Below are 288358 nucleotides of genomic sequence, written 5' to 3'. Positions count from 1 at the left end.
TAGGCGTGAGGGCTTCAGTAGCTGTGGCACGCAGGCTCGGTAGGTGTGGCTCGTGGACTCTAGAGCTCAGGCTCAGTAGTTGTGGCGCACAGGCTTAGTTGCACCGCGGCATGTGGGATCTTCCCGGACCAGGGCTCGAACCCGGGTCCCCTGCATTGGCAGGCGGATTCTTAACCACTGCGCCACCAGGGAAGTCCCACAACCCTGTTTTTGTGATGCGTTGGAATTCCATCTGTTGAGACTCATAGCCATTCACTCTGCTCTTTCTCAACTAAAGTAACATGAAAACTAGCCTATGTTCATACAGTGTGGCTATTATAAAATTCAGAGGTGCCTTCAGATCATTAAATGGTGCAAGAAGGAATTTTAAATTAAAAAAATTTTAAAACATTTTTGCAATGATAAATATGTTCCGTAGAATTGACCAAAAATTCCCATGAAATATATTTGATTGAAAGACCCAGGTATGGAGCTTAAAACAAATGTTGGCAAAATTTTTAAAGTTCATTTTTTTTCAAAATGAAAATAGCCCATTTCCCTTTGATTAAGTAATGTTTAAACACAAGTGTAAAGGAGAAGGTAAAAGCTAGAAATAATAATTCCTGCTAAAATTTAGGTGAGTTTTCTTTTAGACCTTTTCATATGTTCACAGTATATGTGCATATTTATTATTAATTTGCTTTACAAAAATGGAAACATAATACATGTTATAACTAATTTATATGGCTTAAAAAATGAACAATATCTTGTGAGTTTATATCAGGTTGATAAGTCTGGTCCTTTATCATTTTAGTAACCATCTAGTATTTCATTGCATGGATCTGTTGTAACTCATGTAACTAATCTCTTATTTATGAACATAGTGGTGGTTTAATATTTTAGTAGTTTAGTATAGCAGTTAAAAGCATAGACTCTGAAATTGGCCTGCCTGGGTTTGAATCCTGACCCCAGCTCTTTATTTGTAGTGTAATTTATATAAGCTACTTAACTCATTTATGCCTTATTTTTCTCATTCACAAAATGTTAATAGGCTTTCCAACTCTTTGTTATGAGAATCTAAAAAATTGTTAGGATTTGTTTATGAATGTGTGAGAAGAGGGAAGTTTCAATGATAGGCTTAATTTAAAAATTTGTAAGTTTATATGTATTTCAGAAAATAGGTGTCAATATAATATTACTCTAGGGCAGTAAGTTATTAAGTATGACAACTAACCAAAACCCAGACCTTGTAATTTTTATGGGACATAGCTATGCTTTCCAGAATTCAGGTGATCACAGGACACCTTTGTTAGAAATAACATTTATTTATAAGCAGTTTTATGACCAGAATTGTGTCTTTTTCTGCAGCTGTATTGGAAGAGGAAGTTTTATTCTTGCCTTACAGAGATTTTTTTCACAAGCAGTTTAATAGTGCCTGTGGTTTCAAAGTTAAGCACTAATATTCCATTAGTTACAACCTTGAGGGGAAAAAAGAGAGTTGAAAGAGGTTTAGAACTTAAAATGTGGAAAGGAAAAGGATAGAACTATTATTTTTAATGAATGAGCAATGAGATGTAATATTTTGAACCAACACTGATCACCATAATATTGCTTAAAGCTTAGCATTTTATGACGATTTGATAGTTCATTGATTCTAAGGCCCCCCCCTTTTTTTCCCATATTAACATTTCTGACATCAGGGTGCATCTTAGTGTTGATAATGTACTACTATTTGGTTGACAGCACTTTTTCTTTCTGGATATTAGATAAAATTATGGGGTCTTACACTTGAAGCCTTCTTAGATTACATGAAATATGTTTGATAAAGCACATAGAACAGTACTGGCACATATTAAACAGTCAGTATTAGCTATCTTTGTATTTGTTTATTTTGTTCTTGTAAAGGATGATTACATGTACATATCTTCACTTACAGTTCTAACATAAAATAATGTCTAGATGTGGAATAAATGAATCAAAGGATTGGCATAAGATATTGAGAGGAAATTTGTTTATTAGACTGGAGAGCAACAGGTATGTCAGGTGAAAAATAAACCAGGCCTAGATTTTAATTGTACCAGCTACCCTCTCTGACCTATGTCGAATAATATAACCTCTGATTCTTTGAGGGATAATAATACCTACTTTGCAGAGTTGTGAGAATTGGAGAATACGTATAGTAAAATCTTTAAAATATCTGTTCACTGACTATAGGACAGAATATTTTACATTTAGGCCTATTTGGGATATCCAGGACATCTTTGACTTCTTCTTTTTCTCTCACTCCATGTCTAATTATTAGCAAATCTTTCTAAGTGTATTCATAATTCAACCACTCTCCCCAGTAACACTCCCTTTGCCCCTCATCTGGATTATCACCATAGCTTCCTACTGGAGTCTCTGCATCTTCCTCTGCTTCATTACAAACTATTCTCAACACTGCAGCCAGAGTGATTGTTTAAAAAGTAAATCAGGGCTTCCCTGGTGGCGCAGTGGTTAAGAATCTGCCTGCCAATGCAGGGGGCCCGGGTTCGAGCCCTAGTCCGGGAAGATCCCATATGCCGCGGAGCAACTAAGCCCGTGCGCCACAACTACTGAGCCTGTGCTCTAGAGCCCTTGAGCCACAACTACTGAGCCTGTGTGCTGCAACTACTGAAGCCTGTACGCCTAAGGCCTGTGCTCTGCAACAAGAGAAGCCACAGCAATGAGAAGCCTGCGCACTGCAATGAAGAGTAGCCCCTGCTCTCCACAACGCAGCAGTGAAGACCCAACCCAGCCAAAAATAAATAAATAAAATAAATTTTAAAAAAGTAAATCAGATCATGTCACTTCCCTGTTCACAACTCTTTGTCCGTTTCACTCAGTAACATATTTTAGAATGGCTTTCAAGGCACCACATGCTATGACATACCCTCCTTGTCTCTTTAGTTTTCTTCTCTCCTTGCTCACACTCTTTCAGTCACAGTTGGCCTCCTCACGGTTTTCTAGAACATGCAAGGCATTCTATCTCAGTTTCCTCGACCTACAACATTCTTCCCTCAGATGCCTATATAGCTTACTCCTTACCTCCTTAAGACTACACTTAAATGTTACTTGCTCTTAAATCTTTCCTTGACCACTCTATTTAAAAATCACAGTTCTCCTCTTTACCCCTCGTTGCTCCTTATCCTGCTTTTTAAAAAGCATTATGACTTTAAAACATACTACACAATTTTCTTAATTTGATTGTTACGTGTTTCCTTCTGCAAGATTGTAAACTCCACATGGTAAGGGCAGGAATTTTTGTCTGTTCACTGGGATTTTCCCCAGTGCTTAAAGACCCTGGCATATAGTTTCGTGCTCAGCAAATATTTGTTGGATCTGTTGAGTGAATGAATATTATTGCTAAAACACTTTTACATATTGAAGTCAATATGTATGATCTATGCCTATATAGTAGGAACTAAATAAATATTCAAATGAGTGGCATTTGATTGGACGTCATGAATTAGAAGGCTTTTGGAGGAATAATTTTGCTAGTCATTAAAAAAAGTGTTACTATTTATTGCTAAGATGTCCATATAAAATGAAGACAATAAAAACCATTTTATTGAAACTGTCATAAATGGGATTGTAAACATTGTCACAGCTGTATATTTGAAGAATTTACCCCATCTTTACCACCTTGTTTATTCTCATTGTCTTAAAATCTCAACAGTGGCAGCTTTGGAAAGGAAAATGTCACAAACAAACAATTTGGTAACTATTCTTTTTTTAGGGTAACTGTTCTTTAAGAAATATGTGTAGAGATAGTCACATTATTTAGTAGATGAGAGTGTTGATGGGGCCACAGAGTTTGTGGGGATATGACCTCCAAGTCACATGTGAGGCTTTGGAGTTTGGGTGTGTTTAGAGCAATAGGAGCTGTGAATAGGTGAATGTTAACAAAAACCTAAATGTTAAAAAAAAAAAAACTTGGAGTTATCACTTACTGCCTCACAATTACTCTGAAACCTTTACTGAATATTCAGTTTATTCCCTTGTCTTTATAATTATTACTCTTTTTTAAGCAAAAATATTTTGAACACAGATTCCATTTCATTATTAGGTCCTGTAGAGGGGGATATAAAGGTGAGTTATCAGCAAGTGTATATAGTATGGTGAGACTCTACATAATAATATGTTTTTCTGTTTATGGAAAAACATAGTAACAGAGCAGGATCAACATGAGTTTTCTGTTCTGTGAAGTGTTTACAAAGGGTCACTAGACCTTTTGCTAGAAATTTTACAGAGGCGGCTACCTTAGCTTTAAGGTAGGACTTGAATATTAATTTCAGTATTTAAGTTTCTTTTATTTAAAAGAGATCTGGAAAATTGTGAAGTTTTTTTGATAGCTCCTTTTTTATGGTCATAGTATCTTGGTAGACTAAAACAAATGATGTCTTATTCTTGAATTTCATGTGCATTTTAGGTATGGTCTGAAGTTTAACCATGAGTTAATGGTTTATTTTCAGAATCTTCCTTACATGTTATTTTACTGGCTGTTTCTCAGTTGTGTGGATTGCCTTTTATTATATTAATAATCTCACTTTAATGCTAAATAAAACCACTTCCCATCAAATTTGATAATAAAACACTTTATTTGTGCTGCTTAATGACAGTATTCTTTTGCTTTGTTGGCCCAGTGTATTTAATTATTCTTTAGCAGGAGAGAGCTTCAGTAATTGATACTTGAGGCAGTGAAGCTGACTGGTGTATTGACTTAGCCAGAGAGCTAACAAGTCCACAGAACAACTGTTGCACTTATGTAAATTTACTGTGTGTTTCTAAGGAGACTGTTGATCCAGTATTGTTCATGCCCCACCCCCACCCCATGATGTCTTCATGATTTGGTTTGTTAAAGCCTTTTTGTTTAATGTTAATTTATTTACCTGTGGTACAGAGTCTTTTCTTTCACTTTTTAACAATTTCCTTATGTTGATCATCTGTAGTCACTCATCCAAATAAGCTTTCCATCATTTTTTTTTTAGAGTCTTCATTCTGCTTATCTTCCATCTATCTCTTAAACTATAATCTCTTATCATAGCCATCAGACCTTTTGAGAGTGAGGTGGAATAAAATGTGCCCCTTTGGCATGTTGATTATTTTGAATTAAAGATACTTAATAAACAGCCAGGGACTTCCTTCGTGGTCCAGTGGCTAAGACTCAGCGCTCCCAATGCAGGGGGCCCGACTTCAATCCCTGGTCAGGGAACTAGATCCCCCATGCCGCAACTAAACATCCCCCATGCCGCAGCTAAAGATCCCAACATGCCGCAATTAAGACCCGGCGCAGCCAAATAAATATATAAGTAAATAAATATTTGTTTAAAAAACAGCTGTTGCAAGAAGGACACTGACCCTCCTTGGTCCCCCTGAAAACAGGAAATAAATCTCTCAAGTGAAAGTATCCTCCTTATACTAGGAGAGTAGAAGGCATCCTTATCACCAGAGATAGGAAATTCAAGGCAGAGAAGGGTGACTAAACAAACTTTGTTACTTCTTTATTAATTTGCTACCCCAAGCCCCGCAGACCCTTTGTTTTGTCAAATCTTCACAAATAATTGTTTCTTTGTCTAAAAGGTATAAAAACTGCATGCTTTTGTCACTTCTTAGAGTCTCATATCTTTATGAGCTCCTGTATGTATGAAATTAAGTTTTGTTTTTCTCCTGTTATTCTGTCTCATGTCAGCTTAATTATTAGACCAGCCAAAGAACCTAAAAGGGAAGAAGGCAAAAGTTTTCCTCCCCTACTAGACAGATACTCAGTTTTACCTAGGTCTGCATTGCTTTTCCTTGACTATAATAGAAAATTACTTTTCAGACACTTAGGATATAACTGTTAAGCAAGTAGTCTGTAATTATAGGCAGTGATGTGTTTTCAGGAGAAAGAATTTATGTCTAGGAAAGAAAAGTTTTGTTTTTTTTAAAGAAGGGAATCTTTAAAGTAACAGAACTGATTGTGTTTTTCTCACTTTTTACAAAGCTTACAAAGTAATATGACTCTTGGGATTTGAGCTTTATGATATTTAAAAACCTTTATTTTCTGTAATCTGAAAATGAATCCTTGGGGGAAAAAAGCTTAGCCAGTAAATTTTGATTATCAGAATATTTTTTTTATGACTGCATTTTCAAATGTAAGCTCTTTTTTCTTTCTTTTGTTTATCATATCCTGAAATTATTAGGGTCCAAAAGTTACCAGTTTTTTTAAAGTATCATAATTATTTGAGATATGTGTTGTTTATTCTGTATGTTAAATGGTAAACCCCATCTCTGATATGAAACAATTTCCAGATATGAAACTTTTGGATCAAATATTTTAATTTTTCTTATTGTGTAATAAGAAAATAAAAATAAAAATAGGCATTCCATCACTTCACTGGATACTATAGAGTTTGCTTTATTCATGCATTATTCTACACATATTCTTTTTGAAAGTTCTTCCTATTACTGTTGAAAGATCTAGTAGAATTATCAAACTTAAATGATTTTATTTTGAAGGCTCTGTAATGTTAACCATTTCCTTATTATAATAGTTTATATTTTGTGTAGAAACATTGAATGTGACAGTTAAGATGTTGCATTAATTTACTTAGTATGCCATATAAATTTAAGTTAGTTTTTCCAGTTTTTCTGTGTTTGACTATTTGATCACATTTTTAGACTAAATTTTTCTTTTACAGTTAGAAATCCAAATGGTGATTTAGAGGTGAAGAATAAAGGTTTAGAAAAATCTGTTAAATGAATAGTTTTATTATATGTGCTCTACTGATTCATCATTTTTCCATGAGAGGAATTAGGCCAACTGTGAAGTTAGGGAACACAGTCCACAAAAGACTCCCCTCACTTCTGACAGAAATTGTAAGTCCTGAGGGTTTCCAAAACCACCCTCTGGTCCCATAATTTGCTAGAAGAACTTACAGAACTCACTGAAAGCTTTTGTACTCTTCATTACTGGTTATTACAGGGAAAGGATATAGATTTGAATCAGCCAAGGGAAGGAACACATAGGGCAGAAGTCTGGGGAAGTATCAAACACAGAGCTTCCTTTGTCTTCTCCCTATGGTGTCAGGACACATTACTTTCCCAGCATCAGTGTGTGACAGTACTCATGGAGTCAAACCGGGATGCTTACCGTGCTTTGGTGATTACATTTTTATTGAGGGGCTCCTTTATGTAAGCATACTTGATTGCTCTTGAGGCTGATCTTAGTTAAGTCTCCTCTAGCCCCTCCAGGCGTGTCCTGAGTCTAAGACTGTCTGGTGACCCAAAGCCCCTCGAGTTAAAAAAAAAAAAAAGACACTTTCTCAGGCATGACCTTACAGGGGGTTTAGAGATTACCTCCCAGAAGGAGGGGGCAAAAGCCAGACCTCTCTTTGAACAGGGTTAAATTCTTTACAGCATAACTTATGGTATCAATAAATTACAAGTGATGCTAATATTTAGTAATAGGGTAATAGTTAGTATGCAATTATAGAATTTTAAGAATCCATTAAAAATAATTATGGAGACTGTAACAAGGTGACAAAAGCTTATCAGTTAAAAGGATTACAGAGAGGAACATAGATTCATATTATAACTTTGTACAGTGCATGTTACGATAAAACAGGGGGCTTCCCTGGTGGCGCAGTGGTTGAGAGTCCGCCTGCCGATGCAGGGGACACGGGTTCGTGCCTTGGTCCAGGAGGATCCCACATGCCGCAGAGCGGCTAGGCCCGTGAGCCATGGCCGCTGAGCCTGCGCATCTGGAGCCTGTGCTCTGCAACGGGAGAGGCCACAACAGTGAGAGGCCCGCGTACCGCAAAAAAAAAAAAAAAAAGATAGAACTATCAAAATGAAAAATGATCTAGCTAATTAATATCTACAGATCTTTTCCTGAGATAATTGGATAAGTATGCAAAGATGCTTAAATGAGGATTGTTATAGAGAAAAATTTGACCTCCTTTTTCTCTATAAACAAATATCATCAGTGTTCTGCAGGAAAAGTTCTAATGCCCACATGCTTTATTCTTTCTCATTCTCAAAGGTTAATCATAAATGGGACTTTATTAAATCTCCTTTGCAATCCTTACATTTTGATTTTATTAAAATCCAGTCTTTTATCAATTCATCTGACAGAAGGAAATTTCCTTTTTGTTAGTATCAAAAAGTTTGTTTCTTTCTAAAACTTTAGAAAGTTTCCTTTATTGAAAGAATATCTTTCACATTTAGGAGATTGCTGTTCAATACTAATTACATTGCATACATATAACTATTGGCATATATAGCTTTTGAAGAGGATTGAGTAATGAATCATTAGTATTTATTTGCCACTGTTTAATGAGAGGTGTGTATATTAGAAATATTAATCCTCGGAGCAACCTATGAGTATGGGTACCATTATGACCCTCATTTTGCAGGTGAACAAACTGAGCCTTAGGTTAAATAATATGTAGTATCATATAAAGGTAACTTTGTGTAGCATTTTCAAACCTAGATCTGGTCTGCTCCAGAAGACTACATTTTAAACTGCTGTACTATTATGCTTCTGTGTTCATTACAGCATCTGTTTATAGTAGTTCTCAGTTGGCTACACGTTAAGAGCTTTGGAAATACAGGTGCTCAAACCTCAGCCTAGAGCTACTGATTAAGAATCTCTGGGGTAGGACCTGGTATATAGTATTTATTTTAAACTTGGATATGTGATTTTAGTCTATAGCCAAGGCAGAGAGCCATTATATTGTACCTGACACTATGTTATAGGGCATGGGGGAATATAATGAAGTTATAAGGCGCAATAATAGACCTCAGAGTAGCTGGGAAAAAACTGTGTACATATTTGACAAAGTGTGTGATATTGATGGTTATATACATAGGAAGAATATATTACGTGAAGTGTACTAAAACCTAGAATCTTGCACATTTTAATGTTGAAAGACAATCAAAATTCAGGTCAGTCTCTTCACTTTGGGGTTGAAAAATTTTCCAGATGTGGTATTAATTATCTCTGACCAGTAGGTAGGACTGGATATGTTGTGAAGAGACAGTGTTTGAGGCAGGAGAATAGCATAAAAAGTAGCAGAAATAAAGATGATGTATTTGGGGAAAATTACAAGACAGGAGTGTTATTGTGAGTAGGAGGAGCTTTTAATCACCATCACAATACATTTAGACTTGATTCAATAAGCAACAAGGAATAATTTCACTTTAATAGTTGATTGGAGATTTGTTAGGAAGTTAGGTAACAGTTTATTGAATGAGATAGAAACAGAAAGAACGATGAGTAACTCATTTCTCTCCTCATATTGAAACTGAAATGGCATGTGTGCATTAAGTAGACCCCAACTTTTTTGGATTCTTAGCTGGCAAGCCTTGTCTGGGGCAGACCTGTGTTAACAGTTTAACACCTTCTCTAGATGCCTTTTGTTTTGTTTTGTTTTGTTTTGTTTTTTGCGGTAAGTGGGCCTCTCACTCTTGTGGCCTCTCCCGTTGCAGAGCACAGGCTCCGGCCGCGCAGGCTCAGCGGCCATGGCTCACGGGCCCAGCCGCTCCGCAGCGTGTGGGATCTTCCCGGACCGGGGCACGAACCCGTGTCCCCTGCATCGGCAGGCAGACTGTCAACCACTGCGCCACCAGGGAAGCCCCTCTAGATGCCTTTTAAGTAATCTCGTGTAACTCCAAGAAAGTGCTTTCCTGAAAATTTGTTCTTTCTAGCTTTTTGATAATGAAATTACAGAGTAAGAATTGGTTCCTCTCAGCAGGTAACTTCTTTGGAGGTTGGAAAGATGTTTTGCACTTTTGGTTCTCTTATCCTCTCTTTGAAACATCTGACTTTTGTGACACTGCTTTATTCTTGTTTTTCACAGATCTGTCTTTTAACTCCTTCGGTAGAATTCTGATTTGTCTCTCCCTTGAGCTGTTGTATCCCTTTGTATTTTGTTTAGGAGAGGCTATAATATTTTCCTAAAAACTTTTCATTTTACAAAGAACCATTTGCTCGTAACATAAAGTTGTGTCATTTTTCTGTTGTATGTTATCTTTTGATTCCTTCCTTTTCCTTATGTATAGATTCCCATAAGGAACTCCTGTGGTTGTTCTTTGAATGTTGCTTGTTTTTGAAGGGACACCTTCTGGACCACCATTGTATACAAGGAGAGTGTGAGGGATGAGCTCTGAGAATGAGCTGTGGTAATTGACAGCTTGACCAGTCTTTTCTTATCCACTCTTGAGGGTTGAACACAGTGATGATGGTGATGACTATTCTAGGCTGGCAACAAGTCTTTCAAGTCAGTAGGAAGCCTCTGGCTCAGAATGATGTTATCTCTCCATAGTTGTGTTTTGTTTTGTTCTTAACTTTTTATTTTGAAAAAATTAGAGATTCACAGCAAGCTGTAAAGGTACTACAGAGAGGTCTTGTGTACCTTTCACAGTTTCCCCCAATCATTACCTCTTACTTACTTACACTATCAAAATAAGGGCATTGGGTTCCCGTGCATTTCTTGTTTGTTTTGTTACTAAAACACTGTGCCAAGCCCTGAGAGGGTTGTACCCCCCAGTGTGTAACACATCTTGTGTCTCTGTAGCCTCTAGCAACTCGTATCTTTTGAACAAATCCACTTTGGCATGGGGACAACTCAGAATGCAGTTGACAAAACTGACTCCGAAGCAGGCACTATTTGAGCACGCCCCTGTAGAATACTTGTTTGCAACTTGCTGACTTCCGTTGAAGCACGTGTGTGTGTGTGTGTGTGTGTGTGTGGTGGGGGGGGCTGTGCACGTGTGTATGTGGGCTGAGTCCTGGTGGGTCTAGAAACTCTACTCGCCTCCCAAGAGCCATTCGATCCTAGGAGAAGCCCCCGCTGGCCAAACTACACAGATCTGGAGGGCCTTGGGTGGACCCCAGAGGCAGGCTCGCAGTTGGAAACCAGGCGCGCTGTCGTGCTGTTGCTGGGGTCCTGAGCGCTGCCGTTCACCCCAGAGCCGACGCGGCCTTCCAGGCAGGCATGGCCTGGCATTTGCCTCCCTGCTGCAGCCGGCTCCTGGGTTCTGCAGGATGGGCTCCGCGGCCACACGGCCACCTACCTTCCCTGGCTAACTTTCCTATGCACAGAGGGGAGGCGTGTGCGGGCGTGAGGTGCGCCTCGGTTTATAACGTGGCTGCAGCACCCTCACTTCCCGGCCTCAGGTGAGATGTTGATTGATTATTGCTGAGTAACTTCTCGTGGTAGAAACCAGATTTCTTTCAATATATTACACATGGATGTACACACTCATGCGAAATATATGTACTTCGAGGGGATCTATTTATGTTCCATTGGGAGTCATTCTTTCCTATGAGGAGTCTCACCCGCTGCTTTGTGTGTTTGGTCAGATTCCTGGCACGTTTTGTTTCCTGTTGTTTAGTGAAGATGCTCTTTCTGGGGAAAAAAACCCAAAACAACAACAATAGGGTGGGATAGGGAGGGTGGGAGGGAGACGCAAGAGGGAAGAGATATGGGGATATATGTATATGTATAGCTGGTTCACTTTGTTGTACAGCAGAAACTAACACACCATTGTAAAGCAATTATACTCCAATAAAGATGTTAAAAAATAATAATAAAATAAATTATTTAAAGAAAAGAGCAACAAAAACAAGGGCATTGACATTGATACAATGCCTGTGTATAGTTTTGTTTCATTTTATTGCATGTGTAGGTTCATGTAATTCTCACCACAGAACTAATCCATCACCACAAAGATCTCCCTCATGGTACCCTTTTATAATCATACTGACTATCTCTCCCAAGCTTCTCTGCCCCCTGGCAACTACTAGTCAGTTTTCCATCTTTATAATTTTGTCATTTTGAGAGAGTTATATAAATGAAATCATAGAACATGTGAGTTTTTGTGTTGAGCATGTGATCTTTTGAGATTGCTCTTTATGTTTAGTTTTTTAAGAAACCACCAAACTTTTCAGAGTGGCTGTACCATTTTACATTCCTTTCAGCAGTGTATGAGACATCCAGTTTCTTCCACATCCCTCACCTGCATTTGGCATTGTCACTATTTTTTATTTTAACTGTTCTGATAAGTATGTAGTGATGTCATGGTCTTAATTTTTATTTGAAGTGATCTCTGTGGTTTTGATTTGCATTTCCTTAGTGACTCATGATGTTGTGCATCTTTTCATGTGCTTATTGTCTGTATATTTTCTTGGAGAAATGTCTGTTCAGATCCTTTGCCTATTTTTAAATTGCATTATTTTCTCTTTTTATTATTGAGTTATAAGAGATTACGTTCTGGGTACCAGTCCCTCGTCAGATAATAGATTTGCAAATATTTTCTCCCATTTTCTGGCTTGTCTTTCCATTTTCTTGATGGTGTCCTTTGAAGTACAAAAGTTTTTACTTTTTATGAAGTCTAATTTATTTTTATGAATGTATTTTTTTTTCTTTTGTCACTTGTGCTTTTGTTACCAAGGAACCATTTCCTAACCCAAAGCCACAAAGATTTACTTTTATGTTTCCTTTTAAGAGTTTTACAGTTATAGTTTTACATTTACGTATACACCCTTCTTGAGTTAATTTTTGCATATGGTGTGAGAAAGGGGTCCAATTTTCATCTTTTGCAAGTAGATACATAGTTTAGATATATAATTTAGTTGTGACTACTTTTTGAACTCTATGTAAATGCAACAATGTAGTATGTATTATTTTGTGATGGGTTTCTTAACATGAGATTTTTGTATGTTATTGTGTACAGCAGTAGTTCATTCTCCTTACTGTAAATCATTGAATGAATTTACAAAGATTTGTTCATTCTGTAGTTGATGACATTTGATTGTTTCCAGTTTGGTTACTAGAAATAATGCTGCTGAGAACATTCTAATATGTATAGGTGCACATAGCAGGCAATCCTTGAGTGTATGCATAGGAATAGAATAAAAGAGATCCTAGGATACTTATATATTCAACTTTAGTATATTGAATCAGTTGTACCAATTTACACTCCCACTAGCAACATATAACAGTTCTCTCACTTCACATTCTTATCAAAACTTGATATTGTCAGCCCTTTTAATATGTTTGTATTTCATTGAGGTTTTAACTTGCATTCCCCGATGACCATTGAGGTTAAGCATCTTTTCATACGTTTATTGGGTGTGGTATTAGTCATTTAGATATGGTTTAGAAAAACATTTCTTGTGTACTTACAAAGTTGGTGGCTATTATGGAACTATACAGTTATGTTTTTATTCTGGGAATCAGGCTGAAAGAGTAGCTTCTATTTGGGATATGCTCCTCTTGTTTCAGAGGGGAAAAGGAAGAAAAACGGCAGAAACTAACTCTTTCAAAAGTTCTGCTTGGATTTAGGTCATGTCCATACATACTCCATAGGCCAAAGCATAGCACAAAACTGTGCTCAAGGTCAATGGGTCAGGGAGGTATCCTCCACTCAGAGGCATTGAAAGTCACGTGGCCATAGGTGGGGATGAATGATTCTTTCACAGGAAAAGAAGGACACAAATACTCTGGAACAGTAATAAAGTATACCACTTTACTTGTGAGGTGCCTGTTCAACTCTCTTGTCATTTTCTGTTACCTTGATTTTTTTCATATCAGTTCCTAGTGGGGTACCCCCCTGCCAGCCTTTCTTCTTTTTCTTAGTAAGTTCTGGGTATACGATCTTTGTTGGTTATATGTACTGCAGTATTTTCTCCCACTCTATGACTTGCCTTTTTAATCTCCTAATGATGTCTTTTGTTAATAAAATTCTTTTTTTAAAAATTGAGATATAATTAATAAATAACATTATGTTTCAGATCTACAACATAATGATTCAATATTTGTATATATTGTAAATAAAAATTATAACTTCATTTTTGTATAGTTTATCAGTTATTTTAAATAATTGTGTTTCTTGTTTAAGAAATCTTTCCCTACCACAAGATTATGAAGATACTTTTTTCTGTTATCTCCTAGAGTCTTTATTGTTTTGTCTTTTACGTTTCAATCTGTAGTCCACCTAGAATTAATATTTAGTTGACATTTTAACATACTCCTGCAAGTCTAGAAAAGAGCTCAAGTGATCTCTTAAGTTCGTCCGTCCGTCCGTCCTTCCTTCCTTCCTTCCTTCCTTCCTTCCTTGCCACGTTGGGTCTTTGTTGCTGCGTGCAGGCTTTCTCTAGTTGTGGTGGGTGGGGGCTACTCTTCGTTGTGGTGCAGTGGCTTTTCTTGTTTCGGAGCACGGGCTCTAGGCACACGGGCTTCAGTAGTTGTGGCGCACAGGCTTAGTTGCACCGCAGCATGTGGGATCTTCCCAGACCAGGGATCGAACGCACGTCCCCTGCAGGGGCAGGTGGATTCTTAACCACTGTGCTACCAGGGAAGTCCCTCTAAGTGGTTTCTAAGACCAAATTTATTCAATTTACATGTAGAAAATTGATATTTGATATTGACACTACGCTCATATGTGTCGAAAATATATCTATTAGTAACACATAGTTTATCAAATTCCTCATATATAAAAACATGTTGGGCATGTTTAACTTTTTACTACATTTAAAACTGCAAAAATTCACCTTTCCATATCCACTGGCTATACGAAGTCTGTCTTTGTCTGCCAATATCTGTATTTCACATATTCTCAGGAAGACCTTTGCTTTTAGTGAGGTCATAATCCAAGTCTTTCTGGAATTTGAGATTTTCAATTTTATTTCATCTCACGTGCTCACTTAGTTCCTTTCTCTTATTCCAAACTGTCTCTATAAACTTATGGGTGAAAGACCAAAGGGAATAATTTCTAGATGTTTAATACAGGAATTGTTTAAATAATTGTATTTATATTATGCAAACGCATTGGTGGTTTGCTTTTCTTCAGCAAAGGCTGAGGTTGTTCCCTGCAGAAGTGGTCCTTACCCCTAAACATTATATCTGTCGGAGCACTGTTGATGTTATAACTTTTGTAGAATAGTTTGGGGATTAGGTTTTATCATCTAGTAGACTGAAATATTTGTTCTTAAAAGTTGACCGAGCTTGGGAATTCTCTGGTGGTCCAGTGGTTAGGACTCCATGCTTCCACTGCGGGGGCCCGGGGTTTGATCCCTGTTTGGGGAACTAAGATGTTACAAGCCGTGTGGCACCGCCAAAAAAAAATTGACCGAGAGCTGAACAAACTACCAGTTGAAGTAGGTTGTTTTTAAATTTATACATGGTGTTTATTGTACTTCCTAGATATAAACATTTTAATCTTGGTAAAAGACCTTATGGTTTTACAATGAAAAGGCTAGACTGACTTGTCTTTCAGCTTTGACAGTTCAACTCTGGAATTGGTCAAAACTCTTACCTGAAAAAAAGTCTAAATTACTTAAACAGTAGTTGTTTAAGAAATAGTACACAGGGCTTCCCTGGTGGCGCAGTGGTTGAGAGTCCGCCTGCCGATGCAGGGGACACGGGTTCGTGCCCTGGTCCGGGAAGATCCCACATGCCGCGGAGCGGCTGGGCCCGTGAGCCATGGCCACTGAGCCTGCGCGTCCGGAGCCTGTGCTCCACAACAGGAGAGGCCACAGCAGTGAGAGGCCTGCGTACCCCAAAAAAAAAAAAAAAAAAAGAAAGAAAGAAATAGTACACATTAAAGATCATTTTAAGGATTAATGAATTAAAAAAATCACTTATTTAAAGGATTTGACCAATATAGAAATAAATTGCATCTTTGTGTTCAACTTTTAAAAATACACATCTATGAAAAAGTCAAGGGAGTGCTACACAATTATTTGCACGCAAATACTTAAAAATGTACTACAGGACTTCCCTAGTGATTCAGTGGTTAAGAATCCACCTGCCAATGCAGGGGACATGGGTTCGAGCCCTAGTCTGGGAAGATCCCACATGCCGCGGAGCAGCTAAGCCTGTGCATCACAACCACTGAGCCTGTGCTCTAGAGCCCATGAGCCACAACTACTGAAGCCCGCGCCTAGAGCCCGTGCACCGCAACAAGAGAAGCCACCACAGTGAGAAGCCTGCTCACTGCAGTGAAGAGTAGTCCCCACACCGCAACTAGAGGAAGCCTACACGCAGCAGCGAAGGCCCAACACAGCCAAAACAAAAAAGTCATTAGTCCTTTATAAAAATATATATATACTACAAAACTTAACATACTTAATATACCAAAATGTATTTAAAATATACTAAATATACTTAAAAATATACTACAAAAACAATGTCAGGATTCAACCCCTAAGTATGGTTTTTGACACTTCAGATGTAGTATCTCAGAGAATTGAGTTTCATTCAAAAGGGTTGTGGGATTATGCCCCCAATTATGTGATGGCAATTCTCTTTTTTATAACTAACAATCATGTGGATGTTCAATAATTTTTGTTTACTATTAAGTTCACTTCCAACCTTTAGATTTTATGATTCTTGAAGACTTCCCCTTAAGTGCCTTGATATTCAGATTAAGTAATATTAGCTTTTAATATTTTTAGTAGTAAATATGGACCATTATCCAAGACTTGTTTTATTAACAGAATATTGCTCTTGCTTTTCAGCGGGGATCTGATGAGCTTCTTTCTTCCGACATCGTTAACGGACCTTTTACCATGAACAGTTCCACTCGTTCTGCAGGTGTGTATGGTGAGTTTTCATTTTTTCAAAATCTGAGATGTTTTCTTTCTCTGGGTTTCAAAAATTTTCTTTTCACCATGTTCTTATTTTGCTCATCTTACAAACATGCAGTGCTATTATTTACAACAAAATCTAAAATTTGTGGCAGTGAAGTTCATATAGATGAAATTATTACTTACAGCACTTAAATTTTAAGCATTAATTTGGATTTAATTAGATAATTACTTTTTTGACTGACATTCTTTGTAACATAGTTGTGATAAAATTATCACAGTAAGTAAAATTATCACATAGTTGTGATAAAATTATCAGTAAGTTGGTGATCTAGAACTATTGAGTAAAAGAGCTAGATTTAAAAACTTGTGTTGAATGATGATGGATTTAGAGTAGAAGTATTAAAACTGTAAGTTCACATGATTTTAAAAATAAATGTTCTTGAAATTTAGGGACTATAAAATGAATTGGAGGAGTGCAATACTTGAGAGAGAGTGAGCAGTTAGGGGGCTATTGCTGTATAAGAAATCCTAGTAAGGGTGGAGAATTTGTACTATAGCAGTAGTAGTTGTGATGGTGAGAATTAGAGAACTTAACAGAAGGTGAAATAATTGATGGTAATTGGTGATTAATCGAATGTTTGAATAAGGAATTCCATTGATGATTTATAGGTTTAGACTTAGATAATTGGATAGCTGAATTGTGGTGCCTTCATTTATATTAGAAAGTACAGGAAGAGCAGGGTTGGACAATATGGCAGGTTCAGTTTTTTTTGTCTTTTGTTTTTTTTTTGGCCGCATGGCATGTGGGATCTTAGTTCCCCGACCAGGGATCGAACCCGCACCCCCTGCATTGGAAGCACAGAGTCTTAACCACTGGACCGCCAGGGAAGTCCCCAGATTTTTTTTTTTTTTTTTTTTTTTTTGCGGTACGCGGGCCGTTGCGGAGCACAGGCTCCGGACGCACGAGCTCAGCGGCCATGGCTCACGGGCCCAGCCGCTCCGCGGCACGCGGGATCCTCCTGGACCGGGGCACGAACCCGTGTCCCCTGCATCAGCAGGCGGACTCTCAACCACTGCGCCACCAGGGAAGCCCAGTCCCCAGATTTTTATATATTGATTTGAGGTTCCTCTGGGGACATCCAGATGGAAGTGTGAGATAGGTAGTGGGTTCTGGTCTCAACATGATAAGAGAAATTTGGAAGTCAATATCATAATACACTTAACAACTGAAGCCATGAGAGTGGAGAGTCTCAGAAAAGGTGAGATCTTTATCCAGATGTTTTGGTGTTATAGGGAGTTAGGGAATGAGTAGACCTCACTTTCCAGACCCTGAGTTACATGATGTTTGGGAGAGTGAACAACCTTTATGTGAAGACCCTGTAAGAGAAGTGAACCAGGTTCAGTTAAGACAAAAGATGTAAAAATCCAGTGAAGAGATTAAGAATGTTTGGGAATTGGTCAGCCATGGTACATTGCTCTAGAAGACTAAATGGAAGGATTTTGTAGGCAGGACAGCAGCAGGGGGTTTGTTCATGTGGAAGTGTGAACAGGGTACTTAGAGCAGGAGATTAAAGCAGCTTTCTCAAAAATGACCTGGCATCAGAATCACCCGGAGGGCTTGCTAAAGCACAGTTGCAGAGTCCATCCTCAGAATTTCTAATTCAGTAGATCTGGAGTGGGTCCTGAGAATTTGCATTTCCACAAGTTCACAGGTAATGATGATGCTGCCATATGAGGAACCACACTTTAAGAGGTAGTGCCAGGGAACCACACTTTAAGAGAACTGCTGAATGAAGGAAATGCTAGAAATCTGAAGTTCCTAAACCTGATTATCCTCTTGATCTGGTAGGCTTTTAAGAAAATTTCGGCCCTTACTCCTAGAGTTAACAGTACATCTAGGGTGGGACCCATGTATTCTTTTTTTTATAAATTTATTTATTTTTTAATTTATTTTTGGGTGCGTTGGGTCTTCATTGCTGCGCGTGGGTGTCTCTTGTTGCAGCGAGCGGGGGCTGCTCTTAGTTGCAGTGCATGGGCTTCTCATTGTGGTGGCCTCTCCTGCTGCAGAGTACGGGCTCTAGGCACGTGGGCTTCAGCAGTTGTGGCACTCAGGCTCAGTAGTTGTGGTTCACGGGCTCCAGAGCACAGGCTCAGTAGTTGTGGCGCACGGGCTTAGTTGCTTCGCAGCGTGTGGGATCTTCCTAGATCAGGGCTCAAACCCGTGTCCCCTGCATTGGCAGGAGGATTCTTAACCACTGTGCCACCTGGGAAGCCCTTGTTCTTATTTTTAAAACTGAGGTCAGTTTGTTCGGTCATGTTTACAAACTACTGGGATGGATGACCAGAAGGACTGACATCCTGATTGATTGATTACTTAGGAAAAGAAGTATGAGCCGTGAGTTTAGCTGGCATCAGTAGTCTGCTGTGTTTTGCTTTTATGTTTTCAATTTCTTCTTGTATCCCATTCCATTCTAGGTTCAGTGTTTTTCTTCTTAAAGCACATCGTCTTTAGTAGCTATTTCAGCAAAACTCTATAAATGGTAACCTCTTAGACTGACTAAAAATGTCTATTTTGATATTACTATTGAATGGTAGTTAGCTATTTAGAATTCCAGGTTGACAGTTATTTTCTCTCAGTACTTTGAAGGTATTTTATTATTCTTTTGGCATCTGTTGTTGAGAAGTCTTTTGTCAATCTATTATTATTTTGTAGATAGTATTAGTTCTCTGTAGTTGTTTTAACATTTTTCTCTTTAATTTTGTTCTGTGGTTTCTCTAGCTGTGTCTAGGTGTAGATCACTAGTTCTCAACCCTGGATGTTCACTAAAATAGCTTGGGAAGCTTTGAAGAAAATACAGACACCTTGACCTACTCCACACCAATTCCAAAATTACAGGAGGGGGAAGGGGGACCTAGGCACTGTTTTTAATTTGTTTCTAAAGTTTCTTAGGTGATACATGTAAGGTGCAGCCAGTGTTGAAGACCATTGCTGCAGACTTACTTTCATTTATTCTGTCTAGGAGTGACCCTACTTTCCAAAGAATTGTTTCCTTTTGGAACTCCAGTTAGACATGTATAGGACCACCTCATTTAGTCCTGCAAGTTGTTTTAACCTCTTACATTTATTGTCACCTTTTTCTCATTAAGGTCTTGTATTTTGGATAATTTCCTTGAAATGATTTTCTGATTCATTCATTATTTGTTCAGCTTTGTCTAATATGCTGTTTAATCCTTCTATTGAGTAATTGATTTCAAGGCATATATTTTTCATTTTTCTCTGTTTTATTTGATTCATTTTTAAAGATGATCTAGTTTTGTTGTTATTTAGAAAAACAGTATCGTGTTCTTTTTTTATGGTTTCCATTGCTTTTTCCCCCTAATTTTTTAATTATTTAAAACAAAATTTTTATAGTCTCAGATTTTACAATTATGGAGTTCTTTAGGGTGCTAATATTACTTGGTTTTGTATCTGCTAGTATTTGCTTATGGTATATTATTTTTCCTTGATTCATAATTTTTGGTTGTGAGGTAATCTTTGGCTGAATTATTTTCTTCTTCTGTGAGAATCTTCAGGGAAGTTTTGTGTTTGCTCTGCTAGACTTGCTAGGGTATCACCAGCCCCTAACACGTCCTAATGTATGTGTTAATTTATTGCTTTGGGGATTCCTACCAGAAGGGAAGAGAAAATTAAAAATCCAGACATTTACATTCAAATCCATGAACAGAGATAGACTTCCTTGTTAAATATCTGTGATACATGGAAAATTTCTAATTTTAGTTTGCCTTTTATGAGAGGTTGTTGGCCTGCTGAAGGGTTTGCCTGTTGATACGTAAAAACTTCTTTTTTTAGGTCACCTATACATTAAAAATACTTCTGTAATGTTTGATTCAGTATTTGCAATTCTCTAAAAGCTTCAAAAACTAAAGATTTTGGTACTCCATTCCTTGACTTCTTTGAATAAATATTTCTAATTGATTTTGAACAAATTGTGTCAAAGTTTTTAGGGCTCATTTATAAACAAGTTAAATCCCTTTGTAAGTTACTTAAGTAGTTCTTCAAAGACACAAATAATTTAAAAAATCACATTGATAATGCATAGCTAAAAGAAAGCCATGTATTGTGTTGAAAGATCTTTTTTGTATTCAGTACAGTCTTCATCACAAAATTTTTGTAGTTCAGTTAATCTAAATGTGGATTTTAAAATATTTGTAAAATTTGATGACTATAATTTTTCTTTCTATCTGTAGAATATTGCTTGTTTGGTAACAAGCTATGTGTGCACCAAATAGATTGCAGATACATGTCTACTTTATGGGACTGTCAGAACACTGTTTTTGCCATGACATCTTGCTGCACCAAAATTTATATTTGTATTATTACCCCAAAGAAGTTTTATTTTTAGCTGAGTTTTTTAAACTGAATTTTCATTAGTGTCACACATTTCACTTTTGATAGAATGACTTCCCAGAAACTTTCCTTTGATTCCATTGAAAGTATTTAATATTATACCATTATTGGGTAATAACTGATTTTCTAATGTTTGCAGATGATGATAAAACTGATACAATTTAACTGTTTGCAAAGTTCTGTTAGTGGTGTCAGTATATTAACATCTGACACTTTATTGTTTACACATGGAGAAGAAACTTTGCAAGTTAAATTAATTCAGAATTACAGATTTATGGATTTACTATAAGATATAAAATGGAATGATTATAAACGTAATTGTATTTCATGTGTAACTGGCCTGTAATTCCCACATTTTCCACAGACTGGCAGCCTGGCAGCCAAATGAATAGCATAGGTAGAAGGTTGAATACTGATGGAAGGAGTTAGGAGCTATCCTTAGCTACTTGTGTCCCACTGCATTTCTTCTCTTTTTTTTTAATTTTTTTAAAATTTAAAAAAATGTTTTAAATTTTCTTTTCAAATTGTTTTCTTTTTTTTTTCCTTTGGTTGTGTTGGGTCTTCGTTGCTGCATGCGGGTTTTCTCTAGCTGCGGCAAGCAGAGGCTACTCTTCATTGTGGTGCGCGGGCTTCTCATTGTAGTGGCTTCTCTTGTTGCAGAGCACGGGCTCTAGGCACACAGGCTTCAGTAATTGCAGCATGTGGGCTCAGTAGTTGCTGCGCACAGGGTTTAGGGCATGTGGGCTTCAGTAGTTGTGGCACGCGGTCTCAGTAGTTGTGGCCCACAGGCTCTAGAGTGCAGGCTCAGTAGTTGTGGCTCATGGGCTTAGCTGCTCTGCGGCATGTGGGATCTTCCCAGACCAGGGCTCAAACCCATGTCCCCTGCATTGGCAGCTGGATTCTTAACCACTGCGCCACCAGGGAAGTCCCCACTGCCACTGCATTTCTTTTCTTTTTTCTTCCTTCCTCCCTTCCTCCCTTCCTCCTTTCCTCCCTCCCTCCCTTCTTTCCTCTTTAAATCAAAGACTCTGTGTGTTGTCTGTGAAAAAGTCATGAAGAGATTCCGTCTCACTGGTTAACATTGGTTAACATTCAAATTTAATCACTGTACATGTGGTTTATAAACTACTAGATGAGAGCATGGCAAAAACTGGAAGTTAAAAAAATCAATTGGATCTACTAAGCCTATTCTAGCTTATTTCAATGCAACTGTTAATTTTTTTTCAAAAGAGAAGATGTTAAACTGTACAGGTTGCTACAACAATGATGCCAAATTGTGACTGTCCCAGGCAAACTGGTCGTTCTGCTTAGATATTAATATTCCTTAAGAATATCTCTTAGCCTATAATGGACATATGAACTTTAAATTATTTTGTGTAGTTCTAGAACAGCCCCTCATTTCCTATTCCTTCCCCACAAAATCTTAGGGATTCTGAAATGTTGATCTTTTTGTGTAATTATTTTTCCATCTGGGAATATGGCATGTGAGTCCATGGTTTTAGGTCTTATTTTATGTCCTTTGGTAATTATGAAAATGTTTTATACTTTTCTACATAAATCATATGCTTTTCCTCCTAAATTTAATCTTAGGAATTATGGCAGAGACTGTTTGTTGGGTACCCCAATACTTTCTATTTTCTTTAGCAACAGAGCTCTAATTTTTATCTGGGCACATTGCCACTCAGATTAAATGACTGCTTTTCCAGTCTTCCTTATAGCTAGGTGTGGTCATGTGATTGAGTGCTGTCTAATGAGATATAAGTGGAAGTGTTACTTCTGGGGCATCTCTGCATGGTTTTTTCCTCTTTCGTCTTGCTGCCTGTAGGAGTTCTAGCTTCCATCTGTGAGAAAAGTGCTCCAGAAACCTGCCCTTGAATCTGTTGGTGAATATTAAGCCACACGTGCCTTACCAGTAGGGGTGGTATATCAGCTCTAGCATAAAAGCTATTCTAAACCCACCCTAACAAGACTTAAAAACAAGCTCCAAAACAATTACCTGATCTTAAAGTAACTTAACGTTTTTCCAGAAAGGAGTCTGGCACTTTAAAGGAATAAAACAATTCCAGTGCTCACAATGTTGAGCATTCAATCAAAAATTGCAACCCATAGCTAGGAGAAAAATCAGTCCATAGAAACACACCTAGAAAATAACAGATGATGAAGTTAGCAGATTTGTACTTTGGAACAGTTATTAAAGTATGTGAAAGGATTTAAAGGAAAATATCAACATAACAGGGAGAAAATGAAAGCTAAAAATCAAATAGAACTTCTAGAGATAAAGTTATAATATCTAAAAAAAAAACATGGCATGGCTGTAACAGCACTAATATTCTGTAAAAGAAATGATCAGTGAATTTAAAGACAGCAATAGAAACTAAAGCACACAGACCAAAAGACTGAAAAAGAAATGAACAGAGCCTTAATAATCTGTAGAACAAAATTAAGTGGTCTAAACATATGTATAATTGAAGTTCCAGAAAAAAAGTTGGGGGTGGGGAAACAAATATATCTGAAGAAATAATGACTGAAAATACTCCAGATATGGTGGAAACTGTAAAGCCACATATCCAAGAAGTTCGGTGAGCCACAGGCAGGATAAACACAGTGAAAACCACACCAAATCTCCTCATAATCAAATTGCTGAAAACCAGGAATGCAGAACAAATCTTAAAAGTAGCCAGAGGAAAAAAGTCACATTTATTCAGAGAAACAAAGATAAGAGTAATGAGAGTGCTTGCCTGAAACTGCAAACCAGAAGACAGTTGAGCAACATCTTTAAAGTACTGTAGATAAATACAATGAAACAAATTCTATATCCAGTTAAAATATTTTTCAAAAATAAAGTTAAAATAAAGCCTTATTTGAGGCACACAAGAGCTGAGAGCATTTGTTAGTAACAGACTTACATTTTATGAAATGGAAAAGGAAATTCCTCAGACTTGAGGAAAATGATACCAGGTGGAAACTTGGATCTACACAAAGTGGTAAATATGTGGATATGTGACTTTTCTTTCTCATTTTTTTGGATAATTTAAAAGATGATTGAGGGATTCTGGGAAGATGGTAGAGTAAGAAGCACCAGGAGTCTGTCTTTCTACCTAGACAACAATTGCACTGGCAGAATCTGTCTATAACTAATTTGGAACTCTGGAGTCTTTTGAAGGCTTGCAAGTTCCAGGGGAAGACTTGGAAGGTAAATTGTGGTTAATTTTGGTCAATTTTAGCTCTTAGTGCAGCAGCAGCTACCCATCCCTCACGCTCAGTCACATGGCAGGCAACTGTGTGGTTCCAGAGCAGCTTACAAATAGGAGCCAGAGTAGGCAAAAAGGACCTTGTCCTTCAACTTCAAGGGTTCTGTGCTCTGATTGCTGGTGCTTCTTCTGATCATGCAGGTAGGACAAAGAGGTAGGCAGCCATTGTTCTTGCATCTCCCGCTATTGTTGCAAGCCAGCACGCCCCACTCCCAATATATGTGACTTCCAGAGCATATAAAAGGCCGGTGCTTTCCACACCCTCCTCCCCTTCATTTTCTTTTTTTCCCCTTTTGGGAGCCAAAGATTGAAGACTAGGACATTAAAAAACAGCTGCATCTACAGGGGAAATTAGAAAGTGATAGTGCATGCCCAGGAAAAGGCTCAGAAGACACCTGAGTAGAACTTAAATTTACACCTCAAGCTGATCCTTGGCGTAAACACAGTCTAAAACAATCAAAAACAATAACACAAATGAGAAAACCCCTAGAAAGGGGAAGAGTCTGATTTCCAGAGTTACCATATTCCCAAATTTGATGAAAAACATGAATATAAACATCCAAGAAGCTTAATGAACTCCAAGTAAGGTGAATTCAATGAGACCCACACTGAGACACCTTTATAATGAAACTTTCAAAAGTCAGAGACAAAGAGAGAATCCTGAAAGTATCGAGAGAGAATCAACTTATCATATACAAGGGATCCTCAATAAGAATATGACCAGATTTCTCTTCAGGAACTTTGGACAGATGTCAGTGGGCCAATATATTCAAAGTGCTAAAAGAATAAAACTGTCAACCAAGTATCCTATGTTTGGTAAATTTTTCTTTCAAAAGTGAAAGAGAAATTTCCACATGAGCAAAAACTGAAGGATTTTATTACCACTAGATCTGCCCTGCAAGAAATATTCAAAGGAGTCCTTTAGGGTGAAATGAAAGGACACCGGCCAGTAGCTCAAAGCCATATGAAGAAATAAAGATCTCAGTGAAGGCCCTTATAAAAGCCAATATTATTCTAACAGTGGTTTGTTATCTACTTTTTGTTTTCTGTAGATTTAAGGGGCTAATACATTTTTTTAAAATTATTAATCTAAAAGCTACCAAGTGACTTGGTTTATAACTCCACATTTTGTTTTCTAAATAATTTAGGAGACTAATGCATTAAAAGAATTGTTAGTTTGTGTTTCTGGGCACACACTGTATAAAGATGTAATTTTGTGATAATAATGGAAAGGGGTGGGGACAGAGCTGTAAAGGAGCAGAGTTTTTGTATGTTATTGAAGTTAAGCTGGTCTAAATTCAAATTAAAGTGTTATAACTTTAGGATGTTAAATGTAATCCCCATGGTAACCACAAAGAAAATAGCTATATGATATGCACAAAAGGAAATAAGAAAGAATACTTAGAGTAGTCAGAATCTTAGAGAATAGAATGGTGGTTGCTAGGGCCTGGAAGAAGGGAGGACTAGGGAACTACTTTTTAATGGGTATAGAGTTTCTGTTTTACAAGGTGAAAAGTGCTGTGGAGATAGGTGGTGGTGATAGTTACACATTATGAATATGTTTAACACCACTGAATTCTACGTTTAAAAATAGTTAAGATAGCGAATTTTATGTGTATTATACCACAGTAAAAAATTATTTGAAAAAAAAGTATAGAATGCTCTCTATGGAAAGCTCCATAAGACACAATAAGTGAATAAAATAAGATGCAAAAAGAAAAATAAGTAATTGACTATTTAAAGCAAGATAATATTAATATATTTGGGGAGTTATAGCATATGTGAAAAGTATAATATATGATAGTAACACAAAGGATATGATAAGGAAAATAGACATATACTTTGAAAAGTTCTTACATAATACCTAGGTGTTATAATATTATTTTAAGGTAGACTGGGGTAAGTTAAAGATATGAATTGTCAATTTAACCCCAGAGCAGTCGCTTAAAAAAAAGTAAACAAAAAAAGTAAAGATTATAATTAAAAAACAGAGATTATCTGCAGTTGATGTGCATGTTTTATGTGTGACATATTATGTTTCCTTGATAAATTGATCCCTTTATCATTATGAAATGTCTCACTTTATCTCTGGTGATACTCCTTTTCCTGAAGTCTACTTTGTCTGGTATTAGTACAGCCACTCCAGCTTTCTTGTGATTAGTGTTTACATATTTATGTGTTTTCATCCTTTTACTTGTAACCTGGATTTTATATTTTAAATGGGTTTCTTATTCACACCTTATAATTGTTTTGCTTTTATCCAGACCATAATCTCTGCCTTTCAATTAGAATCTTTTTTTTTTTTTTTTTTTTTTGGTGGTACGCGGGCCTCTCACTGTTGTGGCCTCTCCCGTTGCAGAGCACAGGCTCAGTGGCCATGGCTCACGGGCCCAGCCGCTCCGCAGCATGTGGGATCTTCCCGGACCGGGGCACTAACCCGTGTACCCTGCGTTGGCAGGCGGACTCTCAACCACTGCGCCACCAGGGAAGCCCCTCAATTGGAATCTTTATGCCAGTTTCACTGGCATAAAGATGTAGTTGGGTTTGATGTAGTTGGGTTATTGATGTAGTTGGGTTTAAGTCTTTTTTTTTTTTTTTTGGCCATGCGATATGCAGGGTCTTAGTTCCCCAGCCAGGGATTGAATCTGCACCCCGCTAAGTCTTTCATCTTCCTATTTATTTCCTATTTGTCCCATATATTTTTTTCTGTTTTTCCTTTAGATTATTTTTTATATTCCATTTTATTTGTCATTTATTACTTTGTATTCCATTTATTTATATTTCTTGATAAATATATGTATCCTAAATATATATATTCACCTAATTACAGAGCTTCAGAATACATAAAGTAAAACTAATAGAACTAAACAGAGAAATAGACAAATCCACAATTACAGCTGCAGATTTCAACACTCCTCTCTCAGTAATTGATAGTGTAGTAGATAAAAATCAATAAGAATCCAGAGCAGGCATTAGCAAACTCTGCCCTGTGGGCCACATCCACTCCATTGCCCATTTTTATATTGCCCATGAGCTAAGATTGATTTTTACATTTAAAAAAAATTTTATGTATTTATGTATGTATTTCGCTCTACCTGGTCTTTGTCGCGGCATGCAGGATCTTCGTTGCAGCACGCGGGATCTTCAGTTGCAGTATGCGAACTCTTAGTTGCAGCATGTGGGATCCAGTTCCCTGACCAGGGATCAAACCCAGGCCCCTTACATTGGGAGCGCGGAGTCTTAGCCTCTGGACCACCAGGGAATTCCTGATTTTTACATTTTAAATGGTGAAAAACACAAAGAATATTTTCTGATACATGAAAAATTTCTGATACATGAAACTTATATGAAATTAAATTTTGCTATCTATATATAAAACTTTATTTGAACACAGTCATACTTATTTATTGGCTTGGCCGAAAAGTTCGTTTGGGTTTTTCTGCAAGATGTCAGCTATGGCTGTTTTCATGTTACAACTGCAGAGATGAATAGTTGGTTCAGAGCCTGTATGGCCCACAAAAGTCTAAAATATTTATGTGACCCTTTAGAGGAAGTTTGTAGATCACCTAATATAGAAGTTTTCAACACTATCAACCAGCTTGACCTCATTGACATATGGAACAGTCTGTCGCACACCATCAGCATACATATTCTCTTCAAGTTCACATGAAATGGTCAGCAAGGTAAACTATATGCTGGGTCCTTAAGTCTCAGTAAATATGAATGCATTAAAATCATGCATTAGAATTGTATTAGCAGTTTTAAGAAATGATCCTCAAATATGTGAGAAAAAAATCTCCAGTTGCTTGGAAAAAGAAAGTAACACTTAATCCATGGATCACATAAGAAGTCACAAGGGAAATTAGAAGATATTTTGAAGTGAATTAATATGAAAACACAACTTACTAAAGTTTGTAGGGTTCAGCTAGAGCTGTTCTTAGAAGGAAATTTACAGCTTTAAATATTTTATTAGAAAAAAGTCTAAAATGAATGATCTAAGCTTCTAAGTGTAGCATAAGAAGAGCAAATTAAACCCCAAGTAAATAGAAAATATTAAATATAAAAACAAAAGTTAATGACATAGAAAATGAGGATTAATGAAACCAATAGCTGTTTTTTTAATAGATCAATAAAATTAATAAACCTCTAGGTAGGTTTATTAAAAAAAGACAGAAATTACTAATATCAAGAACTATCCTGTAGACATTAAAAAGATATTGTTATGGACTGAATGTTTGTGTACCCCCAAAATTCATATGTTTAAGCCCTAACCCCCAATGTGATGCTATTTGGAGATGGGGTCTTTGGAGTGGGGCCCTCACTGGGATTAATGTCTTTATAAGAAGAGATGCCAAAGAGCTTGCTTTTTCCCTCCACCCCTGCCATGTGAGGACCATGTGAAAAGGTGGCTGTCTATAAGCCAGGAAGAATCCTCACTAGAAAGTGACCATGCTGACCCTTGATTTTGGACTTCTAGTCTCCAGAACTGTGAAAAAGTAAATTTGTATTGTTTAAGCCACTCTGTCGTATTTTGTTATGGTGTCCTGAGCAGGCTAAGATAGATATCAAGTGAATATTGTGAACAATTTTAAGCCAATAAGTTTGACAGTTTAGATGAAGTGGACCAATTCCTTGAAAAACACAGGTGCAAAAGAAATAGAAAACCTAAATAGCCCTGTACTTGTTTTAAATATCAAATTGATAATTTAAAAAAATTGATAATTCAAAAAAAAAGAAAAAAAGTCCAGGTTCAATGGTTTTTTGTGGCCATATGGGTTATTTGTCAAAGGTTGTCATACTCTGCATTTAAAATGCAGGTGGATTTTACTATACCTAAAGAATACCCTAATAAAGTTGAATTTTTAAAAAGATCGATATTTCTAGGATAGTTTTCTTGGTAGATCCCTTCAGTTTTGAGATGGGAATATATGAATTTTTAAAAAGTCTCTTCCACTTATCTCTTTGGAACATAATTAATATATAGTAGGCATTCAGGACTTTTCATTATATTCAAAAAATACAAGATTTATGCAAGCTAAGTATTTTGAATGCTTATTTTCATAATACAATTTTGGAAAAGTCTGTGGTGTATCCTTTTGTACAGGGAATAATTTGTCAAAGTTATGTATTCAGTGCATTGCAATTTTCTTGTTTCCTCTTTTATTAAATTATAATGCCATATAATTGCTTATATGCATTTTTCATTTTTAGATTGTTATATTTATCAAGTCTTTAGATATAGCCTTTTTGGGTCATCTAGATGAGTAGTTCTTAGGCTTTTAGATTACACAGAATAATAAAATTTCCAATTAATGTTAAGCAATGTCAATTTTGCAAGTAAGAACATCAAGAGAAAAAAATCCACTGTTGTCCACAATCATTATTTTAGCACCAAAAAAGTAGAAAGAACATACTTTCCAGGTAAAATAAGCCCTCCTAAGAAAATCAAGACATAGATTATTGATCACTTTGTACTAGGCATTACACCTAACATTTAAATGTTATCATATTTAATTTTCCAAATACTCATACTACATTTTCCAAATACTGTTATTATACTCATTTTATCGGAGAAGAATCTCAGGCTCAGTTATGTCAGAACAAGATGTGTGATTTCATAGCCCATGCTCTGAACATAGTCTAGGCACTTTTATAATGCAGAACAATTAACAACCTAAAATGGTGATATATTTGCATAATTCTTGATAAAAATTTGTCACCATAGGTCTTTATTTGATAGTTCAATGCAAGCTCAAATAGCTTATGTAGGTATTCATTTTTTCTCACACATAGTTTTACGGAGATTCTGAACACCTCAGTTAAAGAAACAACCTTCTTAATGTTCATTCATTCATTTTGGAATATTCTGGGTAAACTTACAAAAGCCTTTGGCCTTTAGTATGTTTTTCTAGTCTTTAACACTTTGTGCTGGTTAGAACGCACAAGGTGGTGGTATTGTTGTCTAGCCATCTAGGCTTACAGGGAGGGAGGGTGCAGAAAGGCACTTCATGCTTGGCTTTCACTCCTGTCCACGAGGTGATATTTGGCATTTAATCTAGTGACAGTATTATCATTATAATCCTCATAAACCTGCACATACTCTGAAAATTTTTTGTCACTGTCAGGTTGCTTACTTTTTTCTACAAATGGTAAGACACTTTGAGATTTTTGTGGTTAAGAAAATTACCTTTAAACTTAAGTTTGAATAATGCTTTTATCACTTGCTAGCTGTGTACAAAAATTATTTAATCTCTGAACCTCTGTCTCTTCATCTGTTAAAATTGATAATATTTAACTTAGTATATTTTTGTCAACTCCAGTGAAACAGTGTAAATGAAAACAGCGTGAAAACTAGAAACTAATGGACATTTTAGGTAGCTGGAATCCTGTCAGGGTTTTTAGAGCAGGATAATGACATGATACATCTGTTTAGGTTGATATGATGTTGGATCTGAGTGGAAGTGGGGGAGGGGTGAAACTAGAGGAAGGGAGAGTAGAAGGGGCCAAGATCATAGGTGAGGTGACATTGAGCGTGGAGATGAAAATGGAATCAGTCATTTTGGAGGGAAAAATAAATATGATGAGAAAGGAGAAGGAACCTCTTGCCTCCCAGATTAATTTCCAACAAATATTTGCCGATTATTTTCCACACTCTGTCCTAGGCATTTGTTATATACAGGCACAGACCTGTAAGGACCTCTAGGAATTGATGGTATTTGGGTCCAGGTAGGATGTTGCCTGCATTTATGAACATAGAGAATTTGGGAGCAAGTGCTGGTTTTGGTATTAAGTCAACCTATTTACCTGTAAGCAAGTTGAGTTCTGTGCCACAGCTATGGGTACAAAATACTGCCATATAATTTTTACGTGGTCCTCATGAAATTTGTTTATTTAGGATCACAGACACCTGATTGTAAAGTTTCATTAGTGTTTAGAAAAATGATAATCTTAGGTGTTTGGAAAGATTATATTTTCCTCCTAATACTGCTAAGTATTTTAGTATTAAAAAAAACACTGTAATGAAACTTTGGGCTTTCAGATAATTTGCATTCAGTCTTACTTGGTGCTATTTCTGGGAGAAAAACATTTCTGAATCTTATGTACATAAATTTGAGTACTTGTTACAGGCTTGTCAGTTCTAGTTATTGTCACTGTTAAAAGATAGGCTTTAAATAAAATTTGGCTGTAAACTGGCATAATGGATTTCTTAATTTTACAGCAGTGGTTCTCAAACTTTAGGTTGCTTCAGAATCATCTGGAGAGCTTGTTAAAACACAGTTACTGGGATGTTTCTGATTCAGTAGGTCTGAGGTGGGGCTAAAAATTTGTATTTCCAGAAAGGTGATGATGCTTATGTTAAGAACTGCCTGTTATATCATAAGGGATAAGATTATCCTAAGAAACACAATTTATGTTCTAAAAGTACTTTAAAAAATAGATTGGTAAAAATTATATGATGCCCAAGAAATAAACTTATTTTCATAAACATGCATCTCAAATCCAAATCCTCGTAGGGTGTGATAAATATAAAATTTTTATTACTGTCTTTCCTAAAAGTTATTTTTCTTATTTGTTTAATTAGTAATAGGACAAATTAGAAAAATACCTTTAAAATACATTAAAGATATTATAAATACTGTTCTCTATTCACAACAAATAGTTAACTATTTAGAGGTTTTGATACCTCTAAATATGTAATTCATTTACCCAGCACTTTTCCTTGACGTTAAAAATCAGAGTTCAATTTTTAAAAAATATAATACCTGTAGTGAAAAATCAACGCATTCATTGAAAGGTGGATGGTTTTGTTTTCCACTGTCTTCTACTCTTCTCCCATCAGCCCCGTACGTAGTTCATGAATTTCAAAACCTGAAACTCTTGGAATATCAGATGTCAAATGTGATGATATGGTTAATGTAATACGTCAGCCCAAATCAGTTTCAGTAATTTTTTTAAAAATCTTATATTTTTTAGCTAATGGGAATGACAACAAGAAATTTAAAGGAGATAGACCTCCCTGTTCGCCTTCCCGTGTTCTCCATCTTCGCAAAATTCCAAGTGATGTCACCGAAGCAGAGGTCATATCATTAGGTCTACCATTTGGCAAAGTAACTAATCTTTTGATGTTGAAAGGAAAAAGCCAGGTATGTAAGTTTTAAAGATTGACCCACAGTTATTATCTCTGAGTGTTACTGATAAAATGATTTTTAGGGGAATTACCTGGCAGTCCAGTGGTTAGGACTCCGTAGTTTCACTGCCAGGGGTGCAGGTTCAATCCCTGGTGGGGGAACTAAGATCCCACAAGCTGCAAGGTGTGGCCAAAAAAAAAAACAACATTTTATTTTCTTGAATTTTTTTTTTCCCCCTAAATTTCATTCTATTTAAATAGTTTTTAAAATAGAACTTTTTAATGACAGGAAGCAGCAAACAAAAATGTTAATGTAGGAAACAGGATTATCTCTTATTCATTGACTTGTTAACAAACATATTTTATATTCTTAATTACAAAATGGTTTATGAAAATATCCTGTGATTATCAGAAGAGATTGGATTGATTACCATCAGAGATTGGATAATGATGTCTGATTCAGACTCCTCTATCTTTAGTAAACTATTTAACATCCCTGTTTAATGCAGATGAGGTTATTAAGAACTGGAGAAGTTAAATAATATGTCTTAGTATTCAGCCCTTGTTGTGTTTACACATTTTTCTTGCATCTTTTGGAGATAGTACATGCACTTGGATCTTTTTATCACAGATGCCACTATTGAGAATAGCATGGTTTGCACGGTTTGAAAGAGCCAACATGACCGTGTCTAATGGCTGTGAAATGTCTAACTGCCATGTGTTATGTACATTATCGTGTTTCATATAGTGTATCCTATGTTTTATGTCAAATAGCTCTGAGAGGCAGCAGGCAATGTCACACTTTCCTTTGCTTCTGCAGTTGGTTCTAGGTTTATATTTATCTGTAGTGCTAATTGACTGTTATGTTAATTGCTTGTCTTTTGATCATAAATCCTGTTTAGAAAATATCTTGTTAGTAATTACTTCAGGAGATTCTGTTGTGAGTCACTAGTAGTACTTGTAAGCATAATCTTTCCTATGGTTCTTGTAGGTGGAGTGTTGAGGACAGAGTAGGGGTTATTTTCACCAGCCTTTCTGTGGGTAGTGACTTTCGGTTTTCTCTCCACCCTACATTATGAAAATTGATCCCTTTGGATGCTTTAGGAAAACATAAATAATTCTTTTACTGGACTCCATGTAGAAAAATTTATTTTTACATATGAATTTTTAGGTTGTATATACATTTAGGAAAAAATTCCTGTGATAAGAATCGTATTCCAAAGACATTGTTCAGCTTTTCCTTTGTGTGACTGATGTTAGACATTGCAGGAGTTTAGAAACATTTAGAAAGGAGTTTGCAGGAAGAGACTCTCCCCATATAATGAATATTATTAGAATACAGTTTACAAATTCTTTGTTGAAAAGATGATTAAAAACCAGATAGTTAGGAAATATTGCCATAGCTATTTTTGTTACCTTGATCATTTTTATCCACTTCTCTTAGAAATATTAGAAAAAGTGTATTATTGATACAATTGGATAGCAACTTTAAAGTGTGTTGTGGACATCTATACCTTTTAGATAGTATAAATGACTCGAAGTCTGTTTTATTCCTCAAAGACAGTGATTTGGATCAGGGGTTCTTCCTGCATTTTAAATTTGAGATGTTCTTATAGGTAGTTCTGAGGGCTCAGAACGCTTAGTAGATGTCTATATTTTATCTTCTTAACCATTAAGATAGGGTGATAAAACCTGCCACCTTAAAGGTCTGTAAGTATCCTATTCCTGTCATAAGTTAATGGGAGTCCTGACAGCTAGGAGAAGCTTTATACAGAATAAGACATAAATACCAAGGAGCTTCTTCCATCTCAGTTCTTCTTGTGTTAGTCTTCAAATAGCTAATATTAGTACAGTGATTGCCAATATCCAAAAAAGGTCACTTGAATGACCCAAAGCAATATTGACTTAATGTAAGAAGTTCTCCCATTTCCCTGATTTGTACAGTTGAGTCTTTGCACCTGAATGCTCTAATTGTATTCATAAATGGCTGTTTTATAAAAAGGTAGAGAAGAGCAAATCATTATGCCTCATCTCTGTTTGAGAATTTTTTAGGAAGAAACTGAAAGCTACTACTATTTATAGTAGTGATGCACACGTTTATTTTTGCCTTTTTAATTATTTCTAGATTTTAGAAGAAACAGAAATAAGAAGAAAACCAAAAACCACATAAAATCATTTAATCAACTGGCCATTTCCCAATCCCAAATCGTTTATTGAACCCAACTTTTTTCAATTATGTTTTCAGTTACTGTCAATGATACACTTTGAAACAAGTCTTTTCATCCCCTTGGGGACAATGTGATTTCTCTTGAGAATACTGAGTTTAGAGCAAGCTGGAATGACAAAGTAGTTCTTAGCTGCCTTTCAAAAACATGAGCTTTCACTTTACTTTCTTGTGTTTATTGCAGGCTTTCTTAGAAATGGCTTCTGAGGAAGCTGCTGTTACTATGGTGAATTATTACACTCCTGTTACTCCTCACCTTCGAAGCCAGCCTGTTTTTATTCAGTATTCCAATCACAGAGAACTTAAGACTGACAATCTACCTAATCAAGCTGTAAGTATTAAAGGTATTTCTAAGAATAGTTATAAGAACACATGATATAATAACTTAAATTTAATTTTCTGTTTTTCAGAGGAAAAAAAATCATGTGTTTTTCTTCATCTTAGCATGCTCTACTGGTAAAGATTGTTTATGTAAATTCTTACCCAAAGACTTAAGAATAAGAAAGCACTGCCATTTGGAAGTAAGTTTGAAGATATGGCGTTAGAAATGGCAGATATTTAGTTTTCCCTTGAAACTGTTTTCATGAGTGGAAAAAAACATACATTGTTATGTCTCTCTTAAAAATCTCAGATGTGAAAGGAACTGTAGAAGTCAATCCTTTTCTTTTTACAGAACATGTAACATTTGTGTGTTTAGAAGTCAATCCCTTCTTTTTACAGAATATGTAACAAAGGCATTGAGAAGTTGAGTGATGCTTTTATTGTGATGTTAAGTAACTGAACTTAAGATGTTAATAAGAATTTGTATAGATATGTTCATTAAATGAATTTTGACTCTCCAAGGTGAATGTGCAATATAGAATATGAACATTTCTTACCTAATTTTCCAGTTTTTATTTTGATATAATTCATGTTCAAACTTCTGTGTCTCTCCAGGTTGATTTCTAAGTAGCTAAAATAGTAATTTGAAGTAACTTCAGGGTAGGAAAAATTTATCCACAAAGCAAGTACATTTTAAGAAAGGTTTTTTAAATTATGTTGAGAGCAACTTGGCCATGATACTCTTGCTCTAGGCAAAAGAACTCCTTCAGCTCTTTGACTCTGTGTTGAAAGTCATTATAATGCAAGCTGCTGAATTCATAGTTTTACACATTTTTAGAAACAGTGACATTTCCTGCACACAATCCTTAACTTATTAAGAGATATTAATGGCCTATAATAAACTATCTAAACTTAAGAGTAAATGAAATGTTAGATATTTTTAAATAGTATAATTTTTTTTAATGAAAAATTGCCTTGTAAATAGGATACATGCTCATGGTAAAACATTCAAACAATCCAGAAAAATAAAAAATAAAACAGGGCTTCCCTGGTGGCGCAGTGGTTGAGAATCTGCCTGCCAATGCAGGGGACACGGGTTCGAGCCCTGGTCTGGGAAGATCCCACATACCGTGGAGCAACTAGCCCCGTGAGCCATAATTACTGAGCCTGCGCGTCTGGAGCCTGTGCTCCGCAACGAGAGGCCGCGATAGTGAGAGGCCCGCGCACCGCGATGAAGAGTGGCCCCCACTTGCCGCAACTGGAGAAAGCCTCGCACAGAAACGAAGAGCCAACACAGCCATAAATAAATAAATAAAATTTAAAAAAAAAATTTAAAAAAATAAATAAATAAATAAAACAATCCAGTTACCCAGATATAACTAATTAACTAACATTTTGCTAACATTTTACTGTGTACCCCTTCTCTATTCAGGTTATTGTCTATGTATATAATTTTATACCAATGGAATCCTAATAGTTTGAAAACTACTGAAAACTAATTATTTTTTCTCTACAATATGTCAGGGATGTTGTTTCATGACAACAAATATAGAATTACTTCATACTTTTTATTTTATTTTTTTACTTCATAATTTTTAAATGACTGCATAATACTCTCTTCAAAAGGGCAGCCATCATTTATCCCGTTTCTTTTTTTTTTAATTTAACATCTTTATTGAAGTATAATTGCTTTACAATGTTGTGTTAGTTTCTGCTGTATAACAAAGTGAATCAGATATATGTGTACACATATCCCCATATCCCCTCCCTCTTGCATCTCCCTCCCACCCTACCTATCCCACCCCTCTAGGTGGTCACAAAGCACCGAGCTGATCTCCCTGTCCTGTGCTATCCAGTTTCTTGTTGTTAGATTGAGATTGTTTGCCATGTTATGCTCTTACAAATAGTACTACAGCAGCATTCTTACATATCTTGGCACACATGCAGCATTATCTTATTTATGTTTCTGACAACAAAATTGCTGGGACTAAGCCTATGCATGTTTTATGTTTCAGTATATGTTGCATGATTGCTTTCTCTAAAGCTCATTTGCTGATTTAGGGTGCCACTGATAATATATGAGCAAGCAGTTTTCCTGTCCATCTGTGTTAATATGCTAGTTAACAAATTGTATCTTATTGTTTACTCTCTTTTATTTAATAACTTGTAAAGTGTTTATAGTGATTTCTGTTAATGCAGTTTTTCCCCGATTTTTTCAATTGTGGTAAAATATATATAACGTAAAATTTATCACTTTAACCATTTTTAAGTGTATGGTTCAGTGGCATTAAGTAAATTTTCATTGTGCAACCCATCACCACCATCCATCCCCAGAACTTTTTCATCTTCCCAAACTGAAACTCCATACCTGTTATACACTTATTCCTCATTTCCCCTACCTCCACCCTGGCAGCCACCATTCTGTATACTTTCTGTCTAGAATTTTGTCTGCTAATGCAATTTTTAAAATATTTTTGTATAATAGTCAAATCTCTGAAGTTGTATTATGGTCTCTGACATGGGTACCATACTCATAAAAACCCAGTATAGCAAGATTAAAAACATTTTTTTAACCTATATTTTCTTATACTTTCATGTTTTGGTTGTTTTTATTTGTAGTGTTTAAATCTTTGTTTTGTTAAGAATATTTTGTGGGTGGAGAGTGAGGCTTTGGTCTTTCTCTTACTCCCAGTGACCAGTTTCTCTTTTGTTGTAGTTGAATAACCCATTTATCAATATTATCCATTCATGGGACTTCCCTGGCAGGCCAGTGGTTAAGACTTTGCCTTCTAATGCAAGGGGTGTGGGTTCGATCCCTGGTTGGGGAGGTAAGATCCCACATGCCTCGTGCCAAAAAACATAAAACAGAAGCACTATTGTAACAAATTCAATGAAGACTTTTTAAAAAATGATTCACATCAAAAAAAATCTTAAAAAATATATATATATCCACTCTTGTGAAACTTGTCTTTTGTCATGGTCTAGTTTTCCATACACAGACTATGCGTATTTACAACCCGCATATATACACTTGTTAGACACGACTACACATTCTGCTTGCGTGACCCCCATCTACCCTCATGTGTGTGTGGCTCACATGGTATGCAGTCCATGTCTAATATGGACTACCTTTTGGATTCTGTTCTGTTCCATTCCTAATTCAGTGTCCCTAAGGCTTAATATGTTGTAGGGCAAGGCCCTATTCTTTACCCTCTCTTTTTAGAAATTAAATGGATAATATGTTTTGTTTATTTCTCAGGATGTATTAGAATTATTTTGATAACTCCTAACCCCAAAAAACACAGAATTGGGTTGATTTTATAGATTTATTTGTAGATAATTAACATGTCTATATTGCTAACTGATCCTTTTGAGGAGGAAGTTATATTTTATTTCCTATCTTTCAGAAGAATTTTTAATTCTCCTTCATGTAAGTCATGCAGTTTTCACATTAGTGTTATTCCTAAATATGTTAAATTCTTAAAGATGATATAAACAATAAAACTCTTAAAGACTGGATTATTCCAAAGGGAAACAGTGAGAAATCCCAGTTGCTTGGCAACCAAAGCCAGCCCAAATGACCTAGTTTATTCTTAGATAGCCTTGATTTCTTCCCAGTACCCTTTCCATTTTGTTACTTTTGTCCATTTTTTGCATTGGTGTTTGATAAAATAATATTTTTCTTTTATTCAGAGTCCTACACCAAAGCTGAAGTCAAAATTGAAGGTCCTGTTTGCATATATAAAATGTACCAGATGTTTTTTTATTCAGGCAGCCCTCAGAAACTGATAAATTACTGTTTCATTCTCTTCTCTTTGAATAGCAAGATATCCCAAAACATGCACATAACTTCTTTTCCAGCTTATGGACATACTTGGCAGAGGGTCAGGTGAATATCAAGTATCTTTGTCCCTTGGTTTAAGCTAAAATTATAGCTAAAAAATTTAGATCCTATTTTGAGGTACAGCATTTGAGGAGTGGTTGTATTAATATGATTCATTTTTGTATAGACAGTTTTTCTTGACCTTGTGGGTGGAAGTTTATAAATTTGCAAAGAGATGACCATGGAAGGATTTTCCCTTAAAAAATTTCCCAAAAAATTATCCAACGGAACACTTAAGATCTGTGAATTTTGTTGTATATTCATTTCCATCTCAATTTTAAAAATGGCTTCTTCACATTATCCAGGCATGTTTAAATTTTACATGAAGTATATATACCTCCCCCACCTCAATAAAATATTTGTTGATTTTTCCATCATACTACTGCTGTTTCCTTTACCACTAGTTAATGTAACCATTCCGGAGGGTTTGTTGCTGAAACATTTAAAACTATCCCATAATAAGAATTCTGCTGCCTCATAATGTTTAGTATCAGATACACAGAAAATATGTCTTCTGTGTATCTGAAATATCTCTTCATGTTAAGAAGACATTTCTTTTTCTCCCCCCCTCACTTTTCTGTTGTCCTCAGTGGAAAGTATGCCTCCACTTTGATTTTTTTTTACTTAAATATATTTGCCTAATTAAAAATTGAAACTGTAGAGTTAATTATTAAATAAATCTTTTTCTCAGACTTTTATTGTCAAAATAATTTTTTTGCATGCCTGCTATGCAGAGACTTTTGTACTCAATGCTCTGTGAAGTACTAATGCAGAGTATATTGACAACTCTAGAATGATATGGACAATATATACCATGGCTTCTCATGTTTCTCCACTGTGGTATCTTCTATGCCAAAGAGGAAAGAGTGAAGGAAGAGAAACAACAACAGTAGCAACAATAACAGTAATATAGCAGCAATAAGCATGTATATAGAATTGTTTAATAAAAAGGATTGATAGAATGATTGATGGGTAATGAAGTAAAGTCAGTGAGGTTGGGAATTCCCTGACGGTCCAGTGGTTAGGACTCTGCACTTTCACTGCCGAGGGCCTAGGTTTAATCCCTGGTCGGCGAACTAAGATCCCACAAGCCGCGCAGCGCAGGCAAAAAAAAGTTAGTGAGGTTAAGTTTACTTTCAGTTATGCAGGCTTCGTTTTGATAAGATTTAATCATCCTGATAGAAGAAGAAAAGGCACCATTATTCCACTGAGAGCCTCACTATGATGATTTTTCCTAGATATTATGAAGTTGTGATGTCCAGTGTGGTAGCTGCTAGCTAAATGTGGCTAAATTTAAATAAATACAAAAATAAAAATTTCAGTTCCTCAGTTGCACTAGGTACATTTGGAGTGCTCACTGGCCACTTGTGGTTAGTACTGTCATATTGCATACTGTAGATGTTGAACATTTCCATTATCACAGGAAATTCTGTTGGACAGCACTGTTGGTCTTCCATGTCTCTACTTAACCTTTCTTTTTTCTGTGTGTGTGTGCACGCAATACAGTTATAATAACTACTTTAATGTTCTTTTCTGCTAACTCTAATCCGTGTGTTAATTCTGAGTCTTTTTTGAATGACCTCCCAACATCATCATTGCCTATTTAAAGGCTCAAAGTGGAAATGTGAGCCGGTTTTCAAATTTGAAAGCAGTACAACCCTTTTTTCCAAATAAAATCTTACTGGGGAGCCCACTATAAAATAGATAAACTGCCATGTTTGAAGCAGAATTAGGATGCTCAGTATTCCACACACCTGGCTTTACGAGAACATAGTTTTGAAAGCTAATGATATAAAATATTCATATAATTTATATATTGTTCTCAAAGATGATTTGGAAACAGCATTTGGTAGTTTGTGTTTTACTTGATATATAAAAGTCTGTATATGACATTAAAATGCTGTTAAAAGGTAAAAAAAAAATGTATATAAAAGTGGAAGTTGTTCAACTCTTAAGCATGCAGAAAGTAAAAGACTGCCACTTTTCCAGAAAGATACTTATTTTAATGTTATTTTTCATAGCAAAATGTTGGAAAGCTACTCATCTCACATTAGAAAGGTGGTATAATAAATAGTAAATTAAAAATTAAAGTCATGAAAACAAATGTTCATATAGAAAACAAAGTACTGAGACAAAGTACTATGTTCTTTAAAATTGCAAGTGAGTACAATATGTAGAAATGAAAGAATCTGCATTAAAGTGGTAGGATTTTTTCATTTTGTGACACAGTTTACTAATTATCACCATTCTTAGGAAATTATAAGTACGGAACAAAAGACTGATGAAAACTTGCATTTAATTTCAATAATCATTAACCGTGCTTTTTTTCTCTTCAATTTTCTCTTTCACCTACTTTATTTTTTAAATAATTGTTTTTTTGTTTTTTTGTTTTTTTTTTTAAATAATTGTTTTAAATTTTGAGACAGTCACAAAATTTAAAAAGAGTTACAGATATAATACAAAGAACTGTTGATTCCTTGAGGCATTTGGGAATAAATTGTTAATCTGGTCTGTGTTCACTGGCCAAACTTTTAGTGTGCATTTCCTTCAAAGAAGAATATTCTTCTACACAACCAGAATACAGTGGTCAAAATCAGGAAATTAACATTTGATGCATTACTTCCCTCCAATCCTCAGTCCCCGTTCAAGTTTTTCCAGTTGTCCCAATAATGTTTGTTCCAGCAAAATAAGCATTATTCATAACCACATGTTCCATTTAGAAATCACATCTTCTAGTATCCTTTTATCTGAAACAGTTATAGGGTTTTTTTGACTTCGTAACCTTGACGCTTTTGAAAATTATGGGCTACTTATCTTTTAGGCCATCCCTCAATTTGAGTTTGTCTGATGTTTCCTTGTGATTAGATTCAGTGTATGTAGCTTTGACAGGAATGTCACAGAAGTAATGCTCTTTTTTTCTCGTTGCATCATATCAGGGAGCACATAACTTCAATTTGTTGCATTATTGATAGTGTGCTCTTTAATCACTTGATTTGGCTGGTGTTTGCCTGGCTTCTCCACTGTAAAGTTGTGACTTACAAAGGGGGAAAGAAGAGTGTTTGGGGGAAGGTACTTTAAGGCAGTGTAAATATACGGTTCCTTATCAACTGTCAATTTATATCAGCCTATGGACTGAATGTTTCCCATTTCATTTGATGGGTTTTTATTTGTTACAGTCATTATTTTGGTTCTCAAATTGTCCTATATTTGGCCAGTGGGAGCCCCTTCCAGCTGTCTTCTGTGTCCTTTTGGCTCGTTCCCATCATTCTTTGAAAACTTCTTCGCATTCTGGTACAAAACAGCAACAGCAAAACCCCCACAAAACCAGAAAAGTTACACACTCATCTTGTGCTTTCCTTGCTCCAGCTTTAGAGCTGGACATTTTTTAGAGCACCTGCTTCCTTTTAGTGGAGCATGATATTAAAAAACTTTTCTGCCTGCCCCTGCTTGGATTCTAACATTTCATGCCAGGCTGCCCCTCCATTGAATTACTTCCTTAGTCCATTCAGGTCCCCATGGACCGACCTCCTCTTCACCCTGCTTAGATTATTTTTACTACATGTGGACCCCTTCTTAACTCTCCCTGGGTTCTGACAGTCCTGGCTAGGCTACTCTCCTCTGGATGCCTTTCTTACCCATCTCGTGCTCCCCAGGTTCTGACAGCCAACAGTGAGCCACCCACTCACAGATACCTACCTTCCTTACCTTGTTTGGGCTCCGATTTCCCTTACCAGGCAGACCTACCACATGGATCGCTCCTTGCGTTGCTCAGGCTCTGATGCTCCATGCCAGGATGCCTTTGTATAGGGATGCCGTCCTGCCCCACTCTGAACCACCACAGCTCCTCTCTTCCTCCGTATTTACACCTATCATATGCCACCCAAAGGCTTTAGAACTCAGTTGTTCAGGGAGGAAAAGAGAAGAGGGGGACTTCAGTGAATTTTTTAAAGTGGCCTTTGATGTTACCCTTCACGCTGTCTTTTTTCCTATTGTCATTTAAAAATTAGGAAATAAAAGTTATATCCAAATTTTCTTCTTTTTTGGCCACGGTTTTGTTTTCATTTCTTCAAGTAAATTTAAGAACTTTCTTAAATATTGTGTCATTGTGATAAGAAGGCAAGACTTTTGATTCTTGACTGATTACAATTTTAGGATGTATGCATCCAGAGAAAGTAGATATGTATATTTTTATTTAACTATATTAACTTCATATTACTTTACATCAACTAATTTTAAGGATTATATAATGCTTCTGTGTAACCACAAGTTCTCATTTTGCATTGTTAAATAGAGAGCCCAAGCTGCACTGCAGGCTGTCAGTGCTGTCCAGTCAGGAAGTCTGGCCCTTCCTGGAGCTCCTGCTAATGAAGGCACGATCCTACCTGGGCAGAGCCCTGTGCTCCGAATAATTATTGAAAACCTCTTTTATCCTGTTACCCTGGAAGTTCTTCATCAGGTAAGGAGGAACACTCTTATGAAAGCAGAGTCAAATATGACCTCTGTAACTTCGGATGTTTTATGTCTTTAGTTTTTCAGGTTGTTGATTTTGGTTAATGTATTTGTTTAAATAATAGTAAAAAAAAATCTTCAGCATCCTGTTTCATGCAAGAAATAGTATCAATTAGAGATAGTTTGAGTTTTTCTTTTCTTTTTTTTTTTTTTTTTTTTTTTGGCGGTACGCGGGCCTCTCACTGTTGTGGCCTCTCCCGTTGCGGAGCACAGGCTCCGGACGCGCAGGTTCAGCGGCCATGGCTCACGGGCCCAGCCGCTCCGTGGCACATGGGATCTTCCCGAACTGGGGCACGAACCCGTGTCCCCTGCATCGGCAGGTGAACTCTCAACCACTGCGCCACCAGGAAAGCCCAGAGATACTTTTTTGAAAGCCTCCATTTTCTAACTTAAATACTTGATTTAAAAAAGTATGTAAGAATTCTATTTTTTTATACCTAAGTATGAAAATGAACAAAGCACAGACTCCTATAAAAAGCACCAGTAGTAGTTGTTCCTCAGAAAGTACCATCAGTATAGAAAACAACTAATCTATTTGTACTGACTCCTCCCTACACTTGAGTATTTTTATTTTAAAAACTCTGAAAGGAAAATATGAGTAACTTAAATAAGGAAGTATCATGTTAAATACTAACTGATTCTCAACATAGCTTTCATAGACTACCCATTACTATGTCTAAACTGTCTTGATAAGAGGCAGTGTACCACATCATGGCCTACTATGAAGATAATAGAGTTTAAGAACTGGAAGATCGATCACCTACCTAGTTACATAATTTTGTATTGAATAAAACTGCGGCTCAGATACTTGATGAGTTGAATATTGTAAAGAGTAATTTAAGAACCAGTTAGAATTCAAGTCCCCTAATGTCAACTCCAGTATTCCATTTCATTATACTTGACAACCTAAGTATAAAAATTATTTTAAAACACTAAAATATGTTATATGCTTATTTTCATATTTATTTATTTATGGCTGCGTTGGGTCTTCGTTGCTGCGTGCGAGCTTTCTCTAGTTGCGGCGAGTTGGGGGCTACTCTTCGTTGTGGTGCGTGGGCTTCTCATTGCGGTGGCTTCTCTTGTTGCAGAGCACGGGCTCCAGTAGTTGTGGCACACGGGCTTCAGTAGTTGTGGCATGCGGGCTTCAGTAGTTGTGGCTTGTGGGCTTTAGAGCGCAGACTCAGTAGTTGTGGCACACGGGCTTAGTTGCTCGTTGCGGCTTGTAGGATATTCCCGGACCAGGGATCGAACCTGTGTCCCCTGCATTGGCAGGGGGATTCTTAACCACGGTGCCAGCAGGGAAGTCCCTATTTTCATATTTATATCTCATTATTATTATTATTATGTATTTTTGCGGTACGCGGGCCTCTCACTGTTGTGGCCTCTCCCGTTGCGGAGCACAGGCTCCGGACGCACAGGCTCAGCGGCCATGGCTCACGGGCCCAGCTGCTTCGTGGCATGTGGGATCTTCCCAGACCGGGGCACGAACCCGTGTCCCCTGCATCGGCAGGCGAACTCTCAACCACTTCGCCACCAGGGAAGCCCCCTCATATATTAAACAGCATGATCTCAGGCCAGTCTAGACTCATTTAACTGTTTTCCAAACCTGTGGATTTGTACTACTGAATGAAGAGTCATAGGGGGGTGTGTGTGCATTTAAGAATTGAAATGTATCCTATCCTATTCTCACATTTTACAAATAAGGGTACTGGGGACCTTAGAAGTTGTTACTTTCCCCACAGTCATTGTACCAATTGGTGATAGAACTCAGATATATTTCCTAATATGGTTCATGTGCTTGCATGTAAATATCAAAATATACCATTTATTATGCCTACTTTATTCCCTGTGATAGTTTCCTGAGTACCATTTTCTAAATATGTGCATTTGTGAAGCATGTCCTATGGAGGGTTTTAGCAGTGGTATCCATAGCCACCGTTGTTTCCTAAAAGTGTTCAGCAGTTACTTAAGTGATTGGTTTCTTTGTTCTGGTGGATTTTCTTTTCTACTGTTTATCCCGCAAAGTGGCATTGAACCCTCTGTGATCCATCAGCATTTTTTGTTTGCTTTTGCTACTGTGGCACTGTAGCTACTGCTAACTTCTACTGCTTTACAGAAGATGTTATTGCACCTGTGGCTCAACATTGCCATCAGTCAGCAGTGAATTTAGTCAAGGTTGTGTGGTCCTGTCTTGTCATTCCATTTGTCATTTCCCTCAGACCAGTAACAAACCTTGTTTCTTTCCCAAAAGATCATGGGTCCTTCAGGTGAAGAGAGGTAATTGAGAGTCTTCAATAGTAACCATTGGGATAGGACTCTCAGCCCTTTAGTTATGGCACTCTCCTGTTTAATCCTTCTTCACATTGCTGTTGGAAAACACCAAAACTTCTTAGCAAGGCACTTAAGTCCCCATGTGCAGACTTCTCCCCATCTCTTTAAGCTCACTTCCTAACTCTTCTGCTTATTTAACACCCTAGCTTTTCTGGCCCTTTGACCCTCTCCCCCTCCCCCCCTCTTATTTCTGTCCTTGTCCATTTCTGTCTTCTATTTCTTAGGCCTGGAACACTCTTTAGGGAGATAGCCGCTTAGCTGAATCTACATCATTCCATTTGCAGCTCAAATTCACCTCCTCAGAGAGTCTTTCTCTAATTACGTTAATTTAGCCCTCTCCCCCTGACACTCTATTCCATTGGCCAACTAAAATGTAGTATAGCATAATGATTAAGGATACAGTATCTGGAGCTGGTTTGAATCCCAGCTCTACCACTTACTACCTCTATAACCTTGGACAAGTAACTTACTCCCTCTATGTCTTTTTCTTATTTATATAATGGGGATGAAGATGGTATCTATTTTATACCTTCATTGTGTGGATCACATGGGTTAATGCATTTAAAGCACTTAGAACAGTGCCTGTTACATAGTAAGTGCTCAAGAAATGTTAGCTGTACTTATCAGATGCTAGTAAATTGCACTGTAAGAAACTGATCCTTGCTCTTGTGGTCTTGTGGGTAAGATGTAATTTCATAAGTAATAGCATAAAATGTGATAAATATTGTGATTGGAAAATACATGGAAGTGTGGAGTTGGTTGCACATGTTATAATTAATTAGTAAGTAGAGTTGATATTAGCTAAACTGCTCTCTAACATCTATGGAAGCTAGTGTTTTTCCTTTAGCTCATGGTGAGGGGATTAATGATGACTGAGATAGGAGTGGTGCTATTTCAAATGAGGTAGGTTAGGGGAAGTGTTTACACTATGACATTTGAACAGAAGCTTGAAGGATGTGAGGGTGTAAGTTATGTGTATATATGGTAGAACAATGATGCAGTCAGAAAGAACAGCAAGTGCAAAGTCCCTAAAATGGAAGTGTGCTTAATGTGTTCAAATATCAGAAAAAAGACTATATCATTGGCGTGTAAAAAATAGGGAAGCCATAAATGATAGGCTCAGAGAAGGTGTTAAGACTAGATGATGCAAAGCCTTTGTAATCTTTACACTGAGTAAAATAGGAAGCCATGGAGGATTTTGAGTAGAGGAGGGAGATGATAGGTTTAATGTTCTTGTTGCTATGTTAAGAATAAACTGTAGGCATAAGTGGAGGCTCTTATCATAGTCCAGATGAGAGATGGTGGTGACCCAGGTGGGGACGTGAGCACTGCACATGGTGATTACGTATATATTTGGAGTGATTTGCTGATGGGTTTAGTAGATGTGGGTTATGGAGAGAAAGAGAGTAATCAAGAATGCCTTCCAGATTGAGGATATGAGCCTCTGGTAAAATAGAGCTATCTTATACTAAGATAGTAAAGACTGAGGGCGAAAAAGATTTAGGGCAGGGGTGGGAGGAAGGGGAGGAATCAAGAGAGTGTTTTGGACATGTTAAATTTGAGATACCTGTTAGACAGCCAAGTGGGAGATGTTGAAGAGACAGTTGGGAAATAAGTCTGGATTGGGCCTAAGAATTCACGCTGGAGAATTGGTAATCATTTGCATATGAGTGGTAATTAAGGCCATTGGATTGGATGGCATCACTTAGCGAGTATTTGTAGATAAAGAAGGCATTCATCAACTGTTCCATTACATAAACTCAACCCTGCATTCTAAAAAATTTCTTTGTGTACTGAAGGAGTAGGTGAAAACAGTATTTTTGTGGAATCCATTACTTCCAAGTACTGTTATATATGGGGTTACTTTATGAATGTCCAAAAGGTGAATCTCTTCAGGATGAAGGACTTATCTTTTTGAATTACAAAATAAAGATAAATAGCTTGCAAAAACCAGTTATTATGGTATCAAATAAAAGAATCAACACTAGTAATACAACACTAGTAATACAAATTCTAATTCTTAAATCTTGCTGTTTTGTTGGCTACAAAAACTATTATAAACAAATTGTGGCCAATGTGCTTGCTATTTTTAAAAGTTCTAATATAAATAATGCTTTTTACAAGTGAATACTGGTGAACAGTTTCTGGCAAGCCCTCTTTATAAACATCACCCTGAAGATTAATTTTATCAGAATTTGATCTTTAGTATTTTATTAGTCCCATTTTAAAGTCTGAAAAGATTAAAATGCACAAGAAATGTCAAGAGTTGAGTCTATGTGTTTCTTATGTTTATGACAGCAAAGCAAATATATTAGGAAATAATCAAAGACCTTGTAATCTATAAAAATATATATTAAACTTTCCTAAACATTGATCTTTTGAGACCAAATCTATTTAAAACTGAGTATTTTGATAATTATAAAAAGTTGTTAAAAACTACACTTCAGGCATTCCTGAATTCCCCAATGTTGGTGCTCACTTACTTTATTCAAAAGTATCAGATTGGGGACTTCCCTGATGGCGCAGTCGTTAAGAATCCGCCTGCCAGTGCAAGGGACGTGGGTTTGGACCCTGGGCCAGGAAGATCCCACAGGCTGCGGAGCAACTAAGCCCGTGCGCCACAACTACTGAGCCTGTGCTCTAGAGCCCGCGTGCCACAACTACTGAAGCCCACGTGCCTAGAGCCCATGCTCTGCAATAAGAGAAGCCACCACAATGAAAAGCCTGCGCACTGCAACAAAGAGTGGCCCCGGCTCACCGCAACTAGAGAAAGCCCGTGCACAGCAACGAAGACCCAATGCAGCCAAAAATAAATTAAAAAAAAAAAAAGTATCAGATTGATCTTTGCAGCTACTCTTTCAGTAAATACGATCCAGGGGACTCTAGAGAGCTATCCATGGTTAGCCAGTTGAGTTCATTCATATTCTCTTGGCACATTCAGATGAAAATTACACAGCCAAACACATCTGTCAGGGAGGATATGCTTCAGGTTTTTGTTCAAGTTAAATGAGGGAAAGGAATCGAACCGTTAACAAAATCTGAAGGTTAAGTGGAAATTAACTAGGTTCTGTAGCATAATACAGTATAAAATCCCAAATTTTAGAGCAAATTATATGCTCTTGTTACTTCATTAACAAGATATTTTACATCAAAAATATTTATCATTTTAAAAATTGCATATTGCCATAATTCTTCAGTCAGATCTCAGAGTATAATTTGTTATCAGTTAATAATAAGCATTTACTCTGTGCCTCTTATATGCTAGGAATTGTACTCAATGATAGAGAAATGATTCAGGCAAGGTATATACCTTCAAGGACCTTTCAGTCTAAAGGAGACATATATAAACAAATGTATAGACCAATGTAAATAAAACAGCTAGATAAATATTTGTATGAGGCCTAGAGGGGATATTAATATTTGGTACTAGAGAATGAACTCTATTGAGATTTGGGTGAGGCTAAGGATTTTCTGGTGGCATTATTCCCTGAGCTGAGTTTTGAAAAAGATAAATGAAAATTTACTAGGTATTAGGTAAAGAGTTACAGGAAAAGGGAAAAGCCACATGTATAGGCATGGAAGTCCAAAACCACTTAGTGTATCTGGAGAACTACTATAGACAGTTCCCTACTGTTGATGTAAATAGTGTGGTATAAAAAGTGTGAGGAAATGAGGTTGGAGAGGTACACCAGGGAGAAGTTGTGTATGTTATACCAAAGAGCTTGGATTTTACCATGTAGATAATGGGGAGATAGTGAGGAATTTTAAGCAGGGAAAAGTATAATCTGACTTGTACTTTAGAGCACTACCTGTGTCTGCAGTATGAAGGAGGGAGGTTAGGCAGTTATTATATCTCCTTTTATATATATACATACACATTTTTAACATTGTTACTACTTTATCAGGCGGAAAAAAAAGCAAACAAACCTCAGTTGATGCACTTACAATATATAGATTGATGTGTGTGCATGCATGTAACACCATAATATCACCAAGGATGGAAATTAAGAAAACATAATACCTTTTCCCAAGAATGCTTATACCTATATCTTAAAGAAAGATACAACATAAAATCTTTGACAGCTGAGAAGAAAGTAAATTTGGTATTCTTCTATAAACTTTAAGAATATTATCTAGGACATGAGGGTGTACTGAGGAAATAACCTGTTACAAGGCCAAAGTTTTCATTAAAAGAACAAAACAAAAAATTTCCTAGTGTTTTTCAAAATACAGTTATAATGAGGGGTTAAGGTCTCAAAGTTCTAAACCCTGAAATATGACCATAATGAAATTAGCTACATTTTATTAAAAGTTTTAAATTTCAATAAAGAACCTTCAGACTATCTAACTTTTAAGGAATGGCATTTTCTGGTGATCCCTTCCAAGACAAATTGGTTCCACAAATCTTGTTGATCTTCTTATCTCTTATAAGAAATGTTTAACTCTAAGCTAATAATATATTAAAGCATATCTTGCCAAAAATGAGTATTTGGACTTTAGGATAGTTATTTTATCTTGGAGGGTGGTAAAATACACATAAATTTTATCATTTTAACTTTTTTAAATTGTACAGTTCAGTGGCATTAGGTACATTTATATTTTTTTGCAACCATCACCAAATAGCATGTATCTCTAGAAATGTTTTCATCTTCCCGTTGAAACTCCTGTACCTATTAAACAGTAACTCCCCACCCCATTCCTCCCTTCTCTCAGCCCGTGGCAACCACCATTCTTCCTCCTGTCTGTGAATTTGCCTACTCTAGGTTCCTCATATAAGCGGAATCACGCATCATTTGTTGTTTTGAGACTGGCTTATTTCCCTTAACTCATTGTCTTCAGGGTTCATCCATGTTGTAGCATGTGTCAGAATTTCGTTTTTAAGGCTGAATAATATTCCATTGTACGGATATACCACATTTTGTTTATTCATTCATCTGTGGATGGATACTTGAGTTGCTTCCATCTTTTGGCTATTGCAAATAATGCTGCTATGAACATAGGTGTTCAGATTATCTCTTTGAGTCTCTGCTTTCAATTCTTTTGGGTATATGCCAAGAAATGGAGTTGTTGGATCATATGGTAATTTTCTTCTTAATTTTTTTTGAAGAATCCCCATACAGTTTTCCATAGCCACTGCACCATTTTACATTTCCATCAACAGTGCACAAGGGTTCCACTTCCTCCACATCTTCCCCAACACTTAATCTTTTCTGTTTGTTTTGGATTTTTTAATAGTACCTGTCCTAATGGGGGCGTGAAGTGGTATTTTGTTGTAGTTTTTATTTGCATTTTGATGATTAGTGATGTTGAGCATCTTTTCTTTTTTTTTTTTTTTTGGCCACACCACGCGGCTTGCAGGATCTTAGTTCCCTGACCTGACCAGAGGTCGAACCTGGGCCCTTGGCAGTCCTAACCACTGGACCACCAGGGAGTTCCCATTGAGCATCTTTTCAAGTGCTTGTTGCTATTGATTATCTTTGGAGAAATGTCTATTCAAATCCTTTGCCTGTTTTTAAAATTGGGTTTTTGTTGTTGTTGAGTTGTAGGAGTTTTTTTTATATTTCTGTATATTAACCCCTTATCAGATTCATGATTTGCAAATATTGGCTCCCATTTTGTGGGTTGTCTTTTCAAGTCAGTTGATAGTCTTGATGAACATAAGTGTCCATTTTGATGTAGTTGAATTTATCTATTTTTTCTTTTGTTGCCTGTGCTCTAGGATAGTTATTCTTTTTTTTAAGATTTATTTTTATTTACTTATTTATTTTTGGCTGCATTGGGTCTTAGCTGTGGCATGTGGGATCTTTATTGAGGCATGCGGGATCTTTCATTGTGGCGTGTGGGATCTTTATTGAGGCATGTGGGATCTTTCGTTGTGGCGTGCAGGATCTTCGTTGCGGCACGAAGCCTTCTCTCTAGTTGTGGCATGTGGGTTTTCTCTACTCTAGTTGTGGCACACAGGCTCCAGTGCGTGTGGGCTCTGTGGTTGTGGTGCAGGGGTTCCAGAGCACATGGGCTCTGTAGTTCGTGGCATGTGGGCTCTCTAGTTGAGACACGCAAGCTCAGCAGTTGCGGCACGTGAGCTCAGTGGTTGTGGCGCACAGGCTTAGTTGCCCCACAGCATGTGGGATCTTAGTTCCCCGACCAGGGATCAAACCCACATCCCCTGCATTGGAAGGCAGATTCTTTTTTTTTTTAATACATTTATTTATTTTTTGGCTGTGTTGGGTCTTTGTTGCTGCGCATGGGCGTTCTCTATTTGCGGCGAGCAGGGGCTACTCTTTGTTGCGGTGCACCGGCTTCTCTTGTTGCAAAGCATGGGCTCTAGGTGCACAGGCTTCAGTAGTTGTGGCTCACGGGCTCAGTAGTTGTGGCTCGTGGGCTCTAGAGTGTAAGCTCAGTAGTTGTGGCGCACGGGCTTAGTTGCTCCTCAGCATGTGGGATCTTCCCAGACCAGGGCTCGAACCCATGTCCCCTGCATTGGCAGGCGGATTCTTTACCACTAGACCACCAGGGAAATCCCTAGGATAGTTATTCTTGATCATTCTTTCTGATAATCAAAAAGCAGGACCATTTGCCTATTAAGGAGACACATACATAGTATTTGATAACAGCAAATTCTTAGCAGCATAGGGAATACTTATGTTTTTATCCTTAGAAGCAGAAGGGCAAGTTTCTGGCTTATTAAAATCCAGATTTAAAATGGGATGTCAGAGGAAAGCAAAATGCATTGTAGTATCCCTGGCCCTGAACTTGTGGTGGGGAAGTATAACAAGTGTTGTAGATTTAAAATGGGATGTCAGAGGAAAGCAAAATGCATTGTAGTAACCCTGGCCCTGAACTTGTGGTGGGGAAGTATAACAAGTGTTGTAAGAGCATTGGTAACCAGGGGTCTGTCAGGAAACTTTCCCCCAACTCTGTTTATTCCGCTTCTCTAAAGACTCCTTAGAGACGCCTTCCTTGAGCACCCTTGCACCTTCCCAACTTGCATTCCAGTTCACTCTCATCCCTTTCCCTTTTATTTTTAAAGCAAAACACTTTTTTATGACCAGACATTGTTATTTATTGGCTTATTTGTTTATCGTCTGTCTTTCCTTATGAGAGCAGAGACTCATTTCTTTCTTTTTTTTCTTTCTTTGAGGATTTTCCAGGTTATTTTTTTCTGTTATTGATTTTTAGTTTAAATCTATAATTGTTTGAGAACATACACTGTATGATTTCTGTTATTTTAAATTTGTTAAAGTGTGTTTTATGGCTCAGAATGTGTCTATCTTGGTCAGTGTTTCATGCAAAATTCAGAATGTGTATTCTATTATTGGGTGCACTGTTCTATAAATGTCAATTAGATCCAGTTGATTGATGATGCTATTCAGTTCAGCTATATCCTTCCTGATTTTCTGACTTCTGGATCTGTCAATTAGTGACAGAGCGGTGTTAAAAGTCTCCAGCTACAATAGTGTTTTTATAGTCCAGCAGCTTTTTTTCTCAAGTATTTTGATTCTTTTTCATGAAGCACATACATATTAAGGGTTGTTATGTCTTCTTGGATAAATGACCCCTATTATTATTATATACCCTCCTTCTTTATCCCTGATGATTTTTCTTCAAAAGTCAGCTTTGTCTAAAATTAATATAGCTGTACCAGCTTTTCTTAAAAATTAGTGTTAGCATGGTGTATCTTTCCCTTTAGCTTGAGTCTTTATATTTAAAGTGGGTTTCTGATGAATAACCTGGAGGTGGGTTTTGTTTGTGCTTTTTAAAAAGCCCACTCTGACAAGTATGTATTTTAATTGGCATATTTAGAACATTCACATTTAAAGTGATTTTTTATATAGTTGGGCTTATATCTACTAGGTTGGTAACTGTTTCCTACTTGTTTGTTGTTTCTTCCCCCTTCTCTTTCTGCCTTTTTCAGGTTTTTTTTTTCCTGTTTCACATTTTGTTTTTTACTAGAATTCTTTAGAGCATTTTTAGTTCACAAAAATCTTGAGCAGAATATATATACCTCCTTACCGCCACAGACATACACAGTTTCCCCTATTATTAACATTAGTATGGTACTATTGTTTAAAATTGATGAGCCCATATTGAGACTCTTGTTACTGTTTTGTTCACTGCTGACTTTCTAGAGCTTAGAACAGTGCTCTATGAGTATTTGATGAATTATTAGAGCATTGAACATTCTGTTGTTCATTTTGTTGAATATTTTGTAGTTTTCCTGTCTATAAAAATTTCAAGTAGATGCTGATTCTCAGGCTGAAATAGTTGATCCGTATGACTCTTCCACTTCCAGGTATATGCTTTGTAACACCAACATCTCATAGCATTAATTAATTCCTGTTGTAACCTCCTGATTCAGTATTGTGCCATTTATGACATGCTATAAAATAGGTTAAATATTTAGTGCCTGTTATGTGTCAGGCACTGTTTTAAGCCATGCACGAGTGTTGAAACATGAACATCTTAGGCTTGATTGAAGTGATTTTGGTACCAATAGTTTTAATAGAGGAAATTATTTTCATTTGAAACTGGGATTCAGGGGCTTCCCTGGTGGCGCAGTGGTTGAGAGTCTGCCCGCCAATGCAGGGGACACGGGTTCGTGCCCCAGTCCAGGAAGATCCCACATGCCGCGGAGCGGCTGGGCCTGTGAGCCATGGCCGCTGAGCCTGTGCGTCCAGAGCCTGTGCTCCGCAACGGGAGAGGCCACAACAGTGAGAGGCCCGCGTACCGCAAGAAAACAAAACAAAACAAACAAACAAAAAAACCTGGGATTAATGAATCAAGTTGTATTTATAAAGATATGTTAGCAAGTTTTTTCCTTAAATTTAACCTAATGTGAACTTTTTTCCAGATATTTTCTAAATTTGGCACAGTCTTAAAGATTATCACCTTTACAAAGAATAATCAGTTTCAAGCCTTGCTTCAGTATGCTGACCCATTGAATGCACATTATGCCAAAATGGTAATTATGATCTTTTTTTCATTTTTCAGTTGTTAATCAGTCACTTCAGTGATACCAGAGAAAGCCATCATGTCTTCTCCTTTGCTGTAGTTTACCATGTGTTTTTTTTGAAAATTGTAATAAAATATACATACTGAAATTTACCATTCTTAAAAGTACTGTTCCATATGCTCTTCTTATAGTCTAAAAATTACTTCTTTCTTCATATGAAATGGTTTCAAATCACCTATCATTTCTCAGATTTCTGGGACTCATTTCTGTTTGTCCTATTTAAAGTCTAGAGTTAAGCACAGTACTTCTGTTATAATCTGACTAATAAAGTAGGATTATCTTTACCCTAGTGCCTCATTTACTTATATTAAGTGAGCCAAAGATTGATTGATTTCAGTATTTTTGCAACCATATTCACTGTTGAATTTCATTGAGCTCTAAATTGCTAAAGACATTAAATCTTAGGAAATATGCTGCCTTAAATTCATATTGTCTTCTTGTTAGTACATGAGTGCTTGACTTTTCACAGGATGTAAAACTTCACATTCAGTTTGGTTACGTTTGACCCATCTCCTATTGAGATCTATCCCTAACTCTAATTCTGTCTTGTACTGGTATCTGAATTATTTCTAATTTTTTTCCAAAGATAGGGACTAAGGTTTATAGTACTTTTGTGTATCACAAAGTGTCTAGTTCTTGATTAGGAATAACATTTATATTTGCTGTACCCTCTACCCACATATATTATTTTGTACCTTCATGATGGCATACTGGTCAATAACTATCATGATAAGTCAGGGGTTTTTGTATATTTGTATGGTTTTTTTTTATTGATATTTTTATGTTTTGGTTTCTGGTATCTATTTTTATAAATTGAAGTGTTTGTGGAAGTCATAAGTAGCTATAAATATCCCTTTGGTAAGTCTTTATTATTTTCAAAGGAGGGTTTGCTGATTTTTGGTCTTGTATCTGATCTGACTCAAAACTTCCCTCAAGTTTATTACTCAAAGAAAATAAACTTAACAAGAAAAACAGTAAGTGGTAGATAATATTTCACATATTGTGGTTCTGACAGGTACCATTTACAAAGGCTTTATTTCATCTTAACCTATATAAAGTACACTAAAATGAATTAAGATGAAATGTAAAATTTAAATATCTTTAAACATTTAAAAAATAATCATCATAATAATTAGTACAATGTACAATAATGTATAATAGTTTTCTAAGCTTATACATTTCTCCTCTTCCGTTTGCTCTTATCATAGACAGGATAGGGATTATTATCCTTACTTTACAGATGAAAAAACTGAGAAATAGAGATTTTCATTTTCTCTCTTAGGCTCACACAGTGACAGAGTTAAAAGTAAACCCAGGTCTTTGGCTTTTAGTTTAGTCCTCTTTGCTTTATGCCTGATTGCCACTCTGTCAAAATAGAGGCTACTTGATTTATTATTGTTATTATCTTGTAAAACATCATGCTTTCTTACATGCTTTATTTAGGCTCTGGATGGCCAGAATATCTATAATGCATGCTGCACTCTGCGTATTGACTTCTCCAAGCTTACCAGCCTTAATGTGAAATATAATAACGACAAAAGCAGAGACTTCACTCGCTTAGACCTTCCTACTGGTGATGGCCAGCCATCCCTTGAACCCCCTATGGCTTTCGGTGAGTAGTTCTCTTTTGGGTCACAGAACAAGCTTTCTGAAGTTAAAAGTTTCATTTATTAATCCATATATGTCAGGTGGTTTCTTCTTGGATTCTCTCAGGATTTCTAAAGAAAAGTGAGAATCATGGAACGAAAATGTGTTCATTAATTGAATCTTAATATTAGTAGATTCTATTAGTTGGCAAAAACAAGTGGATACCTGAAATTGAATTTATTTTCTAACATTAATATTACTTGTTATTTATAAACTATGCAACCATTTGCTTGAAATTAATAGTCTTATATATTACCACTGGTTTAAATAAGTTGATTTATAGGGTTGGCCAAAAAGTTCCTTTGGTTTCTAAGTACAAGTAAAAGACACATTTTTCATTTTCACCAAGAACTTTTTTTGCGGTACACGGGCCTCTCACTGTTGTGGCCTCTCCTGTTGCGGAGCACTGGTTCCAGACGCGCAAGCTCAGCGGCTGTGGCTCATGGGCCCAGCCGCTCCGCGGCATGTGGGATCTTCCCGGACCGGGGCACGAACCCGTGTCCCCTGATGCAGGCGGACTCTCAACCACTGCGCCACCAGGGAAGCCCCACCAAGAACTTTACTGAACAACATATTCACCCTTTTGTTCCACTACCTTCTGCCATTGTTCAGGCAACTTCATAATTCCGTCTTCTCAGAACTTTTTATCATTTTGAGCAAAGAACTGTTCCAGGTGCCTTTTACAGTCTTCCGGGAAATGGAAATTTTTTCCATTAAGAGAATTTTGTAAAGACTGAAATAAATGAAAATCCGAAGGTGCAATGTCTGGTGAGTACAGCAGGTGAATCAGAACTTCCCAACCAAGCTGTAACAGTTTTTGTCTGGTGCTCAAAGAAACATGTGGTCTTATGTTATCCTGATAGAAGATTACGTATTTTTTGTTGACTAATTCTGGACGCTTTTTTGTCGAGTGCTGCTTTCAGTTGGTCTAATTGGGAGCAGTACTTGTTGGAATTAATCGTTTGGTTTTCCAGAAGGAGCTAATTAAAATAGAGGACTCCCCCTCCCAATCCCACCATATACACAACATCCCCTTTTTTGGATGAAGACTAGCCTTTGGTGTGGTTGGTGGTGGTTCATTTCGCTTGCCCCACAATCTCTTCCGTTTCACATTATCGTACAATATCCACTTTTCATCGTCTGTCTTAATTTGTTTTGAAAACAAAACGTTTTCATTACGTTTAAGTGGAGAATCACATGCGGAAATACGGTCAAGAAGGCTTTTTTTCGCTTATGTGGAACCCTAACATCAAAGCGATGAACGTAACCAAGCTGGTGCAAATGATTTTCAGTGCTTGATTCAGATATTTTGAGTATGTTGGCTATCTCCCACATGGTATAACATTGATTGTTCTCAATTAATGTCTCAATTGGATCGCTATCAACTCAACTGGTCTGCCCAACTGTGGAACATCGTCCAGCAAGAAATCTCCAGCACGAAACTTTGCAAACCACTTTTGACATGTTTGATCAGTCACAACACCTTCTCCATACACTGCACAAATCTTTTTGTGTGTTTCAGTTGTGTTTTTACCTTTCTTGAAATAATAAAGTATAATATGCTGAAAATGTTGCTTTTTTTCTTCCATCTTCAATATTAAAATGGCTACACAGAAATTCACCAATTTTGATAAGTTTTTTTTAAAATGCATGCTGATCTGATAGCTGTCACAATACAATCTAACAAAACTGTTTCAAATGAAGTTAAAGACAACTAAGTGCTACTAAAGGTGTCTTACAGAAAAAACCGAGTGAACCTTTTGGCCAGCCCAATATAACCAGCAAAATACTGGTGTAAGTGGTCTTAAGAGAAATACGTTTCCTTTTTTAAGTAGTGATACTTTAAAACAAGGACCTAAATTAGTAGTATGTTTTTCCTTTATTCAAAGAAGAGGATTTACAATTTTTTGTTTTTGTTTTTTAAACATCAGAACTTTTCATCTTAACCCTAAGTTTGTGTGAAGTTGCATTTTTGCACTAATAAAAGTAGTCTTCTGCATTACTCATACAAATGTTGCTTTGGAGAGCTTCCTTCTTTTATTTAAAATTCTCAATAATTTAAACTTTTAAAATAAACCTTTATGTAAAGGGAAAAGTAGTGGAGAGCCTACTTGGATATATCATTAGGTTAATATACTTTTTGGTTTTGCAACTCTCGAAGTGTGGTTTATTATTTAGTTAAAAGTATTTTAATTTTATTACCCTTTGTGATTGATTTTTCTTTCCCAGATGACACCATAAAATATTAGTTGAGACTTCAAGTGATATTTAGTTTATCTTCATTTTATAGGTGAGAAAAAAGAATCCTTAGCCAAATTGTTGTCCAAAATTTTCTAGAAAACAGATGGTAAATTTAGTGTTAAAGCTTTTTGTTACTTATAACTGAAAATGTCAAGTACATTGTTCAGTTCATGTTCCTAAATTGTTAAAGTTTCTGTTTTAGTCTGACCAAAGTTTTGTGTTTTATACAGTTGGGCTTCCATATCTACAGGTTTGGAATCTGTGGATTCAACCAACTGCAGATCAAAAATATTTGAGGGAAAAAAATTCCCTAATGTTCCAAAAAGCAAAACTTGAATTTACCTTGTACCAGCAACTATTTTACATAGCATTGCAGTGTACTTACACCTATTTACATAGCATTTACAACATACCAGGTATTATAAGCAATCTAGAGATGATTCACAGTATGCAGGAGTATGTGCAGAGATTATATGCAAATACCATACAATTTTATATAAGGGACTTGAGCATCCTTGGATTTTGGTGTCTATAGGGTGGGGGTTGGGGAGTGTGCTGGAACCAATCCCTTGTGGATACTGAGGGATGACTGTATTTGTTATCAGCCCCTACTCATATGTACAATTTGGGAGAGCCAAAGGTCTTTGTAATTACCATTTTAATAACAAATGATAGAAATTGGGGCTATCACTCAAGTTTGCAAATGCAGAACTGCACGTATTTCAGTAATTGAATACATACTGTTGGTATAATTAATGTTCTGCATTGTGGGAGGAGGACATTTTAAAAATACAATTTAAAATTTTGGTTTCTGAATATAAAATAACCAGAATGTTACCATCCTTTTTTTATTGTATTAATAAATCCTTTGTCGTTGCAGAATAGTGTCTACATTATAAGATAAATAATTCATCAAACAGAGAACAGTACTTTTTTATGTGTTGTGTGAAAGTTTACTCTGCCTCTCACAAATATTTGAACTGTTCACTATTCCCTCTTTTTTTTCTCTTGGCTTCAGAAACACCACACTTCCATGACTTTTTTCCTTACCTCACTGGCTGTTCTTTCTTTTCTTTCTTTTAAAGATTACCGTTTAAAGGTCTTAGGGCTAAGTTGTGAGCATTCTTTCCCTCTTTTTAGAGAAATATATTATACCTATAGAAAAGCTTGTAAAACCTGTGAATACAGTTTTAAATACCCATGTAATTACTATCCAGATTAAGAAATAAAATGTTTACACATACTGAAGAAGCACTATTTGTACCCCTCTCATTTATTGTGTTCCCACTCTCCCTGCTCCAAGATAACTGTAGTCTCAAATTTTTGATGATAGTCATGCTTTTGCTTTTCTGCTTTTCCCCTGTGGTTTGGTTGGTTTTTTTACTACTCATTATGCAGCCCTAAGTGCTAATTTAAAAAATTCTTTTCTCCTATATTTAGAACTTTATCTAAATGGAATCATACTGTTTGTTTTCTTTTGATTCATCCATGTTCACATATGTGGCTATCGCTTATTCATTGTCAATACTGTCAAGTGTATAGATTCCCATTGTATGAATATACCACAGTTCGTTTATCTATTCTGCTGTTGATAGACATTTGGGTTGTTTTAGTTTGAGGCTATTATGAACAGTACTGCTGTGAAATTTCCTTGATTACCAATGAGGTTGAACTTACTTTATTTATTGGCCATTCTCCTTTATGAATTTTCTGTTAATTCTTTTGCCTGTTTTTGTGTTTGGTTTGTTGTCTTTTCTTGTTTATTTGTGGGAATTCTTTATATATCCTAGACACTAGTCCTTTGTTGGTATTATGTGTTGCAAATAATTTCTCTCCGTTTTGGCTTATTGGTTCATTCTCTCCATGGTATTTTTATGTAGTCAAATTTATTTGCCATTTCCTTTATATTTGTGTTTTTGTGTCATGTTTAAGAAATCCTGTATTACTTTGATATTATAAAGATAAATACTTATATTTTAAAGTTGATAGTATTTTAGTAACTTTTTATTGAAATACTTTAAGTTGCAAGAATAGTTCAAAGAATTCCCTTATATCCTTCAGATTCCCCAGTTATTAACATCATGCCACATTTACTTTATCATCTCTCTGTTTATATGCGTGTGTGAGTGTGTGTGTGTCTGTTGTTGTTTTTTCCTCTGAGTCATTGGAGAATAAGTTGCAAGCATGGTGTCCCTTTTAAATACTCACTGTATATTTTCTAGGAACAAGGACATTCTTACCTAAATACCGTTATCAAAATCAGGAAATTAACATTCACACAATACTATTATCTAATCCATAGACCTTTTAAAATTTTTGCCAGTTGTGAAAATAATGTTCTTCATATGAAAATTTTTCTCAGTATCAGGTTAATTTATTTGTCATGTTTCTTGAGAGTCCTTTAATTTGGAACATTTCCTCATTCTTTGTCTTTTATGACCTTTAAAATTTTAGAAGAGTTCCGGGTTGGGTATATAATAGAATTTCTCCCAACATGCATGTCTGGTTTTTTGGCTGAAATAATGTTGTGTCTTTCTCATTTCATTACATCAGGAGACACATAATGCCACTTTATCCTATTCCTGGTGATATTAACCTTGATCACTTAAGGTGGTTTCTGCCAAATTTCTTCCCTGTAAAGTTACTGTTTTTCTCTTTGTAATTAACAACATATCCTTATAAGGAGGATACGTTGAGACTATAAAAATAGCCTGTTTCTTATGACTTTTCACCCTTTAGTTTTAACATCCATTGCTTAAATTAGTTGTTACTGTGGTAGTTGTTGCTATATTGGTGATTTGCTAATTCTGTCATTCCTTCTCATTTATTAGCTGGGATTTTATTATAAAGAACTTTTTTCTTACCAACACTCCATTCATTCATTCATTCATTTTTATTACATAAATTCGTGTGAATTTAAGGTTTATAATGTGCTACTTTTATGTATTTATATATTGTAGTATGATTCAGATGTAGTGATATTTATCACATTACACAGTTTTAGTATAATATTGTTGTCTGTATTCATTATACAGTGCATTAGCTCTCTGTGGCTTATTTACTATTCATTGTATTTATTTTTTCATGTTAATATGAACTTGTAGGTTCTTATTTTATTCTATGGGTAATAATTTCACAGTATCATTTTTCACTTTATGTTCAAACTCTCCCAGATTTGGCCAGTGGCCACTAGCTTCTGTGGCCTTTTGACATACCTTCATCATTGTTTGAACACTTCCTTACTTTCTGGCAGAAGATATTTCAGATCTTCTTTACTTTCCCTGCCATAACACTGCAGTCAGCTGTTACTCCAATGAGCCCTGGTTCCTTTTAGTAGGAAATAGTATTTGGAAATCAGTATCAAGGCATTATATGTGCTTATTGCTAATAGGGTGTCACTGCTTCTAGGAACTTTAAATGGGCATGACTAGGATATATGTGTATGTGTACTTCATAAATATATTTCTCTGTGTGTGTGTGCATGTGTGTGTTTGTGTTTTAAAAAATCGCAAGTTTTAACTGATAACTCCAATTCCAATTCAGCACCCTTTTTTTCATATTGGTGATTCCCTTCTTCAAGAATAAGAAATCTAGTTTCCATTAGCCTCAACATATTATTTGCTCAATCCTATAATACACAAAAAGTAGTTTCAGAATTAACACATACCATTAATTTGAGGTTAATATATGCATGAGTAGTTTTCTGAGCATTGTTCCATTGGTCTATTTATTTGTCTTTCTTTTTGTCATTACCACAAGTCTCAATGTCTGATAGAGTTAAGTCTCTTTACTTATTCTTCAAGAGTATCTTGGCAATTCTTGACCATTTACACTTAGGAATTTTAGGATCAGCTTTTCAAGTCCTCAAAGGGGAAAAAAAGCACTATGAGGGTTTTGATTGGATTATATTGACTTTATAAATCACTTAGAAGATAATTGACACCTTTACAATAGCGTCTTCCAGTCTTTGAATATTGTATATATCTCCATTCATTTGTATATTATTTAGTGTCTTTGAGTAAAGTTTGGTGACTTTTCCCCGTAAAGGTTTGCATATGTTTTGTTAGAATTATTCCTAAGAGCCATACTTTTTAGATTCTAATTCTAGACCAGTCTTTATGATCCGTGTAACTTTGGGCAGATTGCTTAACTGCTCTGTACTTTTGTCTCTTTATATGTGAAATGAACATAATAATAGTATTTAACAGGTAAGAGTTGTGAGGAATATTAAATGTGCTAATATACGTAAAGAGTTTAGAATGGTGCCCTGTAAGTTTTAGCCATCACTGTTATTTGGTTTTAAAATTGTTACTAATACACAAATGCAGTGTTGTTGTTTCTTGATTTCATATTCAGCAACCTTGATAAACTCGTATTTCTTTCTCTACTCTAATTAATTTTTCTCTTACTTTAGTAAGATGCACTGAACTTCTAAAATTTGCATAGAAATGGAAAAGTATCTAAAATAGTGAAAGGAAATAAATGCAAGGCTTAATATAAAGCTGCAGTAGTCAAAACAGTTTGATAGTGTTGAAAGGTTAGATAAATTAATGGAGCAGCATATAGAGTCTAGAAATCGACCCACATGTATGTACTCAGTTGATTTTGAGCAAAATTACCAGTGTAAAAATTCAATAGAGAAAGGAAAATCCTTCAACAAGTAGTTTTGGACAGGTGGATATCCATATTGGAAAGAAAATAAACATTGATCCGTATCTCACACCATACTGACACATTGACTTGAAATGGATCTTAGACCTCTATGTAAAACTTAAACGTATAAAACTCCTGGAATAAAACATAGGAGAGGGGACTTCCCTGGTGGTCCACTGATTAAGACTCCAAGCTTCCACTGCAGGGGGCGTGGGTTCAATTCCTGTTCAGGGAACTAAGATCCCATATGCCATGCTGTGTGGCACGGCCAAAACAAAGCAAACAAATAAATAAATCTTATATTTAAAAAAAAAACTTAGAAAATCTTTGTAACCTTGGGATATGCAAACGTTTCTTAGGTAAAACGCAAAAAGTACAAACCATGAAAGGAAATAATTTATATATTGTATGTACATCAACATTTAAACGTTTCACTGATTGAAAGGTACCATCAAGAAAACCACAAGGTAAGCTGTAGACATTGAAGAAAATATTTGCAACACATATATATAAGACAATTATATCAAGTTATATAAAGAACTCTTATAGCTCAGTAATAAGAAAACAAACTATTAAAAAATGGCCAGAAGATTTGACAAGATATTTTACAGAAGATGGTATATGAATGGCAGTAAACACATGAGAAGGTGCTCAACATCTCTAGTCATCAGGGAAATGGAAATTAAATTACTGTAAGATATTATTACATACCCACTAGAATAGCTAGAGTTTAAAAAGTTTCCTGTACCAAGGATGTGGAGCATCTTTTACTAGCATACTGTGTTGATGGCAATGTAAAATTTAGGAAACTCTTTGGTAAAGAGTTTGCCAGTTACTTAAGTTAAATGTGCACCTACAATATAACCTAGGCATTTACCCAAGAGAAGTGAAAAAGTTAGTGTCCACACAAATAACCTGTATGCAAATGTTCATAGCAATTCTATTTGTAATGGCCAAAATCTGGAAATATTCTATTACAGGTGAATGGATAAACAAAATGTAGTTTATCGATGTTATGAAGTACTATTCAGCAATAAAAAGGAATAAATCGTTAAGGACAACAGGATTATGTTGAATGAAAGAAGCCAGACAAAACATTATTATGAATGAAAGAAACCATATAAAAAAGAACACCTGGTATATGATTCTGTTTATATATAATTCTATAAAATGCAAACTAATCTTTAGTGACAGAAAGCAGATCAGTTGCCTTTTGTACTTGTACAGTTTATTGTATGTAAATTAGAAAAGAGAAATAAGTCATATCATTTCAGTCTAATGCTGACAACCCTCCAAAGGCTCCCATGTTTTTCAGAGTATTAAATGCCCACATCCTTACATTGGATTGCAAGCCCTATACCATCCACTTCAATTTTACTCTTTTGACATATCTCCTTTGATGTTCTTCCCTTGCTCCTTTTGCCCACCAAACTGACATCCCTCTAAAGCATGTTAGGTATGTTCCCACCTCCAGATTGTTCCCACTAGTTATTCCCTCTTCCTGGAGGGCTTTTCTCCCAGGTACCCTCAGATTTTGCTCCTGCTGCCTTCTTTGACCTACCCTGACCAGCCTTCCCTCAGTACTCCTGATTCTTCCTGTTCTATTTTTTTAGTAGTATTTATCACCTTCTTATGTATGCAGTTAACTTATTTACTGTGTTTATTGTTTAATTCTGTTTTCATCAGTCGAAATAAGCTTCACCAAGGTAGTTTTTTTTCTTCTCTACTTAGTTTGTGCCTGACACAAAATAGACACAAAAAATATTTGTTGAATTAATGTTTATTTATTATTTGGTTTTTTCCACTACTGTTTTCGAAGTTTAACACTGTTTTGTATTTTCATCTAGGATTTTTAACTTTCATACTTATTTTAGCAAAATATAGTTAATTGATACCTGTAATCTTTTCTTATATAAGAACTTTAGGACACTTTAACTCCTTTTACCTTCTCTTACCTCCTCCTAACTCAAGATATTATTATGTTTAAAACTTTTTAGATTTTAACATTTCAATTTGTTAATTATTTTATACAATCAATATTCATTTAGATTAAGCCATATATAACTCTCTTAAGGCCTTTCATTTCTTCTTGCAACTCAGATATGCCATCTGGGATTGCTTACCTTTTGCTGGAAGGATATCCTTTATTATTCTCTTAAGGGGAAGGTCTGTGTTAACATGTTTGAAGTGTTCATTTCCCCAGAAATGTCTTTATTTTGTTGTCAGTATTAAAAGATATATAGAGTTCTAGGTTGACAGTTTTTTGTTTTGTTTTTTTTTTTCAATGTATTAGAGAAATCAGTACACAATAGTCTGGTTTTCATTGTTGCTCTTGGAAGGTCAGCTGTCAACCTAATTACTGCTGTTTTCTCTCTGGCTATTCTTTAGATTTTTTTTTTCATCTTTGATGTCTACAGTTTCAGTATGATGTGTCTGTTTAAGGATTTATTTTTTCTACCTGGAGCTCAAAAAGCTTCTTGATTTGGTGGATTGTTGTCTTTTACTGATACTAGAAATGATCTTCTCATATATTTCTCCTTCACACTGTTTCTTTTCTTACTTTCTGGAATTTTGATTAGACCTGTTATACTCTCTTACTCTGAGTATCTCAAACTTTCTTTCATATTTTCTATTTCTTTATCTCTCTGAGCTGCATCCTAAATAATTCCTTAGGGACTTTCATTTTACTAATGGTCTCTTCACCTTTGTCTAATCTGTTGTTAAATTTGTCTGATAATTTTGGATTTCAATAGTTGTGCTTTTTATTTCTAGAAATTTTATTGATACTTGGTTCTTTTTTTTTTTTAAGTATCTTCCCTACAGATATTTTTCAGCATGGCTTTTATTTCTTCAAACATACTATTTAAAAATCAAATCAAATCAAATCTGATAATTCCAGTGTCTGAAGTCTTTGCAGTTATTTTTCTGCAATTAGATATTTCTTTTTCTACTTTTTTTCTTTTTGAGTTACTCAAAAAGTTTAGTCTGCTACTGTACCAGCATTTTTGAAAAACAAAATAGTTGTGCTTTTTTTTACATAGTACATACTCTTTGTAATATTTTAAATGGCTCTGTATTTTGTCTAGTGACTCATAATTTATATAATAATTCTTCAATTTAGACATTAAGCTTGTTTCTTTAGGGCTTTGCTATTATAAATAACACTGATAAACTGATTTCATAGGTAAAAATGTTATCTCTTCATTTGTATTACCTTAATTGCTGTTGTGGTAGTACCTTTTCCAAATGTAAAATATGTATTTTTAGTTATGCGAATCTTAAACCTTTTTCTTAAAAGTTTGTGTAAACCATTGCCTAACTGGTTACTTTGCTAAAATGTTTCTGTTTCTGCTTATTTGAGGAATGTAGATTTACAGAAACTTTGCAAATGATTCTTTTGTCGAGTATTAACAAATGTTCTTGTTAATCATATTTTACTTGGAAACAATTATTTAAAATTTGGCCCTGGTAATTGTTTGCCAGTTCTTTCATTTATTGCTATTTAATGTTCAGTGAGTGTTATCTCAAGAATTTTCCTCATTTCTCTAAAACCTACTACAAGTCTTCTGCCTCATACCCCCCACCCCATAGCCATTTGTATTAGTCTCTTTGTTTTGTTTTAAAAGTAGGTCCCTTGCCCTTGCCACAAATCTCAGTGGTTTACAGTAATTAACATTTATTCCTCTCACATGACTGACACTTAAACAGCTGCAAATCAGCTTTTGCAAACTTCCTTCACATGTCTTTTTGATGGAGGGCCCAGGCTGAAGGTGTCACTACATTTGAGACATGGCATTCTTGTGGCAGAGAGTAAAAAAATAAGAGAGCTGGTGTAAACCCATCATGCCTCTTAAAGCTTCTGCATAGAGGCAGTTTATGTCCTGTTTGTCCGTGTGTTCCTATCACATGACTGTGTGCGGTGGGTGTTGCATAGAAGTGTATGCTTCTCCCACAGGAGACACTGCAAGTCACATGACTGACCAGAGTTACATGGAAGGGTCAAGTGAATACTTGGCAACAGTAATACAATCTACAGTATCTCTTCTTATTTTTAAAAAATATATTTTAAAATTTATTTATTTATTTATGGCTGCGCTGGGTCTTCGTTGCTGCATGCGGGCTTTCTCTAGTTGCGGTGAGCAGAGGCTACTCTTCGTTGCAGTCCATGGGCTTCTCATTGCGGTGCCTTCTCTTTTTGCGGAGCACGAGCTCTAGGCGCTTGGGCTTCAGTAGTTGTAGCTTGGAGGCTCTAGAGCGCAGGCTCGGTAGTTGTGGCGCATGGGCTTAGTTGCTCCGCAGCATGTGAGATCTTCCTGGACCAGGGCTCGAACCCGTGTCCCCTGCAATGGCAGGTGGATTCTTAACCACTGCACCACCAGGGAATCCCTACCATATCTCTTCGTATGTTTAATTTTCTAGTGTAAATTTTCGCGATAACTTATACCTGTACTGAAGCCTCTCTGATAAGTCTTCCTTTATGCCTTAAATATAGTTATTTCTGTTATGAAAGTGAATCATTTTACCTATCATCTTTTTTTTTAACTTTTTACTTTATATTGGAGTATAGTTAATTAACAGTGTTTTGTTAGTTTCCGGTGTACAGCAAAGTGATTCAGTTATACATATACATGTATCTATTCTTTTCAAATTCTTTTCCCATTTAGGTTGTTACATAATACTGAACAGAGTTCCCTGTGCTATACAATAGGTCCATGTTAGTTATCTATTTTAAATATAGCAGTGTGTACATGTCAATCCCAAATTCACTAATTATCCCTCCCCCCCACCCTTCCCCACTGGTAACCATAAGTTCATTCTCTAAGTCTGTGAGTCTGTTTCTGTTTTCATTTTACCTATGATCTTGAGCCTACTTGAATGTAAGTTTAGCAAGGGCAGAGATTCTTGTCTGCTTTATTCATTGCTTCCTCAGCACTAGAAGAATGCTTGCCCCCTAATGTGCTTTCAATAAATATATGTTTCCCTTCTTATTTCATCACTCTGTCAGTTATTCTCATTTTCTGTGTCTTCATTTATTGTTGGTTCTCTCTGCTAGCTCTGTCCCTGAAGTCTCTCAATGACTGTATTTTCTTGAATTATTTTAATCACAGCTACATATTTAATAAATTCTGTTAAATAATTATCTTTAATGAAGAGAATAAACTTATATGATCTTTTAACTCCTCTGGAAAATGTAGCCTACATACTTCCTCCTATAAATATGCATATCAGCCTATCATTAAGGTAAAAAACCCCAAAACCTTCCCTTTGACTCTTACAGTCTAGCTTCTCACTGTTGCTCTAAAACTATTGTTTACCTTTTACATTTCTCACTCTCTTTGACTTTTATGGAAGGCCCCCTCCCCTAAAACTCTATGTCTCGAGATCCTGAGGGACTATAATTCACTGTTTTGTTTTGCTTTCTAAGGTTTTTCTCTTTTCCTTAGAATGTTCCTCTTCCTTCCTCTACCACTTAAGTGTACTAATACTCCCAGGTTCTATTTTTAGCTTTCTTCATTTCTTGCCTTGTGCCCTTTTTAGCGGAGCTCTCATTCATATGGCTTTCACACTTATTTCTATATAGATGATTTACAAATCTGTGTCTTGTAATAGTTAGAAATTCTGAGTTTGCCCCCTCATTTCCACTTGTGGCATTCCCATTTGAGTTTCTCACTATCACCTCAACCTTAACTTGTCCCAAACCAAATTGTTTTCCTACTAGTACTGACTCCTCCATTGGAACTAACTCTTGTTTTTATTGATGGTTCACAGTCACCAGGCTTCTAAAAGGAGAGGGAATACCAGCCTTTGTTTAGCATCCAGTGCACACTAAACACTGCTTTTCACTTACTGAATGTCCAGCTCAAGTTTTACCTCCTGAGAGACCTTCAAACAATCACAGTGATCCTTTGCAATCCCTTCTTCTTAGACCACTTACAGTATATTTGTATTAAACCCATATATCCTCAGCCTGTGAATCTCCTGTAATTCATACTTTTAGTTTGTAAAACCTCTCAAAGGCAAGGATTTTTATTTCATATTCCTTTTTGTCAGCACAGTACCCCCCAGGTACAGTACAATTTAATAAGTATTTGATGATTTTTCATAGAAACAATGCTCTAAATAAGGACAAGAATATCAACTTAAATAACAAAACTAAATAAACTAAAACTAAGTAGCAAACTAATAACTCAAAATTAAATAATATTTTAGCTGTACTCTTGAACCTTGAACCCAGTTGAAAGGGGTTAGCCTCTGAAAGTGGCAGAGGCTCTTTACTTACCATTAAGGATCACCTGTTGAACAAATCTTTACTCTGTAACAGAATCTCTTTGTCAGTAATACACCTTCATATAGCCATTTTATATTGCTATAACCGTATTTATAGAAGGTAGTGTATTTATTTTAGCTTCTCTTCCCCGTTAGGTGCACCAGGAATAATTTCCTCACCATATGCAGGGGCTGCTGGATTTGCCCCAGCCATTGGATTTCCTCAAGCTACAGGTGACTAACTCTAAAGTTGAATTTGAAATGATTTCTTAATGATGGTCTATATTTTCCAGGAACTTATCAAAATGAAAAATATTACCATATTTGAAGGATTTATAATAAAAGCATTAGGTGTTTCAGTCATAGAAGTGGCTCATGTACAATATATGATGCACAGCTTCCTTGTGTTTATAAATAATTCTCTGTGGTTCCATTCTCAACTCCAAAATTCCCTTATATATTCTGCATCATTTATACTTGCCATTGGCACAGATAACTATAGGTTGACTATATTAATAATCTCTGATTTGCCTTTTTGGTTATTATACAAAATATATGAACTGCTTGCTTATAAGCTTATCAATTACATGTTAAACAGACTTGTGTGTTATTTACCTTTGAGTCCTTAAATGCCTTTGATGGCATTTAATACATAGTATGCAGTCAGCAAACATTTGAATTAATAAACATTTACTGTTAAACTTATTTGTAAATCCTCTTTTTTTGTTTTTTTGATTAATGGGTTTAGAAGATTACCGTAGAGGGTATGCATGCTGTTTTATTTCAGGAAAAAAATATATTTTTTTCTTTAAGTAATAGAAATAATTAAGAGATAGCAATCGATTAATACTTTGATAATGGCTCTCTGACTCTTTTCCAAATAGTAAACAAAATGAATTTGATCATAACTTAAGGAGGAGAAAAAAATACTTTATGATTTTATTGCTGGTGCTTAAAGAATACACTTGAGGTTGGTGATTAGAAAGAAGAGTGGCTTAGTGTTACGCCTAGTCTACACAGTACCTTTTTACAGCTTCCAGGTGATTTATGAATATAACTATTTTAAATTGCAACATAGTTGCTTTCTGGCAGTAATCTTTGTATCCTACCTTTCTAATTCTGGGAATTTTAACTACTCTCTTCACTGGAGAGGATGAAGTTAACTAAAAAGAAAAGAGTGATTTAAAAGGTTGAGGTTCATTTAAGTTTTAGGTTTTTGGTGGTTTTAAGACATCTTAACGTATGTTTAATTAAGTGAGTAATTCTACCTATCCCATTAAAATGAAGGCATTATACATTGTTTTTATGTGTTTGAAGCTCCCAAAAGTTTAATTTTTATACATTTGGAGGTAGTGATATATGGTTTCCCTCATTTTAGTTATTTCTTTCTACACACTGTATGTATAAAACACTGTATTAGATGTTAAGAAAGAGAAAAAATGTGTAAAGAGGGCTCCTGAGTTGATAAGACTTTTAAGGTGTAGCAGGGGGATGTACATATACACATACACACATGTATATACCCTACAGTGTAGCTAAGGTGTAGTGTTGGTGGTATATAATAAGACTTAAGGAAGTTATTCAAAAGTTGCAGGGGCATGGGAAGAGGTCATCCAAAGACTATTGAGTATAGATTTCATGGAAAAGCAACCACCCTAAGAAGGTGATGTGCACGGTTTTAAAATTCAGCAAGATGATGGTAATAATAACTTTCCTTAGATTGTCAAGCAGAATAGTATGATTGTAAACTATATTGCAATTTAATTACATGATTTGTGATAAACTGGCCAGACTCTGTCTATTATAAGGAATTTTGAGCTTAAAGAATCAATAAATTAAATAACTGGTTTATTTTATATCAACTAGAGATTTTATCTTAGATAATTTTTAAGCTGAGAATACAAATAGTGGGACATTCTGAGGAAGTGTAGTGTTTTAGGTATAGTATATAGTGTCAATATTCCAGTATTGTAGAACTTTCAGTAGTTCTGAAATATCTGGGGGAGTAGAGAGCTCTGAAAATTCTTGCTGCAAAAGAATATTGAATTCTATAAATTTGTTCTTGATGGTAATAATGTTTTGCAAGGTTACAAAATGTTTTTTCCCCATGCAGAATGTATGTATACAATTTACCTGTTTTAGGTATACAACTCAGTGATTTTTAATAAATTTACGGAGTTGTGCAGCCATTACCACAGTCCAGTTTTAGAACATGCATTACTACCTAGCATGCATATATGTGACTTCTGCTAAAGGACTTTTTACAAAAATATGTATCTGGTTTTATGGTAGAAGTCAATATGAAAATAACATCTGCTTTAGAGAAATGTGCTGGAATATATTTGTTTTAAGAAATAGAAGGAGTACTTGTAGTTATAGACCCTTTGAAAAACCTAATGGCTTTAAGACCAGTGAATTTGGTTGCTATGCAAAGCACTGTATAAATAATAAAGTACTAAGTATGATAGTATCAACGAATAAAGAGCTCTACTTCCAGACAGACTCTGGAGGGCAGAAAACTGACCTTTGTTATCCTTATGGTAGCTTTGAAACATTTTCTTCTCTACTTTTGCTTTTGTCTTCATTTATTTACTTAAGTTGTATTAAGTGTTGTAATTCTCCAGATAACTGGAATATGAAATGCTTTTGATGTTTTGAAAAGGTCTGTCAGTCCCAGCTGGACTAGGTCCCGGAGCTCTTGGTCCTCTCGCAATCACCTCCTCTGCCGTCACTGGAAGGATGGCCATTCCTGGGGCTGGTGGTATACCGGGAAATTCTGTTCTACTTGTCACCAATCTTAATCCTGATGTGAGTTGAAAAGTATTATATGTAAAAAGTCTTTCAGGAGGAGGTATTGTAGCTTCTGACCTAGAGTTAAATTCAATGAAAATGTTTATTTTAAGAATTTTTATTAAAATTCATCACTAGTATATATAGAAGCAGCATGTAAAAAGTCAGTGCTTTGAACAAGTAAACTTACTTAAAATTTTTACTTAGACACTGATATTTTGTGTTATCCTTTTCAAACAGCTTATTACACCACATGGACTTTTTATCCTATTTGGTAAGTAAATTTTTTTGTTGTTGTTTTTTATATTATCTATGATGTGAATTGAGCATATTGCATCATTCAGTAATATTTATTACTGCTATGTGCCTACTAGTGTGTTTGACACTGAGGATAGAATAGCAAGGAAGACAGTAAGTGATTACAGTTACAACAAAATTTTATAAAAAGGGAAATAGAGATTGTAATAGGAACATACAGCTAGGAGACCTAACCTAGCTGAGGGAATCAAAGATGATGTACCAGTAGAAATGATAGTTAAGCTGACTTGTGAAAAATGAGGACACATTAGCCAGGCAGAAAGGGAGGGCAAATGTCCTTTCACAGATAGTAGCAGTGAGAGACAGAACTCGTGGAACATAGAAATGAAGGAAGCTCAATGAAGAGTGTAAGGGAGAGACATGTTGAAGCTGGGCAGATGGATAGGGGCAAGGTCATTAAGAGCTTTATAAGCTATATTAAAGAGCTTCGTTTTTAACTTAAGAACAGTGGGAATCCATTGACTAGTTTTAAACAGGAGAGAGGCATAATGAGATGTTGATTATAAAAATAATCCCCTAACTTTCCAATAGTGTGCCTCTCAGTTAAAAAAAATATTTAGCCAGGTACTCCTAATCTATATATGATTAATTATTCATAAATTTCATCCATCTTTTACTATAGTCTTTAGTATAATATGTACAAACAAATGTAAGAGCAATGAAGTGATATTTAATATTTTAAAGATTTTTCATATGACACTTTTTAAAATAAAAATCTATTAACATTTAGTGAGAAGTATGATTTAATATGCTTCATTATTTTCAAAAACCTTTTTCATTTTGGTTCAGTATCCCACGAACTGATTCTAAATTCACTTTATTTTAGTACTTGATCTTAATGGTTGTCATAAATGAAAAAGATACCTCATAAAGATATGCAAGGGAATCCTCTGGCGGTCCAGTGGTTAGGACTCAGTGCTTTCACTGCCAGATCCCAAGTTCAGTCCCTGGTCTGGGAACTGAGAATCCTGCAAGCTGCGTGGGCACGGCCAAAAATAGGTGATTTGAATGGAAGTGTTTCATTGTTGCTGTACTAAATAATTATGATACTAATTTTTCAGTCTAATCCACTAAATTTTGTTGTACTTTATCTAGAAAAGTTCCATTTTTCCTCTTGTTAAATTAGTTGATCTTGAAAACTGTTAACATTAGCATAATGGGGTTAAAACTCTTCATGTGGAAGAATTTTTAAGAGGATGGAAAATTGTTTCAAATTTTTTGAGTGGGTAATAGGTTTTTTTGTTTTGTTTGCGGTACGCAGGCCTCTCAGTGTTGTGGCCTCTCCCGTTGTGGAGCACAGGCTCCGGACGCGCAGGCTCAGCAGCCATGGCTTACGGGCCCAGCCGCTCTGCGGCATGTGGGATCTTCCCGGACCGGGGCACGAACCCATTTCCCCCGCATCGGCAGGCGGACTCTCAACCAGTGTGCCACCAGGGAAGCCCGGCAATAGGTTTTTGTAACAGCGTTTTGTTTGTTTTTTGCGGTACGCGGGCCTCTCACTGTTGTGGCCTCTCCCGTTGCGGAGCACAGGCTCCGGACGCTCAGGCTCAGCGACCATGGCTCACGGGCCCAGCCGCTCCGCGGCATGTGGGCTCTTCCCGGACCGGGGCACAAACGCGTGTCCCCTGCATTGGCAGGCGGACTCCCAACCACTGCGCCACCAGGGAAGCCCTTAACAGCGTTTTTGAGATATAATTTACAGCCATTACAATTCTCTGACTTCAGATGTACAACTCAGTGATTTTTAGTAAATTTATAGAGTTGTGCAGCCATTACCACAGTCCAATTTTAGAATATCTCTGTCAGCCCACAGAGAAACATTATACTCATTTGCAGTTACTGTAAAAGTTTTTATTCATGACACATTTATGTAATTTTCATTAACAAAATCATTTATTAATGCTAAATGTTCATGTCTCTTTAATAGCCAGAGCACATTTCTTTCCAAAAGTAGTTAATTTCTCACTCATTTAGAAAAATATCACCCTCAGCTTGAAGAACAAATTGTGTGTTATTTTTTACAGAGTATCTATTTCAGCCACTTGTCATTTCTGAAAAGGGCAGCAAATTTGGAATACTTGTCTTTTTTTTTTTTAATTTTAAAACTACCATTCATCTCTTCAGTTTAGTTGCTCTTAGGGGCTTGCCCACAAGATAACCAATACTCCTTTGTGTGCCTTGAAGATTGTCATAGTCATTCTCTCATCCTATTACAAAGTATGGTAATGATGCTACTGTTTAAAGATCTTATTTTTATGATATTGGTGAAACCCTGTTCCACATAAATTGCAATATATATTAATACACTAAATTTTAAAAAATGAGAGAATGCCCTTCATATTGTAGAAACTTCTGTATATAATTTCTTCTATATGTTGAAAATTAGTAAAATGCAGTTTTTCATACTGGTTTATATAAACAAATCAGTACAAGTAAAAGTTTATTTTCCTCCCACACCCCAGTGAATCATTTTGCCTGCTTTTGGGGATGTGGGACCCACTTTGGGGAACACTAGCATAGAAAAAATGGATGTAATGAGATCAGTTAGGAGGCTATGATGATAGTCCAGATGTGAATTGGTGATAATAGGTTTGATGGTAGTGAGGATGGGAAGAAGTGGACAAATGTGAGAGATATTTAGGCCATAGAATCAGTGAGTGCTGGTAGTTGACTGGATGTGTAAGTGTCTAAGGAAAGGGGTAAGTCAAAAGATGACTCCCAGATGTCTGACTGGAGCAAATATGTGCATGATGGCACTGTTTATCAACAGAGTTCGTGAACACAGGAGGGTGCAGGAAAGAGCAGGTGAATCAGTTGAAGTGTTTATGGGACATCCAGGTGAAAGGGGGTACTAGATTAATAAATCTGGAACATAGAAGAGATTACAAATTTGGGAGCATTTGTATGAAATTGCCCAGGGAAAGCATATAGTATGAGAAAAGAAGCTTTCTTTAAATATATTAGTAAAGTTAATTGAACATTACACAATCAGCATTAAAAAATTGTTTTGTTTTGTCTTTTTAATTAGGAGTATATGGTGATGTACATCGAGTGAAGATAATGTTTAATAAGAAAGAAAATGCATTGGTTCAGATGGCAGATGCAAATCAAGCTCAGCTAGGTACTAATGATTAATAATAATAATGATAACCTGCCCCTTTTGTATGTGAATTTTCCTATAAAATAAACTTATGGCTAGTAGGAAGAGTACCTCCTTATGTTAATATCTCTATTATTATTTGGATCTGCTTATATTTTAAGATTTTAAAATATTTATTATTCTTTGAAGTTCATTTATCTATTTGAATATATTGTTGATGTTTAGAGCTTTGACTCTAGGGTTTTTCCATTAGCTTTAAACTAATAAACATGACTTGTTTTCTTTCATTTTATTTGTTTGTTTGCTTATTTATTTTCCTTTCAAATTAAGTTTTCTAGAACTGTTGCATGGCATAACAGTTTGGGAATACTTCATAATGATGGTTCAAGAAAGTGTCATTCTACAATCTCACCGTTTATAGTGGCTGTTGAAATATTATTACTCAGATTTTTTATTATAAAAAGCTTTACTTGGGATTAGAAATAGATAGCCAGTGGGAAGCAGCCACATAGCACAGGGAGATCAGCTTGGTGCTTTGTGACCACCTAGAGGGGTGGGATAGGGAGGGTGGGAACGAGACACAAGAGGGAGGAGACATGGGGATATATGTATAGTATAGCTGATTCACTTTGTTATACAGCAGAAACTAACACACCGTTGTAAAGCAGTTATACTCCAATAAAGATGTTAAAAAAAAATTTACTTGAGATTAAACTAATTTATTCAATAATCATTTCCTGAACATGTGGTATGTTTCAGGCATTCTGGAACTTTCTAGCACTCTGCTAGGAAAATAGTTACTTTTCGTTGTATTGCTTTTCTTTCATTACAGAAAAACAGTCATTTAATACATTTTCGTATATAAGAGTTTTTAAATTTAAAACCATTTTTAAGCCCTCAAACTGACAGTATAATTTTTAAATGACTAAATAAAAAGAATTATGATAGACAGTTTTACAGAGACTCTATCTTAGTACCCAGACTTTCCTTATTTTCTTCTTATGCACCAGCAATGAACCATCTGAGTGGTCAGAGACTTTATGGGAAAGTGCTTCGTGCTACACTGTCCAAACATCAAGCAGTTCAGCTTCCTCGAGAGGGACAAGAAGACCAAGGTCTGACTAAGGATTTTAGCAATAGTCCTTTGCATCGCTTTAAAAAGCCTGGCTCTAAAAACTTCCAGAATATTTTTCCACCATCAGCTACTCTGCATCTTTCCAACATCCCGTATGTATCTAATTAGTTACTATTCATTTAGATGATTAATAATCTACAGTATATGGTTTGGGGAGGTAAAAACTGAAATTATTCTAACGTAGCAGTTGTCCTATTCACTAGTATCTCGTAAGATGATTTATTTGCCATAATGTCTTAAGAAGTTTATCTCTAACCATACACTATGAAAGTGAAAGATAGCAATGTTTTAAATTTTTCTTTCCAAACAGAGAATTAGCGCCTGTTAACTTTCAGTTATAGAATGGCAAAAATCTGTGCAGAAATATTCCACTGGTGTATACTTGTTCATCCTTTTGTATAAGTAAAGACCCTTTAGTGTCCAGCATAGCAAAATCAAATAATTTATGTATCTAAGAATTTGGTAAAACTGAATTCTCTATTTTTTACCTACAAGCTGCAAAGCCATATATATATCTAAAAGCTAAAAATTTTCTTGTAACCACTCTGTATTTAACCAGTGTTGTAGCAGACTTGTTCTTTAGTCATCATCTAACTTAGAGATCGACAAACTATAGCCTATGGTCCAAATCCATCTGTTTTGTAAGGCCCATGATCTAAGATTGGTTTTTACATTTTCAAGTGGTTACGGAAAAACAAAAGAAAAAATTTTTGTGATTTGAGAAAATTACATAAAATTAAAATTTCACCTTCCATAAATAAAGTTTCATGGAACACAACCACATTTATTCATTTATGTATTAGCTATAGCTGCTTTTGAGCTATAACAACAAAGCTGAATAGTTACAACAGAGGCTATATGGCCATCAGAGCCTAAGAAATTTACTGTATGGGCCTTTATAGAAAGCACCTGGCAACCCCAGTTTTAATTCTTGAAATCCTTGACGTACAAAGGGGACTGTGTTGGGCTTTCTCTAGTTGTGGTGAGCAGGGGCTGCTCTTTGTCGCATTGTGCGGGCTTCTCATTGCAGTGGCTTGTTTGTGGCAGAGTGCGGGCCCAGTAGTTGTGGTACATGGGCTTAGTTGCTCCGCGGCATGTGGGATCTTCCCAGACCAGGGCTTGAACCTGTGTCCCCTGCATTGGCAGGCGGACTCTTAACCACTGCGCCACCAGGGAAGTCCCAAGTTGGCAATTTTATATAACTTAATCTAATACATGAAGAGGGATAAGCTTTGGGAAGGAAGGGTAAAAGCTGTGGGGTATAGTTGTGTGCGAGCACCTGTGTGAAAAGTTAAAGACTGAGGGAATGGAGAAGGGTACATTACTGGAATATTTCTGAGAATGAGAATGGGATTTGAATAGGAAGAGAAAATAATTATTCAAAATGCTGTTGAATGCCCAGGCTCCTAGCTAGTCTCCAATTAGACTATATGGAGAAACCTTGAATCCGAATTGGGCAATGGCTCAAACCTCATGCCAGCCAGGCAACTGGAAGAGTCACTTGAGAAAAAAAATCTAGAAATTTAGCACCTCATCACTACAGAGTCAGGGAGAGAGGCAACATATTTAAATACTAAAGCAGGCTCCCTCTTAAGTACATTTATCCAGGAGCTGGTCTCAAGTTGCAACCTGCATTGGACATGTAGGTAGAAGAGAGAAAAGACGTTAATACTTTTTTTAACCATCTGCCAAGCCTGGGCACTGTGCTGGTGTTTTACGTGTGTTACCTCATTTAATCTCCATAATCTTCTTTTAAAATTGTGGTTAAATACATGACCTAAGTTTTACCATTTTAACCGTTTTTGAGTGTACGTTCACATTAAGTACATTCATAGTGTGCAACCATCACTTATATCCATCTGCGGATCCTTGTCATCATCTCAGACTGAAGCTCTGTACCCATTAAACAGTATCTCCTCGTTTCTCTCTAACCCCAGTGCCTGGTAACCACTATTCTACATTCTGTCTCTAGCAATTTATCCATAATAACATTTGGAGTAAAGGTCATTAGTTTCGTTTTAACAATGAAAGTGAGAGACTCAGATTAAGTAACTTAAGAGTGACATACCAGGTGAATGAAAAATAGAATGTGAACTTATATCTGTCTCCTTACAGAGCCAATTATTGTTCTATAACACCCTCCTTGCTGGGAGTTGTGAGATGAGGAAGAGTCTGCTTTTAGTCAGTTGACTCTCATGTGATAGACCACTGTATTAGTTATCTACTGCTGCGTAATAGATCACCCCAAAACTTAACAGCTTAACACAATAGTAGATGTTCATTATCTCAAACTGTTACTGTAAATCAGGAATCCAGAAGTGGCTTAGCTGGGTGGTTTTGGCTGAATCTCTCATAAGGTTGCATCTGAAGGCTTAACTGGGGCTAGAGAATCCACTTCCAAAGTGGCTCACCATATACTTAGTTGTTGACAGGAGGCCTCAGTTCCTTGCCACAAGGAGCTCTCCATAGGGCTGCTGATTGTCCACGTGAAATAGCAGCTGGTTTCTTCCAAAGCTAGTGATTCAAGAGAGGGCAAGGTGGAAATTGCAGTGTCTCTCAGCCTCAGAAGTCACATGTGTCATATCTACAATACCCTGAGGGTTACAGAGGACATCCTTATTAGATATGGGAGGGGAGTACCAAAAGTGTGAATACTAGGAGGCAAGAGTAGTTGGGGGCTATCTTAGAACCTGGTTACCACATACACATGTTCATAATTACCCTGAAAGTAATTGAAAATCTACTGGCCTAGTAGTGGAAAACACTGGACCATAGAAGACAAGTCAGAGCTAGGGAAGTATCTTTGGAAGTGCTAGAGTTAATTGTGGGTAATAATCCCATTGAAAGAATAAATATAGAAAGATTTTCTTGTTCTTTATATACTGCCCATGTCCTGTGCAAAAGATTTGAGGCAAAATTCCATCATTTGAGAACATGTATGCATCAACCTTGAACATCTTTCAGGGCACTTGCAAATCATGTCTTCATTGCGTGGCTTTATGCTCTTTGAAATGTGAAAATTCTGGAGACTTGATGATTTCAGGAGTTAATCTTTGCATCATTTAAAAATTAGGGATAAGATAGTTGACTCTCTCTGTAATGTTTTCACAGCCCCTCTGTTACAGTAGATGATCTGAAGAACCTTTTCACAGACGCCGGATGTTCAGTGAAGGCTTTTAAATTCTTTCAGTAAGTCCATGTTTTTAAGAAATACATTAACATTATTTAATATGATCTGTAAATGTTTAAGGTAGTTTAATGAAGTCTTCTAGGTCTGGGGAAGAGGTTTGTAGGCAAAATTAATTCTATATGCTTTTTCTATTTCTTCTACCGTTTTCAGGAAAGATCGCAAAATGGCACTCATTCAGTTGGGATCTGTGGAAGAAGCAATCCAGGCTCTCATTGAACTTCATAACCATGACCTTGGAGAAAATCACCACCTCAGAGTTTCCTTCTCAAAATCTACAATCTAACTTTTCTGTGAATTTTTCTCCTAAGACTGGACCATAATTTTAGTAAAACCCTTCAGACATAGACTGAAGCAGCTCAAGACCAATTCTGCCTCTTTCACAAAAATAACTCTTCCTGAGTTTGATATTCAAGTATATTCAAAAAATCATGGGATGTTCTCTTTTCCCTTAAACCCTCTGCCAATACGTCACCAGAGGCGTGTTTTTCCTGTCCCATAGTTTCTAAAATGAAAATAATCTTCAGGAAAAAAGAATCAGGAAAAAATTTTTTTTCAATAATTTAATTCCCTATATAAAATTGGATTTCAAGAGGATGGTCTTTCTTTTCGTTTGGGTCCAGATCAGCCTTATACAACATTTCTAAACTCCTTTGTACTTTGAAAAATTTAAACATATAGACTTTTAAAATTACTTGACATAAGTAATTTAAATTACCTACAACCAAGATTTTAACTGTATGATTCAGAAGTTTGACTCCTCTAGAAAACTGTGTTCCTTTATAAGTTACATCAGTTATTTGGCATATACTGATACTTACTATACATAAACAAATTGGGTTGTATTGGAAGCAAATTTATAAATCTGCGTGTTTCTTTCACTTTTTTTTTCCACTGTAAGACACTCCTTTGCATATCTTTAACTTTTTAAGACTATTTGGAGAATGAAGTGTCTCAACTGTCTCCAGGGAAATTAAGTGGAATCTAACCAGGATCTATTAAGATGTCAGAATAATTAATAATTTTATTAGGAAAAAACATGTTTTAAATTTCAAAATGACACTTGCCGAATAATATAATATGATCTTGGAAAATTTAAAAAGAAAAATAATCCTACTTATAAACTACTTTTTTATAGTTGTTTTCAGAAAAAAGTTTACAGTCTTAAGGAAAATATTCAGGTCTATCATATGGTTTGACAGATTTTTTAAAAGTTATTTTTGGTAAAGTCTTCTTTTAGAAAAAAATCAATCTCAAGGGTTTTTTGTACCACTATAATCTCTAATACTTATTCAGAATTACTGTGTATTTGCTTAATTTCCTATTATGTGCCTTATTATGTGCTTATGATATAATAGGTTAGACTTTTATCTAAGTATCTTGAAAGCTATATCGTGGGCTTGGTGAGCATTTGTTTTTTCTTTCCCTGTTTTGGTAAGAATTTTAAAGTTTTTTTCATTGCAATTTTAAGTGATTTTCAATAACTACTAGTTTCTATTCAAATTTTTGGTGCTTTGGTGTAGAGATGGGGTGAGGAAGGGTTAAATGGTTTGGGGAATAACTCAGTGCACACCTGTAGGCCTCTTCATGTTGTGACCAATAGTGGTCATTGCCAGTTATAGCATACCAATTTGGGGCTATAACATGCAGTCTCAGTTCTGGATCTTGTCTGATCTTTATCACCCATTAGAATTTGTCTCAGGATTACTTGGTTTTTGTCATATACTCGTGAGAACTTGCTTTTCTTTGTTAATGTAACTTCATTACTGAGTGCCCACATATATGGAGTATGAGAAGGTGGATTCTTTCTCATACTCTGTCCCTCTTTTTAGTTGAATGTGAGAGTACATTTTAATGTTGCTTCAGTGATTGTATAATGTAAAATTGTTTCTTTTTAGTTAGATACTTTGCTTTTGTTAATTCCTTCAGTGCTTGATCGGATTTTTTTAAAGCAGAATTTGTTAAAAGGGTCATTTTTGTCCACCCCTTTTACACTTTTCAGATTCTCAGAGTGGTTCATCTCACCTTTTAAAAGAATATCTCAATTTCTTTGCTATATTCCAGCCATTAATTTGAACACAGGAAGAAATTTTATAAAAAATTGGAGACTACAAAAGATAATTGTTAAAAAGCAGAATTCACTCAACACTGAGCAACAATTAGTTATTAGAATACAAAGGAGGACACTATATTGAGATCTTTCAAATGGATCAATTTTACTATTGGCTGATAGGTATAATCATTTATCTAATTTTTATTTTTTTCACTTATGAAATATATTTTTACCAAAACACTGAGTAAGAGGGAAGGGGGAAAAAACGATTTCTTTAAGAAATCTCCCCAAATTGCTTCATTTTTTTCCTTCCATACAGGCACTATTATAATTTTCAGTGGCATGTTAAATTGGTTTTTTTTTAGTTAGGAATTACTGTGTAGTTTTAATTCATGATTCCTATAACAGTCAGTGTAAGTGTAGCAGAAGTGTAGCAGAAGGGAGATCACAATGGTATTGAATGTAATTTTGAAGTAGGGAATGGCCTTCATATTTGAGAGAGAACATTTGAATCCTTTTCAGGGATTTGTGCGCGCGCGTGTGTGTGTGTGTATAGATAAGTGTATATACATACATACACTTTTCTAGTGTTGTACATACATATGCACATTACATACATCTTAATTTATTGACAAAGAACATTAATCAAATTAAGATTTGGAAAAGGTGAGATATTCTTGTTTAAAATAGTGTGTTTGCAACCATCAATTTGTGTCTAAAATTAGCTGTAGCACATGGATGTTGTCCATATTGGGCTATTTGCTCTTTGAATTATAGAGGTCTACAGTATTTGTGTTGGTATAGTTTCTGTAAAAAGATTTTAAAATATCAGGGCAGTGGAAAAACTAGATCTTTGTATTTTTTGCTTTGGCATGCATGTAGTTGATATCTTCTGAGCAATGTTTATTTTTGCTGTTGAGCTGTCATAGTATCCTATTTTTAAGTTTATTTACTTAATTTTAAGGAGTATTGTCTTATTTTTGGAGGTGTCTGACTTTGACACAAAGTATGTATATTCAGGACTTTATTAAAAAATAGCAGTACATGTTTAACAGTAGCAATTTATGCCAAAAAGTTCTACTTTGAGATTTAAATAACTTGCATAGCAGTAAATTGTTTTTCCTGTGAGATACAAATAGAAAAATAACCTTAATAATTTGATAACTTACAGGAGAGTATCAGAATTACCCAACAGCTCCTGCAGAATGCCATAAATTCGTTATTTAAGGCTAAATATTGTTATGTTAATTTGTAGTAATGTTTCTGATTTGTTGAAAGTTGCAAATCTCACAGTTTTTAGAGACGCAATTTTTGCCTGCCTATTCCTTATGGAAGCAATGCCTTTTTTTGGCTCCACCTAGGATGGTGATTATAGGTTCTGCTTCAGTTGATTAAAAGTAACTCTCATGAATGTCTCTGATCAGTTTTATATAAACTTTTGAAAGCTTCCATGTCATTAGGCAGCAGAGGTTATACATTTATATTAACATGTAATTCCTCTTCGGTTTCCACTAAGTATTTTTGGACAAAAGATGACAAGCTCAAAAGTATGTATCCCCCCCCCCCCACCCAGTGAGTCACTTAAAAGCCCTGTTTGCCAAACTATCAGCCTATCTCTTAGAAAACCTAGTGTGTACTGCTATTTTTAAAACCAAAAAGACAGCATGACTATGCGTAAAAGCATTTTTCTTAACTTTTCCTTTGTCTTGATCTGTTGTTAACAAGAATAAAACTGCCAGACTTAAAATATTCTACTGTTGTGCTAAAAGAAATACAATTTAGATTGCACAGAACTTTTTCTTTAAAGAAAATATAACTCAGCTGTCTTTTAAGAGCTGTGTTATTGTCTACAAGACTATTTGCAGTCTTTTTTCAGAGCAAATTTTAACAGCTAGTTGTGAATGATTTAAAAAATAGAAAATTACTAAAATATTAGTTTTGGGGGTTTTATAGAGGGAGAAAAACAAAACAGGACCAAAGGTTATGTGCCTTCTTCAGTAGTCTTAATTGATCTTTTCTTCCTATTTGAGACTAAGGTAGTATCAGTATTCTGGTTTTCAGGAAATACATACTATAGTTTTAAAAGAATGTTGTCCCACACACCATCCGTTCAAGCAAACAGTTGTAACTGTAAAATGAAGTCTCAGTTACACTTTTTGCCTTCATCACATAATATTCATTATATAGCATTGTGCAGGTCCAAGAACAGAGCTGCTCGTAATCTTTGTGGTAGTCATCTTAGTTTCTGTAACCAGAGGCATATGTTCCAGAGAACAGGGATATTTTTCTGGTCCAGTGACCTTGGTGATAATAGTCATGATTGAAAGCTGCTCATGGCAAGCTTAAATCAGCACTGTAAACAGATTTTTGTTGTTGTTGTTACATTATTTTTAGTTCTTGAATCTATGTAGTAGTTGTAATAACAAATATTTAAATAGCTATTTTTGATGTCATTAAAAAAAATCATACTCTAGCCTTTTTTCCCCCTTACCATTGTTACTCAGATCTTTAAAAAATTCATCCCACATCCAAAAAGTACTAATTATAAAGACTGCTGACCAAGCAAAGTTTTGCATCAAAATGTCACCTCATTGCTCTGACCAAAGACTGACTGTTCTGGTTTTGACTCCTTTCTGTTAAGCATTTCTTTTCCCAAGCTCCTTTCTGAAAGAAGATCCAGTGCAAAGCGGCCTTTACTTTCTATTTCCTATCGGCGAATAGACTACTTAGAGAAAATGGGAGTTTAAATATGAACAGAATGGATTAGGACAACATAGGTTTTATGGGCATTTTCAGTACTGTATTTAAGAAAAAAAAAAAAATAGCACAGCTAGGAGCCTCTGACATTGTCTCGTGTTTTATGTGGTCTGTTCATAAAATTCCCTTTTTTAGTTTATAAGAATGTTCATCTAACAGAAGAAAATGCTGTAAATATTTGTAACAACATTTTTTAAAACCAGGCCGAAAAAGAAAAAAAAACGGTTTTTGGGAACAAGTTAACATATAAAGTGGTTTTATATAAAACATCAGTTGTCTTGTATATTTTGATAAGCAGCAGTACCAGCTTTCATTTGTAACACAGTTTGTGGCATTGGAAGAAAAGGATTCTGTGATTACTGAAGTGAATTATGTTATAAATGCAAAGAGAAGATAAAATATTAAAAAACATATTTTCTAAGTGCGTAGTGCATGGTTAATTCAAGCTTCTGTACACTACAATATATTCCATTTTTGTTTGTGTATTTGCTGACTATTACTTGATATCTCTAATCTCTTTCCTAACAAGTATAGCATTGTAGCATGCCTTTTAATAAATGTCATGACATCTGTACTCTCTTAAAAATATTTCTGTGTTCTTGTCTGTACTTTGGGTTTCCCCTTGTCTTACCTGTAATTCTAATGATGTCATATTTTCTTTGTCATAGCCATCCATCTAAACTTGTTATAGTGAGAGCATAGCAAGCACATATTCATACCACTTTAAAAACTGAAAAACCTTAAGTGTACTAATCACCTCTCTTTTACTTAAGGAACAGTTCTCATTTTGAGAAACAGAATGCTTTTCTAACCGTCCTACAAATAGCTTCTTCAGTGGCACACCCCCTTTGTACAAGTACATGTTGGCACATTTGCATGAGTGATGTCTTTCGCTCTCTTTCTGTGCATCTCTCTCTCTCTTTCTCTCTCTCTCTCTCTCTCTCTCTCACACACACACACACACACACACACACACACACACACTATATGTGCAATGCCAAAGAAGAGTTGGAACATTTTTCCAGTTCAGTTTTTGACTTCCCTAGGGATGAGTATACATAAATTTTGAGACATTTTGAGGTGTGATCTCACACCAAGTTTGTGTTTTTTTTGATGGAAGGGTAACACAGTTACCAGCTGCCTATATATTGCTTTTCCATAGGCAAATGTTTTATTTCTAGGTTCTTTAAAGCGTTATTGGATTGTAGGAGTCTAAGCAGTCATTTATTTTAATCTTTTATTCTAGGATCTTTTTTTTTAATGTTTATTTATTTGACTGCGTAGGGTCTTAGTTGCCACGTGTGGGATCTTTCCTTGTGGTTTGTGGGCTCTTTGTTGCTGCGTGCGGGCTTCTCTAGTTGCAGCACATGGGCTTCTCTCTAGTTGTGGTGCACAGGCTCTAGAGCACACGGGCTCAGTAGTTGTGGCACGCGGGCTTAGTTGCCCCGCAGCATGTGGGATCTTAGTTCCCTGACCAGGGATCGAACCCTTGGATTCATTGGAAGGCGGTTTCTTAACCACTGGACCACGAGAGAAGTCCCTATTCTAGGATATTTTTGCAAGTGGGAATTTTTTCTTTGGGGGGGTGGGATTTATTTTTAATGGAATAGAAAACTAGGTAACTACTGCTGATCTTTGCTGGCTCATCTAAAATCTATTGTCTCCGTGAATGTAACTAGATCAATTTTTTTTTTAAGATCTAGAGGCATTTTTATCAGGAAAAGATAAAATAGCCCTATGGCCAAATAGGTTTTTATAAACTTGCTTGACCATGAAATGCTTATTTACAGCAGAGGCTTGTAACCATCATTAACAGTCACAAAGTCTTGAGTATAAATGGATCTAAGAGGCTACCCAGTTCAATTTCCACCTTTTAAAGATGAGTGGCTCAGAAAAGGAAGTGACTTGCCCAAGGCCACATGCCAGTTAATGGCATAGTCTGGACTAGAACCCAGGTCTCCTTAACATTATCCAGTACTCTCCATTGCACCCTGATGTTGCAGTTCTGCCCTGCCAAGTGTTGTGAGGGTCGTGTTCTTGAAGGTCTGTACATGGGGTTGGGGCGTTACTCTTCTGAGAACTGCCAAAACCAATTTAAAGGCATTGCATAAGTGCTGGGGGTGTTTTTTCTGCTGAAGAGTAAAAATGCCTACCTACTTCTGAAAACTTTAAAAATGTAATTTCAAGTTGCAAATTTGAGAAAGCTAACTCTTAAAAAAGTAGTTACTACAGTATATGTATTAGTTTGCTAGTGCTGACATAATAAAGTACCACAGACTGGGCAGCTTCAACAACAGAAATGTGTTTTCTTACAGTTCTAGAGGTTAGAAGTCCAAGATCAAGGTGTCACCAGGGTTGATTTCTTCCGAGACCTCTTTCCTTGACTTGTAGGTGGCCATCTTCTCCCAGTACCTTCACATGATCTTCCCTCTGTATGTGTCTGTATCCTAATCTCTTTTTATAAGGACACCATTCATATTGGATTAGGGCCCACCCATCTGATCTCAGTTTACCTCAGTTACCTCTTTATAGGCTATATCTCCAAATACAGTTACATTCTGAGATACTGGGGTTTAGGACTTCAACAGAAGAATTTTGACGGGATGTAATTCAGCGCTTAACACTGTTTAGTGAAAATTATTCCTTCAGTTCACCAAGTACTGATTGTACCAGAACTGAGCTTTGTGCTGGGAAAGATAATGAAAGGTTAGGGATATGGTGATTTACCTTTTAGAACTGTGTAATCTAGTGGAAATGTCAGCCTAAATCCATAAATCAAGTAGTCTTCAACTCTTTCCTTCAATGGAAAGCCCCCCAAATGGATCATAAGGCCTCCCTCTAGGCCATTCTAACCAGAATACACATGGCTAAAGCTATCCTACAGCTAATTATGAATATGTAGGAACACATACCCTGCAATAATTATTTCTAAGAAATGTCATTTCAGAGCAATGATCATTTCTAAGACATATGCCATTACTTGAAGAACAGTTGCAGAAATAAGAGGATACTGTCAAACAAGCTGTACCCAATTTTTAATGCCCAACATTTGTAGGTAATTAAACTGGGATGCTATGTTAGGAATAGTTAGTTAAAAGTATTAAACCCACTTTGTTTACTGTTTGTGTGATCCTACATCAATGATTTTTTTTCTATTGTCTACTTCCAATGGAAATTCTTCACTATATGTTTCTATCAAAACAATTTATGTTGAACTTATAAAATTCTATAACAGTTTTCTTAGAATTAGTGCATTTGTAATCACTGGGTTCAGATGTAGAACTCCTACCTCTGCTATTATAAAAAAGTATAATTGAGTAGGAAAAGTTAATGAGTGTAATGTTCCATGAAGATCCCTTTATCTATTTTCTTTCATTTCTATGTTTGTTCTAAGGACATAGGGTAACAGGAAAAACTCCTTGGTTTTGTTGGAATAAATTGCCCACAGTTCAGTTAAGTAAGCACCTATATCCTTGTTCTATGCCTAAAATTATGGAATTATCTAAGTCCTTGATCCTACAGAAAACAAATGTCAAATTCTAACCTGTTAAGAGATTGTCTTTAGCCAAATGAAAGCCAGTATTATATGTTAGACAAAGTACACGTTAGGGCAACAGGCACTATGAGAGAGAAAGAAATTTCATAACGATGTATTTTTATAGTGGAATACTTTATACAAGTGAACACAATAAAGCTACATAAAACCTACAGGGAAGAATCTCACAGATGTGATGTTGAACAAAGGAAGCCATACACAGAAGAAAGTGTAATGTATAATTCTATTTACATCAAGTTCAGAAATAGGGTAGTGGTTACCTTTGGGAAGGAGGTAATTGAGGGCTTGAGGAGAGGTTTCTGGTTTGTGGTTAATGTTTTATTTCTTAACCTTTGTACCAGTTACCCAGGAGTGTTTACTTTCTGATAATTCATTGAGCTTGTACACTTAGGATTTGTGCATTTATCTGTGTATTATACTTCAATTAAAAGGATTTTGAAAAATGATTGTAATTGAGCGAGGAACTGTAAACCATTCTCCTAGCTTCTTAAATCAGCTGATTATTCTACTCAGTAAGTAAGGCCATGTTATAAAGTACTCAAGATACCATGCACTGAGTTTCATCATGGCACTCTGCTGCATATCTGTATATTGCATTTCTCTGACCATGGCATACCTATGGGAAAAATGTTTCTCTGACAAAACAAAAATCACACCGTGTTTTCAAGTAAATTTTATCATTTTGAGTGGTTTTACACTCCACTAGCTTCAGAAAAGATTTCATTAATACATTTTAGTTTTGTTTTTGCAAATACAAGCCTGATCTGGTAGGTTGTTTGATATCTAACCCCTTATGCATTTCCATCAAGAAAAGCCAGAAAAACCTACCTAGCTCTCTGGCATCCTACGAGGAGACTTTATACAAAAGGCTTAGCAGAACTTCTTGGCATTAAGAATCTTATCTTAAATATATACTAGTTAGTATAGTAGGATGGAGCCCCATGTTCCCAATACACAACTACAACTAGTGGCAACTCTTGTTTCATCTGCTCTTCATCCACTCCCTGGATTATTTTGAAACAAATCCTAGTCTTCATATAATTTCATCTCTAAATATTTCAGTATTTATAAATCCATACATTGCAATTGTTGATACAGTCTTTTAATATATAGCTTTCCTTTCCATCCTTTTTTTTCCCTTGCAACTTATTTGTTGAAGAAATTGAGCTATTTTGTGAAAATTCTAACAATCTGGATTTCGCTGATAATGTCCCCATGATATTATTTCTTTAATAGGTCTCCCCACCTCAAATTTTCTCTAAATTGGGAGCTGCTTCTTTCCTTACCTCCTGCCTGCCTCCCTCTTTTTTTTTGGCAAGAATATTTCATAGATGGCACTGGGCACTTATATAATGTGTCTTTTCTTGTGATGGTAGTAGCCATTGCTGATCATTGCATAGGTCAATTAATATTTAGGGATGGCAGAATGGCAAAGTTCTATCTTTTTGTGTGATACATTTGGATTACTTCTATGTAATAAGAGAAACTTCCCAATATCAACTATTTGGTTACTCTGAGGTACAATATCTATAGGAAAGACAAGATAAACGCTTGATTCTTCCACTTGCCTGTTTTTGAAATAATTACTTTGCTTCCTATCATGCTTCAAAAATTAGTTTACCTTGGTTTTTTTTAAACTTGTGTTTTTATGAAAAATTTCAAACATTTTTAAAAGAAAGACTAGCACAATGAAACTCATGTTCCTGTCACCTAAATAATGCATTCATATTCAGTGTTTTATCTTCTATAACCATACTCATTCTGTCCTTCTACTTGGAAAATTATTGACTTAAATTCATTTTACACAGTAGTTTTCAAACTGGTTAAAAAGTTGTATATAATATTTAAAATTTTCTGCCTTGGGACTTGCCTGGTGGCGCAGTGGTTAAGAATCTGCCTGCCAGTGCAGGGGACACGGGTTTGAGCACTGGTCCAGGAAGATCCCATATGCCGCAGAGCAACTAAGCCCATGCGCCACAACTACTGAAGCCCACGTGCCTAGAGCCCGTGCTCCAAAACAAGAGAAGCCACTGCAGTGAGAAGCCTGCGTACTGCAATGAAGTGTGGCCCCAACCAACACAACTAGAGAAAGCCTGCTTGCAGAAGTGAAGACCCAGCGCAGCCATAAATAAATAAATATCCTTCTTTAGAAAAAATTTATGCCTAATTGGTAATTATAGCCATTTTTTAATTGCTGGTTGTTTCTGCTGTGCCTTTTTTTTTCCTTCAGTCATCTTGCCAGAAGAATTTTTAAGAACCTGCTTTTCACTTGTTTTGATCCCCCAAATAACTTTATTTTTTAGTTCATTAATTTCTTTTTAAATGCTGTCTTTGGATTTATTGATATGTTGTGGTTCTTCTGCAAAAGACTTTTGGTGTGTTAATCATAGCTGTCTGCTTTGATTGCCTTGTTTATCCTAATTTCCACTGCATATGTATCCCTTATGACAAAACAGTAAATATGGGCTTGAGAGTGAAATAAAACTAGGTAGGAATAAAAACTTACTTGAAAGAAAAAAGTTTAGGATTGTCCCAATGATTCTCTCTCTCCCATACCTTTTATTCCTGTACTGCCTTTGTGTAGGCTCATTTGATAGACAAATATGTTCACTGGAGGGTCCAAAGTAGTAAAAGTTATTCTAACCATGCCATCAAGTGTGTAAAGCACTGGTATGTCATTTCCTGCAGCATGATAATAGCTTACGAACTAATTCTAAAGAGTTTACCTGATTCATTGACAACTAGTGTTTCTAAACATCTCTGAATATGGTGCGGTGGCTCTCAGTCCCAGATTTTCCAGAACAGGCATAGAATCTCTCTATTTTCAGATCATGCTTCCAGTTTTTTGTTTTTTTCAAAAATATAGTTCTTAGAGCTACAGAAACAACTATTAAATAGTGTGCTTGGCATGTGACAAGGCAGCTCACTTCTAGACTAATCTATAAATTCTCACAAATAAAGGCAGAAAGATAAAAGAGATTACAGGGTTCTAATGATAACCCCTATTCACTAAGCAAGCATAGTCTCCTTAAATAAAGCACTCCTGCAGAGACCAGTATACAGTAGATTATCTGTTGAATAAATAAAGGTTTGCATTTCCTTACAGCTGGTAGGAGCTTCTGGTGGAAGCAGCCCCCATCCTTCACCCGTGAAGTAAAACTACTGAGACCACGATAGATAGAACCTTGGTGCTTCTGGTGACTTTGTAGACAGAAAACTGGTTATTACAGACCAATACTTTGTCTAAACCAAGCTGCCATTGAAATACACAGGGAGCTTGAGTGAATACTCACAGAAGGAGATGGGGGCCCTGCCTCAACCTGCAAAAACACCTACTCTCCACCTCCACTTTAGGGCTTTGGGAATTTGGTGACAAACTCCAACAAAGCGTATGTATTCACAGATTTCTACCCTTAACTGGAACTATTGCCTCTGAACTATCCATTTTCAGGGTAGCTATAACTTGTTCCATCATGACCCCTAAAAGCATAGATTTCCCAGATATTGTCAATCCGAAGGAAGCCAAAATATTCCCTTGCATAATGTATTAGTTTGCTAGAGCTGCCATTACAAAGTACCATAAACTGGGTAGCTTAAACAGCAGCAATCTATTTCCTCAAAGTTCTGGAAGTTAGATGTCTGAGATCAAAGTTGTCAGCAGGTTTGCTTTCTTCTCTGTGTGTGTCCTAATCTCTTATAAAGACACCAGTCATACTGGATTAGGGCCCACCCATGTGACCTCATTTTACCTCGGTTGCCTCTTTAAAGGCTCTGTCTCCAAATACGGTCACATTCTGAGGAACTGGGTGCTAGGACTTACAGAAGAATTTTGAGGGGACACGGTTCAGCCGATAGCACACATTTTTCCCTTAGGAGCTCGTGACCCTGCTAAGAATCTTCAGGACCTTAGGAGCAAGACTGAGAAAAGCTGTCTATTCTTTAATCTCATTGACTGGGGCCTGTGCTCTTTGTGCAGGAAAAAGAGAATTGAGATTGCAGATGTTTGAAAAGCAAAATTCTTAAATTGTTAAAAACATAAGTCTTATACCAAAGATAGCATGAGTTTAAGTTTTATTTAACTCATTAATGAAGGAGATGGCAGAATGACAGAGCTGGATAGAAAAGAATTAGAAGAACTAGGTTTTGGGCTTCCCTGGTGGCACAGTGGTTAAGAATCCGCCTGCCAATGCAGGAGTCGTGGGTTCAAGCCCTGGTCCAGGAAGATCCCACATGCTGCGGAGCAGCTAAGCCCGTGCACCACAGCTAGCGAGCCTGTGCTCTAGAGCCCGTGAGCCACAACTACTGAAGCCCGCGTGCCTAGAGCCTGAGCTCCGCAACTGGAGAAGCCACAACAACGAGAAGCCAGAGCACCACAGTGAAGAGTAGCCCCCGATCTCAGCAACTAGAGAAAGCCTGCACACAGCAACAAAGACACAATGCAGCCAAAAATAAATAAATAAAATAAATAAATAAAAAAGAAGAACTAGGTTTCATATAATTAGTGGGGAAAGGAATTCTGAAATGAGATTTCTAATTTAAATATAAAACCAGTTAATCTTCTGCAGGCAATTAAACCATATAACATTTGAGGTTCTCTTCTCTTCCAGATACTTGAGAAAAAACAAAACAAAACATCCTTAACAGTATTCTACAAGTTAACCTCTAACATTATAGGATTTTTAGTCACCTAATCATCATTTGGCATTATTTCAAAGTTTTATTTTTCTTGCACAAATAAAGTCATCACTCAGAATCTAACACATATTGTCATTTATCCTGAGTCTCCTTGAACAACTTTGCCAGCCATGGACCTTAAAAGACACAGTTCTAAAGATTGGCTTCTAGCATGACAGCATGAGGGGCTCTGCTGACCTGCTCCCCAGTAAGATTGGTGAAAATTTTAAAAAAAATTAAAAAGGTTTAAGGACTCTGGAAATGGTCCTAAAGATAAACACACAAAGAAACATGTATTCAAGAACATCTACAAAAACTTAGTAAGAAAGGTCAGAGTCTATGGTATTTGAACCAAGATGGCTTCCTCTCTCCCTGGTCCCAGCTCCCAGGCAGACAGCTGCAGCCAAGAACATCTCCCGGCACGCAGAGCATTTTCTTCCTGGGAGCTGCAGAACAACAGCTTTTCTCATCTTACCCGCAGCCATCTGTTGCTGAGACTAAGTCCTGAGTGTGGTCAAGAGGTGGGGGCTTTGTTCTTCCACCCAGCCCCTAATCATGGAGTGGAGGCTTGTTCTCAGATGGGGCATGTTGAGAATACTGGGGCCTGTCACTTTTGCCCTGGCTACATCAGGACAGACTTTACATGTCCATTTAAGGAGACTTGACTTTATCTTGCACACAGTGGAGAACCATGAAAGTGCTTTAACTTGTGTTGTCAGTATGGCAGCCACTGGTCACATGTGGCTTATTGAGCACTTGAAATGTGGCTAGTCCAAACTGAGAAGTGCTGTAAGTAGAAAATAGACCCTGGATTTGAAGACTTGGTACAAAAGAAAGAATGTTAAATATTTTATTAATAATGTTTTATATTTATTACGTGCTGAAATAATACTTTGGTATATTGTGTTAAATAAAATATATTGAAATTAATTTCATCTGTCTTTTAAAATGTGACTGCTAGAATGTTGCAAATTACATATGAGGTTCAAATTTGTGTCTTACAGTTATATTTCTATTGGACAGTGCTGCTTTAACTCACTGGATGAAGACAGAAGAAGGTCAAGAGCATGATTTCTGAATCCAGACTGTCTGGGTTCAGAAGAGCTGTGCAAAGATCCTGGGCAAATTTCTTAGTTTCTTGGTATATTAATTTGCTAAGGCTGCCATAACAAAATACAACAGACTGGGTGGTTTAAACGACAGAGGTTTATTTCCTTATAGTTCTGGAGGCTGGAAGTCCAGTATGAAGTTGTCAGCAAATTTGGTTTCTTGGGAGGCCTCTCCCCTGGCTTGCAGATGGCCATTTTCTTGCCGTGTCCTCACATGGCCTTTCCTCCGTGCTCATGCATCCCTGGTGCCTCTTCCTCTTCTAAGGATACCAGACATATTGGATTCGGGCCCCATTCTTATGACCTCATTTAACCTTAATTAACTCCTAAAGGCTTATCTCCAAATATACTCACATTGGAAGTTAGGGCTTCAACCTATGAATTTGGGGGGACACAATTCAGTCCATTACACTTGGCGTTTTGGTTGCCTCTCTATAAAATGGGGATGATGATAATACCTTTCTTATAAAATTGTTGCGAGGAATAAATGAGTTACTATACATAAAGTACTTAGAACAGTGCCTGAACATATTAAATGTTATCCAAAAGCTATCCTTTTTTTTTTTTTTTTTCAAAAGCTATCTATTATTGAACAGTCTTTTGTTCATCCTGGTCCTTGATCACATGACTGATGTTCATCTTCCTGTAAGGAAATGATCCACACCCTCCAGCTAAGCCAGAAATTTGAATTAAACAGGGTGCTGTCGACAAGGTGGAGCCTCTGCAGACAGCTATTCCTTATCCCTCTACCAGTGTCTTTTTTCAGCACTATTTTTTCCATTTACAGCAGTTTTTCTCAACTCTTCTTTATTCTCCTTTGCTAAACATGCAAATTTCATGCTCCCCTTTAGGGTTATTAGAAAGTTTATAATAATGTAACCATCATAGCTAAAAACAAATAAAGCAATAGCAATTTTTGAGAACAAATGCATATTGGTCTTTTTTAAAAATCCATGTTTTTTAACCTTATTAAGGTGGTTATCAATGTGAGCACTGAGTGTACAGTACAGCTCACCATAAAAGCTTTGCATCTTATGCAGTGTGGAAGACAAAGCATTTTCTAAGTCAAGTCTGCGCCTGCTTGGTTTGCATAGCCAGAGGTACAGACAAATCAGCATAGCAAGTGTACAGTGTTGGAAATGATATAACGGCACACAAATCGCTTCTCTTCTCTGTGATAAACTGGGAACTACTTTATCCCTAAATTCTCCAATATGCTTTTCTAAATGTTCTCTTATGTAACTGACTCAAACTTGTGTTCATTTCAACCCTTCTTGAGATTTTTCCTGGCAAAGACTAAATATCAGGAAGGAAGAGTTTTCCCCTGGAGTTTCCCAAAGGAAATTTGGGTCTACCCCTGACACAAGGAAAAGTTATCCTGAATTTATCCTGCAGCTGGACTGGAAGGGGTTGGAATTTGTTTTTCTTGGAAGCCAATCTCAAAATCCTTGTCCTTTAGAACATCATCAAGATGAGAAAATGAAAAGACATTTCAATATCAACTTGAATCTAGAAATGGATTTTTGTTATAAATGCTTACAGGAACAAGCAAGTTTGGTGTTTGACCCTTTATAATTCAGATTCAATGTCTTCAGGGCTTCAATTCTATATTCCAAGCAAAACAAGCTCAACTGCAAAGTTAGGCTTTTTCAAAAATTTTGCAAAAGTTAGCCTCGCCCTAAAGTAGGATAATAGTTTTTAAATTTAGCCAAGTGAATATTTCTTTGGCCACCCACAAACTTCAGTATGGAGCTGAAGAAATTTGTACAAATTTGGCACCGTCATTCAGATATTCACAAAAAAAGTTCAATAAGCCAGTCGTTTTCTACCCACCTCCTGATTGCCTTGATGGCGACCTGCCAGCGACTCTAAAACTTACTGCAGCCACACCCATTGTTTGTCCCTTTTTTCCTCTTTCCCTCCTGTGACCAGGTTCTCATCCCCTCCTACCTCCCCAGAGATCTCACTCTATCCACCATCCATTATCTATATCCATTGGCTCGTCCCTCCTGCTTCTTCCATCCCATCTGCTTCACTGGATTTTCCTGTCAGCCTTTTAAACATTCTCAACTCTCTCCAATCTTAAAACAAGGAAATAAAAACCCCGATGCTCCTTTGCCTACCATTCTACATCTCATCTTCCCCTTCACAGCCAGACTTCCAAACAGAATGGTCTCTGCTTCTTCACCTTCCTATACTCATCAAAGCCCCCTCTCTTGTGCATGGGAAGGACTCAAAATCAGAACTTGCTTTAAAATTAAAACCTACACTCCCCTTCAAACGGAGAATACTGACTTTGTGTTTGCACAGATGGTACCAAACATGCAGTATAGATGTTTGCTGAGCACCATCTTGGTCCCGCAGCTTGTTCTGAATGCTTTCTCATTCCATGTTCTCCACAGGCCTGTCACCCTAAAGTGTCACACTTGTATTTTGTATTAGGGAGTGAGTTTTTTAAAAATAAAAATATTTTCTATGTTTCCCCCCATTCTGAGAGTCTGACATGCTCCCTTCCCACCCTCTGGTTGATAATCACTGATCTAAAGAGAGTAAACATTTAGGGAAATAATAATTCCTTCTTTCTTCTAAGTAGACTATGGACCCAGACTTTCTGCACCAGTAGCAATGACATCCCCAGGAAGTAGAGCCGATTGGAATGCAAACACAGCCTTGCATTTAGGGCTTCTGAATGCCAGGTGACCTTTACTCTCACAGTGGAAAGGTCATTGTCACGTTTTTCTTTTAATTTGTGACTGAGAGTGAATGTCACCACCCACCATCTCTTGCTCAGAAGAGATTACCAGCCACTATGTAAATAATGCAGCTACAAGTAATTTGATTTCCCAAGATTGCAGACCTTTAAAGGGAGGTGATCCTTTATTTAAGGAATAACAGAGATAAAACCTGGAGAGGTATCGTCCTTGGTGAAACCAAGGCGAATATGAACATACCTCCTGGCTCCAAACTCGGGAAATTATTGGCCATTCTTTCAGTACACGGTAAAGTACTTACTATGTGAGGTTCTGGGGTCACAAGGTCGAATAAGACAAGTCTCCTTGCCCTGGTTAGAGGGAGAGAAATAACTAAGCAGGCATTTATTAAGCACTGTAAGAGAGTATTTATAAAACACCAGTGGAGCACAGTGGAAGGGAAAGGAGCCAGAGTGAAGTCTGGGCAGGGTCTTGAATGATGTAATAGTCAAGAGAGTGTAGGTGATGCTGTGATAACAGATAAACCCTAAAAATTCACAGCTTGCAACAATAAATAAAAGTTCATTTCTATGAACCAGGCAACCGTCCTCCATCTTGTAGTTATACCATCTACAACATGGCCTCCAAAGTCTCCTCAGCAGGGAAAAAGCAATGATCCTGAAAAGCCCTGGTTCTTCTTTTTTTTGGCCAGCACGCACAGCATGTAGGATCTTAGTTCCCCGATGAGGGATCGAATCCACGCCCCCTGCATTGGAAGCGCAGAGTCTTAACCACTGGACTGCCAGGGAAGTCCCAAGGCCCTGGTTCTCAAATGCCCCACTGCTTGTCTGAGAAGTGACACATGGGACATACTCATATCATATTATGCAATATTATTGCATGAGATATTTATATCATTTTATGCATTATTATTGCATGGGTCATACTTGTACTGAAACAGTATTTGTTGTTGATCTGAAATTCAAATTTAACTGGGTATCCTGTATTTTTATTTGCTAAATCTGGGCATCAGTGAAGGAAAGATTTGCCGACATTTTCCAAACGGTTGCCACCACCAGGATGTACGGGCCCTGAGCACCAGCCTGACATTTTTAGCTTGCACAGTCGCCACAGGCCGCCACGGCTCTTGCTGGCACGTAAGTTCAGAGCGTGGACGGTGGCCAGAAGGCCACAGCTGTTGGAAGAAACGCAGGGCTGCGGGTGTGGGCGGGAGAACCGTCTCTGCCCTGACAGTCCCTCAGGAGTTCTTCCCAGGGCCAAGCCTCCCACACACCTGGCCTGGAAGCTTACATGGGCTTCTAGGGTCAAAGCTGGTCCCACCTGGTCTGTTGCAGAAGGGGAGAGGAGACACAGAAGGTGCTGTGTCTGTCCAAATGTCCTGGCAGCCACCCAACCCTGCACCCTCCATACGAACTACCATCAAAGGCACAGGGTCCATCTCCCAGGCTCCAGCATCCAGGCCCAGCCCCCAGTGCCCCAGAACACGGGCAGGTTTCAGAGCAGCCGCCGGCAGCCCCGACGCTGTATTTGCAGAGCCTGGGGCAAGAGTAAACATACCCCATATTGAATAATACATCTTCCTACGAAATTGAAAAATATGGGACCCGCTCTGACTTTTATATGGCTGAAAGTTGGCAGACGGTTAAGGTGACGGAATTTAATTATTACTGCACATGTCTGGGTGTTCTGTTGAGTAGCCAGTGAGTGATGTTTGGATGAGTAATCAAATAAAGACATACACAATTTATAAGATTTGTATATGTACCCCATAAAAATATTTTTCTATTCATTTCAGCAAAATTATGTTGACATACTAAAGATTTTCACATAATTTGTACTGTTAAGACAATAAACATCCAAAGCAGAAGTTGGCAAACTTTTTCTATGGAGGACCAGATAGTAAAAATTTTAGGTTTTTGTGGGCCATACGGTTTCTGTGAAAATTACTCAACTCTGCCACTATATCATGAAAGCAGCCATAGACAACCTGTAGATGACGAGCGTAGCTGTGTTCCAATAAAACTTTATTTATTTACAAAACAAAAACAGATAGTGGGACCTATTCAACTCTGCAGCATTAAAAATACAATGTAGGAGTTCCCTGGTGGCGCAGTGGTTAAGAATCCATCTGCCAATGCAGGGGACATGGGTTCGAACCCTGGTCCAGGAAGATCCCACGTGTCACAGAGGAACTAGGCCTGTGGGCCACAACTATTGAGCCTACGCTCTAGAGCCCATGAGCCACAACTACTGAGCCTGTGAGCCACAACTACTGAGCCCACGTGCCACAACTACTGAAGCCCGTGCGCCTAGAGCCCATGCTCCGCAACAAGAGAAGCCACCACAATGAGAAGCCTGCGCACCACAACAAAGAGTAGCCCCTGCTCTCCACAACTAGAGAAAGCCCGTGCACAGCAATGAAGACCCAATGCAGCCAAATAAATTTATTTTTTAAAAATACAATGTAATTGTGTTCACAGGGTACAAATTTTGAATATATTTTATCAAAAACAGTAAATCAAAATTAAAAATTCAAATTATTTTAATATTTACAATTTAAGTTGTTTTATAGGGACTTCCCTGGGGGTCCAGTGGTTAGGACTCCGCACTTCCACTGCAGGCAGCTTCGTTTGGATCCTTAGTCAGGGAACTAAGATCCCTCATGCTACGAGGCACAGCCAAAAGCAAAAAAGTTGTCTTCTAAAATAGTCAAAATCCTCTGTTAAAATGAAGAGTAAAATACACATTATGATGGATTAATATCAACATTTGAAGTCAAAATCATTTTAAAAACTGACTTTTAATTTAATTTTGTAAAGATTTGATTAAGTCTATAAAGTCTAAAAAATAAATCTATAAACTTAAAACAATTCACAGTTCTAGCCTTTAATACTCATTTAGCTGCCAACAGTAAAGAACTGGGATCATGCATCATATGCATTAGATGTAGACCAATATATTTACAAATTTAAATGTCATATGGGGCTTCCCTGGTGGCGCAGTGGTTGAGAGTCTGCCTGCTGATGCAGGGGACACGGGTTCGTGCCCCGGTCCGGGAAGATGCCACATGCCGCGGAGCGGCTGGGCTCATGAGCCATGGCCGCTGAGCCTGCGCGTCCGGAGCCTGTGCTCTACAACAGGAGAGGCCACAACAGTGAGAGGCCCGCGTACCGCAAAAAAAAAAAAAAAAAAAAAGTCATATGAATTGGTTTTTTATTTTATTTATTTATTTTTGGCTGCTCTGGGTCTTTGTTGCTGTGCGCAGGCTTTCTCTAGTTGCGGCGAGCAGGGCTACTCTTCGTTGGGGTGCACAGGCTTCTCATTGCAGTGGCTCCTCTTGTTGCGGAGCATGGGCTCTAGGTGTGCAGGCTTCAGTAGTTGTGGCACGTGGGCTCAGTAGTTATGGCTCTTGGGCTCTAGATCACAGGCTCAGTAGTTGTGGTGCATGGGCTTAGTTGCTCCGCGGCATGTGGGATCTTCCCAGACCAGGGCTCGAGTCTGTGTCCCCTGCATTGGCAGGCCGATTCTTAACCACTGCGCCACCAGGGAAGCTCCATACGAATTGTTAAGGTTGCAAAATACTCAACTGTCATGGTTGCAAAAACTGTGCAAATTTGTGAGTACCTCTAGAGCCATGGATTTGGTATAATATGAAGATAACCTCCCCCCTAAATTATTATCTCCTCTGTCCCCCTGCTGAGTGCACTCACCTCCAGCTGCTGCTGTGTGTCTATTGCCAGTAATTTATGTGGGATTAAAATGTATATATTTTTGTAAGTCACTTTCTTTTTCTTTTTTTAATTTATTTATTTGTTTTTATTTGTGACTGCTTTGGTCTTCGTTGCTGCACACGGGCTTTCTCTAGTTGCAACGAGCAGGGCCTACTCTTCGTTGGGGTGCATGGGCTTCTCATTGCAGTGGCTCCTCTTGTTGTGGAGCACAGGCTCTAGGTGCACGGCTTCAGTAGTTGCAGCACGCAGGCTCAGTAGTTGTGGCTTGTGGGCCCTAGAGCACAGGCTCAGTAGTTGTGGTGCACGGGCTTAGTTGCTCCATGGCGTGTGGGATCTTCCTGGACTAGGGATCGAACCCATGTCCCCTGCATTGGCAGGTGGATTCTTAACCACTGCGCCACCAGGGAAGTCCAAGTCACTTTATTTTTCAATAAGGCCAAGGGGCCTGGTGGCTGAAACTGGCTGTGCCCACTGTCACCCATGTTGAGGGGGAGCTGGGACCACAGAGCTGGCCTCCCTCCCCAGACACCTGCCAGCACAGCTGGAGAAGCAGCAGTCACTTCTTGGATCCAAGTCTGACCCCGGGCAGGGGCTGGGCAGAGAGGGCTGTTGGAGGGTCACAACCACTGCCAGGCCATTCTTGTCACCACCGTGGCCTTATTCTCCTGCCCTGCTCAGGCCTGCTGGTGTCGCGTCTGGGTGAGGGGTAGCACCAGTGTGTGGCACAGGCCTCTAAAGTGGGTAGTAGGGGGAAAGATCTCTCCCTGGGGTCTTGCTCCCAGGCCAGGGGAGATGAGCGTGACAGTGCACTTGTGAGGCTTTCCTGAGGGCAAGGCTCCAACAGCAGCCTGACAGGCCCCCTCCCCACTCCAGTGGGTGTGGCCGAAGCTACAGCCTTGATCCCATCCCACCCCATCCCCCAACAGACGAAGTCAAATAAATGAGTTGACTGACAAAAGAAAGAAAAACAGATAGCGGACACTCAGCACTGCTGGAAAATGGTATTTCATCATGAAAGAATCTGTTACATCCGTACTATCACAGAGAAAGGATTTAATAAGTTAATTATCTGTCTTCTCTCTCCTTTATGTACTTTCAGTTCTCAATCCTCCCTACCCTTTGAAGTATCTACCTCTGAGGTCAGGAGCCATATAATGAGAAATTTTCTGGGTATTTCTGGGTATTTGGAAGTTGCCACCTCTTGTTTCAAGAATGTGGGGCAGGGATTTCCCAAGTGATGCAGTGGTTAAGAATCCGCCTGCCAATGCAGGGAACATGGGTTCCATCCCTGGTCGGGGAAGATCCCACATGCCGCGGAGCAACTAAGCCCATGCGCCACAACTACTGAGCCTGCGCTCTAGAGCCTGTGAGCCACAACTACTGAAGTCCGCGTGCCTAGAGCCCCTGCTCTGCAACAAGAGAAGCCACCGCAATGAGAAGCCCGCGCACCGCAATGAAGAGTAGCCCCCGCTCGCCGCAACTAGAGAAAGCCCGTGCGCAGCAACGAAGACCCAGTGCAGCCAAAAAAAAAAAAAAAAAAAAAAGAATGTGGGGCAAGAGATGTGAAGAAACATTTCCTGAGTCTGGGTGGGGTTGACCATGGGGGTGGATGTTTAGAGTTACAGGCAATGCTAAGAGGAAAAGCTTGAGCGATTTTTAATAAATTAATTTTCAGGTTTTTCCTGTCTTTCTTTTCTTCTTTCTAATTTTTCTGTATTAAAATGTTTCACTTTCCCAGGCAGCTGCCCAAGGTGGCAGAGGGTCAGGTCCTGGTGCTAATGGCCCCAGCCGTCTCCCTGAGCAGCTTGGTCAAGCAAGTACTGCGGGGCTGGGAGGTGGTGGACATGCCCTGTGAGGGCACCGACATTTCTGGCAATTTCTACAGAAGCAAGGTAAGATTCCTGACCTTCCTCTGCAAGCGGATGAACGCTAACTAACGAACGTGCAGCTGCCTCAGCTCCCGAGTCCCTTGCCGCATCTTTCGGACGGTGCATGGATGGCTTTCCCCAAAACCAAGTGATGCCAAGCCGCCCTGAGCCCTCAAGGTGTTTGATGGGACCCCACCGCCCTATGGCCAGAAAAATCAAAGCGTGGTTCCTGCCGCCCTCAAGGCCATGCGTGTGAAGCTTGTGTGAAAGTGTGCCTCCCTGAGGTGCTTGGCTCGTGGCATTGGCAGTGACAGCAGCCTCTGGAGGAGAAGAGGAAGGAGAAGACCAAGGTTGGTTACAGGAAGGAAGGGCAGCTCACGAGGCTACGGAAATAGGCTGAAAAGAACGTGGAGAAGAAAACTGATGAATACGCAGACGTCCTCAAGACTTTCAGATTCCTGGTCTGAGCCTAATGAAGACTGTTTATTCCTCAAAGGAAAGAAAAGAAAAAGTTCCATAATTCACCCATATGATTTTCATAATCAGATGATGAACCAGAAAGTGCTCTTTGTACATTAATAAATGTAATTCTTAAGAATATGCCTGTAATTGGCAGGGCCCTCTGAAAAGTGGGGTTCAGGGTGGCGTTCTTCTTGTTGCAATTTAAGAGCATGCTCGTTTGGAGACATTTCCTGGGGAAGGCCTTTGAGAGCACCGGAGGCTTAGGGCTGGACATTAGCAGGATTTTCCTTTCAATTTCTGACTCTCTTCTCTGGGTATCTGTGGCAAACTAGATATCTCCAAGCCTTAGGAAATTTCTTTGCAGTTATTTTTTTTGGGGGGGGTATTTTTCAGAGAAAAGCCCTCTTCTGTCTGTCTTGTGTTCTCCTTTGGGTCCCTGTTTTCGTCTGTTGAAAATCTACCCATCTTTTAGGGTCTAGTTTGAAGGCTTCCTCCTTAATTATATCTTTCTTGATCTGGGCAGCTGGAAGGCCCCTTATCTGAGGTCTCATAGGCCTTTGTTTAGGCCAGACAAATGCTTCTTAGAAACTAGGTTGATCTAGAAGCCATAGTCCTTTTCTACATCTTGGCAGAGGCTACAAATGTAGTACGTGGTTTAAGGAAGACACGGAGCCTCCTTGCCTGCAACCCCCCCTTTTAGGCCACTCTAAACAGGTCCTGGGAGCCAGCCTGAGATGCCTTCAGGCTCATTACTTCTGGGTGAGGTGGAGAGCTGGTCTCCAGAAAGCCATTTCTAGTGTATTCTGGAGTCATCATGTTCTAAAAGACCAGAGGTAAGTGCAATGGACTGTATCCAACAATGTTAAATGTAATGGGTAGGCATTTAAGGTCGTACACTTGAGTTATACAAGATGTGAGTCTGTTACAAGGGTTTACTATTAGGACCTGTGGGAAAAGATCCACTTGATTCCACACTGGTCAGACTATTCCTCATGTATAGTGCTCAGTTTGGGGCATAAATAACTCTTTAGGTAGATGTAGCTTAAAACAACAACAACAGGGACTTCCCGGGTGGTCCGGTGGTTAAGACTTCGCCTTCCAACGCAGGGCAGGTGCGAGTTCAATCCCTGGTCAGGGAGCTAAGATTCCCACATGGCTCATGGCCAAAAAACCAAAACATAAAAAACAGAAGCAATATTGTAACTAATTCAATAAAGATTTAAAACAACAGCAACAGTAAAACAAAAAGTAGTGACCCAGAATGATGACGCTCAAAGACACGTCCTAGAATGCCACATGGAGAGGGAGTCCAGCTCAAATAAGCCTTGATTTGTGAAAAGGCATATCAGTTAAGTTGAGAAGGGAGGGATTCTGAAGAGCCCGCGTGCTCACAACTTACAGTCACACCTGCTGGTTTTACTGCCTGGCACTATTTACCCTTCTGATAAAACATTACCCTGTGTTTCCATCAGGAACCCCTCCTTCCCAGCTCAGTCCTCGGGGTTTGGGTGAGGCTGACCCCACGCTCTGGCTGAGCCCTGGTAGCTCTAGGTTAATTATTGATCCTGTCCAGGACTATGGTGTGTTTGGTTTACTATAGGCACCTGTCCCCAGGGAGAAATAGGCTTCAGGCTTTTGTGTCCCTTCTGGGAAAGAGCTTTCTCTCTCCACTGGATTTGAAGCTGAGAGGATGTAAGAACTGCTTTGCAGCCGTCATCATATAGTCGTGAGGGGAAAACCTGCAGAACAGAGCAAGCAGAGCTAAGAAGAAGAAACTGGATTCCAGGGGCACTGTTTGTGTTTGGTCAAGTCACACCTTAAGTTAGATCTGTCAGTGAACCTCTTAGGTTATGGGGGCCAATAAATTCCAGTTTTGCTTTCAACATTTCGCATCCTATGAGGTCACGTGAACCAAAAGTCTCCTAAGTAGCACACAGCAGGGAAATGAAGCGGAGGGACCCAGGAAAGAGGAATTTTGACAGCAGCTGGTGAGTTGGTAATATGGAGAGCTAGTCGGTTTGAGCAGGTGCAGGTGGCTTGATTTCGAGGATGTGTGACACCTGTGTTTTAGGCGCGCATCTAAGGTTTGTGGCCTGTCAGCCTAATAGTGTGCCTGTTGTTGGCAAATTTTATTTAAGAAGTAGCTACCATGATGAGAAAGAATAATTTGATTTAAAAATTACCCGTGAGTGCTTAAGGTTTATTCCACAAACCTGCCAGAGAAAATCAAAGCATAAGAAATCTTTTGAACTGGCTAATACGTGCTTCATTTTCCATAACCCACTTTGGCAGAGGTTCAAAGTTTCTCACTCATATCCATTTTAAACACCACTGTGCAAACAAGTCAGTACAATGTGGGCTGTCTTCAGAGTCTAGGAGACAGTCACCTGGGGATAGATCATCTAGGAGCCACCAAGTCCTTGAAAGAACAGGAAATGAGGCATGTAGGGAGATGACTAATCTGAAGATTGTCTACATTGGCTTCTTCCAAGGATGCACAGCTGAACCAAATATTAATATCCACTGGCAACCTAGGACAGACAGTGACTGACTCCAATCTTTCCTTCCTTCCTCAAATATGTAGAATACTTACTAGGTACCAGGAGTTTTGCCAGATACAGGGATAGCTGGTTAATACAGCACTCAAGTGGCCTTGAGCAACTTATAGTCTAATGGGAAGGACAGACAATTAAATGCTGCAAGTGACTTATAGGGCGACTTGGGAAGTAGAAATGTATACTTAATATTTGTGTATTTCACTGTATGTAAATTATACCTCAGTTTTAAAAAACAGAAATTAAAAAAAAAGAATCACTTAAAAAGTGGTACTGGGGGCTTCCCTGGTGGTACAGTGGTTGGGAGCCCGCCTGCCAATGCAGGGGACACAGGTTCGTGCCCTGGTCCGGGAAGATCCCACATGCCGCGGAGCGGCTGGGCCCGTGAGCCATGGCCGCTGGGCCTGCACGTCCGGAGCCTGTGCTCCGCAACGGGAGAGGCCACAACAGTGAGAGGCCCGCGTACCACAAAAAAAAAAAAAAAAAAAAAAAAAATTGGTACTGGAAATCCAGGCAGGGTATTATCAGAGCACCAAAACAGAGATGATTTGTGGAAGATATAAAGCAGATGTCAGATTAATAAAAACATGAAAGAGCCAATGCACCTCCAACCCATGAAAGCAGAAAGAGGCTCTTCAAAAAAGTGAACTTTCTAATTAGAACACCAGAATAACCTCAAGTTCAGAGACAGCAGGGACAGGGAGAAGGAACTGGTATGATGGTGAACTGGTAATTAATTCATGAACCGCAAACATCTGCACCCATTTTCTGCCTTAGAAGTGGTGGGTCCTGGATTTCTTCCCTAAGTGAAAATTTTGAGTAAAGCTTATTGCTTATCAAATAAGATGAGATTTATGATACATGAGTCTTCCATAGAAGGCCCTGGAGCCAGAGAGAGTAGCCATTGTGCACTTTCCCCCTCCCACCCTCAAAACCATTAGAGCTAGGACCACTGTAACCAAATCCCCATTTACTCCTAAGAAAGCAGGGATTCTCACCTGGCCTGGGGAAATATATCCAAACTACTAATTCTAAACAGATGAGACTCTCATGTAAAAAAATAATGGGCAATTGAAAATCATGAAACAAATGAGGAAAACCAGCAGAAGTGTCATCCAATGCTACAAATCTGTAATACTAATACAGAAAACAAAATTCTGAGGAAAAATTATTCTGAATCCAGATTCTAGACACAATTACCCTATCATTTAATTATTTTGAATTCAGAATTCTCAACTCAGTTAATCTTTAAGTAAATGATGAGAGCAAAATCAAGATATATTTGGACATGCAAGGATTCTGAAAGTTTATCATCCAGGAATAGTTTCTGAAAGAGATATGATGTACCAGAAGATGAAGAAGAAGGAGGAAGGGGAGGAAGAGGAGGAGGGTGAGGAGGGTGAGGAGGGGGATGGTGAGGAGGGTGAGGAGGGGGAGAGTGAGGAGGGAGAGGAGGAGGGGGAGGAAGAGGAGGAGGAGTGGGGAGGAGGAGGAGGGGAGGAGGAGGAGGGGGAGGGGGAGGGGGAGAGGAGGAGGAGGGGAGGGGGAGGGGGAGAGGAGGAGGAGGGGAGGGGGAGGAGGGGGAGGGGGAGAGGAGGAGGAGGGGAGGGGGAGGAGGAGGGTGAAACAGGAAGACATAGGGCACAAAAACCAGCAGTTAGTAAAGAAGGAGGGGGAGGAGGAGGAGGTTGAAACAGGAAGACACAGGGCACAAAAACCAGCAGTTAGTAAAGAAACCAGTAAAACCTGCAGCTAAGTCCATTGCAAAATAATTGAATACACTCTTTCTAATTTGAAGATTGCACTGTTTACCAAGGTCAGTGATATGAGTCTTCACTGTTGACTGGTATTTATCAAGCAAAGTCTAGCTCCATCAGCCTTCACAGCTGTTGTGGGCTTCCTCAGCAATTGTGTCAGTCATGGTTAGAGGTGCCCCACTTTTCCTCAAGGCTGTGGGTGGCTGCAAGGGTCCTCAGGCTGATTCTAGGTCCGGAAGTGGGCTGTCAGCAGGCTTCCTTTTGGGGTTTGTGGGACAAACAGACCAACAGCTGAGGCTTCCTCAAGTGAGGCAGGTGACTGTGTGTGTGTGTGTGTGTTGTGTGTGTGTGTGAGAGAGAGAGAGAGAGAGAGAGAGAGAAAGAGAGAGAGAGAGAGAGAGAGAGAGAAAGAGAGAGAGAGAGAGAGAGAGAGAGAGAAAGAGAGAGAGAGAGAGAGAGAGAAAGAGAGAGAGAGAGAGAGAGAGAGAGAAGGAGAGAAAGGGAGAGAATTGGGTGACAGAGCCCCAGTCTCGCTTGGTGTTGCCCCTGCCTCCTGAGATCAGGAGGAGGATGGTGGAATACTATGCCAGCTGCTCCCTGAACTGCGATTGGAGTGCCTGGAGTTTGCTTCCAAATTCAAATCTTCCGCTCCTCCAGCTTCTGCTGGTGGGATCACAGGATGTCTGAGTCCCGTCAGAGTGCCCTTGCCAGTGCAAAATGAGGAGGGAGGGCCTGCTCTACTGAGCCATCACTTCCCACCCACATTTGCTTTGCTTTTCTGAGAACACTGGTGTCCTGGATGGGTGACACATCAGACAGCACAGCTTCTAGCACAGCCATGTACAGTAGCCAATAGTCTACTTCTAACCCACGCTCCACAAACTAACTCCAGGTAGGGTGTTTGGTTTGTGTGTGTGTGCTCTGGAGGAGGGAGAGGCATGATGAGGAAGGCAGAATAATCCTGCTGTTTCTCACATGGCAACAAAGTGTCTGAGAGTCATTGAGCTTTTAAGAATGATAAGTCTGGGGCTTCCCTGGTAGTGCAGTGGTTAAGAATCCGCCTGCCAATACAGGGGACATGGGTTCGAGCCCTGGTCAGGGAAGATCTCACATGCTGCAGAGCAACTAAGCCCATGTGCCACAACTACTGAAGCCCACGTGCCTAGAGCCTGTGCTCCACAACAAGAGAAGCCACCGCAATGAGAAGCCCGTGCACCGCAACGAAGAGTAGCCCCCACTCGCCACAACTAGAGGAAGCCCGCGCACAGCAACAAAGGCCCAACACAGCCAAAAATTTAAAAAAAAATGAAACAAACAAAAAAACCAACAGTGATGGTGGCTTTAAGAATGGTAAGTCAGGGGCTTCCCTGGTGGCGCAGTGGTTGAGAGTCCAACTGCCGATGCAGGGGACACGGGTTCATGCCCCGGTCCAGGAAGATCCCACATGCCACGGAGCGGCTGGGCCCGTGAGCCATGACCACTGAGCCTGCATGTCCGGAGCCTGTGCTCCGCAACGGGAGAGGCCACAACAGTGAGAGGCCCGTGTACCGCAAAAAAAAAAAAAAAAAAAAAAAAAGAATGGTAAGTCGGGACTTCCCTGGCGGTCCAGTGGTTAAGACTTTGCCTTTCAATGCAGGGGGTGAGGGTTCAATCCCTGGTCAGGGGGCTAAGATCCCACATGCCTCGTGGCCAAAAAACCAAAACATAAAACAGAAGCAATATTGTAACAAATTCAATAAAGACTTTAAAAATGGTCCACATCAAAAAAATCTTAAAAAAAAAAAGAATGGTAAGTCTACTAGTACTTGACTTAGAGACCGTCATCAGCAGGGCAGTTCTCCATAGAGACAGGTCCCTGTTATCAATGGGACAAATCTGCTTGAGAGGATGACTCCATTCTGGGAGGGTCAATGTGGCCCCTTTCAGGCGGCCTTGCGGTGTTCTCAGATGTCATGTCAGCTAGGGATAGATGTGTGTGACAAATGTGTGTGAGCGTGGAGTTACAGAGGGAGTGACTTTTATCTGTTTCAAACACTCTAATTTTCAACCAACATCATTCAAAGGCTTCAAACATTTAAATCATTCCTGGTAATGCAAACTTCAAGCAATAAGTTCAACACCAGAGTATATCCAACTCATTAGAATTAGATATTCAAACCATTCCCGGAATACCCACAGATGAGCAACTTATTTACAATTTGCAAGCCCGCTAGTAGCACGCCCAAGCCAGCCTCTGGGAAAAGCAGTACGTCATTTCTGGTCAGGAGTGTGATGACCAAGCAAGGGACTTTTCCAGGAAAGTTCCAGGATATATGGTATCCAGCCTCCCTGTCCCTCTTCTCCTTCTGGCTTTATATTTTATCCAGATGATAACCCACCAGGCAAACCCCAAAATTTACATTGTAAGCAGACACACTGAAGAGCTGCCTGGGGGAAAACGCTAGAGATACTAAGGCCGGTGTTCATTTTGTATTTTCCTGCCCTCCTCCTGCCCACACCCGTGGCTGCCTCATAGCCCGTTCAGGGATCTCTAGGAATCCTATCCATTTATGTCTCAGGGGTTGGGGGATGGGGATTTCCAAGGGACCTTTTCTATAATTCTGATTTTCCAGGATCCAAAATTGATATGGGGAGTCCTACATGTTAGTGCCTGCCTGGTAAAATAAAAATTGGTACCTACGTTTTTTTTCTCATTGATTTTTAAAATCATGTTTAAATGTACAGTTCAGCGGCATACGTTCACCTTGATTTGCACCCATCAGCATGACCCACCCCCAGAATTTTTTCATCTTGCAAAATTGAAACTCTCTACTCATTAAACATCAACTTCCCACTCCCCTCTCCCCCAAGCCCCTGGCAACCACTCTTCTACTCTCTGTCTCTATGAATTTGACTACTCTAAGTAACTCACATAAGTGGAAACTTACAGTACTTATCCTATTTTATTTTATTTTATTTTATTGGCCATGAGGCTTGTGGGATTTTGGTTCCCTGACCAGGGATAGAACCCAGGACCCTAGGCAGTGAGAGGGTGGAGTCCTAAACCCTGGACCGCCAGGGAATTTCCAGTACTTGTCCTTTTTTAACTGGCTTATTTCACTTAGCATAATGCCCTCAAGGTTCATCCACAATATAGCATGTGTCAGAATTTACTTCCTTTTTAAGGCTGAATAATATTCTATTGTATGGCTCTACCACATTTTGTTTATCCATTCATCCTTTGGTGGACATTTGGGTTGTTTCCACCCTCTGGCTCTTGTGAATAATGCTGCTGTGAGCATGGGTGTTCTTTGCTGTCATTGAATGTTTTGATTGTGTAGCAAGATGCATTAAGATAGACTTCAATATTTCTTAACCTTCGACGATGGGAAACAGGAACAAATCGGGAAGCTCTCTGGATTATGTATACCTGCTTGATGTACTTTAAGATCACTTCCACGGATCGGTCAGTAATCTCAATATTTTAGGTAGGATTTAAATATTTTGTCTAATCCCATGAAGGTTCACTGATGAGTAAATGACTACAAAAAAACTTTTTAAAAAGTTAGAAGTTATTTTTTATTTTATTTTATTTTTTTGCGGTACGCGGGCCTCTCACTGTTGTGGCCTCTCCCGTTGCGGAGCACAGGCTCCGGATGCGCAGGCTCAGCGGCCATGGCTCACGGGCCCAGCCGCTCCGCGGCATGTGGGATCTTCCCAGACCGGGGCACGAACCCGCGTCTCCCGCATCGGCAGGTGGACTCTCAACCACTGCGCCACCAGGGAAGCCCTAGAAGTTATTTTTTTAAGTGTGGAAAATTATAGTTTTTCTGGAGAGCCAGGAAACTGGCATTTGGTGGCCCAAAGCCTGAAGAAGCAGATTGTAGTGAACAATATATACACAGATGAGGAAAATAAAATGCTTTGAACTGGTAAAAAGCGTACTATGCATTTTTTCCCCAACAATTCCTACATAGTGGTTCTGGAGTAAATCTGAAAATATTATAAAACCTGCACAGGGCCTTCCCTGGCAGTCCAGTGGTTAAGAGTCTGCGCTTCCACTGCAGGGCGTGCAGTTCCAAGCCCTGGTGGGGGAAACAAGATTCCGCATGCCACGAAGCACAGCCAAGAAAAGAAAACAAAACAAAACAAAAAACCCCTAAAAATATGAACATTGTGTTAATATGTACAAATAGTAACTTGAAGTGTGCATATAATTTAAAACAATTTTAAATTACATGTATTTTAGTTTTTTTTTTTTTTAACCCCACCTCCCATCTCTTTTAGTGGACGTTTTTGTGCAGGCCACGTGGCAAATCTAATCCAGTGCAGTTCTCAAAGCTATCTGCTTCACTGATGGCATTCTCTGCTGTTTGCAAGCACTTCTGCATACTTAATTGGGTGTGTGTATGTGTGTATTTACTGGGATTTGGGAAGCAGGGGAGAGAGATCTTTCAGGGTTTATGATGCCATCTTGAAACCAAAAGTCAATTTTTTCTTAGATTAAGTCATTAAAATCTTGATATCATGGGAAAAAAGAGCTCTCTCTAAATTCTCTTTTAGAAGATATTTGTGTATTGGTCGTGCTCTCTTAAAAGAAGAACACTTTTCTTAAGCTAAATATTTTCTCGGCAATGATCTCATTGCTCCAAATTTAACACTGGTTCAATATTCTCTTTTAATTCTAGTGACAAATACTGATGAGGAGATAATTTTTTATTCTGTGGTTCCATGAACTCATCATTGGGTAGGATGTAGTTTTTTTTTTTTTTTTTTTTTTGCAAAAAAATATTTGTTTGAAAGCAGAAAATGAGCCAATAGAAAGAACTGATGAAAGTCACACAATCTAACATAGAATATGAGTATAATGTATTGTACTAACGTAAAATTTTCAAAATTTAAAAAACATGGTTCATGCAAACATACAATGAAAACTTATCTAAGATTTTATTTAACCAATTCATGAGGGACTCAGCAAGATGTTGACTTCAAAGGAGAACTAGTAAGATAATAAGGTTTAAAGGAAAATGTGAAGAACATATATGTATATATATTACATATATTTCAGTTAGGAATGATGAAATGAATTTGCTAATAGATGCAAAACTGGGTAACTGATTTATATCATATAAGGCAAAATCTAATTCGGTTTATCTTATTTTTTATCTGGCAGAAATCACCCATATCTCTACTGGAAAAATTAACTTGCATTGCTATGGACAAGAATCTTTTGCATTATCATCAACTTTCTGCAAGTTAACTTTACCCCTACAGAGTTATAAATAGCATAGTCAATAGAAAGTCCATCAAAGGTGCACAACCCTCTAGAATCAATCTCCAGAAGGGCTACTACACAACACCCAGCACCCCACTGAAAAGACACCCAGTAATCTCTTTTGCCCATTTCCAAATTTTGGATATTTTCCCGACATCACCAATTAAAAAAAATATATGTATATATATATACTTATACACATATATACACAAATGTATTTAAATTTATTTATTTTTCAGGGGATCATGGCAGAGAAGGAGAAGTATAGGTTGGCTTAAAAATGTCTTGAATGTATTTTTTGTTGAAACAGTGACATGATTTCAAAGTTCATGGAGAGCAGAGCTTAACAAAGAAACTGTCTAAATAATAGGAGATAGTTTGCACTACCTGCACTGTCCATCTCCTGCTCCCCAAAGCAGGCTCTTATCTTTGCTGAGCAAAAAATAATTAGCAAGAAAGCCTGCTGCAAAAGGGCCTCGGAAGTGTATTTTTAACGACTTCTTTTTAAGGCTGCACAAGTGGAACCCTTATATGGGCGTGTTCATGGGTGGTTAGGGTTAGAGTGGGCTCAAGGCACAGAGAGAAAGCAAGTGAGGATATGGGTGAAGGAGTGGAAGGCTCTGCTCTTGGGGAGCCCTACAGACATCTCGAGCTGAAAGCCTTCAACCTGGAACTTATTTTTTCTCCCCCTGCAGCCTCTCTACCCTAACTTGCCACAATTCCCTTTGTGTTTCTGTCTCAGTGACTCCTGCCACCATCAACCCAGTTGCCCAAACCAAAAGTTTCGGTGACATCTGTAATTTCTCTTTCCTTGTCCACCACAGTCCACAGGCCATAAAATCCAGTGGATTCCACCCAATACCACTCTCATTTGCCACTTCTCTCCACACTCATTGTCAGTGCCCTGCTCCTGGACGTGTCCTCTCTTGTCTGGAGCCCTGAAGCAGCTCCAGGCCGTCGCCCTGCCTCCTCAGACCCAATCCCAATCCCACAGAGCCGACCCTGGGAGCCTTTCCTGATGAGGTCGCGCTTCTGAAAACCCCGTGACAGCTTCTGAGCAACCTCCTTGACATGCTTTATGAAGTCTTTATTTCCGCAGCTCACTGCCGCTCTCCAGCCGTCCGTTCCAATCTGAGGCGGTCCTGCTTGCCATTGCTAGAATACACTCTAGTCTGTCTCTTTGCCCACGCCTCTCACCGCTTAGACTCCTCTCCCGCGCCCTTCTCACTCTCAGGTCTTCGCTTACTTCTTCCTGAAGCCTCCCTGACGCCCCAAGCTGAGTGTCCTCGGAGCAGCAGGAAGTCCTGCCAGCTCTCTCGCCCAGACGGTCTTGTCGCCTGGTCAAGCCTGTCGCCCCTGGGTGGCCTGGACTGGCGGCTTCTCGCCCTTGGAGCTCCAGCCACGTCGCCCGGCTCGCTTTCAGCTTCTAGAAGATTCCCGCTCCTTCTGCCCCTCACCCCTCTTCCTTTGCCACCCCGGGGGTGCCTCCCTGAGCTCCCGACCGCCTTGGATCCCGCGATCGTTCCACACGCTTAGAGCACGGGAGACAGTTTCCTTCTGGCACAGTCCGGGACTCTACGTTCAGCTGTGTCACTAAGCCGGACCCGCAGCGTGTCCCCGGGCCCCCCGCGTACCCGGCGCGCAGCAGGGGGCACGGCCAGGTGAAGCCGCGAGTGGCTGAACGAGCGTCCCCCGCGGCGCGCGGGCCTGGCGGGGAGGAAGGGCCCGCGCACCGCCGCCGCCGCCACTCCCCGGGACCCCGCGGAGCCCTCAGCTCCCTAGCTTGGCGCCGGAAGCGGCCCGCCCGGCCCCCTCCCCGGGGCGCCCGACGCCTTATCTCGGCGCCTTGGGGCCGCAGGAGGAGTCGCGGGCGCGCCGGGAGGGAGGCGGCGGCGGTGGCATGGCCCGGGGGCCCCGGGGCGCCGGCTTCCCGCCTGGGCGCCTGCTGTCGCTCCTGCCGCTGCTCAGCCTGGCCCTCGGCGTGCCCCGAGCGCCGGGCGCGGACGGTGAGTGCAGGCGGGGAGCAGGCGCGGCGCGGCGCGGGGTCGGGGGGCGGCGGCCCGGACTATGCCGGGCGCGCCCCGGACGCTCCCCCGCCCCTGGGCCGGGCTGGCGAGGAGCCTGGTAGCTGGGCGCAGGTGGGGATCGGAGGGCGGGGCTCCGAGAAGCGGGAGGGCCTCCCGGGCGGGCTTCTCCGCCTCAGGCCCGGTCCTGGGCTGCGGGAAACAAATGCGCAGCGGCCCGGCCCGCGCCCCCGGGGGACCTGGCGCGAGTGGGGGCCGGGCGCGAGCGAGGGGAGAGGCTCTCTCCCCGCCAGGAGAGCCGCGCCGGGCGCGCGAGAGCGTGGAAGGGCGTTCCGCCTGCACTGTCACGCTTCCGGCCCGGCTGTGGCTTCTCCGCGACAAATTCTTGACCCGGAGCAGTTGTCTTTCTACCTTTTAATTTTTTCCCTTTGATGAAGAACCAGATGCTAATCGGGTGAGGAAGAAGTGTAAGGAAGTTTACGGGAATAAAGCAGTTATTAAGCCATTCATTCAACAGATGAAGGGTCCTTGAGTTTCCCTGTGAAGGGTGTGAGGGCCTTGTGCTGGTCCTTTCTGAGCTCATATTCTGCAGAAGACAGACAAGCAAATAAGCCATTTCTAGGCAGTTGGAGTAGTTTTTATTCCCCCTGCAGAACGCAGTGTTGAACGTGGTACGAGTTACGCAGAGGATTCAGACACGGATGGGAGGTGGCATTTACTCAAATAACTGTAATAAAGGCAGAACGCCATCAGAGGCGTTCTGAGGTGGGTGGTCAGAGGAGGGAGAGACTACTTCTGACCAAGGGAATCTGGTGGCCTCATGGATGAGGTGACCTTTGAACTGGGCCAACAACGATTGGTAATATTTGGTTATGGGAAGAGGAGGAAAAGGCATCCCAACTCAGAGCAGAGGGCACAGCAGCTCTCCGCAAATACGTGTAGAATGAATGAATTCCAGGTGGAGGGGACAGAGTGAGGAACCACACGAAGGTATGAAAGCACGGGGGCTGTGTTTCAGTTTGACTGGTATGTAGGAGGTGCGTGGGAAATGGGGGGCAGAAAAGCAGATTGGATTTAACCAGAAGGCAGAGTGTTGTGATTGGCAGACCAAGGCATTTAGACTTAGTTGTTCCTGGGCAGTGAGTAGCCATTGGAAATCACTGCAGCTTTTAGTACAGGGAGTGATGTAAAAGCTGGTATAAGAAAAGCTTCCAGCTTCCTTCATAAAATGAAACACTCCTGTAGTGGATGGCAAATTCTGTGTAAGGAGATATGAGGGGACTTTGTGGCTCAGACTCCCGTTCCCCTCAATTCTCTTTACCTTGGGACTTTACCATCACTGGACGGTGTTTTTCTTGACAGCCAAACCTCCTGGAATGGCCATTTTTATACATCAGATGCTCTGGTGGGCTTTCTAACTTCCTTCTCCTACTTGGTCTCCCACGGCAGTGTGCGTAAAAGTTTGCAGATGCTTGGAGCCTATTTCAGAATCTTTGTGTTAAGACTGTAGCCTAGGAAACTGTCCACTGGGGTCCCATTGGCTCGCTGGCCTGAGATGGTTGAACAAAGTAACTACCTAAGGCCATCCATCTGCAGCAGCTTAACGGCTGTGGGGTGAATTTTGGGAAATGGAAGCCAGGGTTACCTGGATGAGCCCCCTCTCCTTATGCAGGCATTTTCCCATCATTTACAACTGTGTAGAACCTGGTTTGATTAAGGGCAGGTTTCCTTGCAGTGGTCAATGTGGGAACTGACTGGATGCTTAGGGCCATTGAGGAAGTTGTAATATCTGTTCTAGAAGTTCTGAGGCCGGAAGACTGGCCCCACAGTCATGACAGCGGGAGATGAGGACTGCATGTAGGTGATAAGGTAGAAAGGGAACTGGAAGGACTTAATGACAGATGTTAAGGTGCAAAGGAACAGAAAAGGGAAGTTGGAACACTAAGGGTTTAGGACTGGGTGACTTGGGTATATGGGTCTGTGGGAGGAGAAAAAAAGATTTTGGAAGAAAGATGCCTAGTTGTTTTGGAGATTCTGAATTCGAGGTAATGCTAGGACTTTCGGAGAGATGAAACCAACAGGGAGTTGAGACTGTGGACAGTAAGTGTGTGCAAATGATGGAGACTCGATGGTCACTTGAAGCCTTGAGGTTGATAAGAGTAAGAGGACCAAGGACAGATTCTTGGAAAGACTAAGTTCAGATGGTAGATGCACATGGAGGAGAAAGAGCAGTGGCCACATAGATTGGAGGAAGACCGGGCTAGTAGAGCATCAAGGAAACCAGGGGAAGGGGAGCCAAGTGAGTGGAGACTGAGAACAAGCCTTTGGATTTGGTGACTCTGTCAGTGGAAGCCAGAGCTAGCAGAGCACTGAGGGTGAGAGCCAGATGCAGAGGGCTCAAGTGAGTGCAGGACTTTGGCTGCAGAGTAGATATTCTTTAAAGAAGATAGAAGATAGAAGGAAAGAGAAGTTAGCATTCAGTTGGGCTGGCCAGGTCAGTGCAAGAAATTTTTTTGCTGGGGGAAGTGGTAAAGCAGACTCCGGCACGAATGAGGGGAATTATTGGGTAGAGGGAGAAACTGAAAATGGAAAAATAAAGGAGATATTTATTGGAGCAGGTCAGAAGGCAAAGTTGGTCTACAAGTGGGAAAGCTCGATAGGGAGAGGGGAGGGAAGGAGAAGAATGGAGAACAGCTCTTCCCTTCCCCCACAGCTAGCTACTTAGTGCTGTTCATTTTTCAAAAGCAGCCCAATTGTCCTCCCTCCTGGAGGCCCCTCTGTACTGTATTACATGGGCCACTACACACTTACTTATATACATACATATTTATAAGGTACCCTTGCTCTATACACTTACACCATATTGCAATGTAATTGTTTACTAGACTAAGAGCTCCTTGTGCGTAGGGACTGTGGCTTGTATTAGGAATCTGGTATGGAAATAAATGAAGACCACTCAAATGAGAAAAGGCTGTTTATTCAGAGCTTGCTCTAACGAAAGAGTCAGCGATCGTCATTGACATTTGTCAGAGACTCACAGGCAGGCCGGGGAGTGTAAAAACTTTACAGTGGAACAGAAAGGAAGGTTTCAGGTATGCCCGGGTTGGTTGGAGGATGTTGCCATTGGGAAGCTGGAGATAGCTTCTCTCTGACAGTAGGCATCTCGTGTGATTGGTTAGGGGAATGTATTTGGCTTTCTCTGATTGGTCCTAAGTTTGAAGCGTGGGCAAAAATTATGGAAGCTGTCCAATATTGATTAAATCCTGACCACTTGGGACTTATTGCTACAGAGGTTGTGGTTTGACTTCCTAGACCGATGGCTGCAGATTATGGGTCAGAGTTCTATTTTTATGTGTGGTCTGGGGTTGTCCATTTGCATATTCAGTCTCTCACGGTAACATTGCTGAATTACATTTAATTGTTATCCAACGCGTTTCAGGGAGGAGAGAGTGGGGGAGCCAAAGTCAGGTGGCCTGAGTGTGAGGGAAGGGTGAAGTGGTAGTTGGTAGAGCAGGAGGGTGTTGGTGGTGGGCACAGTGCCAAGCCCTAGGGGAACAGAGAGGTTAGGAATGGGCCAGGAGGGCTGGAACCAGTCAGTCCTGTTTCTTAACCTTTTCCTGGCATTGCTCTGAGTCTGGGAGCGGCTGGGGTTTGGGAAGGCCAGAGGGTGTGCAGAGGGCAGGCAGAGGCCTTGAGAGGCTTGGGGAGCGGTGGTAGAGAGGGTTGGGGAAGTTGTTGCTGTGTAAAGTACACCTGACTTCCTGAATCGTGCATTCCATAGGCTTTGTCTTCACTCCGTCATCATGAATCATAGCAGCGTATTCCCTGTTCAGAGTGAGGAAGAGGAGGAAAGAAGGGAAATGGAGCGGGTGCGTGGTTTTGGAGTGACTTACAGTTGCTCAAAGTAATGTAGAAGGATTAGAGCCAATGAAGACGATCCCCGCCACGGCCTGTGTTCCCCCTCCAAAGACTTGGCCCTGAGCACATCCTCAGCTTCTGGTCAAATCCTAAAATGGGCTCCTAGGTCTCTGCAGCCAAAGGTGGCAAGAGGCCTATTGGCCTTAGCTCTGCAGAGGAGACAGGGGTGTTGAATCGCATGGATCTTAAAAAAAAAAAAAGGTATTCAGCTTGCTCGAGAATGTGGGGCAGCCTGTTCATGTGTGACATTCAGGACATAAACCTAGGGTGTGGCTGCTTTGCTCAGAGCTCTAAAGCATTGACATTGGGGTGCTCGGCATGGGTTGGTTCCTAGTCTGGAGGCCAGGTGTGGGACCCCGTCTGCAAGCTGGTCTTGGTCAAACAGGAAAATGGTCAGAAGAGGGCAAAAGAGCAAAAGCAGCTGCGGGCTGATAACCGTTTTACACAAGGAAAGGTTCTGGGTTCCTGATGGGGAATGGCAGCCCAGGGTTGGGGAGGAGAAGGGGACTGGATGATGGTTCCCATTGCCCCACAAGGATTATACTGCTTGAAAGAGTAGAGTGCTCTCTGTCTTGGCAGATTTTTATTTTATTTTATTTTTTATTATTATTTTAAAAATATTTTATTTATTTTCATTTCAGATGCATCGTGTCAGTTGCGGCATGCGGGATCTTTCGTTGTGGTGCGCAGGGTCCTCCTTGCAGTGTGTGGGCTTCTCTCTAGTTGTGGTGGGCAGGCTCAGTAGTTGTGGCACAGGCTTGGTTGCCGCACAGCATGTGGGATCTTAGTTCCCTAACCAGGGGTGGAACCCACGTCCCCTGCATTGGAAGGCGGATTCTTTACCACTGGACCACCACAGAAGTCCTTTGGCAGATTTTTTTTTTTTTTTTTTTTTTTTTTTTTTTCGGTGCGCGGGCCTCTCATTGCTGTGGCCTCTCCTGTTGCGGAGCACAGGCTCCGGACGCGCAGGCTCAGTGGCCATGGCTCACGGGCCCAGCCGCTCCACGGCATATGGGATCTTCCCAGACCGGGGCACGAACCCGTGTCCCCTGCATTGGCAGGCGGACTCTCAACCACTGTGCCACCAGGGAAGCCCCTTTGGCAGATTTTTAAAGCACAGGCTATGTTTTTGTTTTTTTCTGTGAGGGATGTTGGAGAGGAGGTCTCTCAGGTTCCTTCTGTTTCTGGAATTTGATGCTGTCTCTTACAAGCAATGCAATTTTCCATAGTGTTGCAGAAGACTTGGGAATGCTTTCTCTTCCTGAGCTTTGCGCCCCTTTGCTTATTTCCTCAGGTCATTGGATCTGTTTCCACATGTCTCCACGAGTTTGAGAGACAGGGTCTCAGGAAGGCTGTGCAGTGGGCTTGTTTGGTCTGACCGTGAATGGCTGGGGATGAGATTAAGATTTGAATTCAAGCACTCTATTTGTGCTTTTAACACTTCCTTCTTCCCTTGACAGTGGACAAAATCTCTTCACTGTTTTGTCACAGTAGCTGCTGTTATTTCAAGAGTGCATGTAAGTTGTTGCTTGAGTATTGAAATACAGAGCGAGAGGAGCAGTCTCAGGCTGGCAGCCTCCACTCCATCCTGATGTCGAGGTTTACGTGGTGTGCGGGGGAGGGGAGGGAGGGGTGAGCAGGGCTGAAAGGGTGAGGAAGCTGAATTTGCAACTTCTGAGTCAGGTATTACCCAGAAGGCTGGGAGGATGTGGAGGAAGCAAGGAGTGATCATGGAAATGAAGGTATTATGGTTCCCAGAATATCAGCCCCATGAATAGTTGGGCATCTGTCCACACAGTGATGTTGCTTTGGGTTTTTGCATCAATGCAGCTCTCCATCACTCTCTTCATTAGTATAACTGGGAGCTGGCTAGCTGTCAGTACCTTCATTTACTCATTAACAAAGAGCTGTTGAGTGGTTGTATTAATAATGTCTCACATTCTAATTGCTTTATGCGTATTAATTCATTTACTCTTTAATCCTCAAAACAACCATATGAGGTAGGTTTATTATCATCCTCATATTACAGATTTACAGGAAACGGAGGCACAGAGATTATCAAGGATTACCCAGCTAGCAAGTGGCCAAGCTAGGATTGTAGCCCAAGTGATCTCTCTCTCTCTCAACCCCGCTCTGAACCAGTGTGTCTCCTACCAGGCACTGCATCATCCATGACTTGTTTCTAACAACAATAACAATATCTGTGGAAAGAGACATAGATATTCATGTAAATTAGCTCTTTGTCTAGTGCTTTGAGCTCATACAGCATTTATATTTCTCATTTAATCTTCGCAACACGATCTCCGTCTTACAGATTAAAACCAGAGCTCTGACAGTTTCATTTGCCTTCGATCACATAGTTAGGGAACAAGAGAGAAGACTCCAACCGAGGTCGAGACACCAAAACCTGCCTGGTCCTCTCATTGTTGGATGTGGATTTAGCTGGCTTAGTCACTACAGGGTAGAGAAGGGAAGTGAATCTAGGAGCAACCCTCAGCTGGGGGACACAGTAAGAGTAACAAAGAGTACTTGTCAGGCTTCTCCTCCTAGATTTTTGGAGTCCGCACTCTCCTGTTTCTCTGCCAGTAATTCTAGGCATCCCTAGGGCAAGGGGAAGAGGGGGATCCCTCGCCCCTGTAGTAGTCCCCTCAGTTACTGTGTGGCAGCCACCTCTCTGCTCTCCTGAGCAGAATCTGCTGAAGACAGAAGTCAAGTCATCCTTGACTCGGATGTGAAGCTGCTGCCTGACACAGTTCCACCCCCAGGTTATAAGGAAGGCACAGTGGTCTTGACACAGGCCTGGAGAATTCTTCTCCATTGGGTTATTCTCTCTGTCACGTTGGCCCCATAGCTATGCTGTGCCTCAGTCTAGACTTGGTGAAAGATGTCTTCGATATTACCTTTTCTTTCCCCAGGATTCTGACGTAAGTCCTTGAGACTGAGGGAGACTTTCAGTGTTGCTGGTAGTGCGGTGCATCTGGGAATCTCCTTAGAAATGCAGATTCCCAGGCCCCACTCACACCTACTGAATCAAACTCTCTGGGGATTCTGTTTTAACAAGCTCTCCAAGTAGGGTGATCAACTGTCTTGGTTTGCACCGAACTGAGGCGTTTCCTGGGCAGGGGACTTTTAGTATTAAAACTGGGTTGAACTGGTTACTCTGTCTCCAGTGATTCTGTGTGTGTGTGTGTGTGTGTGTGTGTGTGTGTGTGAGAGACAACAGATGTTTATTGTTTTAAGTTGCTAAGTTTTGGAGTAATTCATTAAGTAGCAGTAAAAAACTATAAACTAGAAAGGAATAAATATGTAATTAATGTCTGCAAAATTTACAATTGTTGCAAAATTGCTTTGTAGACTAGTTGTATACATTTATGCTCTTCTCCAGTGATTCTTAACTGAGCTTTTGACCAATGGACACTATTGTGTGGTCAGATGCAGCCCCCAACCCCACCCCAGCCCCTGCCTTTCCTTGTATTGAGGTTGTGCTTCCTACCCCCCTTTTTTTTCCCCCAGAAGACAACTTTGTCCCTCAAGCAGTTAGAACTCAGAGGACCTCCCTACTAGGCCCTGCAGACTGGGCTAATCATGGCTGAACAAGAAGCTTCTTGTTCCCTCTACCTCTGGAAACCACTTTCTCTTCTGCGAGTGGTCTGGGAAGCCTTTGGTAGACTGGCACACATCTTGTCTTCTTCGCCAGTATGGGAAACAAACATTTATTGAGGGTTTCCCTGGTGGTGCAGTGGTTGAGAGTCCGCGCCCTGGTCCGGGAAGATCCCACATGCCGTGGAGCGGCTGGGCCCGTGGGCCGTGGCCGCTGGGCCTGCGTGTCCGGAGCCTGTGCTCCGCAACGGGGGAGGCCGCGGCGGTGAGAGGCCCGCGTACCGCAAAAAAGCAAAACAAAACAAAACAAAAAAACATTTATTGAGCCAAACATGACAGGTACTGTCCTTGGGGCTACACTTATGCTAAATTATTCCTAATTGGTCATTAAAACATGCACCCTAAGAATGAAGTGTCAGAACATTAGAGGGAAAGGACTTCAGGGGCCCTTGAATCCCTGCTACTCAAAATGTAGTCCACATGGCAGCTTGTTAGAAATGCAAAATATAGGGTCTCACCCCAGACCAACTGAATCAGAGCCTGTGCTTTAACAAGATCAGAGCCTGTGGGTGGTACTACTTTGCTTCTTAATATTTCGTGTTTATTAGATTCTTTCAACAGTTACATGAAGTAATCATTTTCTATCTAATGTTAGTTTCTGGAACTGGATGGATATAAAAATGCTGCCATCTTTATAAAGATAAGTATTCCATATAGGAAAAACATCAAACATCTTATCATTTTATTATTTCATTAGTATAGTGTTTGTGTCAATAGAAAAAAAGAATACAGATACATACATATGTATGTATAACCGAATCACTTTGCTGTACACCTGAAACTAACATAATACTGTAAATCAACTATACTTAAAAAAAAAAAGTTTAGTGTATATATCTATTATTGTACTACCCACACACGCTGGGGTGAGTGGCCATCATTATATGGTTGACCACAGCTGGGTTTGTGGAGGTGACCCAGGACCCATTATTTAGAAGGTATTTCCAGGATTTTGGTTGCAGGTGATTATGGATTGACAGTGTCCTTATGGTACTGTTTTAAAATGTCGTGTATTAAAATGTTAAAATGGTTAAATAAATTTACCCCATCTTGGTGGACATTTAGTACGGAGACTCATTCTCCCTTCAGCTCTGTCTGTTGCCCCTATAATCAGGAGCCTTCCTGATCTGTTTTCTCCAGGTTGTAAAACTCCATCTTATGCCAGGGTGAGTTAGGGGATCTGAGCATCTAACTACTCCTCCATATTTTCAACTTGTTGCTTAACTCTCAGCCCCTACCCTTCATGCTTGCCTTCTGGGGTGCTAAGTGACTCCATTCCTGAGCCTTTCAAGTTGGCTTTTATTTACGTTTTAAATTTTATTTTAATTAATGTCCCCTCCCTCCCTCCCTCCCTCCCTTCTTTCCTTCCTTTCTTCCTTTCTTTGCTTCCTTCCTTCCTTGGCTTTTACTTCTTCCTCTCAGGCAGTTCCCATATGTCCATCTCTTTCATCTTCTGAAATATTGTCAACATCCTTGTCTGCTGTCCTCTTCTCTCCCAGAGTTTATACCTTTCTGGTCCTTGATTTCATTTTTAAATTTTTGGTGAGGGTTGCAGGTGTATTAAATCTGCTGTGTTTAACTGGAAGTCTTTCATTTGTACTTTAAAAGAAATTGTTATGTACTTTTTGTTACAAGCTCTTTCTTATTCCTAATGTTGTATGTTTGTATATACCCTTGTTTTCCTTCACTGGTCTTGAGTTTTGACTACTGGTCTTTATGATGCACTGACTTTGGCAAAAGTTTTTTGTTTTTCCAATGAATTTGAATATATTTTCTAATTAACATCTTTTTAATCTTTACTGAGTCCTAACCACCCCCCTCTTAAGCCCCCATTTTGTTTTTTTCCTTTTTTTCAAGCTTCTTGTATTAAAATTTTTAGTTTCCCCCATTCCCCCAGCCGCCTGCTTTTCTTTCTCTCTTTTAAAATATAAAAACATGTCAAACTCAAATTTTCTGGTGTAGATAAGCTTTTATGTCTGGTATTAAACATTTCAATGTTGATATCCTCTTTGCCCCAAGAATTATTTAGGAGAGTGTTCTGTAGTTTCCAAGTAGGTTTTCTTTGGGAATGCAAGTCTTATGTTTTATTTTGTAGTTTTATTACATTATTACATGGTAGTCAGTATGACCTCTATAATTTCTACTTTTTTGAAACTTGTTGCATTTTTCTTTATGGTCTGGGATATAATAAATTTTGTAAATATCCTATGGTTAATTTAGTATTAGTGATAAGCATTGTCTCATTTTTGTGTTATATTTTGTTTTAAAAAAAATAAAGTGGGCTTCCCTGGTGGCACAGTGGTTGAGAGTCCGCCTGCCGATGCAGGGGACACGGGTTCGTGCCCCGGTCCAGGAAGATCCCACAAGCCACGGAGCGGCTGGACCCGTGAGCCATGGCCACTGAGCCTGTGCATCCGGAGCCTGTGCTCCGCAACGGGAGAGAGGCCACAACAGTGAGAGGCCCGCGTACAACAAAAAAAAAACAAAACCAAGCGTGGTTAAGAGAATTTATATATATCCCTTTCTCAGTTGGTTTCATGCCTAGAGCAGCCTGAGACCTAAGTCTTTATTACCTGGGTGGTAATGGGGCCAAGACTAAGATGAAATTCCATGCTGATATGTTCTCCTTACTAGGCCACGCCTGATATTACAGACACTGGGAGTGCAGCACAGTATCCCACATAGCCTCGGGTAGAAATTCGTGTTTGATCTTGGGCCATGTATCACCATCTGGTAGATTTGAATGTTTCAGGAATTTTAGCCCCAAACATTTTTGCTGCTTATCTAAATAATTGGGATCTGGTCATCCTGCTGGGACCTGGCTGTTATCTCACTGACATTTTAAACACATTCACCACTGTTTCCTTATAAGGAAAATGCATAGGGCAATAGACGAGTTCTTCTTCCTTCCATTTGCTTTTTAAGTTGTAGGCCGTAGGACTGCAGTTTCCTTTATCCAGTTGGTCAATAAAAATACACTGAATGTTTATACCATGCCATAATGATGTATGGGCAAATGACATAATCCCTGTCCTTGAGACGCTCATTCATAATAGCAAGCTGGGAAGACAGAGGTGGAATAGAATATACTGACAAATTAATATGGTTGATATGGAAATGTACAAGTGTTAGGGGCGCACAGAGGAAGATTTAATTTTCCTCAAGAATGGAGGAATGCGGAAGACCTTAGGGAGAGTGTGATGATTAAACTGGGTCTTGAAATAGGAACAGGTGCTAGTTGGACAGAGAAGGAAAGATAGGCATTCTAGACGAAGGGAGCATCGTGACTATGGCATGACATAAGACAGTGGATAGCATGTATGTATGGGAAAGAGTAGCTGGCCTCTTGCCTGGAGAACACTGTGTGTATTTGGGTTTGGGAGCAGTGAGGCTGCAGGAGTTAGTCTGGGGTTAGACGGAAAAGAGCATTGATTGCCAGGTAGAGGGATTTGCACTTTACTCCATGGGCAATGGGTAGCTAAGAATGGGATAAGGTCTACCCTTCATAATTTTGGTACTCAAATTTTGGTTCTCCATTTTAACTGTTTATTACCCAAAATGTGACTCACCTAGAGTAGGTGATTGAAATGTTCTTTTCCTGATATATATAATTTATGATTCAGCTTTAGATGTCTGTGCCACTTGCCATGAACATGCTACCTGCTTGCAAAGAGGAGGGAAGAAGATGTGTATTTGCAAATACGGATTTGTGGGCAATGGGAGGACTCAATGTATTGGTAAGTTCTGAATCCTGGGTTAAGTTGAAAAGTTGAGTCAAGAAACAAGATTCTCTAGAGTTAAAGAGTTGATGTCCTTGGGGGGAAAACATTATTTTGTTCATGTGTTTTTTTTTTTTTTTTTTTTTTTTTTTTAAAATCTTTATTGGAGTATAATTGCTTTACAATGGTATGTTAGTTTCAGCTTCACAACAAAATGAATCAGTTATATATATACATATATTCCCATATCTCTTCCCGCTTGCTGTTCATGTGTTTTTATTACAAGAAGTTTTGTCAATTATAATAAGTCTTTGTTTTAGTGTTGGGATGTATCCTTTCTCTAGCGTTTCCAAGGAATTATCCCTCATGTTAGAGGTCATTGAACTTGAATCTCTGGAAACTCTCTGACCTGACACAGATTTGAAATCTGTTTTAACTCTTGAGTTTAACTTAACAACTCGAGTGAGTATTGCAGTTTTTAATTTCTCTAGTTGTTTTGATAGGAAACTATTTAGTACCGTGGGGAAAAACAAAACACAGTTGCCAACGTTTTGGCTGATTAGTGAAATACTGTTGCTTTGAGTCTCATGTCTACCAGGATCCATCCTCCAAATTTTTTGTAGCTGTGACCCTTTAGGGTCTTGGATGACTTAAAGAAATACAGACACCTTTGGGCTAGAAACATCTGGGATAATTTTTTGTCTCATAGCATTCACCATGCCGTGAGAGTCAGACAATATCCAGGTTCAAGCCCCATTCAGAGAGAGGGAGAGTTTCATAGTAACTTTGTAGTAGTGAATGTTAAGATAATCACAGTTTCCTCCCAGCAGCCATGTTACCTGCAGTAAAAATATGGATAGTTTTGCCTTGTAGCTGTGGATTGACGGTATATACGGCCTTGTTGTGGTATCTTTGTTTTTGTTTTGTTTTGTTTTTCCTCCCTAAAGGAAAATGGCAATTAAGTCCTGAGTTTAAAAAGCCATATTCTACTTCACAGGTACACGTTTTCACAATCACACACCATTGCCCGTTCCCGCAGGCTGGAGTTGGGCCTTCTCTCTTTAGAATTCTGCCCATAAGATTCTTCCCCCACTGCTTACGAGCAGGTGCTTGGAAATGAAGTTGGGATTGGGGAGCACGGACAAGGCTTTTCTACTCCCTCCCCTACTGAAGTCCTCCTTTCGTGAAAGCTCACTGCAATCTTGATTGTTCTTTGACTTCTGAGCAATAGAAACGTCTCTGAGTGGGTGGAGGGGGCTTTATTAATTTATGTGGTACTTGCTCCCAAACACTACACACTGCATATCCCAGTACTTGGCCTGATGAGACCATGCCGTAGGTTACAGGTAAGATCATAGGTGTGCCAGAGGTGCTATAACATGGTATTATGTCAAGGGACCTAAGAATTCTAGAATCTCATACAAACACAGATGTCCCTTCTGATGAAGTCTGCAGGGGAGATACGCCTCAGAAACAATGGCAAAGGACAGGAATATTCCATCTTATGCACAGGTGGACTTGTATCTGAAACCCCTGTGCCCTGCTCAGTAAGCTGGACTGACTGGACACTTGGCCTGGCAATGCCTTGAGGGCCTGTTCTGCTAGTCTGAGCTCTCATGCAGATCTTACCACAGATGGTTTTAATGATGAATAGTGTTCCAGGTTTAATTAAATTAAAAAAAAGATAATATAAGAAAAATGAAAAAAATAAAACCCTACCAGATTTTGAGTGGGGCTGGCGGGGGGCAGGGGGGGTTGGCTCTTGAGTTAGCAGGAATGGAGTGCAATTGTGGGAGGTGACTAAACTGCTTTGAGGGAACCAGTAGTGGAATAAAACACTAAATAACAGACAAGAAAACTCCAGTTCCTAAGTTGATGATATCCCCCCGCCAAAAAACTAGCTGGTTAGATCAGCTCTCAAAGGATGCAAAAGAAATTGGTCACAGGAGTTTCCTCTGATGGTAGAGGCTAGGGCAGAGTCAGCAAACTGGAGCTTGGGGGCCGAACTTCACTGCTGCCTGTTTTTCATTACTAATTTGTTTACTGATTGTCTGGGACTGCTTTTGTGCTCCAAAGTATGCATGAGTAGTTGCAATTGGAGACCTATGACTGGCCTTTGACAGAAAATGTTTGCTGACCCCTGGGCTGGAGGACAGAGATGGGAGGGAGGTTTACTTTCATTTTACATTGATGTCAAATTGTTGAATTAGAAATACTCGGGGCAGGTTCTGTGGTCTCATCCAGCATCCCGTGTTCCAGCCCCTCCTCACTGGGTGATTAACATTATTTATATGGATCACTGACGATTAGCAGGAGCTGCTTCTGCCTCAACATTAGCCCTGCCCCTGGGTGAGGCTTGAGCACTAATTCCATTGTGTCTCCCGGTAACTCAGAAGTAACAAAGTTTCCAGTTAATCATTGGATGTAAAATCATCCTACTCTGGTTTTTGTTAAAAAAAAAAAAAAAAAAAGCAAGAGAATGGTTGGGCTGGAAAAGTGGGATTCTGTTGGATTTGTTTTCTCAGGCCTATGACAGGATCTTTTTAAGTGTGGAGAAGTTCAAAAAGCATTCCCTTCTCCCAATCTTCAAATAAGATGGACTATCAGATTGAGATGTTGGGTTTCTCTTGTGGTTTTGTAATACACCTGGTGCAAGACTACGAGGGGCCCGTGTCCTGTAGTCTGAGAAGCATAGTGAGAGGAGAAGAGGCTGGGGAAATAGATCTTTCTGCTGTTGTCACAGAATATTGATTCTCAAGTCCATAACGCAGGAGAACAGTCTGGGTGATTGATCGTGGTATGGATTGACAGCCCTTTCTGTGTTGTCTCAATGTATCAACAGATAAAAATGAGTGCCAGTTCGGAGCCACTGTGGTCTGTGGGAACCACACATCTTGTCACAATACACTTGGAGGATTTTACTGCATTTGCCTAGAAGGATATCGAGCCACAAACAACAACAAGGTGTTCATCCCCAATGACGGCACCTTTTGCACAGGTACTCGGGAAGGGGGCTGCAGTGATGGCAACATGGTGACGGCAGGACAGTGCCTGGTACCTGGGATGTGGAAGAGGGCGAGGGTGGAGACAGGACATAGTGTGATTTAAGGGAGGGACTCTCCTTTGTCTATGAGGGAAATTTGGACTTGGACTGAGTATTAGTTCATATTAGGGAATTATTGTTCACTTTGTTAGAGGGAATAACTGTACTGGGGTATTTAGGATAATATTCTTATTTTGGGAGCTACATGCTGAAGTACCTAGGGGTGTTATTATGAAGTATCTAGTGTTATTTTATCTGTAAGGTACTTTAAATGGCAAAATGTGAATGATTGTTGAATCTTGAGGGTAGGGGTGGCACTAGGGGAGACTGTAATATTCTTTTTCTTGTTCTGTGTGTTTGAAAAGTTTTATAACAAACAACAAGGGTGGGCTCTCCGAGATGGTGTGCCATCTGCAGTTTCCTTGGAGTGACTCTGGTACCCGCCAGCTCTGTGCACACTGCCCACGGGGTGGGCCCTGTGATGCAGCGGCATGCTGCACCTGTTAGGGATGCAGGCTTGTCTCCTGGAGGAATAAGTTGAGTGAGGAGTGAATACGTCGAGCTTTTAGGATCTCAGTAGCTTTGAAGGTCAGATTTTGGGCATATGTTGGTCAAATACAAGGGGTGGGCAAAACCCTCCTAATTTTCAGTAGCTCCTGTATTATCTGAACTCTATTTACAGCCTGTCATGATAATATAGCTCTTAGGTTTTCTAAGAAAATCTTTGAACAGTAATGAAGAGGAAAGGCAGGAAAAGACTCCTGGTTCTAAGATGGCTTTGCATAGTCTTAATGACTCTCCTTAAAAGCTTTGTGATATTTAAAGGTTTGGGGGAGAAAAAAAGAGAGAGGAGAGCATTTTTTATCTTTGGTTTTGATGCTCAGATTCATTCTCCCTCTTGACCTGTACCAAGGTAAAAATCCCTCCAAGGGAACATTTGATTTATTCTTGGCACGACGAATGAACACATTCCCTCAAAGAAAACATTTTACAATACCTTGTTGTTTTAGGTAGCAAATTACTTGCTACATGATTGCAGAAGTGCAGTGTTGCAGATTTAAATTAGGTGCCTTAAAAAAAAAAAGATACTAATTAAAAAATAAAACAACCTCGGCACTTCCCTGGTGGTCCAGCGGTTAGCACTCTGTGCTCCCAACCCAGGGGGCCCGGTTCGATTCCCGGTCAGGGAACTAGATCCTGCATGCTGCAACTAAGAGCCCACATGCTGCAAGGAAGATCCTGCTCAGGGCAACCAAGATCCTGTGTGCCGCAACTAAGACCTGGCGCAGCCAAATAAATAAATATTAAAAAAAACAACCCCTTGGTCTTCCCTGGTGGCGCAGTGGTTGAGAATCCGCCTGCCGATGCAGGGGACATGGGTTCGAGCCCCGGTCCGGGAAGGTCGCACATGCCGCGGAGCGGCTGGGCCCGTGAGCCATGGCCGCTGAGCCTATGCCTCCGGAGCCTGTGCTCCGCAACAGGAGAGGCCACAACAGTGAGAGGCCCGCGTACCGCAAAAAACAAAACAAAAACAAACAAACAAAAACAACCCTTACAAGATGATGATCTGGTGTTCAGTTCATTCAATATATTTACATTTTTCATGCGCTTTCTATGTGCCAAGGTTATGCTAGTGGGAGGTGACGGCAGACAGCTACTTTCGTATCAAGTGTTAGTCATAGGTAAGCAAAGGGCGCTTTCCAGAATCCAGAATCTGTGGGGGCACTTACCTTGGAAGTGGGTGAGAGACTGGAGGACATGATACCTGAAATTGTGTTTTCAAGGCTGTGGGAGTTTGACAGGAAAAACTTTTGTAACTGTATATATCAGTATAGTTTCCCAGAATGCTTTCTGTTTTTAAAAAGGTAGGAAGAAGAAGAAGAAGAGAGAAATATTTTATGCAAGATCCAAAGAGATGTCAGCCTAGGAAGAACCAATCTTCCTGGAATAAAATCCTGATCTAGGCTCTGCTTCTGTTTATTCTACTCCTTGTAATTATTTAGTGACCTTCCCCTTCTTAAAAAAAACAGAAAATTGAGCTATAGTTCACAAACCATAAAATCTACCCCTTTGAAGGGTACAGTTCAGTTGTTTTCAGTATAATTCACAAAGCTGGGCAATAATCTCCACCATCTAGTTTTAGAACATCTCATTAACACCAAAAAGAAGTCCCATATCCATTGGCCGTTATCCCCATGACCTTTTTTTTTTTTGAGGTCCCCATTTACCACTTTGTAAAAGCCGAGTGATGACTTTTCCTGATGTCACTGAGTTTCTTCCGTAATCACAGTTGCCACAGAAACATCAGTGTCTTTAGGTGGGGCAGAAGCTTAGCAAGTTTTGGGGTATCAGCAGTTATCCAGTGCTTGCCTGGAACCAGAAGATTGTGAATCCTAGTTGTTGAATTCTGAGACATCCTGGGACCTGGTGTTTACTGTACTCTGCAGGGTTCAAGTCAAGTTCAGGAGCTTGTTGCAGGTAGGCCTCTGGAGGTCACTGTGTATAGATGAGGAATGAGTTGCAGGGGTTCTAGTGCTGGAGAACCTGCAGATGTTCTGGCCCCCAGGCTGCCCCCGGAATGACTCCTGGCGATCATGGGAACTTTGCTATGAGCCATAACCCAGAGGAAGAAGCTCTGTGGTACTTGTGGTGTGAGGGCATTCCAGAATGCCAGAGGCCTTGACAAACATGCCATTGTCCCTCTTTGGTAGTGATGGGGCCATGCTTGAGTTCCTCCTGCAGTTTATCATCTCCCACACTTTACTCTCGCCTCTTCCCTGCCTTTTGACTTGAGTGGGTCAAGAGTAAGTGGAGACGGACTTCCCTGGTGGTCCAGTGGGTTGGAATCCGTGCTCCCAATGCAGGGGGCCCTGGTTCGGTTCCTGGTCAGGGAACTAGATCCCACGTGCATGCCGCAACTGAGAAGCCCGCATACCGCAACTAAAGATCCTGCATGCCGCAACTAAGACCCGGTGCAGCCCAAATAAATAAATAAATAAAAGAGTAAGTGGAGAGAGATGAGACTGATGTGAAAATAAGGCTCAGGGCTGTCATCTCTCTACCAGCATGACTCCAGATAGGCATGGCCCTGGTGTGTGTGCCAAATAGGCATTGACCCCAGCGTTCAGGGTCTGCTGAAAACTGCAAAATACTCTTTCTGTGCCTTTGAATTCCCCAGCTCTTGGGAATCCATCTTGGCTCTATTGACAACAGCAACGTTCTTTTTCATAAGCTCATTTCCTGCAGTATAAGGGCCTAATGCCATTTCTTCTAGAGAAATGTAACAGCACTTCAGCTTTGGCTGAGAAATGAGAAAAATGGGGGTTGGGTGTGGGGGGGGGAAAGAACCTGGAGGGAGTGAATGCTTTGCTTTGCCATTTGTCATCTCCTGGAACCTGCTGCCCCAAACCTGCATCCCATAGGTCTGCCCATGGTGAAGTAAACACCTTCATTCCTACACGTAAATCACTACCACAACTGAGACCAGTGTAGTCTGTTGGTGTCTCTCGCAGGTCAGGAGCCTTGTTTTCCATGTGAGCCTCTGCCCACAAGCTTCTCAGCTGCCCTATTGTTTCGGGTCCCGGAGCAGCCTGCTGTGGTCTCAGACACAAATGCTCAGCCCCATCGAGATGCTGCTTGCTCGACGTGGGCTGTGCTCCCTAGCCTTGCAGCCGTCCTGAGATTTCTCCCAGTGCTGTCTCCAACAGAACTTTACTGCCCAAATCCCAATCCTTTGTTGTAGCTGGATTTATCCCTAGAGTCATGCTTTACCACTCTGGAAGAAAGAAGAAGCCAGGAAGGATAAACCCAAGGGAAAAATCACACTGGGGAGGTGTTGCTCGCTACTGCCCAGAGCAGTGCTCATAGCCATCAGCTCCTTGCCTTACTCCCTGTGGAATCCCCTGCCTCCTGCTTAGGTCTCCAACTGTGGTGGGTGACGGCCTCAGACCCCTGCTACTGCCCCAGTGCCTTGGAAGGAGAGGCCAAAGATTCTCAATCAAAAGGTGGTTAAAACAAAGCTCCGTCCCCCCAAATGCCAGAGGCCTTGACTAAGGCACCATTGTCACTCTTGGGGAGTGATGGGGCCGTGCCTGAGCTCCCCCTACAGGTTAACATCTCCCACCCTTTACTCTTGCCTCTTACTCGCTCAAGCCTCAGGATATAGATAACCCAGGTTCTTTCCAAAGGCCCTGCTGAGTATAGTAAAATATATACACAGGGTTCTTTTTTACTCTATTAATTTAAAGTTTTGGGAGGAGTAATAGGGACAGGAGCTGGGCTTAAGTTTATTTTTGAACAACTGTCTGTAAAGTAGGCTTTCCTAAGCAAACTATCAATATTAGCAAGATTGTGAAGGAGGTGCTTAGCCCTTTAAGTTCAGGCTCTTTGTTCATGGCCAGCGCATCTCTGAGCATGAATATGTTTTTTTTTTTTTAATATTTATTTATTTATTTTGGCTGCACCAGGTCTTAGTTGCACGGCACGTGGGATCTTTAGCTGGGCATGTGGGATCTAGTTCCCCAACCAGGGATCGAACCTGGGACGCCTGCGTTGGGAGCCCGCTGTCTTACCCACTGGACCACCAGGGAAGTCCCCATGAATATGGTTTGAAAATGGTTTTCCACTTATTCAGCTACTGTTTTTGCAAAAGTTATGTGTCAAGAAAGGATGGAGCTGTTACCCTAGGATGAAGCTCTGGAACAGAGTCTGGGTGAATGGGTCATTTACTTCTTTTTTTTTAAAATTGAAGTATAGTTGATTTACAATGTTAGTGTTAGTTTCAAGTGTACAGCAAAGTGATTCAGTTATATATATAACTTTATATATATATATTATTTTCCCTTATAGGTTATTACAAAATATTGAGTATAGTTCTCTGTGCTATACAGTAAGTCCTTGCTGGTTATCTATTTTATATGCAGTAGTGTATATATGATAATCCCAAACTCCTAATTTATCCCTCCTCCCCACTTTCCATAGTTTACTTCTGATTATGATGATCCAAAATTGTTCTTGCCAAAAGGAGACAGAAGAATAAGTCAATATTTCCCCCCAGAGAAGAAATATAGCTTTATCTTGTCCATTTATTTTAAAAAATACTTATGTAGAAAAGTCAAGCAATTATGGACACATATAAAGGAGAAAGAAAAAAAGATTACCTAATATTAACCCAGAGTCAACAACTCTTTTTTTTTTTTTTTTTTGGCTGTGTTGCGTCTTCATTGCTGTGCGCAGGCTTTCTCTAGTTGTGGCGAGTGGGGGCTACTCTTTGTTTCAGTGCGCGGGCTTCTCATTGCGGTGGCTTCTCTTGTTGCAGAGCACGGGCTTTAGGCGCGTTGGCTTCGGTAGTTGCAGCACGTGGGCTCAGTAGTTGTGGCTCGCGGGCTCTAGAGCACAGGCTCAGTAGTTGTGGTGCATGGGCTTTGTTGTTCCATGGCATGTGGGATCTTCCTGGACCAGGGATTGAACCTGTGTCCCCTGCATTGGCAGGCGGATTCTTAAGCACTGAACCACCAGGGAAGTCCCTGAATGGAATTTATTACATGGCTGTACCATGTTACTTAACTCATTTTTTCCCTATTGTGATTGTTTTTCTGTTTTTTGCCATTATAAGTAATGCTCTAATGAACATTTTTGTACTTACATCCTTACAAGTAATTAGCTCCTTGTTATAAATTCTGGAAAATAATTTCTATGTCAAAGGGATACCTACACATTTTACATTTTGATGCATAGTGCCAGACTGTATTCCAGAAAGTTCATACCAATATTCTGTCTCACTAGTCATTTCATGAAGGTCTTCATTTCTTCACATCCTTGCCAACACTGGATAATATCAATAAATGATATGAATTTAACAGTTCTGATTCTAAATGGGTGTTTGTGTTCCTCTAATGTGGCTTCTTAAGATGTAGGTTTCTGAGCTGAACTTGGCATTTGAGGAGGGAATGTGGCCTCTGTCTTAGAGCATTTAGATCTAGTGCAACAAGCCATGTGGCCACTCCCCTGATTCCAGCCAAGAATCCTGTGACAGTGAGTGTATGCATGTGCACGCTCATTGCTCATGGTCAGGGTCAGGGTTATGAAGGAGTGGCTTGTGCTCCAGGAAGAACTGAGTCAGTAGAGAGGCAAGGTCCACTCACTTATTAGCTAACACGTATTGAGGACCAAAGGTCAGCCAGGCACTGTGCTAAGTGCTTTCCACATGTTTTATTTAATCTCTGCAAAAAGACCTACTATAATTAACTTCATTTTACAGAAGTGATTTGGAAAGGTCAAGGAACAGGTATTAGTACAAATAGTAAGTAGCAGAATCAGTTCTCAAACCTGGGTCTGTTTGATGTTCAAATCCATGAAAAGACTTTAAATATAGAACACTAGGGCCCTGGCACGAGGTCAGAGTGTCCTGCTCGGTTTTGCTACTTTCTACCAAGGAGTTGTTCTGGCTGTGGGTAAAATTAAATAATCCTATATATAGAATGGAGCATAGGGAATTTTCTCCCTTGATTAGTTAAGTATGTTAATAAGGTTGCTCAGAACATTTTTTCTTCACAAGCAAACATGTGGTAACCTTGGACACCCCATGGAATCTACCACTACGTGGAGAAGCTGTTCTGATGAATTTAACGTGTTTATCCAGCCAAGATTCTAGAAGTTTATTTACTTATTTTTAAATTTTATTTATTTATTTTATTTATTTTTGGCTGTGTCAGGTCTTAGTTGCGGCAGGCAGGATCTTTGTTGAGGCATTTGGGATCTTTCGTTGCAGTGCTCAGGCTTCTCTCTAGTTGCGGTGTGCGGGTTTTCTCTTCTCTAGTTGTGGCCCGCAGGTTCCATAGTGCATGGGCTCTGTAGTTTGCAGCACACAGGCTCTCTCGTTGAGGCATATGAGCTCAGTAGTTGTGGCGCGTGGGCTTAGTTGCCCCGCGGAACGTGGGATCCTAGTTCCCCGACCAGAGATCGAACCCTCGTCCTCTGCATTGGAAGGTGGATTCTTCACCACTGGACCGCCAGAGAAGTCCCTCTAGAAGTTTAGAAAAGGGCTGGTTTGTGAGCATTAGGAGGTAGCAGGGGATTAAAAGTCAAAATCGTGTCATACTCATCTCAGTGATACAGGGTAGATACATCTAGACATCCTTAAGGCAATTGATATCTTCGACAATCTCTGTGGACAAGATAGAGAATTGTTGATTGGATGATGGTACAATTAGACTGTAAAGGGAGAAAGGGTGTGGCATAGTGATTAAGAATAAGGTCCGAGAAGCCAGATGTCTGGCTTCTGATCCTGGCTTTTGCATTGCTTAGCCTGTGTGACTTCAGTCCAGTTAACCATTCTATCCTTCAGTTACTTCATCTATAAAATGGGGATAATAATAGCATCAATCACCCAGAGTTATTGTGAGGATTAAATAAGATGGAAAATAATCAGTAATAAATAATGAAGTGCTTAGAACAGTGCTTGGCATGTACAAGATGACATGCAGGAGTTATTGTTATTAACAATCATTATAATAATTATTGTTATTAGGCTGTTGAATGGTTGTACACGAAGCAAACTGATTAATGCCTATAGTGACTCATACAGAGCTAATCAGTATCTAGAAACTCCAGGTCTTTTCCATACCACTGCATCTTTGCCTTATAATACTTGGAGCCCTTATTTTTAGCAGTCTACTGAAAAATTCATTTTTCCCACTCACTGTCTTTGAGGAGTCTGAGGCAGGGGGACAGGCTGGAATATGGCTTCTGTGTTAAAGGTATATACATAAACACATTTTACAAATTCCTCAGTGGAATAAAAAATCTTGATAAGCTAAAATGATGGATCCAATCTAGGAACACATGTTAGATCCTGCAGTGTTGAAATCATTTCTAAAGTTTGTACTAGATTGAGATTGATTTTATTTTATATTACTTTTAAGAATCCTTTCTTAACAGTTACCCAAACCTCCATGATTCTGTTATCAACAATTGTGTGTTTTACTGGTTTCATTTCTTACCACTCTTTGTTGTGTTTTATGATGTCTTCCCCTTTCTTGACATTATTTATTCTGATGTTTTTCACTGGCTCGAGTATTTTCTCAAAATCTTTTTCAGAAAGGAAATGTCAGTAGTGTAGTTCTTGAGATCACTCATGTTCTAAAATGTCATTCCTTTGCTTAAATATAGCACGATGTTTTGCTCTCTTTTCCTTAGAACTCTATAAATATTTTTCCAGTGCTATCTAGCATTTAGTGTTTCAGACAAGAAGTCCTGGGTCAGACTGGTTCTCTTTTCCTCATAAATTACCATTCCTTTCTCTCAGGAGGTTTATAGATTTTTCTCTTATTCCATGAAATTCAGAATGACTCATTTTTCAACATTCATGCCTGTCACCTTAAAAGGCTATTTGGATTTGAATACATAAGCCGAGAGATTTTTCTCTTGATATTAATTCTTATACATTTACTCCATTCTCTTCTGTAATTCCTTTTAAATAGATATTGAATATTTTGGGTCTGTCCTCATATCATTTTTTTGTCCCATAGTTTCTATCTTATATAATTAAGATTTCTATGTGCTTTGGAGAATTCCTCAGGTTGAAATTTGTGAATTTATTTTCTAGCAGTGACCAACCTATTATTCAATGCCTCCACTGAGTTTTTATTTCTGGCATTCATATTTTGTTTTTAATTTCTAAGACTTCATTGTTTTCTCAGAACTTCCCCTCTTTTTCATTAATACAGTATCCTCTTAACCTTGTTTGGACTTCACAGTCTCTTCCTATGTCAAGAGTGTCTTGGTTATTTCTTACTGCATAACCCCACTCCTCCCACCCCACCACTACCCCAAATTTAGTGGTTTAAAACAACAATTTATCATTTGTCACAATTCCATGGCTGCGTGGTTTTGTAATGTGTAGACATAGTCAGCTGGTGGCTGGGCGAGGCTGTGCTGTGCTGGCAGGTGAAAGAAGGCCTCTCTCAGGTCTTCCCTGGCAGCCCAGTGGTTAAGACTCTACGCTTCCACTGCAGGGGGCAAGGGTTCGATCCCTGGTCGGGTAATTAAGATCCAGCATGCCGCCCGGTACAGCCAAAAAAAGAAGGCCTCTCTCACACATGGCTCGGGCCTTGATGCTGGCTGTTCACCAGGCCACTTTAGCTCTCCTCCATGTGGCCTCTGTCTTCACACGGCATCTCATCTTTAGGACCTCTCTCCCAAGCACGGATTTTCTTCAGCATGGACACTGGATTCTAAAAGAGGGAAAGAGGGGGACTTCCCTGATGGTCCAGTGGTTAAGACTTTGCCTTCCAATGCAGGGGGTGCAGGTTCAATCCCTGGTCGGGAAGCTAAGATCCCACGTGCCTCAACGGCCAAAAAACCAAAACGTAAAGCAGAAACGATATTGCAACAAATTCAATAAAGATTTTAAAAGTGGTCCACATTAAAAAAAAAAAAAAAAATCTTAAAAATAAATAAATAAATGAGGGAAAGAGGAAGCTACCAGCCATCTTCTCAGGCTGGGTCCAGATCAGGCACTGTATCACTTCTGCCGAGTTCTATTGGCTAAAGCAAGTCTCAAGACCAGCTCAAGGGGAGGGGAAATGGTTTGCATTCCTGATGGGAGGAGAAGCATGCAAGAAAGGAAGGAGAGGAATTGTTGACAGCTATCTCTGGAGCTGATCTCCCACAGAGTTCCCAAAGTTTGCTGCACTAAAGATGTAGGTTGATCAGAATTGGTAACTTGGGTCTTCTCTAGCAACTGAATGAATTACTGGTTCCCAGACAACAATCAGGAAGCGATGAGGTGTTCCTTGGTCCAAAACCAAAAAACAAACCAATATAAAGAATGTAGTGAATTTTAATAAAATCACACTAAACAATTTAAAAGGATTCTGAGATTATATTCTTCCTTTTGGGGGGGGGTTGTTAAAATCTTCTTTTTTTAAATGAAATCATAGTGCTAGTTTAAGGAAAAAAAAGTCTTTACTGGCAAAATAGAATATTGGCCACCTTATATCAGTCCTTCCAAAATGACTGCTCTTTGAAATCCCAGAGTCTGGGAACAACCAGGCTTTCTTCAGTCACGATGCCCCCCTGTCCTCTGCCCCCCGATGGTTCTTGCAAATGTCCTGGAAAAAGTCCCCTTTTACTTAGTACTTTTCTTTCTCTAAATGAAATTGGTGTGTGTGTGGCTCTGATGGAGTTTCCAAAGTTTTAAATTTTGTTCACTAAGCCAGTTCTGGGGGGAAAAGACTGCTAACTGGCAGAGAGATTTCTTTTTCAGCCTCTGAATTATTGTGTGGTTTTTACTCCTGGACCTGCTACCACCGGCAATCTTCAGTCAAGGGGAAAAGTCGGCTAAGGAGCATGTCTTGTCCTTCTTGAAGGCTGTTTTAAGCCCTTCTAATCTTGGTAAAATTAGCGAGACCCTTCTGAGTTATCTTCTTCTTGCTGCATCGTCCTATGCTCATGAGCTGGAAAGCATTTTTCACTCTGGTCTAAATTGTTTCGTGTCAGGAGTTCTGCTTCAGATATTTTAGTAGGAGATTGAGGCTATCCTTATTTTATAGTAATTGAGTTTTTTTAGCATGCTTTTTTGGGTTCACTTTCTTGGGTTATTTGTTTTGTTGATACTTGTTGGTTTTTATAAATTTTCAGAACACACTGACATATTTATTGAGCACCTCTTTGTGCCTATGATGTGTAGGATACAGGAGAAGAACTCTTAAGGAGTAAAATAAAATTCATGATACAATTACAAGCGAATGCATTCACTTATAAGTGTAGATTGGGAATGTGAGAAGTGGCTGTCACAATGTCCCCCCACTTTTTTTCTTTTTTCTGTTTTTCTGTCCCTTCTTATATTTGGGATGGGTCTCAAGACATAGATGAGTGTGAGGTTTCCGGCCGGTGCAGGCATGGAGGACGGTGCGTGAACACTCGTGGGAGCTTTGAATGCTACTGTATGGATGGATACTTGCCAAAGGGTGGGCCTGAGCCTTTCCATCCAACCAGAGATGCCACGTCGTGCACAGGTGGGTTTCTGTCAAAGAATGCAGCATCCGAAGGTGAGAGTCTGTTGGTGGTGACTTTCTCCTGCTCTGAGCCTAAGTCTGTGGGTCTGCGTTGGGGATGTGTGTTGGATCTGTTCCTTTGTAACCTATGAAATAAAATAACAGTCAAGATAGAAGGGGCTATATTAAAAAAGTTAAAATTAGTATGCTTCGGGGATTTTGAGTTGTTAATAGATATTCAGATGTTAACCATTATGTTAGATAGTAAACAGAGCTGATCTGGTAAGAGCCACCATCTCAAAAGTGACCAGGGAAGTTACAAAAGCCTATATATCTTAAGGTATTGTGCAATTCAGATGTTTTACTTTGCTGGGCTAGGCTTCTCCTCTTTAGTTAGTATCAATTAGTGAGGGTTGATTGCCACATCCTTTCAGTTTTGTGCATGTATAAATGCTATTACCTGTGGAAGGCCAGAAGAATGAATAGAGACACTCACTGGAAACATGCCCAGAAGTCATGTGGAAATGAACCAGCCTATTTAAAATATGGCTCGGGTGTGTATAGGTGAGGGGAGAGGGCATGAGGTAGAGGTGGAGAGAGATTATGAATTTTGAAAATTCGCATTCATATAGCAATGAGTTTGACGTTAATTTGTTTTCAGAAATAGACTGTGGCACCCCTCCTGAGGTCCCAGATGGCTATATCATAGGAAATTATACCTCTAGGCTTGGCAGCCAGATTCGTTATGCTTGCAAAGAAGGATTCTTCAGTGGCCCAGAAGATACAGTTTCAAGCTGCACAGCCTTGGGCACATGGGAATCCCCAAAATTAAATTGCCAAGGTGAGTTTTCCAAAGGTCCATCTTCCCAGCTTATACCATCTTGAGATTGTTTTCATATTTCTCTCTAAATCTCTCTTCGGGGTACTGAATGAATTAAATAAATCCAGTAAATTCCTATTGTTTCTAATAGGGTTTCAGTTGATTCTCTTGATATTTATAGGAATAATATTTTATCATCTGCAAATAATGATAATTCCATGTTTTGTTTTTCTATGTTTATAAAAGTTATATTTTTCTCTTGACTGACCACTTAGCTTGTGTTTTCAGAACAAAAAATTAAGTAGTAGTATTAACTTTGAATATTCTTTTCTTATTCCTGACTTTCGTGGGAGTGTTTCATTATTCATTCATGATCTTGGCTTTTTGATGTTACATACATCTATTTATATTCTTATGTACACGGAGAGAGTGCTGTGAGCCAAGTGCTGTTCTAAGTATATATATATATATATATATATAGACTCATTCAATTACAATATCCCTATGAGTGTGTGCTATTATTATCACATTTTACAGATGGGAAAACTGAGGCATGGAGAAGTTAAGTAATTTGTTTGAGGTTATCCAACTAGTAATAGAGCTGAAATTTGAACTTAGAATTCTAGTTTCTGAGATTGTGTGCTTAATCACTCTGGTATACTGCTTCCATTTTTGTGATGTTGGCTTTTGGTTTGTTTCTACTTTTGGCTTTCTCTCTCTTCATCAGTTCACCAGTTTTTGACTATATGTACATAATATTGAGGAAGACTTCATCTATTCCCATTTTATTGGGATTTAAAAAAAATCAGAAATGAGTTGTTTTATCACGTCTTTTAGGCATGTATTAAGGTGATCATATATATTTTTTCTCCTTTTAACCAGTTATATGCTTGCTTATATTTCCTGATCAATACTAGTTGCTGGAATGGATTCTTCTGGGTCTTTGGTGTTTTTTTTCTTTTAATCAGCATTATATTTGCTAAATTTTACTTAGAAGTCTTGCATTGATATTCATAAGTCAGATTGGTCTATTTTCCTTTTCTATGCCATCTTTGTTAGTTTGGGTATTAATGTTATTCTAAATTTTGAGGAAAGAATGTGAAAACATTTCCTTCTTTCTCTATTCTCTGGAATACTATAAATAGGATTTTTAAAGATTTCACCTAGAAAACCATCCAGATGTGGCACTTAGGGAGAGGCAGTCCTTGGGATAGTTAAAAAAATTAATACTTACTGGTCCTGTTTAAGTTTCCTATTCTTGTTGATATCCATTTTGGTAATTTACATATTCTAAGAAAAATCATCTATTTCAAGTTTATTTTCAAATTTATTTGTAGAGAGAAGTGTAAGGCACTCACGTTTTTGATTTTCTGTAGTTATTTTATAATAGTGAAATATTGGAAACAATTTCAAATGTCTGTTGATAAGGAAATTGGTTAGATAAATCATAGCATGTACATAAAGTGGATATTTTGTAGCCAATAAAAATTATGTTGGGAAGAATCTTTATTGACATAAGTAAGTATTAACAGTATACTACTGAGTTACAAACTGTATGAATAACATGGCCTTAACTTTGAAAAATGTACATGTAAATGTACATGAAAATGTTTCATATGTACATGTATGTTTATGAAAAAGTTTAGAAAGCTATATATCGAAACATTAACCATGGTAGTTTCCACTGGGAGGGATCCTGGATGATTTTTTTTTATATAAATTTATTTATTTGTTTTTTACTTTTGGCTGCGTTGGGCCTTCGTTGCTGTGCGTGGGCTTTCTCTAGTTGCGGCATGCGGTGGCTTCTCTTGTTGCAGAGCATGGGCTCTAGGCGCTCAGGCTTCAGTAGTTGTGGCACGCGGGCTCAGCAGTTGTAGCTCGAGGGCTCTAGAGCGCAGAGTCAGTAGTTGTGGCACACTGGCCCAGTTGCTCTGCGGCATGTGGGAATCTTCCCGGACCAGGGCTCGAACCCGTGTCCCCTGCATTGGCAGGCGGATTCTTAACCACTGCGCCACCAGGGAAGTCCTGGATGATTTTTATATTTTATATACTTCCTGTATTGAAGGAATTTTTTTTAATGCATTAGAAAAAGTAACGAAGTTGTTTCCATTTTGGAAAAAAGAAAAAATAAAAGTTTTCAGTGAATTTATTGCGTAGCTAAGCAACCTCAGTGATGCACTTGGCTAAGTTAATCCTTTTGATATTGATTTGCAATTCAGGCTCTAAACACATTCTGATCATTATCATCCTGTGGGTTAAGAAATTCTAAACGTACAATTGAGTTCTAACATTATCTTTCCATGGATCAATTAAAATACAGAACTTAGATTAAAATGTGCCATAATGTATATCAAAGAACCCCCTAGAGATTTATATAAGAAACTCCACATAAGACCATTTGTATTACTTTGAAAATCAGTAGTCATCCGGATTATTGTACTGAGAATGTAGAAAGTTAGAGGAGAAGGCTTGTTCCATTTCCCAAAGAAATGTCATTTAGCAGATCTTCACTTCTTTTTTCCCTGCTGTAATAACTGTTCCCTTTGCCTGCTGACACCCTCCCCCCTCTTCCTCCCCCGTTTCACCATATGGCCACCGGCTTCTCCTGGCTGTGCCTGCTTCTCTCTAAACACACCCCTCTTATTTATCCCTCATTCTTCTTTGGGGCTCCAGAATCTGGGCTATGTGCCAGCCGGCACTGTATTTTTAGCTCAGCGTTATGAAGCCACAGGAATTGGGAATTCCACTAAAAACACTAGCAAACTGTGAACTTGGATGCTGAGAAGCAGGTACTTTTGAAAGGAGCAGCCGTGCATTCCAGACGGCAGCGTGTGTGTCGGATAACGGACTTCCCCATTAGAGAAGACACAGCTGGCGGCTCCTGTTGTTTGCCTTTTCCCAATTACCGTGTCCCTGGAGGCTCTGCTGCTGCCTTGGGGGTGGGGGGTGGGGCATTGTGACACAAGTTCCACACCTGAGCAGGCCTCAGAAGTGCATGTTGGAAGTGAGGATGAAATCTTCCAAAATGGGTAGGAATTTGTGGAGACATCCATCACACATTTCCATCCGCTCTCTGGAAAGGACACAATCTCTAGCTTGCATTTCCTATTATTTTGCTATTATTATTACTTTCTTAAACATTTTTCTGCTGAACATTTTATTTTTCTAATTTATTTATTTTTGGCTGTGTTGGGTCCTCGTTGCTGTGCGCGGGCTTTCTCTTGTTGCGGAGCGCAGTCTCTAGGTGCGCGGGCTTCGGTAGTTGCGGCACACGGGCTCAGTAGTTGTGGCTCGTGGGCTCTACAGCGCAGCCTCAGTAGTTGTGGCACATGGGCTTAGCTGCTCCGCGGAATCTTCCCGGACCAGGGATCAAACCTGTGTCCCCTGCATTGGCAGGATTCTTAACTACTGCGCCACCAGGGAAGTCCCTTATTATTATTATTTTTTTTGATTTTCAGAGAAGGTGCCAGTTGTAAGTGACAGCTTAAAGAATTTGACTTTTTATAATTCAACCAAGCCAGGAGCAAGGTGAGGGAATCACTTTAACTGTGTTATCATTAGCAACAAATCCAGAGTCCAGCATACTTGATAGATCCTGACTAGGTAAGTCTGGAGTCTGGGAGCAGAGTAAAGACAGGTACACCACGAACTATTCTGTAAGGGTGAACTCCTAAGTATCATGTGAGAAGAATGGGTAAAGACTAAGAGAGTTCAGGTGGGGGGATTGGGTGGTTCATGGAAGGGGTGGCATTTGTGTTCTTCCCTTTGGTAGTTTGCCTCTCATGGAAGGGTCCAGTGATGAGTGGTTTGCAGTGTAAGCAGACCAGTTGAGGGTTCCGGGACTATCTGTCTTCCAGATTTTCTTCCCATCCTTTTTGGGGCCTTATCTTCCTTTCGGGCTGGGAATTCTCACCAGCAATGTGTCTGGTACTGAACAGTCCCTTTAAGAATCCGCTTCCAAGCTTACTACTTCTTCTTAAAACCTTTCTAAAAACAGTGAAATGACCACTGCACTGAGAATAAAATCCAAACTCCTAACCATGGATTTTGAAGCCAACAGGGGTTTGTCTTTTTTGGCTTTTATACAGGTTACGTCTCCCATCATTCTCTCCCAACCAGTATGTCCATCTCTTATCAGCTTCAGGGCCTTTTCTCTCTACTTGAAATAATTGCCAACCTGTTTTAAAAATTGTTATTGTGGTAAAATACACATAATATAAAGTTTACCATTTTAACCATGTTTAAGTGTATAATTCCACGGTATTAAGTGCATTCACAATGTTGTGCAATTAACACTGCTGTCCATTTCCAGAACATTTTCATCATCTCAAAACAGAAACTCTGTACCCATTAAACAAGAACTCCCCATTCCCTCCTCCCTCTAGCCCCTGGTAACCTACTTTCTGTCTCTGTGAATTTGTATTGTAGGTACCTCATATATGTGGACTCATACAATACTTGTCTTTTTTATATCTGGCTTATTTGACTGCGCATAATATTTTCAAGGTTCATCCATGTTATAGCATGTATCAGAACTTCATTCCTTTCTTTCCTTTCAGTTGTATTGAGATATAATTGACACACAGCACTGTATAAGTTTAAGGTGTGCAGCATAATGATTTGACTCACATACGTCATGAAATGATTATCACAATGAGTTTAGTGAGCATTCATCATCTCATATAGATACAACATTAAAGAAATAAAAAAGTGATATTTTTTTCCTTGTGATGAGAACTCTTAGGAATTACTCTCAACAGTATTCATATGTCATGTTGTACATTTCATCCCTAGTACTCATTTATCTTATGAGTGGGAGTTTGTACCTTTTGAAGAATATCATTCCTTTTTCAGGCTGAATAATTTTCTACTGTATGTGTATACCACGTTTTATTTATTCATTCATCTGTTGAGGGAGGCTACCTGCTTTCTGCACAGGAAGTTCCTTCTCATCTTTCAAGTTTCAGCTGAAATGTCGTCTCTGACATTCTCTTGCTTAGTACCCAACACGTAAGTATATTATTCATCATTATTTTCATAGTTTTTATCAGTCTGCCCTACTGGGCTGTAAATCTGGGAGCTCAGTGACCATGTAGTCTTCTTCAGTATCATCTCTTCAGCACCTGGCACAGTGCCTGGCATACCTAAGGCCTGTAGAAGCACCGTGAATCACCCCCAAAAGGTGGCCCAGATGATGGCAGGCATAGTGGAATTGGCTTCCAGACTGCATCCCAGCTTGTCCTGTGGCTGAGCCTTGCTGAAACCCTGGCACATGGGCTTCAGTAGTTGTGGCTCATGGGCTTTAGAGCGCAGGCTCAGTAGTTGTGGCGCACGGGCTTAGTTGCTCCACGGCATGTGGGATCTTCCCAGACCAGGGATCGAACCCGTGTCTCCTGCATCGGCAGGCAGATTCTTAACCACTGTGCCACCAGGAAAGTCCTGTTTATTGGTTTTTGATTCAAATGTTCTGTTTACAGCTAGAACATTAAAATGAAGAGTTTTAATGTTATTTTTTTAAAAAAAGAAAGATTCCTGTGCAGCTCAAAGCATCAAAAACCATTTCACCTCTATGAATGGAAGATCTTTTTAAGAGACATGCTGATAAACCCGTGTTTTTTTCTTCCAGCACTCACGCTTTTACCTACCCTATCACCTCCTCTGCAGTTTCTGAAGTGTTCAGATTCTAGCTGTTTCCACATTAGACACTATTTGTTGGCAGTAAGTGTTTTAATGTGAAACGGAAAATTTTCTTTTTCCTCCAAATGATCTATGAATACGATCTGAAGGAAATGTATTATTAGTTGAGGTTAAAGTTCGTGGGAAACTTTAGAATAAAAACTCCATCAAAAAGTAATTTTTTTCTTTCTACTGTCTTAAGGGCAAGTACACTTTTTGTTACTAAAGGGCTTAGTTACAGCCATTAATAAGCTATCGACACTTTTGGGAATGTGCTTCAGGGAATGCTATAACCCTCCCATTTCCTTTTGATGACTGTGATAACATTGTCTAAATTCAAGTAGCCACATATTGTGATGTTAGATTCCAACGCCCAACATCAGTTATGTACGTAATTTAATGCCCAAGTGATCCTGGATTGAGGGTCTAACTAAATTTGGCCAAACTCAGAACATGCCATAAAGTGCATGAAACTTTGTCATAAGGTTACGCTTTCAGCCTTATTCCTTAGGCCATATTTCTTACGTATAAACTTTACCAAAATTAATGTTCCTAATGATATTAATAACTCACATGACTGCAGGGGATATTCTAAGGATATAGAATATAGACACAGCCCACAAAGAGCTTACTGTTAAGAGGGGAAGAGAACATTTTTATAAATGAAGAAAGTATAGGTATAAATGCTGAATTATCCGATCTAGAACATGAATGTAGTGTAGACTCTGGTTTCATCTGCCTAGACTGTTTGGGCCCTTACCACCTACCGTGTTGCACTAAATTCCACGTGTTACATAAACCTTCTGATCTTATCCTAAGGCACAATAGAGACTTCTTCCTATTATCGTTGGGTAAAGATGAACACTGGCTTTAATGTGATTTTCTTCCATTTTCGTACTTGTATCTGCCCTTTTACTGGAGTTTTTCATCTAGTAGTTTATTTTTCTGGGAAGATCTTTTTTTTTCCCCCCCTTTGGTCAATATCAATAAGTGGAATAGGTCAATCATTTATTCCCCCAGCATTTGGCAAAATGTCTGCCTCAATTTATAGACATTATTGGTCATTCTTTTTTCTTTCTCAGCTTGGTATTTTTTGGTCTCTAAAACAGTCTTAGATGAAGCCTTATTTTACTCTGTTATTTCTGTCATCACTCACATGATTGTGCTGGTATGTGTCATAAATAGCAGTCATTGGTGGTACAGTCAGTTGTTGATTAGATGCCACGAATTGCCTACACCTTTCGTCAAACAGATTTCCTTCTGGAATATTTTCTTGGGTAGAATTTTAAAGCTAGCAGTGAGGATAAACATTTTTACCTTCAAGATATGAAACAGAGTTACAATATCAATGTCGTCCTTGAAACTGGCACAACACATTTCCCCCCAGGGAGACAGACCTATTTTGAAGTTGATTATTTGAATAAAATCACAGATAATAGGATACTAAGGAAAAATTCCCAGCCATGTTCATAATTAGTTGACTGTATTCCTGATGCAGATCGAAACGTTGTTCATAATGTAATTAGCCAGAGAAACGTGTGCTTTAATGAACACCCCTATGCATATGCAATACAAAATTTGTGATGCTTATTTTTTTTTCTTTCCTTTGGATGTTAACTGTTTTTAAATGGCTTCTTTCCTTGTGATAATGATAGTTTTATTACCTATTGCAGTATCTGTTGGATTGATTTTTGAATATGTCTTAATAGGGATCACCTGCTTTCTTGGGTACCATTTGGTCTGAGTAGAAGTGGCAGTGGCTGCCATCTCTCTTAAGCATGGTGGGAATATTTGTGATGGGCTTATGTTCCAGGCAAGACCTGGGCCAGACCCCCATGTCATAGGGTTAAACATCATTACCAAGAAGGCTTCAGGGCAAATACAGTGGCAGAGGAATTCCATTTCCAGCAGCTCTCTTCTCTGGGAAAGTTCTTGGAGACAAGATTGGGGCAGAGGGAGTTGTCATAGAACCCTTCCAGACTGATTTAAATGCTTTTTCACGCAACCTTTTCTTCTGAGGTTTTAGTTAAACTATAAGGTCAGTCCCAGTCAGAGCCTAGAGTGGACCCCTTTCAGTGTGAAGCTGCCCAGATATAATGGACCTGGACTTTGGGGTCACAAAAACCATGGTTTGAATACTGGCTCTGCCTTTTGTTTTTTTTGTTTTTTTTGGCTGCATTGGGTCTTCGTTGCTGCGCACAGACTTTCTCTTGTTGTGGCGAGAAGGGGCTACTCTTTGTTGCGGTGCGCAGGCTTCTCACTGTGGTGGCTTGTCTGTTGCAGAGCACAGGCTCTAGGTGTGCGGGCTTCAGTAGTTGTGGCACGTGGGCTCAGTAGTTGTGGCTTGCAGGCTCTAGAGCGCAGGCTCAGTAGTTGTGGCAGACGGGCTTATTTGCTCTGCGGCATGTGGGATCTTCCTGCACCAGGGCTCAAACCTGTGTCCCCTGCATTGCCAGGCGGATTCCTAACCACTGTGCCACCAGGGAAGTTCTGTGGCTCTGTCTTTTAGTAGTGGTGTAATTTTTGAATGTGACAGACTCTTAGGACCTCCATTTTTGTATCTATAAACTACATGAGAAAAACCCATCTACCTTGCAGTAGGGTTTTCTGTGAGAAATAAATAAGATAGTGTATATCTAATAGACTACCTTGTGTTTAATAGGATTTTGATGCCTGCTATTATGATTAAAGTTATTGCAGTTTAAACAGCTTTCCCAGAATCCACTGGTACAAGACTGATACGTATTAGTTTTTGTGGGTCTTTTTCTCAGCTTTCATCTACTTGGTGTCTGGTAGCTATGTTACCTCTTTTGGATACAAAATATAGAGGTAATGTGTTCCTGTCTTGTTATATATACTTACAATTTACTGATGTGTGTTTCCTTCCTCAGGGGTTGCGATCATATCGAAGTAACATATATTGCATCTTGAACAATGATAAAGTAGTAGCAAGCTAGCAGTGAACAACTGTTTATTATTTACTATGTAAAAACTACTATCGTAAGTAGGCATTGTGGGGAAGCAAGGGATTATAAGATAAAGATCCTGCCCTTTAGGAACTGTCCATATATTTGGGAAGACATAGTCATTAAAACAAACCCACAAAATCCTCAAGGAGGAAATAAAGGTCAAATGAATAGGATAGGTAAGTATTTTGATTCTACTTCTTCTCTCACTCTCACATCCAGTCTATCACCAAGAACCTTGTTCTGCTTCCAGGATGCATCTCGAATCCATCCTCTTCTTTCCGTCTCCGCCATCACCTCTCAAGTGCATCCAAGACCTCATCTCTCTTTCTGTTGGGCTACTGCTGTAGACACTAACCAACCTCTCCTTTTACTCCTGTTCTCCCATCCCTTATCTACCCAACAGTCAAAATGGTCTTTTAAAAATCTAAGTCAGATTATTTCATTCCCTCGCTTAAAATCCTCCAATGGCATTCCACTGCTTTTAAATAAAACCCAGGCTCTTTCCTAAGGCTTACAAGGCCCTCTGTGACCTGGCTCTGCTCTTCTCTGCACCTTCATCTCATGCCACTCTCCCTCTTGCTAACTGTGCTCCAGCCAACAGGTTGCATTTCCCTCTCTGGAGCACATCAAGAGCTTTCTCGCCTCAGGGTCTTTGCATTGGCTATTTCATTTGATTGAAATGTTCTTCCTCTGGTCCTGGACATGACTGGTTCATTCTCATCCTTCAGGTCCTAACTCTGATGTTACCTCCGCAGAGAGCTCGAACCGTTCCTGACCACTCTATTTAAAAAGTCTTTCCTATCCTATCACGTTATCTTTCCTCCTACATAACATTTACTACAATCTACAATTACCTTGTTGATTTATTTTTTTGTCTAATTATTCTCCCCCTAAGTTCTGCGAGGGCAGTGATATTTTCCATTTTGTTCTCTGCTATAGTGACTAGCATAGTGTCTGGCATGTACTAGGTGCTCAGTAAATATATGAATAAATGAACAAATGAACATAAGCCACGAAAGTTCAGAGGAAAAAGGGATCCCTCTATTAGTCATGGAGCAGATTCATCACTGGGAAGGATTTTGCTAGGTCTCAGGGAGACAGAGTGTACCTCAAGGAGAGAGAGAGGATGAGCAAGGTGGAAGGGGGTAGAAAGGGGGCATATACTGTAGGTTTTCAGAGATGGAGCTGCTCTTGAGAGGCAGTGGGTGTAGGAGAAGGAGTCTGAAGGATGTGGATTCTGCTCCTAGCCATCACATGACTACCTATGTGACTTTGGATGTTTTATTTAACCGTGTTGAGCCATTTTACCTGTAAAATGGGGGAAATAATCTCTACCATGGAGGGTTACTGTAAGAAGTAATGATATATAGGGGCCCTATCGGGATGCATATGACACTAAATGGTAGCTATTCATACCAATGTTTAATTTAGATTCTCAGCTGCGGGTGTGCATACAAATCAAATTTGCACCTTTGTAGAAATGTGGATGCCAAGAACCAACTCAGTACTACTCATTCAGAAGAGTTGTCTCTGGGTGAGGGTGGGGATGTGTGTGTGAGACTCCAGCATGGGTGATTGGTTCAAAAGCTCCCCAGGTGATTCAGATTGTATAGCTATTGTTTAGAACCATGTGTTTAATCCAAGCCACGCCGGAATCCTCTCTAAATATCTCCTGCCAAGGGACTGTCCAACTCGAATAGCTCTGTGATGGGAACTCACAGAGTTGGGTCCAGATTGCCTGCCACTGGACATCTACCTGAGTCCCTAGAGGACAGGCTATTGATTTCTTATCTACCCCCAAGTTAATATTAATTTAAAAACATCTTGGGACTTCCCTGGTGGTGCAGTGGTTAAGAATCCGCCTGCCAATGCAGGGGACACGGGTTCGATCCCTGGTCCCTGAAGATCCCACATGCTGGGGTGCAACTAAGCCCGTGCGCCCCAACTACTGAGCCTGCGCTCTAGAGCCTGCTCACCGTAACTAGAGAAAGTCTGCGTGCAGCAACGAAGACCCAACACAGCCAAAAAAAAATCTTGTCGTCCCAGCTAAAGCCACCATGCCTTCCATTATTCTTGGTGATGTCCAATATAGGAGCCAATTTAGTTATCTTCTGTACTCTTATTCCTTTAGTATCTATGCTTCTCCCCTAATCCGACTATCTGTCACCAGGTTCCCTCCCATATCTCTCCAATATGCTGTTTAGAATTCCAGCTTCAAGGTCAATAGACCTGCATAAACCTATACCCTCAATCTATTCACTGATGATCCCTCTAATTTCCTGCTGTAACTGAACCCTGGCTTAAACTAGATGTTTTTGATGTCAACAATCACTGGGCAGTCTTAGGAAACATTAACCACCTGTTCGGTTGGTTGCTCATGTACACACAAATATACTCATGTCTTGGAATGTTTTGGGCCAGTAAACATGTCTAAAGGTTTGATGTTGGGAAAACATTCTGAGGGCCAAGGGGTCTTGTCTTGTGTCTGGTCAACATGTATGAGAAGGGAACAAATTCCTATGAGCAAACATGGGACTTGAGAGATAGATAGGGTTGGAGGATTTATTTAATGACCACCTCATTCTGGTCCCATAACTGCTCAGGATTTGCATCTGCACTGACCAGAGCCTAACTCTTTTTTGAAAAATCTCAGAGCCAAGTGACTGGTCAGGTGGGTTGAGCTGTTATATTGAGAGTCTTATGATAACTCCAGTGACGACAGATGAAACCCTGCTCCAAGAGGCCTCCCTCAGGGAAGTAACTCTGGGGTTCTAGAACAGACCAGACATCCATAAGGGGTTGGAGAAGAGTACAATTACAGTAAATCTACCAATTCTGTATCAGAAGCTCATTTAAGAGAAGCCACATATTTCTAATGCCATGAATGGTTAATGGGGAGTTGGGAACAGATCATAACATTTTCTCTGTTTTTGTATGCTTTATCTCCATAAATGGACTCATGGTTTAAAAGTCTGGATATCAAGAGTGCTTAATTTTCTTGGCTTTCTGCAGATGGGGGAGAAAACTAAAAATCAGAATGAAGGCCAAAAGTTATGTATTTTTCTTTCTGGATTTAGGTATAACTGGATTACATTTGCAATTATTATGACTACGTTACTTTATATTTTATATTTATTACGTTTTCTCGAATAAAATTGTGTCTATGAGCTCCCCACTGCTGTATGGGAAATTTACCATGTTTTATTTCTTCTCTTCACTTCGCTGCTCAGATTTTATTGAAATAGTTTGGAATTTAATTTTCAAATTATTAATTTTTTTACATTGTTCAGCCTTTAGTTCTAGAATCCTTTACTGCTAGTTCTATCCAGCTCTACAGTCACACTTAAATAATTATGGAGACTTACCTGTACATCCTGCTGGTTTCATTGCTTACTAGTGTTTCTTCTAAAGCTCTGTCCTTCTCCTTTCTTAGGGCATTTATTCTGATTCTTTTTTTTTTTTGCTGGTCTGAGGTTATTTTTAAATTTTTTTCCAGAAAAGATATATGTATAGATTTTTTTAAAAATTGTAAATATCTGAAAATGACTCTTTTATTCTTATATGAAGTAGAGTTTGGCTGGGTCTAAAATGGTAATGTCATAATCCTTGTCCTTCAGATTGTTTTCTGTAAATATTCCAGTGTCTTCTGGTAGTCAGAGTTGCAGAGAAGAAATTTCATGTCAATTTTATAATTCCAGGTTTGTCTCCCTCTATGCAACTGATTTATTTTTCTTTGAAAGGTACATATATATTGCATGTTTAAACTATAAATACTTTCCCCATTAATTTGCTTTAAAAAGTTCAGAGATTTTGTATATATTTCATTTACTCTTCAGTTAGCAAAAAAACCCCAAAAAACTACATTTGCATTATTATCTACTCAGGAGTTAATGATCTGAAGATACATACTAAAAGGTACCAGAAAATCTTAATATGTAAAATAACCCTGAGATGGATTATTTCATTGACCAAGGAATTCTCTATAGTATAAATAATCTCATAATTGGAATATTTTCTATACATGCATGTTTATAAATTTTATTAAATTCAGAGATCTCTATTTTCCTTACTTCTGAACGATCTTATTTTAAATACCTGCAACTGGATTATTTGATGGGGTTAGTGTTTTCTCTTCTCCCATATGACTAGACTCTATCATTACTGGATATTTATTTCTAAAAGGTGAATTATGGGGTAGAAGTCATGGGTCATAACAAGTGCTGTGCTACTTCCCATTGCAGAGATCAACTGTGGCCGCCCTCCGGAAGTGCAGCATGCGGTCCTGGTGGGGAATCACAGCTCCAGACTGGGCGGTATGGCTCACTATGTCTGTCAAGAGGGCTTTGAGAGCCCTGGAGGAAAGATCACTTCTGTTTGCACAGAGAAAGGGATCTGGAGAACAAGTACTTTGTCATGCACAGGTATAGACTCCATTCTGTGGGTCTCCTGTCTCGTGGAAGCTAACAGCAGAACCTAAAACCTTCGGTTGCTTACCCCGTGTACTGCCCTGGCTGTGCCATTTACCTGGGCAGGTACCTGGCTTTAGGTTTGTCAGCTAAACCCTGAAGATTTAGAGGGTGGATTGGGAAAATAAGTTGGATAGGAAATTTTATGCATCTAATCTTTTGAAACCCACCTTAAATCCCAGTGATTCCTCTCTCTTCTGCTTGGTTGCCTGAGAGATTTTTTGCCATGAGCCATTTTCTCAGGGGGGGAATCCTTAAAAGTCCTAATTAAGCACATTTGACAGCTTTTCAGAGAGAAGGTGGTGTAATGTATATCTAGGTTTTTAATGTTTATTTTTAATCGTGGTAAAATACGAACAACGTAAAATCTACCAACTTAACGATTTTTTCAGTGTTAAGTAGATTCACGTTGCGCAACCAATCTCCAGAACTTTTTCATGTTGAAAAACTGAAACTCTCTACGGGTTAAACAGTAACTCCCTACTTCCCCCTTCCCACAGCTTCTGGTACCACCGTTCTGCTTTCTGTTTCTATGAGTTTGACTAATTGACCTCATGTAAGCAGAATCAGGTAGTATTTATCCTTCTGTGACTGGTTTATTTCACTTAACATAATGTACTACAGGTTCATTCATGTTGCTGCCAATGGTGGGATTTCCTTCTTTTTTCTGGCTGAATAATATTTTGTAGTATATATATAAACATTATGCTTATCAATTCGTCCATTGATGGACAGTTGTGTTGCTTCCACCTTTTGGTTATTGTGACTAATGCTGCTGTGAGCATGGGTATACAAATATCTCTTGGAGACCTTGCTTTCAATTCTTTTGGATATATACCCCCAAATGAAATTACTGGTGAAAAGGAGTTTTGAGACTTCAGTTCACATTCTAGCAGTGCCATGTGTTAGCTGTGTGTCATTAGGTGAGGCATTATTCTCTCGGAGCCTCAGTTTCCTCCTCTATAAAAGGGAGAAAATAAAACCTGCTTTTCCTACCTCAAATAATTGTTGAGAGGGAATCAAATGAGACAATCTATGGGGAGCATTTTGAAGTTTAAACCACTGTGCCCATGTTAGGTCTTTTACTTAAATTATTAACCTTGCTTGAAGAGGATCTTCTCATGAGTCAGAGTGTAGACTTCCACGTGCTTTATTTCACACCTCGGCCTTCAAGAAATAAGATGGGAAAAGGCAATGATTCTTGGGTTTGTGGTGGTTGGCCGTGGGTGTGACACATGGTTGTCACCTGGTCTTGAATGGCTCTGGGAATTTATTTCAAGCTGTTAACTTGCTTGGCTCTGAAGAGTGAAATCTCTAGGTTGCTTTGGTCTAGGTCTCTGGCTTGGTTTTGTAGCAGAATTATGGAAGAATGTCTTGGGTGTTGCCAATCGAAGTTTTCCATAGGAGAGTCTAACCAGAGCAAATACAACATGCAGACTGCTGGTGATTATTTGTCCATAGAGGAATGGTTCATGACCATTTTGGGGTTAGGAATTTGATGAAATCTATCAATTTGTTCAGTAGATGTTTATTTAGCATACACTGTGTGTGAGGTACTTTGCTGGACACTACCTTCTTGGAATTTACAGAGCAATAGGGTAAATAGACTTTTCTCCAAAGAAATGCACATACGGATATAATATTTTATAAAATCATGGACCTCTGAAGGCCTTGGGTAAAGCATCCCAGGAGTAGATGAAGAACTTATCTCTGCTGCTGAGGCCCTGCCTGTGCCATGCATTTCCCACATTCATTTATCTCCACCACAACTGCAGCAGGCTGTAGGCTAGAGATTGCAATCATAGTAACAAGGAAGGGCAGACACGGATGAGAACCCAGAGATCGAGTTCGGCCTTCTCTTAGGTCCCATTGACTTGCCGAACTTGCACAGAGAAGCAAGGGCAAACCTGTAACTAACGCCAAGGACTCCAGAGTCCCAGTCTTCATACTTGGGGACATTAAGAAGAGCTAATGCCGTTTTGAACCAGACTGATGGTCATTCCAAACTATTATTGCACCTCCAGCAGCACCTCTAAGAGTTATTTGGAGGAAGTGAGGCAGCTGCCTCGTGGGTTGCTGAATTCCACATCTGGTGAGGTGGTCTTGGCCCAGAGCTGCCTATGGAGTCACTTGGTCAGAGAGCTGGGCCCAGCTTCTGGACCCTCAGCCATTTGCTTCATTGTTCAAGCTGCTGTGCCTCCACCAATCAGAATTCAGTGGGGGCACCAGGATTAGTCACTCCATGAAAAACCAGTGGATCTGCATGGGGCATAGTAAGCCATTAATTAGCTGATGCTTGTAGAGCACTTTGAAGAACAAACATGTTATGTAACTGCTAATTATAATTACCAACCTCAGCCTGCCACCGTTCGCAAAGTCTGTGGCTCCAGCTGCAGCTGTTTCCATGGGTTTATGCAAGCTTTGATTTAAGGAGAGAAAAGGCTTTCTCCCTGAGGGCTGTGATCTTTCTGTGAGGAGGCCTCTATGCCCTCAATCAAGATTGGCAGCTAAATTCAATTTCCGCAGATAAAGGGGGCGATTTACATGCTGATTAATTCATGGCACAGTGCACATGATCGCTGGGTAGGTAGGTACGAGAGGCTTCTGGAACTGTAGTGAGAGATGCTGATTACCATGGCTCACGCTCAGCTGCCCTCCCTTCCTTCTTTTTCCTGTTTTTCACCTATTTCTTCACACCTCGCCTTCTGTCCCAAATCTCTCTGTGTATTTTGTATTTACCTCCGTCAATGTTCACTTTTGGGCTTTTTCCCCATCTTCTTTTACGTTTCTGCCTAACCTGTGAATGCCTTCTACCCCTGTCCTTTGTTTTCATTCTGTTTACCCATCTTTTTATACATGAGTGTTTCATTCTAAATTGGGTAGAATAATTTATCTTCACTTTACGTGAGTTGTTCTTAGTTAAAAATATTTTTGGAGTCCCTATTTCTTTGGATTAATAGGACAGATCTGTGTGTATGTGTATGTGTGTGTATATATATATATATATATATATATATATATACACACATACACACACACACGCACACACACATATATATTTAATTTTATTGAAGTATAGTTGATTTACAATGTTGTGTTAATTTCTGCTGTACAGCAAAGTGATTCAGTTAGATATGTATATGTTTTTAATGGAGTGTGAACTCCAGCAAGGCGGTGGGACTTTTTTTTTTTTTTTAAGGCCAGTTTAGACTGGAAACTCCAGAGAGCTGAGAATTAGGCAATTACTTTAGTGTCTGGAAAAACCCCAGGTGGAAGCTTGATGTTCAGTGAGTCGGTTTACCTCAAGATCAAAGGGACTGATCCATTCTTGATAAGACTGTCCCTGGCTTTCATTCTGCACAGGTCGTTTGGCTTTTTACGTTTCGAATCTGAGTTAATAATGATGAAGTGGACGCTCACTCACTCCAGGCTCTCTAAAGAGCAACATCTCTATGGAAACACAGAGTGGCTGCTGGGATCCTTTCTGGGCCCCTCACCCGACTCAGGGACCGAGTCCAAATGCCTCCAGGCCTCCTGTTAGCTCCTGCCCTTCTGTTTTGTGGTCGATCCTCCTCTTCAGCCCAGTGAGTGCTCACTTGCAGCTCGACATATTTCAGATAGAAGAGAAAGGTCAGCCGGAATAAATGGGCACATTTATGCAAATAGCCGCAGGGCTGGGATTTGTTTGAATATGTGCGTAATGTTTAGACCGTCAAGCATTATAGCTACCACTGATCGTGCACCAACTTAAACACCCACGGCTCTGCTAGGAGCCTTGATGCTTGATTTCATTTTGTCCTCAGAAAAACCCTGTGAAGTATTGATGTTTTCATTTCATAGATGAGTAATCTGAGACTCATAAAAGTGACGCAACTTTCACAGGGTCTTTCAATGACTAGTAAATGGCAGAGACAGGATTTGAACTCAGGCCTTTAGACCTGGAAAGCCCACGAGCTGTCTCCTGCCACTCTCCTAAGCTTGAATTCTTTGTAGACCACCCTGACAATGTTTGCCAGAACTAAAGTATTTTTTAATTTAATAAGTTTCTTAAAACAACTTATGTTTAAAACTTAAATTTATTGATCAAGGACACAGTAATATATGTGATATCATGAGTTTGATGAACACCTGGGCTTTTTCAAATATACACAAAAATCAATACAAAGCAAACACATAAAAATATATTCATGTGCCACCAAAAAACTCACCCTCAAGTGAATAACGCATTTTAGGAAAGCACTACTTTAAGCCATGCTGCTTCCACCTATTTTATGTGACTCTAATGACTTAAAAAGAAGAAAGGAAGCACAGCAAAACTCTTATAGCCAAACATGCATTTATTCAAAGTTGTCACCTTGGGAAGCCATACCCTCATTTCAGGGATGCTGCTATTATCAAAATGTGTTGGTTTTGTAATCTGTTTGGGAATTGCCTTTGGAGGTAGTTTATGAGTCATATTAGAAGACTGGTCATATCACTTTGGAAAGCAGATACTAGAAATGACATTGAGCTCGACATTCTGTTAAGGTCTCTTGAATTTATTCTGTAGGACCTTTTACTGTTTTCAAAAGTAGAGAAAATGGATATAAAATTGGAAACCAAGAGAGTGCACTAGACTAGGCCCTGACCACAATGGGACTTCTGAGAGAGTAGTCTGTGCTCACTGTCTCTGTCCCCTCCCACCCTGTTCTCTTCTGAGCTTCCTGAAGGAGAATCAGGCGTCCAACACCCCACTTCACTGTTGCTGTCTCTCAAGGTCACTAATGACCATGGTCTAGTGCCAGTCCTCCTTCCTCTTAACCTTTCCACAACATTTAGCATTGTTGATTATCTATCCATACATTTATCAACCTATTCAACCAGTCAACCAAATGATAAATATTTTAAAAATGTCTGTGTCCAACCACCTGTATTAGTTTCTGGGGTTGGAGAGGTAGATAGATCTTGTCTTCGCTGTCATAGAGCTTACATTCAGGAGAGATAGACATTAAATAACTAATCACAAAAGTATTTAGTTACAAACATGATGAGCACCACAGAGAAATACTGGAAGCTAATAGATACTAAAATGCATAACTTGATATATGTACATTTACACACACGCACACACCCATGCACCACATGCAGAATCTAAAGCAAAGCAAAGGTACTTTATAACCCACGGAGGCTTTGCTCCCCAAAGTCCAATGCAGAGTTCAGTTGGATGCTGTGGGGGCCTACTTTGTTTAGGCCAGAGGAGCCTAAACGTCCTACAACTGGACAAGGCAGAGACCTGCTCTGCCTGCCTCTGTCCAAAGTCAGACCTCAGATCTGATCATGGCACCATGTGCCCTCCACTGGGGAAGAAAGAGCCATGTGAGGGGAGAGCAAGAGGTCGAGCCCCCAGTGCTTATGTTCTGCTCCAGGCCCTTCTTGGGTGGGAGCGAGGAGGTCGGGAGGATTGGTAGGAACGAAGGGAGATAACGTTCGAGGAAGCAGACACTCCTTCGGATCTTCTCTTTCCTTGACTCTCGAGGCATCACACTCTCCCAGCCAACCTCTGACCTCCTTCTGCATTCCTCTTTCTCCTCTAGTTTCCCCTTTGGTTTCCATGTGTCCCAGTGCCCTGCTGTCATGCCACCTGCTCTCCATGTCCTACCTGGGCATGTCACCTGCACCCAGGGATTCAACTACCATCTACCCATTGATGACCTTCAAGGCTGTTTTTTTCACCCAGGTAGATGAACTCAGACTTAGCATGTTCTAAACACAATTCGTTCGTCTCTTTCTCACAAACCCAGTCTGCTTCCTCCTATATTTCTTATGAGTACAGTAGAAGGCGATCTATTCAGACTCTCAGGCTCAGAGACTGGCAGTCAGCCTAGACTCCTTATCTCTTGCCTCCTATTGCTTTCCTTCAGAATTGCTCACGGTTTTAAATCCAGTGCCCTGATTTCATCTTTTCACCTTTTTGCTGAATAGCTACTTCAGTGCAAAGGCTCTGGGCTATGGAGTCTGGCAGATCTAGTTTTGAATCCTGACTTCACTGCTTACTAGCTGTGTGACCTTTGGCAGGTTACTTAACTTCTCTAAGCCTTAGGCCTGTAAAATGGACACTATAATGTCAAATTCATGGTGTTATTTTGAAGATTAGATGAATGATACATTTAAAGTACCGTACATGCTATCTGGTCCATAGTAACAACTCAATAAATGTTCACTCGTTATTGATTTTATGATTGCCTCCTATGACTGCTGGGAAAATGTGATCAAATCTATAAAGACCTACGTATCAGTGTTTGATGTATTGTAATCACTGAGTAAAGGGTATCACATTCTCTCCTTGTGACCTCCAGTGTCTCTTTCAAAATACACCAGAGTTATCTTTCTAAAAAAAGAAGTCCCCCACACCATTGTAAAGCAATTATACCCCAATAAAGATGTTAAAAAAAAAAAAAAGGAAGTCCCCATCATCTTCCTGCTTTTAGCTCTCCAAGGCTCGTCGGAGTAAGTCTGCGCTTAGTCTAGCGAGCAGGTCTTCCCAAGTCTGATCCCTTCCTCTCTCTGCAACCTCGCTTCCCCTCTTTCCTCCTCCCCAGCACGTTACACGTCTCTGTCTGAATCTGCCACACCCTTTACGCTTGCAGGCATTGGACCTGCTGTTCTGTCTTCTGTCTTCCTCACTCTTCAGCCATTCATCCCTGAAGGTCATGCCCCCCACGAAGCCGGCTTCCCCAGGTCTTGCAGTGAGAGTTGGTGGCTTCTTTCTCTATACCCTGTGGTACTTATGTGCAACTTTGTCCTGATATTTATCAAGTTGTAATTTTTCTGCTTATATGTTTGCTCCCTCCATTAGAAGCCATGTTCCTGAGGGAAGGACTTCTGTTCTGATCATCGTCACAGCCCAGTGCCTGGCATGGGAGGACGCTTGGCATGCGATAATCGTTCAGTTAAGGGTCAGTGGTGAATAAAGTGCCCTGGAGTCAGTTCCAAAGAGAACTTCCAGAAATGTTTTCAGTTTTTGGTACTATTAGAATTAGGGCGCAGCCTCCCAAGTCATCTCTTTTAAAGGGGCAGCAGGGATATGGATGTTTAATAGCTGATACATTTATAACGAAGTCTTTCCAGCTGATTCGTAGACACCTGGAGGGAAAAGCAACCGGATTTTGTTATGCTACTCCTTGGGATGAAATATCTGACATCCCTAGAATCAGATCTGGGTCCCTCTGTGCAGAGAGCACGGCACAGCCTGGAGGCAGATAGCATTTTTGAGATGTTATTTGCAGTTGTCATAGTGAATGAGCAAAAAGGAAGAACAAGAAAGGAAACTTTCATGTTTCCTTTCTAACCTCTGCTTGGGTGGCAAAGAGGTCCCAAGTGGGAAGGAAATGTGCTTTACTGGCAACTCAGAGAGAAGGTGAGGAGTGGGATGTTTCCTTTTCCTTCTGGACCAGGGGGTGAGTATCAGAGGGATGTGGGAATGAGCAGAGGAATCTAGAACTCTGGGGCTTTGAAGGTCAGTGGAGAGGGAAAGGGCCAGGAATATTTGGGGCTTGTTCAAGCTGATAAAAGACTGGTGCCAACATCATCATTATGCTACCCAAGGAGGTGAATGGATAGGTCTTTGCGTCTATCAGGATACCCATGTCCACAACTGGAGTATTTCTTTGATTTCAAATTATCTGTGCTCCAGGGAGAAACATTGATGTAGAGACCCAGGGGTGCTTTAGACAGCCGTAGGTGATCCTCTGGTGTCTCTCCAGAAGTTTGCCTGTTTTCCTCTCTCTGCCTCCATTTATTCCCACTTATAGTCAGCTGACCTGGGCTTACCCAAGACCAGGTAATGTGTGACATAGAATCTCGGCAATGCTGCTGAAGGGATGATTTAGTAAAGATATAAACTCTTCCATAGGCAAAGAGAGCAGTAGACTAGGGTATGTCTAAAGATAGTATTGGTTCTGAGTAGAGGAGAAATTAGTCAACCCTACAGGTGCCTGAGGTGCAGGCTCCCTTTCCCACTTGGAGGCTGAGAAGAGATTTACTAGAAGGGAAGGATGGGAGCTGAGATGAAGAGAGGAATCTTCTGGGGCGGAGACTTATCTTTCTCACCCTTCTTGATGGGAGTCTTACCTTGGGTTTCCCAGAAAGCAGGGCCTGAGGCAGAAGGCTTATATTTTTTTCATAATAGGGAGTGCTATCCCAGGAAGCAGGAGTGAGGGCTAAGGTGAGTAGAGCTGGGAAGGAAGCAGAGCCGGTGTAAGGACGCCTTGTTGCAGCCGTCTTCACTGAGTGCAAGTATTGCTCCATCAGTGCGACAGCGCCCTGAAAGGTCTTTGTAGGTCTGCCCTTCAAGGGGAAGAAAGATAAGGGGCAGACTTATCTAGTACCTCCTGTCCCCCAGGAGGTGTTAATTCCCCCCCACTTCCAGGTTGCATGTGCTAGGGTGTGCAGCAGGGAAGCCCCAGCATGGGAGACAAGACACGGTCATGGTGTCAAAGCCCATGCAGGGCTGGAACAAGGAACAGGAGAAGCTGAGAGGTTCTAGAACATCCACAAGGGATGTCTGATTCAGTGGGGAAGCTTGAATTTGGGCTGAGGAACATTCCTGTGTGGTGAGGTGATGATTCCCTTCTCCAGAGGTGATGGTTTGGTAACTTCTACCCGCAGGGAATTTTATTCCTTTTGATGTTGGTGTAAGTGAAATTTTTTTTTTAATTTCCTTTTGGGATTGTTCCTTGCTAGTGGACAGAAATGCAATTGATTTTTGTACATTGACCTTGTATCCTGCAACCTGGCTGAACTCCTTTCTTAGCCTTGTGTGTGTGTGTGTGTGTGTGTGTGTGTGTGTGTGTGTGTGTGTGTGTATGTGAATTCCTTAGGATTCTTTATAGACAAGAGTATGTCAACTGCAAGTAAAAATGGTTTTACTTATCTGCAGGGAATTTATTAAATGGATAAAAAGCTAGATCCTTGCCCCCTTCCCATCTGGACAACTTCCTAGGTGGTTTACTAGGTTCATTGGAAACTGTGTTACCTCAGGAACTGAGGTCCTAATACTGTTTCCCACATTCCCAAATATATTACATGAAATACACACAGAATATATAAAAAAAGCAGAACAACTTGAAGAAATTAGTGGCTTCGGAATAAGTCAGGATTAAATAGCTTCAGTTAAAGGAGCTCTGGAAGTATCCAGGGACCTTGTGGAGAATTTATTTAGTTTACCCCAGCGGGTTACTCCTGAGGAATGGTCCCATGTGGTGATGCGTGTCATTTCCCTCTTGGGAACAGCAGTGACCTGGAAATAATGCTCCATCAGCTGGGTGGGATGAGGAAGCCGGAAGCTGATCTTACCTGTGCAACTGCAGGGAAGATTCAGGGCTCAACTCTGGGCCGCTTTCTATCCCACAGGAGTAGAACACCAGTGGCATCCAGTGGCCTGTCAGACCAATCACAGGTTGGAATTCTCACCCATACTTAAGCAGGAATCTTTCCTTTTCCTCCAAGTCAGGTAATGGGCCAAGCTCACTCATGGTGAAGTTAAATTGGGTGATGGCCTGGGGTAGCTTGAATTGCTGATTCGGTTTCTGAATCAGAGCATGAATGGTGATCATCAGAGAGACCAGCCGGGCAGATAAACTAAGTCACGCCCTCTAATGTGGTGGCCATTAGGGTTTTTCCAAAGCCCATCAATGCATTTTGTGAGTGGACTCTCTCTTTTTCTATTTTAGAAATAATTATAGAAATTAATGACGTGTCAGTGTTTAATAACACTTGTGTGAGGTGGCAAATAAACCCAGGAAGAATAAACTCCAAGATCGTATATGTGGTAAGTAAAGTGAGCTCCTTTTTCCTGCTAGGGCAGAAATGGTTACCATGGGAATAAGAGTAGGAGGGACTTGCTTCCGGAAGTGCTTCTCAATCTAACAGCTTTCAAATCCCATAGTCCTTTAAAAAAGTGAACAGAATTTTAAAGATATCTGGATTCTTTTATTTTGCATTTTGAGTTTAGTCTATTTGTCATCCTCCATATATGTGTGTGGGATGTATTTATATTTGGCGTCGTCATTATCGCTTGTTTGCAAGCTCTTGTATTTCACTCCCCCAGAACAAGCCTAGAAGCATCTGCTGCCTCGGTGACAGTTTGCAGTGAGCGGGTCTCAGGTTGTGTTGCCTCCATTGATTGCTGGTCATTTGAGTGCAGGATAGCACTCCCTGGAGATACTCCTCATTTTATGTTACTTCTCAGCATTTATGGATTACTGGGCTGATCAGATTTCATCATCAGATACCTGATAGCAGAGGTTTGCCCTATTTATCTCCCCTGGGGTGAGCAGTGCAGTATTAAAGGGAGTAGTAAGGGAGTAGGTTCCAGCACCACAAAAATCTCTCTTGTTTGTTTTAACTGAAGTCCTGGTGGGTTCTCTTGTCTTTTCCCCTCACAAAGATATACATAAAAGGACAACGGTTGGACCCCATGGAAACAGTTCATGAGGAGACAGTTAATTTGACCACAGACAACAGGACCCCGAAAGTGTGCCTAGATCTGTACCAGGGCACCAACTACACCATGCACATTTCTATTGCCTCTCCCAGACGCTCTGTGCCAGCCATCATTGAGTTCCAGACAGCTGGTAGGTGGAGGTGAAGTCTCATTTCCTCCTAGAAAATGCTAAGCACAGGATGTGGGAAAATGTGCTTCAGAATCTACTGGTCAGGAGAGTTCACGGTTGCTTTCTGAGATTTGTAGCCAGGGGATTAATTGCTCTAGGGCTCAGAACCAGAGCGGGTCTGGTAGGAGAGATTCCTCTCCTATTGATGCCAGGCTGAATGGTCACTGATGTATTGATTCTCAGCTGGGTCTTCTGGTTGACGTGGAAGGTAATAAGGCATTTAAAAGAGGAGAACAGTAGGTGATGATGCAGTCCATTTCAGTTATCCAAGGCAATAGAGGGCAGCCACATGGCTTATCTTTGGTAGGAAACTCAAAACTCATTCACTCTTGCCTATGGTAAAGGTGGAGCCAGGGAGGCTGACCCAGGAGCTGTGCTCCAGGATGGGAACTGACCCTAGGACTGATTGGGGGTGGAGAACCGAGCTGAGAGTGGGCAGGTGGAGAGGGGGAGGCAGCCTTAGGATGCAGGAGGGTAGATGTGGGGTGAAAAGAGGCATGGACCAGAAGGAGCTTCAAGAAGTCATGATAAACCCCAATGCACATAGTTATCACATGGATTTTTATATCATCATGACAATTACAGTAAGTTTTTTTTTTTTCATAATTCTGGTTGTGGGGTGTCAGGACTAATTAAACTCCTAATAAGCAAACCTTGAAAAGCCATTGGTGTCATTTATTATTTTGGATGAGTTGAGGTAGTTCTCAACTAGCTATTTGATGTCCTAATTAAGAAAACTCAACCTTTAGGTGTTGCTGCCACTAGGAACTGGGAAGTAACATGGATGTTGCAGAAATAATTGAAGTCTGCCAGTCTTAACAATATCAAGCCAACTATGAAATTATACAAAATAGGTCTCAGGGTACTTGTATATAAATAAAACAAAATGATTTATTTCTAAGTAAATACTAGGTAGGGAAAGATATTGTCAAATTAATATAGTAACTAGAGAAAGTTGTTCAAAGTTAAAAATAAACTACTGTGGATTTATTAGGAATATGTCTTCTTTGAAAGAGCATCCCAGGACTCCAAACTCATCTGTCTCTGTTCAGTCAGAATGAGAGCTTGCTGTTCAGTGTCAGCTGTTTTTACTAATATCCTCTTCAACCTCTTCAAGTTAATTTCCACTGAGAAAAGCGTGGCCTTTTGGGTCAGACATACCTGGATTTGCATCTTAACTCTGCTGCTTAAGAGTTGGGTGACCATGGCTGAGTTTTTTAATGTCGCCAGACCTCCTTCCTCTGTCTGAGATGTTAAATGGAATTGGATTAAATTTGCAAATTAACCTAGTGAGAATTGGGATTTATATTGAATTATTCCAACTGGGAACAAGGTATGTTTCTACATTTACTCCCTATCTACTCAAATTTTGTCTTTGCTGTTTCCTTATGCACTCTTGTGAAGCTCTGTCATTCCCGCCTCTCTATCCTGCACAGTTAGCCATCTGATTTCATTATTAGCGTTATGCTAGTTCCCTTTAAATGAATTGGGAAGTTTTCCATATTTTTTATACCTTGGAAAAGTTTATATCACTTTAGAATTATCCCCTTCCCTTAAAGTTGGACACATTGCTCTTAATATTATTTAAGTTTCACCCCTTTGGGAGATGATTCTTTGATAACTTTGTCAGTTTCTTCTATGTTTTTTGGGGTCTGTTTATGTTTCTTACATTTTCTTGAGTCAATTTTTATAATTTGTACTTTCCTAAGAAACGTCCATTTCGCTGTGATTTTAAATATATTGGCAGATATATTGGCAGAATGTCACATGGAATATTTGTTTACAACTCCTCTGGGGTTACAGATTATATAACCCCAGGTTATTTTGATTTGTAGTTTTGTGTTTCTCTCTTTTTAAAACTTGATCTGCTTCGCTTGGGTTGTCTGTTTTATTACTGTTGTTTTCCCCAAAGAGTAATCTCTTGGGTTTTTAAATTGTTTTTCTTTCTCTGTCTTATTAATTTCTCCCCTTATTTTTTTTTTATTATTTCCTTCTCCCTAGTTCTCTTAACTTCATTATATTGTTCTATTACTAAATTCTTGAGTTGAATGCATAGTTCAACTTATTTCCATTATTTTCTGTTTGATAATAAAAACCTTCAGTGCTTCTTTCTCCCTTCCGGATTTGAGCTTTGCCAGAATTCTTTAGGCATTTATACATGTTGTCTTTATCTTTACTTTCAAGACATGGTATAATTGCTATTCTGATTTTCCCTTGATCAAAGAATTATTTATGAGGGTGTTAATATATGTTCTCTTTATTTTTACTTTACTTTATTATATACTAGCTATTTTTTATTTATATATTTATTATTTTTTGGCTGCATTGGGTCTTTGTTGCTGCGTGTGGACTTTCTCTAGTTGTGGCGAGCAGGGGCTACTCTTTGTCGCAGTGTGCAGGCTTCTCATTGCAGTGGCTTCTCTTGTTGTGGAGCATGGGCTCTAGGTGCATGGGCTTCAGTAGTTGTGGCACATGGGCTCAGTAGTTGTGGCACACAGGGGCTTAGTTGCTCTGCAGCATGTGGGATCTTCCTGGACCAGGGCTTGAACCTGTGTCCCCTGCATTGGCAGGCAGATTCTTAACCACTGCGCCACCAGGGAAGTCCCTACTTGCTAGTTTGATTTCCTCATTGATTGAAGGATTAATTATGTGTGTTATCAAGTGGTAGGTTTAAAATATTTTTAACATTTATGCTTTGTTGTTGATTTCTAGTTTTTTTTTTTTTACATTTTAGTATTCTTTGTGGGGAATTTATCAACATTTTCTTGGGGCTTACTATTTGGCAAAGTTTTGTGATAATAGGTAGAGTGTTTGCTTGTAAGGTAAGATCTAGTCTTAAACCAGCTCTAGTAGTAAGGTTTTTCAGGACTTCTGTTTTTGTTGTCGTTACTGTTCTTTGCTTACATGGATTGCCATTCTTCTCAGTTTCTCTTAGAAATTCTAATTGTTTTGTTTCACACATTTTGATGTTATGATATTTATGTTCGTGATTGATATCTTTTTTTTTTTTTTTTTTTTGCGGTACGTGGGCCTCTCACTGTTGCGGCCTCTCCCGTTGCGGAGCACAGGCTCCAGACGCACAGGCTCAGTGGCCATGGCTCACGGGCCTAGCCGCTCCGCGGCACGTGGGATCTTCCCGGACCGGGACACGAACCCATTTCTCCTGCATCGGCAGGCGGACTTTCAACCACTGCACCACCAGGGAAGCCCCGTGATTGATATCTTAACTGTAGATTCTAACTTCCACTATTAAGAAGTGGCTCACTTTAGCCTATTTAATTTTTTTTTTTTTGCCCCGATTTTCTTGATTTCTTTGTGCTCTATTTGCATGATATGCCTTTACCCCCCTTTTGTTCTTCTTAAAAGCTATCTGGATAACATTGCTATAGATGTACTCTAGGAGACAGCATATGTTGCAAACCTTTTTGAGAAAAATAGTAGTTAAGCAATTTACATTAGTGTTGTTTGTGATATGGTTTTCCTTTCTTCTGTCATCTTAATTTTTTCTCTTTTTTATGCTATGTTGTTATGTCCATTGTTTTCTCTTTTTGCTGCACGGATTTTCTTTTTTTTTTTTTTTTGCGGTATGCAGGCCTCTCACTGTTGTGGCCTCTCCTGTTGCGGAGCACAGGCTCCAGACGCACAGGCTCAGTGGCCATGGCTCACAGGCCTAGCCACTCTGTGGCATGTGGGATCTTCCCGGACCGGGGCACGGACCCGTGTCCCCTGCGTCGGCAGGCGGACTCTCAACCAGTGCACCACCAGGGAAGCCCCAGATTTTCTTTTTTCAGTGATTCAGACAGTATAGATTTTGCTTTTATTCTGCATTACACATTAAAAAACAAAAATAAAAAAATCCTGTTTGAATGTGTATTTCTCTTATTGCCTGTGTTGACTGAAATAATGTTAACTTCTCCCCCAGTAAGATAAGGAAGTTAGCATTCTTTACTTCCTTTTACTCCTTCCCCTTTTGCTTCCCTTATGTTATTGGTTTAATACAGCATTTTATTGCCAGCTTCTTGTTTTTAATTATTTTGAACATGTACTACATCTTTAAAGGATTCAGTTTTATATTAATTTATAGCAATATTCATAAAAATTATTTAAATAGGTATATGTTTTAATAGTTTCAGTGTTTACTACCAGTTCTTTCACACCAAAGTATCTTTGTCTTTCTCTGTATTTTTATTTCTCTCTCTGCACAGTGATTTCTATCTTCTTACTGAGGAATGGGATACTTTCTGAGCCCAGGATTATCTGAGAATATCCTTTTGTTGTCTTCACAAGTGAATAGGAACTTGATTGAAGATAAAATTCTTGGGCCAAAACCTTTGTTGTCAGAATTCTGGTGGCATTTCACATTGGCTTTGGGAATTTAAAGTTTTGAAAGAGGAATTTGAAGGCGTGATTAAAAAAAAAAAATCCTATGTAGACAATCTGATTTTTCAGCCTGGATATCATAGAAGCTTTCTTTATGTGCAAAGTTCAAGACTTTAATCATTTACTCATGCACATGGTAAATGTTTATTGACCACTTACTATGTGTTTGACATTGTTCTAGGCATCAGGAATTCAATAGTGAATGAGACAGGAGTCCTTTCTTTCATGAAATTTCAGTCATGGGTTATATACGTGTTAATGTTTTTCACAGAGTTTTCCTAGTACCCTGTGAGGTTTTGGATCTTCAAATTTCAATCTATCTACACATTAGGAATATTTTCTTTCATTAAATCTCTGATTATTGTTTTTGTTTGTTTGTTTTTGCTCTTCAAATACTCCTATGTGGAATTCCTTGTCTGTCTGCATTGGTCTTCTATTTTCTCTTTTTTTATATCCGTGCCTTTTTCCTTTGCCTTCTGTGAGTATGTAGCAAGTTTGTTCTCTATATGCATTTATGCATATATGCATTGACATTTCTTTTTTTTAAGATTAATTAATTAATTAGTTAATTAATTTTTTGGCTGCGTTGGGTCTTCGTTGCTTCATGCAGGCTTTCTGTAGTTGCGGCGAGTGGGGGCTACTCTTTGTTGCGGTGCCTGGGCTTCTCATTGCGGTGGCTTCTCTTGTTGCGGAGCATGGGCTCTAGGTGCATGGGCTTCAGTAGTTGTGGCACGCGGGCTCAGTAGTTGTGGCTCACGGTCTTTAGAGCACAGGCTTAGTAGTTGTGGCGCACGGGCTTAGTTGCTCCATGGCATGTGAGATCTTCCCGGACCAGGGCTTGAACCTGTGTCCCCTGCATTGGCAGGCGGATTCTTAACCACTGCGCCACCAGAGAAGTCCCTGCATTGACATTTCTGATGCACTTTAAATTCTGTTGTTGCACTTTCATTTCCTTTTGTCTCTTCTAGTTCCCTTTTTATTTCTGCCTCTCTCAACCAGCTTCGTCTCTGCTATCACATTCTCTTACATCTCATCCTTAATCTGTTTGAATCATCTTTAAAATTTTTTTACTGAAAGTACAGAACAGATGTTGCTGAATTTTACCATTATTTTGCTCACTATTTTTTTCAACAGTGTTCATTCTTTGCCTTCTAGGCACGATCTCCCTCTTCTTGAAAATCATTTCATGGGCTTCCCCCCTCCCTTTCTATATTATTTATCCTTGGAAGATAAAAGTTTTATTTAGGTTTGATATTTCCCTCATAATAAAATGGATGGCATTCCCTTTGATCTTACTTTTTATTGGATGATATTGGTATGCTTATCTCAGATCTCATCTTGAAGGATTTACTGCTGGTTGGATGATCCAGTATCCTTTGGAGAGCAGCTGTGAGAAAACCTACTGCCCCAAGTTTTATTTCTGAGCACTTTGCTATCTTGAGTGGTGAAGCTGTAGCCCTTGGGCCAGCTCAGCATTGCCTGGCTTCATTATGGTGCTATAGCCTACAGAGGCAGGAAGGAACCAAGTCTCTCCTTTTGCCAACCCAGGTTGTCTGTCAGGTGGAACCTCCAGGTCCCTAGGCCTCCCCTTAGAAGTCCTTCCCTGTTACTGATCTCCAATGTGCTAAGGAAAGGCTATTATTATTAGAAGTAGAAATAGTGATAGCAGAGTATATAACCCTGGGTGCCTATCAGAATTGCCTGGTGAAGTAAAACAAAAAACAAAAACCCCACAGATGTCCAAGCTTTGCTTTAGATCTGCCCTGTCTGTGTGAGGATTGATGTGCATTTAGCATTTAGGGTTAGGTGACTTAGCTAAGGTCATGCAATTAAGAAGTTGTAGAGCTAGGACTTGAAGCCAGATTTGATGCCTCTGCTGTTAAACACTCTGTTGGCTCTCGGAGTTTCAGTTGTCCTTGGCCATGGTATGTTTTGCTAAGAAGATGTAACCTTTCCCTGTGTTCTCTCTTATCTTTTAGGTGATGATCTCTTAGAAGATGACAGGATTTTCAATATTTCAGTACTTAATGAAGCTTGTTTGAAATTGAACAGGCATTCTAGGAAAGTTGGATCAGAACGAATGTACCAAGTAAGAAGATCTCTTATGCTATTTGTTAATGAATTGTGTCACTTAAAACTTTGGGTGCTCTCCAAGTGGGGATCCAGAGTATTTAAAAACACGAATGGAATGAACTTCTAGATTGATTTTTGTTTCTAGAGATGGATGTGAGATGGCTGCAAGTGAGGGACTAAATTGAAGGAAGACACTATTGGGTGATTTGCTCTCATTTTCTCTGTCTGGTATTTCACATGTCTTATATTTTATTTTGGTTCATTTATAGTTGCAGCTTATTTTGTCATCAAATTCACACTCAGATGTGGGTTTTTAAGAAACTTATTGCAGGGCTCTTGGTCCTCACTTAACTTGAATTTATAAACATCACAAATCTCAAGTAAAATTATAAGTATATTCAGGCAGGAACTGAAATTTATTATTTTTGTATCACTTTTAGTGCCTAGCAAATCATCTGACAGAGAGTAGACTAAGTAAGTATTAAATTAGAATTAATTCATTAGCCATTTACCAAAAGAATATCATGTATTAGGACCTGGAAGTTCTATTCGAACTAATATAAACATACAAGTAAACAGACAACTACAATAGGGTGTAATGAGAGCTTTGATAAAAAGTAAATAAATGGAATAGGAGACTGTATGTATGTGTATATATGTCCGGGTACAATTTTTTTAAAAATATATTTATTTGGCTGCGCTGAGTCTTAGTTGCAGCATGCAGGATCTAGTTCCCTGACCAGGGATCAAACCTGGGCCCCCTGCATTGGGAGCACAGAGTCTTAACCACTGGACCACCAGGGAAGTCCCCATGTCCAGGTACAATTTTTTTAACAAGAAGCAAAAACATTGCAGAGTCATAAACAGTAAGTAGGAATTAACCAGATAAAAGATGTTGGATGAAGTGAAGAAGGGCAGTGTGGACAAGTCGAGTAGCTTATTGGATAATTGAGAATGTGGCTTTCTTGGGGAACAGAGAAAGCAAGGGGGAGTAGGAGGAGATGAGGCAAAAATCTGAATAGTGATCATCCCTGTATCCCGTACTTTTAAGCTTGGATCTTATTTTTTATGTCTATATGGAGGCACTGGAGGATTTTAAGCAGGTGAGTGAAATATTCAAATTTTAATATTGGAAAGAACACTGGACCTAGAAATATATTCAGGTACCCAAATAATATAAAACAAAGATGATTTTTCAAATGGGTACAGAAATAAATGGTTCTGGGACAACTGGTTAACTACTTGGTTAAGAAGATAAATGATTCTCACTTCATATCCTACACTAAAATGATTAAAGAGTTCAACTGAAAAAAAATTGCTATTTTTTAATATGTTAGACGAAGGTTAATTTAAGTAACATGTGAAACACTCTTAACAAATCCATTGGAAGGAAGTGAACATTCAAAGGCAGTTTGCAAAAGAGAATATAGATACTGCCAAAACACACATGAATACACACATGAAAAGAATTTTTAAATCATGAGACACCATGATTTTTCTGTAAACCTGGAGAAAGTACTACTACACACAGCCGTGGGCCCTTAAATTGGCATGACTTTTCTGGAATAGTTATTTGTTAGGATCCATAAACTTCCACAAGTGTACTATAATTAATTATTCAAACATACACAGAAAGATTAAACTGTTCTCCGAAGCTTTATCTATAATAGGGGAAATTGGAAACAAGTGTCCATCAATAGGGATTTGGTTAAATAAATAATCATACATTTATTGGATAGAACACTATGCAGACATGAAATACCTTCTGCTTCCCACTGGACAACATTTGTTGCTGTGGACCAATATTCCCATTGAAATGGTCTCTTTTTCTCCTGTTGGTCTGAGCCTTCTCAGTCTCTTTCACAAGTTAAATCTGATTACCCCCAAGGTTGTGCCTTCCCTGTTCTCTTGTCCTTCTATACCCGTCTTTGGTTGTCTTACCCATTCTCTTGACCATCTCCATGCTGAAGACTCCTAAATCGATTTCTTTAGGGCTAATCTGCTCTCTAAGCTCTGGGCCCTGTACCCCCCAAAAGGCTCCTGTGCTCCCTTTAGCACTGTGTCTTCACATAGGTGACTCTCCTACCTGCAAAGCCCTTCTCTCCTTTACCTGGATAACTCCTACTCGTCCTTCAGTGCTCAGCTCAGTCATCTCCCTGGCGGGAGGCCTTCACTGACCTCCTCCCCCAAACGCTGTCCCTGCTCTGAATTGTTTTTCCTACCCTTACTTTTCACATCCCCAACTCACCTGGTTAATGCTAATTTCTCTTTCGGTCCACAATTAAGATGAGGAAACCTTCCCTGATCCTCCAGCTTCATGTACTCCTCCAGCTTCATGTATTATAACACTTATCCCTGGGTATTTTATTTGCCTAGATACTTACCTGTGAGTTCCTTGAGGTTAGGACCTGTATCTTATTTACTATTGTATAACCAACACTGTATACTCTGGCTGGTAAATAATAGGCAGTCTGTCTATTTATAGAATGAATTAATGATAGAGAAAAACTTTCTAATATGTTTTTAAGTAAAAGGACTATATTATAAAATTGTACAGAGAGTGTGATCCAAATTTCATTAACTAGAAAGTAATTTTTCGTTTATAGACTGAACTACGTGTAGTTTAGGATGAGACTAACTTTCTATAGAAATGCAGCCTCCATAGTTGTGAGGTTTTTCTCCAGCAGAGGGCAGCAGTCTGAATGCAGAAGTGGTGAAGTCAAACATCTGGATTGGCCCAGGGCTTTGAGTTTTCAAGAATGGGTGAAATTGAGAACAAAGCGGCAAGTGTGTTGAGGGTATCAGGCAAAGAGAATGGTGGAAGTGATAGACAATGGTATCCAAGATAGGTGGGAAGATGAGGATGGGGGTGTTAAAATAGTGGTAGAAAATCTTGAGTGGGGAAATCTTGGGGGATATCCTGAGAGAGATCAGACTGAGTGGGAATGAGTGGTCCAGAAGAACAAGGGATTGTGAGATCTTGGTGGAGCAGCTCAGAGGATGACAGTCAAGGATGTGGCGGTGGATGTGGGAAGCTGAAGCAGAGTGGAGGAACTTCACAGCACTGAACCCAAGCAACTCTGAGGCCAAGTTTTGATGGTTTACCTATAAGGACCTTTATATTACCCAAGAGAATGCTAGGAATTGGGGGAGAGAGGAATCTCCCAAACAGACCAAGAACTGTTTTCTAGAACCCTAATAGGAAGGCTCCAGTGAAGTACCATGACTCAGTTTCTTTGCATGCATAATTTGGGGTAGTCCTCATACAGTGTAAAAAGTCTGTTCCATGAGGCTTGTCTGTGGATTCCTTATGAATGAAAAAAAATGAAAAGAATTTTTCCCAGTAACTCCAGTACAGTCTCCTTCACCTGGGAAGGCTCAAGGGGTTACTTTAGGATAGCCTGACACTTTGTCCATCTGAGATGTAGTTATGCATTTTAAGCTTAGTCTTATAGCTGGTTGAGAGGGAGGTTGAATAGGGTACGTAGGGTAGCTTTGTAAAGTTCTTGTCCAGTTTAGCCTGCTATTGTATTAAAAATAATTCTGTGTGGGTGAGGACAAGTAGAAGGAACCTTCCTGCTTTCTTTCCATTTTGCTTATAGTCTAGACATCTGCAAGCCAAATGAATTTAATGCATCACTTTCTTTTAATCTCACGACAGTTTAAAGTTCTAGGTCAAAGGCGGTATCTGAATAATTTTTATCACGCAACATCATTTAACTTCACAACGAGGGAACAAACCGCAGTGGTGTGTTTAGATCTGTATCCAGCAACTGAGTACACAGTGAATGTCACCCTCCTGGGATCTCCCGAGCAGCGCTCAGTGCAAATAACAATGACAACCGCACCAGCAGGTGGGTGTAGATGTCTTTCTGTTTGGTATCTTAAGACAACAAGTTAAATATGTGTATTGAACTGTACAACATGGGGCAGCATAAAGAATGATAGTCTCAGAGTCAAGAGACCTGGGTTCTAGTTCTAACAAACTACCAATGTTTTCTGGGGCACAGTGTCCCTGAATCTTACCACCTCTCCCCTTTCCCACTTGGGTTCAGGCTCAGAGACGGTACAGACCAGGAGTGGACTGCTTTACTCAGGAATTCCTAGGAGTGATGGATTGAGAATACTGTAAGGCTTCCTATCTCTCACTTCCAATTTAAGACAGCTGAACCCTAAGGGTAGTCATTATGGGCAACTAGAACTAACTTCCAGGAGATCAGAAATGTGAGCTGCAGTGTGTTGGACGTGAGTAGGACAAGGAGGCCAGCTGACAGCGCCGTACGAGCACATTAACCCGACACAGAGAACAGTGACCTAAAGCAGGTCAGGCTGTTGCTTCTGTTGCTTGCAAGGAAGCCAAATAGAGGTGGCTGTGTCAACTCCACAGCCCTCCCTGGTGGGAAGGGATGCAGAAGTCTCTACCATTTCTTTTGTTCTTTCATCAGTTGGGTTGCTTTTTTTAAAAAAAATATTTATTTATTTATTTATTCGGTTGTGCTGGGTCTTAGTTGTGGCTCACGGGCTCCTTAGTTGTGGCATGCGAACTCTTAGTTGCTGCATGCATGTGGGATCTAGCTCCCTGACCAGGAATGGAACCTGGGCCCCCTGCGTTGGGAACATGGTGTCTTAACCACTGTGCCACCAGGGAAGTCCCTCATCGGTTGGGTTTAATGGACAAATTTCTGGGCAACCATTGAAAGAAAACAGTAGAATAAGATAGGTCTCTCTCCTACCTTCCTGAGGCCTTTATCCTGTTCACCGACTGATCTTTGTGGGTCAGTAGTGGGCACGTTGGTCTTTGTACTTGGAAGGCTCTGAAATGCAGTAGACAAATTCACTCTCTATTGGATTTTTCATCTCAGATTGTGCCTTGTATCAGCAGAGGTTGCACGATGAAGACCTCCTGACAGCATAAACCTAGCCTCCACATACATTTCTGGCTACAGAATAATGCTCACAATTTGAATATGCATTTCCTCTAATTATTAAATCCTCAGAGAAATTAAAGTCTAAAAATAACACCCACCTCTCCCTGTAAATTAACGTGTAAAGGCACTCAAGTTCCAGGTTCTTTCCTCCCCAGTGCCTTCTCTGCTAAGCCTCCATTAGAGTGGCCTCCCTGAGACAGCGAGTGTGTTCTAACTGTTACATCCTATAAATCTTTTTTCTTGTAGTAGATGTTACTTCTTAGGTACCTCCAAAGTTGAATTAATCTTGTTCCAAGTTTCATTGTCCCATTTCTCAACATGAGTCCCAGAGATACAAAACTTAGAAAAGCAAAGTTATGTGATAGTTATACAGCACTGTGAATGTACTAAACATCACTGAATTGTATACTTTAAAGTGGTTAATTTTATGTTGTGTGAATTTCATCTCCATTAAAAAAGAAAAGCCAATGGCTTAGATACGTTCTTCTTGCACCTGGGCCTCAGTTACCTTCTGAGTGATTCGTACGTGACGTACTGCAAGTAAAATGTTTAGAACAGTTCCTAGTACATAATAATGATGACGACAATACTGGCTTTGCTTATTGAGCACTGAGGATGTCCAGGAATTTTTCCAAGTGCTATCCTTCGGTCAATCCAAACCTACCCAACCTTTTGAGGAAGGCATTATTTTATTCCCATTTTACAGATTAAGGATCGTGAGGCACAGAGAAGTTAAGCAACTTGCCCAAGATCACACAGAGTGAGATGTACAACTGGGATTTGAATACAGGCATTCTGGCTCCAGGGCCCTCATTTTTAATCAGTACATCTACTGCTTTTTACTAAATATTTAGTGCTTAAAAAGAAAAAAAGGAAAATTTTGTTCCTAGAACCTAGTGCATAAGTCAGTCTGGACCCACCTTGCTTTTTTCCACCTTGGACCGTGAGCAAAAACTTCAAATGCCATGGATGTGTAAATGCATTCGTTTAATAAGTGTTCATTTCTTATCTACTGTGTGTCAGGCAGGTTCTGATAGCTGACAAGGTAGCAGCAATAAAACAGACTCAGCTGTCATGGGGTTGGAGTCAGGAGGTTGGAGAGGAGACAGATAAACAAGTAAGGAAATATATGTTAGGTGGGGCTAAGTGGTAAGATGAAGAATAAAGCTTGGCCAAGGGAGTGTCAATTGATGGTCAGGGAAGGCCTCTATTATAAAGAGACATGTAAGCACAGGTCTGAAGGAAGTGAGGGGGAACACCAAATGACAGGCATGTCCTTGGCATGTTCTGGGAACATCAAGGGAGCCAGCATGGCTGGAGCAGAGTGAGCTGGAGAAAGTGGTGGGAGATGAAGTCTTAGCTTCAGTATAACGAGGGGGGCATGGTGTCAAGTTCAGAAAGTGAGACTATTGTTACCTCCTCCTTTGCAATGTGGACCCCAGATTATCAGTAGTGCATATAATCTAGCATGTGATGTGACGGCCTCTATAGGTTACTCAGGTGTCTGAAGTCCACCCCCTGTGAATTTCAACTTAATTTGGGAAATCTCTTCTCTTGAGGTTATTGGATTCAGTCTGCCACCAGGCTTCCCATCTGTTGTGGGGGAAGGAAATCTACGCTTTTTGAAAATTTTGGAACTTTGCCAATGGTGGTTCCAGGTCTTTCTTGGTGTCTATCCCGAGTATTTAGAACCTTTTATTTTCATGTCTCCTTTGAGCCCTTTTTCTGCCTACCCTCCACCATTGCTGAAGATCTTGATCTGTGCAGTGAAAGAGCCTCCTTTCTTTGTGAACAGGACATCACATATTTATAGTAGGAAGCTCTTCAAGTGAAATGCACTGTCTTAAACAGAAATGGACTCACAGACATGGAAAACAAACTTATGGTTGCTGGGGGGGGTGGATAGCTGGGGGGCAGGGGGAGAGATAAATTAGGAGTTGGGGATTAACCTATACACACTACTGTATATAAGGTAGGTAAACAACAAGGACCTACTGTATAGCACAGGGAACTGTACTCAATATCTTGTAATAACCTATAATGGGAAAGAATCTGAAAAAGAATAGATATATATGTAAAATTGTACACTTGAATCGTACACTTGAAACTGACACAACATTGTAAATTAATTATACCACAACAAAAAAAAAGGAGGGAACATACCAAATGGGGAGAAAAGTACTTCAATAAGCTCATATTTAACTAAAAAAAAAAAAAAAGAAGTGCATTGTCTTGCGTGCCTGCCTCCTTCACACTCCCAGTTTCCTGCTGTTTTCTCGGAATTTCTCTATCCCCAGAAGGATCCTAAGTATTGCTTTAATTCTGAGAGGCGTGGCTTCCTATTATTGAATGCCTTGCTTCTGAATCCTGCTTCCTAGTTAGGAGGTTTCCTTTGTCTTCTCTGGAGTATCACCCTCAGCTGATCCTTGAGCTGCTGTTGAGTTTCTGGAACCTGTGTTTTCACTGGTCTAATGAGGTCTAGGAAGTCCCCTAGTTTTAGTGGTTTTTCACCCAAGCCCCACCTTTCCTTAGAACTGAATTTCTGAGACTTGAACTGCCTGTGCTTCTTTGATGGGAACTGAAGCATTCTTTCCTGCCACCATTTCCTTTTCTGCATCGGGAGAGATAATCCTCCAGTGTTCCAGGTCCTTCTAAGTATTCCTACTGCTCCGGCAGGCCAGCTGAGTAGTAAGCTTTCAACCTTCCATGCCAGCTGTTTCTGTTCCTCCTTCCTCCCCAGGCCTGGCTAATACCTTTTGCTCGGTCTTAGTCCTTTCCTTCTCTGTATTTGCTTTTTGTTTTCATACTTACATTTTTGTTCTCCTAACATATTACTTTCGATTCTGCCTGTGAGGTCTCCATAGAGCAAGAATGGTGCCACGGTTCACCCAGCGTTCAGGTAAATTCTGCCAACCTTCCCTTTTGTTAGGAGGTATTTATTTTTATTCAGTTTAGCCTATAACCTCAGCCCTGATCAAGGGTCATGCTCTCTGGATCCTCCTTAACATTTCTCTGCTTTTCTGTTCCTTCTTTTCAAATTCTAAATCCTTGCATTTCCCAGGCAGGCTTCCTTATAGCCTGGGCTATACCCTCTGTTTCATCTTTAAGAACAATGCCACCTTGGAATTCATTTAATGATACCTGAAGAATTCTGCACTGATCCTTCTAGTATTTCTCTTTTTAAATATGTCCACATTTTCTGTAACTACATAGCACCACAACTCCAGTTATTAAAGAGTTCTCCATTAATGCCTATTCTGGGTTCCCTATTTAAAACTGTAAGAGGATCCTTTTTGATAGAATAATGCCTGACTCTGGGTACCCTTTTAGGGGAGTCATTTTAGTTTGTTCTCCAAAATAGTCCCTTTATTCTTCTCTTTGATGATTTTCAGCCATTTCCCTGACCTAGTAAATATTTCTGCTTTTCTAATCTCTTTAGAGCAGTTATGTTTAGATATAGCTCCTTTTCCTTGTCATAGATTTCTAGCTGGGCTAATATGATTTCAAATTTTCTTCTCCTCCTTGGTGTGCTTTCCTTCACTTTATTCCATTCTCTCCTAATCTTGTCCCATTTGCAAGATCAAAACCTGTTTTGCAAACTGATTTCATTCCTTTTTCAGAGGTTGGGCAGATCTCATCTTTAGAAACAGGGTTCTAGGCATACACGTTTTATGACTCCTTCCCAGCACTTCAGTTGGTTAAAATCGCACTGGATTTTATCCTCTCCACCCAAGAAGCATCCCTGGTGTAGAATCCCCAGTCTGGGGCTCTGTAAAACAATCCAGAGCAATTTGAGAGCCTGTGGTGTTGGGGTGACTCCTGAGCCTATAGACAAACCATGGATTCAGTCTTTTCTCAGATCTCTTTCTTCTGAACAAGATAAAGAGGGACAGAATTTTGGGCAGCTAATCTCCTGTTGTCTGCTAATGTCAGGCTCCCCCAGATGCTTTCTGAAATCTATCAAAATCTTCCACTAATGCTCTCTTTGTGCTTCTCAAACTTTAGCGAACAAAGAATCAGCTGGAGAGTTTATTAAAGCGCAGGTCCTTGGGCTCCATGCTAGAGGTTCAGATTCAGCAGGCCTGGAGTGGAGACCCCAAATTTTCATTTCTAGCAAGTGCCAGGCCTTGCTGACGCTGCCAGTCCATATTTTGAGCAGCAGTGCTCTAACCACATAGACCTCAGCTACTTCTCGGTAATTTAAAGCCCTCACTTGAAAGAAAAGACCCGATAAAGAGAAAGACAAAAAAAAAAAAAAAAAAAGTGATAACCAAAATAATTCAAAGGGCTCATGCCTAAGAAACCTATGTGTTTTGCCTGATTTGTGAAGTTTTCCTGGTAATCGAATATCTGCCTCATGTATTCTTGCAGTTCCAGCTATAGAGACCAAGAGCCTCCATCTTCCCTGATAGTGCTTTGCTCCCCTGTGGCGGCTCCTCTCTTTATATAAACTCAGAGTCCCAGTCAGTGTATTCACATGTTGCAGGGGGGAGAGACTGAATCTTACCCCTCCTTCCTACAGACTGACAAATAAGAAGTGAAGTATCAACTTTATTGCCTGAGCAAGTTCCCAGGAACTACCCCCAACACAGTTTCTAGTACTAAAAGTTACATTGGAGAATGAGGCTTAGAAATGGCCACATGGGGTTTTCTACTGCCTCTCCCCCTGGAAGTATGGGCAGTTGGATCTGCATGGGGACCTTGCCTGGTTTACCCACCCAGTCTTAGGCTGAAGATCTGAGGAGAGGGAGTGGGCAAAGACAGGTTACTTACTCCTGGAGACTGGAGCTACACATGCCCCTTGTGCCTAAGCACAGGCAGGCCCCAGAGAGCAAAAATCTGCATCTTTTTTGGGCAGTGACCTGTAATATATGAACTCCACCCACTAGGAAATGTGACCCAAGGAATAGTAGTCTCCTTCTTACCTGTCAGATTACATATTTACTGTTCATTCCTTGAGGATTAGTGAGTAGGGAGTGGAGAGAGGCCAACATTGTCCTTTCCTTTATAAAGATGAGAAGACAGGTAAATAGCAGCCTTGAACACACATGACCTCTGTAATGTTAGAGGGTTGATCAGGAAAGGTCCATTCTAGTTCTAGGAGTCTATGTTAGGAAAGCAATTTTAAGTTTCTTCAAATTCATTTATTTCAACATCCAAATTTCTTGACTGATTTATTTACCATCATTATTTCATTTATCAATTCTACTTTGTGTTTTTATTGATATATACAAGTTATTCATATAGTAAGAGTTTACTATTTGTGTCAAATATTTCTCCTGTTTTATAATTTCTTTTAATTCTCTTTATGGTGTTTTTGACATGTAAAGTTTTTAGATTTCTAAACAGTCCAATCTATTGATATTTTCCTTTGTGATATTACATTAATTTTTTTTTTTTTTTTTTTTTTTTTTTTTTTGCGGTACGCGGGCCTCTCACTGTTGTGGCCTCTCCCGTTGCAGAGCACAGGCTCCGGACGCACAGGCTCAGCGGCCATGGCTCACGGGCTCAGCCGCTCCGCAGCACGTGGGATCTTCTCGGACCGGGGCATGAACCCGTGTCCCCTGCATCAGCAGGCGGACTCTCAAACACTGCGCCACCAGGGAAGCCCTAGAATTTTTGTAAACAAAATTTTAAATTTATATCCTATCTTTTTTCTAGGAAGGACTTTAAGTGACCTGCATAGGTATATAAAATAAAAGAAAATAAGTTAAATAGGTAACCTAAAGAAGAATGAAAACAAAGTCAGGGACATAAAAAAAGGTGTCAGATAAGGCTAAGAATAGTTCATATCCTTATAACCTATTTACTTTTTCATTAGTGGCTCACGTGTTTAGGTTTAAGTTTTCAGCCCATCCAGTCATAAAGGGAGCCATTATATTACCCATAAGGTTACAACAAAGCAGTGTTTTTTGGGAGAAGTACAATTATTTTCAACACCACGATCAGATAGGAGTTTCTGATTCTGGGGGGTTTTGTAAATAGTTCCATGTATGAGCAGCATTTTATGAGAATTTTATGATGCTGTTTCTTACATCATCCCTCAACATGGCTCATTATATTTGAGGAAAGCACAATGCATTGTGGGGTGGACAAGGAAAGACTCCTTAGAAATGCCTGTGCTCTGCTGACCTGGCTTGATTCAGGGGTAGGATTAGGTTATTTTAGATTATTTGGAGGAATGACTGGAGTCCATGTTTTTCAGACAATGTTTCCTAAATATTGTTTCTCTCAACTCAGATTTGATAAATGATGGGGCCATTGTGCTTCAGACAATCCTTTTTCATCTGTACCAAGGGAGCAGTTGGTCTCTGTTGCCAGTTGAATAACAAGAATCTGTGCCTGAAAAGAAGGCTGGCCACCTCGGTTAGAAGGCGGAGCCGAGCCTAGGGAGCTGAGCTGAGGGAATTGTATGAATCTGCTTCTCCATGGTTGAATCCCAGTTCCTCTCCATATAATGTGACCACATACTTTTAGCTTGAAAATCTCATGGTAGTTGTAACTAGATACCAAATTTGTCTTAAGAAAAATTTCAACAAAATAACAGTCGAACTCCCAACTTTAAACTATGTTATATCCTTCTAAGACAAACTGAAATGTACATCAAGGACAACTAACTAAAGGATAATAAAATGATACCCCTATTTATAGAGCTATAGAGGTGTTATAAAAATAGTAACTTTGCTTTCAAAATAGTTGACTTGTAGCCATTCTTTCCAACAATAGTTACCCTGCAAAACCAACTGTCTATTTAGGCTGCTCCTAATTAGAGGTTTTAAAACCATATCATTTATGATCAAGAGAATACTGGTTTTTCTGTTCTCTTTAGCAGAGGACTGCATGCATTTAGTTACTTCTAAAATAGTGTTGGTAAATTTAAAAAAATCTAAAGAAGGGACAGACCACTTTTCCTCTATTCCCTGGTAGAACGCCTAACCGATGAGGTGGCTTATGATGGCAGGTTTTCTAACAGCATGCGTAATTTGAGATCTACAGGGACTTTATAAAACTTTCCCCATAACTGATTCCTGTTCACAGAATCGAAGTCCAAACAAAAGATAATAAAGACTAAACATTTTAACATTGTTTCTGATATTTTCCCACAAAATGGTAAATATTGTAATGGTATTCTGTAGTGGAAAAGTTATGTCTGAAGGCAGCCTGCTTCTCTTATAAACCATCAGCCTGAGAAACTCACAGTTGCAGTTGGCCAAGCCAGAAATTGGCATATATTTTGTATGGAATATCCAATCATCTGTAACACGCCAAAACTGGGGAGAGTAAACGGTTGTTCTTTATAAGATAATGACATTGTAAGATCCAGCTAGGTAGAACCATACCCATGGGGTATATAAAGATGAATAAGTTATTTGGAATTGAAGCCCATCACTAAATGGGTTTTAAATGGCTCTAGAAGCAATGGGTTCATCTCATTCTTTTCAGGGCCACGATATTCTAATCATGTGTACAGACAAAGAGGCTCCAAGACTATCTTCTCGGCTGAAATCAAAGACCGCTTGCTTCTTAGTCTACTCTATCCAGTAATACAATGCGAAGGAAAGCTAACTACAAGATGTTCTTTTTTATTTCATTTCCTTGTGACTTTTTAATTTGATATAATTTCTTTTTTAAAAAAATTTTTTATTGGGGTATACTTGTTGTACAATGTTGTGTTAGTTTCTACTGTACAACGAAGTGGAGTTCCCTGTGCTATACAGCAGGTTCTTATTAGTTATCTATTTTATACATATTAGTGTATATATGTCAATCCCACTCTCCCAATTCACCCCACCCCCACCCCCACCCTGCTTTCCCCCCTTGGGTCCATACGTTTGTTCTCTACATCTGTGTCTCTACTTCTGCCTTGCAAACCAGTTCATCTGTACCATTTTTCTAGATTCCACATATATGTGTTAATATACGATATTTGTTTTTCTCTTTCTGACTTACTTCACTCTGTGTGACAGTCTCAAGGTCCATCCATGTCTCTAAAAATGACCCCATTTCATTCCTTTTTATGGCTGAGTAATATTCCATTGTATATATGTACCACATCTTCTTTATCCATTCGTCTGTCAATGGACATTTAGGTTGCTTCCATGACCTAGCTATTGTAAATAGTGCTGCAGTGAACATTGGGGTGCACGTGTCTTTTTGAATTATGGTTTTCTCAGGGTATATGCCCAGTAGTGGGATTGCTGGGTCATATGGTAATTCTATTTTTAGTTTTTTAAGGAACCTCCATACTGTTCTCCAGAGTGGCTGTATCAATTTACATTCCCACCAGCAGTGCAAGAGGGTTCCCTCTTCTCCACACCCTCTCCAGAATTTATTGTTTGTAGATTTTCTGATGATGCCCATTCTAACCAGTGTGAGGTGACACCTCATTGTGGTTTTGATTTGCATTTCTCTAATAATTAGTGATGTTGAGTATCTTTTCATGTGCCTCTTGGCCATCTGTATGTCTTCTTTGGAGAAATGTCTATTTAGGTCTTCTGCCCAGTTTTTGATTGGGTTGTTCGTTTTTTTGATATTGAACTGCATGAGCTGATAATATATTTTGGAGATTAATCCTTTGTCCGTTGATTCATTTGCAAATATTTTCTCCCATTCTGAGGGTTGGCTTTTCATCTTGTTTATAGTTTCCTTTGCTATGCAAAAGCTTTTAAGTTTCATTAGGTCCCATTTGTTTATTTTTGGTTTTATTTCCATTACTCTAGGAGGTGGGTCAAAAAAGATCTTGCTGTGATTTATGTCAAAGAGTGTTCTTCCTCTGTTTTCCTCTAAGAGTTTTAGAGTGTCCGATCTTACATTTAGGTCTTTAATGCATTTTGAGTTTATTTTTGTATATGGTGTTAGGGAGTGTTCTAATTTCATTCTTTTGCATGTAGCTGTCCAGTTTTCCCAGCACCACTTATTGAAGAGACTGTCTTTTCTCCATTGTATATCCTTGCCTCCTTTGTCATAGATTAGGTGACCATAGGTGGATGGGTTTCTCTCTGGACTTTCTATCCTGTTCCATTGATCTATATGTCTGTTTTTGTGCCGGTACCATATTGTCTTGATTACTGTAGCTTTGTAGTATAGTCTGAAGTCAGGGAGTCTGATTCCTCTAGCTCCTTTTTTTTTTTCTCAAGATGAGCTATTCGGGGTCTTTTGTGTCTCCATACAAATTGTAAAGTTTTTTGTTCTGGTTCTGTGAAAAATGCCATTGGTAGCTTGATAGGGATTGTGTTGAATCTGTAGACTGCTTTGGGTAGTATAGTCATTTTCACAGTGTTGATTCTTCCAATCCAAGAACATGGTATATCTCTCCATCTGTTTGTATTGTCTTTAATTTTTTTCATCAGTGTCTTATAGTTTTCTGCATACAGGTCTTTTGTCTCCTTAGGGAGGTTTATTCCTAGGTATTTTATTCTTTTTGTTGCAATGGTAAATGGGAGTGTTTCCTTAATTTCTCTTTCAGATTTTTCATCGTTAGTGTATAGGAATGCAAGAGATTTCTGTGCATTAACTTTGTATCCTGTTACTTTACCAAATTCATTGATTAGCTCTAGTAGTTTTCTGGTAACATGTTTAGGATTCTCTATGTTTAGTATTATGTCATCTGCAAACAGTGACAGATTTACTTCATCTTTTCCAATTTGGATTCCTTTTATTTCTTTTTCTTTTCTGATTGCTGTGGCTAAAACTTTCAAAACTAATGTTGAATAATAGCAGTGAGATTAGGCAACCTTGTCTTCATCCTGATCTTAGAGGAAGTGTTTCAGTTTTTCATCATTGAGAATGATGTTGGCTGTGGGTTTGTCATATATGGCCTTTATTATGTTGAGGTAGGTTCCCTTATGCCCACTTTCTGGAGAGTTTTTATCATAAATGGGTGTTGAATTTTGTCAAAAGCTTTTTCTGCATCTATTGAGATTATTATATAGTTTTTATCCTTCAGTTTGTTAATGTGGTTTATCACATTGATTGATTTGCATATATTGAAGAATCCTTGCATTCCTGGGATAAACCCCACTTGATCATGATGCATGATCCTTTTAATGTGCTGTTGGATTCTGTTTGCTAGTATTTCGTTGAGGATTTTTGCATCTATGTTCATCAGCGATATTGGTCTGTAGTTTTCTTTTTTTGTGACATCTTTGTTTGGTTTTGGTATCAGGGTGATGGTGGCCTCGTAGAATGTGTTTGGGAGTGTTCCTCCGTCTGCTATATTTCAGAAGAGTTTGAGAAATATAGGTGTTAGCTCTTCTCTAAATGTTTGATAGAATTCACCTGTGAAGCCATCTGGTCCTGGGCTTTTGTTTGTTGGAAGATTTTAAATCACAATTTCAATTTCAGTGCTTGTGATTGGTCTGTTCATATTGTCTATTTCTTCCTGGTTCCATCTTGGAAGGTTGTACTTTTCTAAGAATTTGTCAATTTCTTCCAGATTGTCCATTTTATTGGCATAGGGTTAATTGTAGTAGTCTCTCATGATCCTTTGTATTTCTGTAGTGTCAGTTGTTACTTCTCCTTTTTCATTTCTAATTCTGTTGATTTGAGTCTTCTCCCTTTTTTTCGTGATGAGTCTGGCTAATGGTTTATCAATTTTGTTTATCTTCTCAAAGAACTTGCTTTTAGTTTTATTGATCTTTGGTATTGTTTCATTCATTTCTTTTTCATTTATTTCTGATCTGATCTTTATAATTTCTTTCCTTCTGCTAACTTGGGTTTTTTTGTTGTTGTTGTTCTTCTTCTTCCTATAATTGCTTTAGATGTAAGTTTATGTTGTTTATTTGAGATTTCTCTTGTTTCTTGAGGTAGGATTGTGGGTCGTCGTGTTTTCATTGTCATTTGTTTCTAGGTATTTTTTTATTTCCTCTTTGATTTCTTCAGTGATCTCTTGGTTATTGAGTAGCGTATTGTTTAGCCTCCATGTGTTTGTATTTTTTGCAGCTTTTTTCATGTAATTGATATCTAGTCTCATAGCGTTGTGGGTGGAAAAGATACTTGATACAATTTCAATTTTTGTAAATTTAACAAGGCTTGATTTGTGACCCAAGATATGATCTATCCTGAAGAATGTTCCATGAGCACTTGAGAAGAAAGTGTATTCTGTTGTTTTTAGATGGAATGTCCAAAAATATCAATTAAGTCTATCTGGTCTACTGTGTCTTTTAAAGCTTGTGTTTCCTTATTTATTTTCATTTTGGGTGCTCTGTCCATTGGTGAAAGTGGAATGTTATAAAGTCCCCTAATATTATTTTGTTACTGTTGATTTCCCCTTTTATGGCCGTTAGCATTTGCCTTATATATCGAGGTGCTCCTATGTTGGGTGCATAAATATTTACCATTGTTATATTGTCTTCTTGGATTGATCCCTTGATCATTATGTAGTGTCCTTCTCTGTCTCTTGTAATAGTCTTTATTTTAAAGTCCATTGTGTCTGATATGAGTATTGCTACTCCAGCTTTCTTCTGATTTCCATTTGCATGGAATATCATTTTCCATCCCCTCACTTTCAGTCTGTGTGTGTCCCTAGGTCTGAAGTGGGTCTCTTGTAGACAACATATATACAGGTCTTGTTTTAGTATCCATTTAGCCAGTCTGTGTCTTTTGGTTGCAGCATTTAATCCATTTACATTTAAGGTAATTATTGATATGTATGTTCCTACCAACATTTTCTTAATTGTTTTGGGTTTGTTATTGTAGGTCTTTTCCTTCTCTTGTGTTTCCTGCCTAGAGAAGTTCCTTTAGCATTTGTTGTAAATGGTTTGGTGGTGCTGAATTCTCTTAACTTTTGCTTGTCTGTAAAGGTTTTAATTTCTCTGTCAAATCTGAATGAGATCCTTGCTGGGTAGAGTAATCTTGGTTGTAGGTTTTTCCCTTTCATCACTTTAAATATGTCCTGCCACTTCCTTCTGGCTTACAGAATTCCTGCTGAAAGATCACCTGTTAACATTATGGGGTTTTCCTTGTATATAATTTGTTGCTTTTCCCTTGCTGCTTTTAATATTTTTTCTTTGAATTTAATTTTTGATACTTTGATAAATTTGTGTCTTTGTGTGCTTTTCCTTAGATTTATCCTGTATGGGACTTTCTGCGCTTCCCGGACTTGATTGACTATTTCCTTTCCCATGTTAGGGAAGTTTTCAACTACAGTCTTCAAATATTTTCTCAGACCCTTTCTTTTTCTCTTTTTCTTCTTGGACCCCTATAATTTGAATGTTGGTCCATTTAATGTTGTCCCAGAGGTCTCTGAGACTGTTCCTCAATTCTTTTCATTCTTTTTTCTTTATTCTGCTCTGCAGCATTTTTTTTCCCACTATTTTATCTTCCAGGTCACTTATCCATTCTTCTGCCTCAGTTATTCTGCTATTCATTCCTTCTAGAGTATTTTTAATTTCACTTATTGTGTTGTTCATCATTGTTTGCTTGCTCTTTAGTTCTTCTAGGCCCTTTTTAAACATTTCTTGTATTTTCTCCATTCTGTTTCCAGGATTTTGGATCATCTTTACTATCATTACTCTAAATTCTTTTTCAGGTAGACTGCCTATTTCCTCTTCATTTGTTTGGTCTGGTTGGTTTTTACCTTGCTCCTTCATCGGCTGCATATTTCTCTGTTTTCTCATTTTGTTTAACCTACTGTGTTTGGGTTCTCCTTTTTGCAGGCTGCAGGTTCGCAGTTCCCGTTATTTTTGTTGTCTGCCCCCAGTGGGTGAGGGTGGTTCAGTTGCTTGTGCAGGCTTCCTGGTGGAGGGGGCTGGTGCCTGTGTTCTGTTGGGTGGGGTTGGATCTTGTCCTTCTGGTGGGCAGGGCTGCATCTGGTGGTGTGTTTTGGAATGTCTGTGAACCCAGTATGACTTTAGGCAGCCTATCTGCTAATGTGTGGGGTTGTGTTCCTGTCTTACTAGTTGTTTGGCATGGGGTATCCAGCACTGGAGCTTGCTGGCCTTTGGGTGGGGCTGGGTCTTAGTGCTGAGATGAAGATCTCTGGGAGAGCTCTCTCTGATTGATAGTACGTGGGGCCGGGAGGTTTCTTGTGGTCCAATATCCTGGACTCAGCCCTCCCACCTCGGAGGCTCAGGACTGATACCTGGCCGGAACACCAAGACCCTGCCAGCCCCATGGCTCAGAAGAAAAGGAAGAAAAAAACAAACAAACAGACAGAACTCTAGGACAAATGGTAAAAGCAAAGCTATACAGACAAAATCACACAAAGAAGCATACACACTCAGAAAAAGAGAAAAAGGATTAAAAAAAAAAATATATATATATATATATATATATAAAAGGAAGAGAGCAACCAAACCAATAAACAAATCTACCAATAAGTACTAAATACTAAACTAAGATAAACATAAAACCAGAATCAAATTAGATGCAGAAAGCAAACCCCAAGTCTACAGTTGCTCCCAAAGTCCACCACCTCAATTTTGGGAACATTCATTGTCTATTCAGGTATTTTTCAGATGCAGGGTTTATCAAGTTGATTGTGGGGATTTAATCTGCTGCTCCTGAGGCTGCACAGAGAAATTTCCCTTTCTCTTCTTTGTTCGCACAGCTCCTGGGGTTCAGCTTTGGTTTTGGCCCCGCCTCTGCATGTAGGCCGCCCTCAGGAGTCTGTTACCCACCCAGACAGGAGGGGGTTAAAGCAGCAGCTGATTAGGTCTCTCTTGCTCACTCAGGCCAGGGGGAGGGAGGGGTACGGTAGTCATAATTGGAACGCAGGGCGAGCCTGAGGTGGCAGAGGCCGGCATGATGTTGCAACAGCCTGAGGCGTGCCGTGTGTTCTCCCGGGGAAATTGTCCCTGGGTTACAGGACCCTGGCAGTGGTGTGCTGCACAGGATCCCAGGGGGTGGGTTGGGTAGTGACCTGCACTTGCACTCAGGATTCTTGGTGGCAGCAGCAGCAGCCTTAGCAGTTCATGCCCATCTCTGGGGTCTGAGCTGATGTCTGTGGCTCATGCCTGTCCCTGGAGCTCGTTTAGGTGGTACTCTGCCTTCTGTGGGCACTCTGGGAAGGAATCCCTTCTCTTTGTGCACCCCGAAACAATGGCCTCTTGCCGCTCTTGCAGGTCTAGACTTTTCCCCAGACTCCCTCCTGGCTATCTGTGATGCACTAGCTCCCTTCAGGCTGCGTTCAGGCAGCCAACCCCAGTCCTCTCCCTGGGGTCTGACCTCTGAAGCCTGAGCCTCAGCTCCCAGCCCCCACCTGCCCTGGCAGGTGAGCAGACAAGCCTCTCGGGCTGATGAGTGCTGGTTGGCACTGATCCTCTGTGTGGGAATCTCTCCACTTTGCCCTCTGCGCCCCTGTTGCTGCACTCTCCTCCGTGGCTCCAAAACTTCCCTTCCCCCCATCCCCCCTCCCCACCAGTGAAGGGGCTCCCTAGTGTGTGGAAACGTTTCCTCCTTCACAGCTCCTTCCCAGAGGTAGGGGTCCCATCCCTATTCTTTTGTCTGTATTTTTTCTTTTGCCCTACCCAGGTACGTGGGGATTTTCTTGCCTTTTGGGAAGTCTGAGGTCTTCTGCCAGCATTCAGTAGGTGTTCTGAAGGGGTTGTTCCACATGTAGATGTATTTTTGATGTATTTATGGGGAGGAAGGTGATCTCCATGTCTTACTCCTCTGGCATCTTGAAGGTCTTCTCCTGGTTTGTAAGTTTTTAAATGGCATACTGTAACTTCCACGTATTGCCTATATAACATTCAAACTAGTCTATTCTATTTCCCTTTTTCTTTATTCCTTCTCCTCTCAATTTTTCAGTTGCCTTATTTCTACTTTCACAACATATACTGTTTATATTTTATCCTTCCATCTTGCCCCACCTTTATTTTAGTCTTAGATTTTCAGTTTAATATATCAGATGCTCACCATCAGTCTTTTTACTGAAGTTTCTTCAGTTATCTCTTGGATGAAGCTCATTTTCTAGTAGATTCCTTAAGAGTACAGTATTCCTTGAGTTCTTAGATGTTTAAAACTGTTTCTCTATGGTCTTGATACTTGAAAGATAGCATATTGGATATAAAAATCTTGACTTACACTTTCTTTGTTTGAATTTCCTTAAAATAACTTCTTTTGTTGCTTTTTTATGTAGCTTTTGAGAAGTCTGGTGCAGCCTAATTCTTTTACCTTTGGATCTTAATTGTTTATTTATTTGAGGGGAGATGCTGAGGAGTTTTTCTTTATCTTTGAAGTCTAATAGTTTTACTTAGCTAAATCTTAGGGCTGATTGTTCTGGGTGAGTTTTCTCAGGTATCTGATGAGTCCTTCTAGTATTTATATTCAGATCTTTTTATTTTTGTAAGGCTGTCGTGGATTATAGTTTTAGATATTTATTCTGTTTCCATGTTTTTCTTCTTTAGAGACTTTAATTATACATATGTTGGATCTTTGCCTATATTGCATGTCAACCACTTTATTTTTGATCCTTTTTACTTCCTTTTTAATCTCATTTTTATTCTTTTTGGTGGTTTTCTTGTATTTGTTCAATACAGTTATATTCGAATCTATCCTTCTTTGGGCACCATGAAATTTAGTCTTTATTTCTGATGTGATTTTGTCTTTTGCTTTTTTCCTGAATTCAGTCACTTGTGTTTCATTTCCTTCCTGCTTTTTGTTCATTCTGTTCTTATTTTTGAATTTCTAACTCAAGGTGTTTTCTTTATATTCCAAAGGCTTTTTTGAGGATATTTATTTGTTTATTGTCTTACAGGTTTTCCCCCCCCCCTATTTTGTGTGTTTTTTTTTAAAGTGGAGTTTTTCACAAGCAGAAATGTTTTGATTATAATTTTCTGTTTCTGTTTTTAAATGAACACTCCTTTGTTTATTAATTCCACAGACAGAATTGGTCATTTGGGAGGGTCAAGAAGACTTCTAGGTTAAGAGTGCCTTCTTCTGTCACTGAATGAAGGGCAGTTTCTTTTAAAGGATATTTTTGTTTTTGTTTTTTTGGTGAGAGCGGGAATGAATTCTGTATTCTTCTATTTTGGGTACTCTTTTGACTTGTAAGATCTTGTCTTTCCCCTGCACTTGTTTTTCCTGTCACCACTTAGTTTCCAAAGAACACCTATTCCTTCCTTTTTATCCTCTTCTTTCCCAGAAGCAATACCTTTCTCATACTACTACCTGCACTCTCCTTTGTGGCCCCAAAGCTTCCCTCTCCCCCTACCCCCTGTCCCCAGAGGGGAAGTGAAGGGGCTCCCTAGCGTGTGGAAACTTTTCCTCCTTCACAGCTCCCTCCCAGAGGTCCCATAGAAGTCTCACAGACTTTTCATCCTTTGCTTGTAGTCAGTACTCTGATATACCAGGTCTCTTTTTCAGTATTTTCATATTTAAGGTGGAATTTCTCTTTCTGGGAGTGACTCTAACTCACGATTGGGCCCTTTGTTCCCTCTTCTCTTTCACAGGGCTCTTCTAGAGCCCACTCAGTCTCTAGAATGATTTGTGGGAGACTGAGAGAAAGCTTTGCTGGAATTTGGTATTTATTTTTCCATTAAAGGGTAATTTAAAGTTTGTAGTATTCTCTGTCTTCCAGTGGTGATGACAGCATTGGTTTTATGTTGTTTTATTTGCTTTTCCAGTTGATCTGAAGAATATTTTGGAGAATGTGTGGAGAGATTTGGATTTAAGGGGCCACCGTTATCCTTGAACTAGTTGGAAGTCTAATCTGTAATAAACTCTTAAGTGCTAACTTTCCCCCTCCATATCTCTGCTCATGCCATTTCTTCTACCTGGAACCCTCTCCCCTCTTCTTTTCTTCAGTTTCTATATTCCCTTCTTTCATGATCCCCTCAACTGAAGGTAAGTTTTCTTCTTTCTAAATTCCCATACTCTCTTTCAGGAGGAAATATTGGTAGGAGTTTGGCACAGTTACTCTGGGGTCAGGTTATCTAAATTCAAATCTCAGTTCTGCTATTTACCATCTCTGTGCCTTTGGGCAAGTTGTTTAACCTCTATGTGTATAAGCTGCCTTAACTGTAAAAATGGGAATAACATCATGGATTTGTTGTGAGACTAAATGGGTTAATGCATATGGAGAACCAGCACAGTGCCTGATACACAATAAGCATCTATCAAATTAACTATCTATCAAGTTAACTGTTACTTAAGTTTACCTTATGACATTTATTATATACTCTCATATTTTTGTTATATTAATATAGGGTGTAACTCCTAGATTAAATACATATTAAGGGCAGAAACCGTGTTGTATTCAGAGCACCTGTATTCTATTTGGTTAATATGATATCATTTGCTTAGCTTTCCCCTTATTGCTGATTGTTTACATTTATTTATTATTATTAGTTTTTTATTTATTTATTTTTGCGGTACGCAGGCCCCTCACCGCTGTGGCCTCTCCCGCCGTGGAGCACAGGCTCCGGACATGCAGGCCCAGTGGCCATGGCTCACGGGCCCAGCCGCTCCGTGGCACGTGGGATCTTCCCGGACCGGGGCATGAACCCGTGTCCCCTGCATCGGCAGGCAGACTCCCAACCACTGCGCCACCAGGGAAGCCCCTGATTGTTTACATTTAAACAACCAGGAATGCTGTGCCCGCCACTGTCCTGAACACTAGGAGTACAAAGATGAATGAGACATAGTCTCTCATGATACACACATGCATAATAATACATACATAATATTACAATGCATAAAATGTAGTTTGAGGTATTTGCAGGGGACTGTGGGAGCCCTGAGGAAGTACAGTAATGACTGATTTTGCCCAGAGTTGCTTGCCCACATTAATGAAACAGAAACAAAGTTTCAAAAAAATCTGATGAACTAAGAGCCTAATTTTCTCTTCTCTGAGGCATTCTTGCAGGTCTGGTTTTTCAACTTCAGGCTTCTAGATTAGAAGCCCTGTGGGGAAAGGAGAGAGAGAAGGCAGAGTGACCACTGAAAATGGAGCAAAGAAGGAATATTTGAATGAGGGGCATGTACTTACTTTCCATAGCAAAGGAGCAGAGAGTGGGGTAGCAAGGGACTCAGGATGAGCTGTCTTCTTACTGGGGATCCTTTTCTCTCCAGTGAGCTCAGCATGGGTTCAACCTGCCTGTGGTTCAAACTGTGAACCCTTGGATGGAGAGAAGGGGACCTAGAGTGAGAGTCCCTCTCTGACCAAGATGGAATTGAACTTAACCAGTGGGATGTTTCTGTGAGCAGAAGGAATTGCAGACCCACCATTACTGTAACATTTACATGTTCATGTATATATGCGTGTGTGTGTGTGTCCTTTAAAAAAAACCAGAATCATATATGTACCAGTTTTCATCTTGCTTTTTTATTTTATTTAAAACATTTTTGGCTTTACAATATTCTGTGGACATACTTCTGTATCAGTTCCTATAATGCCATCTCCTTCTCTGAGGGAAGCATAGTATTCCACTGTGTGGAGGTTCACAAATTTATTAACTTGTCCACTATGGAAGGATATTTAGGTTTTTTTTTTCCCCTTCAAATTTTTGTTGTTATAGACAATGCTACTTTTAATATACTTACATATATTACATTTTGCCGATACTCAGAGGCACATTTTTTCACATTTTAATACCTATGAATTCTTACAAGTGTTATACAGTCAGGTGGCTGCCATGAACATAATTGTCATTACTCATGTATGTATCAAATTGGTCATAGCTACTTGCAGTGTTGCTACTTTTATTTAGTTTTGGACATTAGTGACATATTAACATTTTGCTTACTAAAACTTTTTCAGAACTTTTCCAATGATTTGACATTGAAACAAAAAGTTATTGTGGGGCTTCCCTGGTGGTGCAGTGGTTGAGAGTCCGCCTGCCAATGCAGGGGACACGGGTTCGTGCCCTGGTTCAGGAAGATCCCACATGCCGCGGAGCAGCTAGGCCCGTGAGCCATGGCTACTGAGCCTGCGCGTCTGGAGCCTGTGCTCCGCAACGGGAGAGGCCACAACAGTGAGAGGCCCGCGTACCACCAAAAAAAAAAAAAAAAAAAAAAAAGTTATTGGGTATGTAGAAAACCATGAAAATAGATCAGCAATGTATAAAAGCAAGTGTCAGCATCAGAATGGCTTGCAAGAAAAAGAAAATAGAACATTTAAAAGAAATACTGCCTCACCAAGACTCAGGATAGAACATAGGTTGTGGAAATGTACACTGATATCTCTTAATTGAAAAGTGATTGAGAATTGTTACATACTGAATATGGAGAAATTTTAGTAGTGTCTCAATCAATTTTTTGATTTTTCTTTTATTATATATTATAAAATTTTAATGTTTCTATAGGTCTGAAAAAACTCTTTCAACCAGTATAAAATAATTCTGAGACAAGAAAATAATCATGACAGAATTTACTTGGCAGTATTTTTTCTTTCTTAATAAAACAAAATAATAGTGCATCTTACAAGAATGGTATCTTAGGTTTGATGAAATGTACTGTATCTTTGCATAATTGGGCAGGATATTTCTGTAGAATTAAGTCTTAAGAGTGGAATTACCAAGATAAAGAGCCTCATAAATTCCTCTCCACAAAGACTGTATCAATTTACACACACACCTGTTTTCCAACACCTTCACCAATGCAGGATATTCCAGTTTTTTAATGTTTGAGAGCCTAATAAGTGAAAAGCATATTTTATTTTGGTTTAATTTGTACCTCTTTGCTTATTGTTGTCCTATTACAGTTTTCCTATAAATCACTTTTTCTATTTATTGCTCCTTTTCATGTGTTGTTGGTGGTATTTTTCTTCATGGTAATTGTTGTTTAGATATCAGGGCCATCAACTTTTTCAAATATGTTACAATTTTTTTTTCACACTTTGTTGCTTGTCTTTCAAACTTAGGTTGTTGAATCGTTTGCCCTAAAGAAAATTTAAGATTTTATTTAGTCAAATTAAAAAAATTTTTTCCTAGTTTTCTTATTATTTCTTTCCTAACCAAGATTATAGAACTGTTTTCCTATATTCTTTTCTAGTATATTTTTTAACTAAAAATTTATTACAGTTGCAATCATTTTTGCCTGTATGTCAAGGTGGGGATCTAATATTAGTTTATTTCTATGGATAACTATTTCCCAACTCAGTTTATTTCCCACTGATTTGAAAGTCCACCCCTATCTTATATAAATTCCGATGCGTAGATAGATTGGTTTCTGGGTTCTGCTCTGCTCCATTGACCTCTTTGTTTATTCCTTTGCTAGCGACAAACTAGCAATTTAGCATTCTCAATTCACCCCAGGGGGTGGGTGGGGCAAAATCAGCTAAACGGGCAAAAATTGCTTCTCGAGGGGTGGAAAAATATTATTCTTTTAATATATGAATCATAGGACTTCCCTGGTGGCACAGTGGTTAAGAATCCGCCTGCCAATGCAGGGGACACGGGTTTGAGCCCTGGTCCAGGAAGATCCCACGTGCTGTGGAGCAGCTAAGCCCGTGTGCCACAACTACTGAGCCTGTGCTCTAGAGCCAGCGAGGCACAACTACTGAAGCCTGCATGCCTAGAGCCCGTGCTCCACAACAAGAGACACCACCACAATGAGAAGACCGTGCACCGCAGTGAAAAGTAGCCCCCCATCGCCTCAACTAGAGAAAGCCTGGGCACAGCGACGAAGACCCAACACAGCCAAAACAAACAAACAAACAAACAAACAAACAAAACTCGGGAAATTAGCACTAAAATAAAAAAAATATATATATATGAATCATAGATAAACATATAGTAAGTAAGAAACATATACATACCTGTGGTATTAAAATTTTATAAAGTGTGAGAGATTAGGGAAAAAAATGTTTAAAAAGGCTCCGTGTAGGGCTATAATGAAAAAAGGTTGAGAAATACTGTCATAATTTTATAATAGTTACTGAAACCTTGTTATGTCCTGTTTCAATATTTTTATTTTAATTTTTTCTTGTTATTCTCATTAATCTTCCCCCCAAAATTTAGCAGTAATTGTGTTTTTGTTCATTGAGCGTGCCAAGCTGATTCCTGCATGTGGGGTTTTGACATTGGAGCCCCCTCTGTCTGACCCCTCTTCCTCCACTCTTGATGCTCACTCACTCATCCTTCAGGTCTCTGCTCACATATCACATCCACAGAGAACCTTCCCTAACCATCCTTTCTATTCGTGTATGATGCTTTTCATAGTCTTTACCAGTACACAAAATTATATATATATATACTTAAAAAAATAAATTTATTTATTTTATTTGTTTATTTTTGGTCACGTTGCGTCTTCATTGCTGTGCGTGGGCTTTCTCTAGTTGCGGCGAGCAGGGCTACTCTTTGTTTCAGTGCACGGGCTTCTCATTGCGCTGTCTTCTCTTGTTGCGGTGCACGGGTTTCAGTAGTTGTGGCACGTGGGCTTCAGTAGTTGTGGCTTGTGGGCTCTAGAGCACAGGCTCAGTAGTTGTGGTGCACGGGCTTAGTTGCTCCACAGCATATGTTGGATCTTCCCGGACCAGGGATCTAACCCATGTCCCCTGCATTTGCAGGTGGATTCTTAACCACTGTGCCACCAGGGAAGCCCTATATTTTTAAAATTTATTTTTTCACTTGTTTATTTTCTGCCTTTCTCACTAGAATGAATTCCATTAGGTGCAGGGACTTTGTTTTCTCACCACTTTATCCTTAGCCCCAAAGCATGCCTGGCACATGGTGAGAACTTTCTATTCACTGAATAATGCGTAAACTTATCACGTTCCAAGAAAGTCCATTGGAATCACCATTGGAAGTACATTCCACTTACAGGTTAATTGGTGGAGAATTGATATCTTTTCACTTTTCAATCTTTCCGTTCAAGGATGTGACATTTTCTCTTTATTGTTTTATTTTATGTCCTTCTGGGGGAAAGAAATCTTCTTGTAAGTCTTGGACATTTCTAGTTACATTTATTGCTAGGTATCTGAAGTTTGTTCATGGTTTCTTCTCTTGTGAATAGAAATCTTTTAATTTTTCTATTATATTTTATTTGTGGTTTTAGTTTATTTGTGTCAGCAGGCCTGTGTTCATTGTGGGGTCTCAAAGGGAGGATCTATTTCCTTGCTCTTTCCAGTTTCTAGACCCTGCCTACATTCCTTGGCTTGTGGCCCCATCCTCCATCTTTAAAGCTCATCAGTTCAACCTTCAGTTCTCTCTGGCCCTGATCTTCTTGTCTCCCTTTTTTAAAGACCCTTGTCACTGCATTGGGCCCATCTGGATAATCCAGGATAATATCCCTATTATAATCACATTTGCAAAGTCTTTATGCCATGTAAGGTAACATGGTTACAGATTCCAGGGACTAGGATGTGAACATCTTTGAAGGGACCATTATTCAGCCTACCATACTTGTGCTTACAGATATGTAGAAAACGATTAGTTTTTCTATGTTCTTGTCTTTGGGTGCATTTTGCCAAACTCCTATTATTTTTCTGTCGTTTTCAAACAATTGCATATTTGTTTTTCAGTTTTTTTTTTTTTAATTTACTGTCAGTTGCATAATTTGTTCCCTTTCTTTCTGGTATTTATAGCTCATTTTTTTCCTTGCCTCGTTCTGCATTGTCTAGAATCTCCTGACTAATGCTAAATAATAGCTGTGAAACCATGCATCCTTGGATTGTTCTTAACTTTATTAGAAATTGTTTTACCACTGAGTGTGGTGGTTTCTAATAAACATTCTTTTAAATCAAGGAGTTTTTATCAAATTAAATCCTAGTTTGCTAAGATTTTTAGGCAGGAATGTACATTAGATGTATTAACCATTATGATTATAAAAGTGACCATATTATTTTTCTCTTTCAATCTATAAATAGCTTTCCTAGTAATGATCATCTCTGTATTCCTGGAGTAAATCTCCCTTGTTTATAGTGTATTGTTCTTTGAACGTACTGCTGACTTCTATTTGTTAATATTTTATTTTTGTATTTATATTAATAAGTGAATTTGGCATAGTGTGTTTAGTAATTGGTTGTGCCGTCCTTGTACACGTTGGGCATTGTGGATTATCCAGTCATACTGAGTGAATTGGGAAACTTTCTACCTTTTTGTATGGTCTGGAACTGTTTAAATACTACTGAAGTTATATGCTTTTTCAAAGTTTCATAAATGTGAGTTTCCTTGGGCCACCACTAATCTCTAAAAACATCTTCCTTACCTTCCTTAAAGGTTGCTTTATCCTGAATCATCCATACTTTATTCCTTACTCGGTCTTAACAGCATTTGAAGAATAGCTTGTGACCTGTGGAACAGGTTTTCTCTGGGCAAAGCTGCCCCATCCATAAAGAGGGGTCGCATCTATCAACTAGGCTTAATTCATAGAAACCTGTTGGTCCAGGGGCTTACACAATAAAGGTTTGGCTCCCATGAGATTTTCTTTTTTTTTCACATGCTTTGGGAGTTCTTTATCACTTATTAATCATCACAGTGTTCCTATAAAACTTCTTAGCAAGTCTGATGTATTATTTTCAGTTTAAGGACAGGGATCATCGTTGAAGGAAATAACCTTTGATACCAGAGTTTTGAATAACCAGTCTTTTTAAAAATTTATTTTTTATTGAAGTATAGTTGAATTACAGTGTTGTTTGAATAACTAGTCTTTATTTTAAAAAGCTTGGGGGATGTGCCTCTGTATTATATGGTACCAGTACTGAACTATCTTTTGGATTCATTACCATGAAATTGAGCAGAGACCACTGAATGCTTCTTTGATCATAAGAGATGAGGAAGCCCAAACCAAGAGGGACCACTCCCCGCTTTTCATCATGAAAAGCCTGACTGCTTGAGGTAGCCTTTTTCATTTCCTCAAGGAGTAATTCTCAGTTCTCTGCGGAAATGTTACTCTCAGCTCAGAATTTCAAACTGATGCTTGTTTGTCTAAATGAGGTTGTCCAAGCCAGGACAATGAGTCGCTGTTTTAGCTTAGTAAACCAAGGGAATTTGCAGTGGATCGACTTGACTAATTTTTTAAGAAGGATTCTCAGACTGGGTATGTTTTGATCTTAAATCTTTCATCAGGACTGTGTTTACATAAATATAAAAATGGTATTTCTTGGACTGCTACCACTTATTTCTAAATTAAAATACTGCTGAAGTCATCCGCTGTAAATGCTTATCCTTGGAATATTGTTCAATTAAAAGGTAGTATTTTGGTATAAGGTGTAAGTTGATTTCTCATTCTTTTCCCCTTGCAGTAAAACAGACCATCAGTAACATTTCAATATTTAATGAAACCTGCTTGAGATGGAGAAGTATGAAGACAGCTGATATAGAGGAGATGTATTTAGTAAGTTACTGAAAGTTACTCTGTTTATAGGTGTTTGTCTTGTGTGGGAGGTTCAAAAAATATCAGCAAACCAAAAAAACTACTTATATAGCTGCCGTTATCAGTGGAAGATTTATAGTGACAATTGCAGTAAGAAACAAGAAAGTGGGAACTTCTGCTGCATATTTGAAGACAGAGACCTTGGGGATTGATGAGAAAATCATGAGAGGTTCTTTGTGCAACATAGCCTGATGCAGAGCTGATGTTCAGGCAGTGTCATGGAAGGAAGCCAGTGGCTTTTGCAAGTGTGTGTCTCTCCACACCCGTGCCTCTGATCAGGGTCTGAATTGTTGCCTGGAGAGTCAAGGGGAACTTCTAAAGCTAGATGTGGTTGTGAGTAAGAAAGGTAAAGACCATGGGATGAGCTGCTACTAGAAGCAATTAAGTAGGAAGAAAAGTGCATCTATTGGCCCAGGTGCTGGGATGTTACAGTAAAGTGTAGGGAATGTCAGAAGGGGGCGGGCAGAGGAGAAAAACTCTTCCCAGGTTTTACCAAACCGATTAGGATTACCCTAATGCAGCAGTCCCCAATCTTTTCGGCACCAGGGATCGGTTTCGTGGAAGACAGTTTTTCTACCGCCAGGGGGTGGGGTGATGGGTCAGGCGGTAACGTGAGCGATGGGGAGCGGCAGACAAAGCTTCGCTCGGTCCACCGCTCCCCTCATGCTGTGTGGCCTGGTTCCTAACAGGCCGTGGACTGGTACCGGTCTGCAGTCCGGGGGTTGGGGACCCCTATCCTAATGCACGTTCTGCCCTGGGAGAAGCCTTAGTTCAGATTCTTAATTTTCTTTCTAGGAAATTGTTCTTTGGTTTTGCTCCTGTGGTTTTAACAACAGACTTTCACATTGGGCATGTGCCGTTATATGTGTGAGAACAAGAAAGAGAAAGTTGTCGGTGTTGGGGCCTCGAGTTTTTGTGCATTTTGATTTAAAAATATGTTTATGATACTGATAATACTGTAATTACAGTATTTATGGTATTACAACTCTAATATTTGCTTTCTGCCGTATTTCACTTTCTGAAGGCACTTTAGAATCAAGACTAAGAGAGTGTGAGAGAAAGGGTAGGTATCCAGGCATTCAGAGCCTTTCAAGCTAGCAATTCACCTGGTGAACTTTTCTATGTTTTAGTTCCACATTTGGGGCCAGAGATGGTATCAGAAGGAATTTGCCCAGGAAATGGTCTTTAATATCACTGCCAGCAGCCAGGCTCCTGAGACGTGTTTGGACCTGAGGCCAGGTACCAACTACAGTGTCAGCATCCAGGCTTTGTCTTCTGAACTTCCTGCGGTCATCTCCCTGACAACGCAGATAACAGGTAAATCTTGAATAACAGCATTTGGATGAACAAAGTCACCGCAGAGCTGTATAGGCTCAAATAAAGAGGCACACTATTACTTTCTATCTTTATATAATGAAGTTTAAAAGAAAGAGGAAGAAGGACGTGAAATTGGAGAGGGGAACTAAGGGGACTGCAGCCTGAACTGCAATGTTTTATTTCTTAAAAAGGTACCTGAAACAAAATAGGAACATTGAAGAAATCTGGGTAGTGTGTACATGAGTGTTGGTTAAATTCCTTCTGGATATTTGAAATATTTAAAATATTTCATACTTAAAAAGAAATTTTCCTATTACTCTTTCTTTCTCAGTAACATATTTAATTGTCATTCTGTTACAAGTACCTTAAGAGTAGGTTACTCTCAGGGAAAAATGACTGGCAGTCCCACTCTAGTCCCCTAGAAAATTCACTTTCCACTCATTTTCTCATGTCTCCTCAAATCTCTGATGCTCACTCCATCCCCCAACACACACACTCTGAGCTAATATTCAGACTATTAGCTTCTTGTTTCTTATCTCACTGAGGAATTAGAAGTAATCAGGTGAGGGAGTGGTGGCGGGATGAATTGGGAGACTGAGACTGACATATACACACTAATATGTATAAAATAGATAACTAATAACAACCTTTTGTAAATAAATAAAATTAAAAAAAAAAGTAATCAGGTGAGGACTTTCCACTCCCGAATCTCCCATCGTTGACTTCATGCAGAACCTATATTTTATCTTCTCTCTTGTCCCCACTCCTAAGGTGAATCCTTCCTCAACCCCGTCATCCCTTCTTGCCTCATCCTCAGTTCCCTCCAGTAAAGAATTAGTCCCAACACTGCACAAGCATGTTGTAATATCTCATTTTTAAATGAAAACATAGAAAAGATAAACACACTTCTTTTGATCCCATGTTCCCTCCAGCTACTCTGCCTTCTCTCAGCCCCTCTTTACAGTAAAACTCCTTGAAAGAATGTTGTGTAGGCTCCACAGCCTTACCTCCTCTTCTTCCTTTAACTGGTTCCAGTCCAGAGGCATTTGTCCTCAATGCCTTACTGGAAGTGTCTCCATCTTGCAAAACCCACTGTCCAATTTTGTTCTTATAGGATTTTCTCTACAGCATTTGGCATTCCATCCTTGACACACCTTTTCTCTTGGCTTTTGGATCCTTCTACCTTGCTGGCTGTTCCTTCTCAGTTTTTTTTCACTAGGTCCATCTATTGGGTTGGCCAAAAATATCGTTCGGGTTTTGCCATAAGAGCTTCCAAAGAACCCAGATGAACTTTTTGGCCAACCGAATACTTTTATTGATGCCCCTCGCCTCGCCTTCTCTTCCTTTTTCTTCCTTATTTACTCTTTCTGCCTAGGCGATCTCTACCAGTCTCACGGCTATAAACATTACCTATGTGCCGAGCAGTCCCAAATATGTATCCATCTGTCTCCTAAACGTATCCTATTGAACATCTAATAGGCAAACCCAGTAGAACTTTTGATTTCTCACCTCTTGCCTCACCCCCAAATCCATTTCCACCCAGGCTTCTCTATCTCAGTTATTGGCATTCCTATTCACCAACTGCTCAGGCCAAAAAAGGAATCATAATTGATTCTATCTCTCCCACCATTTCTAGTCCATCAACAAGCTGGCTTGTTTCTGAAATAAACGTTCTGAATCCAGCCACTTCTCCCCACCTTTGCCTTTACCGCTAGCAACCTAATCCAAGCCAGCAACTTCTTGCTTGGACTCCTGCAATAGCATTCTAACTCTTCTCCCTGTTTTCACAGTTGCCTATCCCCTGCTGCCCTAAGTCTTAATCTTCGCCATAACTTTAAAAATATCACTCAAAGTGTCATATTGAATGAAGTAAGTCAGACGGAGAAAGACAAATATCATGATATTGGTTATATGAGGACTCTAAAAAAATGGTACAAATGCACTTATTAACAAAACAGAGTCACAGATGTAAAAAACAAACTCATGGTTACCAGGGGGAAAGGAAGGGAGGGATAAATTGGGAGATTGGAATTGACATATACACACTACTATATATAAAATAGATAACTAATAAGGACCTACTATATAGCACAGGGAACTCTACTCAATACTCTAATGACCTATATGGGAAAAGAATCTAAAAAAGAGTGGATGTATATATATGTATAACTGATTCACTTTGCTGTACAACTGAAACTAACACAACATTGTAAATCAACTATACTCCAATAAAAATTAATTTAAAATCATATAAGAACATGTCATCCCCAGCTCTAAACAGTCCTATGAGTTTGCATTAGGGTTCTAATGGAATCCACGTTCCTTACCATGGAACATGGAGTCTGGCCCCTGCCTACCTCATTGACCTCATCTCCCTCTGCCCTCTCCCTTTCTCACTAAAAGCAGCAACATCCTTCCTTGCTATTTCTCAAACGGGTCAAACTTGTTCTTGCATCCAGGACTTTCCATTTGCTGCGTAATCTTCGTGGGACACTCTCTCCCCATAGCTTCTTTATAATCACTCAGGTTTCTGCTCAAGTGCCATTACCTAGAGAGCCTCTCCCTGCCCATCCTTTCAAAACTCATCTGCCATTGCCACCCCATCACTCTATTCTCTTCCTCTGCTTGAATTTCTTCATAGAACTCGTTTTCAGGACTTGTTTATTTTCTTTTCCCCTACTAAAATAGGCACTCTTTGAAGACAGAGATTTTTGTTTGTGTGTTCTACATTGAATCCCCAACACGTAAGGACAGTGTGAGCACACATAAGGACAATGATAGCACAACAAAAGAATATTTTTGTAATGAATGCATACGAGGGCTAACCCCCAAAGGGCCAGCGGGTGGTATTGGCATTGAAGAAATGCCTGGTTAGTTAATAAAGGCTTTAGACCGAAAAGAATTTACCAACTTCGGGGCTGGAAAGAGATGTTCAATTTGGGCATTTTTTCCCATGGTGACTTATCAAAATGGATAGCTATTCAGTCTCCTACTCTTTGGTCCTTCTCATGTTTTGAAGGTTTGCATTGCTGATTCACATTAGCATTTCCTATTTTTTGAGTTGGGGAGAGGGAGTTTCATCTTGATGAGACACACTTCTACCTTGTTTTGTACGCTAAATATTGCCCCGTAGCTCAAGCACCCTGTGTCTGTGTTCATGGCCACCAGGGGACACTGTTGAGCTGTTTAAGTTCATTGAAACCACCACTGCATATTTTCACTCTACTTTAAAGAATTAGCAATTTTTAAAACGTGTGAAAATTCAAGTTGTTAAGATCTTATGAAAGAGTAACTAAACAAATAAAATAAGAACAAACCCCAAGCCCTGTCTTTAACAAGAGAACCATATACTGATGTGAAGAGGTATGCCTGTTTGCCTAAGATGTGGCTTTGTTTCAGCAAAATTATGAACTTTTGAATTTTACCAGAAATGTGAGGCAAGGGGTTTGGACGTGGAATACACAGAAGCTGATTTCCCAGAAGAAAAGTGAATGGAATTTCCCTTCTGAGTGTCTTACATTAAACTAAATCTTACCGATGGGAACAGGATGAAAACGAGCGCTTTAAATATATTGCTGACCTCAGAGGAGAGTGAAAGCTTTTGGAATGTTGAAGGACAGAGGCAAGTGTTGTAGTGGCAATGGAAGAGGGTGCTGGTGAGCAAGGTGGTGAGATGCAGAGGCTATCACAGTGCTTCTGACTCATGGCCCACATGCTTCTGCAGGCAGCCCATTGACGGGAATTCATCAGAACAGTGCCACCATTTACACTCCCTTATGTAAGAACAAACTTTCATCCTTGATGTAGACCCAAAGGGTCAGAAGAGCTGCCCCGCACTGGTTATGCTATTTTCTAGCCAAGTCAAAAAGCTTGTAGGCAAAATTTTCTTCTCATAGAGAGAGGGAGAGAACCAGAGAGGGGGAAGTGGGGGGAGGGAGAGAAAGAGAGAGAGAGAGAAAGCAAGTGCCTGCAGGAATGTAAAGATAAACCATTTATTCCGCACAATGTGGTGATCATTTGAGGTTGAAGGTTTATTATGGAACCAAGAATGCTGGAAGAGAAAAGGGAAACGAATATGTAAAGGAAATCATTCCTTCCCAAGTCCACCTTCAATTCCAAGGCTGGCAATGTACATGGGAATTTCCCATCTCTACCTGCATTCGTAACAAGAAAAACAATGTACTTTTTCAGATGTTCAGGAAAGCCACTGAAAACACAGGTATGTCCCAAGCGTTCTCAGGCTATCCCTCTAACAGAGAGGTCCAGTCAGGATAGCTCTAATTCCTCCTACAGGGCTGGGGACCACTGCCCGCTCCTCTGACCCCTCCTCTCTTACTGTTAAGTGTCCTTAGGAAGGACCGTGCAGGACCAGGTGTCTTGACATTCTTCTGCTGTGAGCTTCTCTTCCACAAACCAGCCAAGGACTGTGCACTCCTGTGTCCTCAGTGAGGACCTTGTCTTCTCAGGCTGGTTCCAGGGTACCACACTTATTCCTGCTGTTTCCCCTGGCTCTGAATGGGTAGGAACTGCCCCAGAGGTTAGGAGAGGAGCTGGCCTTCATCCCAACTGTTTTTCTTCATCCAGGCTCTCTCGAGTCTTTCACGGACACAGGTTCTTTGACATCTGAGGACCTAATGTTAGGTCAGGCCAGGAGGGAGGCACATGTGTCCTTCCATACCTCCATGGGCCACCTGTTCCTCTCATCCCCAGAAATCTCCCAACTACTTTCCAGCTTCAAATCAAAACCTAGCCTCTCAAGGAAATGGCTATATGGGGATGAATATCTCCCCACTCTTCTCACTGAAAGCATCTGCATCCCTGCTGAGGCCCCACTGAGACAAGATGGTACACCACAGAGGAAAATGGGCTGGATGTGTTATGTTCCTATATTAACGCTAGCTTTTTACAAAATATGGCTGGGAAAGTTTCTTTATATCAGAAGCCTAAAAAACAGGGTTTCTGTTATAGAAGATAACAGAAGATAACAATAAATTGTTAAGTTGCAGCGTACCCTTCCCCCACATCCATAACACAGAAACACAGGTTTCTGTGTTATAGAAGTGGGGGAAGGGTACGCTGCAGCTTACCCCTTTAATTCAGTGAATACCTATTGATTGGTTATGTACAAAGACCGGCGCCAAGTGCTGAAGGGGAGATAAAGATAAAAAGAAGATTGTTCCTTCTTCCTGGGAAGCCAAGTCTCATAACCTTATTGATGGGGGAGATGCAGCTCACCTTGCGATATCTGATGACTTATGGTGTAAGCTCCATTTGCTCTATTGCCATCAATTTCAATTTATCGTGCCTTCAGTGGGGGCTGTGGTCCAGTTGGGGAGATGCTGAGGATTAGAAAAGAACCATTGGGTGCTTTATTTTTATATATTTATTTATATGTATTAGTTCCTTGCATTTCCTTGAAGTTTGTAGCATAAGGTTGCGACCTTTGTTTAGATTTGGTGCAGATAAAATTTTCTTTTACTTTTTTTTTTGGTTCATCTTAATGGGTTTTAGAGGCATTTTAACACATTTGCACTTCTGTTACCTCCTTCCTCTCATTGATTTTAATAGTTTGCCTACGTTAATGGTTTTAATCTTTTGTTCTACATATTACACCCCCAGGTTATTTACTCTTTAACTTTCTTGTCAATATTCTTTTTGACATTTAGACATTTTAAGTTTTCATGTAATCAATTCTATTGATTCTTTTATAGTTTCTGCCTCTGGTCATGCCAAGAAAAGCCTTCCCCACCCTGAAAATCAGATCAATAATTTTTATTCTCTACTATTTTCAAATGCTTCTTAATAGTTTTGCTTTTCACATTGAAGGTTAGACCCATTTGGAATTTGTTTAGATGAGTGTATAAGGCTAAACTTACATGGGAATTTTTTCCCCCCAGATGATAAGCCAGTTTCCCCATCACCTTTGGAATGACTGTCCAGGCCACACACTATATTCTCATCTATTTATTTGGGTCTCTTTCTCGATTGTCTAGCTTCTTCCATTGCTTTGCCTGTCCTGTGCTTGTACCTTTCTATTTCAGTTATTGTAAATTTATAATATATTTAATATTTTGTAGGACAAGTCCTGCTTCATTGCTTTTTTCCTGACTCTTCAAAGTTTTCTCAGATGGTAGCCTCCATAATTTCCTTTGTCACTTGCTTCCAGTAGAGAATGGATACTGTTGACACCTAGGGGTAGTAATGAGTATGTCCCCTCATCTCACATACTCAGGGTGAAAGAACTCCAGCCTAGACACGACCCATTTCTTGCCTTGGGTCTGATTTGGTTTAAATCAGTAATGAAGCCGATGGAAAGGAGAGCAGGTCTGCCGTAGACAGCAGTTTGGGGGATGGGGAACAGCACCTTGGAAAATATGGCTGGAAGTTAAGGTTATTTAAACTCAAAAATGTGGCGAAGAACCAGCCTGATGAAGTCCAGGCTTTCACATTCGAGAGAAAAGGCAGACAGTTTTTAAGGTGGGGAAGGCCTTGAGCAGGCAGAGCAGAAAGCAGTCTAGAAGTCACGTGTTGATGGAATCAACTGCATGGTAGTGGCACATTTAGAATGACAAGAATGATGCTGGGACTGAAAAGGGGCAGCGTGGTACAGAACAAGCAGGCGATGGCCTTCCTGCCCCTGCTGTGGGCCCGCCTTCTCCAAGCTGGGCGAGCACTTTGTTCTGCTGTTCCTGGGGTGGGTGAGAAACCTGGTGGTTTTAAAAGGTTAGCCAAGAGGGCTTCCCTGGTGGCACAGTGGTTGGGAGTCCGCCTGCCGATGCAGGGGACACGGGTTCGTTCCCCGGTCCGAGAAGATCCCACATGCCGCGGAGCGGCTAGGCCCGTGAGCCATGGCCGCTGAGCCTGCGCGTCTGGAGCCTGTGCTCCGCCAACGGGAGAGGCCAGAACAGTGAGAGGCCCACATACCGTAAAAAAATAAATAAATTAAATAAATAAATAAATAAAATAAAAGGTTAGCCAACAGATTAGAGGACCTAGAATTATTAATCTCAGAGAAGAGCAAACAGAGGAATAATTTGAGTTTAAGGAGAGTTCTCACACAGAAAAGAGTAAACAGTTTATCTCCCTCTGGGCTGAAAACAGGAAATTTGTGATAAAAACCACTTACTTTACTGTGATGACAAAACATCATGAATGAAAGGGCATTTCATTGATAGCCTGAAGGGCTGAGTGCAGAGATACAGTAAGTCCCCTACATATGAACCTTCAAGTTGTGAGCTTTCAAGGATGAGAACGTGCATTCGCAGGTCCAATCATGTAAGTTAGTTCACGTGTCTGGCAGACATTGTCACATGCGTGCATCCTCTACGAGTGGTTGTGCTTTTGCGTACTTTACAGAACTGTGTAGAGTACAGTAGTACGGTATCTTTATTTCAAGCCCAGGATGACCAGGAGCAAGTGTAAAAGCCGCGGTGATGTAGCTGGTACTGCTAAGAAGCGCCAGGAATTGGAGGCCCAGAGAAAGGGTAAAGAGAGACAAGAGGAAGAAGAAGTAACTGAAGAACCGAAGAGATTCACGACACAGGAAATGGCAAGGGGATTTCTTTTATGTGAGGAGGCACTGTTAGTTTTTGAGGCACAGCACCTGCACGTAGAATGGTACACGAAGGTTGCAACAGCCGTTCAGGATGCAATCCAGTGCTACCACGTCATCTACGATGAAAAAAAAGAGCTACTACCCAGATATCACTGGATCGTTTTTTCAAGAGGGTAGATAGAATTGAATCCAGCAAGGAACCAGAACCTGTGCCATCAGCGTCACGCATGAGTGACACTGCAGCCTGCCCTCCGTCTCCTGTTGCTGACGATCCTTCAGCTCTACCATCTCCCACCCCCTCTCCCTCCTCCAGTCAGTAACTCTTCTTGCCTGTTCACGCGATGCCAGCCCCTGGATGCCAGCGGTTGTAGTGTACTGCTGTACTTTTCAGGATACTGTACTGTAAGATTAAAAATGTTTTCTTTATTTTTGGTTTGTTTGTTTTTTATGTATTATTTGTGTGAAAAGTATTATAAACCTATTACAGTACAGTACTATATAGCCGATTGTGTTAGTTGGGTACCTAGGCTAACTTTGTTGGACTTACGAACAAATTGGACTTACAGACTCACTCTTGGAATGGAACTTGTTTGTATGCAGGGGACTTACTGTACTCAAATGCTCACATTTCCCTGGGAAACCTGGTGGGGGCTTTTTAAACTGCATTTTCCCGTCTCCCCATTACCGCTGCAGGGAGCTGGTCGTGTCTTCCTCAGGGGTGTCAGTTATGGAATCTCTTACTGGACACCTCTTGGAAACAGCATAGACCTTCAACACCATAGTGTGGGATCTTAACTGTAGGTGGGGGATTGTTCCCTAACAAACCCACGGATTTATGGAAAACATAATTTGTGTGGCGTATCTGGGTGACTTTGAAGAAATTCTAGACTTAGCACTGTTTAATAAGAGCTATAGGGGACTCTCACTCGTCCACCTGGTCTTAGATGCCTGGGTTTCCCCGGTGTTCACCCTAGGCCCTCATCTCTTCTCAGATGCATTTATACCTTCCCCCGTGGGCAGCCGTCGCCTCTTCTATTGATGACTGACTCCATATCACCATCACAGTTTGCTCCTAAGCTCTAGACCCGCATTTCTAACTGCCTGCTGGACGAGTTCACAAGCACTTCAAACTTAACAGGTCTAGAAGTGAGCTGCATCTGAACCTTCCCTGCAGACCTTGATGAGTGACGTCACCACTGACTCAGTAGCGAAAACCGAAGCCCAGATTCCTTCCCCTTCCTTATCTTCCACCATCTTCTGTTCCGTCTCTGCCCTGCGTGTCTCCCCCACCTGCCCCCTCTTCTCCCTTCCGAGTGCCGTCACTCGCTTCAGACCTCAGGCACTTCTTGCCTAGATTTTGGAGAACCTGTGCTTTTGCTCTTTTCCAATTCATCCTCCAACAGGCAGTCCAAATTGTATTTCTAAAATACACACCTGCTAAGAATCGTTAGATGGCTTCTCATTATTTCTAGGACCTCAGATCTGGCCTATACTCACATGTCTCACTTTATTGCCCACTTCTACCCAGCTGGGACTCAACCTTTCGGACACACTGGACTCCTGCAGTTCTGTCTCTGCCCTCACTCTCTCTTACCTCCTGCCCCTGCGTATGTCTGTTTCTGTATTGGATCGGCTCACCCCCCTGCCTTTGGTGTTCTTCCTCTGCACTCCCACCACCCTCTTGTGGAACTGTATCGTAGTTCCAAGCACTGCCTGTTTATAAGACTTTCTCCACTATTAGACTGAGCTCCTGGAAAGCAGAAACCACGTCTTCCATAGCTGTTTCTCCCAGCCTCACATAGAGGTGCATAGAGGTGGCTAATAAATATTTGTTGAAAGGCAGTGTATGAATAACATATTCAGTAGAGCTTTAAAAATTATCTAGGAAGGTCTAAGTTTTTACTTATTATAATTTGAATTGAGAATTTCCACCCCAAAGCTATTTTCTAATTGGGTAAATAGAGTCTTGAGTGTCTATTTTGGCCTCTTAGTACTAATTTCACTGTGGCAGGATTCAGAGGAATTTCAGGGGAGGGGGTGTTCATATTTTATTCTTTCTCTTTCTTCCTCCCTCCCTTTATAAATCTCATCCACTTGATAGCACTGTGGAGAAGATTAAATGAGATGAGGCATATATAGGACACATCTATATATGTGTTGTGTGCCCAACACATGTAAGCTGTGTTACTCACAAGGCAGAGTGGCAGCTGGTACATTTATACCATGAATATAACTCCCAGTTAGATGCTAGAACGCTGGTGTCAGCCAATCAACCAACATTCTCCTCCCTGTGGAATACCTATTTGGGAAATCTGGTTGCTGGGGGGAGCAAGATAAGGACAGACAGCTGTGTGATTATAAAGGCTCTAGAAGTCTAGGGAATTCCCCGGTGGTCCAGCGGTTAGGACTCTGTGCGTTCACTGCCGAGGGCACAGGTTCGATCCCTGGTGGGGGAACTAAGATCCCACGAGCTGCGCGGCACAGCCAAAAAATATATAATAATAATAATAATAAATAAACTGTTCCTAAAGGACCTAGAAGTCTGATAAGCTGGTCTCCCCACCAAATAAGAACCTATTTACCAAGTTAATTGAAAGGCCCACAGCATCCACCATCTGTCAGGGCTGGGGCATCATTTTTTTTTTTAATTGTAATAAAATATATACAACATAAAATGTACCATTTTAATTATTTTTTCAGGACACAATTTATTGGCATTAAGTGCATTCACAATGTTGTAAACCATCAGCATTATCTATTCCTAAAATGTTTTTATCACCCCAGGCAGAAACTCTGTTGACCATTAAGCAATAACTCCCCATTTCCCACACACCCCCTCAACCCTTGGCAACCTCTAATCTATTTCTGTCTCTATGGATTTACCTGTTCCAGATATTTCATGTAAGTGGAATCACGCAATAGTTGTCCTTCTGTGTCTGGCTTATTTCATTTAGCCTAATGTGTTCAAGATTCATCCATGTCGGAGCATGTGTCTGAATTTGCTCATCTCTTCTTACATGAAAACTTTCCTCTTGATGCCCCATGAGGACCACTTTTTTCATGCTTCTGCTCGTTCTGATCATACCCCCTTTCTTCTTTTCAACATGTTTTCAGAGCCTCCCCTTCCGGAAGTAGACTTTTTCACTGTGCATGGAGGGCCTTTACCACGCCTGAGACTGAGGAAAGCCAAGGAGAAAAATGGACCCATCAGGTCAGTAGTGGCCTCTTTTCCATGGCTGCCCAGTGATCTCCATGGAGTGTTTTGAAAACTTTGGTTTGAGTGAGGAGGAGACTTCTCTTTAGGTGGCTTCACTGGAGTAGTTGAGTCAGTGCAGTCAGTACCTCATTTTTTGTTTCCTTGGGTACAGACTGGGCCTTTAATTCCAGCTAGCACCCTCCCTAATGAATAGAGAGACTTGTAAAGGACCAGAGACAAGCATTTGGGCAGCTGAGCTCGAGAAATTAAATCCGTTCCATTGGTCATTAGATGAGCACTGGTTGGGTGCCCGTGACATGTCAGGCTATCACTTTGCACTCACGCCTCCAGGTACATCCTTTAGTGATGGTGGATCAGGAACATCATTTCATTTACAAAAAATATATATATATTTTCCTTTATTTAAGGATGATCTTGGGGGGTGTGTAGTGCTTTCTTATTTATTTATTTTTCTATTGAAGTAGAGTTGATTTACAATGTTGTTACAATCTCTGCAGTACAGCAGAGTGACTCAGTTATACACGTACAGACCTTTTTTTAAAATATTCTTTTCCATTATGGTTTATCACAGGATATTGAATATAGTTCCCTGAGCTGTACATTAGGACCTTGTTATTTATCCATTCTAAAGTAACAGTTTGCATCTACCAACCCCAAACTCCCAGTCCATCCCTCTCCCTCCCCCACTCCCATGTGTGTAGTGATTTCTGGAAGAGTCATTTGGATCATTCTTTTAATTCATTCATGTATTGAGATGTGAGCAAGACACTGCATTGTTAACAACTGCTTCTGGGACTCCAGGTGGTATTAGGATGGAAGGAATTTACCTCAGTTGCTGGACTACCTTGTGTGCAATTAAGCTTTTTATTTACAAAGGTCATGGCAGGATTAGGAAAGCAGAATTATTCCCTTTTCAGAGAGGAAAATTGAGGTTTGCCTGGAGAGATGAGTAACTTAGTGACAGTAGCAAATCAAGGAGATGGCAACAACCTGTTTCTTTGACCGAACTTATACTGCCTGTGTCTCTCCTGACCCTTCAGTCTAATGACCCTGCTGTACCATCAAGGTAAAATTCGTGAGGTATCACAAAACTATAAAAAAGAAAGTCGGGCTTCCCTGGTGGCGCAGTGGTTGAGAGTCCGCCTGCCGATGCAGGGGACATGGGTTCGTGCCCCGGTCTGGGAAGATCCCACATGCCGCGGAGCGGCTGGGCCCATGAGCCATGGCCGCTGAGCCTGCGCGTCCGGAGCCTGTGCTCCGCAACGGGAGAGGCCACAACAGTGAGAGGCCCGCGTACCGCAAAAAAAAAAAAAAAAAAAAAAGAAAGAAAGCCTATCGATATTATGTGTCCATTTGTAATGAAACTTGAGCTTTTTAATCTATTAGTTTGAGTTCAGTAAGTGCTCAAAAGTCTTTCCAGGCATGGATATGGCCTAAGTTGTTCTATTTCTTGATTCCTGACAAGTTACTGGAAGGCATTGTAATTCTGTTGCTATAAGGAGAACAGAAGTTGTGATCTCACTGCCTGAGAGAATTTGCAAGGCGTACGTGATATTTAGGCCAGATGATTATGTAAGGCAGAAAGAAAAGCCAAATGACAGTCTATCCTTGTGGCTCTGTGCCGGCCAGTGCCTCCAAAACAGGAAGTGGAGATCTGTGAGTCATTCAAGGGAGGGTGGTGGTGAAAAAGAGGGGAGAAGTCCTTCCAGAGCAGTCATGCTCTAAACAGCCACAGCTGCTTCCCCAACATCATCGGGGCTAATTACCAGCAGGCAATTGGGGGGTTTTCTGGGCCCGACTACCTGGTTTGAGCTGGGGGTAGCAGCACCGCCAGCGTGTGACAGGCCGGAGTCTGCCTTGTACGTTGTCAGGGGACAGTGGCTTGGGCACAAGGCGAGCAGGGGCTCTGGGGCCACACTCCCTTCCTTAGCTTGGTGGTCTTGGGCGGATGATGCAGCCTGTGGCTGGGCTCTCTTCATGCTAGCGTCTCCCACACTTGCCAGCTTACAAGTGTACCTGGGGTGCTTTATCAGCTGTATGAATTCTCAGACTCCACTGGAGATTTTGATTCAGTAGATCTGGGATGGGGGCTGGGAATTTGTACAATTATCAGGCAACTCAGGTGATTATGATCATGCTAATTGGGGATACTGCTTTATGCGTCATGAATGGTGCCTCTACTGGGCAACGTTCAGAACCAAAAGAGTTCAGGTGAGCCTTGAACTTGCACTTGAATATCACCACCCACATGGAAAGGTGAGAGGGACTTGAAGATGTGCTTACGGACAGCATGGAGTCTGCTGCCTATTTACTTTCTTACCTGTGGCCACGATTCATAGGGATGTCTTCAAGTCCCCAGGAAAGTTTGTTGTTATAAGTGTTCCGTTGTCGGCAGTGGAGGCTTAGTAAATGTTTACTGGTGATGGCAGTGGCAAGTCATTGCCCTGCAGACTTTACTTTGTCCCTTTTGTAGAAAGCCCTATGCTGAAAGTGAACCCAGAAACTTTGTGGAAATCAGGGGCCTGAGGACACCTAGGAATTTGGGGAGCCTGGTTGGTGGATAGTTTCCAAATCCAACACCTGCTGTTGGGGAGGACTCCCTTTTCTTAACCTAGTAACTCATGAGCTCTTAGGAAGCAGGAGATAGGGCATTAGGAATGTGGAGCAGGAAGCGTATACTTATTGGTAAAATAGAATTATGTGTGCTAATGAGTTTTGGAAATTACCCTAATCGTATTTGGTGCTGATGCATGTTTTTCTTCTTTACTGAAATTTCAACTCAAGAAACATTAGTGAGGAATCAGTCACAGCCGAAGAGCTGTGCAAGGATTTGCAAGGATACAAGAGTAAATCATTCAATAAAGACGCAGACGTAGAGAATGGACTTGAGGACACGGGGAGGGGGAAGGGTAAGCTGGGACAAAGAGAGTGGCATGGACATATATACACTACCAAATGTAAAATAGATAGCTAGTGGGAAGCAGCCACATAGCACAGGGAGATCAGCTCGGTGCTTTGTGTCCACCTAGAGGGGTGGGATAGGGAGGGTGGGAGGGAGACGCAAGAGGGAGGAGATATGGGGATATATGTATATGTATAGCTGATTCACTTTGTTATAAAGCAGAAACTAACACACCATTGTAAAGCCATTGTACTCCAATAAAGATGTTAAAAAAAAAGCACCCCTATGAACTTAAAAAAAAAAAAGAGTAAATCATTCAAATCCTTGCTATCAAGCCTGATAGAAAAAGCAGACATCCCAACACCTACTATACTAGAGGCAGGAGATGAGTCCCAAATAGATGGGAATAAAAAGAAAGGCGTGATTCATTCTCAGAGTGTTTTTTTTTTTTAAACATCTTTATTGGAGTATAATTGCTTTACAATGGTGTGTTAGTTTCTGCTTTATAACAAAGTGAAACAGTTACACATATACATATGTTTCCATATCTCTTCCCTGTTGCGTCTCCCTCCCTCCCGCCCTCCCTATCCCACCCCTCTAGGTGGTCACAAAGCACCGAGCTGATCTCCCTGTGCTATGCGGCTGCTTCCCGCTAGCTATCTATTTTACGTTTGGTAGTGTATATATGTCCATGCCACTCTCTCACTTGGTCACAGCTTACCCTTCCCCCTCCCCATATCCTCAAGTCCATGCTCTAGTAGGTCTCTCAGAGTGTTTTTGTTCTTACACTTCCTTTCACTGACAGATTTTGTATTTGGTGGGATAAATAATACTAAAACACATGACAAAAATGACACCTGGTTGCTAGTTTGTTTCTTTGTCCACATCTAGGGAACATATGAGATTTTCCCTTTCCGGCTCTTTCAGGATATTGTTAGACTAGATGAACTCATGGTGATCTGTACTCCATGCTTCTCATTCATTTCACAGGAACTTTGGTATCAGTAGCGAACTGGAGGGAATGTAAATCACGTGAGTTCCGTTTTAGGTACCCCATGTGATTGCGTGGAGCCTTTTTGCAGACTTAGTGCATTAACTCTTGTAGGCATTTGGCCTCCATGTGACTGCTAAACCCTTTCCACAGCTGGGCTTTATTTGCCCATTTGAAAATCACCGATTAGATCAACTTTAAGACACATATACTCCAGGTAGTTATACGTGCAGCAACTTCTCCCAGCTAAAGAGGATTTACCGGATAGCCATCTGCAGCCAGAACTTGGAGAGATCCCTCACCCAGTGTCATCTGGCATTAACACTGCTGGTTCCAACTGGAGTTCCATGACGGTGGGAGCCGTCAGACCATAAATCCCACACGGGCAAGGACTTTTATCCAGTGTTGCATCTCCAGTGTCTAGAAAAGTGTTGATCTCATAGCAGGTGCTCAACAAATACGAATAAATGAATGAACGAATCCCCCAAGCAAGGATCTGATAGACATTTTCTTTTCTATTCCAGTTCATATCAGGTGTTAGTGCTTCCTCTGGCCCTCCAAAGCACATTTGTTTGTGATTCTGAAGAGGCTACCTCATTCTTTAGCAATGCTTCTGGTGCTGATGGATATGTGACGGCAGAACTGCTGGCCAAGGATGTTCCCGATGATGCCATGGAGATATCTATCGGAGACAGGCTGTACTATGGGAAATATTATAATGCACCCTTGAAAATAGGGAATGATTACTGCATTATATTACGAATCACAAGTGAATGGAATAAGGTATATTTCTTTAAAAACTCTTGTGAATTCTATATTTTCCTCTTCATGTGAAAGTTAAATATTTGCACATTTGTTTTCCCAATATTTGAGATGAACACTGCTTGTAAGAACAATAAGAATGTGTTGAATCTTTTCACTTTATAAAGGATGAGCAGGTGAAACCTTTTTGGAGGTTGATATTCTGAACTTGCTGGGGGACCTGTTTGGACTGAACTAGTTTGGGTTCTTCTTTAAGAAGCTTCAAGAATGCCCTCATCCTATTGCACTGCTGAAGCCTGAGTTGGAGAGGAACATCTAGATCTTTCTGTCACTTCCCCATACTCCTGCCAGACTGCTGCCTCTCCTCATTCTCCAGGAAGCCAGCAGGAGGGGCAGATTAAGTTCAGCACTATTTTCTGGCTCTATTTTCTGCTTCCGTTATTTCCTTGGCTATTGCGTAAGCCTCACTCTCGTCTCTCCGTCCTTAGAAAGGCTATGTTTTTCCAATGCTGGTTCTTTCTTGAGACATACAACGATATATTCATTACAGAATGAATAGATGGGGACTTCCCTGGCAGTCCAGTGGTTAAGACTCCGTGCTTCCAATGCAGGGGGGCGCGGGTTTGATCCCTGGTCAGGGAACTGAGATCCCATCTACCATGCAGTGTGGCCAAAAAAAAAAAAAAGAATAGATAAATATAATGAGCTAGACATAGCAAGAGCTGGATGGGTCAGTCAGGGGTGGAAGATCTAGAAGAAACATTGTGATGGTTGCCCTAGGAGGACTCAAGGTTTGGTATCAATTCATATCGGTTGGTAATGGAAACTAGAAAAAATAATATTAATAGAAACATCTCTTGACTGATGAATTTGAGCCATCTTGTGTGTAAGGTTCATCACATATTTAAAACTGAAACACGCAATTAAATTCTGTATAGGACACAAGTTACATGTGCCATTATCATGCTTGATATAAAACTAAGAACATGTCCAAGTAGCAAAAAGTTCTGGTGGTGTTTTGTGGCAATTAAGAATTGGAAGACTAAAGTCCAGAATATATTGCCCTGAATTTGTTCCAAAGGTGTTTATGACTTAGACAAGGCCTCCTTGCTGGAAGATTACCCAGAGATCCTGACTTGGTGTTTCTAGCCATAGACAACATGGGCAGTACCATATGTGTGCAACTTAGAGATTGCTCAGAGAGCTGCTGTCTCAGATTGAGACTTTGGTCTGGGAGGGTGTGTTAGTTGTCTTGGGCTGCCATTTCAAAATACCATAGACTGCGTGGCTTAAACAACAGACATTTATTTCTCATAGTTCTGGAGATGGGAAAGTCCAAGATTAAGGTGCAGGCTACTTTGGTTCCCCGGGGAGGACCCTTTTCCTGGCTTGCAGACAGCTGCCTTCTTGCTGTGTCCTCATGTGGTGGGGACTGAGTGAGCTCTGATCAGTCTTCCTCATCTTATGGACCCTGATCCCATCATGTGGGCCCTACCCTCATGACCTCATCTAAACCTAATTACATTCCAAAGGCCCTACCTCCAAATAACATCACATTGGGGGTTAGGGCTTCAATATGGATCAATATCAATTTGGGGCACAAAGGGAATGAAGTGGGAGATTACGATAAGAATTCTAGTTTATAGGGAACTTTCCTGTGATGTCATTGATGCCTCTTTTTCATACAGCTAAGTGGAACACGTGCTTGTTCTTTGAAATAATTTATATTTGGACTCACATATTTGAATTGCTATTATTTCCCCTGTGGGTTTCAAATATATTAGTGTTGCAGACATATTAACATCAGTAGTGATTTATTTATTTATTTTTCTTTTTAAAACAGCTTTACTGAGATGCGATTCATATAATTCTAAAGTGTACAAATTCAATGGTTTTTAATATATTTACAAGATGGTGGTAATGCAACAATCACCATCTAATACTCAGACATTTAGCAGTGATAATTTTTAATATTTATTTTTAATTGTGGTAAAATACACATAAAATTTACCATCTTAACAATTTTTAAACTAACAATTTGGTAGTGTCGAGTACACTTACACTGTTAAGAAACCAATCTTCAGAACTTTTCATCTTGCAAGACTGAAACTCTGTACCCATTAAACAACTCCCCATTCCTCCTCTTCTTCCCCAACTCCTGGCAACTACCCTTTTACTTTCTGTCTCTATGAATTTGACTAGTTACCTTGTATAAGTAGACTCATACAGTATTTATCTTTTTGTGATTGTCTTATTTCATTTAGCATAATGTCTTCAAGGGTCACTCATGCTGTAGCATGTTTCAGAATTTCCTTTCTTTTTAAGGCTGAATAATATTCCATTGTACGTATGGATAAACATTTTGTTTATCCATGATCTGTAGATGGACACTTGGGTTGCTTCCATCTTTTGGCAATTGCAAATAATGCTCCTGTGGCCATGGGTGTTCAAATATCTCTTTGAGTCTCTGCTTTCACTTCTTTTGGGTATACACCCTCAAGTGGAATTGTTGGATCGTTTGGTAATTTTATTAATTCTTTTTGAAGATCCCCATACAGTTTTCCATAGCCACTGCACCATTTTACACTCCCACCGACAGTGCACAAGCGTTCCATTTTCTCCACATCCTCCCCAACAATCGCTGTTTTCTGTTTTAATGATGGCCTTCCTAATGGATGTGTGGTGGCTTCACATTGTGGTTTTGGTTTGCATTTCCATAATGATTTATGATGTTGAGCTTGTTTTCAGGTACTTTTGACAATTTGTATATCTTCTTTGGAGAAATGGTTATTCAAGTCCTTTGTCCATCTTTGAAGTGATTTATTTCTTTGTTGTTGAGTTTTAGGAGCTTGCTATATATTCTGGATATGTGATTTACAAATATTTTCTCCCATTATGTGAGTTGCCTTTTTACTCTGTTGATAGTGTCCTTTGATGCACAAAAGTTCTTAATTTTGATGAAATCCAATTTGCCTATTTTTTCTTTTGTCGCCTATGCTTTTGGTGTCATATCTAAGAAATCATTGCCAAATGTAATTTCCCAAAGCTTTTCCTTTGTGTTTTCTTCTAAGAGTTTTAAGTCTTATATTTAGGCTTGATCCATTTTGAGTTAATTTTTGTATATGGTGTTAGGTAATGGTCCTACTTCATTCTTTTGCATGTGGTTATCCAGTTTTCCCAGCACCATTTTTTGAAGATTTCCTTTGCCCATTGAATGGTCTAGGTACTCTTGTCAAAAGTCATTTGAGGGGGGCTTCCCTGGTGGCACAGTGGTTGAGAGTCCACCTGCCGATGCGGGGGACGCGGGTTCGTGCCCCCATCCGGGAAGATCCCACATGCCGCGGAGCGGCTGGGCCCGTGAGCCATGGCCGCTGAGCCAGTGCGTCCGGAGCCTGTGCTCCACAACAGGAGAGGCCACAGTGGTGTGAGGCCTGCGTACCGAAAAAGAAAAGTCATTTGAGGGAATTCCCTGGCGGTCCAGTAATTAGGACTCCACGCTTCCACTGCAGGGGGCATGGGTTCGATCCCTGGTCGGGGAACTAAGATCCTGCGTGCTGTGAGGCACAGCCAAAAAAAAAAGTCATTTGATATATATGCAAGAGTTTATTTCTGGGCTCCCTATACTATTCCATTGGTTTGTATGTCTGTCTTTAGACCAGTACCACACTTTTTATTATTATTATTACTTTTTATTGGAGTATAGTTGATTTACAATGTTGTGTTAGTTTCTGCTGTACAGCAAAGTGAATCAGTTACACATATACATATATCCACTCCTTTTTCGGTTCCTTTCCCATATAGGTCATTACAGAGTATTGAGTAGAGTTCCCTGTGCTATATACTAGATTCTTAGTACCACACCATTTTGATTACTGTAGCTTTGTAAATCAGGAAGTGTGAGTTTTCCAGTTCCCCTTTTTGTTTTTCCTTCTGTATATCTATCCCAATAAACATCATTACCATGTTCCCAGTTGTCAAGACAGAAATCTAGGAATACTTCTTGTCTCCTCCCTTTTTTCTTATCTTCTTGTGCAGTCCATCATTAAATTGTGTCAATTCTATCACATTAATGCCATTTAAGATCATCCTTTCCTCTCTTTCATTAACACTGTTTAGCTTTTGACATCTCTTGTCTGAACATCAATTTTCTAACTCATTTTCTTGTCTCTTATTCTACCTATCTCCTTGCTCCATACTACTGCCATCATGTATTTCATAAAATGCACATCTGATCAAGGCACTCCATTTTAATGAACTCCCTTCTTCACCTTGCCATTTCAATTTCTCTCTTTTAATACACTCAGTTCCCTAGTAACTGCCTTGCTGTCTGAGGTCCTTTTTCTTCCTCAGTGTCTTGAACTATACCCTTCACTGGTTACTCTTGCATATTATCTTTTATTTTAATTAATTAATTATTTAATTAACATCTTTATTGGAGTATAATTGCTTTACAATGGTGTGTTAGTTTCTGGTTTATAACAAAGTGAATCAGTTTTACATATACATATATCCCCATATCTCCTCCTTCTTGTGTATCCCTCCCACCCTCCCTATTCCACCCCTCTAGGTGGTCACAAAGCACCAAGCTAATCTCCCTGTGCTATGTGGCTGCTTCCCACTAGCTCTGTTTTACATTTGGTAGTGTATATATGACCATGCCACTCTCTCACTTTGTCCCAGTTTACCGTTTCCCCTCCCTGTGTCCTCAAGTCCATTCTCTATGTCTGCGTCTTTTTTCATGTCCTGCACCTAGGTTCTTCAGAACCTTTTTTTTTTTGTTTTTTTAGATTCCATATATATGTGTTAGCATACAGTATTTGTTTTTCTCTTTCTGACTTACTTCACTCTGTATGACAGCTCCATCCACCTCACTACAAATAACTCAATTTCGTTGCTTTTTATGGCTGAGTAATATTCCATTGTATATATGTGCCACATCTTCGTTATCCATTCATCGGTCAATGGACACTTAGGTTGTTTCCATGTCCTGGCTATTGTAAATAGAGCTGCAGTGAACATTGTGGTACATGACTCTTTTTGAATTATGGTATTTTCAGGGTATATGCCCAGTAGTGGGATTGCTAGGTCATATATGATAGTTCTATTTTAGTTTTTTAAGGAAACTCCATACTGTTCTCTATAGTGGCTGTATCAATTTACATTCCCACCAACAGTGCAAGAGGGTTCCCTTTTCTCCACACCCTCTCCAGCATTTATTGTTTGTAGATTTTTTGATGATGGCCATTATGACCAGTGTGAGGTGATACTTCATTGTAGTTTTAATTTGCATTTCTCTAATGATTAGAGATGTTGAGCATCCTTTCATGTGTTTGTTGGCAATCTGTATATCTTCTTTGGAGAAATGTCTATTTAGGTCTTCTGCCCATTTTTGGATTGGGTTGTTTGATTTTTGATATTGAGTTGCATGAGCTTCTTGTAAATTTTGGAGATTAATCCTTTGTCAGTTGTTTCATTTGCAAATATTTTCTCCCATTCTGAGGGTTGTCTTTTTGTCTTATTTATGTTTTCTTTTGCTATGCAAAAGCTTTTAAGTTTCATTAGGTCCCATTTGTTTATTTTTGTTTTTATTTTCATTTCTCTAGGAGGTGGGTCAAAAAGGATCTTGCTGTGATTTATGTCATAGAGTGTTCTGCCTATGTTTTCCTCTAAGAGTCTTATAGTGTTTGACCTTACATTTAGGTCTTTAATACACTTTGAGTTTATTTTTGTGTATGGTATTAGGAAGTGTTCTAATTTCATTCTTTTACATGTAACTGTCCAGTTTTCCCAGCACCACTTATTGAAGAGGCTGTCTTTTCTCCACTGTATATTCTTGCCTCCTTTATCAAAGATAAGGTGACCATATGTGCGTGGGTTTATCTCTGGGCTTTCTATCCTGTTCCATTGATCTGTCTTTCTGTTTTTGTGCCAGTACCATACTGTCTTGATTACTGTAGCTTTGTAGTACGGTCTAAAGTCAGGCAGCCTGATTCTTCCAGCTCCGTTTTTATTTCTCAAGATTGCTTTGCTATTCGGGTTTTTTTTGTGTTTCCATACAAATTGTGAAATTTTTTGTTCTAGTTCTGTGAAAAATGCCATTGGTAGTTTGATAGGGATTGCATTGAATCTGTAGATTGCTTTGGGTAGTATAGTCATTTTCACAATGTTGATTCTTCCAATCCAAGAACACGGTATATCTCTCCATCTGTTTGTATCATCTTTAATTTCTTTCATCAGTGTCTTATAGTTTTCTGCATACAGGTCTTTTGTCTCCTTAGGGAGGTTTATTCCTAGGTGTTTTATTCTTTTTGTTGCAGTGGTAAATGGGAGTGTTTCCTTAATTTCTCCTTCAGATTTTTCATCATTAGTGTATAGGAATTGCATGTTATCTTTTATTAAATGCACTTGATGCACTAAGCATCAAGGCAAAGTTTAGTCACATTCAAAACCTTGTGGACATTTTAAGCTTTTCCCAGAATTTATCAGTGTAAATATAGTTTTTCAATTTTTAATAAAATAAACCCAGAATGACTAAGCTTGTCACTTGAAAGAGAATTACTTAATGAAGTTGAAGGAATCTTTCTTTAACCTCTACTATTTGGTTTCCTCTGGGGAATTTTTTGCTGACTTGTATCATAAATCAATGGTAATCCTAGCATTCCTAACAGACAAATATGCCTATAATATCAGCAGGGGAGAAGAAGAGAAGGTATTTCATTCCAATGAGTTTGTGGGTTGCTTCTACCACGGATGAGCTTTCATACATGTTCCTTTAGCTTTCTTCCTGGTTCTTGGCTATGTTTTGGGTAACTGAGTTTGCCTGGGAAATATCATCTAGAGAAGTGAAGTATTTGTATATACCAGGCCGTCTCATAGCCTTGCACATAACATGCATTACTACTTCTTGCTGAACCTGGATGTGACCCCAGAATCCTTTTCAACATACTGTAGTTCTCCAGGCAGTCAGTGCCAGTTGCTGAGAGCTGGCAAGGGGCATGGAACTTACCACCATCCCTGCTCTTTCCTCATAGCATGTGCTTCCTGAGATACATTGGAAAGCTTTAGGGTCATCCATTCCTAAGATCACTTCTGTCTCTGCTGCCCACGCCAGTCCTTTTGAACACTTGGTGATCATAAGGCTAAATTGTAAGATGTTAGAGCTAGAAGAGATTTTAAAGATCGTTTGGTCCAAAATAAGAGATAAAACCCTGCAACTTGGAGGGCTAAAGTGTGTTATTTAAACTGAAATCACATGCCACCCAATTATATGTGTTGCTGTGTTTTCCTTTATAGGTGAGAAGAAGCTCCTGTGCAGTTTGGGCTCAGGTAAAAGGTAAAACCATTTTCTGCCTAAGACTGTTCTCCTTATTTCTCCTCTGTCCACTCTGCAGCATCAAGTGTATGTTAATGAGATTTCTTTTTAAATTGTCACAGGTGACAAAAACACATCTCAGACTAGCCTACAAAAAACCCTAGCTGAAAAGGATGAGGGGTGGGAACTTATGGAATTAGAACCAGAGTGGCATCACCAGGCCTCCAGAAACTGGGACTTGGGACTCAACACCAGAAGTAGGACTGTCCCTTTCTATCTGTCTCTATCTCCTCTCTAAGTGTGAGTTGGCCTCATTTTCTTCTACTATAAGCTACGTGGTGGTGGTGGTTGGGGGGGAACCAGCTGCCCCAGCTTAGCCACTTCAGTGGGAACAGACAGTTTTTCAATTCAGGGAGTCTCTTCTCCTAGCTAAGTGACTCTCCATTGGATGAATCACTATTAAGAGGAGATAGGGTAGTATGATTAGCCTACCTTGGGTTTGGGGCTTACTGGTATGGCTGGTTGGGGGCAGATCAATGTGATCAGCAACCTCACCAGGGTTGCATTGAGAGGGGGACATGATCCCCATCAGGAAGAGGCACAGAAAACCATGTTGGCAGACCAAAACAAAGAGCCACCAGGAGCCCACTACTTTCAACCATTTGGCTACTTAGCATGTGCACACACATACACATACACTGTTTAGAAAAGCACCCTCCATTAAGAAAGTGAAATTATCCTCCATACAACCAAAACTGGAACCCAAGGAGAAGACAGCTCAAAGGTGGGTCTCTTACTGAATCCAGCTCCAAGACCAGGGTTCCTGGGGGTGATCCGTCTCTCTTGATCCAATTAATCTAGATGTGCTTCTCATGATCTGTTAGCAATCTATGATTAATGGCAAACTTAACCATTCTCAAACCACAGTATATAATATGAAAGGGAAAGGTGGATAATCACAATCAGTACGTTCATTTAGAAAGGAAGAAAAGATAAAGAACCGTGCAGTGGCCAGGGGGCCCATAACAAGGACCACATCCTGCTGGACAGGAAAGGCAAGCACCTCCTGCCCTGGCAGCAGAATGGGTCACTTGGTCAGTTAGTTTGGCTGCCTCGGGCTCTGCCTGATGGGAGAGCAGCCTTGTCCCTTTCCTCCAGAGCCTTCCCTAAGAGAGGCAGAGAGAAGGAGCCCCACTGAGTGCCTACAACTTAAACCGTCTGCTTCATGGGGGCAGTTATCTGGGTGGCGGAGTTGCCTCAGGGGTTGAGCAATCGCAGGTCCTTGTTTGCCAGGCTGGGATTCCCCTGGCAGTACATTTCTTTAAACCAGCCGGCAGCCAGCCACTGGATTTGATTCATAAGAATTCCATTAGTTTGTAGCTAATACCAGAAATCTTGTCAAGTTTATGACCTTTTGAGTCTGGAACTTTTCCTTGTGGTTCACGAATCCTAGCAACAGCCTGAGGAATTCTGCTCTTAGCCCAGAGTATCGGTTTAACTCCTTACATCCTGTCCTTCACCTCAGAGCATCATAAAACAATAGGCTGGGGTGCTTCCCAGGAGGGTCCAGTGGATGGTGCCTTACAATTGGGGGGTTTGTTACCCTGTGTGTAGAGGGCACCTAGCAGGAAATGTTTGGGAGGAACCTGGAGAAATAAGCTTCCTTCGTTTTCTGCTTATCCCCTAATCTCATTTCCCATGTCTTTATCTCTACTCACACCAAATTCAACAAGGGTAGGGGGCATGGATTTTCAACTGGGCAAGGCACATTACCTGACTGTCAGCCAGCCTGGATTGAAGATTGCCAGGCCGCAAGGGCCTCTCTCTCTTTTTTCAATTTTCTTGAGAAAATAATTTACATATAACGTCGTGTGAGTTTAAGGTGTACAATGTGATGATTTGATTCACGTACTTATTGCAAAATGATTACCGCAGTAAGGTTAGTTAATACCTCCATTACCTCACATAATCACCATATATATATGTAATTTATGTATATAGGTGTATGTGTATATTTATATATATAATTTGTGTATATGTATGTGTGAATATTTAAGATCTACTCTCCTAATATCTTTCAAGTGTGCAGTACAGTACTGTTAACTACAGTCAACATGCTGTACATTAGAATATGTCCCAGAACTTAATTATCTTACAACTGGAAGTTTGTACCCTTTGACCATCATCTCCCCGTTTCCCCCACCCCCAGCCCCTGGCAACCACCGTTCTATTCTCTATTTCTATGAATTCAGCTTTTTTAGATTCCATGTATAAGTGAGATCATTCTGTATTTGTCTTTCTCTGTCTGACTTATTTCACTTAGCATCATAAGTGAGGGCCTCTTTTTTCTTTTTTTGCATTTTCTCGCTATATATTTTTAACATCTTTATTGCAGTATAATTGCTTTACAATGGTGTGTTAGTTTCAGCTGTATAACAAAGTGAATCAGCTATACATATACATATATCCCCATATCTCCCCCCTCTTGCGTCTCCCTCCCACCCTCCCTATCCCACCCCTCTAGGTGGTTACAAAGCACCAAGCTGATCTCCCTGTGCTATGCGGCTGCTTCCCGCTAGCTATCTATTTTACATCTGGTAGTGTATATATGTCCATGAGTGAAGACCTCTCTTAACAAAGATGTGCGCTCTTACATTTCTGCGTGCAGATAGACTAAGCCCCCTTTCCTAGAATTGAATGATGGCCACAAAAAACAATCATGCATTCCGACATCTGGAAAATTTTCTGCCAATCCATTCCCTGCAGCTTTAAGGGCGGGATGGAGTTCCTACAGGAAAAGAGGTGCTTTTACCAGAAGAATGGAGATGTGCGAGCATCATGGACAGGCACAGATACAATAGCTTCCAGAATCCACTGCTTTCAGCAGCTGTTCAGTGTGATTAACAGACTCAAACTGGGTAGAAGTAATGGCCAAAGAGCTGGCTACAGTCATTCTACTGTGATTAAGTTAACAGGAAGGATTTTGCTTTGGAAATATCTAAGTGGCTTTTGGCCGCGCGTTTTTCCCTTCATGTTGAAAGAGAGTCTGAACCTTTGAATTCAAGCTACTGGAAAGAGCTGAGATAATAGAAAGCCCAGTTATGTTGAAATTTTGAAGGCAGCTCGAGCGGGTATACGTCTACATACAGAATGGGCTGTGCGCTCACCTGGCAGTCTCCTTTTGCCAAAATTTTGGAGCCTGCCATTTCAGAAAGTAATTTGGAGAGAACTAGAATCCAAATAAGTCCTCAAATTGTTTCAGTTTCACTCATGCCAAGCAACAGCCCCATTCTTGCCTTTGCCCTCTGATGAATTATGCTACTTGCCTTGTGCACATTGTCCCTAAAAGAGCTTTGTGATGGCTCTCAGGGAGCCAGCAGTCGGTTTGATGGGAAGTGCAGAGGCCTGGGCTTCTTTGCCCGAGTCCTGCTACTAATCAGCTGAGTGTCTTAGAAATTATATTTAACTTGGCTGGTTCTCTGTTGCCTTCCTCCAAAATCTCTGCGATCCCTTCCAGCCACAAAGTACTATGATACTGTGCTTTCTTGAGTCACAGAGCAAGGTCATTTGATATACGTGAGATGATGATAAACTGTCATCAGGGAACATCCGTTAGTCATAGGCCTGAAAGCTCTGAGTCATTAGTCACTACTCCTCTTTCCCATTTAGCCCACATTTTGCACTTGGGCAGACCTCTCTGATTGTCATTTCTGTGTTCACTCCCTGAGCAGAGGCCTTTGGATGGCTGGCCAAGCCTCTTTCTCCTCTCCCATCACAGTGTTCAGGTTTCCCTCTTCACTCGAGCCCACACTACCCCCTGACATGTTCCCTCCACAGTTCTCCAGTATTTCTTTTTCTTCTTTCCAAGGCCTCAGTTGGACACCAATGTACCCTTCTGATTGCATCTCTCATTCTTCTCCATTCAAAGTGATGTGGCAGCTCTTCTCTGGATATGGCCCTTGCTTTCTCTCCTTATGTCTTGTGTCTTGTGTCTTATGTCTTGCTCATACGATTATGTACTTACTTCCACCTGGATTGCCCTATAACCTTCCTGTAATTTCTGTTTATTACAACCCCACCTGTTCTTCAAGATTAAAATCAATGCCATCTCCTCCTTGACACTGTTTAAAATTTCCTCAACAGGGCAGGATCTCTCTCCCTCCCTCTCTTTAGCCATTCTGCCACACTTTTGAGTCACTGGTGTACTTGTTTTTTCTTACTAGATTTCATACGCTTGAGAGAGAGCATTTGAAGGCGGGAGCAGTGCCTGGCACACAGTAGGTGCTCAGTCAGAATTTATTGAATTGAGTTGAATGATTACTGGGGAACCAACAGTACAGTCTGGTGAGAAAAGAAGCATAGTGGGTGCAATACTTATCAAATAAGCCAGAGAAGATTAACATCAAGGTATAAGCTTAGTGTGTACATTATCTATGAATATGCTATGTGCATGCATGTATACACATAGACACTCACACTCATTTTATTTTTTTTAACATCTTTATTGGAGTGTAATTACTTTACAATGTTGTGTTAGTTTCTGCTATATAACAAAGTGAATCAGCTATATGTGTACATATATCCCCATATCCCCTCCCTCTTGTGTCTCCCTCCCACCCTCCCTATCCCACCCCTCTAGGTGGTCACAAAGCACTGAGCTGATCTCCCTGTGTGATGCAGCTGCTTCCCACTAGCTAGCTATTTTATACTTGGTAGTGTATATATGTCAATGCTACTCTCTCACTTCGTCCCAGCTTACCCTTCCCCCTCCCCGTGTCCTCAAGTCCATTCTCTATGTCTGCATCTTTATTCCTGTCCTGCACCTAGGTTCTTCAGAACCTTTTTTTTTTTTTTTAAGATTCCATATATATGTGTTAGCATATGGTATTTGTTTTTCTCTTTCTGACTTACTTAACTCTGTATGACAGACTCTAGGTCCATCCACCTCACTACAAATAACTCAATTTCATTTCTTTTTATGGCTGAGTAATATTCCATTGTATATATGTGCCACATCTTCTTTATCCATTCATCTGTCAATGGACACTTAGGTTGTTTCCATGTCCTGGCTATTGTAAACAGACCTGTAATGAACATTGTGGTACATGACTCTTTTTGAAATATGGTTTTCTCAAGGTATATGCCCAGTAGTGGGATTGCTGGGTCGTATGGTATTTCTATTTTTAGTTTTTTAAGGAACCTCCATACTGTTCTCCATAGTGGCTGTATCAATTTACATTCCCACTGACAGTGCAGGAGGGTTCCCTTTTCTCCACACCCTCTCCAGCATTTATTGTTTGTAGATTTTTTTTTTTTTTTTAGCGGTATGCAGGCCTCTCACTGTTGTGGCCTCTCCCGTTGTGGAGCACAGGCTCTAGACACGCAGGCTCAGTGGCCATGGCTCACGGACCTAGCTGCTCTGCGGCATGTGAGATCTTCCCAGACTGGGGCACGAACCCGTGTCCCCTGCATCAGCAGGCGGACTCTCAACCACTGCGCCACCAGGGAAGCCTTGTTTGTAGGTTTTTTGATGATGGCCATTCTGACTGATGTGAGGTGATACCTCATTGTAGTTTTGATTTGCGTTTCTCTAATGATTAGTGATGTTGAACATTCTTTCATGTGTTTGTTGGCAATCTGTATATCTTATTTGGAGAAATGTCTATTTAGATCTTCTGCCAATTTTTGGATTGGGTTGTTTGTTTTTTTGATATTGAACTGCATGAGCTGCTTGTATATTTTGGAGATTAAACCTTTGTCAGTTGCTTCGTTTGCAAATATTTTCTGCCATTCAGAGGGTTGTCTTTTCGTCTTGTTTATGGTTTCCTTTGCTGTGCAAAAACCTTTAAGTTTCATTAGGTCCCATTTGTTTATTTTTGTTTTTATTTCCATTTCTCTAGGAGGTGGGTCAAAAAGGATCTTGCTGTGATTTATGTCAAAGAGTGTTCTTCCTGTGTTTTCCTCTAAGAGTTTGATAGTGTCTGGCCTTACATTTAGGTCTTTAATCCATTTTGAGTTTATTTTTGTATATGATGTTAGGAAGTCACACTCATTTTAAACCTTCATAATAGTGGTAGGAAGAATTCTAATATGGCCTCACAAATTCCTGGTCCTTGGGATACGCCCACTTTCTCTCAGTTATTCATTCAAAGGCCATTCTAGTTGTTGCTGTGAAAGGATTTGAAGATGTAATTAAAGTCCCAAATAGGGAGATTATCTGGATGGACCTGACCTAATCACATTAGCCCTTTAAATCTGTGTCTAGAAGTCAAAGACAGGGGAAATTGGAGATTCCAAGGGAGAGATGGATTTGACATAAGGGTTTCTCCTACTGGCTTTGAAGATGGAGGGGACCACGTGGCAGGGATGCGGGCAGCCTGTAGGAGCTGAGTGGCCCCTGGCTGACGGCCAGTAAGAATATGAGGACCTCAGTCCTACAACTGCAAGGAACTGAATTTAGCCCACAACGTGCATGAGCTTGGAAGCAGATTCTTCCCCACAGCCTCCAGAGGGAAATGCAGCCCTCTCAACATCTTTATTTCAGCCTTGTAAGACCCTGAGCTGAGGACCCAGTCACAGTGTGCCTGAACTTCTGACCCATGGAACTATGAGCTAATAAATGGCTGCTACTGCTAAGTTTATGGTAATTTGTTAAGCTGCAATAGAGAATGAATTCAATAATGTTGTTGACTCATCAGGCTTTACTTATCTCTAAATTAGTTTTCTGCTTTGATCTCCTTTGCCATCTCCTACTCCACAGGGGATTCAAGCAAGGGAACCCTAGAATAGCAGAGAGAAATTTAACACACTAAATAGAAGTCACAGTGCTAATTATTTGTGCCTTTTGGAGAGCAGAATTGTTGCTTTCAGGAAATGACCCTGCTGGTGTAAATTCATGAAAAAATGTCCACAGCCATAGGAAGTCCTCAAGCTGTCACGAAGTCTGAGAGTAGGAATAGGGCCTTTCTAACTGGCTCTTCAACACCTGTGATATTTCCATTAGTGAAAAGGTTCAAGATAAGCCCAGGGAATCCCTATCACTCTTCCTGAGCACTATACCTCTTCAGGGAGCCACCCTACAGAGACTGGTGGAGTTTAAGCCTCATGGATTTACTCGCTTTAAGAATGAATCACTGGGGGCTTCCCTGGTGGCGCAGTGGTTAGGAATCCGCCTGCCAATGCAGGGGACACGGGTTCGAGCCCTGGTCCGGGAAGATCCCACATGCCGCGGAGCAGCTAAGCCCGTGCGCCACAACTATTGAGCCTGCACTCTAGAGCCTGCGAGCCACAGCTGCTGAGCCCGCGTGCCTAGAGCCCGTGCTCCACAGGAGAAGCCACTGCAATGAGATGCCCACGCACCACGGCCAAGAGTAGCCTCCACTCACCATAATTAGAGTATACCCGTGTGCAGCAACGAAGACCAAAAGCAACCAAAAGTAAAAACAAATAAAATTAAAAGAAAAAAACCAATAACTTTAAAGAAAAAAAAAAAAGAATGAATCACTGGGGTGGGATAGGGAGGGTGGGAGGGAGGGAGACGCAAGAGGGAAGAGATATGGGAACATATGTATATGTATAACTGATTCACTTTGTTATAAAGCAGAAACTAACACACCATTGTAAAGCAATTATACCCCAATAAAGATGTTAAAAAAAAAAAAGAATGAATCACTGAGAATCTGGGATATAACACATGGCTCACTCACTTGGGTTTCTAAAAGGATATTCTACAAGTGATTGAGAAGAAAAATAAGTATGGTTTTATGGCATGTGACCATGGAAGGGAAGGTAACCAGAGGATGGCAAAACTCTGAAAAATGTAATTCACATTGGCCAGTTATACATTTTCTCAGTAAGGAATTAATGTGGGAAGTCCCTAAAGAAGCATGTGGTTATACCATGATTGGATTGACTCATGTTCACAGAGTACATATATAATGTAGAAAAAAAGACGTATAACCAGGAACTGTTCTACCAGCAAGAATTGTGCCTGGAGCTACAACCCAAGTCATGTTATACAGAATGAATAAAGATGATTTCCCAGTACATACCTCGAGAGTAAGGAATAGTTGGGTTTCCTGCTAAGGGTGAAAGATGTCCTCTTTGATATTTGAAAACTAGAGAAGAGCTAACTGCTCTCCATACATTAAAGTCTTCTGCCATGGATGAAGCACTAAATTCTAGCAGGCTCATACAATTTGCAAATGAGATGGATAAACCACTGCAAGTGATCTTTGAGGAATCTTGACGAAGAAGTGAAAAGTGGGAAGACAGAGGATGAGCAAAGGGCATGGAACTTTGTGAAAGGGAGGTAGATTTTGCAAAGTGTGCATGATGATAACTTGAAGTCAAGGCCAGGCACGGTCTTTAAGAGATGGCTCTGTGTCCACCTGGGAGAAGAAGCCGTAGTTCCCAGCAGTCAGTATGGTAGCTATGAGCAGATTGGATGAAACTGCTCTTCTTTCTTCTGGCACAGAGTCACTAAATGGTCAGGGAACTGTGGCAAGCACAATGGATTTTGACTTCAGCCAATACTTAACAATGCCCGGTGGACAGTGTGGGGAAATGAGGGCTGGGTGTGAGCTTACTGTGAGCAGTAAGCTCACAGTACTGTGAGCTTACTGTGCTGTTTTAATATCTAGTAATTCAAGTCACTCCTTTAATTTTTTTCTTTATTAATTTCTAATTTAACCAGAACTCCTCCTTCCGTTTTATAATATGGCTTCTTAAAAATTTCAAGGCTTTTTTCTTCTGAATACCAAAAGTAGCCAAATAATGCATGCCATGTTTTTCTAGAAAGTCTCTCTCTTTTTTTTTTAAAGAATCAATTTTATTTATTTTTGGTTGCGTTGGGTCTTCGTTGCTGCACACGGGCTTTCTGTAGTTGTGGCGAGTGGGAGCTACTCTTTGTTGCAGCACGCAGGCTTCTCACTGTGGTGGCTTCTCTTGTTGCGGAGCACGGGCTCTAGGCGCGCGGGCTTCAGTAGTTGTTGCACACAAGCTCAGTAGTTGTGGCTCACGGGCTCTAGAGGGCAGGCTCAGTAGTTGTGGCACACGGGCTTAGTTGCTTCGTGGCATGTGGGATTTTCCCGGACCAGGGATCGAACCCGTGTCCCTTGCATTGGCAGGCGGATTCTTAACCACTGAGCCACCAGGGAAGTCCCTCTAGAAAGTCTCTTGACAACATTTTCTGAGGTAATGATTTGCCAGGCTCTTTAGCAAGAGATACGTTCCATGGCTGCTTTTGCTGGTGCCAGCTCTCCTGTAGAGTCTCCAGTAGAATCAAATTGCTCTCGACCTGGTTGTAGAGATCTGAGCAGTGCCGATCAGTAGAACTCTCTGCAGTGATGGAAAAATTTTAAAGCTGTGTTGTCCAGTATGGTAGCCACTCACCACTTGTGGCTACTGGGCACTTGAAATATGCACTTAAAATAGTATGACTGAGAAACTGAATTTTAAATCTAATTTAATTTAAATTAATTTAGATTTAGATAGCTACATTGTGGCTAGCGGCTACTGTATTAGACAGCACAGAATCGATGATGAAAAAGTTAAGTAGCTTGAACGATTCTCAAATGTGCTACATTTACTGCCAGGGAAATAAGTCATCTATATTTTGAGGGTCTCAAGTCCAGGGGCTATTTTTCCTCTTAAGCCCCTCTCCCCTTACGGTAACAGATGTTTGCTTTTGCTGTTTTCAGCTCTTCAATGGCAGTGTTGGATTACCCAGGGGGAGCAGTAAGCATATGCCTGGTGCATTGGTAAAAGGAGGGTACAGACACATGAAATACAGTTGGCCCTCCATATCTGCGGGTTCCACATTCATGGATTCAACCAACTGTGGATTGAAAATATTCAGAAAAAATAATTCCAAAAAGTTCTAAAAAGCAACATTTGAATTTGCTGCACACTGGCAACTATTTACCTAGCATTTATTGAATATGTTGTATTTACAACTATATACATAGCATTTATGTTGTATTAGGTATTATAAATAATCTAGAGATGATTTAAAGTATACAGTAGGTTATAAGCAACTACGACACCTTTTTATATCAGGGACTCGAGTATCTGAGGATTTTGGTATCCAAGGGGGGCCCTGGAACCAGTCCCCCATGGATACTGAGGGATGACTGTAATTTGATGTTCCAACGACGACAACTGCAACAAATCATCTGGAAAAATTTGGAATTGATTGCACTCCCTTAAACTTATTCCATGACTTGGTGGCATTTTTATTTTTAATTCTATACATGCAAAGTCAGCCCCCCAAGATCTTCTCAATGTCTGGTGGCACCATCGTACAGATTTTTGTTCTTCCAAAGAGGAATTTGAGCAACCACAGCCCGAGGCCCCATAATCATCAGCCTGTGGAGGAAAGATCTGGGCCAGCACCGCTGACTTCTGGGGGAGAACATGACCCACTCTGCTGCAGAAAGAGCTGGATTCAGATCTGCACTGGGAAAGCATGGTGCTGTGGTCAAAAGCAGACTCTGAAGCCAGGCAGCTTGGGTTTGCATCCTGGCTTTGTCATTTACTAGCTGGGTGACCTTGGGCAAGTTTCTTAACCACTCCATGTCTGGATTCGTCATCTATAAAATGCGAATAATAACAGTACCCAGTGTAATAATACCTGGTGCTATTATTATGGTACCCAGTGGGTGGTTAGGAGAGGTTTTAGAACAGTGTCTGGCACATAGTAAGTGCTAAGTAAGTGTTTGCAAGTTAAAATGAGATCTTTGGTTTAGAACATGATGCCCTGACTTAGTCACTTGGCCCAAATGTACAACTCAAATGTGCGCGTTTTTCAGTGAATAGCCAGGGATCTCTCTGGAGTTGACATGCGATGCACCTCTGAATAGAACATACGAATGTCTTTCAAAGAGCTTTTCCATCAATTTTCTTATTTTATCTTCATGGCAACCTGCTGAACAGAGCAGGGAGGTACTACCCTTGCTTCCTGTAGGGGAAATGACAGATGACTCTACCCAACAGAGAGGATTTGTTTGCTATGTTTGTTTTTCTTTTAAAGATTTATTTATTTTATTAATATTTTCATTATTATTTTTTTGGCTGCATCGGGTCTTAGTTGCAGCACGCGGGATCTTTGTTGAGGCATGAGGGATTTTTCGTCGTGGCATGCGGGCTCTTCATTGTGGTGCTCAGGCTTCTCTCTATTTGTGGCAGCGGGTTTTCTCTTCTCTAGCTGTGGCGCGCAGGCTCCAGAGCACATGGGCTCTGTAGTTTGCGGCATGCAGGCTCTAGTGGAGGCGAGCAACCTTAGTAGTTGTGGCGCGCGGACTTAGTTGCCCCGCAGCATGTGGGGTCTTAGTTCCCCGACCAGGGATCAAACCCGCGTCCCCCAGTGGCAGATTCTTTACCACTGGAGCACCAGGGAAGTCCCTGTTTGCTATATTTGATCACTGGAGCTACCATTTTTGGAGCAAAAGTCCAAATGACGTCAGAATGACATCTTCCTCGACGCAAAGGAAAAGTGCCGGTAAAAATCGATCAAGTGTAATTGACTTGAGAGAAGACCAACACACACAACACAGGGTGCTGTATGTGTGTGCCCAACAAATCAACTTTTGTCCCTTGTAACTTGAATGTGGCCCAGTTTTACGCTTCCTTTTCAAAGATGTCGTGGAACGGTTTTTCCTGATGCCCTGGTCTCAGGGCCAACTGAGGGGGCACAGAGGAACTCTGGGCATTCTTGGGATGGTTTGTTAAATGGGGCCAACCTCTGGTTAAAAGAGAGCGAGGTCAGGTGGGTGTGCACCTCTGTGGAGGGCCGTGATTCTGTGCTCTGTGGGTTCAGCGTGTGGTTTTGTCCCGCAGATTCATCGCTCACGCTGCAGCAGATGGTAGGCGTTGGGCTAGGCTCCCTGGCTGTTGTGATTGTCCTCACATTCCTCTCCTTCTCAGCAGTGTGGTATGTGTGACTGTCACTTTTGAGGAATGAGTGGAATGGAGGGAGGGTGGGGCTGGAGTCAGGAAGAACAGCTGGGATCGAGGAGGGTCAGAGGGGGAGTGCGGGAGGTTGTCCCAGGCTCAGCAGGTGAAAGGCACGGGTAACTCTGCACCTCAGGAGGGAGGGGCATGCCCTCCAGTCCCAGGAAGAGAGCAGGGTCAGTGATGGCGCCCTGACCACTCACGGAGCGGTGGCTCATCTCCTGTACCACTTCCCATGCACACAGGGGTGCACCGCAGGAGAACCTAAGTGTCAGTGAACTCTCTTTTCCTCCGCCATGTCTAGATTGCCAATGCTGCGTGAAGAGGATGCACTGCTGCTGGGGCAGATGTTATGACAGCTTCTCAGGTGTCTGCACAGAGGTCCTGTGTGTGCGTGGGCCTGCAATCCCATTCCTGGATTCAAGACGGTGACTATCTCTTTGGAATCCCCCAAAAGGAGGACACTCGGGAATTGTTGATGTCTTCCCTGCTACACGACTAGTTCTGTGTCTCTGAACTTGAGAACCTTGATGTACAATGTAATATTGACCACAGGCTACAGGTCACATGGACTGGCCTGTGTTCTCCTCTGAGTGATGCCTGAGAGTCAGCTCCTCTAGGCACTGAATGCAAGAGACTGTCTGCCTCTTCCTTTGTAGCATCTCTGTCATTAATTCAGAATCCATTCTTTTACAATAAGTAATGAGATAGACTGAAGTGTGGGCTAGAATTTGACTTTATGAAGGAGGTCATTGCAAAGGCTAGAGATCATTGACATAGGCAAATACGGTAAACACTTCAGAAGCCCTTTTCCGACAATTGGTTGACACACTAATTAGAAAGTATGCTAGCCTGGCCACTCCAGTAAGTTCCCTGCAATATCTGTTAGGCAGTGTTGCTTTGATACAGTTCCTTTTGTCTTATATGTATTCAAAAGCCATAAGCCTTCATTCCAGTAAAAATATTCTGTTAAGTTAGACAGTTCTCTTCCACATGAATGTTTAGAACAGCCTTGGCAATTTTTTTTTTCACTGAACATTTCCTAAAAATGCTCCGTGCCTCCTTTTAGACTTGGGGGTGGAGTGGTAACAATGGGTTGCAACATTATGAAGCCCACGGCCAGAGTCCTGTGTTTATAGGGGAGGGGAACCATGCAGGCGACACGATCGTCCCTTTTATCTACAACGTCAGTAGCTGTGAGCGTTACTTTATCATGAACCATGTCCCGGAACTACTGTCAATATGCTGAATTTACAGATGGAGTGGATTCGATTTGACTTTTAAAGCCTGAATCAGTGTTCTTGAACTTTCCTCCCTAACCAACAATGTAACTCCAAGGCTCAGCAAGGAACGAAGGGAGAAGAAGGATGGAGGCTTGTGGCTTCTCTAAGTGATGGTGGTGTCCTCCTATGCCTTCTCCCTCCCTCTCCAGGCCTAGAGACTAGAAATCATGGGGAGGGGTGGGAGGGGACAGTGATATTGCCCAACTCGGGGTGAAGCATATATGAACGTGGTCCTAGTATTGGGCGACACCACAGTCCTGAGGAAAAGGGGCAGCCTTTCCCACATGGTGGGCTGGTGTGTTCTCCACCGGCTCACTGGGCACCAGTGAGGGACACATCTGAGCAGCCTGGGCTTGTAGGCAGATGAGGAGACATGAGCAATGATAAGAACAGGTGGCAACTCTCTATGAAGCTGCTTCCCCAGGGGCATCTGACCCAAAGCATATCCTCTCAACCGGGAAGAGTCAGAGAGAGGGAAGTGATACCCTGATGCTTGAGTTTTCAAGGCCAGCTGTCAGCCCTGGCCCCAGCCAGTACTGGGCAGTATTAGGGATAATTGTCCTTTGTCCTCTGAGGTGTCGTCTCAGACTACAACTTAGGATCAACATGTAGAACACTTCCTGCTCTCATTCAGGTGAACTGTAGAGTAGAACTCTCAATAGACTCATACAAATAGCTTCCAACTTTTATTTTTTATGTGCAACAATTCAAACTCATACAGTTTTCACAGCTCTTGAATTAAATTTGGAATCTTTACAAATTATTTGGTTAGTATTAGGTAGGGTCTCTGATGAGTAAGGATTTTCCTCCAAGCCTCCTCTAACCAAAGAGAGAATCTGAGTTTCTCCCGCTTATTATTATTTTTTACCAGCTCTGTAAATACCATATGTCTCTGTAGTCCCCCTAATTTCAAGTTCTAGAATTAACTGTCAAAGAAGCTACCTTTGTCCACATGGGAACTTAGCATAATTGTCATCGAAAGGAAGAAGTCCTATTTGCTTGGTGTCAAAAGTTTCTCGTTAAGAAAACTGACTAAATGTGAAGTAAAATGTACTTCTGGGTACAGTGCAGAAATGTAAAAGCAGTTCATGAAAGAATACTGAAGTAACAAAAACATAGATTTTGTCCCTTCCTCTAAATGTTCCAAACGATAGCACAGAGTTGCTCAGTGTTAATACTTAACAGAAGTAGGTGCTGAGCATTTTCCTGCAGTTCTTTTCTGATCATTTTCTCATGCACATGAAGGCAGCCTTAAGTTCTCTGAATTCGCCTGGTAGCTTAACCACAATACCGTCCCTTTTTTTCCCAAGTGGATTCCTGGTTAAGGCGGGAAGAGCATCTCAGGAAACCAATAGTGGGTCTTCCTAGAAGCATGCAGGGTCCTTCTGTTGAAGGACTGATCAGGTAGCATTCAGAGTTGGGTTATGAGTGCCATTAAATAAAGCTGGATCCTCAGATAGTGATGGAAGAAGGATCTTTTCCTTAGTAACTGTCTTGGGGACAGTGTGTAGAGGCGAGTGCCAGGATCCAGTCTTGAGCTCCCTTCTAGACTAGGAATCAAAACGGAGGGTTGCCCAGATACGGAGCAGATTGTGCCCTGGCTGAATTTTTTTTTTTTTTTTGGTGCCCATAGTTTTTATTTATCTCCACCATAGTTTTTGTTTATACATGTTCTTTCATTCCATCCTCACAGCAGTTCTGTGTGGTGGGAAGGTTAGGAGTTATCATTTTCCCATTTTAGAGTGGAGAGATGGTTTCAGACAGAGACGTAACTTCAATTGTGGGGCCAGATATTCTGCCTGCAAGTCCAGTTCTCATTCCTGGGACTTGACAGGACATTTGGGTTCCTGGGAGAGCTAGGCCTTTATATTTCTGAAATATATATATATATATATATATATATATACACATATGCATTGCTTTTACTATTATAGCACTTGTGTCTTTTTATACTCATCTTTTCACTGTGATATACCTTCTCCCATCACTTCTAGAAGGAGCCACAAGCAACCAAAATAGATGGAGGTTAACTAGGGGAAATAGGTAATAGTCCATCCATGACCCCAGACCTAAAATTGCAGCTGGGCCCTTAAGATTAAGACCAGAGCAAAAGTCATTACCTTGAAATTCCATAGTGGATTGGAATAAAGTTAGTATTTAAATTGATTTTAAAGGAGGTAAAAAAGAATTCTCAAGGCTCCCTTTTTTGGCCAATCTCATATTCCGATTTCCTAACCCTTTAATTTTTCCATTCCCTTCATCAGAGAGAAAACCAGTGGGTAGTAGACGTCAATCAAATGGTGTTTTAAGGACCATTTGCCTCCCACAGCCATCGTTGGTTAAACTCAAGTGCCTGATTTTGGAGAGGAAAGTGCGTGTGGATTTTTCTGTGTCCGTTTGTGGGCAGGTGATGCAGTGAGGCAGGTCAGTTTAAAAAAGTGTACGTCCATTGTTTCAGAAAGAGAGAGAATGACTGAGTCATTCTGGTGACGTGTGTGTGTATCCATACCCATACTTTTTGGGCATAACTCAAGGTTACCAAAATGGGGTCAAACTAGGCATGTGGTTTGTAACATGCATTGGACACATTTTTCATGTCAATCATGATGGCATTAAAAGTTGGTACCATAATTTATTTAACTAATACTCTGTTGAGTATTGTGCATTTAGAGTATTTCCAGATGTTTACTATTCTTACATATGTCTGTATAATTGTATGCAGTTATCACTTACGCTAAATTCCTAGACTTGAAGTTGTTGGAATGAAAACGATATACATTGTAGGTTTACTACATATTGTCAGAGGAATCTCAGAAAGTTTATACCAGTTTATGCTCTCACCAGCAGGAAGCCTCAACATACCTGGGCATCGTTGATATTCTTAATCTTGATTAATCTGGTAGGTGAAAAATGACCTTTCAATGTTTTGTTTGCATTTCTCTGACTAATTTGCATGTTGACTGGTCATTTGTAATTCTGTTGTGGTGACATGCCTTTTTTCTCAGTAGTTGGCTTGTCTTATATTGATTTGAAAAAGTTCTTTGTATTATAGTAATTTTCACTTTTAGCTGTCACACGTGTTGTAAACAAATTTTCTACTTTATTATTTCCCTTTTGACCTGTTTGTGTCATGCACTGCCACACAAAAACTTTAAATTTGTGTAGTCAAATGTATCAGTCTTTTTCCTTACGTATTTTGCCTTTGGTACCATGCTTAGAAGGACTTTCCAATCTCAAGGTAATAACTATAATTCAGCAGTTAAAAAAAATTTAAATCTTTAATCCATCTGAAACATTTTAGTATAAGGAATGAGGTCGGGAGGGGTCTTTTTTTATTCTTGCTAAATGGTTTAGCCAGTTCTATGAATATTCCTTGACTGTTATTTTTTTCCCCTCGTGATTTGACTCGTATACTGAATCATATACTAGAGTCTATTTCTGAACTTTCTCTTTTGTTCTGCTGATTTATTTCTGTACCAGTACCACCTGCTATAAGTTTAAAATAGGGGGTTTTTTTTAGTACCAACTAAAAGTAAGTTACCACCCTTTTCCTGTTAATTCTCAGAGTATTCTCAGGTTTTATTATATATTTATTCATGTATACATATTTATTATACGTAAACTAAAGAATTATTTGGTCAAGTTCCCCCCAAAATCTTCATATTTTTCTTGGGGATGTATTAAATAAAGAGTGCTCTTATCCCAGAACACAATATGTGTGTCCATTTAATGTTTGTGTGTGCTCCTGTCTAGCGTGTTCTAATTTTCAACTTACAAGGTTATTCATTCTTATTTTTGGTTGTGTGTGTCTCGATATTTTACATCTCGTTATCCTGAACTCTTACGTCCCTACCTCTGATCCTGCCCCTGAAAGTGCATCCCACAGTCCCTTACTGCTGGCGTTGTTAGCGTTCTCTTGCCCTGGCAATCTGCCTTTTTTGGGAAAAGTCACATCAAGATGGCTCCTCCAGCTCAGTTACTTTCCTGGGTATCTACTTGACTCACGGAAACTCACAGACCCTTGCCATGCAAATGAGGGATTGCCCCACCATCGCAGATCACTCCAGCCACAGACTTTAGTTTTCTTACCCATGAGACCCTTTGGCCTCCATCAGTGGAAGTGTAGCTTCTACTACATTCCAATGTGGTTCCCACTTTTTTGTCCTGATGCTGGCCTGACAGTCTCAGCTTCTTGACCCCTGGGTTTCTTATCCTTGGAGTCAGGTACCAGGCCTCTGTGTCCTCTGAAGTTTTAGGGGACACAAAGTCTCTGAGTGGACGTCCCCTTGAAGCTCCTCTTTCCTGACTTGCACTGAGGAAGGTCCCCTTACCTCCTACCGTCATGGTGGGGGATAGAAAATGCAGAGAATGCCAACAGCTTTCCCTAAAGAACTACTTTCTTTTGGCCTTTTCAATTTTAAACCCCTTTATATCTTGGGTATTGGGCTAAGGATCACAAGACCATTTGGAAATCCTTATTTTAGAATATGGGAGTGTTTGCAACCTATTATTTTCAATTTTTTGGAACTTTAGTTGAAACAAAAAGGGTCCAATCTGAGGCCAAATGATACGAAAATACAGTTCACAGAAAAAGAAATGCAAATGGCTCCCAAACGTAAGAAAAGATGCTCAACCTTACTTTTAAGAAAAGTGCAAGTTAGTGAGGTATCATTTCTCACCCGTCAATGAGAAAGCCAGAGATTTAACAACACAGTCTCTTTTGAGGCTGTGGGGAAATAGGAACTCAAGCGTTGTTAGTGAGAGTACAGAACGGTACAACCTTTATGGAAGGAAATCTGGCAATATTTACATTGCCTTTGTCTTTAACCCAGCAATCCACCTCTGGGACCTATCCTATGGATTCACCTGCACATGTTCCAAATGACACATGAGCAGGGTTATTCATTATGACGTGGCTTATGATAACAAAAGCTTAGAAACAACCCAAATGCCTCTCAGGAGGAAAGTAGTTACATGAACTATGATACTTCTATGTACAGAATGGAATACCCTGAGTTGTAAAAAAGGAATGAGGAAGGACTCTATGCATTGAAATGGGGAGATCTTTAAGCTGTATTGTTTTAATGAGGAAAACAAGATGGAGAATAGTGTATATCATACGCTATCTTTTATGTAAGAAAGAGAGGGAATGAGAATATTTATTCAATTTTAAATAAAGAAACACAGGAATGATAGCAATGAGTTGATGTAAATGGTTACAAATGGAGCAAGGAAGAATGGGGTGGAGGTGGACAGGGTGAGAGTGAGCCCTTTAAGTGTTTATCTTCTTATTTTGTTTTGTTTTTAAACATGTAATTATATTACTATTCAAAAACATAAAAATTTCATAAGGAAAAGAAAGTGTTCCATTTAATATCCTATTTCACATGTGTCAAATAAAAATATGATGGGTACTGCTTAGTTTCCTTCTAAACCCAAGACACTTAGATTTGGATAAGTTTGGTTTAATTTTCCATCACAAAATTGGTGGGGCATCCAGTGCTGTCTTTTAAGATTTCTGAAAATTCCATGAGGGGGTAAAGGTGGATGTGTTATATTCCCATGATCAACTCTAGCGCCTACTTTCTGCTTCCTATGAATTAATTTAGCAGATGGATCATCTCATCCTCCTACGTGGGGTCCCTGTTCCCGCCTGTATCGACTCACCTGTGGAACTCAGCTCCTTTTCATGATTTCCACCCAAAGTTTCACTAAGGACTTGGGGCATTTAGATAACGTGAATGGAGAGTGTATTAGTTTCCTACTGATGCTGTAACAAGTTGCCACACACTTGGTAGCTTTCAACCACACAAATTTATCATTTTACAGTTCTGGAAGTTGGAAGTCTGCCGTGAGTCTCACTGGGCTAAAGTCAAAGTGTTGGCTGAGCTGTGTTCCTTCTGGAAGCTCGAGGGAGAATCCATTTGTTTGCTGTTTCTAGCTTTTAGAGGCTGCCTATATTCCTTGACTGTGGCCTTTCCTCCATCTTCAAAGCCAACAGTGTGGCATCTTTGAATCTCTCTCTGACTCTGACTCTCCTGTCCACCCCTGCCCCCACTTCATTTATAGGAGATTACAGTGGACCTCCCTGGATAATCCAGGATAATCTCCCATCTCAAGCTCCTTAACTTAATCACATCTACAAAGTTCCTTTTACCATGGAAGATAACTTATCCACAGGCTCTGGGATTAATACGTGGACATTTTTGGTGGCCATTTTTCTGCCTATAACGAGAGAGTATTATATTTTAGATATGCAAATAATTAAAAGTGGATGTTAGTTATCTTTGTTCTTCGAAGTTTCCTTCCTTTCCCATCCCTTCCCATCTTCATTCTTTATCAAATCCCCTAAATTCCTGAAATGCAGAACAACTCATCTATGTCTTTCTTTTTTTTTAACCAAAGTAATTTACCAAAGTAATTTTTTAAACAAGAGTAGTTTCCTCCTTAAAAATTCTGTTGCCAGCTGTTAACTGAAACTTTATATTTTTAAAAAACTTCTGAAAATTTCCCAAAGTTTCTGAATGTTGAATGTATTCTTCCTTGTTTCACAGTGCTGATTCAGATTTCTTGCAATTTTTTTGTGAATCTTTGGTAATGTGATTTTGGGGGACAACTAGAAACTAGAAGATGAAGTATTTGAGAGAGAATTATAGCAAAGGCTATATATGCTTTTTTATTGCCGTGTAACAACTTACCACAAACGTAATGGCTTAAACTAGTACACATTTATTATCCTCCAGTTTTTATGGGTCAGGAACCCAGGTTTGGTTAGTTGGTTTCTCTGCTCAGGGTATCACAAGTCTGCAAGGAAGGTGTTGGCTAGGTTGCATTTTCATCAAGAAGCTCGACTGGGGAAGATTCCCCTTCCATGCTTATTCATATTGTTGACAGAATCCATTTCCTTGTGGTCGTATGGCTGAAGGTCCCAACTTTTTGCTGGCTGTCAGCTGGAAGCTGTCCTCAGGTCCTAGATGCCAGTCATAGCTCCTAGAGGGCCATTTGTAGTTGTTTGCCAGGTGGGCTTCCTACACAGACGGCCCAACTCATCAAGTCAGCAAGGACAATCTCTGAATACAGGGAGGGCCCAGTTCCTCTTTTTTTTAATTTTTTTTGCCGTACGCGGGCCTCTCACCTCTGTGGCCTCTCCCGTTGCAGAGCACAGGCTCCGGACACGCAGGCTTAGTGGCCATGGCTCACAGGCCCAACCGCTCCGCGGCATGTGGGATCTTCCCGGACCGGGGCACGAACCCGTGTCCCCTGCATTGGCAGGCGGACTCTCAACCACTGCACCACCAGGGAAGCCCCCAGTTCCTCTTTTAAAGGGCTTTCATCTAAGTCAGGCGCACACAGGATAATCTACCTTTAACTAACCAAAAATAAACTAATTTGCAACCTTAATTACATCTGCAAAAGCCCTTCACTTTTTCCATATTCTGTTGGTTAGAACTAAGTCACACTCAAGGGGAAAAAATTATACAGGCTGTGGACACCAAGTGGCAGAGATTATGAGGGTCATCTCATAGAATTTTGCCTACCATAAGTTACTAAAGAAAAAATCAATTATAGACTTTAAATTCTACCACAATTTTTCCTAGGTTCTTCTGACAGGGCTACTTAACTTTATAGCAAAAGCCTAGGAATACTTCTATTTTCTCTATGGAGAGGTACCAAGGCTGCCAGGGGTGGAAGTGACCAATGGCCAGAGGTTTCAGGAAGGTAACCGCGTCTGGAAGACTGCCGTCTCCCCTTGGACTGGATGCGTTCCCTTGAGTGAGGCACAGAGATTTGGGGAAGGAAAAGAACACCATTTCCCTGGGTCCATGGGCATGTGTCCCATCTCCTAGCCTTTGGGTTAGCAGGATTCAGGATTTGTGAACTTGGCCTGCAAAAGTCTATTCCCGCCGAACTCTAGTGAGCCTAGTGTATGGCCTGGAGGGTGAGTTGTCCTATAGTCCCTATAAAGGGCCATCCTGAGTCTTGGTGGGCTGGGCTGGGCAGGGTAAGGCAATATTGACCAGGTTCAAGGCTTCCAGAGGGTGGTGAGAGCTCCAGGGACCAGCGCTGGAGAGCACAAAGGTCCTTCCCAGTCCCAAGACCCTCCATAACCAAGGACTTGGCAGTAGCTGTGTGCAGCCGAGAATGGCTGAGACTGAGCGTAAAGCGCGTACGGTTCTTGCCACAAGTTGTGATTCCTTCTGTCCAAGGGGCCTTCCAGTGAAGAGTGAACCTTAGAACCTGAAAGAGGGCTCAGCTCCAAGAACCAGAGGGAACTTGGGTTGTCTTGGGATGATCACTGTGAATTGAGATCTCACAGGGATGGACACCAGATGATGCAGACACTGATGCTTTGCTGTGCTGGGATGGTCAGGGACAACCATGAGGGGCAAAGAGGGGCAGAGCCCAGGAAAGGGGAATCATTAGCACAAGACCTAGGAAGGGGCAGCAGATGGGCAGCGCATCTCTTGCACCGAACAAGGAAGACAGTGTCTTGGTCCTGGTCGGAGAATATAAATGTCCATACTGCGTGTGGCCCTGTGAGGGAGGTGGTGCGCGGGGCTGCCAGACTCAAGGACTCCAGCCTGTCTGCAGCTTGCTGCCAAGGGCACAAAACAGCTGAGTCTGACTTGACTGCCTGTGGTCAGCATTCATGAGCATTTTTACTGGATTTCTTGTAGAAAATTAACACATAGCTCTCTGGTCTGGATTTGTGCATCTGGAACAGCTCACTGGATTAGATGGAGGCTGAAGGAACTCCACAAGGGTAAAAGGACGAGCCCCCATACCGACCTCGTGAGACTGCATCTCAGTGTCCAGCTGTAACACACCCCTGGTGTCAGCCCCTTTCCTCCACTTCCCCTCCTCTCTGCAGCCACTCCTCGGACTTCCTCTCCCTCAACCTGCAGGCTGCTGCTGCAGACCCCTGCAGACCTCTGTAAAGAGATCACTCAGATGGGGCTGGAGCTAGAACAGAGCTGGAACCTACACTGGAGATACAGCTGGGAGGGCACATGAGTTTCACTGTGAGCCAGGCATGGAAAGACCAAGGCTTGTCGCTGGATGAGATAGAAGAAACAGAGACCTACTTCTGGACGGCAGGAGGCTGTCTGCTTTCCTGGAGGGACACACAGTGCCGAACAGACTTGGGGAGTTGCCTGTGTGTCTCGGAGGGCTACCTATGTGCATTGGAGGGATACTTGTGTTTATTCTACACTTGACCTGGGACTGTGGTCTGTATTGATTGCATTGCACTCATAGCTTTCCAGGGTTGGCTGGCCAACACATCATCCTCAGCCTCTGCCTGCAAGTGAGTTGCCAACTGGCCCTTTATTGTCCACCCAGCTGTTGTCAGCTTCGTCACCCAGGTCATTGCCCTTGATTCCTGGGCCTTCACCAGTTTCCCAAGAATAAATTGTTTGGACTACTTCTAGTCTGCTGCTGTGTATTAGCCTGCGTTTTTGGAAACTCTGATAAAGTTTCCAAACTGACTTACCTTTTTTTGCTATATGACTCCTGCTTTGCATAACTGTTTGCTTCATCAGCCACCACGCTGCATTCTGGTAAACTGAAAGAAAAAGGAATTGTTAGAACTGAGCAACAGGGAAAACAACTTATTTTGAACCGATGCTTTCTGAGTGGAATGAGAGCCTGAGACTTGAGCCTGAAGGAGAGGCTGCCCGGCTATGCTGAACTTTGAAGCATTTCAACTGAGAAGCTCCGAAATTCTCTGATCTTAGTGAATTCCTATCTAATTCTGAAGAGATTCCCCAGGAACCCCACTCTGAGGGTGGTGATAGGCCACTAGAATCATTTAAATCTGTGTTTATAAGATTTATAAGTATTTATAAGTATTCAGTATAAACTGAATACTTACAGTGAAAAGAAAGCTTTAAAAAAAAAATCCATAGCACACAGGGATGAGATATGACACTCAGTGAAAGAAATCATAGCTTAAGTTACCCTGAGTTATACTGTGTTTTGGAAATGCTCTGAACTCAATACTTATGCCATGTACTCTAAGACCAAAGTACTCAGATCTTTTTATTATTATTCTTCTCAGGAGTAAGCTTGCTGAATCACCACAGGCTTTTTGGTTTTTTAATACCAGTTTGCTGAATGTCGCTGTCCATTTGGCTTGGAGTTGCTCTAGGTCTACCCTAGAGCCCACCTTTTGAGCCTGTCACTTGGTAAAGTGAATTATTGGTGGTCCTTCCTGCTACGTATAGAGCTTGGTAGCGATTTCAAATTAGTGGGGAATGACTGATTATTAGGGAAGTGTGGGAATCAATGTCTAACCATTTGGGGAACCATTGTTTGCAATAAATATGATGAACAACGAAGGGAAGCCTCTTGCACTGTTGGTGGGAATGTAAATTGATGCAGCCACTATGGAGAACAGTATGGAAGTTCCTTAAAAAACTAAAAATAGAACTACCATATGACTCAGCAATCCCACTACTGGGCATATACCCTGAGAAAACCATAATTCAAAAAGACACATGCACCCCAGTATTCACTGCAGCACTATTAACAATTGCCAGAACATGAAATCAACCTAAATGTCTATCAACAGAGGAATGGATAAAGAAGATGTGGTACATATATACAATGGAATATTCCTCAGCCATAAAAAGGAACGAAATTGGGTTATTTGTAGAGACGTGGATGGGCCTAGAGATTGTCATATTTAGTGAAGTAAGTCAGAAAGATAAAAACAAATATCGTATATTATCACATATATGTGGAGTCTAGAAAAATGGTATAAGTGACCTTATTTGCAAAGCAGAAATAGAGACACAGACGTAGAGGACAAACGTATGAATACTAAGGGGGAAAGGGGCAGGTGGGATGAATTGGGAGAATGGGATTGACATATATAAACTATTGATGCTATGTATAAAATAGATAACTAATGAGAACCTACTGTATAGCTCAGAGAATTCTACTCAGTGCTCTGTGGTAACCTAAATGGGAAGGAAATCCAACAAAGAGGGGATATATGTACACGTATAGCTGATTCACTTTGCTGTACAGTAGAAACTAACACAACATTGTAAAGCAACCATACTCCAATAAAAATTAGTTTATAAAAAGAATAAAAGCTGTTTAAAATCAATTAAAAAATGAGTTAATAGGCTTACTGTACAATAGTCTTACACATCAATAACAAAAACTGTAAGATCCTCTTGCAAGGGGAAAAGAATGATCAGATAATTCACAAGTTCTGCTGTTATTTTTCTCTGGAAGTCACACCTATATTTGAATTTTTCTTGCACCAGCAAAAATGAAGCAAGAAACGAAGAACATAACATGGGAGTAGGAAGCCAGGTGGACATCAAACAGCTGATCAAAATGTTCACTGTCCAAAGGCTAGGTGTGATTTCCATCCTAGCTCACACAGCCTGTGTCTTCGACCTTTCTATTCCCACATAACACTTTTTTCTTTTCTTGCCTAATACTACTCTTCCCTAATTGATAGCTTCCAATGGATCATATCTGTCTGAGGTGTGTTTCTTAAACCCTAAGGAGGATTTGATGTGTGTCCTCTATCTGGAGTATAGCCAGGAAACTTCCCAGCACTCTTTCAAAGAAATGAGACTGGAAGTGTGAAATCTAGTCCCGTCCTGTTAGTTTAGCATTCATTGTGAGCAGACTGGACTCTTGCCCAGCTGAAAGAAGCTGACGTCATCTGCTTTCATTTGACCCTGAATTTCCCCTCTGATTGAGACATCAGTCCAACCTTCATTTCACAACAGCCAGCAAATATTTTACTGAATGCCTTCAGTGATGGAGTTTCTACACCACAAGCAGAATGACAAGCATAAAGACAAGAGGGAAGGGGTGCAAAGAAGTAGAAGAGGGAAGGGGGTAGCAAAGGTTACCCAGGTGGAGTTTGAGCTGGACCTTGAAGGATTAGGAGGGTTTTATCAGGCAGAGAAGACTAGAAGGGAAATTCCAGTAATGGAAGGGGGGAGGGGTATAAAAATATGAACAAAGGCAGGAAATTTCATGAAGAGACATTAAAGATCACAAGAGAGGGATGGACCAACATAAGAGAGACATTACCAAAGTAAAAATGAAGGAGTTGATGGTGCATTGGATTGGCTGGGTGCTGGAGGGATGCAGGGAGGTACATATAGGAAGGGGAAGATATGCTTATTAAGCCTTTGAAAATAACATTTAGAAAGAACATCTGCTACACAATTTGTGACTCTAATGAGACTTCTTTCCCCCAAACATACTAGATATTCATTTAAATATACTTCTTCGAAGTAGTTGCTTTGAAAAACTAAATACACACTTATTCCAGTGGTGCTATTAGTGTTTGAAAAATCTTTAGAAATCCCCTTTGGGAATTGCCTTCAGAATTTGTTTATGAGCTACCAAAGAACATCAAGCAGTTTTATTACCTCACAGTTTTCTGTCTCTGTTTCTCTGCATACGGTGAAAACATTATATATGCATATAAAACATGTATCATTAAAACTGAACCAGTTGGACATTTCTTTAATTTTTTTTATTGTAGTATAGTAGATTTGCAATGTTGTGTTAATTTCTACTGTACAGCAAAGTGATTCAGTTACATATACATTCTTTTTTTTAAAAAAAATTAATTTGTTTTATTTATTTTTGGCTGTGTTGGGTCTCCGTTGCTGCGCGGGGGCTTTCTCTAGTTGCCGCGAGGAGGGGCTACTCTTCGTTGCGGTGCGCAGGCTTCTCATTGCAGTGGCTTCTATTGTTGTGGAGCACGGGCTCTAGGTGCACGGGCTTCAGTAGTTGTGGCTGGCGGGCTCTAGAGCACAGGCTCAGTAGTTGTAGCGCACAGGCTTAGTTGCTCTGCGGCATGTGGGATCTTCCCGGACCAGGGCTCGAACCCATGTCCCCTGCATTGGCAGGCGGATTCTTAACCACTGCTCCACCAGGGAAGCCCTATACATTCTTTTTTAATATTCTTTTCCATTAAGGTTCATCACAGGATATTGAATATAGTTCCCTGTGCTATACAGTAGGACCTAGTTGTTTACCATTGTATATATAAAATATTTTGCATCTGCTAACCCCAACTTCCCACTCCATCCCTCCTCCACCCTCCCTCCCCCTTGGCAACCACAAATCTCTTCTCTATGGACATTTCTTTTACAAGCTAGAACATGTGGGGGGACTTCCCTGGAGGTCTAGGGGGCATGGGTTCAATCTCTGGTCGGGATCCCGCATGCCACTTGGCATGGCCAAAAACAAAAACACTAGAACATGTGGCAAATGGCTTTTACCTATTTCCAAAAATTGAATACAATCTGAAAAACATTTCACTTATGGACTCAGAACACCCCCAAAAAATGTGCTTCAGGCTCTGACGGCAATCTTCAAAGGGGGATTCCAGCAGTATTGAGCCTCCACAGAATTGAAGTCATGTGGACCTCCACAAGTGACCTCCACAGGTGACTGTTGCCACAGGGACCTTGTCCCACGATTAGATACATTCTGGGGAATTTCTGTCATCGTGGCTGGACAAGTTGTCATATGACAGTTTATGGTCCATGTTGGCTTTCTATGCAGTCACTCATGATCAGAGACCCCCTTCCCCAAGTCCCCCGTGAAGACCTTGCCAAACCTGGGAAGAGAAGGGGGTTTCCTAAAACCATCGGACACTAAGACCACCTAACGGCAGAGTCTGAGGAGGACCGGACTTCAGCTCACTGTCCATTCTGGCTTCGTTTCACAAAAGCAGAGCCCTTTTGCAGAGGGAGGAAAGCCTTTCTGGTGACTGGAATGGGGAAATAGGCTGCGGTGTTCCTCTAGGCACTGAATCCACTCTGGGGCAGACAGGACATGTCCCATCCACAACCACATTCCAGGGCAATGTTCTGGATCCAGAAAGAATGCAAAGCTTAGAGACAGCTGAACAGTATTCCTGGAAGGTACACACTGCAAACAGGCAGTTGTGATTCCTCAATAAATTGCCCAAAGGGCATGAGTGTGTGTGTATTGTACGTGTGTGCATATTTATGTTGCCTGTTGTGTGTGCACACATGTGTTATTGTGTGATGCATGTGTGTATGGTATGTTCAAGTGGGGTGTGTATAGTGTGTATGGTACATGTGTGCATACGTGTGTTGTGTGTGCACACGTGTATATTGTGTGGTGCATGTTCATGTGGTGTGTGTGTACGGTACATGGCTGCATGTGTGTGTTGTCTGTTGTATGTGCACATGTCTGTATTGTGTGGTGTATGTGTGTATGATATGTTCACGTGGTGTGTGTGTGTGTGTGTGTGTGTGAAGGGCACTGGGACGATCCTGGCAGGAGTGAGTGATAGGAACTGCCATTGGTCATCCCTCTCCCTACATCTTCAGAGTCTGTGGGAACAGGTCAGTAGAGAAAGGAGAAAAATTCTATCAGCTGAAGAACCGATACTTCTTCCCGTGGGAGGAATAATGATGTTTTCTCAATGACTACACAACTCTTTTCATACCAGAGTAGCAGCAAGTTGTCTGGCATTTGTATTGCACATATTTTCCCACATTTGTCCTTTGTCTTTCAACTTTACTTATAGGGCTCTTGTCAGTTTTTGCCATTGGAAAGTTTTCATTGTTACATAGTTGAGGTTATTAATCTTTTGTTTGTGATCACCGGCTGACATGACATGCTCAGATAGACTTTCCACCCACGATTATAAAAATATTTGTCTAGTCTCTCTCCTAGTTCTTATGTAATTTTGGTTTTTACTTTAAAACATTTGCTGTATTTGGAATTTATTTTGTGTAATGAATGAAACAAGAACCCACATTTTATTTAAAACATTTCACACCAACCTGTATTTTTCTTTCACACTATTCACTGCAGTTAAAATAGCACAATTATTTATGTGATTATCTTTTCCCAATCACCACTGATTTGAGATAGCACATATTTTTCATACAATACTTTGAAATATGCTTGTTTCTGCAAATATCATGTTGGGATTTTGACCAGAAAAGGGATTTTCTAGATTATTTTGGAAGAATTTATATTAGAATATTTCTGTGCACTCACAGGAGATGCCTTTTCACTTAGTCATATATTATCTTCTATTTCTTGGTAATTTTATCTTTTTTTCACATAATTCAAATTTATTTGTATAATTTTATGTTTTGTACTTTTAAAATGGATTAAATTTGGGTTATATTTCTTATACATTATAAGACTTTTGATTTTTGAATATTAATATATCATCAAAACCTTCTCAACTCTCTTTTACTCTTTTAATTTTCAGTAATTTTCTGCTGAATCTTAGGCTTTCTATTATCTGCAAATGATGATAATTTTGTCTTCTTCATTCCAATAGTTAAACCTCTTATTTTGTTCTTTTGTCTAATTGCAATGTCTATCACATAAAAGCAATGTCATATTATAGAAATTATAAGTGCTTAATCGCTAAGCTTGATATTGGCTTTTGGTATAAGATATGTTTTGTTAGTAAGGAAATTATTCACCTAATCCCATTTTACAAAGAACATTTATCAAGAATGGACATTACATTTTATGAATGTTTTATTGAAATCTACCATGGGATTATATGCTTTTCCCCCTTTGGTCGACATTAATATAAATTTTCAAACATTTAGCCACCTTTGCATTCTTGTATACACAGTCATAGTCATGGTAAATTGTTATTTAAATCTGCCCCCAGATTCTATTTGTTAATATTGGGTTGGCCAAAAAATGCCTTTGGTTTTTAAGTAAAAATAAAAGACACATTTTTCATTTTCACCAAGAACTTTATTGAACAGTGTATTCACCATTTAGTTCCACTACCTTCTGCCATTTTTCAGGCAACTTCATAAATCCATCTTCCCAAAACTTTTTATCTTTTTGAGCAAAGAACTCTTCCACATGTCTTTTACAGTCTTCCACGGAATTGAAATCTTTTCCATTAAGAGAATTTTGTAAAGACCAAAATAAACGGAAATCCGAAGGTGCAATGTCTGGTGAATACAGCGGGTGAATCAGAACTTCCCAGCCAAGCTGTAACAGTTTTTGCCTGGTCATCAAAGAAACGTGGGGTCTTGCATTATCCTGATGGAAGATTATGTGTTTTCTGTTGACTAATTCCGACGCCTTTCATCGAGTAGCTGCTTTCAGTTGTGAGCAGTCCTTGTTGGAATTAATCATTTGGTTTTCCGGAAGGAGCTCATAATAGAGGACTCCCTTCCAGTCCCACCATATACACAACATCACCTTCTTTGCATTAAGACCAGCCTTTGGTGTGGTTGGTGGTGGTTTATTTCACTTGCCCCGCAATGTCTTCCCTTCCACATTATTGTACAGTATCCACTTTTCTTGGCCCGTCACAATTTGTTTTAAAACGGAACGTTTTTGTTACATTTCAGTAGAGAATCGCATGTGGAAATAAGGTCAAGAAGGTTTGTTTCGCTTAGCTTATGTGGCACCCAAACATCAAAGCGATGAACAAAACCAAGCTGGTGCAAATGGTTTTCAGCCCTTGATTTGGATATTTTGAGTGTGTCGGCTCTCTCCCGCGTGGTATAATGTTGATTGTTCTCAATTAATGTCTCAATTTGATTGCTATCAACTTCAACTGGTCTACCCTTTGAAGAGTATCAAAGGATACTCTTTGATCCTTTGGATCCGTGGAGCATCATCCAGTGAGAAATCTCCAGCACAAAACTTCGCAAACCACTTTTGACATGTTCCATCAGTCACAGCACCTTCTCCATACACTGCACGAATCTTTTTTTGCGTTTTGGTTGTTTTTTTACCTTTCTTGAAATAATAAAGCATAATATGCCGAGAATGTTGCTTGTTTTCTTCCATCTTCAATATTAAAATGGCTACACAAAAGTTCACCAATTTCGATAAGTCTTTTTTTATTTATTTATTTTTTATTTTTATTTTTTTCCATCTTTTTTTTTTTAACATCTTTATTGGGGTATAATTGCTTTACAATGGTGTGTTAGTTTCTGCTTTATAACAAAGTGAATCAGTTATACATGATAAGTCTTTTTTTAAATGCACGCTGATATGACAGCTGTCACATACAATCTAACAAAATTGTTTTGAATGCAGTTAAAGACAACTAACTGCTGTTAGACCATTTTACAGAAAAAACTGAACGAACCTTTTAGTCAACCCAATACTTTATTTGAGAACTTAAAAAAATCAATTTTGATATCTCTGGTTTTCTCTCCTGCGTTACCTATTCCAAGCAGCAGTACATTGGTATTTGTTAATTGGCAAGAATTCCTTCTTTCTCTGGCCGAGGACATTTAAAATATGCTACTTCAGCTATGTAGATAGATAGTAATTGTGCATCTCTTCCCATCTAGTTTTCCAAATGTGTCAGCATAGGATTATTCAATGTTCCTTGGGATTGTGAAGTAGTCCTTGCCTCTAGACACTGCCCCAATCTGATAGGAAATGATGACAGAGAAAAAATGATGTGCTTGGCAGGCAAGTATCTCTTGCAACACTGGGTGTCTTAGCAATCAATAATGGGCCAATGGGCCCCAGTGGGAGTGTTTCTTATTCTTCCAGCAGCTAATCCATGCCCTCAGGACCCATGCTGGTGGGAACCTTCAGAACTGACTCCACTTACAGTCAGTAACACCAGACTGTGGTCACGAGCTAGAAACTGCTGTCAGGTGATGCAAATCAGTTTGTTCCAAACGGCATTATAAAGGCTGCGTTCCTCAGGGTGTATAGTGTTGAGGCCTTTCCCAGCTACAGCCTACTTAAAGTATTAATACTTTTCCTTGCTTTTGGTTCATTTTCTTTCCTGCTTGTGTTGGTGTAGGGTTTGGGGTTAACATGTACTTCTGCCATCATTTTTTTTAAAAATAAATGTATTTATTTTATGTTTGGCTCCATTGGGTCTTCTTTGCTGCGCGCAGGCTTTTCTCTGGTTGCTGCGAGCGGGGGCTATTCTTTGTTGCGGCGCGTGGGCTTCTCATTGTGGTGGCTTCTCTTGTTGCGGAGCACGGGCTCTAGGCATGCGGGCTTCAATAGTTGTGGCACACGGGCTCTAGGCGCGCAGGCTCAGTAGTTGTGGCACACGGGCTTCGTTGATCCGCGGCATGTGGGATCTTCCTGGGCCAGGGCTCGAACCTGTGTTCCTTGCATTAGCAGGCAGATTCTTAACCACTGCGCCACCAGGGAAGCCCCTGTATGGCTTTTTTAGCAGCTGAAAAATATTTTTTTTAATCAAATAGAATTTTTAGCAATGAAACACATAAATATTTTTAGAAAAACCTTTCTTAGTAGATGGGTTAAACAGAATATTAAATACAGCTGAAGAGAAAATTAGCAAACCAAGAAGGCAAATCTAAAGGGCAGACAGAAAAAGTTGTGTAAAATATAAAGAGGGATTGAGATATGGAGGTGGAATGTGAAGGTCTGAAATACATATAATCAGAATTTCAGAAGAGAGAATAAAGAGAATGGAGGATAAGCAATATTTGAAAATTTTGATATTTAGGTGTTTATAAAGTCCTAGGTATAACTGAATCACTTTGCTGTACACCTGAAACTAACATAAAGTTGTAAGTCTACTATACTCCAATATAAAATGAAAATTAATTTAAAAAAATAATAAAATGAAGTAAGGATGAGGGTCCCTGTATTTGGGAGTGTGAAAAACTATTAGAAAGGCCATGAATTGATGGAGGAATCTGGGGCAGAAGGAAAGACTGTGAAAATAGTATTGAAATAATGAATGTCCCAAAGAGCAGTACCTGATGGCACTGAAGATGGGGCATTCGAGGTTCAAAGGAGTTTAGATTATGGAAATGGTGGTGGCAGCAGAGATTAAGGAGAAAGCAAGCATGAGCTGATATGCTGATGGGAGATGGTATGTCTCCAAGGGAATCTGGAAAATTTTAAAATAAACCAATAGTTTATACTCAGTGTATTTTTAGTTTTTCACTGGATATAGGGCACTAGGGTAACCAAGAGACAGGAGCAGGACTTCAGAATGAAAGTAGTCACAGCTGAGGAATCAGAGTGAAGATTCAGAATATTGCATGTCTAAATGAAACCACATGGCTTTTTTTTTTCTGAAATCACCCTATTTATTAATTTACCTGAGTTATTTCTCATATCACACCATGAGCCCCGAGGCAGAGCCCAGTCGCTGCTCCATCTACTCACGTGATAGCACCTGACTGCGCTTGGCCCCAAATCCCAGAATACCCAAGGGACTGGAGTCTTGGGATTAGTTTAGTAAATATTTCCTAGAAATACTTTAAAAATTTTCCATTAAAAGGACAGGGAGGGGGTTTCCCTGGTGGCGCAGTGGTTAAGAATCGCCTGCCAATGCAGGGGACACGGGTTTGAGCCCTGGTCTGGGAAGATCCTGCATGCCACAGAGCAACTAAGCCCGTGTGCCACAACTACTGAGCCCGTGTGCCTAGAGCCCGTGCTCCACAACAATAGAAGCCACTGCAGTGAGAAGCCCGTGCACCGCAACAAAGAGTAGCCCCCACTCACCACAACTAGAGAAAGCCCGTGCACAGCCACAAAGACCCAACGCAGCCAAAAATAAAAATAAAATAAATAAATTTATAGAAAAAAAAAAAAAGGACAGGCAGGGACTTCCCTGGTGGCGCAGTGGTTAAGAATCTGCCTGCCAATTCAGGGGACACGGGTTCGATCCCTGGTCTGGGAAGATCCCACATGCCGCAGAGCAACTAAGTCCGCAAGCCACAACTACTGAAGCCCGTGCACCACAACTACTGAGCCTGCGCTCTAGAGCCCGTGAGCCACAACTACTGAGACGACGTGCCTAGAGCCCGTGCTCCACAACAAGAGAAGCCACCGCAATGAAAAACCTGCGCACCGCAAGGAAGAATAGCCCCCACTCGCAGCAACTAGAGAAAGCCCACACGCAGCAACCAAGACCAAATGCAACCAATAAATAAATGAATAAAATAAAATAAAATAAACGGCAGGCAGCTGGCAACTCCAGCCCCCTGCCCTGTCTACCCCAGTGGCCCCACCACATGTCTTTTATTAAAGCCAAAACATTTCAGCTGTGTCTATATGCGCTTTACATAACAGATAATGACAGGGGTATTTCTCTGGGTCTCTTAGTTTATAAATAGGATAAGGCTAGAGGAATGATCACCATCTATTAAATGCTTCTTGTGCTAGGCGTGGAGTTATGCACTTTGTGAACAACGTATGCTGTGGGTATCTAAGTTATTATCGTCATAATTATCATTATCCTTACTTTAAAGATGATAAAACTGAGGTTTAGAAGCAGTTAAATCATTATCCAAGGTCACCTACCAGTACCTAGCAGAGGTGGAATTCTAACCCAGATCTTTGTACTGCAAATTTTTAAGCTTGGGGACTTCCCTAGCAGTCCAGTGGTTAAGACTCGGCGCTTCCACTGCAGGGGGCATGGGTTCCATTCCTGGTCACGGGACTAAGATCCTGCATGCCTCAGGTGCGGCCAAAATTAAAAAAAAAAAAAAATCTTAAGCTTGGAAATTCTTTGTGTGCACACAATTACATAAAAGCAAAAATCTCTCATTATTAGAAGATTCTCTGGGTGAGAAACTCAATTTCCTGTTCTCTAGTTAAGAGATCACAAAAAGACTGACCCCTGGAAATAAAATTCAAACACTAGCAAACATTTCTTTTTGCTTCTCAGCGGTCAGGGTGACACCTTAGTGTTCTATTTTTTCAAATTTCAATATGACTCATTTTGTTTCCCAGTAAATATGATTTTAGTTTTGGAAATTCTGATTTTAAGGTGGGTGTGAATGTGTGTTTTTTCTAGGTGCTTGTGTTTCAAAACAATTTGTTGTACAGTTAATTTTTAAATGCCTTTTGGCAGCCGTTTTAAACAACATTCTAGCCGCTGAGTGAGTTGAAAAATAAATGAGTTTGCTTCCTAGGAAACTACAAAATGAATGACTCCTTTCTTGTTCTTGGTAATTAAATTCTTACATTCAACTCCATATCAGAAGTAGCTTCTCTTTCATTTCCTGTGATATTTAAACCCTTTTTTATTTCCTGCACAGTGACCAAAACGCCCCATTATGCAAACACTCTGATTCCTGCGCATGTTAAACCCCCCTTGGAAAATACCCCCATTCAAGGTATCAATAGCATTTTCTTTGAAGGACAGTCTAAGTAAACTGGATTGCAGAGACTATATTCTGTCCCATGACACAGTCTTGGTCATCTGTCTCTAATATTTCTTCACACTAGACCTTGCCAAAACTCACATGTCCCAGTTTCAGAAAACAACATTACATTGTCAGCTGATTCCAAGGCCCCAGATTAGTGGTTCACAAGCTTTACTGCACATTGGAGTTATCTGGGAAGCTTTAAAAAAATACTGACACAAGTCTCACGTGACTCTGATTTAATCGGTCTGGAGTGCCACCTGGGCATTGAGATTTTTTTTTTTAAGGGCCTCAGGTAACTCTACTGTGCAGCTGAGTTTGGAAACCACTGCCCAGAGCCCCAGGGTGCAGGTTTAGCCACAATCCTGTTTGAAACAGAATAAAAGGGAACAAGCAAATGTTAGGTAAAACCATTCCTACTACCTTGGTTATCAGGAAGCAGAGTCCCTGTGATGCCTCCTTCCATCAGCTTCCTCCCCCAGTGTTGGTCCTCAGAATCATACTTAACTTTATCATTGTTTTCACCAATAGGGAGAATATAGCTGATTTTATTTTATTGTATTTATGTATTCAGTCAATCAGTCAGTCTTTTAATGTAGGGCTTAATGTTGAATTGAGACCGCGGCAAACCTTAATGGCAATATACATTATACAGAGCCTGAAACTAAGTAACACCATTTTCTGATAATCACATTATTTTAGTTCTTTTGGGAAGAAGTTTAGGGATGTTTATAACTCTTTGGTAGATGTGGATCCTCAGTCATCCGTTAGGCTCTTTCCGCTGATTCCTTTATTCTGGGCCACAAATGTGCAAATCTTCCCTGGGCTTTAAAACATTTTCCTTTTTCCTGCTTTCCACTCAACCCACCGTACCACCTTCTTCCATCCTCCCACTGCTAAATTCTTCAAGAGTAATATCTATACTTTCCATTCTTTCCTGGACACCACCATAGCTAACTTCAATCTCCATATCTCCATGGAAACTGCACTCACAAAGGTGATCAATGGTTTTGGGACCAAAATCCAAATCCAGTAGCTTCTCACTCTTCATTTTGCCTAATCTGTTATTTAACACCATTTAAAATTCTCTGAAGCAATGGTAATAAAAACAATATGTACTCGACATAAGAATCTATACATAGATCCGAGAAGCATAATTGAGTCCAGAAATAACCTTGAGTACGCGTGAGTAATTAACATAGGACAAAGGTGGCCTTTAAATTAAGTGGGGGGCTTCCCTGGTGGTGCAGTGGTTAAGAATCCACCTGCCAAAGGAGGGGACACAGGTTCGAGCGCTGGTCCGGGAAGATCCCACATGCCGCAGAGCAGAGCCCGTGCTCCACAACTACTGAGCCTGCACTCTAGAGCCTGCAAGCCACAACTACTGAAGCCCGCGAGCCACAACTACTGAAGCCTGCGCACCTATAGCCCGTGCTCCACAACAAGAGAAGCCACTGCAGTGAGAAGCCCGTGCACAACAACGAAGAGTAGCCCCTGCTCACCGCAACTAGAGAAAGCCCACGCACAGCAATGGAGACCCAATGCAGCCAAAAATAAATAAATATATTAAAAATTAATTAATTAATTAAGTGGGAAAAGCACCCATCTATTTAATTACTGGCTGTGCATCATGAGGAAAATGAAATTGGACTTCTTCCTGACATATCACATATGGTAAGTATATCTCTGATGGATGTAAGCTTTAAATGTGAAAAAAAGAAGAAGATTTGAAGACTGTATACATGAACTTAGAAAAGGGGAGAATTCTTAAGCAAATCAGAAAGCCCAGAATTTATAAAAGAAAACACAGATGTGCTTGGGTACATTAAAAATTTTGTTTCATATACTGAAAAACACCAAAGTCAAAATCAAAGTCACAAATGACAGGTTGGAAAAAAATATTAGTAATACATATAATAGAGATGTAATGCCCTAATATACAAAGAGCTCCTACAAATTAATAGAAAAATACCCAAGAAGACAAATTTTAAGTGGGTAAGGATATGAACAGGAAATTTATAGAAAAACAAATGCAAATGACCAATAAATGTGGAAGGCAGAGTAATACAAATTAAGGCAATTATGAGATATCATTTTTCACTTAGATTGGCAACACATTAAAGCACCAATGATATGGTAGGAACGTGAGTTGCTGCAGTCTTTAGGAATGGAATCCAGCTTTATCCATTACAAGTAAAAACATATTTATCTTTGGCTTTGAAATCTCACATTTGGGAATCCACCTCCAAGAAATAAGGACACTGGTATGTAAGTATTTATATGTGTACAAGGATCTTTGCTGCAGCTTCAATTGTGCTAAATGTCAGAGGGGAGAGGCATGGGGTCTGTCAGTTAGACTTGGGGGGCTGGGCCCTGAAACAAATCTTACAGACAACATACTCTTCATAATTGATCTTCATCTTATTATTTATTATTCAGTTCCTCCTTTCCTTGCTTCTTTTCTGTTATTGCAGGTTTGATTTGTCACTTGGTAGAAATACTTAAAAATTTTTTTAAGTGAAAGTTTCCAGCAATTTTTATTTTATACTTGCTGATGTCATGTTATTTGATACATAAAAGATAACAGCTACTAAATATTAATTATAAATTATGTACCTTTTTACAATTTGATTCTTTTTTTTGAATTCTACTTTATCTAAAATAATAACTACTTTTTATTATATTTTTGTCATGTTTTCCTGGTGGCGCAGTGGTTAAGAATCCGCCTGCCAATGCAGGGGATACGGATTCGATCCCAGGTCCGGGAAGATCCCACCTGCCGCGGAGCAACTAAGCCCGTGCACCACAACTACTGAGCCTGCGCTCTAGAGCCCATGCTCCGCAACAAGAGAAGCCACCGCAATGAGAAGCCCACTCACCGCAACGAAGAGTAGCTCCCGCTCGCCGCAACTAGAGAAAGCCCGCGCGCAGCAACGAAGACCCAACACAGCCAAAGATAAACAAATAAAATAAATTAATTAAAAAAAACCAACAACTATAGTCTCCACTTGCATTTAGTTGGCATTTGCGTCCGATTTCTTCGTCCATCTTTTTACTATTCTGTGTCACATTTAGGTTTTGGGTGTCATAGATCACATTTTAAATTCTGCTTATGTTTTCCGCTAAGATTTTTGGAAGCAGTCATTAAGCTACAATTCCCTGTTTGTCAACGATGGGGTTTAAGGAGGGAAATGTGCTTTTCTTATTGAATATGAGGAATTTAGAAAACATCTGCTGCTCCTTGTTCTTGCCAGAGCACTTGAAACACTGTAAATCTGGGTGGATCCTGAATGTAGCAGTGGACCTTGTTTTTATACAAGCGGGTGTTTTGTATTAACCTATGAGATGGAAGAAGGCAGGAAATTAGGATATTTGGCCTCATGATCTCTCATTCCAGGGGGAACCATCTCTACTGCTGTCAATCTCATCTCTCACTGCCAGCTGTGGTTCTGTCAAAGGAAGCAGGATGGGGGTTAGGAGCATGAGGTCTGGGGTCTCTCCACCAAGGTTTGCATCCTGAGTTCATCACTTACTTGGGTGATTAACTTAACACATTTAGCTTCCTAATCTGGAAAAAAAAAAAAAAAGGCTGGCAACAGCAGAATTCTGAATTCCATGGGGTGGTTTTGAGGATAAAATTACATAATTCATAATGCTGGCACATACTAAATGCTCATGAAATGTTAGCTGCTATTATTATTTTTATCATCATCATCTGTAAAAGGGGATTGATAAGGGGATTGATGACCTTTAAAGATCATTTCTACCAGAGCTCGACAAAGTGGCATAATAATGGTTGCTCTCTTCACCTAGAATTTTCTGCTCAGAGTTTTCCCACGGACCAAACACATGCTGGCCTGTAATGGGATACTCACAGATCTATTAATGAAGAGTAAATTTACTATCACGGAGCAGTAACTGAGACTTTCTTCAGGTGACTCATTTCTCTAACATAACTTAAGGGGCAAGTCCTTACTACCTTCAGAAAGAAAGTGTTCCACTCAGAGCCCTCTTTTCCTTAAACTCTCTTTAGCTCTTCTTCCCACTTCCTCTGAAGTCCCCACTGTTCTTAGCTCCCACTTCAGTTTTCTTGGAAAGCTCAACCTCGTTGCAGGGGAGATAGAAGCCGTAGACTCCGGGATCTTCAAACATCACCTGGATGCTAGCGCCAGCATCCTCTGCTCACACTTTGTCAGTTTCAAAGGGAGGAGGGGGTCTAGCCTATCAGTGCAGTAGATGGTGAGTTCTCCTCTTCTGGGTTACTTTTCCCTCCAATGACAGCTATGGCCGATTCAGTCTCACACGTTCGCTCAGCATCAAGCATATTTCATCATCCAGCTCAGGGGGTGAGAAAATTTTTAATAAAACAATCATATATTGAATTGTTACATATACTAGGATCTGAGCTCATTCCTTCTTTTCTACGTATTTCTGTTAAATCTTGTATGTACCACTCTGATTTTATTCCTGTGGTTTTATAATATATTTTAGTAGACAACAGAGCTAGTTTCCCCTTCGGTGCTTTAATTTTTCAAAATTGTTTAGCGATTTGTGGCAGAATTTCATGTTGACTTCTCCTATCCCCATCCAAATCCTCTATCGCCTCTTTGTTAGAGGCTGGAGAAGTGAACACTCAAGGTCTCCACCCCCAACCTCCTTTGTTGCCCCAGTTTGACAGAGGATACAGTTCTAGCCAATTAGGCTGAAGTGAGGTCTACGAGGGGAGTTTCTGGGAAAGCTTTTATTTTACAGCAGAAAGGAGGGCTGTTGCCTCTCCTTTCTGCCTCTTCCTGTCTTGAAAGCAGATATGTGGCAGCCATCTTGAACTTAAGAATCATTTTGTCAAGTTAAAAAAAAAAAGTAAAGCCAGGGGAATTTATACAGCTCTATAATAGGGCTATATTATAAAATGTCCTTTCTCTAGAGCTGTGGGGGAAATTAGGCAAATATTGGCTCAGCTCCTGAGAGTGAGTTTCATTAATTCATCCATGTAATAAGGCCTGGTTGAGTCTTTCCTGTTTGACGTATGTGAGCATAAAAAGTGAGCTTATCGCCAAAGGTTGATGGGTGTACAGATAAGGAGCGAGAAATCAACCTGGATGATGGTTTTCACTTGACACAATGACGTTCAAGTCTGGGCAGTAGACCCCTGCCTCCTGTGGGCTCTTTACAAGAGTGATTTCCCAGCAAACTGCTTGCATTTCCTGGGCTTGGATGTCTACCGGATCCCTACCCACTGAGATGACCTTTCCTATCTCAAATTGCCTTGCGTAGAGAACATTCTTTTCCAGTAAGTCCGGATGTCTTACTGGGGAGCAGGTGGCTGCAGGAACTGTGCTTGAAGCCAGTTCTGCTACCACAGGGGTCTGAGATAGGCCAAGGGGATGATGATGACATGGACACATGTGTGCTTTGAAATCAGGAGGGAAGAGGCCACTTTAGGCTGGGGGATTGGAGACGATTTCAGAACCAAAGGGGCATGTGACCTCTCCTTCTTGGAATTATGGCTAAAGTCCCACAGACCTTAAGCAATTCATCCGAAGTAGAAACAAAAACTTCTGCGGGGAAAGTGGAAATTGGATGGTGTTTGTTCTTTGTACCACAGATATCCTAGGACTTCCTGAAGTGGGCGGCTGGTAGGACCAGTGGTTGGTTCAAAGTGATTGCTAAGTTGCTTCCAAGCCAAGACCTTGAGTCATCTTCAGTGGAGCCTGGTGTCCTGGGGAAGTCCAAATCACATACTTCTCCTCTTTGTCACCAGGATCCTGACCTCCCTTCAGAGGTTTTCTGAGGGCACCCAAGACCAGTACCCACTGAGGTCTGGAGGGACAGCCTGATCTTTTAAGCTTGGGATGTAGAGGCCTGAACTTGCTCCTGGGCTAGAAAGCTCTGGTCCTAGACAGAATAATTCATTTAGGTATTCGTCTTTGTTTCCTTTGTACCTTACTCAGCATTCCAGCAGGTGACCAAGTCTTTGTGCTCCCTTGCCGCAAGGCCTAAAGAAGAAGCAGTCTGCAGGCCACCTCCCTTCCTGACTTTCTCCTTTGTCCTGAAGGATTGAGCATACAATGCTAGGAAGAGCGGCTTGAAGGATAGAGTTCCTGGCTGTGAAAGAGCAAAGATTTTTCCCCAAGGGAAGAGATGGATGTCTGCAGTTTTTGTAAGTAATGGGCTCTGTGGCCCATCCTCCGTAGAACCCCAGGAAGATGACATTTCCATGTTAAGTATAGGAAGGTCTTCCGGACTCTGGCTACCGAGGCTCTTGGCCCTGGCAAAGATTTCCATGGGGCAACTGGGTCACCCAACTTTAACGATCTGTGTAAGCTTGGTCTACAGGCAACTTGGTGGAAACCATGTAGAGAAGGGGTTGCACCATAGGTCAAAGTTGGCCCGCCATGTTCTTGTATGACCTATAAGCTAACAACATTTTTTATATTTTTAAATATTTGAAATCTATCAAAAGAAGAAGAATATTATGACATATAAAAATGATATGAAATTCAAATTTCAGTGTCCATAATTAAAGTCTTATTGGAACACAACAAAGCTCATTCATTTACCTATTGTCTATGGCTCTTTTCAATCAACAATGGCAAAGTTGAGTAGTTGTGACACAGTCCTGTCTGGCCTGCAAAACCTGAAATATTTACTCTCTGGTCCTTTACAGAAAAAGTTGCTGGCCCCTGAGGCACACCTATGCCCAGAGATGCTCCTGAATGTTTTGCTTCACATCACGACTCCTGGTCATTAGCTCTGGGAGTGGGGATGGGACTGGGAGGTGGGGAGGGAAGAGAACCTTCTCAATCTCTGAAATTTAATTTCCCGACAGCTGAATACAATAGGGCTCAGTGTCACCCCTACAGTAATTTTATGTAAAGTAGATAAACAGTATTATCTTTCTTGCACGTTCAGGTTTGTGTTACAAATTCATTCTTATCTCATAGGCCTTCCTGGCTTTTGTTTCACAGATCCTGTTTTGGAAGTAACACTCATAGGTCTCTTCCATCTCTGCACATCCAAATCCTACCATCAGATTGTAACTTAAATGTTCACCTTCCTCTCCATCCCTGGAAGTCTAACTTTGTTTATTCAGCTTGCAGGTCCACCTAATAACATTTTTCAGAACAAACATACTTTCAAATATCCTGATTGCTTTTCCTCAGACAGCTGGACCATTTCTCCCAAATTAAAGTTTTGTTGTGATTTCTCCATCCTGTAAATCCTCATTGGACTCTGATACACATGATCACATTCTGGTAATTTGTGTACATTTCTTGTGAGTTTCCTGAGTTCAGGGACTGAGTCTAAGCCTGCTAAGCCATCCTGGAAAAGAATTGGCTCAACCAAGTTCAAATTCTGGTTCCAAAGCTAGCTGTGTGACCACGAACATATCATTAACGTCTACGGGCCTCCGTTTCATCATCTGAAAACTTCCATTAATGCTCTCTGTGCCTAGAGATGTAAGAACTAAATGAGATAGTGCTTTGAAAGTGCTTTTTAGGAATCAGTTGCCCCAGTACCCTCTGCAGTCCAACCCAGAGCCTAGAGCACAGGAGGCCCCCAAAATTGCTGAAATTGTTTGTGGCAGTCACACTGGGAGCAAGATGAGACCCTGGCTTTGGAAACGAGCACTTTGCCCCAGCATTTCTTCTTTCTCCTGAGGGTTGTGACTAGTCCTGAGAAGCAGCAGCATTCCCTCTGACCCCCCACCTTGGTCCTCACAGTTGCATCACCACCACATGACCATAGCTGTGGTGGAACCACCCAAGAGGAGAGGAGGGGAGAGTTTGAACTGGACCAGGTGGGATCGTAAATGCCAGGGTAAGAAGGAGGCCTGGAGGGGCTCCCAGCAGAGGCGGATGAGCAGAGCTGACAAATGCTTCAGCAGATGCTACGGGCAGATGTGCAGCCACCCCTCAGCCCTTTCTGAATGCTCCAGCCTCAGGCAACCAGTCACCAGGGCCACAGCTGATAAGGTGACTTTACCAGAGGAGATGTAACAATTCCCTCTCTGCTCCTGCTTGGCCCTGGCTTTCGTGTAATCTCCTTAGGAACGGAGCCAACTCTCCTGGAGAGGCCAAAGAAATCTCAGGATGTACATCCTGCAGAGACAGGATAATTCATGATTCAAAACCCTCCGTATTCATTTATTTTAAATAACTGAGATAGTGTATGTACTTCCTCCTGCGAAACATGCTCCGTGCATTTAAAACTGAGCCCCCCTAAAACCGAGATCCTCTGCTGAGTTTATGAGAACCTCTCTATCCAAAAAGTTATTACCTTTCTTGTCCAACACCTGTTCCCCTCAAGATTGAGGAGTATCAAAAAAAGGGGTGGGGGGCTTCCCTGGTGGCGCAGTGGTTGAGAGTCCGCCTGCCGATGCAGGGGACACGGGTTCGTGCCCCGGTCCGGGAGGATCCCACGTGCCGCAGAGCAGCTGCGCCTGTGAGCCATGGCCGCTGAGCCTGCGTGTCTGGAGCCTGTGCTCCACAATGGGAGAGGCCACAACAGTGAGAGGCCCGTGTACTGCAAAAAAAAAAAAGGTGGGAGGGAATTGAAATAGAGCAGGACCCCTCAGGGCCCTCCTGGGTCCAAAAGTCTTTCTGTGTCCCCCGTTTCTTATTTGTAGGAAAAAGGCTTTCAGCCTCCTAGACCGTCCCTGAGTTCCAAAGGGCAGATTCAAACAGCTACTAATTAGAGGAGTGAGGGAATGCAGAAACAAAGGAAAGGCAGTCAAGAAACAATAGTGCAATTGCTGGGTCATATGGTAGCTCTATTTGTAGTTTTTTAAGGAACCTCCATACTGTTCTCCATAGTGGCTGTATCAATTTACATTCTCACCAGCAGTGCAAGAGGGTTCCCTTTTCTCCACACCCTCTTCAGCATTTATTGTTTGTAGATTTTTTGATGATGGCCATGCTGACTGGTGTGAGGTGATACCTCATTGTGGTTTTGATTTGCATTTCTCTAATAATTAGCGGTGTTGAGCATCCTTTCATGTGTTTGTTGACACTATTTACAATAGCCAGGACATGGAAGCAACCTAAGTGTCCATCAACAGATGAATGGATAAAGAAGATGTGGCAATGGAATATTACTCAGCCATAAAAAGAAACGAAATTGAGTTATTTGTAGTGAGGTGGATGGACCTCGAGTCTGTCATACAGAGTGAAGTAAGTCAGAAGGAGAAAAACAAATACTGTATGCTAACACATATATATGGAATCTTCAAAAAAATAAAAGTTCTGATGAACCTAGGGGCAGGACAGGAATAAAGACACAGACGTAGAGAATGGACTTGAGGACATGGGGAAGGGGAAGGGTAAGCTGGGACGAAGTGAGAGTGTGGCATTGACATATGTACACTACCAAATATAAAATATATAGCTAGTGGGAAGCAGCTGCATCGCATGGGGAGATCAGCTCAGTGCTTTGTGACCATCTAGAGGGGTGAGATAGGGAGGGTAGAAGGGAGACGCAAGAAGGAGGGGTTATGGGGATATATGTATACATATAGCTGATTCACTTTGTTATACAGCAGAAACTAACACACCATGTAAAGCAATTATACTCCAATAAAGATGTTATTTAAAAACAAACAAACAAAAAAACAAAACAGAAAACAATAGTGCAGCATGAAGCAGGGTCCCAGTTTCTCCTCAAGGGGTCTATATACTAACAATCTGATACAAATCTCTGAGTTCTTCTGTAAGAACTAAGGCCCCCACCCAAGTGAAGGATGGTAACTTTAGGCTGAGCACAAGCACGTGGACACCAGACTGGCTGGAACCAGAAGGCTGATGATTGAGATTATTGGAACACCACTCTTACCTCCCCACCAACCAATCAGAGGAAGGTCACACACCCTGCAGACCTCCCCCCAAATTTTGCCTATAAAAACTCTTCCCCCAAAACTATTGGAGAGTTCGGGCTTTTTTTTAGCATGAGCCACCGGTTTTCCTTGCTTGGCACCTGCAATAAATTTTTCTCTGATCCAAACTCTGACTTTAGGTTTGTTTGGCCTTACCGTGCGCCGGGCACCTGAACTTGTATTCGACAACACACTTCCTTTGATCGCCTCCTTTGTAGGCTTAGATGGTCCACTTCTGTGAGCCCACTCCATCGAGGAATGTCCCCTCTGTCAGACGGGGTGGGAATCCAAGTTTGGGAGACAGGAATCCTGCTTTCTGGCTTCTTCTCTAATCCATCTTTTCCACTCTTTACTGTCTCTTTACACAATTCGAGCCTCTCACAGAGGGGCTTTGTCTGCCTGTAGGACAGCTGTGAGAGAGTCCCTGAGGGGGTGGTTGACAGTAACCAGACTAGCCCTGCACCAATTACTTGTCTAAGACCACACTCGGAAGTCCTTTTGATGGGAAGACAGGCCAGTCCTGGGAGGAGCCTTCCACCTGCTGTTTTCTGCTCCCCCATAGTCACGGCCAGGGATCTCCCTGCTTCTAGGTCTGTTTGACAGACTGTGTGTCTGGATCTTCTCTCCAGACTCTCACGGCTGGGGCACAACCACTCTTGGAGGCTCTGTGTCCTGGCTCTGTCCTTTGCCTTCTGAGGGGCCATAATATGTGGTTATCCTGTCTACTGCATCTTAAATTTCTCTTCTCTGGGAGACTCCCGTCAACATGAAAACATGCTCTTTTCTTTCATGTCCCCAAACAAAGGAAAAGCCCTGAAACAACCCTCCTTAGACCCCATGCTCCCCCTTTAGCTGCAACTCACTTTCTCTTCTCTCCATTATGGCAAAGCTTCTCGAGAATATTGATTACCCTTGCCGTCTCCACCTCCTGACCTCCGTTCCACCTGCAGCCCGCAGCGATCTGGTTTCTAGCTGAGGCCTCTATTAGAACTGCTCTTGTGAAGCTGGCTTATTCAGTCCTCAGTTGATTTGATCTCTGTTGACTCCTTTGGTCTCCTTGAAACATGCTTTCCTTTGACCTCTGTGACATCTCACAGTCCTGGATTTTTCTCTTATGTCTCTGACCATTTTTTCTTAGTCTCCTTTATCAACAACGACTCCATCCAGTTTCTTTGGTTGGAGTTCCTCAGGGTTATGTCTTAGACCCACTTCTCATCCTAAACTCATTTCTCAAGAAATTGCATCCACTTCTTTGGCTTTAAATACCACGAGAGAGCTCACGTCTTACAGCAGAACTGCCCCGCTGCAGTATCTGAGGTGTTGGCTTTGATGTGGAAGGTCAGGTTGGGTCAGCAGAGGCCCAGAGAAGAGAGAGAAACTGGGGTTTCAATCCATAGAACCACTGAAGAAGCAACCCAAGTGAAATATCTTTCCTCATCTGAGAAAGTCACTCACTGGGGGCAGTCAAGGTGGGCTAGACTGTGATGGGGCCAGTGGGCCTGGGGACCCTTGATTGGCCTGGGGCCTCTCAGTCAGATGGGTTAACCTTAGCTCTTAAAGATATATTATCTGTATGATTCCATTTCTATGAAATATCGAGAATTGGCAAATCCTATTCTGTAGAGACAGAAAGCAAATTGGTGGCTGCCAGGGTGTAGGGGGAGGGGAGACAGGGAGTGACGGCATAATGGGTATGAGATTTCCTTCTGGGGTGATAAAAGCGTTCTATCACTAGACAATGGTGACGGTTGCACAACAGTATGAATGTACTAAAAGTCACTAACAGTAGAAAAGATATATATTTTGGATTGACCCCAGAAGAAGAACCACTTTAGCTGAACCAAACCACCTAGACCAGGGATGAATTCAAGCGCAGCTGTGACACGTAGGTAAGGAACTGTACACTGGAACTGATTCTTCCCACCAAAACGATTGAAAACAACAACTTGCCCTAAGATAGCGTACAGAATGTGCTATTCTATAAGACAGCTAGGGGATTTCTAACCATGTTAATTCACAGTGAACCACAGGTGTGTAGTGTGACAGTAGGATACAGGTCTAAAGTTGAAAGATACACTTTTTTTCCAAGTCTATATTTCCGTGACTATATGCTGAAGTCAGATCTGATGGTTCAGTGGAGCATTCTGGTAGCCTGATCTGAGGTTGGGGAAGGAAGCTGGTTTGAACTATTTAAGGCCTTAAGAGCTGGCAGGACTCTGTAACCATTTGGAGAAGTCTAGAATTATACCCTTGACAAGTGAAGTGAGTGAACACTGTCCTGTGCTGTTCCTTTACTGATACTGTCTTATTGTATTTCTCACAACAACCCTATGAAGGAAAACAGTGGACCCAAGATTTGAACCAAATATATCTACCTCCAGAATCTATTAAATCCTTCTGAGCCTGTGAGCCTATTGGAGTCCCCTGAGTCAGAAAATGAGGAATTGGCTGGGGGAGGGAGCTGCTGGTATCCCAGTGGTTCTGCCTAAGATTGCTGAGCCAGCTTCCATCATGGCATATCTCTTACTGTGCCTACAGGCTGCGTAGACCTGGAGACATGGCCTACACACTCAGCTTGGCTGTGACCTTGACTTTTATCTACTCTGCTAACAAAATTTGAGAGAACTGTCACTGCTCAGTGAAACTTCTAGAGTTTGCTTGCTTGTCAATTTCCCCCTCATACTTGCCATCCCCTCTTCATTTCCTGACTTGTAAACAGTCAGGAGGAGAGCAGGTGACTGCCGGGTATTCTAACCAGATAACTCTGCCGTGCTCAGCACATCCTGTTATTGTGAATCTCAAGTCCTGCTTTGGCATCTACTATTTTCTCTCCTTTTTCTAGCCTGCAGTTAGGGGAGTGATTGGATTTATAGAGATTGACATTAATATTTTTCACTGGGGGAATCAACATGGTGTACTTGGAAGATCGTGAGCCTTGGGACTGGTGTTGGATTCAAATTCCAGTTCTAATACTAAACCTCAGTTTCCCACTTTACCTGGAAATAAATAAAAATATTAAACTCAGAATCCTTTCTATTTATTTATTTTTAAAATTTCTTTTATTGAAGTATAGTTGATTTACAATGTTCGGTTAATTTTTTCTGGACAGCAAAGTGATTCAGTTATACATATTATATATATATTCTTTTTCATATTCTTTTCCATTATGGTTTATCAGAGGATATTGAATATAGTTCCCTGTGGTATACAATAGGATCTTGTTGTTTGTCCATTCTATATATAATAGTTTGCATCCGCTAATCCCAAACTCCCAGTCCTTCCCCCACCTCTCTCCCACTTGGCAACCACAAGTCTGTTCTCTGTGTCTGTGAGTCTGTTTCTGTTTTGTAGATAGATTCATTTCTGTCATATTTTAAACTCCACATGTAAGTGATATCATATGGTATTTGTCTTTCTCTGTCCGACTTACTTCACTTAGTATGATAATCTCTAGGTCCATCCATGTTGTTGCAAATGGCATCATTTCATTCTTTTTTATGGCTGCGTAGTGTTCCATTGTATACATGTACCACATCTTCTTTATCCATTCATCTGTCGATGGACGTTTAGGTTGCTTCCATGTCCTGTGCTCCTGTGAACATGGGGATACATATACCTTTTCAGAATCCTTTTTGAGGGCTGCATGAAATAATGGAAAAGGACCTAGCTCTTTTCCTGACTTTTAGTAGGCACTCAAGAAATTCTATTTCTTTCCCTTCCCCAACCCCCCTCTCAAGTGTTTCAGTTTTAGCATTAAATCCAGACGAAGTCTTTGACCATGACACTGTCTCCATATGCTGTGGTGCTCAGAGTGAACAGGATGGGATAAGTCACTGAGAATGCAGGATTCAGGTGGACACAGCAGGGAGGCAGCCCCTGCCTCTCCCTCAGTGAGGGAAGCAGGGAGGCTGCAAGATTCTGAAGGACATTCTGCCTTTCCCCTCTTCTCTTCCAAAGCTCACTCCTGGCCCAGCATCCTCAGCCTGGGTCCCCACTGGCACAAGTTACTCTGCAGGCCTTGCCCCTCTTGAACCATGACTGAGAGTGGTGGGGGCCAGGCTTGGGAGAAATGATAAAATATGTGCTTTGTCTCTGGTGCAGCTAATAGCCTGAATTTGGTCCTTTCTCTCCTTCGAGTTAGCTTTCCTCACAGTGTCCTTATCTCTCCTCTCCATCTTCCCCTCCACCCACATGTATCCCAAACCTCAGCTTCCAGAAGGTATGTGGGTCAGGCCACGTCCCTCCAGGGGCAGCCTCAGTCCTGCCATAACATATTACAACATGGTTGCCCAAGAAATGCCCAGTAGAGCAATGAAGAATGTCAGCTTGGTACTTGCATATTGGTACAATATTTCTCTGTTTCCTCCTTTCCTTCTTTCTATGTCAGCCACATAAATTAGAACACCCAGAATAATAATATCAGGTATCATATATTAAGCATATGATATGTTTTCAGAACTATTCTGTTTATTATTTACATGTATTTACTCACTAACAACAACTCTATGAATTAAGAACGATTATTATTCCCATTTTACAAATAAAGAAATGGAGGCACAGAAAGGTTAAGTCACTCATCCAAGGTCATACAATTAGTGGTAAATCAAGAATCAAACCCTGGAAATTTAACTCTTACCTCTTGGGCTTTTAACATCATGTTATTGCAGAATAGGATATAACATGACTTTTAGTGTTAAGGTCTGAAATTTGGGTCATGACTCAAAGGTCAATAGTTCCTGAGATGCAATCAGTATCTTTTGGCCGAAACTTGTTATTTGCAAATTTCTATAATCAGAGCATGTGTGTTGAGATATACATTGGTGCAGCCATCTTTGGAAAATACAATTTGCCCTAACATCTTTGAGGATGTTATAAAAATTAGGATCTTTATATAGAATACTAAAATTTATTCTACTAATAAAAAGTAAAGTTTAACCACAACATTTCCTTCTTACTCTGGGTTTCACTTACACCTTCAAAGCATCCCCTATCTGGCGGATGGAGGTGGCCCCAAAGCCATAGTCTCTATATACAGAGAAACTAAAAAAACCACATAAAAAGTTTCTGTTTCAAACTTACATATTCTTCCAGGTAAAGAATGTATTCCACTCCCTTAGCTGATACTTAAAAACCCAGAGGGGGGAAAATTAGTTTCAACCATAAGATGTAGAGAGAGAAGTCAAACGCTTTTGGGTGTCCCCATGTGTACGGAGGTAGCAGTAGTGATGAGCATGACTGTTTTGTTTTCCCCACACTGTCCTGGATTCTACTGGGATGGACCTGCCCTCCTTGAATATGGCTGCCCCCATCTTCTGGCTATTACTGCCTGGCAGCCTGCCAAGAACATTTCTGGTACATTCCTGTGCAACCTACAAACTCTCATTATAGCACAGGCTCTGTGATGACATGGACCCGAGCAAAGATGGGGGCTCCAAAGATGGGGGCTCCAAAGTTTCTCCCCATTGAGATAACTGTGATTGAGCACATATCCTTGTTTTGTTTACTGGAGAAAGAGACTGATTAACGGGCAGGAATGTTGAAACACGAAACACTATCATTAGAAAAAAATCAGTTCTAGCCGCAAAGGTAGTGAAAGTCAGTTTGAAAGCATAATGCAATGTGGTTGAAAGAAGAATGCAATATTAGTCCATGATTATTGAGCACTTTGCACAGTGTATTTTATTTAATTTTCACAACAAGCCCTATAAACTGGGTGTTAAAATTATCTCCATTTTTAATACTACTCAGCCATAAAAAAGAATGAAATAATGTTATTTGCAGCAACATGGATGGACCTAGAGATGATCATACTAAGTAGGTCAGACAAAGACAAATACCATATGATATCACTTGTATGTGGAATCTAAAATATAATACAAATGAACTTATTTACAAAATAGAAACAGACTCACAGACATAGAAAACAAACTTATGGTTACCAAAGGGGAAAGGGGGTGGGAGAGGGATAAATTAGGCATTTGGGATTAGCAGATACAAACTACTATGTATAAAATAGATAAACAGGGCTTCCCTGGTGGCACAGTGGTTGAGAGTCCGCCTGCCGATGCAGGGGACGCGGGTTCGTGCCCCGGTCCGGGAAGATCCCACATGCCGCGGAGCGGCTGGGCCCGTGAGCCATGGCCGCTGAGCCTGTGCGTCCGGAGCCTGTGCTCTGCAACGGGAGAGGCCACAACAGTGAGAGGCCCGCGTACCGAAAATAAATAAATAAATAAAAATAAAAAATTCTGCTCCTTTCTTAGGATAAATCCCTGAAAATCACATTTCTGGACAAAATAAGTGGATTTTTAAAGACTTTTAATTTATACTGTATAGTTTCTTCAGAAAATGTGTGCCAATTTATATTTTTATCTTTGATGAATAAGAGCAATTTCCTCATATGAACAGTAGCATTAGGCATTAAAATTATTTGGTATCTTTGTCAATGTAGTAAACAAAATGATAATCCTTGTTTTAATTTGCATTTCTTTGATAGCTCTAATCTTGAATATTTTTTTCCTCCCAAATTAACGACCATTTGTATAACTTCATTTATAAAGTATCTATTTAGGTACTTTATCCATTTTTCTGTTGGAATTTTCATTTTTTGGTTATAATTTGTAAGAAATCTTTGTATATAATATAATATGCACACATATATGTTTTTAAAACCACATTTGGTGTTTGAAAAAATATTTGTGTTGCAACTATTTTCCCAGTTTCATGTTTGCCTTTTATTTATGCTTTGTTATTGTTTTTATTGTTGTTGCTTTACAGCGATGTTTATGTAACTGTTAGCTTTATTACTCTTTTCCTTTGTGTTTTCTGATTTTTGTGCCATGCTTCTAAAGGCTTTGCCTATGCCAAGATTATATGAATATTTGCCTGTATAAGCTACTATGATTATTTTTTACATTTAAATCTATATTTTATCTGAATGCATTTTGATGTAAAGCAAGGATCAATTATTTCCCCCTAAATATTTGGCCAGCTTATAGTTTTCCCCAAATGGTTAACCACATCAATTGTAGAATAATCCCTCCTTTCAGTGATATGAAATGCACCTTTATCATGAACTTAAGCCACATCGTACTATGGTCTGTTTCAGGAATTTCCATCTCCAAGTGCAGCCTCTGATTTTGCTCTCATGACACCAGACTCAAGTCTTCTTTGCACTTGTCCTTAAAGAAGAATCCAATCCATTAATGATCGACGCTGATTTTACTAAATATTTTCTAGAAGAGACAGAGGAGTGGGTTTCCATCAAGTTCCAACGAACAAACAAATAAATAAGTCCCTAGTCCCACTTGGGCTGAGCTGCTCTATGCTTCCCCACTCAGGGTCTGAGTCCTGACAGGGTTTTCAGATATTTGTTTTCTAGGTAAAGGTCAGTTCCCCAGCTTTGCAGGCCCTCTTGCCCAAGGGCCTTGGTGATCAAGAAATCTGGGTGCTCGAGGGGAGGAATCAGGGTGTTGTGTTGCCCTTATTTACATCCTTGGGGGATTACTGGGCTCTAAAGGTATGCTCCCCTCCTTGGCTGGGACAACTGGACCTTCTGACAATGATAGGTCTTCAAGTCCACAGCAGCCCACTGTCAGCTGCAGGCCAGTCTGGAGAGACCAAAGAAGACTGCTGCAGATGAAGGACTGTTACATTTGAAAGGTGAATGTCACGATTGCTGTAGAACAGATTCCAGGCATCTGTTGTCCTATCTCATTGCCAAATGGACATCTCCCTGCACCACCATCATAACAAGTTTTGCTCTTTGTAAAATACTTCCACATACGCTATCTTATTTCCTCCTAAAAATTCTGTAAGTGGTGATTGTCTCCAATTTATAGAAACGATGACATTGGAAGTTATATAACCTAGAAAACGTGGAACTAGATCAGAAATTTAACTGATAAGTCTGATGCAAAATTGTTTAACTTTCCCCCATGGAACATGTATTACCCTTGCCTCACCCCCACCCCCATTTGCCTTCTCCTATAACAAAGTCTTTTATTGTTTTTTATAAATTTATTTATTTTTGGCCACGTTGGGTCTTCGTTGCTGCACATGGGATTTCTCTAGTTGTGGCGAACCAGGGTTAGTCTTCATTGCGGTGCGAGGGCTTCTCATTGCGGTGGCTTCTCTTGTTGCAGAGCACAGGCTCTAGGCACACGGGCTTCAGTAGTTGTGACACATGGGCTCAGTAGTGGTGGCTCGCGGGCTCTAGAGCACAGGCTCAGCAGTTGTGGCGCACGGGCTTAGTTGCTCCGTGTAATGTGGGATCTTCCTGGACCAGGGCTTGAACCTGTGTCCCCTACATTGACAGGTGGATTCTCAACCACTGTGCCACCAGGGAAGCCTATAACAAATTCTTTAGTTCAGTGTTTTCCAGGTCAAACCCTGGGCTCTGTGCCCTCTGGTCTCCAAGTTTTCCAAGCTTATTTTTCAGTTAGGCTTTCTGATCAGGCTAAAAGTGGGGCTGCAGTTTAGCTTGAAAAGAGACAAAGTCAAGGTTACTTGAAAGGAACAGGCATTGTGCCCTGAGGTTTGCAGTGTAAACTGAACTTCTTGCATTTTTAGATAGAAAAAGGGGTCAATGCTCTCCAGCCTGAATTGTCAACCAGTGGCCCTGTTTTAAGGGAATTTTCCTGCTGCAGGGCTGTTGAAGTGAGGAGTGAAGTTCTGGGGTGCACAGGGGGTGCAATGGGTGAAAAGGAGCTTGGCAGATGAGAGAATTGTCTGTTTCAGTGATATCTTCATATTCATTAGGACACAGCAGTTTATGGTATTCATTAATGATTTCGAAATCTTCGTATCCGTAATTAAATCCTTTTAGACTCCAGATAAATGTAATTATTTGTGTGGTCTTATTGTGTTTTTTAATAACTAGATTTGTCAGAGATCCGTCTCATTGTTTTTTGTTTTCCCAAAGAAACAGCTCTTGGATTTACTTATCTGTTCTATCCAATTTTGTTTCCTAATTAATTAGTTTCCGCCTTTATCTTTATTCTTTTGATCTTCTTGATTTCTTTGGGGGCAGATTTTATTTAAATCCCTGTCATTAAATGCTCACCCTTTATCATTATTCTTTGTTTAGTAATAAAAGTATTATTAAATGGAAGCATCATTTATTTTTATAAGTTCTATTTTATAAACAGCTTGCAACAGTAAGTTGATGTTGGGGAGTGCTGAAGTCTTTTCTAGTTTCCAAATGGTGGATATTAAAAATCCAGATGGAATGTTGATGACACTTGCCAATATTATCTACAACTGAAATTGCAGAAATGCATAAATCATTTTCACCCAGCCAATTTATACTTCCCCTTAGAGGTTTGTGCAGAGCTGTATATAAGAAATACGAGGGAATTCCCTGGTTATCCAGTGGTTGGGACTCCGTGCTTCACTGCCACCCCCAGGTTCAATCCCTGGGTGGGGAATTAAGATCTCGCAAGCTGCGAGATGTGGCCAAAAAAAAACAAAAAAAACCCACCACCACAACAAAAACACACACACTAATCAAATGGAAATCAAAGCACCTTTTTATTAATAGCTGAGACAGTTCATGTAATGTTCAGAGAAGCTCTGGAGAAGCTAGAATGGGGTCAAGCCTAACAGAGGTCCTGCTCTAAATCTTGGGACCAAATATTCAGGCCTCCGGCTGCAAGAGCTGGCTAGACTCTGAGAGATGCCCTGATTATCGTCACCTGGACATCAGGGAGCCCCAGGCACACAGAACTGGAAGAGGATGAGGAAGTGAGCAGAGATGCTGTAAAGCTACCTGGCTTGGGGGAAGAGTGTGAGGCAGGAAGCAAGTAGGCAGAGAAGCATGTGGCATGGGGAGAAGCAGCTAAATGTTCCCTCCCTACATATAGTAGAGAGCTTATCTTTGTGTCATTGTTTTGTTATTCATGTCTACCTAACTCTTTGTGATCAGACAATATGGTCCCAAAAAGTTCTGGACTCAGAAATTAATGAGGTTTCCTTGCTGGGCTCTTTCTCTGTACAACTGTTTCTTTGACATTTAAAAAGAAACAATTTTATATGCATTTCAATATGTCTACTAATTCAAGCTTATTATACGTATCAGTCAACACTTTAATAAATTTATTTATTGTTCATTTGGTGATAGAGCAATAGGAAGTCACAAACATACTGCTACAATTGTGTATTTAGAAAATTACATGACAAGCTTTAATATTTCTTCATTCATCTTTTACCTCTTACTCATCTAAAATGATTCTCTTTGTCTTGTTGAAGACTTAAGCCTTGGATTCCGCTTTTCTGCTTTCTGCTATAAGTATTGCAGGACCTTCTTCTTCTTTTTTTAATTGAAGTAAAATTGACTTACAATATTATATTAGTTTTAGGTGTACAACGTCGTGATTCAATATTTTTATACATTACAAACCACAGTAAGTCTAGTTACCATCTGTCACTGTACAAAGATATTACAATATATTGACTATTTTCCCCACAGGGTACATTACTTGCCAGACCTTTTTGTATTTGTTTGATGTATCTTTGCCTATGTTTTAAAATTTCCTAAGTATTTTGCTTTAACTGTGTCTTAATCTGAAACCTTTGTGCTATGTCTGTCACATTATTTTATATTTTTTTGATTTTAAAAAATATTTATTTGTGTTTTCATTCTTTTCTTCTCTCCCTCCTTCCCTCTCCCTTCCCTTCTTCCTACCTCCTCTTCCATTCCTTTCTCCTTCCTTCTTCCTTCCTTCCTTCCTTCCATCCTTCCTTCCTCCCTCCCTCCCTTTTTTCCTCCTCTCTCCCTCTCCTCCCACCTTTCACTAACTGTAAATATACACTTCAATAGTTTTTAGTAAGTTTGTAGAGCTGTGCAGCCCTGACCACAGTCCAGTTTTAGAACTTTCTTATCATCCCCAAGCAACCAACGATATGTTTTCTGTCTATAAATTTGCCTTTTCTGTGAAATTCACTCAAGTGAAATCGTACACTAGGCAGTCTTTTGTGTCTAGCTTTTTTTTCACTTAGCATAATGTTTTTGAAGTATTTTGTGTATCATTATTTCATTCCTTTGTTGCTGACTAGTATTCCACGATGTGGATATACCACATTTTTTCTTCCACTCACCAGTTGGTGGACCAGTTTGAGGCTATTATGAGTAACGCTTCTGTGAGTGTAATTCCCGTGTAATTATTCCTGTGAACGTGTTTTCATTTTTCTTGGGTAGGTTCTCAGGAGTGAAATCTATGGTAAGATTTATGGTAAGTTTCTGTTTGACTTTATTTTTTGTCTGTAAAAATACAGGTAGAACAATAGATAATTTTTCCCAGCTATGTCTGGCCTTTCTATTTCTCTCCTTTTCCTTTTTTTCCAAATCGAGAAAAGTATTCTTTATGTAGTTGAATATATCCGTACAGAGTTGTTGTTTTAATTTAGACTCTTTCGAGTGTGCGACCCAGTGCTTTAGTTTTAATTTAATTGAGATAATTCATATAACATAAAATTCACCATTTTAAAGTGTACAGTTCCATGGTTTTTAGAATATTCACTGCAATGTGCAACCATTGTACTACCTAATTCCAGAATGTTTCCATCACCCCCCAAAAAGACCCCCTACCTATTAGCCATCAGTCCCAATTCCTCTCTCAGCCCATCCCCTGAGAACTGCTTGTCTACATTCTGTATGTATGGACTTGCCTATTCCAGAAATTTCATAAATATGGAATCATACAATATGTGGCCTTATGTGTCTGGCTTCTGTCAATTAGCCTAATACGTTTGGCTTTTTAAAAAAACACCCTATATCACTTTGCATTCCCATCAGCAGACTATGAGGGTTCCAGTTTCTTTGGATAGTGTTGTTTTGGGGGGCTTTTTGTTTTGTTTTGCTTTGTCTTCTGGCTACACCACACGGCTTGTGGGATTTTAGTTCCCTGACCAGGGATCGAACCCAGGCCCTTGGCAGTGAGGGCCTGGAGGCCTAACCCCTGGACCGCCAAGGAAGTCCCTGGATAGTGTTTTATTGATGACCATTCTTGTTATCATTATGAAACTGAAACAGAAGTGATGTTGTCCTTCTGAGTTGTGTCCATATGGTGGGGAGTGTGAACAACGAGCTGGGGGAAGGAGACATCCTAAGTTGATGCTGACTTTGTTCTGGGCTTTCTGGAGACTCAGGAACACTGCAATCTCATTTCTTCAGGAAATGCTTCTTCCCACGTTCTGGACTGAAGTGGGGAAAGAAATGGGACACTGGCTAATTTAGGACTTTTATAAAGGCAATGTGAAATAACATCACTCTCCGGGGTGCCTTTCTCTTTCTTTTCTTTTCTTCCTCTTCTTTTTTCTTTTCTCCTTTCTTCCCTCCTTCCTTCCTCCTCTCTTCCTCCCTCCCTCCCTTCCTCCCTTTCTCTTTTCCTCTTTCTTTCTTTTCCTTTCTTTCTTTCTCTCCCTTCCTTCCTTCCTCCCTCTCTCTCTCTCCCCATCTCTCTCTCTCACTCTCTCTTCCTTCTGTCCTCCCATCCTCTCTCTTCCTTTCTTTCTCTTCCTTCCTTTCTTTCTTTCTTTCATTCTTTCCTTCTTCCTTCCTTTGTTTCTTCCTTCCTTTGTTTCTTTCTTCCTTCCATCCTTCCTTCCATCCATTGTTTCTTTCCTTCTTTCTTTCTTTCTTCCTTTCTTCCTTTCTTTCTCTTTCTCTGTTTCTCTGTTTCTCTTTCTTTCTTTCTCTTTCTTTCTTTCTTTTCTTTCTTTCTTTTTCTTTCTTCCTTCCTTCCTTCCTTCCTTTCTTCCTTCCTTCCTTTCTTCCTTTCTTTCTTTCTTCCTTTCTTTCTTTCTTTCTTTCTTCCTTCCTTCCTTCCTTCCTTCCTTCCTTCCTTCCTTCCTTTCTTTCTTTCTTTCTTTCCTTTCTTTCTTTCTTTCTTTCCTTTCTTTCTTTCTTTCCTTTCTTTCTTTCCTTCTTTCTTTTCTCCTGGAAGGAATGAATGGTGTTTCCAACTAAGTTTGTAAAAGTGACTTACTTGATTATAAGAACTAGTCTGAAGGCAGAACACCTGCAATTCTGAGAACCGCAGCTCACCCCTGCTTCATGGCTGTAGTGGAACCAGTCCTGCCATGCACACCTCAGGAGAATTGAGGAAGCACACTGTTGCAAGAAGAATTCTGAGTTAGCAGCCGGATTTGGTTTGGGGGCTGGTTTCTTTGGGCACCTTGGGAAGTTACTTCACTCAATGTCATTGCTACTAAAGTAAGTTATGATAGGTACTGGAAGAACAAATATAACACAGCAGAGGGAGGAAGGGTATTAAAACTGGTTTGTTACAGGAAAACAGAAAAACAAACAAACAAATATTATGCCAAAATTTATTTCTTAAGTCGTCTGTTTGGGGCCCTAGAGCACAGACAATTTGGATGGGTTTCCTTACAGGTTGAAAGAACAAATATCTCTGATGCAAAAACACATGTGTCAATATCCCTTCTCCCAGTGACAAAACTCACATCCCTTTCTCAGCTCTAGGCTATTGCCTATCAGCTATTGAGGGTGTGTTTCCAGAGGATGGTCCAGGGCCGGCTGGCCCTTCTTCTATCAGTTTCCCTTTCTTACATATTCTGTAGGCTCGGGCAGACAAAGCAGTTTGAGAATAGGCTCAATAACCCAATGCAAATAACAATACATGGGTTAAAATTAATTATTCAGAAGGCTACTTTCTCAGTGAAAGAAGGAGGTTTGCCCTGTCTCTAATTACTGTATTTTAAATTCAAATCAACTCCCACGTGTTTGGATAAATTTATATATGCATTTTGAAAGTTTACATCTCTCCAGGAATTTCATGGGGACTTTCCCCCTAATCATCATACATAATGATTTGCAGAAACATTTATATATGTGTGAGGAAAAACAGATCAGCTTTAAAGTTCTAAGTTGGGCAATTTTTAATTGTGTTCTGATGGCTTGCTGTCTTGAACATCAATACTTTAGCATCTCCCAAGTCATCTGTTTCAGGGATTCATATCATTAAAGGTGACTAATGGCATCTTGTTCAATTTCTATTTCTTTAATTGATATTCTTCCCTGTGGCTAATGGTATCTGGTTTGATTTTTATTTTTTAAATCTGTATTCTTTCCTGCAATATGGAACGTTTGAGAGCTTTTAGGAGCACATGGAGTGAACATTCACAATATTTAGTGGAAATCAGATGAATGCTCTGGTGAGTGGATTGTCTAAAGGGTTTATTACTTGGTTAAACATCTGTTTTTATTATTTATCACCTGTATTATTTGATTTATCCTCACAACTGATTGCTGATTAAAGGCAAAGTGGGGACTTCCCTGGTGGCGCAGTGGTTAAGAATCCGCCTGCCAATTCAGGGGACACGGGTTCGAGCCCTGGTCCAGGAAGATCCCACATGCTGCAAAGCAGCTAAGCCCATGCACCACAACAACTGAGCCTGTGCTCTGGAGCCTGTGAACCACAACTACCAAGCCCACGTGCCATACCTACCAAAGCCTGCACGCCTAGAGCCCGTGCTCTGCAAGAAAAGAAGCCACCTCAATGAGAAGACTGCACATCGCAACGAAGAGTAGCCCGCGCTCGCTGCAACTAGAGAAAGCTGATGCGCAGCAACGAAGACCCAATACAGCCAAAAGAAAAAAAAAGGCAAAGCATAAGAGACCCGGACATTGAAATATATGCCACAAACTAGTGAAGGATATAAAATAGTAATTCTGCAAATTTGCCTCAAACTGATCTTCATCCTATCATGTAGCATTCACCCAATCCAAATTCTCATATAACATAACAAAGAGTCCCTTGTACTTGAAAAATTAAGACGTTAAAAAAAAAATAGTGACATTCATGTCCCATTTACCTTTTTTATTTATTGGGAATAGAGAGTATCTACACCTAGATTGTTTTATATTCAGAGAAAATCTCCAGTTAGCTGCCTGGAACTTTCTTTCTAACCTTGTTATCCAGAAATAAAATGCAAAAATTAAAACAGTAAACCCATAGATTATTTATTTATTTATTTATTTATGGCTGTGTTGGGTCTTTGTTGCTGCGCATGGGCTTTCTCTAGTTGCGGCAAGTGGGGACTACTCTTCGTTGTGGTGCGGGGGCTTCGTTGTGGTGCACTCTAGGTGTGTGGGCTTTAGTAGTTGTGGCACGCAGACTCAGTAGTTGTGACTCAAAGGCTCAGTTGCTCCGCAGCATGCGGGATCTTCCCAGAACAGGGCTCAAACCTGTGTCCCTTGCATTGGCAGGCAGATTCTTAAGCACTGCGCCACCAGGTAAGTCCCACCCATGGGTTTTTAATGTTCAAAAATTTTTTAAATTTCAAACAGTTATGAAAATGTTTTTTTTCTATTTTTGATGGTACATGCACCCTTGATTTCATTCTTCATTGTAGTATATGCTTGATCCCCAAACCAAACTCAACATAACACGTCATTTAAATTTTTTGTTTAAAATTAGTGTTTTTCACATAATTAATTTAAAGAAAATTAGACTGTGCCATTTGTTAGATAAGAAAAAGTAGAGTTTTGCCTTTATATTGATATAGTATGAAAATTATCAGAGTACCTTAAAATGAACTTACAGTATACTGATATTGATCTAAAATAAAATATTTTAAAATTAAAATTGTTTCTTTATTATATACTATACAAAAATGATGACTTTTTTAACTCCTAAGAAATGAGACAAATGTATGAGTAATTAATAGAATGCGTTAAATGAAATTTATAACTTTACAATCATATATGTAAAGCTATAAATATATATGAAACTACATAGATATGTAGATAGAAAGATATAGACCTAAAGGAAATACTTTTGACTGGAAATCACTTGTGAATATGTATTTTATGTTTGATGGGGGAAAATGGAACAGAAGGGGAGATGAGTGAAATACTGGCAGAAAAAATCCTTAGTTATATCACAAAACCATTAGTCCACATGTCTCCTTTCAGAAAATTTACCTCTTTTCCAGGTGGTTCCCCCGACTTCCCCAAGAGTTTGGGACATGATCCTCTGTCCCAGATCCCCCACTCTTTTTTTCCAAGACTATCTCTTATTTGAGAAGTTAAGAGTTTGACGGTAGGTAATAACTTCTTCAGACCTTTCAAGGGTCAAGAGAGTAGGCCTGAATATTGGTTGGTTTTCCGTCTGTCTCACACTAGCTTTTTCTTTCTTCCTTCACCTTCCGGAGGCTGAGTCACATGAGCAAGCAGGCCAAATGTTCTCAGAGTCAGACAAGCCACTAATATGCGTTGCATAACCAGAAAGTAAACAGCTGTGTTTGACATACAGGCAAGAGTGTCCAACGTTGACATAGAACTTGGGCTGGTTTCCTGACTTGAATCTCTTCACGTACTTCTTGACCCTCAGATTGATTTTTCCTTCCCCAGTCTCTGGATTCTACAGTTTGGGAGTTAGCTTCCTGCTTACATTTGCTTAGAATAAATAGCTGTTCACAAAGCACTCAGTATGCAAGTATCTAGTTCATCCCTTAATCCACAGTCTTGTGTCAGTCCCCAGACATCTGGTACAAGAGAGGAAACAGATGCCACCTCAATCTAGGTTCTGTGAGATCAGAGTCCATCATTTCGGTTCCTCTCTGGTTTCCTGAGACAGCCTTCTCCATGCTTCTACTACCAAGTATGCCTCAACTTTTGCATGGCTAGCTGTAAGCTCTCTTTATTGGTGCAGTGAACCTTGAGTTGTTAACTGTTCCTATAAGCAATGCAAAAAGAAGAATTGTTCCTAAAAGCAATTCAGTTTCCTAAGGTCTTAGAAACATGTCCCTTTCAAAACTGATCAGTACTTTCTAAAACTTTGCTAAGAAGTTTCATCTTTTCTAATCCACAGTCTTGCTGCATGTATCATGGTCCCCTGCTGGTGAAAAATCATGAAAGTGTCAATTTCGTGTGGTACTGAGGTCCCTTTGCCTTGCTAGCTGGCTCTTGGAGGGCCCATGAAAGAATGCCTTTATCTAGCTACTTGGAAGGTGTATTATAGTCAAGGAGAGAAATAAAGAAGGACTCAAGAAAGGGAACATGATGCAAGCACTGAAAATCACTTAGTATATACAATAAGGACACATAGTTCCACAGTGACTGCAAAAACCAAAGATTATTCTTGGAATTGATTGTTTGGTTAAACATGTATGACAATAACCTGAGTATAGAACTTATACTTGCCTATTTTACATTTTTTATATTATAATCTCTATGCTAAACTGTAGGGTCTGTGAGAGAAGGGATTTTTATTTCTCTATCATTGTGTCATCTGTGTCCTATACATGCTAGGTTCTCAGTAACCAAAATTGGACAGTGAGGAAAAAAACATGTGAGCTAGTCAAAATTTTAAAAACTTTTTCATCATGCAGAGACATAAATGTAAATACTAATAGAATTAGAAACATTGATTTATTTTCCAAACATTATCAAAATTCTGTCATAAAACTTTAAGCTAAATATCCAAAGATAGAAAACAAAGGAAAAAAAGAGCATAAGAAAGAATGCAAAACACAAAATTTGAGATGAGAAACCAAATTTATCAGTCATAAAAATAAATGTAAATGAGTGAAATTGTCCTATTAAAAGACAAAGACTTCCATATTAATTTTAAAGGTCTGTTGTTTATTTATGTTTAATGTCTGATAAATAACTTTTATTTGTATAAAATAGGCCATTCGAAAATAGCTATTGTTATAACATCACAAGCCATGAACATAGTCAAAGAGTTTTGGAGGTGTTGAAATTTAAAAATCTCTATGAATAACACAATCATTTAAGTTACATCCAAAAAAGATTGAAAGTATGAGGATAGAAAGGTATCACAGTCATGTACTTTTGGAAATACTACCTTCACCTCTAAGCACCTTTTGGGTGATAGCGATTTTATATGCACCAAAAATTCATAATAAATATTAAATTACCCCCAAAGACAGAGATGAAACATTAACACAAGTATAAAGTAATTTTATGTAAGGTTAAAAACCTATTTTAAAATGCTTCCAAATATGCAGAGCTATAGACTAATGCATTGTACCCTCTGAGTTGAGGGTAGAAATATAAGTAGGGGTAGGGTCATGAAAGAACTTATAAATAAACTATGTTAGATTTTTCTTAAATGCAATGGGAGCGATGTAAAAGTTTTAAGTACAGGGAAAGGCATAATTAGATTTGCCATTTAGAAGGATCACTCTATTCGTCACAGCAAGAATGAAGGAGCTTGGGACTTCCCTCGTGGTCCAGTGGTTAAGAATCTGCCTTCCAATGCAGGGGACGTGGGTTCAATCCCTGGTCGGGGAAATAAGATCCCACACGCAAGGGGGTAACTAAGCCTGTGGGCCACAACAACTGAGCCTGGGTGCTCTAGAGCCCATGAGCCACAACTAGAGAGAAGCCCACATGCTGCAACAAGGATCCCGTGTGCCGCAACTAAGACCCAACACAGCCAAATAAATAAATAAATATTTTAAAAAGAAAGAAAAAGAATGAAGGAGCTCTAGAAGTATCAGAGAAGCCAGTTAAGAAGCTAAGACAAGCATCAAGGAGAGAAAAAATGGCAGCCTTCTGAAGGTGATGGCACTGGAGAAGTAAAGAGGTAAATACATTTGAGAGGTATTTAGAAGGTAGAATGGATAAGACTTGGTGACTGATTGTGTGGGTGAACATGGCAGAGTGTATTTCCAAAGATGGCTACAATAATATTTCCCATCCAGATCAAGAGATGGAGGCTTGCTCCCCACTCTTAACTCTGGGTGAGCCCTGAGACTAGTCCCTCTAACCAGTAGAACATGCACGAAGTAACACTGTGTCATTTCCAGTGCTTAACCAGCCTGGTATCTTCCACTTCCTGTCTCTTAGAACCTCCAGGTAAGAAGTGTGACTACCCACAGAACAAGCTGTGAGAAGCCCAAGGCCTTGGAGAGGCCCTGGAGGATGATATGGCATGTGAAGAGAAAGAGTTAGAGGAGTACTGACGTGTCCCACACTGTGAGTGAAGAAGACATCTTGAAAGTAGATCCCCCACCCCAGATATCCCAGGTGATACCACATAGCTCATAGCCAAGCCCTTCATGAATTCCTGACCCACAAAATCATGAGTCAAATAAATTGCTGTTTTTAGCCCCTGTGCTTTGAGAGTCATTTGTTATGCAACAATGGATAACCAGAACAGTGAGGGAGAGGGAAAAGCATAATAGGAACTCCAGGTTTATGAATTTTGTGATGACGCCTTTTTTGGAGATGGAAGATGGTTGGGAAGATGATGAATTCAGTTGATTTCAATTCATCAACGAGAAACCATTGTAGAGTTCCCATAGATACATAAATAGTTGGTACAGTGTGCAGGGTGAGACTAGAACAACACAGAATCTCTCCAGGAAACCAACATTTCAGGGAGAGGAAAAGGAAGAGCTTGGTAAGAAGGTCATGAAGGAGAAGGAGAAGCCAGATGCCAGACGAGTGGAGATTCAGAAACCAAGGTCAGAAAAGGGTCTCAAGAAAGAAAGAAAGGTGAATAATGTCACAGACTGAAGAGAATTTAAGTCTTATATGGGTCCAAAGTGCCCAATGGATTAGCAAGAGGAGCTTAGGGAAGTGATACGAGAGAAGAGTAGACTGCAGTTCCTTCAGGAATGGGAGGGAGGTAAGGACACGAGACAGGGAGTGCAGACACTATTTAAGACCAATTTGACTACAGAAGAGGAAAAAAAGGGGGATAAGTCTTGAAAATGACAGAGATTGATTGAATGATGCTTTTCTTTTTTTTCTTAAGATGAGGGAGACAAACCTTTTTCCTTTAACAAAAAGAATACTTGTGGCAGTTTTGTCTGCCATTGTTCAACTGTCCTCTGGCTTCTTGTACTGCTGTGAGAGGTCCTAATGTCTTCAGCCCTAAGCCTTTCTTGGGTAGGAATCATTTTGCTTCTTCTTGGCTTCCCCCTGCAGCCTCCCCACCTTCCTGCTATCTCTGATCTTTTCTGTCTGCTTTCCATTTAAAAAAATAGTACTGTATAGCATAGGGAACTATA

General features: G+C 40.1%; 2 protein-coding genes across 23 annotated transcripts in view; both read left to right on the top strand.

Moving 5' to 3' along the window:
• The window catches only part of PTBP3 (polypyrimidine tract binding protein 3), a 101366-nt gene extending 15983 nt beyond the window's left edge, over positions 1-85383 (top strand). For 2 of the 8 annotated variants that reach the window (XM_073806417.1, XM_073806415.1), the window contains 14 exons: positions 16508-16583; positions 32213-32382; positions 34775-34921; positions 43086-43250; positions 54486-54596; positions 56091-56259; positions 69612-69689; positions 72118-72263; positions 72486-72519; positions 73825-74013; positions 75592-75684; positions 76674-76890; positions 79910-79987; positions 80139-85383. In XM_073806417.1, coding sequence (XP_073662518.1) covers positions 16559-16583; positions 32213-32382; positions 34775-34921; positions 43086-43250; positions 54486-54596; positions 56091-56259; positions 69612-69689; positions 72118-72263; positions 72486-72519; positions 73825-74013; positions 75592-75684; positions 76674-76890; positions 79910-79987; positions 80139-80271 — 1755 coding nt within the window. In that variant the 5' untranslated portion in view covers positions 16508-16558 and the 3' untranslated portion in view covers positions 80272-85383. Of the gene's footprint in view, positions 1-16507; positions 16593-32212; positions 32383-34774; positions 34922-43085; positions 43251-54485; positions 54597-56090; positions 56260-69611; positions 69690-72117; positions 72264-72485; positions 72520-73824; positions 74014-75591; positions 75685-76673; positions 76891-79909; positions 79988-80138 lie in introns of those variants that run through there. The other 6 variants (XM_073806416.1, XM_073806414.1, XM_019946407.3 and 3 more) reach the window with 5 other exon arrangements.
• Positions 85384-113488: 28105 nt separating this feature from the next.
• Positions 113489-254141, top strand: SUSD1 (sushi domain containing 1). 15 transcript variants are annotated; one of them, XM_019946501.3, is made up of 17 exons: positions 113491-114478; positions 125698-125811; positions 128636-128791; positions 139702-139854; positions 140495-140674; positions 153540-153719; positions 163475-163572; positions 164191-164377; positions 170776-170885; positions 174531-174723; positions 199925-200016; positions 201186-201372; positions 212042-212138; positions 216562-216820; positions 224093-224132; positions 235950-236043; positions 236368-241059. In XM_019946501.3, coding segments are annotated over exons 1-17 (2247 nt in total). In that variant the 5' UTR covers positions 113491-114372; the 3' UTR covers positions 236369-241059. The 15 variants fall into 15 exon arrangements, 13 of the variants coding, with proteins under 13 accessions (XP_073662510.1, XP_033714291.1, XP_033714292.1 ...); XM_019946502.3 differs by lacking the exon at positions 113491-114478 and adding an exon at positions 114689-114950; XR_012332631.1 differs by lacking the exons at positions 212042-212138; positions 216562-216820 and having other exon boundaries at positions 113490-114478; positions 236368-236491; positions 239611-241059.
• Positions 254142-288358: the final 34217 nt, after the last annotated feature.

The sequence above is a fragment of the Tursiops truncatus genome, chromosome 6, assembly GCF_011762595.2.
Source record: "Tursiops truncatus isolate mTurTru1 chromosome 6, mTurTru1.mat.Y, whole genome shotgun sequence".
NCBI classification, from domain to species: domain Eukaryota; kingdom Metazoa; phylum Chordata; class Mammalia; order Artiodactyla; family Delphinidae; genus Tursiops; species Tursiops truncatus.
The sequence above is the reverse complement of the archived record's forward strand: the minus strand, read 5'-3'. Positions and strand labels throughout refer to the sequence as shown.

Coding starts and splice junctions, on each gene's coding strand:
- SUSD1 (XM_019946501.3), top strand. CDS start 114,373: ATGGCCCGGGGGCCCCGGGGCGCCGGCTTCCCGCCTGGGCGCCTGCTG. Junction 125,812..128,635: donor TGGGAGGACTCAATGTATTG/GTAAGTTCTGAA, acceptor ATGTATCAACAG/ATAAAAATGAGTGCCAGTTC. Junction 170,886..174,530: donor GATCAGAACGAATGTACCAA/GTAAGAAGATCT, acceptor ATCTCACGACAG/TTTAAAGTTCTAGGTCAAAG.